Source organism: Mya arenaria, chromosome 3 (genome assembly GCF_026914265.1).
Source record: "Mya arenaria isolate MELC-2E11 chromosome 3, ASM2691426v1".
NCBI classification, from domain to species: Eukaryota; Metazoa; Mollusca; class Bivalvia; order Myida; family Myidae; genus Mya; species Mya arenaria.
The window spans coordinates 71459182-71702974 of NC_069124.1; the positions used below are offsets into that span (position 1 = coordinate 71459182).

Genomic DNA, 243793 nt, shown 5'->3' on the forward strand with positions numbered 1-243793 from the left:
ATAAACGCATATTACTTTTGTTTTTAATGTTAAAGTAGTTAAAGCATCTTGAAGGTCTAATATTTTTTTGGAAACACATTGTTTATCATTTGTTTGGTATGGTCAATTCAAAATATTTAAATTTTATTTAAAGGGAATCGCTACTTATTTGTAGAACTCACTTTTTTATAACGAAGGATACCGAGTTTAATTTGAAACAAATGAGCATAAAACACGGTAATTCTACCGTATGAGACTAAAGTAGACTACAGTAATTCTTTTAGCATTCACCAATCATTTTATATTTTTTGCGCCTTGTTATTAAATACAAGGTTACAATCTTGTTGTCAGTTATTAATATTTTCCATAAACGCATTATTTAGTAAGTAGTTAAAGGTTTTATAGTCAAAATTGATGTTTGTTATATTTCTGTATGTAATGATTTTGAATAAGAGTGTCAATTTAAGATTATTCCGTAAAACGGAACCTGTTGTACTTCTAACATTCCTCTCAATACATTGCATTGCAGTTTTAGACCGTTGTATTCTTGCGTATTGTTGAGTATACATCATGTTATTCTAAGTTAAAATATCATTAATGCACATTTTTGATAATAAATACCATTAAACTTGTTATAATACATATATATTTCCTTTTATTATCATACCTCTTCTAAACTGAAATGGTATAAAAAAAAATACACTATGCATCTCAAGCTTGAGTCAAAATTAACTTAACTTAGTATTACAGCACCTGGGATTTTCATGCCCCAAAGGGTGGCATATATAGTTATCGGATCGTTTATCCGTCCATCCGTCCGTCCCCACGATCAATATCTGATGAATGCTAAGGTCCAGCGTTCGTTTCAAACATTAACCTGTTAATAAGCGTGCAAGCCGATTCGCTGTCATAACTTAACATTTCCAAGTTAATATTGTAAAAAAGGGCAAAAGTGTGAATTGAAGTAACAAGAAGTAAGCAGAGGATGGTGCTTCTAGGGCAATGTACCTGGCCGCAAGTTATTGTACACTATTAAACAGTCTAATAAATGGCAGCGTGGTGCAAATGGGTGATTATGTCACTCGGGCCATTATCGATGTGCGAGGGATATTAATCATTGGCACCGCGCGGGCATATATATTTATCTCTAAAGTACTAACTATAAATATATCGGAAAGTGTTGCCAGAAATAAATAAAACTGTTAACTGGTACAAATGTTCCTAAAGCCCCAGTCAGACAAAGCTTATAACCAACTCTAGACCTCCGGCGTCCGGTGTTCGCTAGAAAGTGAATTAGAAGTGTTTTACAGGTTGTCATTGATCGGATCCTGATTTTCGACCAATTCAGTCGCCTGGATGTCTACGAATCTGCAAGTGAACCATTTTGAAAACCAAAGTGCTCGCAAACGGGTTTTCTTTCATATTTATTCGGTCGGCGTCTAGACGGCGACTGAGCAACGACGGGTCACCGTCCCGTTTTCAGCCATTAACTGAATGCCGATCACTTTGTGATGGATCGCCGACTGGTTTCCGTCTTATCGCTGACCATTTGACAACCGATCCCCGATCTTTTACCAAAACATGACACAGGAGCCAGCTATCATTTTATCGGAGAGTGCAGATCATCAATTCGAAGAAAGGTTAATGGAGAGGCAAGAAGCCCCCGTCTGAGAAAAAAATGTGCTCTGCCCGTGCTCTGGGCGACGGAGGAGGCCACTGCCGCCGTCATCACCCTCGCTGCCGCCACATCATCATTGGAACAGCCGCATACTCTGTATTTCTCAATTAATAGCTTTTTAGATAATGAGATTTGTTCGGGCTGACATAAACATGAATCACGAGGTTTACGACTACCGTACGATCATCGGTAATCAACCGCGTCTTTGAATGAAGGGTTAAGGTCGCCTATCGGTTGCGGACGGTCGTATTAGTTGTTGCTGATGGTCTTCTCAGGGTCGCACTAAAACTTTCCAGCCATTCGCCGACTAAAAGTACAAAGCGTTTCTGGGTTTTGATCGCATTGCGATCGTGTAGCCAGCTCCAGTCAAAGAAAAGAAACGACAGTCTTAAAAGTTGCAGAGGTATACAAGCTACGCTACACGTACCCTTTCCAGCAGCTTTTGACAGTATAAATCAGGGCTATTTTTAGGGATTTTCTGAAAATATTCAGGGCTAAAAGTAGAATTTTTAGGAGTCCATTCTAAATGTAAAATCTACTAATAAAGAAACTCGCTCATGTTTTTGGACAAAACAAATGATTTCCCTGCAATGCATCTGAAAACGCCTTTTCATCATTATTTTCTCCTAAAATACAGAAATGGAACAAAATGGTTTCCAAGCGTGTGCCTTTCATACGCCGTTTGATTTGCAATATGTCACCGTCTATAAAAGACCTGTCTGGGTTTTACATCATTTTGTTACGAATATTTACAGACATCAAATCAATGTTTTTTTCCACTCATCATAATGAGGTATAATAAATGTCTTATCAGTCGCCGTTGAGGCGATATCAGTCACAGAAGATTTGTTGACAAGTCGCCAATCTCACCGGTCTCAACCAGTTTCAAGCCTATTGTCATATCTGTGGTGAACAGTTGCAGATATGTGGCATGCTGACGTGCAATCTCTGACAAGTGTGCTGAATGATCGCCGATCAACCACAGATTCTTATGATGGGCAAAAGCAGTTGCACTAATCTCAAGTCAGACGCAAATGAAAGCATCGCGAAGAGGTCATATTGCCTTGTTGGAGTGACTGGGGCAAAATATCATAATGAGGAAATGTTTGAAAAAGTGGGTGTTATTTATAATTTTATTCCATATAAAAATGTTAACGCAACATATTATACATTAACCAAACTCAACAATATCTATACATCAAACAATCATTAAACCAAGCTTGCGGCAACAAAAGTCTGCACCACATAAAATATCACACAAATATTCGCAAAGACCTGTCTGTATTGCTATTTCATACGTACTAGTCAATGGTGAAAAAGCAAGAAATGATACAATGAACCTTTCTTGATAGGTTATGAATATCATCGATTTCAGACAATGATTTCAGACATTCTTTCAAATGTTTTATTTATATCAAGAAAGAGACTAATAGGATTTGCATCGATCCTTCAACCATGCCATTTATTCATTATATTTATAATCAAATAAATACAAAATAAAGAAAATAAAAACATGAACATGTTTTAGAAAATAATATGAAAGTATGCATCATGAGGCATTTTCTTAATTGCTCGAAATATGCTGAAATATGTGTTAACTATTGCATCCAATTTGTCCCTTGTGTGTGCCTTCAATATCCATTGTTCCGGCTTGGTCGTGTGCAGATAGGCTCATTGGCTAGCAGACATTTCTTTTAACAGTCCCTGTTGCATCACTTCATACCTGAGGAATTTCAAATAAACACAATTTATATTGATATATCACTTCTATTTAAAAAGGTGGCCATTTCCTCAAACTATAAAGACTTAACTTCTTAACAGAAACTATTTAGTAACCAAAGATTATATTAATTGTATCAAATCCGTTTTTAAATAGAAATGACAAGTTGTTGTAACAGTGAAACTTGCACAATAACAGCTTTGTGATTATAAAATCTGACCCAAAAAATCACACTCTGTACCTAATTCGATTAGGCACCACAAAGACAATCCTCTAATTTCTGTCTTCAATGGTGAAGCCAAATTGGTGTTTCCAAATGAAGCTGTATTATAAGTTGACAGAGTACAAAAAGAGCCTTAACCATTAATCTGATTAAGGAGTTTTCCTGCATTAAATTTTCTATTGGAAACTATTTTGAAAACCCCCGTTCACAGACTTTAATGAAGATCAATGAGATCTGGGAGTGAATTGTTTGTTGTTTGGTCCCAGATGATATTTAACTTCCTTCCATTATCAGACATCTGTGTCTTTGTTATAATCCCATTTACTTCAAAAGCACACATTCAATTCATTCCAAGTGCTCAAAAATCTCTAAATCATAAAATTATATATTCTTTAATTAAACCAAAATATATATGACGAGCAGAATAATTGTCTTATTGATAATTAAAGAAATAAAAACAACAGATTGAGTTAGGCCTCTTGAATGCTTGTTTTTAAACTACTGACAAGTAATATTTTTCTGCACTTGAGTAATTGAAATTATGAATTATAAATTTCAGTGCAAAGGAAAATTCAATTACAAAGATAGTAGTTGACATTACTGTTGTACCATGTTGTCCATGGCAACGTTCATTAACTAGGGTGGGTATAAGAGAAAAATTGCAATTTATCCACAAGCTAGTAATTGAATGGTAATGCTCTGAATACATGTTATTTCATGTAATGTTCTAAAACAAAGGAAACACAGGAACATGATACAAACAGCGTAGAACTGTTAACTATACTCCTTAACTTTGTTCTGCTTTATGCGACCACATCCCTTAAACAAAATCATTCAGAGGTTGACAAAACATTTAAATCCTGTTGTAAACTTTAAGACTTTATTTTTATTTCCATTGTTGTTGTTTAATTTAGCTGTACTGTTTGAGTACCTTAACCATGACACTGTTCAATGTTTTTCCATTAGATTCATGAAAAATTGTGATGAAGAATATTTGGTAATTTACTAATGTATTTTTACTATAAAAATATTTTGAAAATCGAAATAATATTTTTAAAAGTAGCCATATAAATCAATGTTGTTTTTTTCATTTCAAGAACCCTAAATACTGGTCAGTATAAAAATAACTATATTTCATAATCATTTGAAGATTGAAAAGCAACATTAGGAGTGTTAAACGAATGATAAAATACGTGTTTTAGATGCATTACCGTGAAACCTAATTTTTGGTCCAAAGACACGAGCAGTTCCCTTTAAGATTCCGTAAAACGGAACCTGTTGTACTTTTAACATTTCTCTCAAAATATTGCAATGCAGTTTATTCAGACCGTTGTATTCTTGCGTATTGTTGAGTATACATCAGGTTAATCTAAGTTAAAATATCATAAATGCACATTTTTGATAATAGATACCATTCAACTTGTTATTATTACTCATATATACTCCTTTTCATTATCATACCCCTTATAAACTGAAATGGTATGAATAAATCCACTATTGAAAAGCAACAAATGAATAGAATACAAATGAGCCATTAAAGGTAGACGTGATTCTACCACAATATTGATCAACTTTCATTCCTCTTGTTCCGAAACATCTTTCTCGTAAATAAACATAACACATCATTCATAAGTAATGGGTCTTTCAGTGCATATAGTGAGAGTTTTTTGTTAACAAAAAAATAAAAGTAGTAGGGTAAGTTTCATTATTCTACTATCCATCAAATAGAAAGTACCCGTTACGTCATATTTTATGGTGATCGCTAAGCTATGCCAGCAAATAAAAACTTCTCCTTTGACCTATAGTTGAACAGACTCCAATTTGATTACAGCATTAATGTTTTGTACTAAAATCTCACAAATAAAAACTCATTCATTTTTACATATGAGATATGTAGTTTGTGAGGCTTTTAAAGATGCATAGGAAACAACACATTATTAATGCTATAGGTTAGCGAGTGTGTTGCCTTTGCAATTATAAACTCTTTGATATTTAAGTTTTATGTTTTAATGACGAACTCATATAGCTATCTCACACTATAACAGCAATGCAATATGTTGAAGAATGCATAAACCTGCCCTCACCGATCATTTGACCTGTGACTAGGAATGGTTGAGGTAGCGCTGAATGCTATAGCTTGCCAGCCCAGTGAGGATGAAGCCAAACAAGCCAAGTCCTCCAAGTTTCACCCGATTCACAGGCTGAAACATTACAGGTTTAATGTCATACTCTACATACCGGCTGGTTAATCTAGAGGCAAAAACCCGAACCACTTCAAATTGACATAAGCTGTAAATGTATTACAGATATTAATCAACAAGATTTATTTATTTTCATGATGTCCTGCTCTTGAACAACAATAAAAAAGTAGTAGTATTTAGGAGAATAAATCCATAGACAGTTCATTTTGATCTTTTGACATGTTTTTGCAATTAATATATTACATTCTTAGAGAGAATTACGGTAATTACACTTCATAGGGTTATGCAACTAGCAAAATATTTTGGTTAAGAACATCAAGAAAAAGCTCAGTGACAAATAAACTTTTAGGAACACATAGTATACAGTTATATTGTGTGGACTTCGATATCATTTTTGCACAAAAAAACTATACCACAATTGCATCATTTTACTGTAACTTGGGGAAATTCATCTGATGCTAAAATTAAATTTAAGCTGATAACACTGCAATGCAGTAAAATATTTTCAAGGGAAGTTTCCATTGATCCAGGTTGTTTTGTACATAAAACAGATGGCAATGAGAATTGGAGCAGCCAAGTATGCAAAAAAGTTTTACTCTTTTTCGTTAGGCATGATGGAGGCATTATCTTTCTAATTCAGAAAGACTAAATGCAATGGAGTTTAGCATTCAGAAGCTGTGGAGCACCAATTCTAGTACTTTAACATACTACTAAATATACACAAAGGTGGCATGGAATTTTTAGCCCTCAAAATAAATGCAGATATATATGAAAACGAAATACTTTTAAGTAGAACATGTTTTACCTCTGCCTTTGAAGGTTTACCTTTCCCACTACTGGACATGTCCGAGGATTTGGTCCACAGAACATTTTGGAGTCAATTTCCCGCTGATCTTTTTTGTTGTTGTTATTCACGTTTGTCAGACGCGGCAACTCAGAGTGAAGCCACTAGGGTTAAAACACATTTAAAATCAGATATAAGAAACCAAAATGACAGACATAATGTAAACATTGAAACTGTGGAGTTGTATATCTGTATAAATAATTATTTTAATCATATATGCATAAAAAGAACTGCAAGCAAAGCATATTGAAAGTGAAATATGTCCATTGGACACGGATGTCCACATAATGCTGTCTTCGTAACACAAGCAAAGGCCATTATTCTGTCCATTCTCCACAAACTAAGTGCAATGAGACCATATTCTATCTGGTGCAGTACATCCAAGTGAAAAAGCAACCATTTTGGTCAAATTGCCACCACACTTCTGGTCAAATAGCCCCACACTTTTGGTTTAAAAGCCCCAACACTTTTGCTCTAATAGGCCCATACATGTGTTTAATTTTTCCCATACCTATGGTCTTATATCAACCATACTTTTGGTCTCCGATACTTTTGGTCAAACAGCTTTCACACTTTTGGTCAAATAGCTTCCTATACTTTTAGGTCAATAGCCACAACACTTATGAGCCAATAGCCCGTATACGTCAAGTTCAATAGTCCCAACCTTTGGGTCAAATAGCCCCCCCCCCTTACTTAAGGTAGAATAGCCCTAACAGTTTTCGCTGATTAGAACCCCATACTTATGGTCCAATAGCCACAACACAATAGCCCAACACTTGTGGTCTTATAGCCACCCATACTTATGGTCCAATAGTCACAACACTTTTGATCCAATAACTCCCACAATTTTGGTCAAAAGCCAACCCACATTTGGTCAAATAGCCCCATACATTTTGTCCAATAGCCCCCACATTTTCCCCCAAAAAAGTTATTTTGGTCAAATAGCTAAAACACTTTTGGTCAAATAGCCCAACTACATAAAACAATTTGACTGTGGAGCCTTTATTCAGCTATATTTCTGCTAAGCAAATAGGTTTAAAAATCTATAACACAGTATACTTTTGTGATTTTGCTGTTTAAATAAACGGTTGGAAGTAGCAGACATTACCTTATTAGGGGCATCCTGTTCCAATGCATTTTTATAATATTTATGCGAAGAGCTACAGAAACAAGCTCAGTAGCAAAGAGTTTAAACATATACCCGGTTTAATGGCACTGGGCAAACGCCAAAGACATAGAACATAAAATCACAACAAGAAACATGGAAGAACAGCACAAAACACCACAAACAGCACAGTGCATACATACTATATATATATATATATATATATATATATATACTAGGTATGTTTATCAAGGATTGTTAGGTACCGCCTTGGAACGGTCAGTAAAATGTAAATTTACTGGGGGTTTAAACCAGTTTATGTGCAGAAACTTCACTATTATTCCAACAATCCTAAATAAAGATAAAACGCAAAAGGTAAATCTTATCAAAGTGTGCATTAACTTGAGGAAACTTAACAATAAAACAAATAATAATAAACTTATAGGTAAACCCCAAGTACAGGAGGAATACAATTAGAGCACCTAATGTAAAAACTTTTCAAAGATACGATGCAGTTGTTTGAAACTATAAACATCACACACAGTCTGCCTTATAAAATAAAAGGTTTAAAACTGTGTGATCATAGAGTTTCATAATAAAATGCATCATTGTAATAAAACTGGGAATAGATAAAGAAAACATGATTAAAACTAAAAGCGATATAAGCCACCATGGCCTTGTCAGCATTCCCGAGCTTCTCCTGGGCCTGAAAACACATATCGTTTTAGCATTTTCAATATTATTTAGTGCACTACATTGAAATTTATAGGAAATGTCTAATTTTATAAATCCAGATATTATATAATACTGACTATTGTTATTTATTGGCAATATTGGACGTAGCCATCGCTAGGAAATGACAATCCAATATGTAACTTTATTTAATTTCATTCCATTCTAAATTCATCAAAGTTTAACAGAGTATGTTGCATTCAACTACTCCAATAACCCTTGCTAAGGGCAAAAGAAAAGTAGTGTCATGGAAAGAATGGTCTTGATAAATTTTGTCATAAAGGATATTTATTAACTGCATTAATGTTGCACAAATGTAAAAATTTCTTTAAACAAACCCAAAGGCATGGCAGCTTACCAGTGCCCCTGGCCAATGAAGGTGAGTGTCTTACCATAAACGACCATAGTCTGTAACAGGAAAAAGAGCGCCAATGCTCTTCTATTGTTGTTGTTTTCAATAAAGAGAAGGGCCCTCATCAGCAATCATTACAGTCAAGGTTGTAGACCTTGCAGTACATGTGCGCTCTGTATCTAGCAACAAGTGCATCAAGTTTCATTTCAATATCAAGAATAGCTTCTGAAGTTATAAATCCCTCTTTTCTTCTTTTTCCCCCTGTAAAATTACAAAGAAATTGAAAAGACATATGATGTTGATAATATCAGTTCATTCTTGGAACGCTTATAACTAATCCTAACCGTTATATGGAATTTAGTAAAAATAGCAAAGTTGAGTGAGTTTGATATTCATCGAAAACTTCCAGTTATTACCACAGACAAATTTAATACTATTTGTAAAGAAAATTGGCCACATAGTGTTCAAAGTGATAGGAGCATTCATTCTAAAGTAAACTTAGTAATAACTAAACCCAAATTCATTTCCACAATAAATTGATTCCATATATAAATAATCACTAGCAAAGGAACAAATTTCAGTTTAACAGGTCAACCATAAAATATTTAAATCCTTTACGATGATCAGTAAATGGCTTACAGGCGTTATCAGTAACAAAGAAGACTAACAATAATAGCTGATTGATCCAACAGCTGCTACATGGAAAAAAGCAATTGATTTAATAGGGAAATTGAACAAACACAATTCTACACAACCCTGATTCACTTAAGTCCTCTTTTTCTGTAGCTTTTTTTCTGACGATTTGTCAACATAAGGCAATCATCTGATTAAATATGCAGATAAAAGAGCATGATTTTGCTCAAAACTATTCATGGTATGACTTGATGATGAACACTATATGAACTTGAACTTGGCCCTACTGAACTAATCCATGGACTTTGTCAAATGTGCTGGTGTACTGGTAGCCTGAGATGACATGGACCTTCTCTCCCATGTTCATCAGGGTCACAACCAGGTCCAATACTGAAATGTGGTAATACTCGAATGACAACATTTAAAGAAGCCGTGGAAGTTTGCAACACCGGTTTGGTGAATCATTTCATACATCATCTCCCTAGGGCAGGAACTCAATAAGTGTAAATACAAATTTAAGTAGTTTTTGAGTTATTGGCAGGCTAATTCAAGGTTACCCTAACCCACCCAACCCCCTCAAGTTTCACTTCGGGTTAGTGAACGGTCAAGTACTTGGTTTCTCAAACTTTGGCTAGGTCTTATTTTATCACCAACAAAGATTGCGTTAGGGTAAGTCTATGCAGAGTATATAAAAACTTTGTTTCAATTGTCCATATCCTCTACCAGACTGTGGCTTATTATGTTTATTCAATTACAGATTTATAAGCCATTACAAGTAAGAGAACGCATTGTCTCATCCTCTTGACAAATTGGCCTACAATAATTATTGAATTATTTTTTTATAAGCCATATCCATTTGAAATAATGCACTGTACAAATTAAATCAAGAAGGCATGTTAAGAGAAATGCTTAAATAGTGACTGTAACTTTTCAGGCAAATGTTTCATGTACATCATGCTAATTATAATGGCGTTTTGGACTTTTACTTAAGATGAAAACCAAGACATGAAGACAGACTAAACAAAAACGTCTCCAGTACAAATAATTTGCTTGAAGAAAAATTACACGCTCATATAACCTGTTACTTTTCTGATATGGGTGCTATATATGTAAAGATAAAAATGAAAAATTTAATTTCCAGCATGGTACACCGTGTAATATTTTTTTTAATCATAATGAGGATGCTATAGTTAAGACATCATTATGTTTCATATAAATACTTTTTTATGTATGGTCAACATGACACAAGCTTGTCTATGTTGCTACCACAACACCGAGTGACAACCTTGTGATGCATGCCCATGCTGCTGTCACACCACCAAGTGGCCACATTACGATACATACCCATGCTGCTGCCACAGCACCAAGTGGCAACACTATGATAAATGTCCATGCTGCTGCCACAGCACCGAGTGGCAACACTATGATTAATGTCCATGCTGCTGTCACAGCACGAAGTGTCAACACTATGATACATGTCCATGCTGCTGTCACAGCAAGAAGTGTCAACACTATGATACATGTCCATGCTGCTGTCACAGCAAGAAGTGTCAACACTATGATACATGTCCATGCTGCTGTCACAGCAAGAAGTGTCAACACTATGATACATGTCCATGCTGCTGTCACAGCAAGAAGTGTCAACACTATGATACATGTCCATGCTGCTGTCACAGCAAGAAGTGTCAACACTATGATACATGTCCATGCTGCTGTCACAGCAAGAAGTGTCAACACTATGATAAATGTCCATGCTGCTGTCACAGCACGAAGTGTCAACACTATGATACATGTCCATGCTGCTGTCACAGCACGAAGTGTCAACACTATGATAAATGTCCATGCTGCTGTCACAGCACGAAGTGTCAACACTATGATACATGTCCATGCTGCTGTCACAGCAAGAAGTGTCAACACTATGATAAATGTCCATGCTGCTGTCACAGCACGAAGTGTCAACACTATGATAAATGTCCATGCTGCTGTCACAGCAAGAAGTGTCAACACTATGATACATGTCCATGCTGCTGTTACAGAACCAAGTGTCAACACTATGATAAATGTCCATGCCGCAGCCACAGCATGCTACAACACCAAAGTGAATGACTATTGCGCTGACCACTGCTCTTTCTGGACAACGTAATGTTTAATTTGTTATTATTTTATTTTATTGAGCGCCGGCAATAAGTTGACGAGTAAATAAGGCTCTAATAGCCAAAGCTTTCACTGAGCCTAGACTTCTTTCTGCTGTGAAGCAGACAGTTAAAATGATGGAGACAAAACGATTTTTCCAATAGAGACCTTATTTTGAGTAGAAAAAGTGTTATTTATGCTTATTAATTATTATAATTAAAAATATGTGGTAATAGAAAATATTTTCCTATCTACCTAATGTATTCTAAAATGATCACACAAAATTGTGGTAGTTAGCTTAATATATATTTGAAAAGCCTAAATAGAGTAAACAACTTTGTCAAACTTTTTAAGTAATTGAGATACAAAACAAACCGGACATTTATAAATGATACAGAAGATGATAAAAAATATAAGGAAGGCTTATTTGACAAAATCAAATAAAGCTCTTCCACAATGTTAACGCTGTTTCTTCTAAGAAGAGATGCATGTAGAATTAGTTTAAATAAACCTGAAATAAACAGACGCTTGTGTTACATCATTGGAAAATTACGTCAAAATATTTTGATTATGCATCCCTCGGATTAAAGCACTCAAAACGATATAGTTGTTAAAATCGGGTGGTTGGCAGACACGTTTAGATTTAAACATGTTTATCAAATAATATATTTTTTTATCTTAATAATTAAACTGTAGCGTGAATTTCAGATTAGAATGAGTGGTGGTGATATTTTCACATGTTCCGAGTTGTTCGTCACCAATATGATAGTTTTGTTTGTGATGGATGATTTCTACCTTTGAAGGGAATCAACAGTTGTGGTTTTGGCAAATGTATGTTAGGAAAAATCTCGACCCGGGTATGCATATTTGAAAAAATACAGTCGTTATCTTCACGTGAAGTTAATGAACACAATTCGATGCCTATTATACACGCCTGGTATCCGCTCGTTAAAAAAACCTTATAGCAGACCGAAAACGGACATGTTATGGTATACTTATGGATGTAGAACTATTCAGGGGACTATTTGTTCGATTTAAGTTCACAAGTGATGTACTAGACAAACTTTGTTGGAGGTTCGGATTGTGAAAACTAGTTGTATATGGTTCGGTATCACGTTACAGATGCACTGATGCTATTGTAACTGTTTTACCTAATAATGTGCGTATGCAAGTCAGGACAGGCGAAAATAGTGAATTAAGTAGTATTAATGTCTCATCCTGTAGCATTCTTTTGCAAATCATTGTCATGACTGATCTTATCATGATTACATTTAAAACAAGAAATATATGTTACTAAACTTAAACTAAGATTCGAATTCACCGTCTAGACATCATGATATGTATTACCATATAATGATAGTTCTAACGTTTAGATTTTGCGTTTTTCTTACATCAAGCATTATTTTCATGAAGTGAAAATTCCCAAATGGCTTCGAATTTCGTGTTTACAGTTTCGTAAAAGACAAATGCAACAATATGATAATCAACTATTACAAAACGCCTCACAGCACTTTAATAACCTATTGTAATGAACAAATATTGCAATATCACTTGTCCGTTTTGAAATATTGGAACGAAATCATGTCTTAACAGTTATTCTCTATTCTCAATATTATAAGCGAACAATATGCTTAAGTAATATCCAGTAGCTGTATTTGATAGGGACATATATAGGGACATCTCAGATTGCACAGCTTTATACTTAATACGATATCTGCAGGATACCAAAATAAACAGTTTTATGTTATTTATAAAATGTATATTATTAAACTTCTTTTATATTAGCTTTTTGTTTCGAACTGTTTCCTTTTTTATCGCTCTCCAGCCATAACTGTGCGATGAGGTAAGGAAACAGTTTGAGCAAAACATATGGATATTGCGAGTGCACGGTTCGTTCTACTGTTAATTTACCGATTGTTTCTTTAAGTACACAAATAGCCTGCCTCGAATTGACTAAGAAACGGAAGGCACAGCAATGATAAATATAAATCAAAATTTATATTGACATGAGAAAGGGTAATACATATAAAAGACAAGAAGAGAAAGCCATTGTATCTAGGCCCAACTATAATATACTGTTATTTACCAGGAGCATCATATTTGTATTGCATTGGTTTGGTCATCCACACATATTGTCTGCAAGCAAGGCAACTATAATTTACAATGCAAATAACGTTCTCATCGAAACTGTGAAACTAATTTACCCCATAATTCAGTGAAATTAGTATTACTCCCACATATTTGATAGCTTCTGAATAGCATGTAGACAATAAGAATCACTCGAACAGCATGAAATAGCCAACATCTCGGAAACACAATAAAATCTTCAATTCCGCGTCTAGACCAGTAGCAAGGTCCTGTTAGACTAACGTCAGGCGTCAAAATGGAAATGAGAAATCCGAATAACAGGACCTTGTTTTAAAAGAGGGATGTAAAAGGCTCTAAATTATTGTAATTATTGCAAATTAATTATGGATATAACCATCCACACGCATAGATAAAGTATGCCACATATGATACATGTGTCCTTATACAGAACAGAGAAGGCAGATACATTATTCATAAGAGCTTTTGAACATTTTTTATGAAACCAATGGGGGGGGGGGGGGGGGGGGGGGGTCAGTATTGTGGTTGTCGGACTTTTATTATATTTGACTTTCACTGATATAGGTATAAGTACTTTATTAATAGCATGCATTTTGACATTGGTTACTAATGTGTTAATTGAAATCAACTTAAGACAATGGATATTCGATTTGGGTGAAAATAAATGCATTACTCCATGAATAAATCGGCGCTATCTCATTCTTGTGAACAAATCAAAAACATCTAAAAACTAGTTCCATTGTGTTCATAGTCACCTGCTTGCTAAATTTTAATTTACATCATTATACTGATGTAACGAGACCTTTAAAAACATGATCGATAACACATTTAGAAGAGTCTATGTTTGAAAGTTACAGGAAAGACTGGTTAGCTAAAATAATTGATGTAAATGGCACTATTAGACCAGATGGTAATGAAATATTGTATATTGAAACATAAAAACTGTGTTGAGAAATATTGTATATTATCACGCCTTAACGCCATGGATCAGCCTTATGCAAATTTAGATGTGAAGTTCCATCTTTACGGATTAAGACTGGACGTTATAAAGGTTTGTCAATAGGAGAACGTTGTTGCCCTTTTTGGGCGAAATGCTATATGAAAGTATTGATTTATTCTCTTGTACTTGTATATGGGTATTAGAAAATGCCTTTATTTAGAAGATACGCTTCTAATCCAACTCTCATGAATCTTGCTGTAAATTACATATTATAATTATTTTTTAGAAATAGTAACTTAAAAAAGAATTATAGTTAAAATCGGCAAAAATGTCTTTGGTCTTGACCCTGCGCCATTAAACGGGGTTTATTTTTCAACTTTCGACTACCGTGCTTGTTTCTGTAGTTTTTCATATAAATGTTCATTATCCTGCAAATAAAACACTTCTTTTTCTGTAATAAAATAAATTGTTTTTTTCTTGCCAATGCGACGAATAAGTTTATACCAGTTAAACTGGTCCCATATTCAAAAAGATCTGCATATAACGCGATATCTATAGACAGAGAATGCGATTTGTTAAATGTTGGGTGAGCACACGGTTAAATGATCTGAGACAGAAAACAAAGAAAAAACAAGATAGTTTAGAACTACCTTAATGCATATCTTGTTTATCGTACTTCATGCATACATATTATATATTCTCAACCATTAAGCAACTAAATCATGTAATACTGTAAATATTTTAAATGACGAATGATAAAACAGTGCAAAACTTTGATAAAAATTGCATTCACCCGTAATCAGTAATATATTATAAGCTGGTGGCTTCACAGCAATAAAAGTTTTATGTTCTCTGTTGGTAAATCAGAAAGAGATGAGAGGAACTGTAATTGCCCACAAGAACCTTATGATCACCTGTGTAATTGAATGTCATTCAAATAATCATTTTATTAAGTATGCCACTTGTGATTTTTATAAAGAACACATGAATCGTTTTTAAAATATAAACAGGTAACAGTTGTCAGAAATGTTTTGATATCATAACGTTCCTAACAATGTTACAATACTAGAGATTGCGTTTTTGAAAAAGCGCTTGTCTCCCCTATTGTGTGGTCGTATCTGAGAAAAAATAAATGATGGACATGAACTTTGTTATTTTGGACTGGAGACGAACAAAAACAGTGAAGTTTGGTTTATTCACCCGTATTATATAGTGAATATCTACTGCGACCTTGACCTTTGATCTATTGATCTCAAAATCAATAAGAATCATCTATTAGTCATGACCAACTAGCATACCAAGTAATAAGTTCCTGGGTACAAGCGTTTGTTTAGTTATTGGCCAGAAACCATATTTAAGCTTAAGGTCACCACTAACATATCGTTTTTTACCTGAAGGTAACCTTGACCTTTTGATCTCTTAATCAATAGGGGTCATCTTCTAGTCATAACCAACTATTATACCAAGTATTAAGATCTTGGACCCAAAGGATCTTTAGTTATTGAGCAGAAACCGTTTTTCTCACCTCAAGGTCACGCCGACCTTGACCTTTGACCTAGTGACCTCAAAATAAATAGGGGTCATATACCAGTCATGACCAACTAGCAAACCAAGTATGAAGTTCCTTGGTGCAAGTGTTCTTTAGTTATTGAGCGGAAACGAAGTGTGACGTACGGACTGACGGACTGACGGACGGACGGACTGACGGACAGGGCAAAAACAATAGGTCTCCCCATTAATGGGTGAGACATAATTAAGACATAATATGCAGAGTGTGTATAATAATACCATCTTATGTTGGATGTAATACCACAGTAAACCACATTGGAATAATTATTGCTGTTGGTGTTTGATGCATGACAATAATGTGCAGTGTAAATAATCTTTTGCCATATACAGCAAAAAGATTGCATAATTAAAATAATCCACTCTCATTTAAAAGTACCGATTTGCATTACAAGCACAAACAATAAACCCAGCCTCTAGGCTATGAGATTATTATTATGATTATGAGCATAGCTTTACTGTCAAGAACTTGTCTAGCTGCTGTATTCAATCTCGCATGTTTTTAAACTCTTTGTACTTAGATAATAATAAATAGTCTACTACATCCTTCCGCTTTTTCCATTTAAAACGTACATGACTTTTAACTAAGTGCATTTTAGGTTAACCTTAAGCCAACAATAAATGTGTTTTGTCGTTGAATGAAACAAGCAACTGTTTCATAAATGCACTTTTCTGACATTTTTACCGTGAACATCATAGTTATGATATGTGTGATGTAAGTCGCTTTATCGATAGAAATAGTGCTTTGGATACATAAAGGAAATATTAAAAAAATAAGAGAAAATTACTTGAAGAAAAATAAGATACCAAAAATTAGCTCTAATTTATATTTTATCAGGTTGTTTTCAAAACCAAACAAAATTTGACATTTAATTCCACATTAAAACGTTAACATAACACATTTTGGTATACTTAACCCAAATTCAATAATTAATATCCTGTATCAAGAAAACATTAAAGATACGCTCAAATGACACCGGTACTGAAAATGAGTAAAGAACAAACTGAATGCTTTTGAAAAACTATTGGGCCCAATCTTACAAAATAACTCAAAAAACACTCCATATGGTCGACACTTTTTGAAAGCATGTAAAATTTAGCGATGTAATCTTATTTTGGAAGTTTGTGCAAGAAATAAGTTCTGGCCACAAAACGTCTGGTTCTTGCTGCATCGTTTAGTTTAGCCTTTAAACTGTTGTCAAAATAGTACAGCCTATATCAGAGCTAGTAGAGTGTAGATATTTCGCATTAGTGAACGTGTTTGCTATTTTGTCATGAATTTGTAAAAATGAAGACGGGCTCATATCTTACCAAAATAAAATTCATACTACATACTTTGTACATGATTCGCTTAATGTTGGCAACATATGAATGCCGTTGAAGGATTGGGCAACAAAAATATAACAAAACATTTCTCAAATTCATATTTTTTACCTTATTTCAACTAAGTTTTTCTTAATATGCTGACGAGAAAAAGAAACGCCTCATTCAAACTGTTTGTACTATATTTTATTAAGTATGATTTAAAATTAGAAAAGAACGGTGGCATTTACAATATTTATCATTTAAGAGAATTGATGATTGATTATACAGCATTTCATGGTCACATTATGCTTAAAATATTGAAAATTCAATGTATGGTCAGAGCAAATTCACTGACATGCTTAGAAGCGCGTGTGACCTCCTCTACTCGCAATTACAGCAGCAAGACGACGTGCCATCGAACCGCACAAGTTACGTAGCAAATACCGAGGCATTCTGGTCCACTCCTGATGGAGCGCTGCTGTAAGTTCCTGGACGTTGGCAGGCTGACGTTGACGTTGACGTAACCGTCGTCCAAGGTAATCCCAGGCGTGTTCAATCGGATTGCAGTCTGGTGAACACGCCGGCCAAGGCAAGACGGCAATGTTATTGGCGTGTAAATAGTTCATAGTGACACGTGCTACGTGGGGTCGCGCGTTGTCTTGCTGGAATACCAGGCCCTGACGTTGGCGAAGCATAGGGACAACTACAGGACGTAATATCTGGTCAATGTAACGCCTGGCTGTGAGGTTAACTTGGCAAACGACGAGTTGGGACTTAAATCTATGGTTGATAGCTGCCCAGACCATAACTCCGCCCCCACCGTAACGGTTGTGCTGCAGAACGCAATTGTTAGCGTAGCGTTCATGACGTCGCCTGTAGACACGAATACGTCCGTCGGCGTTCGACAAGTTGAAACGTGACTCGTCACTTAACACTACATTTTGCCAGCGCTGACCGCGATGGTTGCGGGCCCAATTAACACGTTGTTGACGATGACGTCGCGTAAGCACTAGACCACGGTACGGCCTGCGGCATCTAATCCCCCGTTCTCGTAGTCGATTTCTCACCGTATGTCGACTAACAGGGCGTCCATGGTTACCTACTATTACTCGTGACGTTGATTCAGCAGTCACAAATCTGTCACGTAGATTATCCTGCCGTTCTGACGTTACACGGGGTATGCCTGAACGTGGCCTATCGGCAAACGTTCCCGTGTCTCTGACACGTCGAATGAGACGTAATATTGTCGAACGAGAGACGTTAAAACGTCTAGCGACTTGTTCTTGCGTTCGCCCACATTCAAGCATTGCCAAAACCCTGGCTCTCTCTTCACTATTTAGCTTCGGCATTATCAGAAACTGGGTAATTGTCAAAAAAGACACGGATATATGGTTGTATGTCGACTAGCACATGTATCGGTGTAGAATTTACTTGATAAAGCCACGTGGTTAAAACGCACGGAGTGCACGAGGAAATCGTGAGCAGGTACGTGAATTTAACAATTGGCTGAATAAAATCGTGCGAGTTTCGGTTGGTTGGATTTGTTGGTCAGAATACATGTACATTTTGGACGTTTGCATATAAATGTAAACTTGGCAACAAAATAAACGCCACTTTTCGATGAGGCGTTTCTTTTTCTCGTCAGTATAGTTTGGGGAAAAAACGTGCTCTTAATTGCATTATTTGAAGTATTTATTTATTTGAGCATATGTTTCAAACACCACAGTGTCGTGTATTGCGGTGCAAAAATGAGCCTTGATTTACCAACCCCTGCTGTGATGCTTTAAAGGTACTTTAGATGCAAAAGAACCAAAAGAACCAAACACATTATAAATGTTCCAGGTAAGTGCGCTGCAACAGTCGCAATATTGATGTAGGGCAATGCTTAATTAGCAAACTCATACACAATTCTAGCACATATAGGTTTATCAGTTTCTGTTCTGAAACTAGCTAATTGTGTAAAAAAGCATGAATTTACATAACATATTCTTAGGTAATGACGAAAGCATTATCGGTTCAGTTTGGGTATTCGATTTATATTGCCCGTGAACAGAAGTGCTGTGAACAGAATTGTAATAAAAGTAAAATCACGCCTTTTGCGCTCACAGCCTAACAACACTTTCATTTATTATTGAAAAAAGGGCCTGACTCGACAATAATTACACACAGTGCTGTAGGTATTTCTGTACGTGTGCGTATTAACCCTGAAAAACATGTGTACCAATGAAGACTGTGTTTAAGCTATTGCAAAGGTTAAAGGTTTAACACATTGATGTCGACGACGACACTGACCTCAAGGCTATAATAATACCTCGTACTTTTATCTTCGAAAATTAGACGAGCTAAATATCATTGAACGATTAATTATGATTTGCTTTCGGATATAACACTTTCATTAATGAATGCCATAATTATATGCCACTGCCATGGCACGTCAGTAGTTCTGGCAGCAAGCGCAACATCTTTTGCACAACAAATCCAGGAGCAGATGAACTTTAAGTTACAACTGCTTCCCAATTTAGGGGAAGAATTACCACGATGCCAGTCTAAATTGTGAAGAATCACTAGACAGACACCAGCATATCTCCAAATTAGACTTAATGACCAATCTAGTGTTTGGCCAATATATTACCAGTGACCTGGTTAATTAATGGATGCAGGACTATATTGGGAACTAGCCGGTCTACATACGATCACAAATGTTGCTAGGCATATTTTGTCGGAGATAAAGATTTTAAGATTTTGAATCTATATGAGCTTCAATATCACATTACAGATGCGGTCATTTCACACTTTTGCCTTTTCATAATTCCCCACATGCACCGATAATTACCGGCCCGTTTCAATAAAGGATTTTAGCCGTAAGTTTAATAATCTTAAATCTGTACAAACGTCAAAAAAGGGCAACACGTTTGTTTTGTATTTGCTCGACGTTGTGGCCAGCTTTTTCACTGGCGAATGATAAAATTAACCAAATATGTAGCAAACCAATCATGGCAATAAGATAATTTCAATTTCAGACTAAATTCGGCTAAGTTTAAGCGGAAGTAGTGTATAAAGTAGTATGTTCATGTTATGCTCCATTATTCTGCAGTTTATTTTCACAACTGACTTCATCATATTTTCAAAATGCTGTGAAAACATTAATTTTGCGCATAGAACTAGCCTGAATTTCTCGAAAATTCTGAAACGTAGCAAGCCTCAGATGCTTATTTCGTTACGCCAATTTTTTACTAAATCTTGATTTTACTAAATCAAAATTTGTTCATAGTGATAGTCATATAATTAATTTCCTTTAAAAGTCTTTCAAATTGGGTACTAGCTCTCATTGTTTATCAGTCTTAAAGCTAATGCCCAAGAGCTAATGTAAGGTTCAAATTCGCCGTCTATACATCACCCTGCATATCACCATATAATAATAGCTTTATCTTTTAGACTGGGCTCTCAAGCAATGTGAAAAGTCGTAATGTCTTTGATTTTCGTGAAAGTATTAGATAATCTTACTAAGAACAAAACGCCTTTCCATACTTCGAAAGCTTTGATACATTTGTATTAATGATGATAACATATGTCAGACATATTAGATTAGTACGAAGAATGGTCCATATGAAAATGAGGAACAATAGCAGGTTTGAACAATACGCATGCTCTTTTTCAGTGATATACGCGCACATTATTTTGAATAATGAAAGTAATACTCAGTACTTGTATTTGATACTCAAAGACACCTTAGAATCCACCGCTCAATACTTAAAAAATACGATAACTGAAAGATGCCAATATAATTGCTGTGTGCTATTCTTAAAATGAACATCACAGATTGCCACCGTTTGTTTATATCAGTTTTTCTTTTCGAATTGTTCCCTTCTTTTATTAGTTTCCAGACATAAATGTCCGAGCATATTTCGAAACAGTGTAGCAAAAATTACAGAAATTCCTCATGAAATAACACACGGTTTCTTTTTTCTTCTTATGAGTTTTAAGTATATATGGACTAAATGGCCACTTTTAAGGGATAGGCCACGATTGCGAGGCCGGCCATCTTTTTGACTCTTACATATTTAATCTCCCTTGGCTGACTTGATGGCAGAGCAAAGCAGATTTCAGAAAAGAAAACAAAATTGTCATGACATCAACCCGAAAGGCAATACGGGCAAGACACTGTATCTGAAATCAAGTACATAGAGGATAACTGTTTGTTTCGGTGTAAGATCGCAATTTATTACAGAGTGAGAACCAAAACCTATATTCATGGGTGGAGTAGGCACGAAATGTGCACTTTTTGTGTTCACGAGGTGAAATATATTGTTACCTTAGACTTAAACGAAAAAGTTAAAAAAAATCAATGGGATATGCCTTAAAAGGGTATGACTAATTCGAAGCTTTTTAAGAGCGCGCCAAACGGAATGCGAACGAATCGTTATTGTTTAATTTGTGTCCCAGTTATGTGCGCGCTGAGGTTTGACGGGCTAAAAAATTCAAAACAGTGAAAAGAATCAGTTTGATATGATATCATCACTATTTAAACCGGTAAATATGTTAGGTGGCCAATTAAAAAAAGTTGTTCAGTTTTTTTATATTAGTGGGTTTGTTTAATTTCTAAAGTATTGTTAGTATTAACTTATGCTCAGTCACTTAAGTTAGTACGATGCTGAGGTAGAGTGTGGTCTTGTGATGTGGAGAGCCCGTAAAAAACCCATTTGGTCGGCTTCATGGGCTTGGTGACCACGAACTAGTTTATCTATGTTGTAAACGTTTTAAAAAGTATGATTTCTGTAGACATTTATATGACAGGTATTAAAACACTGCAAAATATCATCTAGAAAATGGATTTCACACGTAACGGCAATAAATTATTAGTTTTGATGCCTCCTTAGCAATGAAAGATGTTTATACTTTGTTGATAACTGCTATTTCTGAATGAGATGAGAGCAACACTAATTGCCTAAAAGAACTTAACGATCCCCTATGTAATTGGATGACATTCAAATACCCACATTATTAACGTTGCACTTGTTATTATTAGTTATCAAGAACATATGCTGGAAATAGTTTCATAATATAGTATAATCATAAATAAACTTGTGTCTTTTAACTCTTTAAACATTAACATGCTTATCGAAATGACAGTGTTTATCTGGTAGCTATTCCAACAAATTTATCAGTGAATATCCTTGAATTACTAATTTTTAGAAGATTTCAGATGTTGAACACAAATGTTTGTATAATTATAACGTAACTATTACTTCCTAACTTGGTAAACAACCGATGAAATGTATGTAGAAATAAAAATAACCGACATAAATGGTATAATGATTCACACACGTGGGTTTTAGCTTAAGAGTTTCGGAAGGGTGCTGTGCATTGTTTTTTGGTGTAGCACCCTTCTACCCTCATGGAAAGCAGCCTGGACATCCTTTTGCCTTCATATAAGTAAATGCTTAATTGGAATTACGTGTATCATAGTCATATTCAACCGTTTCCCTAAATTGACTAGCAGGATAACAAAAACAGTTAACACACCAAATGTCAATTTAGAGTATTCATGATCATATTGATACAAAAAGGATTTAACATGCACCTCATTAGAAAGAAATAATAGTAGGATTTGACATTATGCAAACAAAACCACATGTTACGTATGGCAGTTTATGTCATTTGACCATTGAATCAGAGTGAACGTTAATATGTTGTTCCGGCTTGGTGTCGTTCAGATTGGCCATCAGACAGTCCCTACTCCCTGGCTACTGCCACATCACTTTATACCTGACAATGTTAGAAAAACACACTTGATGTAGATCTATATCCCCATTTTTGAAATGGGGGACACCTGCTAGAAAAACTGTATCTTAAATTCTAAACAGAAGCTAAAACTAATTAAAAGATATTAAAGCAATGGCAAGAGATCGTAGGAAACCAGATTAACATTCACAAAAACAGTCATGCTCATGACCAAAACATACTCAATATATCATACTTCACAAAGACAATCCCCTAATTGCCGTTTTCTTACAAAATGGTGAATGGAAACAATTGTAAATTAAACGTTTACAAAATTTGATGAATATTTATAAGATTTACCTTCCTGTCATTATCAGACCTATTTTTCTTTGCAACACAACCTACTTACTTTTATTGTAAACGTTTAGTAATTCTATCAAACTCATAGCAATTATTCTTAAAGGTACTTAAACATGTTTCAGAAATAGTTTTCCCGGTAATACATCTAAAACACTTATTTAATCTTTTTTTTACTCTTTGATATCGAAATTACAGAACAAAATACAGTAAAGAAAAGTGTCCAGGTTTTAGCGGGATGCGAACCCTCGCCGGTAAAGTCAAAACAAAAATAGAAATCCGACGTGTTCACCAATGGGCCACCCGTATATATATAAAAAAGTGATGGATATTTTGAATTTTTAAAAATACATCGATAAAATCAAGTGATAATGTCAATTAACCAATCCCGCAACATAAAAAGTCATAGTTAAGTGACAATTAGCGTTATTTACGCTATTAAAATTGTGTTATTCAAAGATTAATTTTAAGCAAATATCAACATATGCTGATGGATTCCAGCTTTTCGTATCTTATATTTAACAATCCTAATAATTTGCCACACTTTATTCCGTCATACAAAAAATAAGTGCATTTAACAAAAACAAATGAGCGAATCCCTTTAAACTGTCTTCAAAATTTCTCCAAAACTAGAACTATATTATTCTTTAAAGCAGAATTAGCATAATTATCTACGCTAACCAGAAAAATTATTAAACTCAGAAATAAATATCAAGTTGAGTAAGGCCTCTTAAATGTTGTTATTACCCTACTTTCAAAAAGCGAAAACTGTTGACAAAAAGTATAACTTTGTTCTGTAATATGTGATGAAATAAACAAACAACATTCAAAGGTTGCAAAAGGTATGAATCATGTGGCAAGCATTAATGGGTTTTTATTTCCATTCTTTTTGTTTTTATTTAACATGGAACTTGCTTCTGAAATTCTTTCAAAAAAACATGTAACGTTCGAATCTGATGGGTCTGTTAGAGTACAGAGAAAACGAGAGATTTGTCAGCAAAAAGTAAAAGTTGTAAGATTTACCATCCATCTAGTATAGTTTGTACTTGTAATGTCGTATTTAATGGAGATAACTTGGCTTCAAATTGACATAACCTATAAATGTATTACAAAAATGTATCAACAAGTTTTGTTTTATGTTGTTGTTTTTCTAACATAAGATCTTGAGCAAAAAAGAATTTGCATTAATATGAGAAATACATCCATGGATAGTTAATTATGATATCTTTTTTTGACTGACATCATCGGCAAATATCTTTCAAATTAATGTATTACTTTCTTAATGATAAATCCCATTCATACAAATTATATTGATACAGAACATGCAGATACAGCTCAGTGGCAAATGAACTTTGAGGAACAGCGGCTACACACTAATAGTGGGTCAATATGCGAAGAAATGACCACAATGTCCATTTAAAATAGTCGTTAACGAATCACCAGACACCAGTATACCCCCAAATTAGGTTTAATGACTATGCTTTGCCTTGCCAGTACATTACAAGCGATCTGGGTTATAACAAATGGATGTGGAACTATTTTAGGGGACTATGTGGTCCATACTAATGACCACCAATACTGCGGTTCAATAGGGTAAACTCAACTACTCTTAGACTCAATATCACAGCACTCAGATGACATGTTGTTTCTGTTTGCATACAATTACTTTTATTTAGCAAAGGCAGTTTATTTCCCAAATGCGCAGGCCTTTAGGTCAGATGTGAAAGTGTATTCAAACGAGGGTTGTTCAAGAGGTTTGCAGACTTTTTTAATAACTTCTTAATTATTTGGCGTAAAAGATACTTTTAGTATTAGTTACATCAGCAAAACGGTTAAATTGCACTGATCCTTTGGAGGGAAGGCGATAGTTAAAGCCATGTTATGCTACGGCGGAGTACGCAATATGAAATTAGGATTTCACATCGTTTTATGAATCATACATGGATGATTATTTATCTTCGATATTTGACACCTAATACATTAGTATTTAAGCAGACGTGTATGTTCAAAGGATATGTGACCCTTTGTACCAGACTGCACAAATTGGTATGTGTATATGGTGGGAACCGAGCCCACCAACTCTCTCATCGTAGGCGGACACTACCTCGTCGCCAAAACCTTTTGTTCGAACCCGTTAAAGTAAGGACTATTGGGGTCACTATATTCATATAGAATCACCGGTTATCCTTGACCCCTTCTTGTTAAAACTCGAAATTCGTAGACTAAGGTCAATTTGCATTGACCTGCATGCATATTGCAACGTTCGTTAGTTACATTGGTTGCCAAATGCCAAAATATAGAACTACGTACGGCGCTGATGGCCTCACGTTTGTGACCACGGTACGATCAATCGCTGTTCCACTAGAGACACAATTTCTTGAGGCGTTTATCGGGAGCTATAGGAAGAACTTGGCCCGAATTACTGTTGATGTCCGAAGGCGGGAATGAGAATTACAGCGATACACTTGTACTGTATTTAATATTTTTCCCAAACTCTAAGGCTACGGATTGTTTATAGCTTGGTTTACGAGCCTTAGGGCACGATTCATCAAAGCTCAGAAAAACATTCGGAGGATGTTTAGATTATTCCGATTTTAACAAATGAGTAAACTTGAAAATTCATTAGATCTCACAGTATGAATTATATCATGTTATATTGAGTTATATCATGTAGAAACTGTGCGAAATCGAACTATGCAATAACCATGGCCGTATCATTATCTTATTACCTCCCTTTTCTTCAAGCTTTAAAATGAAATATTTTATGAAACTTACACTGAAATATGATTATTGTGTTTAAAAAATACTTAAACGAGTTCAAATATGAAAATATTTATGTATAAAGCAATATGGTATCCATTGCACTAAGAGTGCCCCCGCCATCCCCCCATCCCACCCACCCATGCATTAAGACAGCCATGTCATATACAGATTTCGGTGTGACGTTGTGCATGCTATATTCAGGGCGTCTTGGTTGGTAATCAAATAGTTTGGATTTTACATCCGTATCATGAACTGTGTAATTGTTGTTACAGTTTCAAATAAAATTAATCTACCGAAATCAACTTTTCGTTAGCTCGTTCCATCCGAAACTAGTTTGCTAGGCCTTGGACTTGAAACGTATACTAGTATGATATTTGTGGTTAAATTGAGATAAATAAATGCATAATTACTTTTGGGTTTTTATGCTAAAGTAGTTAAAACATCTTGAAGTTCTAATATGATTTTGGAAATATATCATTTTATTTTTGTATAATTAATTCAAAATATTTAAAATTCATTTAAAGGGACTCGCTCATTATTTGTAAAACTCACTTATTTATAACGAAATAAGTGCGGCAAATCATTAGGAGTATTAAAATGTGATACCGACAGCTGGAACCATTCAGTAAATGTTGATTTTTGCTCTAATATCGTCTTTGAATTCCACAATATTTAATAGCGTTACAAAAGGCTTTCAGCGATTTCGTTGTGGCGTGATTGGTTGAATGGCAGTATCACGTGATGATATCAATGTGTTGTTATAACGTCGAAATATCCGCCTCTGTTGTATAAGTCCTTGTGGTCTACTGGTTGACACGTCGGTTTTCTCAAAATGAAATCTTGACGTGGGTTCGCACCCTATTAAAACCAAAATACATGTTTATACTTTGTATTTTTTCTGCATTTCCGATATCGGTTCCAGTTTCTATATAGTGTAAAACAATGATAAAATAAGTATTTTAGATGCATTACAGTGAAACCTAATTTTTGGTCCAAAAACATCAGTGGGTCCCTTCAGTAATACGGACCCTGTTGTAGTCCTAGCATTCCTCTCAATACAGTGCAGTGCCGTTTATTCAGACCAATGTGTTTTGGCTTTAATGTTGAATCATGTGAATCTAATTTAAGATATCATAAATGCTCATGTTTGATAACAAATACAATTAAACTTGTTATAATTACTTTATAAAAATCTCATATATGCTCCTTTTAAATCATACCCCTTATAAACTGGAAGAGTATAAGAAAAAAAACCTTATGCATCTAAGGCTTGAGTGATATTAACTTAACTTTGTATTACAGTACCTGCGATTTTTATGCCCCAAAGGGTGGCATACAGTTATCGGATCGTTTTTCCGTCCATCGTCCGTCCCCACGGTTTCCGATCAATAGCTGAAGAACGCTTAGGCTCAGCGTTCGTTTCAAACATTAACCTGTTAATAAGCGTTAAAGCCGATTCGCTGTCATTACCCAACATTTCTAAGCTTATAAGGGCAAAAAGTGTGAATTGAGGAAACAAGAAGTAAGGAGAGGATGGTGTTTCGAGGGCATTGTACCTGGCCGCAAGCTTGACCGTGATATTGTACACTATTAAACAGACTAATAAATGGCAGCGTGGTGTAGTTAGGTGATAATGTCCCTCGGGCCATTATCGATGTGCCAGGGATATTAATCATTGGCACCGCGCGGGCATATATTAATCTCTAAAGTATTTAATATAAATCTAACGGTAACTGTTGCCAGAAATGTTTTGATAAGCATGAAAAAACTGTTAACTGATACAAATGTTCCGAAAGTCAGACATAGCTTACAACCAACTCTAGACCTCCGGCGACCAGTTTTCGCTAGAAAGTGTATTAGAAGTGTTTTACAGGTTGATCGGATCCTGGTTTTCGACCAATTCAGTCGCCTGGATGTCTACGAATCTGCAAGTGAAACATTTTGCAAACCAAAGTGCTCGCAAAAGGGTTTTCTTTCATATTCATTCGGTCGGCGTCTAGACGGCGACTGATCAACGACGGGTCACCGTCCCGTTTTTTACCCTGTCTGGGTATTACAGACGAATATTTACAGACATCACATCAATGCTTTTCCACTCATCATAATGAGGCATAATAATTGTCTTATCAGTCCCCGTTTAGGCGATACCAGTCACAGAAGATTTGCTGACAAGTCATTAATCTCACGGGTCTCAACCAGTTTCAAGCCCATTGTCATATCTGTGGTGAACAGTTGCAGATATGTGGCATGTTGACGTGCAATCTCTGGCAAGCTGAAAAAACTAGTGCTGAATGATCGCCGATCAACCACAGATTCTAAATATGGACAAAAGCAGTTGCACTAGTTTAAAGTCAGTCGCAAATGAAATCAATCGCGAAGAGGTCATATCGCCTTGTTGGTGTGACCAGGGCAAAACAACATACCGGTAATGGGAAAATGCAGGACAAAGTGGGTGTCTTTTATAATTTAATTCCATATAAAAATGTTAACACAACATATTATACATTAACCATATCAACAATATCTATACATCAAACAAGCATTAAACCAAGCTTGTGACACTTGGGTCTGCACCACAAGAAATATCACACGAATATTCACAAAGACCTGTCTGTATTGCTATTTCACACATACTAGTCAATGATGAAAAAGCTGGAAATGATGCAATAAACCACTCTAGATAGGTTATGAATATCATTGATTTCAGACAATGATTTTAGACATTCTTTCAAATGTTCATCTTTTTATCAAGAAAAGGACTAATAGGATTTGCACCGATCCTTCAACCATGTCACTTATTCATTATGTTCATAATATCAGTACAAAATACAGAAAATAAAAACATGAATATGTTTTCATAAAATAGTATGACTGTATGTCATTTAACACATCATTAGGCCTTTTCTTAACATATCAAAAATGGCTGAAATATGAGTGACCTTTTGCATCCCATTGGTCCCTTGTGTGTGCCGTCAATATCCAGTGTTCCAGCTTGGTCATGTGCAGTAAGACTCATTGTCTAGCAGATATTTCTTTTAACAGTCCCTGGTACCTGTTACATCACTTTTTACCTGAAGAGTGTCAAAGAAATACAATTTATATTGATATATCACTGCTATTTAAAAGGGTGGCCATTTCCTCAAACTATAAAGACTAAACTTCTTAACAGAAACTATTTAGTAACCAAAGATATAATTGTATCAAATCCGTTTTTAAATAGCAATGACAAGTTGTTGTAGACAAACAGTGAAACTTGCACAATAACAGCTATGTGATTATAAAACCTGACCCAAAGTTTTACACTCTGTTGCTAATTCGATCAGGCACCACAAAGACAATCCCCTAATTGCTGTCTTCAAGGGTGAAGCCAAATTGGGGTTTCCAAAAGAAGCTGTATTATAAGTTGGCTGAGTACAAAAAGAGCCTTAACCATTATTGATCTGAATGAGGAGTTTTCCTGCATAAAATTTTCTATTGGAAACTATTTTGAAACCCCACTTTCACAGACTTTAATGAAGATCAATGAGATCTGGGAGTAGGAGTGTTTGTTGCTGGTCCCAGATGAGATTAACTTCCTTCCATAATCAGACATATGTGTCTTTATTTTAAACCCACTTATTTCAAATGCAAACATTTTTGTAAACTCAATTCAATGCATTTCAAGTGTTCAAACAATCTCTAAGACATAAAATTAAATATTCTTTAACTAAAGCAGAATTAGCAAAATTTTATATGCTGAGCAGAATATTTGTCCTAATAATAATTAAAGAAATAAAAACAACAGATCGAGTTAGGCCTCTCAAATGCTTCTTTTTAAACTTCTGCCAATTAATAGTTTTGTGCACTTGAGTAATTGAAATTATAAATTATAAATGAGCATTTCAGCGCAAGGAAAACAATCAATTACAAGGATAATAGTTGCCGTAACTGTTGTACCATGTTGTCCAGGGCAACGTTCAATAACCTGGGTGAGTATAAGTGAAAAGTTTGCAATTCATCCACAAACTAGTAACTGAATGGTAACGCTCTGATTATGTGTTTCCATTCTGATATGAAAGTGAATGTTCAGAAAACAAAAGAAATGCTAAAATATGATACAGATAGCATTTATCTGTTGACTAATTTTTTTTCTATTATATGTAACCACATCCCATAAACAATAAACAAAATCATTCAGAGGTTGACAAAACATTTGAATCCTGTTGTAAAGTTTAATACTTTAAACATTTTACTTTTTTTTTTAAATTTTACTTTTATTTCCATTGTTGTTGTTTTTATTTAACTGTACTGTTTGTGTACCTAAATCAGGCCACTGTTTAATGTTTTTTTTCATTAGATTCATGAACAATTGTGATGAAGAATATTTGTTAATTCACTCATGTATTTCTACTTGAGAAAAAAACCATTTGAAAATTGAAATAATAGATGACATAAGTAGCCATGTAAACTAAGGCTTTTTCACATCAAGAGTACCTAAATACTGGCCATTTTTGAAAAATAACTATTTTGATTATCATTTTAAAATTGAAAAGCAACATAAGAATAAAATACAAACAAAAAATGCCGCAATGCAACGAAACCAGGTTTTTAATGATTGACAGAAGAACATCAGCCTGTGTCTGTTTTTCTATTTTTAGTAACAGTGACCTTGACCTTGACCCTAGGGACTCCAGACGCAATCCCATGAAAGGTCTCCATAAACCCTTCCTATAGATCAAGTTTAGTCAAGATATGTCATCCCTAACTTAAGTCATTCAGTTTCGACCGTTTTTCTAGTTTTAGTAACAGTGACCTTGACCTTGACCCTAGGGACCCTAAACGCAATCCCATGAAAGGTCTCTATAAACTCTTCCTATAGACCAAGTTTGGTCAAGATATGTCAACCCTAACTAAAGTAATTTAGTTTTAACCGTTTTTCTATTTTTAGTAGCAGTGACCTTGACCCTAGGGACCCCAAACGCAATCCCATGAAATGTCTCCATAAACTCTTCCTATACACCAAGTTTGGTCAAGATATGTCAACCCTAACTAAAGTAATTTAGTTTTAACCGTTTTTCTATTTTTAGTAGCAGTGACCTTGACCTTGACCCTAGGGACCCCAAACGCAATCCCATGAAATGTCTCCATAAACCCTTCCTATAGACCAAGTTTAGTCAAGATATGTCATCCCTAACTAAAGTTATACAGTTTCATAGGTGAGTTTGACGCCGCCCGGCCACCCGCCCGAACAATGACATTCGTCATTCTAATAACCAGGTTTCACTATATGAAAACCTGGCTAATGAGCCATTAAAGGTAGACATAATTTTACCACAATATTGATCAACACTTATTCCTCTTGTTTATATATTTTTTTCTCGTAAAGAAACATATTGTTTATAGGTAATGGTTCTTTTAGTGCATATAGTTAAAGAGTTTTTGTCAACAAAGAAGTAAAAGTAGTAGGGTAAGGTTCATTATTCTACTATCCATCAAATGGGAAGTACCTGTAAGTCATATTTCATGGTGATCGCTCAGCTATGCCAGCAAATAAAAATTAAACTCCTTATTTGTTCTATAATTGAACAGACTCCAATTTGATTACAGCATTAATGTTTTGTAAAATAATCTCAGAAATGAAAACTGAGTCATTTTTATACATTTTGGAAGATGACAGGAAACTAACCTAACATTAGAGATGTATTTTGTGAGGCTTTTAAAGATGCATAGGAAACTACACATTATTAATGCTATAGGTTAGCGTGTGTGTTGCCTTTGCAATTATAATATCTTTGATATGGAAGTTTCATGTTTTAATGACAGACTCTAATAGTTACACTGTAGAAACACTGCAATATGTTGAAGAATGCATAAACCTGCCCTCACCTATCATTTGACCTGTGACTAGGACTGGTTGAGGTAGCGCTGAATGCCAAAGCTTGCCAGCCCAGTAAGGATGAAGCCAATAAAGCCAAGTCCTCCAAGTTTCAACCAATTCACAGGCTGAAACATTACAGGTCACATGTCATTCCCTACATACCAGCTGGTTAAACTAGGGGCAAAAACTGAACCACTTCAAATTGACATAAGCTATAAATGTATTACAAAGATGTATCAACAATTTTTATTTTCAAGATGTTCAGCTCTTGAACAACAATAAAGAAGAATTATTATTTAGGAGAATAAATCCAGGGACAGTTAATTTTCATCTTTTGACATGTTTTTGCAATTAACATATTACATTCTTAGAAAAAAAATGCGGTAATTACACTTCATAAGGCCATGCAACTAGCAAAATATTTTGGTTCAGAACATCAAGAAAAAGCTCAGTGACATATGAACTTTAAGGAACAGATTCTATACAATTATACTGTGTAAAATTGGGGGCAAAATTGAAAGAAATGACCTTGATGTCTTTTTTGCATTAGAAATTAACTGTATCACAATTGCATCAATTAATTATTACGTTGGAAAATTCATATGATGATGAAACTAAATTTAAGCTGATAACACGACAATACAGTAAAATGTTTTCAAGGGAAATTTCCATTGATCCAGGTTGTTTTGTACATAAAACAGATGGCAATGAGAATTGGAGCAGCCAAGAAAAAGTTAAAGCCTTTTTCGTTAGGCATGATGGAGGCATTATCCTTCTAATTTAGAAAGCCTAAAGGCCATAGAGTTTACGTAGTCTTCAAAAGCTGTGGAACACCACTGCTAGTACTTCATGATGCCAGTAAGCTTGCATGGAATTTTAAACCCCTTTAACTAAATGCAGATACATATGAAAACGAAATACCTTTTAGTAGAAAATGTTTTACCTCTGCCTTTGAAGGTTTAGCTTTCCCACTATTGGACATGTCTGGGGGATTTGATCCCCAGAACATTTTGGAGTACATTTCCCGCTGATCTTTCTTCTTGTTGTGGTTCACCTTTGTAAGGCGGGACAACTCGGAGTGAAGCCACTAAGGGTTTAAAAACATTAAAATTGACAGAAATAATGTACACATTAAAATGATGGAATTGTATATCTTTAGAAATGATTATTTTTATAATATATGCTGCATAATGCACCATACATCTGCAAGCAATGTAAATTGCAAACAAAAATGTGTCCATAGGATATGAATGCTGTCTTACGCCGCATTTGTCACAAAAGCAAGGACCATTATTTTGTCCATTCTTCATAAATGTGCATCAAAATTATAAGTTCCACAAACCAAGTGCAATAAGACCATATTCCACCTGGTGCAGTACATCAAAGTCAAAAAGCTGCAATTCTGGTCAAATTGCCTACACACTTTTGATCGAACAGCCTAACACTCATTCAAATCTCCATAATGTTTGGTCCAATATCCCTAACCTTTTTGGTCCTAACACCTCCACACTTTTGGTCAAATAGCCCCCATACTTATGGTCCAGTAGCCCCAACACTTTTGGTCCAGTAGCCCCCAATACTTATGGTCCAGTAGCTCCTTATACTTATGGTCCAACAGCACAAACACTTTGGTCAAATAGCCCCCCATACCTATGGTCCTATCCTATAGCCCCAGCACTTATGGTCCAATAGCCCCAACACTTTTGGTCAAATAGCTCGCCCGTACTTATGGTCCAATAGCCCCAACACTTCAGGTCAGTAGCTCCTTATACTTATGGTCCAATAGCCCAAACACTTTCAGTCCAGTAGCCCCTTATACTTATGGTCCAAAAGCCCCAACACTTTCAGTCCAGTAGCTCCTTATACTTATGGTCCAATAGCCCCAACACTTCAGGTCAGTAGCTCCTTATACTTATGGTCCAATAGCCCAAACACTTTCAGTCCAGTAGCCCCTTATACTTATGGTCCAAAAGCCCCAACACTTTCAGTCCAGTAGCCCCTTATACTTATGGTCCAATAGCCCCAACACTTCAGGTCAGTAGCTCCTTATACTTATGGTCCAATAGCCCAAACACTTTCAGTCCAGTAGCCCCTTATACTTATGGTCCAAAAGCCCCAACACTTTCAGTCCAGTAGCCCCTTATACTTATGGTCCAATAGCCCCAACACTTCAGGTCAGTAGCTCCTTATACTTATGGTCCAATAGCCCAAACACTTTCAGTCCAGTAGCCCCTTATACTTATGGTCAAATAGCCCCAACACTTTCAGTCCAGTAGCCCCTTATACTTATGGTCCAAAAGCCCCAACACTTTTGGTCCAGTAGCCCCTTATACTTATGGTCAAATAGCCCCAACACTTTCAGTCCAGTAGCCCCTTATACTTATGGTCCAAAAGCCCCAACACTTTCAGTCCAGTAGCCCCTTATACTTATGGTCAAATAGCCCCAACACTTTCAGTCCAGTAGCCCCTTATACTTATGGTCCAAAAGCCCCAACACTTTTGGTCCAGTAGCCCCTTATACTTATGGTCAAATAGCCCCAACACTTTCAGTCCAGTAGCCCCTTATACTTATGGTCCAAAAGCCCCAACACTTTCAGTCCAGTAGCCCCTTATACTTATGGTCCAATAGCCCCAACACTTCAGGTCAGTAGCTCCTTATACTTATGGTCCAATAGCCCAAACACTTTCAGTCCAGTAGCCCCTTATACTTATGGTCCAAAAGCCCCAACACTTTCAGTCCAGTAGCCCCTTATACTTATGGTCCAATAGCCCCAACACTTCAGGTCAGTAGCTCCTTATACTTATGGTCCAATAGCCCAAACACTTTCAGTCCAGTAGCCCCTTATACTTATGGTCCAAAAGCCCCAACACTTTCAGTCCAGTAGCCCCTTATACTTATGGTCCAATAGCCCCAACACTTCAGGTCAGTAGCTCCTTATACTTATGGTCCAATAGCCCAAACACTTTCAGTCCAGTAGCCCCTTATACTTATGGTCAAAAAGCCCCAACACTTTCAGTCCAGTAGCCCCTTATACTTATGGTCCAATAGCCCCAACACTTCAGGTCAGTAGCTCCTTATACTTATGGTCCAATAGCCCAAACACTTTCAGTCCAGTAGCCCCTTATACTTATGGTCCAAAAGCCCCAACACTTTCAGTCCAGTAGCCCCTTATACTTATGGTCCAATAGCCCCAACACTTCAGGTCAGTAGCTCCTTATACTTATGGTCCAATAGCCCAAACACTTTCAGTCCAGTAGCCCCTTATACTTATGGTCCAAAAGCCCCAACACTTTCAGTCCAGTAGCCCCTTATACTTATGGTCCAATAGCCCCAACACTTCAGGTCAGTAGCTCCTTATACTTATGGTCCAATAGCCCAAACACTTTCAGCCCAGTAGCCCCTTATACTTATGGTCAAATAGCCCCAACACTTTCAGTCCAGTAGCCCCTTATACTTATGGTCCAAAAGCCCCAACACTTTTGGTCCAGTAGCCCCTTATACTTATGGTCAAATAGCCCCAACACTTTCAGTCCAGTAGCCCCTTATACTTATGGTCCAAAAGCCCCAACACTTTCAGTCCAGTAGCCCCTTATACTTATGGTCAAATAGCCCCAACACTTTCAGTCCAGTAGCCCCTTATACTTATGGTCCAAAAGCCCCAACACTTTTGGTCCAGTAGCCCCTTATACTTATGGTCAAATAGCCCCAACACTTTCAGTCCAGTAGCCCCTTATACTTATGGTCCAAAAGCCCCAACACTTTCAGTCCAGTAGCCCCTTATACTTATGGTCCAATAGCCCCAACACTTCAGGTCAGTAGCTCCTTATACTTATGGTCCAATAGCCCAAACACTTTCAGTCCAGTAGCCCCTTATACTTATGGTCCAAAAGCCCCAACACTTTCAGTCCAGTAGCCCCTTATACTTATGGTCCAATAGCCCCAACACTTCAGGTCAGTAGCTCCTTATACTTATGGTCCAATAGCCCAAACACTTTCAGTCCAGTAGCCCCTTATACTTATGGTCCAAAAGCCCCAACACTTTCAGTCCAGTAGCCCCTTATACTTATGGTCCAATAGCCCCAACACTTCAGGTCAGTAGCTCCTTATACTTATGGTCCAATAGCCCAAACACTTTCAGTCCAGTAGCCCCTTATACTTATGGTCAAATAGCCCCAACACTTTCAGTCCAGTAGCCCCTTATACTTATGGTCCAAAAGCCCCAACACTTTTGGTCCAGTAGCCCCTTATACTTATGGTCAAATAGCCCCAACACTTTCAGTCCAGTAGCCCCTTATACTTATGGTCCAAAAGCCCCAACACTTTCAGTCCAGTAGCCCCTTATACTTATGGTCAAATAGCCCCAACACTTTCAGTCCAGTAGCCCCTTATACTTATGGTCCAAAAGCCCCAACACTTTTGGTCCAGTAGCCCCTTATACTTATGGTCCAATAGCCCAAACACTTTCAGTCCAGTAGCCCCTTATACTTATGGTCAAATAGCCCCAACACTTTTGGTCCAGTAGCCCCTTATACTTATGGTCAAATAGCCCCAACACTTTCAGTCCAGTAGCCCCTTATACTTATGGTCCAAAAGCCCCAACACTTTTGGTCCAGTAGCCCCTTATACTTATGGTCAAATAGCCCCAACACTTTCAGTCCAGTAGCCCCTTATACTTATTGTCCAATAGCCCCAACACTCAGTCCAGTAGCCCCTTATACTTATGGTCAAATAGCCCCAACACTTTCAGTCCAGTAGCCCCTTGTACTTATGGTCCAATAGCCCCGACACTTTCAGACCACTTACCCCCCATACTGATGGTCGAACAACCCAAACAGTTTTGGTCTTATAACCACCACTCTTTTGGTGAAATAGCCCCAACACTTTTAGTCCAGAAGCCTCCAATACTGATGGTCGAACAGTTCAAAGAGTTTTGCTGTAATAGCCACCACACTTTTGGTGAAATAGCCCCGACACTTTCAGTCCAGAAGCCCCAATACTGATGGTCAAACAGCCCAAACAGTGTTGGTCTAATAGCCACCAAACTTTTGGTGAAATAGCCCCGACACTTTTAGTCCAGAAGCCCGCAATACTGATGGTCGAACAGCTCAAACAGTTTTGGTCTTATAACCACCACACTTTTTGTGAAATAGCCCCGACACTTTCAGTCCAGAAGCCCCCAATACTGATGGTCGAACAGTTCAAAGAGTTTTGGTCTAATAGCCGCCACACTTTTATTGAAATAGCCCCAACACTTTCAGACCACTTACCCCCCATACTGATGGTCGAACCGCCCAAACAGTTTTGGTCCAATAGCCACCACACTTTTGGTGAAATAGCCGCGACACTTTCAGTCCAAAAGCCCCCCATACTGATGGTCGAACAGCCCAAACAGTTTTGGTCTAATGGCCACCACCCTTTTTTTGAAATGGCCATGGCACATTTGGTCTAATAGCCACCACACTTTTGGTGAAATCGCCACAGCACATTTGGTCCAATAGCCCCAAAACTTTTGGTCCAATAGTCCCACACACATTATAGCTCCCACAATTTGGGACAAAACCCAACACACTTTCAAAAAACTCTTTTGTTCAGATAGTTCAATCATGTTTGATCCAATAGCCTAACAATTTGATTAGGGAGCCATTATACAGCTATATCTTTCCTAAAGATCAAGTTTGAAATCTTCAGTATTCTTTTAGCATTATGCTGCTTAAGCAAACTGTTGAAAACGTCCACAAAAACTCAACAAAAGCTCATTGCTTAACAGTAGCAGACATTACCTTATTAGTGGCATCCTGCTCCAGTGCCTTTTTGTAAGCCACAATGGCCTTGTCAGCATTCCCTAACTTCTCTTGGGCCTGAAAAAAGACATATGGTTGTGGCATTTTCAATATAATAAAGTGCACTGATAAACCCTACAAAGAAATTAATAGGAAATATCTAATTTTATCAATCCAGATATTATATTATACTGGCTATTGTTATTTATTGGCATATTGGACGTAGCCATCGCTAGGAAATGACATTCCAATTTGTAACTTTTCACTTTATTTCATTCAAAATTCATCAAAATTTAAACAGGGTATGTTGCATTCAACTAATCCAACTCTTGGGCAATAGAAAAGTAGTATCATGGAAAGCATGCAATTCTCTCATAAAGGATACTTATTAACTGCAGTATTGTTGAACAAATGTACATCCAAACAAGCCCTCAGACATGTCAGCTTATCAGTGCCTCAGATGAAACAAGGCGAGTGTCTTACTATGAACCACCATAGTGTGTAACAGGAACAAGAGGTCCATGGGAGAACAACAATGCTCTCCTGTTGTTCTTCTTCTCTTTCTTTTTAGTAAAATTGGCCTAAATCAGCAATCATTAGAGTCAAGGTGTGGGCCTTGCAGTACATGTGTGCACTGTCTCCAGCAACATGTGTACCAAGTTTCATTTCAATACCAAGAAAAGATTTAGAGTTATGGCCAGGGTTAATGGAGCAGCGGACAACAATACAATAAATAGTCTTTATACTTTGAACAAGAGCGGTCACAGATAGCTATATCCCCCCTCATGGGGGCATTTTTTGTAACGAAAGCCAATCAATGGTAAGGGTAGTTTCTCAGGAACATAAGAAATGCGTAAAATTAAGAAAGGGCAATAACTCAATTTTAAATGTAAAATAAGCAAAGGGCAATAACTCTTTCAAAAATGGTCGAATCCGTAAGCCCAACAATATGCGCTGCTTCACTTTATGATCATCAGTCTGTGAAAGTTTGGTAGAAATCGCATAAGAAATGTAAGAGGAGATGCAAAGAAATGAATGTGGGACAGATGGACGCACGGACGCACAGACGCACATATGTATATATGTACATACTCGATCACACTTATAAATATGTCTATGTATATGTATTATGTAATGCCATGTTCAATCTCTTCTTCAAAGGAGGAAATAAAGAATTATCTATCTATCTATCTATCTTTTCAAGGCGGGGGATAAAAATAGATGAGATATCATTTGTTGAGTGACGACATACCTGCCCCAATCGGATGTAGGCCTTGGTGTGAGATGCCAGGAGCTTGATGGACTCTTCAGCAGCCTTCCGGGCTGGTTCATAAGCTTCAAGCTGAATATAAAGTGCAACAGGACTGTTACTTGTGTTGTAATGCATCTTGTATAACTAGGTGTAAGTTTTTATATATTGAAATAAAACATCCATAGTGTGGGATATTTCTAGTTGACATCACGACTGATGTTACATTTGAATTGACCCATCATTTCTCAAACATTTACATTCCTTTCATACCTTGAAGAAGGCAGCTGAGTTATTGCACTGTACGATGGCCCGGAACTCAAGGGCTTTCTGCAGGTTGTCTGCCCCTTCTTTCCTCAAGTTCTCTGGCTCAAGCACCTTTAACGCACTGTAAGATAAAAATACAGTGATAATACCTTAAAAGCACAGCTCTGCAGTCAATTGATAAATGAAGTATATACATAAAACTTGAGACCTGTCTAAAAAAAGAAGAAATGAATTCATTTTGCTTTTGAAAGAAAACAGGAGCATGCTCACAAGTGGATGCCGAACCTCATCCATTTTTTTTGTCGTCAAAGGGGCATAAGTCTATGTAATAATTTCATCCACAGAATAGTCCATGCTGTACAATGTCCAAGAGACCAGTGTTATGAAAATCAGATTTTTTTTTTTTTTTAAAAGGGAACACCAAAAATTCCCTTCACAACTTGACAAGAAAAGGTACCTACAACGAATATGAGTTGATGGATCGTTCAAACTCCTTCCTTCTGAAGTAATAATTCCCCCTTTCCTTCTTTTTCTCCCTGTAAAATTACAAAGAAAGTTGAAATGTCATATGACGTTAATAATATCAGTTCATTCTGAAAAAGCTTATAACTGATCCTTACCCAATATGGAAAATTAGCAGAAATAGCAAAGTTGAGTGAGTTTGATATTCATCTATAGCTTACAGTTAAGCACAGACAAATTTTATAATATCTTGTAAACAAAATTGGCAACATAATGTTTAAAGTGATAGTATCATTCATTTTAAAGTAAAGCCTTGTTATAAATTGCCTTATCAGTACCAGCTTATTAACCAATAAACTCAAATGCATGCCCACAATAAATTCATTCTATACATAAGAAATAACTATGAAAGGAACATAACTCAGCTTATCAGGTCAACCATAAAATATTAGATCCTTTACGGTGATCAGCAAAAGGCTTACAGGCATTCTCAGTTAACATTGAAGACGCACAATAATAGCTGATTATTGGTTTGAAAATAGCAATCCGTTCTGATTGAATATACAGTTTAAGAAGAATGATTTTGCTCGAAACTATTTATGGTAAGTGTTGATTCTCAAAAATAGTGAAACTTGAACTTGATCCTGCTGAGATAATTTGCGTGTAATATGTAGGGCTGTAACGATTCATCGGTGCAACGTGAAATCGCGATTCGGTACCCGACAATAAACTGTATCGTATCGCATTGTACGGTAAAAAATCGTGTGTATCACGTATCATTCGTTATCTCGACTTAAGGTTTGTATGCTTAAAACACTTTCCAAACATCTTTGAACGATCCGGTCAATTTGTTAACTTTCATTTTTAACTGTCAAAACAGCGAAAGCCACTTCAGCCGCATTTTCGTAAACATCAGGTCGAGCTAGCAAAATACGTTTCAACTAGTTATAATACTTATCTACACCATGTTTATTTTTCAAACTAAAATGAAAAATGAAAATAAAATTATTAAAAAAATTGCAATTTAATTTTCTTTTTTAAATTTGATTTACAAAAGATATGAAAAAAAACGGGAATCTGAGAGCTATCTGTATGCGATAATGCAACTGAAGTGGCTTTCATTGTTTTGACAGTTTTCAGTTGTCTGCAAAGTCAAGAATGGCGGAAGGAAATTCTACTGGTAGTAAAGAAAAACCCTATAGAAATGTGCCAGCAAAATATAAGTCCAAAGCTTGGGAGAACTTTGGTTTTGCAAAGTCAGACAATAAACTAGTAATTTGTAAATTATGTCTGGCCGAATTAAAATATAATGGAAACACTACCACGCATCTTCGCCGATGCAAAATAATAAAAACATTAAAAGTATAGTTTCGGTAAGGATATACAATTTACAAAATAAGCAAACATTAAAGTCCTACATAATAAAATATATATATATATATAAGCGTATCGTGATATATCGTGAATCGCGTACACCGTATCTTGATACGTATCATATCGTGAGTTGAGTGACGATACACAGCCCTAGTAATATGTCAAATGAGCTTACGCCTCTGCATATTTTGACTTGAAGTCCATCTTTCCATAGTCTATCTCCTCGCTAGACAAGAGAGTGACTGTCAGCTTGAAGTTGGTCTTCGCTGGAACATCAGGTGGCCTAAAATGTTAAAATGAATGGTTATTTTTCCCCCATTTTTTCATTGAATATACTTGTTTATTTGAAGATGTTTTCCATTACAATTAAAGTATCAGTAAAAATAAATAACAATTTGGAAAAGTGATTATTACCTTTTACAGCAATTCAAAGTTCCCAATATTTTCTATTAAAAGTTGAAATAAATATCCTACACATACTGGTAACTTACAGACTAACCTTGCCATTCTTGTTTAGCCTAATTAAAATGTTTCATTTTTTTTAAAACTAAGCCAAATACATGTCCTACAAGTTACTTACATTCCAACCTCGCCATACATGTACTGGTAGCCTGAAATGACCTGGGCCTTCTCTCCTATGTTCATCAGAGCCACAGCAAGGTCCAATGCTGAAACATGGTGATAATCAGATAATAACAGTTACAAAGCCGTATAAGTATTCAACGCCAGTTTGGTGAAACATTTCATACATCATTTCCCTGCAACTCAATAAGTGTAAATACAATTAAAGCAGTGTTATTGGCAGGCTAGTGTAATATCTAATTAAACACAATGCCAAAAAGGTAATTCAAGGTTGCCCTTACCCATAACCCTCCCCATAGCCCCTCCAACGTTGCTGCGGGTTAGAGAACCGTCAAGTACTTGGTTGCTCAAACTTGGGCTACTAGTTATTTTATCACCAACAAAGATTGTCTCTGTAGAGTACATTATAACATTGTTCCATTTGTCCATATCCTCTACCAGACACTGGCTTATTATGTTTATTAAATTACAGATTAATAAGCCATTACAAGTAAGAAATCCTCAAGAAAAATTGGCCTACTTTGATAATTGAATTATGATTTAATAAGCCATATCCATTTGAGAAATTGCACTGCACAAATTAAATCATTTCAAATTAGTTAAACATTATTAGGCATGTTAAGAGAGATGCTAAGATAGTGACTGTAGCTTTTCAGACAAATGTTTCATGTTATTTATACATCATGCTAATTCTAATGGCGTTTTGGACTATAACTTGACATAAAAACAAAGACATGAAGACAAACTTAACAAAAACATCTCCAGTACAAATAATTTGCTTGAACAAACAAATACACACTCTTAAAACTTGTTTCTTTTCTGATATGGGAGCTATATATGTTTATAGACGAAAATAAAGAATCCACTCTCCGACATGATAGAATGTGGCACAATTTCTTTTGAAATCAAGATGAGGATGTTATAGTTTAGATATCATTACATTTCATATAAATAAATTTTGCATGTTTGGACAACATTAAACAAGCCTGTCTATGATGCTGCCAATACACCATGTGTCAACACTATAATACAAAGAGCTCAGCATAAAAGGGAGGTAAAGCATTTGCCAGGCTTTGATGTTATTGGAACAGTTCTATCCCATACCTACCTTGCGCAACATCCCCCTGTCCCAGGACAAACTCAAGCGTCTGTTCAGGCAGAGTGGTTCCTAGCTCTGGCATTTCCTGTAGCAGTATGATCTTCACCCGCTCCTGCATGTTGGGCCGGGGACCAGTACCTGCTGTCAACACCTGCAAATCAACCAGATACAAAGTGTCAAATTATATACCTATTATAAACTTCCCAGTAAACTATTTAGTATGCAGCTGTTAGAGTAAGAACTGAAGAACTCTTGCTTTGCAGTAACTTTGTGGCACTTGTATATAGGGTAATGCTCAATAACGGTGATTACTAAACACATAAAGTTTAGACTAATAAAGACCTTGGACAAGAATATGACATGGCATTCAATAAAACCTTTCCTAAAAAATACAGTACTCCAAAGAATAAATATCAAGCATATCTCATAAATCATTTATACAACGCATATAATGGATCTCACCTTTTTCAGGAGTGTTTTGTTGCCCAGGATGTCTGTGTATTCATCCTCTGGGTCCTGCGTACCTTCTGATGCCTCTGAGCTTGGGCCATCTCCTGTGCAAACAAAAGCAAATGAATAACTGTACTGAAAATAAGCCAAGGTAATAAACCTGCTTTAACCGGGTATATTATGACATTGTGATTTATACCAACCAACACATGTTTTAAAAGCCAAAACAATTAAACAACCCAAACCTGGTGCCTGTTTCCCCATTGGAGAGTCTGGTGCTGCAGTCCCCAGGGAGTCCCCATCATCTCCTGATGCTCCAACTGCTGGATCCATTTTGTCTTGGGTATCCTCGTGTTTTAATGGCTCAGTCGTGTCCATTTTCTGCAAAATGTTACAGTATGATGACATGATATAGCACTATCACTTACAAAACCAAATGTTTTGTGTTTCAAAAGTACCAATAGTTACAATGTACAGCTGACATACATGCTGTTGCAATTAAAGCGTGTCTGAGCGCCATCATAGCTTTTGAAGGAATGTAGGTACCAACAATCCCAATAGGCCTTGGGGAAATACTGATATATAAAGTCTCTGAAGCCTAGTAATGGAAATATTTACCATATTGGCAACAGGGGTCAAAACACAAGATTGATAAGTTTTTTTAATACCTTCAACTTTCAAATGACATAAAATTTTATACATTCCACCCAAACACCCTTCAGTCATTTTTTTTTCTTATGTCATAAAAAAACAGACGCACAATAATTTGCAAAATTGACGTCAAAGAATTTCTTGTCATATTTACATGGACAAGTCATGATTTATATTGCCTACATTTTAGAGTACATATATGTACACTATCAACCATGCGTTACTTGCAGATTTTGCAATGTGCTGCTATTTTTCAATACTGCAGACCATATCTGTTTAATCTTTTTTTCACAATACATCGTGATGTAGGCATATCGCACGCCACATTTATTGCTATAATTTGGTCTGCAACATGATATAATTATATGACAAGGGTCATGGTTCACAATGGTGTAAAATGTTGGCTGTTTATCATGAAATACAAACGGAATCCCCCGGAATTCCGACCCCGCCAGGGTATCCATATCCCCTGGAATTATTGTTTTACAAGGTTGACATTGGAAAGCATCAATTACATTACGAATGAGAAAATCCAGGAAGGAGCATGATGACTAAGTCCCAAAATTCTTGTAATAAGAGTGTGTTTCTGTATTTATTCTTATATAATAATTGAAGATATCACGCTAAATTTTGCTGCATAAAAATCACATGGTGTAATATCAAAATCCCCTGGAATTCAGACCAAAATCCCCTTGGAAGCCTCTCAGAAATATGGCATGTATGTGTTATATTCTTCAAGAAGTAAGTCAATGGTGATGGAAACACTTGCCCAGAATGAAAAATACCCAGTATCTCACAATCCATATGATATAATATTGGTCAATGGAAAAATTGTTATAATTTACCCATCAGTACGACCTAAAAGAATCAAAGGGTATTTATACACCCATAATGGCCAATGTGCACTCAAAATAACAATCATTTTCTTAGATGCAAATGAACATTTAGCTAGCTATAAGACACTATTATTTTTTTGTCTCTGATACTAAAATGTAAATGAGAGAATGAAAGTCTAACTCTCGAGACTCGACCGAGAGTGGTCTGTCATGTGGTCTCAGTCAAAGGTTGAAGGTGCCCCTCTGAAAGTCTGACAGCTTAACATATGTCTTGTCAAAAGGCACAAAACATGCTTACATAATACTAAATATGCACGTGCATGATGTAATGTTTTATGGTTTAGTTCTGACAGTTTAAAGTGAAAGTACATTCAATATCAACAAAATATTTGTATATGTTCAGCTTTTGATACGAATTATGGTGATAACATTGGAAATTGTAAAGATTGATATATTGTGTATATTTCTTCAAGGCAAAAGTAAGTTTCCACGTCAAATATAAATTATTGACTTTCATTTTTTTCTCACTTCTTACCCCGGCTTGGTTGTTTACTTAAAGTAGTCTAACGTATTTTGCGACATTAAAATTACGATAAAAAAGTTTTAAACCAAACCATCTAGAACATTTTATTAGAGAAATTAATTACATCAAATGATTTGACAGTTCTTGTATAAATGTATTCGCTTTAAAATTATATACGAAACATTTTTAGTGATGTCGTAAAATGTAAACAAAACAATAATATCTTATTTTTGGTAAGCACTGTACTGTCATCTTTATTACACTTTCTCATCTATATCTTGCTTTGTTTTGTGAAAAAAGGTTGGACATTCAAGTTGATGCAAACATGTACCTCTTGAAGGGATAGATGACCATATATTTTTGTTAAGACTTTAATTGTTGTACACCCTTTCTTTGTGTCCATGCCTTTTTTTGTACCTTTGATGACCATAAAGATAGTTCTTGAACATAGCTAAAGCTTAAACTGGTAAACAGAAAGTTGACAGTATAATTATGAGTAGATAGAAATGAAGTGCAAAATTACGTAAAACTAGTAGTTAGAATGACTAGTAAAACTAGTCAAAACAATTATAAACAATTATAGTGTAATGTGCGACGTCAAAGAAGGCTATTGACACAGAGCCCGGCTTTGCTAATTTGCATATTACCAACCAAGTAAACATGCATATTATGAACGTACTTCCGTATATAATGGAATGTTTTATGTAATATGATGACCGCACATCCACAGCCTACAGCGGACTGTTACACTATGAACGCACATCCGCCACCTACAGCGGACCATTACATTACTTTCCCCTCCGAGAAGACTCGTCCCGAGTCTTGGTCTGAGAAACTCGTGGGTAAGGCAACACTGATTCGGCAGTTGTCAACATCCCACCACTGCCATCATTTGTAACGTGCGACGTCAAAGAATGCCAACAGATCCATTCAGAGATAAGCATGCTCGACCCTGAAGGGGTCCACTGGTCTTTATATACACTAAATTCTTTATGGAGAGCCCGGGCTTTGCTAAATTGCATATTACCAACCAAGTAAACATACATACTATGAACATACTTCCGTCTATAACGGAATGTTATACGATGACCACACATCCGCTGCCTACAGCGGACCGTTACACTATGAAGGCACATCTGCCGCCTACAGCGGACCATTACATTAGCATTATTTGTATTCAACTGTAAACTGAATAGTATCACTCATATAAGTATAACACCTCATGAAGAATATTTTAAGCAGTACATGTGAGCAGTTGTTTACGGAAAATGTCCTATTAAATACATAGGGCGCCTGTCTTTTGAGAATCATGTTTGCTATATAAGAACCATTATTCCCCATTCAGCAAACTTTAAAATCTGCTAAATCGATCGGGTCAGTAATGTCATTGACAAACCTAGGTCTGTGGTCATGAAAAGAGTAAAAAATATAAAATATGTCAACACTTGTCACAATTACCCATCACCTAGACATAAGTTGGAGTCAAAACCCAAGAATGACCAATCAGCATCTGACGGCCTGGTGTTTAAATCAATGAAATGGTCTTCTGAACATGTGGCTTCAATATACCATGATATAGTAAAATCCACCAATCTGGGATGTATCATCTTTCAATCTTGGCCATATTGTCGATCTTCATTCTTGGCTAAAGTTATCTGGTAATATGTGCCGAATCATCTGCCAATATAGGATGTATCATATCATCCATATATCTTCTGTTGTAGCCTTTTTATGCATTGGTGTTAGGTGGAAGCTTTACAGAGGTTGTCTTTTAAATGTTCCATCTTTCTTCTCAACACAGTCAAGCTGTTTGGCTAAGGTACCTTTAAAATAATTATGATATTCAATTCATTTCAGGTCCTGAGTGTCCAAGATGACCCAATGGTCAGCAGTCGCTACCACATATGATCCTCTGAAAGCTGGCAGCATCGATGGTACAGATGACGAGCCACATGACCGTGCCATTGCACGGGCAATGGGCGCCAAGTACAAGCCCAATAAAAATGTAGTGGGAGACCCTGAATGCACTGTATTTGTTGGAAGGCTAAGTCCTAACACTGATGAAGAAATGCTGGGAAGACATTTCAAGTCTTATGGTAAAATAAAAAGGTTTCGTCTGGTAAGAGATATCGTGACAGGATTCTCAAGGTGCTATGGTTTCATTGAATTTTATGACCGAGAGGATGCCTACAATGCTCAAAGAGATGGAGATAAGACAATATTAGATGAGAAGGAAATATATGTTGATTTTGAGTGTGGAAGAACATTGAAAAGCTGGATTCCTCGTAGACTTGGTGGTGGAATTTGTGGCAAGAAAGAATCAGGACAGCTTAGATTTGGAGGAAAAAACAAACCCTTTAAGAGACCATTTAATATTAACAGCATCCAGAATCAAGAAGGAACAACATTTCGTGAGAGACTTCAGGCAGCTGAGGGTGGAGAACAAATAGACAGAGACAGATCCTATAGGTCAGACAGGGCAAGAGTCAGGGAGGACAGACATGGAGAGGGAAGGTACGAGTCAAGGTCAACATGCAGAGGTCGTAGATCAAGGTCACGAGATAGACACTATAGAAAGAAGGATCGTAGATCTCGCTCAAGAGAAAGAAGATGATCAAGAAGCTGGATCTGACATTATTGTTAACATGTGAACTGATTGTTGAACTAATACAGAACTATAGAACTGTCACCATTTTTTTATTTGCCTATAACTCATATCAATTGTACATTAAAGCAATCCTCATAATAGATCATACATGTGTTTCTGTTTTGTATATTGGTTATACAAAAAAATTTGTTTCAAATTAAATTTTGTTCCTTCTTGATTAAAAATAAATTGAAATTAATGTTACCTAAATGGTGTAGATCTACATGAAATATAAGTTTATTATTCAAATTTTCTTGAAGACCTTAAAGGAAATGTACACCAGATTGGCACCAACAAGTTTTTTTCTGTAACGAATCTTAGGACAATTATTTAATAAAATGTTTTACTCTTTGATATCATAATTGTTAAAAAAAATACCAAAATGTAAAAAAAAAATCGAGTCGGAGACCGGGTTCGAACCTGTGTCGCCAAAATTGCAGTCTAGTGTTGTATCCACTGTGCTACGAAGGCTTACTGTTGGAATATTTAAGCTATATACCTAACTTGCAGTCAACGAAATTAGACTTTTGGATTAACAAGCCTGAATTCTTATACTATTGCTTGGCATCAAATTTTTGAACACGCCCTACTGTATAAATTCAGACATTTCACCAGTGCAGGGCTTGCGGGCTTGTGTAAATTTCGACCACTGAACTTGGTAATATCACGTAAAAAACATTGACTAGCCAATCACGCATAAGGAATGAATTCATCTAGGTAGACATACCTAGTAATCTTTTTTAATGGAAAAACACAAAAAAACTGCAAAAAATAAATTAATTTTAAACTATGTGGTACTTCAGTTAGTAAGTTTCAATGCATTGTACACAATGATACCAAGTTTATGTTAGTTTTCGACAATTTTCTTTTTTTTTCGCTATTTCATCATACGGAGTACAGCCCCTTTAATGTCATATCCAAAATTAAAATAAGAGATACAACATAAACATACCATCTGATATGGGTTTCTCATTGTATTATCCTTTCTATGTTTCACTTGTTATATTATTTTACTATTTCATTCAATGAAATAGTTCTGTAGAAGTGGTCACGTTTCTCTGGTTAACAAATACTTTAGAGAAAACCCATTTCTTGCAGCTGCTGTCTGTGGCAAGGTGATAATAGTTGGCCAACAGTTACTGATATTGGCAGTGAACCACTTGACAATGGTGTCAACGTATGCTGCTTATGGTCATAACCTTCAATATATTAAATGTTGCTTTTACAAAGAGGAATGTTTTAAGTATTGCTTTTACAAAGGAGACTGTTTTATTTCATTTAATTCACATTAAGAGACCTTCTTTTTTAACACCTTGAATTAGTTTAGTATTAATAGTGCACTATTCACTCAGCATCATTAAGGACCAACATTCTGTTATTTAGTTGTACATTCTATCAAATCAAAACAATTTCTTCTTTCAAAGATTTTTTATTGTTTTTCACAAAAAAGAAACAAATATCGTCACCAATACCTGCATGTAAAACACAAGTAACAAAAAGATATATTCAACAGTTTGGTAAAATTTGCATACACAAAAACGCTGCACAACTTCAAGAACAAGATCAGCAGTGGCACTAACATTACCTAGGTGACTGTGCAGAGAAAACTCGCAAGAAGGCTTAAAAAAACTCTTCAGTCAGGAAATAATAGTGAATCAAATATTGTTATCTTGGAGAAAATATTATAATCTTCAGGGACACACCAAAAAGTTGTAAAATATGTATTTGCATAAAAAATACTGTAATACTATAAAGACTGAAGTGTTGTTACACCTCTACATAAATAATTGTGTGCATATTTAAGTAAAACTCAGGTAACATTACCATTAAAAACTAATCACAGTGTTTAAAAGCATGATAATATACAAGGTGACATTACTGCATTGCATATGAAGGCATGAAAGACTTAACAACAAACGGTACATACAAGGACCATCTTATCAAAGCCCACGGCAAAATATGGTATGATCAAGAAATTTAGTTGGATACTTTAATATTGCCAATAACTTAATAACAATTATATTTGAAAGTTAAAACTGTGTAGCATTTCCAGCAAAACTTTTAATTTTATCAAAATATGTCTCCATGAAGCCATGAATATGATACTATACACTTGTTGATTAGATGGTCCCATCGCCTACAAGCACTGGCCCCAATTTCTCAAAACTTCTCAAGTCCCTTACAACAGGATTAAGCTAAGCTCACTATTTTTGTTTTTCAATAATTTGCTTTATTTTTACTTCTTTAAGAATGTTCATATGTTACCGTGGGAACAATCTGTCTGATAATCACAATAAACTTTTTCATTTATCAAATTTCAATTTAAGTATTTTGGCTAATTCAAATAAGCTACTTTAAAGCCTGTTAAGCTTAAGAAGTTTTGAGAAATTGGGGCCAGGTTTAGATTCTTCTCTAAATACTTTAAAAAGATTTTAGTTTATTGTTAAAATGATCATTTACATTTGCTTTAAAACTTTTTTGGTAAAACATTAGGAATATATTGCATGCATGATAAAATACATCTGGGTGGGCACTGCTGACCCCAGTGGAATGTTGAATAAATAACTTGGACATAATAAACATTTAAACAAACAAGAAATACACCAGAATCTCAATGTACAATAATTTAATTATTATAATAACCTACCCTAAAATACATCAAACACCTACCTCCTTGAACTATATTTTTTTTTTTAAATACAGGCCAGTTTATGTTGGGTTTCATTTTCTATAGATATAATTTGAAGAGGAAAAAAAATCCAATAAAGACAACATATTCCCTCAATAAATGATTTTCAGCACAGAGTTATTATTGGTAATACAACTGTATTTTATACTTGTTACAAACTACGTGTTCAATATAATTGAATGTGAGTAACAGAACAAAACTATTTCACAATATACATAATATTTTAAACATTATGTATATACCAAAGAAAATAACCATAATCCAATTAACACAAGCTGGTTGTTATTCAACCGTTCAATTGTCCAATAAAGGGATTACCAGTATAATTTGACAATAAATAATAGCACATGGTAGTATAATCTACTGGATTACTTTGACCACCTCTGATAGCTAACCTCTGACAATGGACCAGGCATAGGCAGGATAGCCATTCACAGGATCCCATTCATGTCATATTAATGAAACAGTATAAATAAAGTTGATATTCATGCACAGTATAATGACCACATATCTTGTCAACATTCCTTTAGAGAGAAAGCTGCCTAAAACTACAGGCAGTGGGCTTTACCAATGTCATGAATAGAACACAATTTCATTTCACAGAAAGAAATGTTAACATAAAACTGTCCTCGTAACATTTATAAATGCCTGTTCAGCAGCATAGATGTAAACAGGCCAAATGCCGACAAAGTTTGCTATAAAACTATCTAAATGAGTGCACAAAATAACGAAATACTGGTATTCTACATCAGCATCTTGTTGCCATTAACAACATTTTCGACCGTCATTTTGCTAATGAGCACTTCTACTTGCCTGATGCATAAATGTTTTAATCAAATTAATATAGTTCTCCTTATCACATAAATAAATATCTGTACAATAGTACATGTGTATCACAGTTGGACCAGCAATGTATGGACGGAACTTCTTGTAAATAATAATTGTTCACGCGACATGCGAGGTCTCACAATGCACATCAGTGTTCATGTTAATGGCGAGGTCTCGTACTGACTCATGATGGACTGTCAAGGTTTCACACAGACTCGTACTCCTTCTGCCATGCCACATATTTATCCTTCATTGCCCTTCCAGAGGGCTTTGTGCGCTCTATGGCTTTCAAAACATCTGATGTTACTATTGTGTCCAGTCTTATATGTAACTCTTTTCCTGAAAGGACAAACAATATAAATTGTTCAGTTTATCTAACACTGCAACAGTAAATTTTTTAATGGATTTTATTTGCATGTGGACAAACCAGTTTATTTTGGAAACATAAAAGCTAATGAGTGTCAGGTTAAAGAATAGGGTTAATGACTGATCAAATGGAAAAACTGATGAAGCCTACCTTCACTATGGTTCTCGAGAGCGTCAAATATTTTGCGGACAGGTCGCATTGCAGCCTCCTTACTCACTAGCTGTATGTCGGACCCAGAGTAACCCTCTGTTTTCTGAAACAATCAAAATTCAATTAATAATCATAATTCAATTAATTAGATCTACCTTTATCTACCTGTGCTTACTTGTCAACATTATTCACAATCATTCATCTGTACATATAGAATAAATTCAACGGCCATCAGGCTTTAAATGATAAATGATTCTACAGTTCAAATAAAAGTGCTAGTTTTGTGTGTTTTCAAATTTAAAAAAGTGCAACTTACTATGAAGTAGCATTTCTGAATAGCCTTGTATATCTAAACACTAGAATATGAAAGTTACACTTACCAATGCTAACAGATCGTAGTCAAGGTCTGACATAAGTTCGAGGCCGCCCCCCTCACTGGGATTGACGATGCGGGGCAGGTGGTGCTTGAACATGGCCTTGCGAGCCTCGTATGTTGGCAGGTCAACAAGAATACGCTTCTCCAGCCGACGTAACATTGCATGGTCCAACTCCCTGGGAAAAAAATTAACTTATCATTATTACTTTTTACCAATATGTTTGCCAGTACCATCAAAATTCATTCTTGTACACCAACGGGATGAAGCTATGTGTACAATGTTACATTTATTTTTATCAAACGGTGTCTTTGATTAATGAGAATGTCAAAATTAAGATTCAGATGGGAAGAGAAATTCTATCGATATCAACTAAATTCATTGTCAGTATGTTTAAATTAGTACAAATGTACAAAATAATGTTTTTTTTATTCTAATTATTCAGTACAAACTGGGATATTATATTTGGAACATGACTTTTTCGTGTGCTTTGTAGGACTATCTTTGGAACTTGATAATGAATTTCTTGCCGAGAACAATTGTGAACATGGCAACATTAATTCAATACTATACAAACCAGGGAAGGTTGGAAGCAGCGAGAAGGAAGACAAGGTCATCTGTTTTGGCAAGGCCGTCCATCTGTACCAATAGTTCTGTCTTCATACGACGACTCCCCTCATGTTCCCTGATAAAAATACATGGGACAAATTACTCAGGCATTCAAGACAAAGTGGTTTCAGCAATGTTAATGTCTTGCATTTATAAGGTATTCAAATTTCAGATTGCGAACAAATTTATTTATTTAATTGGAAAATAATTCAAAACTAGAGATTGCTTTTTGAAAAAGCGCTTGTCTCCCCTATTGTGTGGTTGTAGCTGAGAAAAAATAAATGATGGACATGAAATTTGTAATTTTGGACTGGAGACGAAGTAACAGTGAAGTTTGGTTTATTCACCCGTATTAAATAGTGAACATCTACTGCGACCTTGACCTTTGATCTACTACGCTCAAAATAAATAGGTGTCATCTATTATACCATGTATGAAGTTCCTGTGTGTAAGCGTTCTTTATTTATTGAGCGGAAACGAAGGGTGACGTACAGACTGATGGACTGACTGACTGACTAACGGACTGATCACAAAATCAATAGGAGTCATCTACTAGTCATGACCAACTTGCATACCAAGTATGAAGTTTCTGAGTGCAAGCGTTCTTTAGTTACTCAGCAGTAACCGTTTCTTCACCTCAGGGTCATGGCGACCTTGACCTTTGACTTACTGATCTCAAAATCAATAGGATTCATCTACTAGTCATGACCAACTAGCATACCAAGTATGAAATTCCTGGGTGCATGCATTCTTTAGTTATTGAGCGGAAACCGTTTCTTCACCTCAAGGTCACGGTGACCTTGACCTTTGGCCTACTGATCTTAAAATCATAAGAGCTCATCTATTATTCATGACCAACTAGCATACAAAGTATGAAGTTCCTGGGTACAAGGGTTCTTTAGTTATTGAGCAGAAACCATTTTTAAGCTTACGGTCACCGCCAAAGTAACCTTGACCTTTGACCTTTTGATCTCAAAATCAATATGGGGTCATCTACTAGTCATGAACACCTAGCGTACCAAGTATGAAGTTCCTGGACCCAAAGGATCTTTAGTTATTTAGCAGAAACCGTTTCCTCACCTCAAGGTCACGGCGAGCTTGACCTTTGACCTAGTGATCTCAAAATCAAAAGGGGTCATCTACTAGTCATGACCAACTAGCATACCAAGTATGAAGTTCCTTGGTGCAAGTGTTCTTTAGTTATTGAGCGGAAACCCTTTCTTCACCTTGAGGTCACGGTGACCTTGACCTTTGACCTACTGATCTCAAAATCAATAGGGGTCATCTACTAGTCATGACCAACTAGCATACCAAGTATGAAGTTCCTTGGTGCAAGTGTTCTTTAATTATTGAGTGGAAACCCTTTTTTCACCTCAAGGTCACGATGACCTTGACGGACAGGGCAAAAACAACATGTCTCCCCATGATTGGGGGAGACATAATTATTCCCTTTATCAGTTTTAAAGCAAATAAAACATGGCCAATAAGCAGTATACACTTGTTAGAAGCCATAGATCATGAGTATGAAAATTTATTTTTTAAAAACAGATTTTTGTGCAAAAAAAAGACAAGTTAATGACATACCCTCCTCCCTGTGATCCGCGTTGACTCATGATGGCCTCCAGCTCGTCCAGGAAGATGGTGGACGGAGCATAGAAACGTGCCATCTCAAACAGAACCTACACAACAGAGAGATAAAATGGTAATTTATGTTTGTTTATATTCATGGCATTAATTTATACATGATAAATTTAAGCCTCTAACAAAGCCAGGAAGATTGCGGACAGGGAGTAGAAAGGTGCCATCACAAACACAACCTGCAAACATGGGGATCTAATGGTTCTGGATATTTCAATGCATCAAAGGCACCATATGTAGAAGATGTAAAACAATAGTGCCATGGACTCATCAACACTTGTCTGTTTATTCTTCTTTTCAGTCAAACAAGGGACATAACTCAACAATTAGTTAAAGCTGAATTAAGTCTCTAGTTACACATGTGGGCATTGTCTTTTGCAACATGTGTACCAAGTTTTATATGAATAACTTGAACTGATTTTGACTTATAGCCAGGGTTGAAAAAATTACAAGCTGATGACACAAGGCCATGACATTTGCGACGACTATATATGGATATATAATGTAAAACTTTGTTATGTATCAAAATTATAAAAAAAAAAAACAGTTAAACTGTCAACCTACCCTGACTAGTTTTTCTGAGTCACCTCTCCATTTACTGACAATACTAGATGCAGAAATGTTAAAAAACGTTGTACCACACTCTGTTGCTATTGCCTTAGCCAGTAAAGTTTTTCCAGTACCTGAAAAGATAACACGTAAATAAGATAAAAAGTTCTAACTACTCTTACTTCATGTTATTTTCCTTTTTCTACTTTAATAGTAGCTATAATAATTAAAGATCTTATTCAGACTGATAAATACAAAGGAACCAAATAAAATTAAACTAAATTGGAACAAGTGTCATGTAATAATAAAAATGTTTCATTAATTTATTTTATGGCATATCAAAATTATTTTGTGCAAGGATATGATATTTGTGCAACACTATAAAAAAATTTACCATGAATTATTTTTTTATTATTCAGTGTTTTGCATACCTGGTGGACCATATAACAACAAGCCCTTCCATGGACTTAGAATGCCTTTAAATAACTGGGGATACTGAAAATCAAAGCAAAAATGTAAGAATAGGAATGGGAAACATAGTTCAGGTACAAACAAACATAAAACATGTATTTTCCAAATCCTGAGCCAGATATAGTATACCGGTACCAACAGATCGTGTTGGCACATAACAAGTTGTCTTATTAGGTACCGAGGGAAAATTTGAATATGGTAGAGCTAGAATAGTGCTGACCATGTGGTCAACATCATCCCCCACTTAAAAGGGGTATAAACTTTAAATGAACAGATAAGGGTTATAAACTTTAAATGAACAGATACGGGGTATAAACTTTAAATGAACAGATACGGGTTATAAACTTTAAATGAACAGATACGGGGTATAAACTTTAAATGAACAGATACGGGGTATAAACTTTAAATGAACAGATACGGGGTATAAACTTTAAATGAACAGATACGGGGTATAAACTTTAAATGAACAGATACAAATGCATCCTATATATGTATGAGTGTATGCAATGTCCCAAATGAACCATATAAGACCTCACCCTAATAGGATACACCACTGCTTCTTTGACCGTACGCTTAGGCTCATCCAGACCTATAATGTCTGCCCATTTCACATTTGGATTTTGTGAAAATATATCCTGAAAATATATGGAAAAGACCATTATTTATATATAACTTTAAAACCACATAGCAACTGGCATGTCACATTCAGCCATATTTACTTTTTTTCACAAAATAAGAATCAATGAGTTATTTATGTATATATATATGTATAAAATGAATTTGATTCATTTAAAGCACTACTCTCAATTGTTGCAGAGTATTTGTTTAAATATGTACAATTACAGAAATCAACAAAAATATGCACTTCTTTTTAATTTTCTGTCTGATAACCAAAAGTGTCAACAAATATACATGTATATCTTTGTTGACAACTTACACTAAAATTATAAATAGTGTTTAAATGTCACATAAAATCCTGGGAAAGTATTTGTCTAGTGTGGTGCAGTGGATATGGTCAATGACCGCAGTCCAAAGTATCAAGGATAGAATCTTGCTGTGTGCACAACACATCTTTTTCAAATTCTCAGATTTTTTATCACTATATTTATAAAATTGAATTCACGTTATAACTTATCACCTAGCTAAGATGTTTTTCAAAACTTAGCTATTTCTATTTTCATATTATATTTGATGAAAACTGCTGCTAAAGGGCTTATTAAGAATTGGAAACCCATATACTCACCCTACTAATGTTCTGAGCAAGGTCCCTCCACTCAGCGTTATAACCAACATATCCACCTAGAGGCTTCATAATCTTCTCCTGCAAACAACATGTACAACGCTGTTAATTTCTAGTATACATGTAACATGTCCAACCATCTTAATTTCCAGTAATAAATTCTAGCAGGAGTGGGTCAACAAATCTTATATATTGCAAAAAATATTTACACTATTGTTTCACAGAGCAATTGTAAATAATTGCTAATACACTACATATATATCCTACCAGAGATATTGTATGCTTACATTTCCATCATTTCCTACCAGAGACTGTTGCAAACTTCAATTTTGGCCATCTCCCACCAGAGACTGCTGCAGGCTTACATTTCAGCCATTTTCTACCAGAGATTGTTGCATGCGTACATTTCAGCCATTTTTCTACCAGAGACTGTTGAAGGCTTACATTTCAGTCATTTCCTACCAGAGACTTTGCATGCTTACATTTTGGCCATTTCCTACCAGAGACTGTTGCATGCTTACATTTCAGCCATTTCCTACCAGACACTGTTACATGCTTACATTTTGGACATTTTCTACCAGAGACTGTTGAAGGCTTACATTTCAGCCATTTCCTACCAGACACTGTTACATGCTTACATTTTGGCCTTTTCCTACCAGAGACTGTTGAAGGCTTACATTTCAGCCATTTCCTACCAGAGACTGTTGCATGCTTACATGTCCAACCAGAGACTGTTCCAAACTTTCATTTCAACCATTTCCAACCACAGACTGTTACATGGGGCCATTTCCTATCAGACACACTGGAATGCTTACATTTCAGCCATTTCCTACCAGAGATTGTTGCACGCTTACATTTCAGCCATTTCCTACCAGAGACTGTTGCACGCTTACATTTCAGCCATTTCCTACCAGAGATTGTTGCACGCTTACATTTCAGCCATTTCTTACCAGAGACTGTTGCATGCTTACATTTCAGCCATTTCCTACCAGACACTGTTGCATGCTTACATTTCAGCCATTTCCTACCAGAGATTGTTGCACGCTTACATTTATGCCATTTCCTACCAGACACTGTTCCATGCTTACATTTCAGCCATTTCCTACCAGAGACTGTTGAAGGCTTACATTTCAGCCATTTCCTACCAGACACTGTTACATGTTTACATTTTGGACATTTTCTACCAGAGACTGTTGAAGGCTTACATTTCTGTCATTTCCAACATTTGTGAATTCACTTGAGCCTTCCTCCACATGCAGTTTTGTGGCATCATTCAACATGGCACGGATGTCTATAATCTGACCAGGCTGCAACAATTTGAGTAAACATAGGTTACAATTGGGTATGAATGAACAATCTTTGTGAAATAAAAGTCAGCTATAACAAATTTTTATATTGTAAGACTTTCCTGATGCCTCATTTCTTTGTGTTGTTACATGCTGCAGTTATAGGTATGCCTGAAGAGTGAGAATTCTTTTTAATACTGTCAGTACATATTTATAAAAGTATCTGAAAGTACATGATTAGAGATTGCTCTAACAGATTATACACAAATCTACTGCCAAATTGAAAACCCTTTATTATAAGATTAATAGAAGTGTTATGAGTAAATAAGCTGTCAATCACATGAGTGCAATTTAAAATCAGTATGACAAAGAAAGCATCCATTCCCAATCTCATATGACAATTTTTCTACTGTAAGTGCCAGATGGCGCTAGGTTAACTACCAGTGACTAAAAGCCAAGTAACAGATCAAGTGAAAATAAGACCAAACATGTTAAAAACTGTGGAAAAGAGAGGGATAAAGCAAAATTGAGGGAAACATATTCCTGACCATATTACACAGAATTAAGGTATACTTTTTCAACAAATATCTTCGCCAAATAACTTATTAATGACTTAAAGTGGATAGTAAACACAAATATTAAAACTTAGTGAGAAAGTCATGTGACAGCTTTACCCAAAGTGAGTGACAAAAATGAAAAGAATGTGTCAATGACTTTGTTAGATAAGGACCTTAATACCAACCATCGGCAAGACAGCTTTTGTAATTTCACTATTTCTCAAAACTGTGAAATAATTTATTTTCGTTGAGAAGTTTTGCATTGATAACTTTTTAATCCATTATGTTTAAAATAGCAAAATTGCAATTGCCAGGAGCATATATAAAAGTGATTTGTTGTACCATACCGGTTTTTCAGTATGCGGGAATAAATGAAAATATTTACAAGTCTATGCACAATAATATTCCATTTTGACAATTCATGTGTATATTTAAGCCAACAGTGCCTACTTAACAGCTACACCAGTCACTGCATGAAAATATAAATGCTTTCACAGTATAAAATTCATTTGCTTTCAGAAGTAGCTTCAATGCCCGATGGTTGACACAGGTTTACCTTGGACTCCACCAAAATGGGTGGGCCTTCCTCAGATTTAGGCTTTGTGATGGGAAATTCCCACCTGCCATTTGGCTTTTCAGTTTTGGCCGCTGACCAACATTGTCTGGCCTTAAATGTTTTTAACATCATCCGTTTAACATCTTGTTTAGTGAGAGAGGGTTCTAGGGTTTTCAATCTGGAGTTCGATTTGCACAGTTCAAATGCAGAGTGGAAGGCATCTTGGAATTCCTATAGAGTAAGACAGCAGTTTTCGGCCAACTGTTCATATTAGCTAGGTGCCATTTCAACCATATACCACTTCTATAAGAGTATTTCTAGACGTAAATACTGTTAAATGTGGTGTCACCTGATGATATTCATTCCATCACCTGAAATCCTGACCAATGAAAATGCCTTTTATATGGAACAAGTGAGTTTTACGCAACATTTGACCATCATAGCAGTTAAAAGAGAATAAATCCCCTACAAGGTAAATACCTTTTGAGAGACCTAGTTATACACCCCCACCCTGTTACCCTCAACTGTCTCACCTTGCCGCGGGGAAGCCTCTCTGCGGGGCTCTCTGTGGGCTTGTTCTCGGTGTGGTTACTATTCCCCTGGACAGTGAGACCCTGAAGGGCTAGGCTAGATGAATCACCATTTGCTACACCATTCATCTGCAAAAGGTGGGAAATGTTTAAAAAAATTAGTTAAAACTGATGCTATAATAATACTTCTCATTATTGATTAGGAAACAACACATTACCAATGAAAAAAAACAGTATTGCATTTTTTTCTGGCAAAGTTTATACACACAACTGTAACTTTTATGATGGCCAAAGATAAACTCTAACTTTGCTATGTAAATTCTAGTCCTATACAAGTATTTACAAACTGTACTATTTACAATGGTTGGAGTGGACTTTGAATGAGGGAGGGTTTCATTTGGCCGTCGGGTGGAGGACTGGACAGTTCGCTGGCGCCCATTCATCTGGTTTCCCGATTTCGGACGGTTTGACGTCTGGGGTGGACTTGGTGGGCGACCATTCTGAGGAATTCTGGGTAATGAAGGAGTCTGGTTCTTCTGACTAAAACAAGAAAACAGAATGTCACTTGCTGAAGAATACTCATATATCATGTTCATATAAATTCAATTACTACTATGTATTAACTTTCAATATATTTTTTATCTGAAAGACCTCAAAACCAAAACAATAAAACGTAATTATTATACAAGATATATTTAAAATGGGTTTGAATGTGATATAATAGGACCTGTATGAGTACACACAATACATTTTACAAATAGTAATTGCTATGTATTCTATCATAAAGCTTATACATGTACATTAGATGCAGTAAATTGTGTAAATATGAAGGATTGTCTGGAACACATTTTTATTCAAATCATCACCCCATACTTCAGCACCAGAAAAACATTTTCTCCATTATTTTAATAGAACCCAGTAGACACGACAGGCATGCTTCCAACACCTGAGACACACAAACTTCAACACCACAAAACACAGAAATATCTAAAAATTCTAAAAGGTTTGGTTTACTAAAAATCTTTGTAAGTATGAAGCAAAAATGTGATGTACTGTATGATATACTATTGTCTTGGCACAAGCATTGTACAGCTCTGAATGGACTTGTTTTTTGAATATTAATAGTAACAAAGTTAAAGTAAGTGTTTGTTTTTGGTCTTAAGCGATTAAGTTCAGAAGACCGAAAATAAATGCTAACTTTCTTAGTGTCCAGTTTGAAATGCCATGTGAATGCCTTTATATTATTATAAATGAAAATTTGGAGTTTGTTTTCATTTGTAAATGGAAATTTGATTGTTTTGTAATCTGCTAAATGGATTTTGGTTGACAGAAGAGCTCTTTTATATGATTAAATTTGAATCAGTCCAGTGATCCCTTTGGCAGAGGCATGAGCCTGAACACTAAATAACAAATAGTACCGTACACAGAACAGTCCACAAACATCACTCCTATCACACTGATAAATGTCCCAAATTCTATAAGTTCTCTTTCAACAAATCAAATCTAGCCTGGTTCATCATAATGGTTGCCAACAGAAGAGAAATGTATTGCTGGCTTTACAAAGATGTGACAGTTTTTGTTTATCCACCATTATAATTTAGTAACATTGGATGGGAGAATTCTCTGCTATTGGCATAACAGTTCACATTTGACCACAAACTGACTAAACTATACAAGCTGTAATACTAGGGTTTGTGTTTCTATAGTGACTTTACCTGGACATTCTACCACTATGTGAGGCACTGTCAAATAAAACAATGGACATTGATTGCAGGTGAATTTGAGCGTCTGATAAATATGTATGCATTAGTTAAACACTGCATGATTCTTATTGTCTGATCTTGTTCAGAACCTGGCACACCATAGATGAAATCAAATGAACATACGAATAGAACTTTTGCTGCTTTTTCTCACAAATCTTTTATATTAAGTAACTGTGTTTGACATGAATAGCAGATATATCACTTTGCAAATTGAGAGTGAGTGAGTGAGAGAATTCTTCTCATATATGTCACTCATGATTTGAATTTATGCTATGCTCCTCCTCCTGTTTGACTAGCAAACTTCTATATCTACTCTAATACATATTTATTTTTTTACATTTACTTTAAGATTACCAGTTTTCTACTGCCAATCAACATCATGAAATCTAATAATTATATTACAAAAATTAAGAACCCATTTAACACCTCTACATGTTTTGTGCAATGCACTTAATGGCAGAAAAACTATTTATTTTTTATCAAAGACAACTGACATAAAATTACCGAGTCAGTGTAATCAATATATAATAGAAAATGTTACAAATTGCTTGCTGTGGGATTCCCACAAGAAAGAGATGCATCAAATTTAAGTTGCATTTAATCATTTAACAGTATTGTTCCTTTTGATAAAAGTACATGCATGTTAGAGTTGTAAGAACAAAATATGCTATAACTCTTTCTAAAGTTAATGTTTCTAGGCTTCAACATTAATGAAGACCAAATGTTGTTGTTTTTTAAATGCTTTATTTAACTGCCTAAAAAATATAATGCTTGTTTAGCAACAGTTCTATATGTGGAGTTAAAGACTAGAGCTGCTTTTATCGCTATACACTTTAACAACTAAAAGACCTAAGCCATGAGACAAAATGTGCAGTTAATTGTGCTTGCACACGCATCAACTGTCCCGTAAAAACTGGCACACTAGAGAATCGAACCTGGGATAATGGGCGCTACTTGACCCAGACAGTCGCATGCTAGAACAATATAACCCCAATATCAACATTTCTGTTAGTCATCATAATTTCTATATTATGTTTGAAAGAAAAAGAAAATCCAAATAGTGCTCCAACAAAAGTATTTATCGATCTATCATTTCTTAAATGTTTTATTTCTTACATTTAGTTCTATCTCTCAAACAAATATAATTCAAGTACTGTGTTTGAATAAAAACTAAGTTATCTCCCTTAATGTTAAAAATGCCATTTAAGTTATGTATTGAACCAACCTGTTAGCTCTGGTCATCTTATTCCTTCTGTCTCCTGAAAATGAATCAATTGAAACCAAATCAATATCACATGTTATTTCAAATGTTTGTTTTTCTTTAAATCTGGAAGTGTAAATGACTAGAAACATATTCCTGAAATAGGACCTTATACAATAAATAGGGTAGGGGAAATGTTGGGTGGGGAGGAGTTGGGCGGACTATACATTAATTTCAAAGTCCCCATTACTAGTCTCTGTAAATAGAATATCAGCATCAAGCTTTGCGACTTTAAAAGTATCAATAAAGATTGGAGTTCAACATTGCCATAAGGGTCAGACCAAGGGTTGTTAACAACCTTCAAAATTGTACTAAATTTGTCTGAATCGATAGTTTTAAATACACGTTTTATAATGTTCAGTGCCAATGACATTTACAGAATAGTTATCTTGAAACCTGTTGCAAGCTGAACTTTAAAAAAAAAAAATATTTTAAAAAATACATAAGTTGTACACAATCAATCTTTTAAAATAACCTTGCCCATGTTTGCATCAAATTATATCGAATAATTAAGGACATGAAAGAAATGGTAATATCATAGAAATAGCACAACTTTTTACAGAACACAGAGGTATTAACAACTCAAACAAGGCGAACACTTGAAAGACTTTTAGCCAATTACAAAAAAAGCTGTTATGATAAAATCAATATTTGCAAAATTATAAAAATATATAGATTTAGTATTTGTCATATATTAGAACAGGTTTCATTATTGCTCTATTTATGAAGATTATGATTTTGATAAATTATATTTTCCTTATTTAAAGAATGTTTTAAATATAGTGTTTTATCCAACTATCTGAGTACTCTTAAAGGGACTGTACACCAGATTGGCACCAAAAAAAAATTTTTTTCTGTAACGAATCACGCATAAGGAATGAATTCTAATACTAAGGTAGACATACCTAGTTATCTTTTTTAATAGAAAAATACGAAATAACTGCAAAAAATAAATTAATTGTAAACTATGTGGTACTTCAGTTAGTAAGTTTCAATGCATTGAACACATCAATACCAAGTTTATGACAGTTTTCAAATATTTTTTTTTTTCGCTTTTTCATCAAACGGAGTACAGCCCCTTTAAAGGCACACATTGTGGTTGATGCAAACAAGTAAATAATTTCAATGCATTATTATGTTTTAATCATTTGACTTTAATGATCAAAACATAAACAAACAAAAAATAATTTGTGTACAGACAAAAAATATATAACCCTTTATAAATGTTTCCTTTTCAATAAATAGCTACGTGCCGACTGGCAACAAATTCCCCAATTAAAAAAGTTTCATAATGCTTAATCTTTTTTATTTGTACACAAATCACACAAAGCTTATGTTTTCTTTGGACCATTCAAGTCAAATGAGTAGAACACAATAATGCCTTAAGATTAAAATTAAATTATTTTTTTAACTACAATAATCTAAACAGTGTATTCAATATTTGTCTTCAAATATCAACCATTAAACAATAGTTAGAATAGGGAGGAAAAACCTATGTTACATGATAGATCACTTCACATGAAAATTGACAACTGAAGGTTAAAGTATAGGATTGATTAATCAAGAAATGAGAACAACAAACTTGTACATTATTATGTTAACAAGGGTGACAGTTTGCAATGAGCACTTCAACCAACAACCAGCATACCTGTGGGGTACCCTGTGAAAATACAAAATTGTGCAGGCTTTACTATCATCCCAAACTACAGAGGGCTACATTCTAAAAACTATGTGCACATTCATAGGGTAGCGAACATACTTTGAGGCTTTTTTCAATAAAATAATTGGTTGTAAGATTATTTACAGAACTGTAACTTTATAACAGCGAACATACTTTGATGCTTTTCTCAATAAAATAATTGGTTGTAAAATTATTTACAGAACTTTACTTTATAACAGCAAACATACTTTGATGCTTTTCTCAATAACATTATTGGTTGTAAAATTATTTACAGAACTGTAACTTTATAACAGCGAACATACTTTGAGGCTTTTCTCAATAAATAATTGGTTGTAAAATTATTTACAGAACTGTAACTTTATAACAGTGGTTGAAATTAGCACAAGCCTGCTAACCCTTCACTAGTAACATGCCGGTTCCGGGCTTGCTCAAATTCTGGGTTTTATACAGCAGAGCTTGTTCAAAAATGTAATGCCATGCAGTAGCATATGAATTCAGGCTTGTTCATCCAAAGGACTAATTTCGGTGACTGGTTATAAAAAATTTATATTCTCTTAAGTTATTAATCAGTTTATACAGTGAATGCTTGTGAAATATAGAAACCTAGTGTAATAAGCTCTCCGCCTAGACATATTTAAATGCTAATACTTTCTGCCCCATGCATGTTAAACAATACATTTATTTTCCTATTTTAAATTAAAGTGACAAATCGTAACAGCAAATCCCTGGTGAGATTACCTCTGTGTCTTGCTGTAATGAACAACATTGCTATCAAACGCCATCAATAACAGTTCAATAGAGATGTTCAAACTGGCATTGGCTCAAAACAAAGCACTTCAACGGTATAGAATTATGTTTATAAATTTTACATTACACCTACACAATATGTCTACGTAGATAAAAGGGTTGAAGTCAACCTTGATTGATTTTTACAGTTTTAAATCAATATCTTAATAAACAAATTTGTGCATTTAACTAATTTGTATAAACTGCTAATATGTGTGAACATCAGATATAAATCCATGTTGCGATACATAAACTTGCTCCTCAGTACAACTAAATTCAATTTCAATTTTTTTAAAGAGTTCACCTACCACTCTGTGTGAGTTTCTTGCAGATTTTGGGGTATTTGGCAAACTTGACATAATAGTAGGACTCATACTCCATGACGATGGTTTCAAGGTCAATGTTGTCACAAACCTCGAACTTGGACACATCGATGTTCGTCTCCCGGGCCAGAGCCTGGCCGGAATCAAGGTACCTGAAACAAGGCAGATTAAACCATTATTTCATTACTCATATTACTTGAAATAGCATTTGTGGTAACACAAAGGTCAATTTAGTCATTTTGAAAAGCTCTTAAGCTCTTTAACAACCTTGACACAGTGACTGACCAATCAGATAACCCATTTGACACTTATTGAGATTTTAGTTAATTAAACAAAAGAATGGTATCTGAAAGCGAAGACAGTAACTCTATACCGACCCTTCTTCATTGAGATAGTTGAGCACCAATATAAGGATGTTCTTCTTTCTGGTCTCGGTCTTCAGCTCATCCTGGAACAAACAAAATTATGAAAGTTTTATTCGTGCATGTTAGCGTAAAATAACAATTACCATATTTTTTAGTTAAACGGCATATACACCTTCATGAAAACTTATCTGAAGTCCCAGAATACAAAGTTCATAACAAAATTATATAGATATGCAATGCCACTTAAATATTACAAAATATTGAAATTTTGTGTGCACATTTATGTGTAGATGATTGTAAAATAAAATATATAGCAATGATTATATTAAACATTAAAATATTTGACATCAAGTATTTAAGGAGAGCCTTCAAGTTGGAGATGAAGAGCTACTTTCAGTGCCGAGTAAGTGTTTGCCTAAGTGATAATATTGATAGCCATATCAGGACAGACAAAACATGGACTCTTCATACAATGTCAATACTTCACCATACATATTCAGAGAAGATCTATGATAAGCAACGCCCATGTTAGTAATTTGCATCATAACGTCTACATGAAGGACAAAACACCTGGTTCTACTCACAAATTTCTACATGTACATTAAAATTCTATTGCATTAAAAGCTGAAATCTTGACTACGCTTTTATTGTCTATAAACTGACAAAGGAGTCTTGAGTTGTTGTTTCAGATTTATCACAGGATAAAAAGAAAAACAACAACATAATTGAAAGAAGAAACAGCCTCACTGAAACCAGAAAAGTCCAAATGTTCACAAATGGACTACATTTATAAACATAACAAAAACAAATTTGAAAAAGAAAGAACAAAACTACTTATTATTTTTTCACATGAAACATTTTAGTGAAAACCTTTCAATATCGGAAATTAATTGAGTATGGATGTTAATGGTTTGGAAATTGATGTGTAAATTGATGTGTACAACAATTATCTTAGTAGGGGTTAGTGTTCAGGCGCTTGCATCCACCAGTGGGACCAATGGGATCAACTGTAGGACTCACATTTTATCATTTCAAAAGCCTCTGACAAAAACAAGGGCCATTAATTGGTATAATTAATCTAGTTATTTAGAAGCTTGTTCGTGCATACTGGGTAGTATAGAAGCATTTTCACTGTACACTAAGAATGTCAGCATTTATTTTTTATTTATTTTTATTAATAGTTTATTCATACTTTTAATTTTGCAAGCTTAAATATTTTCTACATGAAGACTGCAAGAGTTTATTGAAGTTTTGCCACTTTGTGTTCATTTTTCATATACCAACTGTGACTAATCTTCATGGTTCATGTGACTAAAGAATGGAACTCAAACCCAAATTAGTAACAGGAGGACAATAACAATGACACAGAACTTACTTCCACCGCTGTTTTCTTGATATGTTTTGTTGGTGAGTGCATGGTTATGCTCATACAGTACATGCATGATAAATCACTCTGTCACTGTGCATAATGACATTATTGAGAAAATAAATCATAAGCAATGTGGTTATGAAAATGTGCATAATCAAATACATAATATAATGTGCATTAAAGTACAGGATTAATACAAACTCTTTAAATATGCATAATACAGGATTTATGTCTAGGAACATACTACTGTTGCAAATGAACTTAGCCTTTCAAGGTTTTGAAGCACTGAATAATTGTGTCATTTGCTCCACTCAAAGCCACCAAATGAATTTTGAATCAAGTACAACATCAACTGCTAGAAAATCAACTTCACACATTAAAGCAAAAAACAGCAGGCAAATAGGTATATTCTTTAAGGTACATCATGTTGAACAAACTACTGAAGTAACAGGCTTCTGTACAGATTGCATTGGTTTCACTTCAACCAGGTATTAAAAGCCTAGCTTTAAATTATGCTTGCAAAAAGATGCAGTGAAAAAACTCTATGAAGAGTCTCAAGCTGCTGCTAAGGCAAATGCCACTGCAATCTGACTGCAATGAGCTTGTTTAACTTATTTATTTGCCAACAGTAGTACTAAACCAGAGATAAATGTAAAGACTTAATTATCATCTCAAGTACTGTCACAAGAACAAAATATCTCCAAAAGTACACATAATAAATGCCAAAACTTGACCAACATAAATTTTACTTATAAATAAAATATACTAGTATGCACAATTTATTTTCATTGCTATACAGCCCATGAAATAAATCATGTATGGTAGATTAATAAACAATTAACTGATGACAGAGGCATGTGCAACATTAATTTTAATCTTTCAGTTACCTGAAAATCGTGAATAGTCCTTAATCTGTCTAACATAGTTCCGATTGTAAATCTTGTTGATAAATGAGATATATAATGCCAAAGTCAACATTTACTTCACTATTGTATGCAACACTTTGACTAGAAAACTGCGATCTTTATCAAGTAGATTGTGACTTTATTGAAATTCAATATTTATGTATCAGTTTTTTCTACAATTCTTATCCATGCTCTTGACACCTAATACTAGGGTATACAATCGTAATAGAAAATTCAGTGAGGTAGACTTCTACAAGCCGACACATCAAAAGTTGCCTGACATTGGTCACACTCTTAATTCTTTACTTAAGCCTTTCAACAATGGGAAATTTGAAACATTTTCATTAGTTCCACTCTTCAATGAGGGCTGCACTCAAATCATTGATTTTCAGAATGTAAAATTTGGCACTCTAAAATTGAATATAAAGTAAATATATTCTGCATTTCAATTGACTGTCTAGCCACTCAATTTGTTAAAAAAAATGCACATGCATAGAAAGAAAAAAAAAGATCTTATCATAGAACAAATTTGATCAACTGTTGAATTTGAATGACGAAAATAATTAATTATGCGGTAATTAGTACAAGCTATTGAGATTGGGTTGCAATTGCAAGTGTACGTTCAAAAATATTTCAGTTTGATTGCAAAGACAGATACATAATTAGCTTCAATGAATCCCTTTCAGCCTGTGTCCTGAGTTACAAGGAAACGAATACAGAGCCATTTTTAGGCTTAGTGAATAAACTCCTGGTGGGGCTCTAACCAATGACTAACTGGGTGAGAGGTGGGTAGTGGGGCTCTAACCCATGACCTACTGGATGATAGTGGACATTGGGGCTCCAGCCAATGACCTACTGGGCGAGAGGTGGACATTGGGGCTCTAACCCTTGACCTACTGGGTGAGAGGTGGACATTGGGGCTCTAACCCATGACCTACTGGGCGAGAGGTGGACATTGGGGCTCTAACCCATGACCTACTTGATGATAGTGGACATTGGGGCTCTAACTAATGACCTACTGGGTGAGAGGTGGACATTGGGGCTCTAACCCATGACATACTTGATGAAAGTGGACATTGTGGTTCTAACCCATGACCTACTGGGTGAGAGGTGGACATTGGGGCACTAACCCATGACCTACTGGGTGAGAGGTGGACATTGGGGCACTAACCCATGACCTACTGGTTGAGAGGTAGACATTGGGGCACTAACCCATGACCTACTGGGTGAGAGGTGGACATTGGGGCACTAACCCATGACCTACTGGGTGAGAGGTGGACATTGGGGCACTAACCCATGACCTACTGGGTGAGAGGTGGACATTGGGCCTCTAACCCATGACCTACTGGGTGAGAGGTGGACATTGGGGCTCTAACCCATGACCTACTGGGTGAGAGGTGGACATTGGGGCACTAACCCATGACCTACTGGGTGAGAGGTGGACATTGGGGCTCTAACCCATGACCTACTGGGTGAGAGGTGGACATTGGGGCTCTAACCCATGACCTACTGGGTGAGAGGTGGACATTGGGGCTCTAACCCATGACCTACTGGGTGAGAGGTGGACATTGGGGCTCTAACCCATGACCTACTGGGTGAGAGGTGGACATTGGGGTTCTAACCCATGACCTACTGGGTGAGAGGTGGACATTGGGGCTCTAACCCATGACCTACTGGGTGAGAGGTGGACATTGGGGCTCTAACCCATGACCTACAGGATGAGAGTTGGACAAAGTGGCTCTTACACACAACCTGCGGTGATGAGAGGTGGACATGTTTACCACTTTACCACCACATTCTCAGAAAATACAGTCAATTTCTTTTAAAATCTGTCCATTGATCATTTTGAACCATCAGATTTTTATTTTGTGACAATACCTCAACTTTACTTCAAAAATCTTTATATATATGTTGAATAATATGTATTTGAAGTATAAGAAAGCACCAAAATTTCAATAGATCCAGACAACAGTTTCATACCACATTGCTTATCCAACTTCTGCTAATTTCTACTTATTACATATATCCAAATCAAGCGTTCACTATTTACGGTTTTAATGCTATAAATAATGTTAACATCCAATTGTTTCAACAAATACAGTCAAATCAAGAATAGTGTAAAACATTTTGTTTGTCTGACAATTTTAATCGGAGTAATCTTCAACTTATGGCTTATTGTAATAGATTTTAATCTTTTAGTCAATTCAACAGAGCCTTTGTAACAGACACAGTGTGAAGTTGACAATCTTCTTTATGAGTCTATATTTAGTTCAATTTGATATTTTTTATTCAATGAATGTTATTAATATTTCAATTAAATTCTGCACATACTCAAGATAAGGTGGACTTAATTTTGAAATAAAGAAATAAATGTACTAAGTAAAATGATAAATCAGAACTCATGGTATGGTGTAAAATATTATTGATTATTAAAGATAACATTAAAAATATTAACATTGTAAGGGAAATAATTATAATAACTTTAGACCTCTGTATCAGTCAGAGTAAACCCAGCAGTTTAATAAAGAAATTGCACTGCTCTTCAACATTTATTAGTGGTAAACATTATATTTTTTCCAATATAAGGGCAGTATTTCCAATACATTTATGTCAGTTAATCAACAGTCCGCTTTTATTCTTTTGATTTTTTGAATTGTTAGATATAAAATGTACGTGAAGTTAGCGGCCTAGCGGCGTGAAGTTAGCGGCCTAGCGGCGTGAAGTTAGCAGCCTAGCGGCGTGAAGTTAGCGGCCTAGCAGCGTGAAGTTGGGGGCCTTGCTGCCTGGCGGCCTAATTTTTTTCTCTATTTCCAAGCAATTGTTGATGCGTTTTTTTAAAACAATGATAAGTTTTTTATTCATACAGTTACATAGCAATCTTAAATTGTTTTCTATTCAGAACATTTTTCTATACGTTTTAATTTAAAACAATTATAATTAACTGTTTTGTTCACATGTTATCACTCTGAAGCGTTTTTAACTTTTTTTCAAAAAAGTCGATCAAGCATTTCAGCGTCCTAGCGGCGTGAAATTAGCAGCTTAGCGGCCTAAAATTGAATCCTATTTCAAAGCATGTATACATGCATTTTCTCCTAAAACAATGACATATTAAGTGTTTTTATGCACACATTAACACATTGAAGCGATTATCAACATATTTTTTTTCAAAAACGTCGATAAAGCAGTCAGCTAATTCAAAGCATTAAACATGCCTGTTCTTCTAAAACAATGATATATTTACTGTTTTTATGCACAAATTAGTCTGGTAGTCTTAGAGTCCAGCACTACCAGAATGAATCCCATACTAATTTTTTTTGTAAAGTTTGTAAGTCGTAAGTCTTGCAGAGGATTTCACTAAAAAGCCAAATGTGAAGTTATAAACAATATAGATTTTTTTTAATATAGAAATACAATGAACATTCTTTTGTAATATTTTTTCATTTTTACTCATACCACTAAAATATTAAACTGAGGGATTCGGTTCAACTGTCGGCCTCTGCCCACCAGCACGTTCTTCCACATGAATACTTTTATTACGGTAAATAATGTACTAATTTGAGTTTCGTTTTAATATGCCATTGACCATAATGTTAAATTATAATGCCTGATGACCTCATATAATTTTGGCAAATTTTAAAATATTATTGCAGACTAATTAATATGTAAAGTAAATGACCAAAAAAGTATTACAGATAAAGTTATGGAAGTTTGTTATTTTAACCTTTATTTCAAGTGAAATAGCAAGTGAAATGACTGATTTCCTAATGATCTAATAAGGTCAAAACCACTTGTTTTCAATATTTTATCAGAGTAATATTTATATTTTCTTTCTCAACATATTAAACCTGTTTCATAAGATATCATAATAATGTGGCGTAACCAGGCAGCGATATAACATTAATGTACATAAGAATACCTCAAGAGAATTACTCAATTCAATACATTTCAAAGGAATTGTTTCCATTTTCCTCAAATGTTTCATCTAGAAAGATCATTATTTTGTCAACTGCTGAGGTTGTGCCCTTGTGCCATTGTTAAGTTAAATATTTAACAGCGCATCATAATTTAAATAATGGGCATGCCTGAAGTTTTTTTATGTTTGACTATATACCCTGAAAATGCTTGGATGTACCAGCTGATGTTGAATTATAATGTTTTATACCCTACACATTTCCGGTGTATGAGCAAATATCGATTTTCATTGGATTTTGAAATGAAAGAAGGCAATTGACATGTTCTAAACATTCTTTTAAAAAAAATAGCTGGCAAAGATGTTTTATTCATGTTTCTACACCACCAAACAAAAACATAATGACTGTGGTGTCAATAAAAACAGCTTTTTCATACCTCATATACTATGGGCAGTAACGGCCTATCAATTTAGCAGAGCAGCTGAAATGTCACCCTTTCATTCAGTCTGATTGAGTTCATGTATTATTTTTTAATTAATTGCAATATATGACAAGGTTTAAAAGGTACAAATTGATGCTATGATAATATATTATTCATTGGTAGTTAAAAAAAGCTTGTGACAATTTTTGGGATTTTCTACAGAAAACAAGGTGAGAAGGTATCCAACCATGCACTGTGAGCTTGGAACGCAAGTTTGACCCCAGTCACTTTCAATCATGATTTTCCGAAAATCTTTTAATAGTAACATAGTCTTTTTCGGGTGTAATATTTTTGATCAATGTTTAAACCATATCAAAGTAAAATGCCATAAATCATAGTTGATAAATTCAATCTTTGTCAACATGATCAAAAATAATGCTGGCAAATACGACTGCATTCTTCTGGTAACTTCATGCAACAACGGGAAGTGAATTAAATTGAAATGGCGGAGGAAGATAAAAGCCACAATTTACTGTAGCCATCATGATTGATTTTTTGTTCAAACTAATTTAATTTTGTCAGAGATTCTTATCCTTTTGTCCACTGATCAGCAATTGAGGGCTGAAAATCCAAACTCTGCTGAACAGTCAGTCGATAAATTCATTGTTGCCCTTGAAAGCAAAAATCAACTGGAAGGAAATGGAAAGTGGGTCCAACTTGTTAAGAGTTCTGTATCTTCAAGTTGAGCTATCTAGCTTAGCCCCCCCCCCCCCTCAAAAAAAAATAAAATGGTTTGGTTAGGGTTACATCCTTTTCAAAATCAGGAAGGGTAGGAAGGCTTTTTTATTTTTTATTTTCTTTATTAGGCTTTACAAGTATAAGAACGCTATTGTCATCATTGGAAAATGGTGTAAAAGTAATCTGCTGTATAAAGATTTAGTGGATTTAAACTACATATTACCACACACACTTCAAAATTATTGATTTTTATTTATCAACTAACTATAAAAACAGTAGGGACTGCGCCTATTTCATTGGTTGGATCGGGTAACCCGAACCAAATGTATTTTATTAGGCCTTTAATTTCAAATTGAAGTTAGATATTTTTCGTAAATGTAATTACCTGTTTTGTGTAACAGTATGCCTTAGTTAGTTTAACAATTATGCGGAGTACCAGGCCAGGCGCAGGAGACACTGATACCAATTCATCTACAGAACACTCCCCGCGGAACTACCACTTTCTGTTTTCCTCGGCGGATTTTGGTCATCGCGGACACGAAATCCAATAAATCGAAATCTGCTTTCCCCCGTGTTTTCAATCGTTCACCCTCCGAGGCTGATCAGTGGACCGTATAATTACAATCGCAGCGTTACTCGGCAGAGAAAACACCGCGAAACTTCGAGGAAACCAATAAGAATCACCTACTGTACATGCATCTGATTTTGTGTAATTTATTTGAATGCTGTTCTTTTATTTTGTTGTTTTAATATTTTTCAGACTTACTTGCACATAATATGAGTGGAAATCCTTTGACGGCGCAAAAATGCAATATTTCTTTCTTTACGAGAAAAAATCATTTTTATAACTGAAATAACTGCAAATGCAATTATTTATTTTCAATAGTAGCATGGAAGTAGCAAAGCATACAACTCGGAGTTCCGCTTTGAGACCAATAAAACAACACAAACCGGCAATACTGGCAATAAAACCCTCTGCGGAAAATGAACAACTCAGCGAAACTCGGTGGATTTTAGCAAAGAAATTGGTTACTTACTACGCGGATGTCCGCGATAAATTAAAAAACCCTCGGAGTGACCGAGGAAAGAGGAAAGTGGTAGTTCCGCGTGGAGTGTACTGTATTTACGGTTATTACTTTTTTATCTTTAATTCAGCAACTAACACAATACTATGCACCTCTCTTTATTAGTTGGAAATAATTGATTATGGTCAACTGATAAGTGGCAATTGCTAAAACGATCCAGGGAATAGATTGTACCCTGGTACTTTTAATAAAATGATTATCGTTGGGACGAGCAACACCAGGTACGAACAAAAATCAATCGAATTCACTCATTATTTCCTGTTTTTCTATTAAACACATCCTTGAACCATTTTAAAAATAATTCTCACCGCTTCTCTTGCTTGATTTGCTGTTCTTATTGATTGATAACTTAATTCTGTCATGTTGAAATGATTTTTCTAAGCTAAATCATTTTTGGTCGCGATGATATACAACAAAATGGCGGAATGTATCAACGGAAATCTCTAGAAAAAATACACCTTCAATTACAATGAATTGTCTTTTTTTATAATGCAAGGAATGACGAATTATTAAAAAACTATAAAGGTATGATTTGAATGTCAATTTATTTCAAATAATGCATATTACAGCAAAATTATTCTACTGTTTAGAGATTAGACATTCGTCCTTAACCTTTGTCAGCTGTACATGTCAAACAATAAATTAGCAGTTTTGGTAAGTAACTGATCGTTCTTATTTACATTCAAGTTTTAAAACCTTTAATTAAATCGAAAATATCCCTATTTAAAATAATGTTTAATCTTATGAATAATTTATTTCCGAATTTTAACTATAAATTGCAATTTACATAAAACATTAAATATCTTATTGTGACTCATTCTAAAAATTAAAATGTTTACATTTCTATCATCCAAAAAGTTTTTCCAAGATAACAGACGTTTAAACATCCATGCTTAAGTCGTGATTTGGTGACTGAATCAATTTTTCTATTTGTACTAGCTGAAATAATCCTAGTCCAAATAATTGTACGTTGACGGATTTTTTTTAGATTTTTGATATATGGCAAATCCTTAGGGATTGGAAGAATCCCGTATAACACGTCTATTATTTTAGAATAAAATAATCCCATCGGTGTCACCAAAACATGTAACAATCACTGTTCTTTTTTAATTAATTGGTGTTTACTGAATAAACTACAAAAGAATATATGAAATGTCTCTTTACGTTCAAGAAGATGCTTTATAGCATTAAATTAATGGGATAGATTTGAGAAGTCATTTCTGGAATAGGATGACCTGTGTAACGTCATTGTGTCCTACCATAATATCCTCTAAAAAAGTCTATATAATTATATATCAACAAAGTTACAAATACTATGTATTAATAAAGTTCAAGTTTTCTTCCAAATGAACCCTATTCATTATAACATTTTTAAGATCTATCAATCATTTGTTTAAACATCTGGAGCAAACAAAAGCATGGGTAAGTGATACTCTTTAGATTATACATTAATCTTCAAAAAGTTGTCAATAATTTTTATTGTATATTTTATGCTGATTAAAAACCGATATGTTCTAGCTGAGTTATGCTGTCTGAGTGTTGAATTAACTGTGGCTGTGGATTGATCAGCTAACATAAATGATCTGAGTACGGCTAATCTAATACTACCGTCTCTGTGGCCTAGTGGTTAAGACGTGCGCTTACGGAGCGGGAGGTTGAGGGTTCTATCCCTCGGCCGCGTCATACCAAAAGACGTTAAAAGTTGGTACAAGTAGCTCACTTGCCTGGCGCTCGGCATTTAAAGGGTAGTGCTTGGAAAAGTGGTGTACTCAGTACTGGTTCAACCCAGGAAAGTTGTATCCTGTGTATTGTTACTTTGCACTGAACACATTGAAGAACCAAGATGTCTCTTCGCAAAGAGCTAGGGTATCGCACCAGGGTCTCTTGCATCTCACTCTATTTCTTCAAGTCTTCCAATGTCTGGATTTGACTGCGAATTGCTGTCAATTCTATCTCATGTCACTTATGGCATTTAAACATAATTTAAGTCGTCATGGCGTCACGGGGGGGTCAAGCCATAATGCAGCCAATGGGCACGGGCAGACCATGATAAACTCAAATAAACAAACATCTTATACTATTATGTTCCTACTTTCAGCATGATGTCTGCTGACAATACCACCCACCAGAAAAGGACTACTGACAACAATGAAAATAGGGAAGGTTTCAAGAAAGCAAAATTTTCCTGGCAAATAAAAGGCAAAACCTCTAAAAGATGCAGGTTAAAAGATGAAGCTCAGTTTTCTGGGTATGCACCACTTGATAATGAGCTAGAACCTGAAAATGCTGATATAGAAAGTGGCAGCCAGTTTACTGTCTGTGATGATAGTATTCAGACAAATAATGACACTAGTGAAGTTGTTGAAACATTGGTAGAGATCAATGCAACATCACCTGATGAGAAAATAACAGCTACGGTTAATAATTTGATTAATGAAAATGACATGGTGGAAAGCACATCTGATGATAGATCTGCTTTACATTTAGATATAGATAGAGATGTCATATCTCCAGAAACGAACCAACCCCCAAATCCATGCCCCACTAGTCCCAGAATTTGGCAACAGATTATGAATAGTATTAACTGTCATGAAGACTACATCCGTGCCAGAAGGAGGCATATGGAAATGGGTCATGCAATTGTAGACAATTTAGTGAACAAAATTCTTGAAAATATGGGGCTCAGTCCAGATATAAGAGCAAATTTGGACAGTCCTTCTAGCATTGCTTCCCAGTTTCTGGAAATGAGAGGGATAAACACGGCAATAGAGAATAGGGGTCTGAGAAGACATGAAAGGCAAATATTTGAACATGCCGGTGAAAGTCAAACCCAAGGCAATATTGATGCTCATGGAGTGTTGTCTTGTAAAACTAATGCTGATGAACCACACAATTTAATGTTAGATAGAACCACAAATTGCTCTGTTCCTGGGGAACAAAGCACAACTATTATGCCTCCTAATATGTCTCAACATGAAACATCTGAAATTGTGACTAAAACAGATGATACTGAACATGACATGTCTGAAAGTGATGAATCTAGCTCAGGCAGTAGTACCATAATGTCAGACACTGAGTTTTTGAGAGAGAAAAACGTTAATTCAAAAAAACAGTCAAACAATAATCATGGTGGCGAAGAGGTTGATACAAACTGCATGTTTGACTTAGCTGTATCTACAGCTATACATTCACAGGGACTTTTTAAGAGCTGAATTAAAAAATGTAAAGCATACGCTTATGTGTTTAAATAATTCTCTCATACAAAGGAATATGTCTCAATTGTCATATTTATTTATTTTAAATTAAAAAACATTAATTGGGTTTCACTTAAAAATATTAGTAAAAAATGCTTGTTTGCTTTTCAATTTCAGGCTTCGCCACGAATTATCTATTTTAATTTGTGTGTGTTTAGAGTGCAAATCCTTTTGAGGCATATATATGATATATACAGTAAATCTCTGATATTTATATTTAATATTGTCCATAGTGAACTCCAACATATTCATACTAAGCAACATTGTGATGCAGGTTTTGTTCCCACATTTCTATGAATATATTGAAAAAAAGTTGTATTCTTGGTTTACTTTATCACATTCTCATCATGTTTTCATTCAAAAAATATAGAAGTTGGCATTTCATTAACATACAAAAATTGCAGTTGCATTTTTGCAATTATTTCTTACAAATTATAATGCTCAGATAAATACTACATGAGCTTTTTAAGAAATAATTACAAAAATGCTACTACAGTTTTGCAATTATTTGTAAAAATGCTCATGTAATATGGTATTTTTTCTTACAAATAAGCATATTTTCCAATAACTCAAAGCACTACATATATACATGTAATTGAGAGATCAATTTGAGCTTTGTCTTTCAGTGTTTCTAAATGATTTCAATAAAGCAGATGAATGAGCTACAGTATTATATATAGTTTTACAAATGTCAATCTGTTGGAAGGTAATGTTATGTTGGTCAGTTGGTACAATAAGTCTTTTCTGTATAATATCTACAGAATGACCTAGGACCATGAAACTTCAATGTAAGGTTGCCCCTGACTACTAGAGAACCCTTTTTTAGGTCAATAGGTCGTTCAAGGTCAAATTCAACAGTCTTATGAAGACTACAGGCACTGTCCAGAAAGCTAGTCTGCATAATAACCTGAGATCATTTTGATCTGGGAGCATGTAACTTTAGTAGAAAGTGACACTTGACCAGTATATGATATGCTCCTGTTTTAACTTTTTAAGGTGAGTAGGTCATGTTCATAGTCAACAGTCTGAGAAAAGCTTTGTCCACACAATAACTGGAGAATGGTTTGACCAAGGACCATCAAACTTCAGTAGTAGGTTCCCTTTACATGTAGATTATCTCTGTTGTTTTTATAGGTCAAAGGTCATGGTCAGCAGTTTTTAGCTCGACTATTCGAAGAATAGGTGGGCTATACTACTCACCCCAGCGTCGGCGTCTGGTTAAAGTTTTAGGGCAAGTTGGGATTTTCACTTATAAGTGCAATACCTTACATTCAATTGAGTTAATACTTCACACAGTTGTTCAGGGCCATCACATGATGAGGTTAGATAACTCCATATTATTCTTTACACAGATTAAGGCCCCTGATTGACTTTGGAACTTGGGTTAAAGTTTTAGGGCAAGTTGGAATATTTATTAATAACTTCTATATCCTTTGTTCAATTGACTTAATACTTCACACAGTTGTTCAGGACCATCACACAATGAGGTGACATAACTCCATATTATCCTAAATACAAGTTATGGCCCCTGATTGACTTAGGTTAAAGTTTTAGGGCAAGTTGGAATTTTCACTTAAAACTCCAATACCATTCATTCAATTGTCTTAATACTTTACACAGATGTTCAGAGCCACCACATAAGGAGGTAAGATAACTCCATATTATCTTTTATACAAATTATGGCCCCTGATTTACTATGGAACTTAGGTTAAAGTTTTAGGGCACGTTGGGATATTGTTTAATAACTTCTATACCCTTCATTCAATTGACTTAATACTTCACACAATTGTTCAGGACCATCACCCAATGAGGTTACATACCTCAATATCCTTAATACAAGTTATGGCCCCTGATTGACTTAGGTTAATGTTTTAGGCAAGTAAAAGTTAAGGGCAAGTTCTAACTTCTATACTGCTCATTAAATGCACTTAATAAAATTCAAAATTATTTAAGACCATCTTACAACAAGAAACATAACTCCGTTTTAAGCCTTAATAATTATTTTGATTTTGATTTTTTTTTTATTTCCTTTGAAAGGCATATTTGTATATTCTTAACCACATTTTCATAATGGGAAATCAAGTTATTTGAATGACTTGCGTCATTGTTTGGGCGGGCTGGTGGGAGGGCAGCATCAAAGTCACCTTATGTATCAAATAATTTTAGTTAGGTTTGACATAATTAGACCAAACTTGGTATTATTACATCGTTATTTTATTCTAAGTCAAAGCGGCGTAGTCAAGCGCGCTGTCTTACGACGGCTCTTGTTTGAAAATGTTGTGCACACATTTACTCCAGAACAGTTTAACATGGAACCATCAAACTTCAGTGGTAGGTTCTCCCTTTTACAGGTAGATCTCTGGGGGGTTTAGGTCAAAGGTCATGGTCAACAGTCTTAAGAAATAAGTTGCATAATAACTTGAGAACTTTGACAATGAAACTTTTTCTGTAGGGTGCCTCCGGATTCTGAGATCAGTACGTCGAAAGTGAAGATCACAGTCAACTGATTTACCTATGACCATGAAACTTCAGTGTTAGAATACTCTTGACCAGCTGATACCCCTCAGTATTTTGGAGGTCAAGGTCATGAACAATAGTATTAAAATATTTGCCCGCACAATAACTTGAGAAAAGCTTGACCTTGGACATGAAAGTTCAGTGGTGGGTTGTCTTTGAATATTAAGACATATATTTGCACTTAAAGGGCATATATTTTGACAAACGTCCATTGTTTAAGGTGAAGAATTATTGTTGTTTATGTAAGATGATCTGAGTGTATTTAATAAATATTTATTTAATCACATAGATGTGCTATTTGTGTCAGACTTGTGGGGATTACTTTGTTGGTGTTGTCTGTGTGTCAAACTTTTGTTTCCAATTTAGAAGTTTTGAACTGTAGTCTTCAAAATTGGTATGCACATTGTTCATGGTCAATACCGTAGATAAACCCTATCGGGGTTTTCTGGTCAATAGGTCAAAAGCCCATGTCATGGTGAATTGAATAAGTATGTCTCTCCCAATGAATGGGGGAGACAAATTGTTTTTGACCTGTCCATCAGTCAGTTAGTCCATTAGTCACATTTTGTTTCTGCTAAATAACTGCAGAACGCTAAGACCAAGTAAATGAATACTTTATATACAGGTTGGTCATGACCAGTAGATGACCCCTGTTGATTTTGAGATCAGGAGGTCAAAAGTCAAAGTTGCAGTGACTTAGGTGAAAGAAGGTTTCAACTGAAGATCATGACCAGTACATGGCCCCTATTTTTTAGTTCAGAAGGTCAAAGGTCAAGGTCACAGTGACCTTCGGGTGAAAAATGATACGCTGGCAGTAACCTAAAGCTGAAAAATGGTTTCTGCTCAATAACCAAATAATGCTTACACCCAGGAACTTCATACTTGATTTGCAAGCTGGTCATTACTAATGGATGACCCCTATTGATTTTGAGATTAGTAGGTCAAAGGTAAAGGTGACATTTTGGTGAAAAAAACAGTTTCTACCCTAAAACTCAAGAACATTTGCAGCCAGGATCTTCATACTTGGTATCCCAGTTGGTCATGACTAGTTGATGGGCCCCCATTAATTTTGGGATCAGTAGATCAAAAGGTCAAGGTGACCATAATGTAAAAAAATTGTTTCCCATTGAAATAATAAATAACCCTTGCACCAAAAAACTTAATACTTGGTATGCCAGTTTGTCATCACTAGTTGATGACCACTATTGATTTTGGGATCAGCAGGTCAAAGATCAAGATCGTGGTGACCTTGAGTTTAAACAAGAGCTGTCACAGTATGTGATTATTGCCCACGATGTGACCTTTGAACAATGTCAGTATATAAAAACGGAAGAAAATAACAATGAAATGTCCATTATGTCTAACCAATATGGTTGGTGCATTTGCAAGACCACAGACATGGCATTATGTCTGACCAACTTGGTCGACACATTTGCAACACCACATGGCATTATGTCTTACCAACATGGCTGGTGCATTTGCAACACTTCATGGCATTATGTCTTACCAATATGATTGTTGCATTTGTAAGACCACAGTCACGGCATTACGTCAAACCAACATTACTGGTGCATTTGCAATACGACATGGCATTATGTCTAACCAACATGGCCGGCGCATTTGCAAGCCCATATGGCATTATGTCTAAACAACATGGCTGGTGCATTAGCTGTACCACATGCCATTATGTTTTACCAATATGGCTGATGGCATTGCAAGACCACATGACATTATGTCTGACCAATAAAGACGATGCATTTGCAAGACAGATTGGCATTATGTTTAACCAACATGGCTGGTGCATTTGCAAGACCACATGACATTATGTCTGTGCCATAGGATTGAAACCCTTTTATGCTTGACAACAATACAGTGTGGGTCTTGCAAATGCTACATAGCCTTTACGTGTCAAATACATACGGCAAATTATTTCAAATTGCCTTGAAACGTAAACAATACCTCCAATATTTGCCAACCTACACTCTTATGTCATTATTCGCATCATTCCATAGTAAACAAACACTTAATGTGACCTTGACCTTAGAGGTAGGGACACAGATCTTGCACGCGACATGTCAACTTATTATATCATACACATGTGACAAGTTATTTTTAAAATTTGTCCATACAGGAGAAAGTTACAACCAGGACATTATCAACTATCTATGTCCTTCAAAAAGTATTCAAAAAGTAAGTGTGACATTGAACTTAGAGGTAGGAACACGGGTCTTGCATGGGACCCATCGTTTTGGTATGTCAAACACATGTAGCAAATTATTTTAAAATCTATTTATACATGAACAAGTTACAGCCCGGACATGACCCGTATACATGTGTACCTATGTCCTTATATGCAGCATTCCATAGTATTCAAACACTAAGTGTAACCTTAAACTTAAAGGTACGAACACAGGCCTTGTACGCGACATGTCGTCTTTATATGCCAAACACATTTTAAAATCTGTCCATACAAGAGCAAATTACAGCCTGGAAACGAGAAGTTGAGCTGGACTAACGGTAGGACTGACGGACAGTGTGATTTTTATATGCCCACACCCGCGCAATAACTAATTTAAGCCCGTGTCACACTGTACCAAGTTTTGGCTACGAGTTGTTGCGAGTTTCAACCCGCCTAAACTCTTCAGGTGTCATGTTGAAGACATGTCTCCTCATAAAGAAAGTACTCGACAAGCAGTGGCGAGAACTTTAAACGGTTTAAAATTGTCGTACGAGATTTCGCCTCGTTCACATATCGAAGACATTTGGTAGGGGTGTCGAACAAAATTGAACGCTTGTGGCGGACATGTCATCACTTGTCGCCGCTTCTCGTCGCGTCAAAAAGTCACTCTACAATCTACGAGTTCAGCAGCGACTCAGGAGGACATGATTACGATCTCTGCTCGAGTTGTTGTGAGTTTCTACTTACCCCTTCGATATGTCCTCGAGACTGTTGTGATTTCCGGCGAGTTCAATGTGATCATATCAATAAAATACTATATATTTATACCCAGTACGCCATTTGTCGTCCTTACTTGTACATTCACGTAGCTCACTCTTAATAACTCATATATCATGATATCATGGACATATTGGCAGTACTCGTAGAAATCTCTGTGGTTGTTGAAAGAGAGTCATAAACAGATCGTACCGATGTTAATTAAACTCGAGGTTAACAGAAGAATCTCGTACTACTCTTGTATTCACACGGAAGGGGACTCGAACAGGTGTCCAACTGATGTACCTAGTATTGGAATCCGCAGTCATATCGTGGCTTTTTTGGCAAGTTATAATTAATCAGCATTCACGGATCCAAGTCGTGACAGTGTGACAGGGTCTTAACACTTGCACTCAGGAATTTCATACTTCAAATGCCAATTATGTCAATTGGTCATTACTTATTGATGATCCTTGTTGGTTTAGGGATCAGTAGATCAAGGGCTAAGGTTGGGGTGACGTTGAGGTGAAAAACATGGTTTCCCCTGAATAACACTTGCACCAAGTAACTTCATACTTGATATGCCAGTTGGTCATGACTAGTAGATGACCCATATTGATTTTTGACTCATTAGGTCACATGTCAAGGTTGCGGTGACCTTGAGATAAAAAAAAAGGTTCCGCTGATTAACTGAAGAATGCTTGCATCTAGGTACTCCATACTTGGTATGCGAGTTGGTCATGACAAGTTGATGACCCCTTGGTTTTAGGATAAGTGGGTCGAGGTCAAGGTCGCACTGACCGTGATGTTAAAAAAACAGTTTGCGCTCAAAAACTAAAGAACGCCTGCATCCAGGAACTAAATGCTTGGTATTCTAGTTGGTCGTGACTAGTAGATGACCTCTATTGATTTTCAGGCCATTAGGTCAAAGTTAAAGGTGACTTTGAGGTAAAATAACGGTTTCCGCTGAATAACTAGGGAACGTTTGGGCCCAGGAACTGCATACATGGTTTGCTAGTTGGTCTTCATTAGTTGATTAACTCTATTGATTTTGAGGCCAGTAGGTCAAGGTGACAGTGACTTTCAGGTGAAAAAAGTTAGTCACACTTCTTTCCGCTCAATAACTAAAAAACGCCTGGACCCAGAAACTTCATACTTTGACGCAAGACCTTTATATTTGGCGTGCAGGTTGGTCATTACCAATTGATGACCCCAATGTGTTTTTTGTCTCCGGTCAAAAAGTACAAATTTTGTGTCACTTACGACCACACAATGGGGGATACGCGCACTTTTAAAAAACAACAACAACCTCTAGTTAGAGTTAGTTCCCGATCTTTACTTTAGATTGACTTGGTTAGAATCTGCAAGCGTGGTATGAACATTGGTCTTGTGAGAGTATGACATAGTGAGTATATGACCCCATTTCACTTTCGTGTATTCTCTGCAAAAGCAAATAGAACATTTAGTCACATCCTATATTTCAAACGGTTTACTAAGCTGAATGCCTTTTATGAGCACCAACATGGCTTCAGGGAAAAGCGCTCTTGCGAATCCCAGCTCCTTATGCTGGTTGACGATCTTATCAAATCCTTCAATTAAAAAAAAATCAAACTGATCTAGTTCTACTTGAAGTCAGCAAGGCTTTCAACAAAGTCAGGCACGAGAAACTTAAAATTGTCCTCAAAATACATGGCTATGGCATCATCTTATCTTATCTGAGGTGGGAGAAATACCTGTCTCATCTGGAGTCCCCGCGATATTTGTACTTGGGCCAGTCCAGTCTTAATGACCTACCTTAGAAAGTTCAATACAAAATCAAACTATTTGCTGACGCCGCTGCCATATATTTAACTCACTCAACATATACATGATCAGAAATTCTCGAGAATGATATTGATATACTTGAACATTGGAGCCATGAATGGTACATGGAATTTAACCCATCTAAATGTCAAGTCGTTCACATAACAAGGGCCAAAAACCCAAGTCCAGCACAGCTAGTATACTCTTAACCATTGCTTTCAATAATCCGTATCTTCAGCAAAACATCTGGGTGTTGACATGTCCTTAGATCTATCGCTGGACACACACACATAAATCGTATCTCTAAGAAGGCAAACAACACATTAATTGGGCTTTCTGAAAAAAAACATTAAGGTACACGCTGAACCACTAAATACTACAAAGTTCTTGTTCGGCCCCAGCTTGAATATTGCTTTATCGTTTATTTGGTGTCCTTTCACTGATACCCACATGTACCACCTACGTTGGGCTGTCAGATGGGCCAAATATGACTAAAAAACAAACATCCAGTGTCACAGACATGGTGCAGTGGCGTAGACTTGATCATAGAATAAGAGATAACACCTAGGCTCTCTCTTATGTACAAAGTATAGAGCACACAACCTTATAGCCATACCCATCTCTGGCTTCCTTATCCAACTGACAAGATCGTCTCGACATTAGCACGGCTCCTCTTATAGATAAGTATCTGCCACCACCGACTGCTACAAATTCTCCCTCTTCCCAAGAGTTGCCTTCCATATTTATGAATAACCTCCCACCCAACGATAATGGCTTGCCCTACCTTGCAGCAGTTCAATCATGCCTTTGGTCAGGTTGAACATGTCTCGCCTAAAAGAGTTATCAAAGTCTTTCAGCTTTAACATATAATCTTTAACTCCTATTTGAACTTTTATAAGTTCTGTTTCTTTCACAACCTTAACTAACATTTGTAATAATTGTGTTATGACAGGTTGACGGCGGCTTCGTCAACAGCGATGAGATCTTGATTGCTGACATTCAGCTAGACGGGCAGCGTCAATTCGTCTTCGCCACTCCATATTAGCTATCCCTTCTCCGTGAAGCATGACGCTGGTACATGGACGCTACCTTAAAGGTAAGAAAATGAAATGTTTAGTGTTTACAATAAAAAAATATTTATTATTATCATTATTATTATTATCCATCCATACATTCATAGAGAGGCACGGGAAGACTTTATATATTTTTAGCCGTTCATGAGGTCTTCTCCGGAAAAGAGATGAAGGAATGCGCCTTTTATTGGTCACAGGCGGTATGGCGGCACGTTCAGAGTGTGGGACTGGCCGAGACGTATCGACTTAGAGTCGGCGTGTACAACTACGTTAGAATGCTCCTGGCCCTGCAGTTCCTGCCAACGGCGACGACTGACACCCGTGCACTCACCGCCTATCATGATATGGAAAGACAGTGGATGATGAATTCCGTCATCGCAGTTGAGTATGTGTCCGTCATCATATACAGACCATTCGTACCAACAACGATGTTGAAGGTTTGAAAAAGAAACAATAATTTATTTAAATAATACATTGTATCAAATCAATCAGTTCTTATAATTAATGAATATAAAAGGAGAGTGAGAAGGGGGGAACATGAAGTTAGCACAATTTAATATCGAAATATATTTTCTTTATCATTTCCAGGGTGGCATAACCGTCTGAGCCAGAAGGCTGAAGAATTAAGTTGTCTGGGATTCTACATGCTCCTAGGATCTCGAGAGAGGGTACAACATTCGTTGTCTGCGACAAGACAGGATCGTAAGGACATTATCAGACCAGTAGATGGACGGTGACATCTGAATATCTGGGCAAGATCGGAGATGTTTTTCGTCTGTCACGGAACTGTTGTTATACCAATCTTCAATCCTTTTTCCTGAGTAATTGTTGTCTGCTGATATATTATTAACATAGGAATACATATTGTTTAAAAAAATAAACTTATGATGTGCCCTTATGCACTGTCAATAAAAATGCTGTTCAGATAACACTGTTTAATTATTTCTGTACCTAAATATGATGCAAAATGCTATTTCCGAAATGATAAGAACGATTTTATTTAAGACACTTATGCTATTTTTTATCAATAGTTCACTTATATAGATTTATGAAAACAACATATCTAGTAATACGAACTGGGCCTTTCTGGACCGGAGGCTTTCCGGACGAACCCAGTGCACCCGCCCCCTAATTTCGCCATTTAAGTTTACCTTTTATTTTAAAATAGGAGAAAAGGAGTAATGTACTACGCATAAACGCACAATTTCGGATCTGCCCCCCCCCCCCCGCCCATTTTATCTTATTTGATACAGCCTTAGACGATTTTTTACAAGGCCACTTGGGTCATGGTTATTGATTAACTTTCCAACAGTGAATTTAATGATCCGTTATCAAGGTCAAGTCCTTTAGTTTATGCATTTGATTCAGCGTATATGTTATATTCCAAGATATACAGTATGACCCTTAGAGTGCACCATAATTTATTGACGGAAATTATCGGAAACTGCCGATTCTTCTTTCCGAGTATATAACGCCATAATCTGAAGAGCGCACCTTGCGGACGCGTGGGAATAATGCATACAAATTACACAGGTATGTTTATGTAGGTCAGCGATTCAAAATGGTGTAAATTAATTTTTCGTGAAACAAGTGCCGGAGACTAAGATTTAATGAGTAAGTACACCTCTAGAAACCATAATATATGCATGCAGTGTGTATACATGGTTCAAAAGTCACGATAAAGATAATTGACACACCTGTAATTCAGGTATTCATTGGTAATCACTCAAAATCAACATGTCTTCCGCATTTGTCAGATTTGTAAATATCAGAACAGCTCACGTTCATGGTCGATGTACGTAATATTGAGAATGCGTTAATAACTTCGATAACGATAGTCTTATGGAAATGAAATAAAGTGTACAACAGCTATAATATTAATTATTTTAAAGATTTTGTTTCGAGAAAACAAGAAATGAATAATTAAAACAGTGACATTCCTGACCTCGTAATCATGATTCATTGTTATTTTCCCAAGGCTGACAGAGTACAAGAGACAGAATGGAACCAGAACCGCAGCCCAGGAAGATTATGGCAGTGCGATCTGCACGCCAGGTGCCCGTCAGAGTTCGTCTGTTGGACGATGATACATTTAATGACAGCGTTGATGTAAGCATTGTTCACCTTTTATAATTACATAATCCCCAGACAGAGTATATTAAACAACCATTTGGTCATTATATTAGTCCTCATGATACTAATATATTAAAAGATTTGCTTTTTTTCAAGGTTTTGCAACATTAAATAGATAATCTACCACTGAATGTCAGGGTTGGCTGAAGAATAAGAAATACTCATATTTTACAGGAAAACAGTTAATACTACTAGTAGAAGGGAACACCTTTTGGAGGTTTTTAAAAGATTAAATCCTGATGTGTTAAGATATACATATAAGGTCTCTTTTCTCAATAGTAAACATCAGCTCACAATTTCTTAACCAAATTACCAAAATCATGGCTGTCCAGGATCATCCCCCTGTATAATACATATCCTTGGTTACAGGTCATTGACCTTATAATACCTTATGACCCAGAGTGTTTGTATATTGACCAAATATGACTTTATTAAACTGAACTTTTTGCACAAACGTTTGAGCTGCTTGCAATCTTGGATCATTGCACCCTTACAGGAGTTGATGAAAGAAGAAATATTGTTCAATTTAATTGTCCCTTAAGGCCTTAACCCATTTGGACATACATACTATTTATTCATCCATTTTTAGTGACTCTAATATATAAATTAAACCATATTTCTCAGATAATTATGACATAAGTACAATGTATGATGATCATTCATAATAAAAAAATAACCCTGCTTTAAGGAAAAGGTTCAAATCTACTTGAATCACTACTTGAATCACTTTAACATCAATTGCAACTGTATTTCAACATTTATTATTATTGATTTTGGATGTTTAAAAAATCCTGTTTTGTCACGGTCAACATCAAATGATTAAGAAGTCAATATACATTTTAATTTATAGACTTAATTTCGTTTTGGCTATCACAGTAAACGAAATGGCATATGCTTACAAAAAAAGAATAAGGGTATGTTCAGAAAACTATTAAGGTGAGGAAGTGGTTTAATTCATCCCGAATATTGCTGTAAAAGAAAACAGAAATTATGTTAATTAACTTAGGTTAGGCTTGCCTAATTTTTGGTCGATTCAAACTAGTGTTCTGATCTATTACTGATTGTATTTTGTGACCAGACATTTGTTCGCAATCGTTGTTTTTGTCAGTATTTGGTCAAAATGACTTTGAAACACCATTTTGGACCAAACAATGAAATACATATTCCTGTTGAGTTAAGCTGTCTTCTACAGCATCGAAGACATAAGGTCAAGACTTGATTCAAATAATGGGGTCATTGTTAATCATTCCAATTTCCATCCACATAATAATCAGTAATTACGCAATATTATAGCTACCAGTATCAGGTACTGGTACACATATTATAACTTATTTGCAGCATAATTAATGATAACGTTGCATGGAATGATGAGCAATGACCACAAGCATGGAAACAAAACATTTATTGTCAAAAATAACATATTAAATCTACAAAATTTGAGCCACAGTGATTTTACTGGAAATTGTCATTTTGTTAAAATTAATTGAAACCAATGTTGAACCTTCGATATACAGTATAAAACTCCAAACATCTGTTACTTCCCTTTACAAAAAACACTAGAACTGCATAAGAAAATTGTGATTGATTATATTTCTCCTTTCAAAAAAGCTAATTACCAAAAAAACAACAGTATGCAATAAAGATAAAGGTGTGGTTACTCACATTTCTTTTTAATTTTTATACGCCCATCTTACGATGGCCGTATTATGGGAACACCCATGGCGGGCGGGCGGGCGGCTCCACAATGTTGTCCGCTCTCTAACTTGAACATTTCTCATCCAATTTCCACCAAACTTCATGAAAGTGTTTGTTGGTGAAATATCTAGGTCAAGTTCGATAACCAGCCAAATCGCTTTAGGCACTCCAGAGTTATGGCCCCCTGAATTTGTCAAAATTGGCCATTTTAGCTTTGTCCGCTCTCTAACTTGATCATTTCTCATCCAATTTCCACCAAACTTCATGAAAGTGTTTGTTGGTGAAATATCTCGGTCAAGTTCAATAACCAGCCAAATCGCTTAAGGCACTCCAGAGTTATGGCCCCCTGAATTTGTCAAAATTGTCCATTTTAGCTTTGTCCGCTCTCTAACTTGAACATTTCTCATCCAATTTCCACCAAACCTCATGAAAGTGTTTGTTGGTGAAATATCTAGGTCAAGTTCGATAACCAGCCTAATCGCTTTAGGCACTCCAGAGTTATGGCCCCCTGAATTTATCAAAATTGGCCATTTTAGCTTTGTCTACTCTCAAACTTGAACAGTTTTTATCCGAATTTCACCAAACTTGCTACTATAAATGTTTGTTGGTATATATTCTTGGCAAAGTTCTATAACCAGCCAGGCTCTTCAGGATTATGGCCCTTGAATTGGTCAAAATTTGCCATTTTTGCTTTGTCCACTGTCTAATTTGAACAGTTATCATCTGATCTTCACCAAACTTGCTGAAAATATTTGTTGGTAAAATAAATCGGTCAAGTATGATAATCAGCCAAATGCCCCGAAGCACTTCAGGATTACTGCCCTTGCCATTTAAGCTTTGTCTACTCTCTAACTTGAACAATTCTCATCTGACCTTCACCAAACTTGCTGAAAATGTTTGTAGCTATAAAATCTTTACCAAGAAGTTTGCCGGTATAAATGCTTTGCCAAGTACACACTGATTGTCTCTTGGGTACGATTAAGGATGAATTTAGAATCCAATAAATTATTGATGGGCGTATTTTGTGAGTGTCACTCTTGTTAAAAAAAGAGGTGTGGTAAATTCGCGGGGAACGAAACATAAATTTGGTGTGGCCTTATTTATGTTCCATTAAGATTCTGAGTTAGGATAAAAACTCAATTTATGAGCTCGTTATCATATAGATACTTCAGTCTACTTTCATTTCAATAATGTACTTTTTGTTATTGTATCATGTGTGACAAATACAAATTAAGGCCAAAAATAATGTACGCATATGTTCATACCAGTTTAAGGTTGCTGCATTTTAGAACCTATAATTGCATATTGCTTGGAAAAATAAAGAAGTCAACATATTTTAGAAAATATGCAAACCTCTAGTTATTTGTAAAATTACTATTATAATTTACAGGAATTAGTAGTTAAAATCATGGTACATTGTAATTTACAGAACGTTTGTCTTCATTGAAATTTAAGGTACCTTTGCAATTGTATTAATTTACATACACGTACATTGTAATTTCGGAAAGTTTAGCTAAATTTTTACCCTATGTTTGTTTTATCTTTTTTCTTGATGTTTGCATGTATGACAATTTCTGAAATTGGATGTTGAAATGTTCTTAAAATTACTTTTATTTGATAGGATATGATAAATTGATTATCTATTATGACTTAAGTGACATTGATCATTCTAAGATAAAAAGGTGTAATATTATATAACTTAAAGCTGCACTCTCACAGATTGAACGTTTTGACATATTTTTTTTATTTTTTGTCTAGGAACGAACCAATTTTTGCGAAAATACAAGGAAACCAGTTTTATTAGACTCCTGACAAAAAATTAGATCGCAGATTTTTATATTTAAGTTCAAAAATTGATGTTTTATGCACATTTTACGCAAACCTTTAGTGACGGTTTAAGCCAAATATTGTAAAACATTAATTTTCGAACGGAAACATGAAAATCTATGATCTGAGTTTTTGTCAGCAATCTTATATCATTGGTTTGCAGATATTTATGCCAAAATTTGCCCATTCCAAGACAAAAAATAAAAAAGTTGTAAAATGGTAAATCTGTGAGAGTGCAGCTTTAACTTTTTGTTTAATCATCAAATGTTCTGCCATAAAAGTACACTCCTAAAAATCAATATGAAAGTCTGTTGTGATCCGGAAAGTAAACATTCTCAGCCTTAAAATATTAGTTTTTATTTCTCTTGACTGTTTAATCCATTGTGTCAATATGGTCTAACCAGATGATAGAGAGTGAACTGTGCAGGTTTTGATTGTATATTTTTGTCAAATTCAAATAAACATGCCATTGCTGTTTTTTTTAAAACACCTTAAAGTTACAAATCATCTTAAGCCCCTGTCATATTGTCACGATTTTGGCTATATTTGTATTTGAGTTTGCATGACAGACTACCTAAGAGATGTCGCCATATTAATATTGAGTAGAACCATTTTTGTACACTCTAAAACTCATGGGCACATTGTTGGGAAAGGCCAATGGGAATTGTTTCAACTCAATTACAGTTGTAGTAAGCACTACCTACATATAGCAAGAACAGTTTTAACCAAATTTCAGCTACAACTTAATGCTATTTAAAGATATCTCCAGCTTTATACTACCCTAACTGTCACAAATCCGGCATTTGCATGCTATTATGGACATCATTGCAATACCATATTCAACACACCCCATCTGTTATTTTTTGAATTTGCATGCTATTTAACATATACCATTGCAAAGACATCTCTAATATTGCCAAAACTGTTATAGATCCTGTGGTTGTATTCTTTCACAGACATACATGTAAGCAGTTTATATGTCGGTGATGTTGTATAATATAATGCATTTATACATTTCTAAACAACTGTGATTTCTTCACAGAAAAGAGGAATAGGCTGGGTGCTGTTTGACAAAGTATGTGAACATCTCAACATTATCGAGAAGGATTATTTCGGACTCAACTACAAAACAGCAGACGGTGAACAGGTTCGTTAAAAAGATAATTATTCAAGGAAAACTCTATTTTGCCATCTAATGACAAGCCTGATGTCATTATCCTGAATTAGTGAAGTGCATTTTTGAGAAATACGTTTTTTTACAAATTCAGTTGTCAGAGTGTCGGTGTGCATACTGTTTTTTACATTTTCAATTGTTAGTGTTATTGCCTTTATCTGCAATTGAGTATACGCTGGGGAAACACTGTGCATCTGTATCATATTATATTCTTCCATTTCATGATGAATGCATATTTAAACCAAATGATGGTATGATAAAGGAGAAATTGTTAGTCCAAAAAGATTGAAACTTAGATATTAAATTCATTGATGTATTTTTCAATAATGCGCTAGTATCATTTGAAGTCGTTCATGATAAACTATACCCTTCTGCTTACTTGTGTATTGTTCTGCTATTTCCACCATATATAGAGGATAGAAGGAATGTTAGCATTGTTTACAAATGCCAGTGGTGGACAATCTGAACTTGGCCAGTATCAGCCCTTATCACCTCGGTAAACAATACCACAACTATCACACCGGCTCGAGTTTAAAACCGTCACCCACTGTCAGGGTTAATCAGGGATTGATTATAATACCACTGTCTTAATCATTATCAAGTTGTCATATTTCCATATTTATCTTTTATTTTGCAGAATTGGCTGAACAACGATAAAAAGATAGCCAAACAGATGAAAGGTAAACAGATCAAATCTTACTGATGAAGGTTGAAACTCAGATTAACCTCACAACATTGAGTTTAAACTTCATTGGATGCACCATTTTAAACTCATATTAAAAACTAACTTGTTGATATAACCTTGTTCTCTAATGCTTTCTGTTTCTTTACACCTGATATTTGTGTGGCGTGTGCTCTTTCCTAATGTAACCTACTGTTTGGCCTTCCTTCTGCAGGTCAGAACTGGAACTTTAGTTTCGAGGTGAAGTTTTACCCAGCAGACCCTGCTCAGCTTGCTGAGGATTTGACACGATACCAGCTCTGTCTCCAGATACGACGAGATATCGTCAATGAGAAGTGAGAAACTCAGGCTTAGATGTTGATCATCTCTCAAAAACATGTGCAAATAATCCTTAATTCTATTGGGTGTTTGAAATAAAACAATTCAAGAAATAATGATATTTTTTTTTGGTGAATTTCTACCTGATTCAATGATTGTTCATCTGACCTACAGTGACAATTGATAGACAAAACTATAATGATTTGGCATTCATGTTCTCATGTGAATTGTTTCAATTTTTTAACACTTATTTTTCAAGTACATTTAAGTTCTTCACAATTTGACAAGCACACAATATTTGTCCCTTTATTCTACAGACTTCCCTGCTCTTTTGTGACATACACACTGCTAGGGTCATACACAGCGCAGTCTGAGCTTGGCGACTATGACCCAGAGGAGTTTGGCAGTGGCTACAAGTACCTCAAGGACATACAGTTTGCCCCACACCAGGACAAGGAACTCCTCATCAAGATTGCAGAGTTACACAGACAACACAAGTAATGGTCATATAGTGTCACACTATTATCAACATGTGCAATTTACTAAGCCCTGTTAAAACTCTTTTAAAATGGAAAATACTGTCACAGTCTGTCAGTATGAGTATTATAAGCCATGTCTAATCAAAAATAATAGTCAATGATATATGTATCCATGTGTAAAATGTTTCCACCTTCCTTTAGGGGTCAGACACCAGAGGAATCTGAGCTGAAGTTCTTGGAGAATGCCAAGAAGTTGGCCCTGTATGGCGTGGAGCTTCATCCTGCTAAGGTGAGTCTCTAAGGTGGATCTGCAGATTCACTTCATTCACTTTTCGGTTGAATTTATGCATTATAGTGGAGATATAAAATTATTATTCTTATCCCATCATTTATATGTTTGTTGACTCTCCGAAAGAAGTGAGAAAACAAGGATATGTATATCTCAGATTAATAAGCTGAGAATTTCTCTCACTTTTTGATGGTCTGTATTGAAAATATTGTGTGTTTAGTGGCTATTGCCTACAAAGTACATATTTGAAAAAAAATATTATGGCTTAAAAAGCAAACATTTTTGACATTTGGGGCAAAGATATCGAGGATCATGTTTACATAATAAAACTGATAACCTTCAACTCTGATGTAGATGATTGCACATGGAAATAACCTTGAGTTCTTATCGAAATACAATCTGATAAAATTCAAATCTATTTTTGTAAGATAAGTATTCTTAACAGTTGAACCACAAGCAGGACATGTTGGTTAAGCTCATGCTGATACAACAAACACAGTTAGCATTATAGTTTTATAGTAGTAATTGTAATTGGTTTTGTCCACAAATACAAGAGAATCAGGTCTCTTAAATTTAAGTGACTATTAACACTGACAAATGCTCTAGCCAGGATTTGAAAATGGCAGGGTGAAGGTTTGGAAAGGATAAGCTACATGAGTTGCCCTATGGGGGTGGGGTGGAAGATTGGGCATCCCTCCTACAAGGGGGGCTTGGGGGTCTCCCCTTAGAAATTTTTATTTTCAAACCCAATTTAATGCATTTTTATTAACTTACAGGCTATTCAAAATGTTGTTGTTGTTGTTTTGATTTTTAAATTAAGAAGTGTGTCTAAATATCAAAATCAAAATGTGTCTCTTTTTGGGTAGTATAAGTGTCTGGAGTCTCCTTTTGTGCATTGTCACATTTTTCTCCTAAAAAGCATCTAAAAAGACAAAACAACAAAGACAGTTAAACATTCATAGTGGCATTTATGTATTGCTCAACGTCAAGGTACTAAGTCACAGGCCGGGTCGAACTCGTATGGATGAAGGGAAAACGTAACACAAGCTTTGAATGAAAATAGGGCATTTATTAATGCCATAAAAGTGTTTTTACGAAATATCGTAAAATAAAACATAAGTGTCAATAGCATGTGTATAATAACATTTCCCGAAATACATATCTGGGTGGAAAAACCGCCAAGAAAATAGGGCATTTATTAATGCCATAAAAGTGTTTTTACGAAATATCGTAAAATAATACATAAGTGTCAATAGCATGTGCCTGACAAAACTGGTGAAGGGAAACAAAAAACTAACAATACATATGGTAAGAAAATATGAAGAAAAACATGGGGTTAAACGATGTGTTCACAATTAAATGTGACATGAAGAACAGTTAGATAAGCTCATTTCTCGACCTTGTAAACTGACAGATATTCAAACAGAAGGTGGTGCGGATGGTGGTGGTGTATTATATGAAAACTAAAATAAAATGCCGAGGCTTTCGCCCACGCTAAAAATATATCAGTAATGGCTACAACGTATCGTGATTGGCTGTTCAGAGCCACATGAGATAAAACTCAAAGGTGATTGGCTGAGGCAATAATTTATGCAGGGTGCTGACATGGTTAAATACCATTTTAACCACTAAATTAATGGTTGAACAATTCCATAAATAATTTTATGTTTGCATAAAATTTCATTTATGTATTGCTCAACGTCAAGGTACTAAGTCACAGGCCGGGTCGAACTCGTATGGATGAAGGGAAAACGTAACACAAGCTTTGAATGAAAATAGGGCATTTATTAATGCCATAAAAGTGTTTTTACGAAATATCGTAAAATAAAACATAAGTGTCAATAGTATGTGTATAATAACATTTCCCGAAATACATATCTGGGTGGAAAAACCGCCACAAGGAGAATCCTCCGCCGCCACCCAGAGAGACCGGACTGAGATTACTACGAGTTCAACCCAGGTCATGAATGCAAACGGACAAGGAAAGGCAGAAAAAGTTGAAATGATTAATGGTAAAACACTGGAAAACGAACAGTCACAATGTGCTTACTGCATATTCAAATACATGATGTGGTCGAGAACATGAGAAAAATATAAAAACAAACAACAGAAATGCAATCCGACTGCGGCCTTAAACCGTCAGTAATTGTATAGTATTATCACAAAGGAACATTTATAAGTGAAAGCATAAAGATGCGGCACTGTACCATCAAAATAAATAAAAAGAATAGATACAGTGATTGCGGCCTAGAACAACAAGGTGAAAACAAAAGCATGAAAAATAAAAACTGCGAACTTTAACCGTCAGAGATTGTACAAAAAATTGGCAAGAATGACCATTTGGCTATAGGGGCTGTTTGAGATCAAAGGTAAAAGAAGGTTACATGGCACTTAATAAAAACTGCGGCCTTTAACCTTCAGACTATAAACACAAAAACATAAAACAAAAATGCAATACTTTAAGGCCAAATTGAACCGTCAGACTATAAACACAAAAACAAAAAGCATAACGGCAATACTTTAAAGTAAAATAATTACAGCAATTAAGTACACCACAGTTGTGGTAAAACATTTAGCACAGGTTTACCGCGGCCTTAAACTGTCGGTTAAACCAGTGTAATTCATAGAATTATATCAGTAAACATACATGTACATAAAAAAGTGCACCGCGGCCTTAAACCGTCGGTAAAACCAATGTATCTTTACAACTACATCCGTCAACGTACACATAAAAAAGAGCACCGCGGCCTTAAACCGTCGGGTTAACCAGTGTATCTTTAGAACAACAACAATGAACAACATATAAAAATGAGCACCGTGGCCTTAAACCATCGGTGAAATGGTTCTAATGTTTATACAGCAAATAACAGCATAAAAATAGAAATTGAAAAACCACCGCGGCCTTAAACCGTCGGTGAGACTGCGTTTATGCAAAGAGTAGTGTTAACCGTTGGTAATGGCATTCAATATGCTGGGATACTTAAGAGTGATGAGTAGATCTGTTATATAGAACCGTCAGAACTAGTGGTCAAGACGGATATGAAATAATGGGATGATCTGTTGCCGTTAACCGACAGATCAAAACCGTGTAAGTAGGAATGTAAGCATGAGGGGAGGGTTTCAACATGTGAGAGTTGACGTGTATTATAAGGAAGCAGATGAATGCCGCTGGCCAGGTTATTGGATATGGTAAATAGTGATGTTGTTGGTGCATGTATAGCTCAAAATGAAACAGGTGGTAACCAGTATACCAGAAAACGGCAAAAAAAGAAAAGAAAAAAGAAGAGCATTGAAAAGTGCGGTTTGAGGAAATAGGGTAACATGACCTGAACTAAGCACAATGTAGTGTGCACCTGAAAACATGGGGGGGGGGGGATTTATGTTTGACCAATAAAATTGGTTATACTGTGTCATGGTAATTTGACGGTGTCTCGTTTGCTTGAGAACTGGCAGTGGTAGGCTGCGTGGGACCCCCTGCAGAAACCACAGATGTGAGGGTACGGGCATTTGGCATTGCGACAAAGCGTTCTTTTGTTGAAATTCCAGCAGGTCTTGTCATGGAACCTATGGATACGGTGGCTGTGCGAGCTATGAAAAGATGTATGGATGGGAGATGAAAACGGAGTGGGTTGTTGGTGAAAAGATGTACACGCCCTGAGCCAAAACTCAGTATGCAATCTATCCCAGGGGAGGGGGGCGGACTCTCGTAACCTTCTGAAATGGATGTCGTAATGGTAAAAAGCAAGACCAGGACAGCTAGCTGCAATGTCCGGACGATTTCAGCGTACTTCATAAGCTGTGCAGCTTCATGGGGAAATTTGGTTGTATACACTGCTGTGAATTTTATAAAAGCTGATGTCCAGGACTCTATGGTTATGATTTTCTGGGTGCGGGTGGAGGGTCGAAGTGTAAAGTTCGAGTGTTGATCGAGTTGAAATGAGAATTGGGGATCGCAGGTAGACGAAGGGAAAGAGGGTAGTAGAGAAGAGAAGTCGATGAATTTATTTCTCCAAATATCTTTGCAGATTGACCTCTTGATTTGGTTGAGGATGGGTGTATTAATTGGCTCAGTGTATTGAATGCCATTAAATGTCAGCTTGCTTGTGTGATTGGGACTGGCGTGTTGAAAATCATTAGTTATGGAATCATCAGAATCATAAGCACTGTCGATCTGCAAATGACGCGGGAGAGGTTGACTCAATGTCAGGTGATGTTGAGAGTGTGAAACAACTGGAATGTTCTGTAGACCATGAAGAGGTTGACCACAGCGTGGAAGCGTAGCACCGGGAGAGGGTTGTAGACAAGGGACTTGAGGAGGGCAAATTGTTTGTTTGTCGCCAGCTGGAATAGAACCATGTAACCTGGTAGTGGTCTCAGGAAGTGCAGGTCCCGGTGGGAAGACTGGTGAGAGCGAAATATTGTGGCCAGCATTGCAGGTGGTAGTGGCATGGGTAACAGTCCATGTGTGTTGGGGCTGTGTAATCATGTGAACAGAAGGCTGTTTCCCTTGTTTGTATCTATGGCAAGAAGATTCCGAAGGTGCCTGTCTTTGATTGTCAGCAGGTGTCATCTGAAAGGAACAGGAAAGTTAAATATTGAGAAAGGGATACCACCAAAGAGGGTTCCCAAATTTAATTATAATAAAGTGTCGGGATTCATAAACTAATGATGAACCCAGACATTGGTAAAAGGTAAAGAAGTCTGAAATCATAACCAAGGGCGTAAATTGACTGTCATTAGTGTGAGTCATATTTGAATAGTTGAGATACACTTGAAGGGTGTAATGTATAATCTGAACCATGTACCCAAAGTACATTTTGTTTGATTTTTTGAATAGCAAGGTGTGTAAATAAAGCCAAGCTGTGAGCACTGGTAGTACCCATGGCGTGTTAATGAAACCAAAGAAAAATTCTGCTACAACTTAACTTAGCCGAGTCGTAATTAAGAATAAAGGTCATATCAAATGGTGTGTATAACTAAATCAACGATGGAACAGAGCTCGATTACTTAACCATGCCGTAAATCATGTAGTGCATATAGTGTAAACCTAATTATGGCAAAGGATGGATCCGGGCGTGTTAACTAATGCAATGTTGTAGTAAACATAGTAGACTTAGTACTCGTGAGGTAACGAAGACATGATAAATGCGAAGACAATATGCGGTTACAAAGGCAAACCGTTAATACAGCAGTACACATGGTGTAGAAATAAATCAAATTCAATGATAGAAACGGCAAAGCTAACCATTTAATAATGTAGTACACAAGGTGTACAAACTAAAATATGCCATTTTTGCATGCATGCTAAGTAATGGGACATGGCGTGTAAACTAGGCCAAGCCGTGAATAATACACATGGTGTGATAACTAAACCATGGTAAGCAATTGGACAAGGCGTGTAAACTAAGCCAAGCCGTAAATAATACACATGGTGTGATAACTAAACCATGGTAAGTAATGGGACATGGCGTGTAAACTAAGCCGAGCCGTAAATAATACACATAGTGTGATAACTAAACCATGGTAAGTAAAAATTAGGGACATGGCGTGTAAACTAAGCCAAGCCGTAAATAATACACATGGTGTGATAACTAAATCATGGTAAGCAATTGGACATGGCGTGTAAACTAAGCCAAGCTGTAAATAATACACATGCAACTAAACCATGGTAAGTAATGGGACAAGGCGTGTAAACTAAGCCGAGTCGTAAATAATACACATGGTGTGATAACTAAACCATGGTAAGTAAAAATTAGGGACATGGCGTGTAAACTAAGCCAAGCCGTAAATAATACACATGGTGTGATAACTAAACCATGGTAAGCAATTGGACAAGGCGTGTAAACTAAGCCAAGCCGTAAATAATACACATGGTGTGATAACTAAACCATGGTAGGGAATAAAACCTGGCGTGTAAACTAAGCCAAGCTGTAAATAATGCACATGGTGTGATAACTAAACCATGGTAAGTAAAAATTAGGGACATGGCGTTTAAACTAAGCCAAGCCGTAAATAATACACATGGTGTGATAACTAAACCATGGTAAGTAAAAATTAGGGACATGGCGTGTAAACTAAGCCAAGCCGTAAATAATACACATGGTGTGATAACTAAACCATGGTAAGCAATTGGACAAGGCGTGTAAACTAAGCCAAGCCGTAAATAATACACATGGTGTGATAACTAAACCATGGTAAGGAATAAAACATGGCGTGTAAACTAAGCCAAGCTGTAAATAATGCACATGGTGTGATAACTAAACCATGGTGAGTAATGGGACATGGCGTGTAAACTAAGCCAAGCTGTAAATAATACACATGGTGTGATAACTAAACCATGGTAAGTAATGGGACATGGCGTGTAAACTAAGCCAAGCTGTAAATAATACACATGGTGTGATAACTAAACCATGGGAAGTAAGGGGACATGGCGTGTAAACTAAGCCAAGCCGTAAATAATACACATGGTGTGATAACTAAACCATGGTAAGTAGTGGGACATGGAGTGTAACTTAGCCAAGCCGTAAAAAATACACATGGTGTGATAACTAAACCATGGTACGAAAAGAAAAATGTGGCGTGTAAACTAAGCCACACAAAAATTATGATAATATTAGAAGCACAGAACGTGCTAGAATATGGAAAAAACTACATATCTTTTCGAGTAAAATCGAATGGACCCAGGGCAGCGACCACAGCAGCATGGGGATGCTGGCGAAGCGAAGAGAGCATGTGACGGAAAGGTGGCAATCATCCAAAGCGAAATGGTAGAATGCATCAACTGAACGGGTCCTGAATCCTTTTTGTAGAATGACTGGAGACACGCGCATGTGATAGTCCAATGTTAAACAATAAGTCCAAATCGGAAATATGCTGAGCAAAGTATTCTTGGTTAACATGGGTTAATGACCAGCACGAGAATAATAAGGGCTGAAATCATACACCGTGTTCATATTATCCATTGTTTGAACTAAGCACCAGGAAAACTCCAAGCATAGCACGTAAGGAGGCCCCTATAAGTCCGGATTGGGTATCAAATGACAAATCACAATAATGACAGAAGAATTCTTGAAGACTTGTAGATGTATTTAAATTGTGACACTGGGCGCTGCCATCTTGAGTCACGTGATCCCGTAAACAGCCGATTTGGTTTGTTGCCTTTTCCGCACAAAACTTCGCTATAAAACAGGGTCGCCACCCTGACATGTTTAATCCAAACCGTTAAGTATAGCAAACAGCTATAAATGACATAAGTAAATAACCGTGAAAGGTACAAACGTTTCATGTATTATATGAAAACTAAAATAAAATGCCGAGGCTTTCGCCCACGCTAAAAATATATCAGTAATGGCTACAACGTATCGTGATTGGCTGTTCATAGCCACATGAGATAAAACTCAAAGGTGATTGGCTGAGGCAATAATTTATGCAGGGTGCTGACATGGTTAAATACCACTAAATTAATGGTTGAACAATTCCATAAATAATTTTATGTTTGCATAAAATTTCATAAATGCACCAAAACAAATATGCAGGGTACAATCAGGATATGGTACGAATGTTACATTCAGCCTACCTGTTACTTAATTGTGTTTGGTTAAATAATGTATAATATGCTGATATTTGAGAACCAAATGACATTTCAAGCCACTGCCATTTCGGAAAAAAAATCCATGATCAAGGATATTTTAATAGCCTTTATGACATCATTGTCATTTTGTACCAAAAATTTGCCATTGTTGTACAAAAATGTTAACCTTAGCCATAAGTGGAAAACATTAAACATATTGAAATGAAACTTGGTACACACATGTATAGCAATGCCCATAGCTCTGGCTTAAACAGTTGTTATACGCTCCTTGTTATCAATTTGACCTAAACATATTGACATCTTTTTCTCTGCAGGATGCTGAAGGCAAGGACATTCAGCTTGGTGTGTGTGCCCAGGGCCTGCTGGTGTACAAGGACAAGCAGCAAGTGAACCGTTTTGTATGGCCCAAGGTCCTCAAGATGTCGTACCGCAGAAACAAGTTCTTTATCAAGATCAGGCCTGGAGAGGTATGTCTGTGTTATGTAGTGTCAAGATCAGGCCTGGAGAGCTATGACTATGTAGTGTAGTGTCAAGATCAGGCCTGGAGTGGTATTTCTGTGTAATGTGGTGTCAAGTTAGGCCTGGAGTGGTATTTCTGTGTAATGTAGTGTCAAGATCAGACCTGGAGAGGTATGACTGTGTAATGTCGTGTCAAGATCAGGCCTGGAGAGGTATGACTGTGTAATGTAGTGTCAAGATCAGGCCTGGAGAGGTATGACTGTGTAATGTCGTGTCAAGATCAGGCCTGGAGAGGTATTTCTGTGTAATGTCGTGTCAAGATCGGGCCTGGAGAGGTATATCTGTGTAATGTGGTGTCAAGATCGGGCCTGGAGAGGTATGTCTGTGTAATGTCGTGTCAAGATCGGGCCTGGAGAGGTATGTCTGTGTAATGTCGTGTCAAGATTGGGCCTGTAGAGGTATGACTGTGTAATGTCGTGTCAAGATCGGGCCTGGAGAGGTATGTCTGTGTAATGTCGTGTCAAGATCGGGCCTGTAGAGGTATGTCTGTGTAATGTAGTGTCAAGATCGGGCCTGGAGAGGTATGTCTGTGTAATGTAGTGTCAAGATCGGGCCTGGAGAGGTATGTCTGTGTAATGTAGTGTCAAGATCAGGCCTGGAGAGGTATGACTGTGTAATGTAGTGTCAAGATCGGGCCTGGAGAGGTATGTCTGTGTAATGTCGTGTCAAGATCGGGCCTGGAGAGGTATGTCTGTGTAATGTAGTGTCAAGATCGGGCCTGGAGAGGTATGTCTGTGTAATGTAGTGTCAAGATCGGGCCTGGAGAGGTATGTCTGTGTAATGTAGTGTCAAGATCGGGCCTGGAGAGGTATGTCTGTGTAATGTAGTGTCAAGATCGGGCCTGGAGAGGTATGTCTGTGTAATGTAGTGTCAAGATCGGGCCTGGAGAGGTATGTCTGTGTAATGTAGTGTCAAGATCGGGCCTGGAGAGGTATGTCTGTGTAATGTAGTGTCAAGATCGGGCCTGGAGAGGTATGTCTGTGTAATGTAGTGTCAAGATCGGGCCTGGAGAGGTATGTCTGTGTAATGTAGTGTCAAGATCGGGCCTGGAGAGGTATGTCTGTGTAATGTAGTGTCAAGATCGGGCCTGGAGAGGTATGTCTGTGTAATGTAGTGTCAAGATCGGGCCTGGAGAGGTATGTCTGTGTAATGTAGTGTCAAGATCGGGCCTGGAGAGGTATGTCTGTGTAATGTAGTGTCAAGATCGGGCCTGGAGAGGTATGTCTGTGTAATGTAGTGTCAAGGTCAGGCCTGGAGAGGTATTTCTGTGTAATGTAGTGTCAAGATCAGGCCTGGAGAGGTATGTCTGTGTAATGTAGTGTCAAGATCAGGCCTGGAGAGGTATTTCTGTGTAATGTAGTGTCAAGATCAGGCCTGGAGAGGTATTTCTGTGTAATGTAGTGTCAAGATCAGGCCTGGAGAGGTATGTCTGTGTAATGTAGTGTCAAGATCAGGCCTGGAGAGGTAAGTTTGTGCAATGTAGTGTCAAGATCAGGCCTGGAGAGGTATGACTGTGTAATGTTGTGTCAAGTATTGGCCTGGAGAAGTACGTTTGTGCAATGTAGTGTCAAGATTAGGCATGGGGAGGTAAGTCTTTGTAATGTAGTGTCAAGATCTGACCTTAAGAGGTATGTCAGTGTAATGTAGTGTCAAGATCTGACCTTAAGAGGTATGTCAGTGTAATGTAGTGGATTAAGAACCAGTAATGATATTCTTATTTCCCATCCTTATTATCAAGAATTGAATATCCTAGTTTACTTATTTTGATTAGTATATAGGAATGGAATTGCAGGTTTGTTTATCTGAAATTAAAAATTGTTTTCAAATATAATTTGCATACAGGATATCGTCACTGTAAAGTTTCTCATATTTACCATGAATCATATGTTAGAATGGAGTTGGTATGAAATAAAACATTTCTTACAGAAAATCATCATATCAATAATTATTTTGGCAAATTTTATCATGGAATGATATTGATACAATTAATCAGTGGCTAATATAAATGTGTATTCATTTTGTTTTCAGTTTGAGGAGTTCGCAAGTCTTATAGGTTTTAAGCTTTTGAATATTAAATATTCTAAGCGGTTGTGGAAGATATGTGTGGAACATCATTCCTTCTTCAGGTAAAGAGCTCACATATTGAAACAGGAAAAATAGCATTTTTAATGCACAAAATGGACATTTTATTGTAAAATAGCAGAAAAATCAGGTTAATTTTTATTGACACACCTTGTGGCTATATTGTGGCTTTAGCAGGTGATTGTGTTTTAAAAAATATTGTTGATGGGCTTTATCAGAAATATTAAGTCAAAAGTGTTAAATATTTGTGTGAACAAAACTATTAAAATACCGTTTTGTTTGACAATCAATTCCTTTAAAGTTGCACTCTTAAATCTCTCTGTTGAATCTTCAGGTTCCGTGAACCTGAACCAACAAAGCATGTCAGCCTCTTGCCACGTTTCGGGTCTCGATTCCGCTACTCGGGTAGAACACAGTTCCAGTCCAGACAGTTTGTGTCCGAGGAGGGAAGAGATGCTCCATTTTTCGACCGAGTTCTGAGCAAGAGAGGCACCTTTGGTGGTCGCACAGACAATATGAGAAAACGACAACAAGGTAATGACAAAATATTTTATTGTTGGCTATAATGTGAAATTTCAAAACTATTTAGCTTAACGTAATAGGGTCAGGGCAGTTTGGCTTCCAATAGTTTCCATTGGATTATGAAGCATAACATATTAATTTAAAACAATATCATAAAAAATGTTATGGGATATCGTAATTCCTATCCACAAATTACAACCATTTATAGCTCGACTATTCAAAGAATAGGTGGGCTATACTACTCGCCCCAGCGTCGGCGTCCGCGTCGGCGTCCGGTTAAAGTTTTAGGGCAAGTTGAGATTTGCACTTATAAGTCCAATACCCTACATTCAATTGACTTGATACTTCACACAGTTGTTCAGGGCCATCACATGATGAGGTTAGATAACTCCATATTATTCTTTACACAGATTATGGCCCCTGATTGACTATGGAACTTGGGTTAAAGTTTTAGGGCAAGTTGGAATATTTATTAATAACTTCTATATCCTTTGTTCAAATGACTTAATACTTCACACAGTTGTTCAGGACCATCACACAATGAGGTTACATAACTCCATATTATCCTAAATACAAGTTATGGCCCCTGATTGACTTAGGTTAAAGTTTTAGGGCAGGTTAAAGTTTTAGGTCAAGTTGGGATTTTCACTTAAAACTCCAATACCATTCATTCAATTGACTTAATACTTCACACAGATGTTCAGAGCCATCACATAATGAGGTTAGAAAACTCCATATTATTTTATACAAATTATGGCCCCTGATTGATTATGGAACTTAGGTTAAAGTTTTAGGGCAGGTTGGGATATTGTTTAATAACTTCTATACCCTTCATTCAATTGACTTAATACTTCACACAATTGTTCAGGACCATCACCCAATGAGGTTACATAACTCCATATCCTTAATACAAGTTATGGCCCCTGATTGACTTAGGTTTAAGTTTTAGGCAAGTAAAAGTTAAGGGCATGTTGGGATTTAAAAAAAACAAACTTCTATGCCGCTAATTAAATGCACTTAATAAAATTAAAAATTATTTACGACCATCTTACAACAAAAAGCATAACTCTGTTTTAAGACTAAATACAAATTATGGCCCTTGAATTTTTTTTTTTAATTTCCTTTGAAAGGCATATTTGTATATTCTTAACCACATTTTCATAATGGGAAATCAAGTTATTTGAATGACTTGCGTCATTGTTTGAGCGGGCTGGTGGGAGGGCAGCATCCAAGTCACCTTATGTATCGAATAATTTTAGTTAGGTTTGACAGAAAGAGACCAAACTTGTATAATGTTAATCTATTTTTTTTATTTTTTTTTATTTTTACAGATGGTCAGCGTCAACGAGAGCAGATGAGAAAAACAGGACCTCCCCCTAAAAATCAGCAGCACCCATTAGATGCCCCTGCCCCTTCGCCTCGGCAGCAGAGACCTCCATCCCCTAAAGAGGACCACAGGGATACCTCACTACCAGAGCCCAAACATGCCCCACCTGTAGCGCCTAAGCCCAAACCAGCAGTCAAACCAAAACCATACCCCAGGGGCTCTCAAGATTCCCTGGATAAGCTTGATGAGGGTAACAGGTCTATGAATGACTCCTTTGATGATGTGCCAGACAGGAGGAGCAGAATGGAGAAGATGCATGCAGTGGCTACACCACTGGCGGCTATCATGCAGAAAGGTATAGACAGGAAACGTGAGGAAGATGAAAGAGAAAGGCGTAGTTTGGACCGCTACAGTGATGATGAGAACATCCGCAGTGTTACACCAGAGCCCGAGGTTGGTACATATAATCAGATAAACGATACTAACCAAGCTTTCAGAGACACTCAAAATGGTGCCTGTGGTGAATGGGCTAATTATAACCCCTATTCTCATGCTGATGATGCTAGCCAAGAGACCGTGATTTCTCCAAATACTCCTAACACTGATAAGTACATATTTTCCTACCCTTCCTCATCTTTCGGGTCTTTGCTCTCTAACAAGGACTATCACACAGAGGAAGGGACAGTAGATTGTAAAGATTCTAAACTGCATGCTAGTGAATATAACCTTACTAGAATTAACCCTAGTGGCTCTAGATCTGAACCATTATCACACAGTACCTCTGTAGGGGCTTTGCATTCAAATCCAAGTAAAGGCCATTATGATGAGATTCCAACAGATTTTACTTCATCCAATCCAAAAGATAGTTGTAAATTTTATGAGGAAATTGATGAGCTTAAGCAAACTCCTAGTGATATTGACATTAAAACCAAAAATAATGACAACTACTCTGAGCTAGATGCTCATAACGAAAGTCTTTACTCTGAGATTCCTGCTAGACAGGCTGAAACTCATGCCAAAATTGAAGGAAGGAGAAGTCAGAGAACAAAAACATTAATGATAGATAGTCATAGTAGCAAAAATACACCAAAAATTGATGACAATATAAAACTGAAACCCATTATTAAGAAGTCAAGTTCTGTGAGGGAATCAGACAAAAGCTTTTTTGGAACACTCTCAAGGAAATTGTTTGGCAGGCAATCCCTGCAAGCAAAGCAAAACACTGAAAACCAGTCAAAAGGACAAAAAACATCCGATCAAATTTGGAGAAAGAGGGATAGAGGAGATCCACTACCAAATATAGAAATAGACGAAAGAATTGAAAACCTACCATCAAGTCAACCAAATCTCAGTAGTCAGATTGTAGAATATGCAAAAGTAAACAAAAACAGAACAGGAAGAGTAAAGAAACATGAATCTGATTCTGCAAATGAAAAGGAAGTTCCTGGTGTTCCAGCCAAACAGTGGGAAGGTATTTATCCTGGTGATAGAAAAAGTGTTAATATGAATGTTGAAGTTGTCCCAAACTTAAGAGAAGAATTTAAGATGTATCTGCTGGACCCTGAAAAAGCAAATTCACCAAGACCATCAATTGAATCATCTGATACAATTGCTAGAACAAAAAAGGCATGTGGAAGCCAATTGGACAGCTCAAATGTTAGTGATCAGCAAGAGCATGATACACATGAGAAAACTGTTGCCAGAAGATTATTTGAAAACAAGTCAGTCAATCAAGGAACTGACATGCCTGACAGTTCTTTAGACATTCCTGACAGAATTCAAACACAAGAGAGTAAACAGCATATTCAGGATGAAAGTCAATCTCAGAATATAGAAGCCTTAGATACAAATATATCTGATGATTATGAAGACAGACATCTCATAAAATTTCTTACTAGCTCCTCAATGTCAAGTCTGTATAAATTAGATTATTCCCCAAGCTTGAAATCAAGTTTAAACTCAGAAAGAAATGCACCGGTGAGTACAGATGATCAGATGCAGCTGTTAGATGTTGAAGATGAAAAACTTGAAAGATTTTCAAACTTGTCGAGTGCATCAAGTGATCTAGATGTAAGATATGTGAGTTTCAGATCTGATGATGCATACAATGCTGATTTTGATCTGGAAAAGTTCAGTACAGTATCTACAGACTCTGAAGAATTTAATGTTGACAATGATGTAGTAGTACCAGCTGGTCCCTTGTTATGTGTTCCTCACAAAATAGGTAAAAAGCCAACCAAGACAACGAAGAAATCTGCCGAAAGTATTGAAAGTAACAAAGCTGAAACAACAGCAGCTATAGAACCAAGTAGTGTAAGAAGAAGTAGAGTTCAAGATAATACAGGGACTCCTGAGCTGGAGTATATTGATGAACCTAGTGTTGAAAATGAACACAAGATGCAACCAGAGACAGCTCATGTTCCAACATTTTTCATTGAAAAGTATGATTCAGAACCATATTCTTTAACTAGAAGTACTAAAAATAAGAATGTTGCAAAGTTACTTAAGGATGAAGATCAGAACAGTGAAAAGTCAGATGAAGATACTATGGATTTCTTTACAAAACCAGCAATTTTAAAAGAAATCAGGGAGGATGATAAAAAATGGCAAAGGGGATTGGATATAGAAAAGGATAATATTGGAGATGTTGATCCAGGAAAGTCTGATAAAAAACAAAAGTGTCTCAGTAGACAAAGAGATGTGATGCAAGAACATATTCCTGAACAAGAAACTGAGCATCATATTTATGAAAATTTAGAAACTATTAGAAAGGCCACAGAATCTTTAGGATCTAAACAAAATGAACAAAAATGTAGAAACAATAGTGAGTCACCAGCTACAAGCTACGATAATGTCAGTTCAAAACAACCACAACAAATTACCAATCCTTCTGCAGAACAAATCAATCAGATAGCTAGTTCTGAATTAGAAAGTACCATGAAGGTTGTGTCTTCTTTAACTCAATCTGAGATACCAGGAAATAAGGTGTACATTGACAGAACTGAAAAAGTAAAATTTGATCCTCATAAATTTTATAGTCAATCTCCTAGAGTAACATGTGACAAACAAGTTGATAAATCTTGTGAAACTGCGATTTCTGAACTTAGCGAGTCTGTTAAAGCACCGAATCAATATTGTTATTCATCAGATGAGCAAGTAGTTGGTAAATCAAAAACACACAAAACAAAAGAAATTTCTGGTGAGAAACATGAATCTGCGTTGCTAGCAAGGAAAACTCTTGGTACAAAAGACAGGCAGAAGGGAACAACAACAAGAGAATCTGATTTTAATACCAAGTCTAATCAACCTATGAAACAGATTGATACTAATTCAAAACGCAAAAAGCAGTCTCCCTCTAATAAACAATCTGAATCTGAAGAAGATAGAAACAATTCACATAATTCAAGTATTTCTAGCATAGATTCAGACTTATCTCAGAGTAAATCACATTTTCTGACAGAAAAGAAAGTCAGACCAGGTGTTGTTCACATGCTTAATCCTAAGTCAGGTTGGCTAGAGGGCGGAATAAAATCAGAACTCCAGGGACAGAAGGCTAAAGAAAAAAAGCAGATTGATTCTTTTCAACATGAAAAGAAATACACAATATCTGTTTTGGATTTTGATCCTAGCAAAGAATGTGTTCCTGTGGAAAAACAAAAAATAACAGATGGACCAGAGATAGTGGATGATAATTCAATTGATCTGGTTTCCAATGAAACTGATGAAAAAAACAAATTGTTGCCAAAAGCAGATTTGCTTTGTAAAAGAGTGTGGAAGTTTCCAATTGGAAAGCATCAATACAAATCAGGAAATAAATCTGAAGGAAAACAAGATGATGAGAATGACCTTGACAAAGAAATAAGGAAAGGACCATCACAAGATAATGCTAACAATAAACCTGATGATTCTGAGGAAAAAATATATGACCAGAACAAAAAACAAAATAAACATGAAAAACATACTGACAATGAAAATTCGACCAACTTAAAATGCCACAAACGCAACGATCCTGTAATATCTGAGGAAATGCTCGCTGAAACTATTGACCTTGAAGATGACTGCAGTTTTGAAGATGCAGAAGAACATGATACAAGTGATTCTCAACAAAGTTGTACAAAGTCTGCCTCATGTAACTCATCAGAAAAAGCTTGTGATGATGAAATGGTCAATATGAGTGATGCCACAAAATTGAAATTCAGACTTAATGAAATAGGTTTAGGTAATGTCCATATTGATGAAGAGGATCTTAAAGCCCAAAACCAAGAAATGAGAACAATAGAATATGACGAAAAAGAAAGTTCCACATCCAGTTCAAGTCCAACCAACACAGATTCAGATTCTGGAGATGAGATTGAGCTGGCTTGTTTTGACATGCCCACTTCAAGTTTCCCAACTGAGGACCATAATTCATCATTTGATTGCTATGACAACAACAGCCAAGGAGATCAGTTTGCCATTGACTGTAGTTTTGAAGGTGTCACAACATACAAAATGACATCTAGTCTTGACAAGGATGATAGTTCTGTTCTAAGTGAGTGCAATTTTTCAAACAATAAGTCGGAAAATGTTTCTGGAACAAAATTTAATAACAATGTTCCAGAAATAATTGATGAAACGCCATATATAACCCAAAAATCAAACTTGAAAGGCAGAACCAAAAGTGAGCCAAACTTGCTTGAGGGAAGGAGAGTACGATTTCAAGACAACTTGCCAGTGTACAAGTCAACACAAAATTTGCATTCTTCAAAGAGAGTGCCATTTGTTAATACAAAAGAAATTGAAAAGATGAAAAAGTTAGAAGACTTTATCACATGTTTGTTTGATCAAGAACCAAGAAAGGTAGGTACCAACAATTGTCTTGAAAGTGATGATCATTCTCTGTTTGATGTACACAATGACGATTGTGATACATCAAGTCATAGAGACAATATTGAAGCTATTGAAGAAAAGTTGAAAGTACTTTCAAACATTGAAAAAGAAGTAGATGTGTGGAAAGAAGAAGTCATTAATAACACTGTTGAACAGGACAGCTTTGGTGGTCATGGCAGTTTGGATGAATTACAACTTTCACTCAATAAAAGCCATGCTAAAATAGCTAAGCCTGTTTCACCTAGAGGTTGTACATGGCGCAAAGCATTTCAACAGACAATAAATGAGAGGAAACATGATTCTGAAGAAGACAACGAAAACTTCAATGATGGGAATTGGCCCCCAGAACTATTTACAATTTATGCAACAAATGGAAGAGGTGATACTGGTTCTTTGACTGACAATGAAGTATATGCATCAGTTTACAATTCAAACTGTGCTGCAGAAATTAAACAAGTGCCTTCTGAAACTTCATGTATTGATACTGAAAAGCAACAACAACATACAAACAGAAATAGTAAATGGCAATCCACTCATGAAATGAATAGTGTAGAGGTAGATCAAGCATATACAACAAAACAAGAATCAATTATTCCTCAAGGTGAAGAAAATGATATTCCAGCAAACAGTATAACGAAATATACATTCACTGTAAATGATGATTCTGATGAAGAATCACCCAAGATAAAGACAATCACGTATGAGTACATAACAGAATACAAACTGAACAATGTGAAAGTTCATTATCAGCAGAACAGAAAAACACAAACAGACATTCTTTCCTTAGACAGTGGAGGGGGAACAGATGATTATGCCTCAAAGATGTATAAATCAAATCAAACTAAAGATGCTAAACTGAATGCTTCACAAGATGTTACAGATGAACCTACATTAATTGAAGTTGAAGAAGTGTTTTCAAAAACAGTATGCTATCCATTAGGACCAATAGTTGGTTTGCCAGTCACAGAATATGATCATAATGGAGAAACAGAAGAACAGCTAGTAAAATCAATGAACCATATTGATGAAAAGGGTGATTCAGAATCGGATCATGAATACAAACAAACAGATTTTATTGAAAGACATAAGCCTCGGATTATCATGACAAACCTGGATGAAGATCATACTGCTGATCATGATAAAACAAAAATACCAGTAATGGAAATACATGATAAAGATGAGAACATGAAACCTGTTGAAGAAGAAGCAATAAAAAAGTCTGTGTTTTATGACCTTATGGCTGAAAGACCAAAGCGAAAACCTCTGCAGAGTTTGTTTGGACTGAGGAAAGTGTCAGAGGAGAAGGTTGTGGTTGGCAATGACCCTAAACCTTATGTTTGGCGGTCATTGGAAACCAGCATCCCATTTAACATGTTAGATGATGTCACAGATAACAGAAAAGAATTAAAGTTACAAGAAGAATAAGTGGCTCTAGATGTAGTAGCCAGTAAATAGAAAGACAATATGGCTAAAGTAAGCTCTGAACAGCAGAATCTCAAATTTGTGAATTCATGTAGTTGGTTAGTGAGCATTATGAGCCTAATAAGAGGACTATTTTCCTTAAACTTAGTGCCTCGTTAAAATGTTCTAGTCATGCATAGTGTATATATTCAATTGAAGGCGATCAGTTGACTGAGTGCTCAAAAAAGTCTTGTCTAAGTGTAATGTGTTACTTGTTGTTTTATTTGTGCTTGTAATGGTTGAATCTTGAAAATCCACCTTTTTATATGGGTTTTATTTTTTATACACTAAATGTTGATATTTTTGTGCAATGCTTAATTCTTGCTTGAACTTCAATCCCAGTGAATTCCAGAGGACAGTTGTATAAACTATAATATACTTTTCATAGTTCATGTAAATATATATTAACAGTCATAATTGCCAAACCTTTTTAAGCTTATTGTTTGTTGTTTATGTCGTTTTACTATTTGCTGTTTAATACCTTTTACAATGTTTATATATACCAGAATTATCGAGAATATTACCAGTGCAATATACATGGATGATAAAAATATAGAACTTGTGTGATATTGTTATGTGAAAGACATTTGATAATCACTCAAAGTTTCAGACATTTAATGTGAAGCATACTTTTTCGTTGTAAATTGTCCCATCATAAAACAAACTTTATTCTAAAATGTTTATTATACTGATCAAATCAGGAAGAAAATACATATGTATGTTGATAAAATAATAATTAGGGATACTGTGTGAACAATCAAGATTTGCCATTTATGAAGCAGTCTAATTAAGTTTACTTGTCTAACTATTTAATATACTTGTGTGTAAAGCTATATGACTTAACATGCAGTGTTCTCAATTAAAGAACCAGTTGCCGGCCAAAATGGACGGTTCAAATGGCAATTGGGCTGGTTCAAATCTGGAAAAATAAATCAATTTTACGTAGAATAAGTCGTAGCTGTTTGATTACTTACTATTTGAGAAGATTCAACTGAAACTTGTTGAGAACCCTGCACATGTATACAGTAACAAGGAACATGTTTATAATCTTATTCTGTTTTACTTAAAATCTAATGTTAATCAAATATTACTTAAGGGAAACTAATCTTGTTAAATCATATAGCAATAAATAACATACCATTATAACCATGTATTACATGTTCTCGGCACTAACAAGTTATCCTTTGTATTGCAAAAGTAAAAGACAAATGGTGATAGATTAAAAAGCATCATTATTAAAAAATATTTGTTAAAAGCAACATGAAAGTCAGAAAGTGTATATCTTTTCTTTATTATATGGTACACTCTTTTTCCATGGCAATGTCGGCATATTAAAATTGTACAAAGGACTGCTTGATGTTGTGCAGGTAACGTTTTGCTTGTTTCTGTTTAGTCCATCCAAAATGCATGAATGTTGTGTGAAGTGAAGTTCCTCGTTAAAATGAAACCATTTCTCAAAACTCTGTGAGGAAGTAACTCCAATATCTCAAATCTCATTTTTTTATTTTTTATAATCTTTTCACAGCACTTGACTTTTTTTAACAGAACACCAGTTATTTATTTTTCCCTTCTAAAACTTGGTTTGTTTTAATTAATAAGCTTTTGGGATGTTGGTGTTACTCCCAAAAACCAATTTGTAAACATTTTACATAATGTTATATTTTTGTGCTACTTATTGTTTGAATAAAAGTATTCGAGACTCGTTGTCAGTAGTCTTTTACTACCCGTCTTAAGAATGCACTAACATATGGCATACAATACTTAGCGAATGCACAAAATATAACCGCATCTTTGTTATTATAACAGTACAACAGACACTAACATAGCATGTTTCTAACCTCATCTCAAGTAGATGTATAACTTAAATGGGGCCACCATCAGTTACCCACGTGCAACCCATGATATTATTCTGGGTTTATCAAGTAACAGAATGGGGAAAGTCGTGGGTTATTCAACGATGGAACAGTTCAACCTTCATGCATTCTAGAAAACGATGTTGAATTGGAATATGTACAAACCTCTTAAGCATATATCAAGAGATAATACATTTCCATATTCAATTTTCATAATGGACTAAACATTGTTCCTTGTCTATAGATATAATCGCTGTTGCTAGATCTCTACTTAAGCTCTTTCTTCATGTTATCTATTCCATAAAGGCAAATTTTCTTTAGAATTATGTTAACAGTTTATTGCAATGAGATGTTTATAAAAGTAATTCCATTTTATATAAGTTTCCATAGAAACAGAGACAAATATGAAAGAGTAAGTGCATAACATTCAGTGTTGACGCTCATGTCTCCGCCAATGGGATGCTGGAGCAATTCTGTTAAGCAATGCATAAAATCCATTTATTCATACATTGTTTGCTTTTAAATGGTTTTTCCAAGATGTTCGTCTTAAGTAATGCTATTATGGAGACATTCACGCCAAACATGAAGAAAGATTTTGCTTTACAGATTAATAACATCAGCGGCCAGGCATGTCAATATAATGGTTTATTGATAAAAAATGAACAACTTATACTTAAAGGTGCACAATAAAGGTTGATGTAACATTTCGATGCATTATCATGTTTAACTAATTTGACTTCAATGATCAAATCAAAATAAAGGATATGACTTGTTTACAGATATAAAATATGAGCCTTTTTAAAAAATTAAATGTTTTTAATAAATAGCTACATGGCCCCAAAATTGCCCCCCGTTTAAAAAAAGTCAAATTTTGCTAATATTTATTATCTGTACCCAAATGATAAGCTTTTTTGTTTGTTTTGATCATCAGATTCAAAGAGTTAAACATGAGAATGCATTTAAACTAAAAAATACTATTTTGCATCAGCCTATATTGTGCGCCTAAAGGCTACTAAATTAAATAATACCAATCTTTATAAATTCAAAAGATATTCAACTCCATAAATATAAAGTTATTGACACAACAGACAACTTCCACTTAACAAACTTAATTCTGACAGTATATGATAATTATTGTTGATAAAATAAAACTTGATCATAAGTTCCCTTAGACTTTAAAAAAGTGCATTCCCATAATCGCGTACAAAGTGCCGCCCTGTGTTACTGTAGGAGCGTGATAGTCGACCTATGACCCCAGAGGTGATAGACCAGCACATTGCCCCTGACCCTCAAACTTCGAGACCCATGTCAGCCAAGGACAAAAAGGCCTTCGCTAAACAAGAGAAGGATAGAATCAAGGTAAGCCTTCATTCCAAAGAGAACATGTTTGTATCAATGTTGCCAGATTTGTTAAAACACTGAATGGGGTTTGTTTGGGATGTTTGTGGAATTTTCACAAAAGAACAAGTTTGGTAGAAAATCTTAATTTTTTTTAGAACAAATGGATGTTCAATGCAATCCACATTCATGATAGAAATATTATGTACTTCACCAAAGCAAACCACTATGTTTCTGGTGTTCATGTCAAACATATGCACATTTGACGGACTGGTCACTTCTTTCTGAATATTTAAAAAAAAAATGTTCAGAAAATGACGTTGGGATGTGAAACTTAATGTTTTTTAGCACCAAAAGCTTCTTTTTACCTGTGCCAAGTGCACATATGTGTGTCGTCATGGATACCTGAATTTTTTATGTTGTTTTTGAAAAATACTCCATGATGATCACTTTGTACCATCAATTTTCAAAATATTTTCAACATAATTGTTCTTTTTATGTTAAAAGTCTCTCTTGTATTGTTAGTTCCATCTTTATTATGCCCCCCTTCGAAGAAGAGGGGTATATTGCTTTGCACAGGCATGTCGGTATGTCAGTCGGTCGGTCGGTCAGTCGGTAGACCAAAGCTTGTCCGAGTGATAACTCAACAATTCCTGGACGTATGGTCATCAAACTTCACGTGAAGGTTGGGCCTGACCAGTAGATGACCCCTATTGATTTTGGGGGTCATCGGGTCAAGGTCACAGTGACCTTTAATGGTAAAATAATTTTAAAGCTTGTCCGAGTGATAACTCAACAATGCCTGCACCCATGGCCCTCAAACTTGACATGGAGGTTGGGCCTGACCAGTAGATGACCCCTATTGTTTTGGGGGGTCATTAGGCCAAAGGTCAAGGTCACAGTGACTTTGAATGGTAAAAGGTTGTTCGAGTGATAACTCAACAATGCCTGCACTCATGGCCCTCAAACTTGACTTGGAGGTTGGGCCTGACCAGTAGATGACCCCTATTATTTTTGGGGGTCATTGGGCCAAAGGTCAAGGTCACAGTGACCTTGAATGGTAAAAGGTTGTCCGATTGATAACTCAACAATGCCTGCACCCATGGCCCTCAAACTTGACTTGGAGAATTGGCCTGACCAGTAGATGACCCCTATTGTTTTTGGGGGTCATTAGGCCAAAGGTCAAGGTCACAGTGACTTTGAATGGTAAAAGGTTGTTCGAGTGATAACTCAACAATGCCTGCACTCATGGCCCTCAAACTTGACTTGGAGGTTGGGCCTGGCCAGAAGATGGTCCCTATTGTTTTGGGGGGTCATTGGCCCAAAGGTCAAGGTCACAGTGACCTTGAATGGTAAAAGGTTGTCCGATTGATAACTCAACAATGCCTGCACCCATGGCCCTCAAACTTGACTTGGAGAATTGGCCTGACCAGGAGATGACCCCTATGGTTTTTGGGGGTCATCTGGCCAAAGGTCAAGGTCACAGTGACCTGGAATGGTAAAAGGTTGTCCGAGTGATAACTCGACAATGCCTGCACCCATGGCCCTCAAACTTGACTTGGAGGTTGGGCCTGGCCAGAAGATGGTCCCTATTGATTTAAGGGGTCATTGGGCCAAAGGTCAAGGTCACAGTGACCTGGAATGGTAAAAGGTTATCCGAGTGATAACTTGACAATGGCTGCACCCATGGCCCTCAAACTTGATTTGGAGGTTGAGCCTGGCCAGAAGATTGTCCCTATTAATTTTATGGGTCATTGGGCCAAAGGTCAAGGTCACAGTGACCTTGAATGATAAAAGGTTGTCCAAGTGATAACTCAACAATGCCTGCACCCATGGCCCTCAAACTTGACATGGAGGTTGGGCCTGACCAGTAGATGACCCCTATTGATTTTAGGGGTCAAAGGTCAAGGTCACAGTGACCTTGAAAGCAAACTCGACAATTAAAGGACCTATGGTCATCAAACTTGACATATTTCATTCAATTTTCCATATAATCCTGACAACATGGCGCTCAGGGGGGGCATAATGTTTGACAAACATCTCTTGTTTTTTTTTGTCTGAGCCAGTTTTCTAAGGTTTAAAATTTTAATGCCGTTTTTGTATCATTGTTAAAAAGTGGTCAATTCAAAATTTTAAATCTTGCTAGGTGTTAAATTCGCAAAGGTTCATTGACTTTTACGAACAATTTGGAATGTTAAACCATTGCAAAAAACACAACAACAAAAACAGCAGTATAAATAAGTGTGGTCAATGAAAAAAATGGTCCTATCATGCACTTTCGAAGTTTTTCATTTTCAATCTTAAAAAAAACTTTGCGATATTAATTTGTTATATTGCTTTACAAAAGCCTACGCCACTTCCCAGAGTAAGTATTCATTACGGTACCTTAAATGTGATGACACCTCGCCCAACTGTCATTCTCCGTAAATTTCACAAGTGCATTCGTTTCTAACAGTTGCATTAAAATTTAACCACAGACAGTTAAACTCATATTTAAATTACTAAATATCTTGTTAAGTGTTACCTTGTTCATACACATGTACTTTTAATGTTACACAACTGATTTTTGGTATTCAATATGAAATAGATAAAGGCTAATAGGCATGTTTTGGATTCCATTTTTGTCAAGTCAGTTAAATGCACATAACAAAAAATAACAATTTATTGATCGAGTCCTGTCTTATAAAAAATATAAGAATTTTAGGTTTAGTTTCTTACTGAACCAGGCATACAAAATATGTAAAGGGATACAGATCATAATGGGGACATGCATATAATTATGCACTACATTATGATTAATTTTCACATATAAAAAGGGAAATATATCCACCAATTAAAATGACATATAGCTCTTTCTGTGTCTGTTGTGCCTCAATTTTTGTTCATAGCGAAAAATGTGACATGCTTGTGCCAATTGTTTATCCTGGCCCCAGTTTCCAGAAACTTCCCTAAGTGTCCATTATAATAGGATCAAGCTACGCTCACTTTATTTGTTCTGATATAATTTGTGTAATATTCGCATTCTTTGAAAATTTTATTAAGTAAAATTAAGATTAAGTAAGGAATTTGGCTTAATGAAGGAAGCTACTTAAGCTCGTTACCCTTAAACTATCAAGAAACTAGGGCCTGGCTTTTATTTGTTTGAATCATAATGTAAATATTTTGACATATAGTTTAAATTTCATAGCCAGTAAAAGCATATTTATGTAGACATTTCTGGAATTTCAGCATGAGAAGGAGGAGGCGAAGAGACGGAAGAAGGCCGAGGACCTTGAAAGGAAGAGGATGGAGAAGGAGCGCAAGGCCGCCCTGGCTGAGGATAAAAAGGCTGCCAAACACAAAACATCCTCCAAGGTTAGTGATGATACAGTGTTTGGCTGTAGTTTTATATGTTGCATGCCATAGATGGGACTGTGGCAGTCATTATAGGTAATCATGGTGGAAGACACCTGTAGGAGATAGTATTTAGGTCTGGTATGAAGAACACTGAACCTAACATCAAGGTAGCCATTACAGGTTATTGGGATGCAGCTTTAGCTATATAGCAGCGATCGCCTGTCAATAGTTAGTGCTGCAGGCAGAAGTGATGCTGTTGGAAAAAAATCAGGAAGGTTCAAAGCCCAAAATTTTTAGTGATGGAAATAAGCACAAGCCCAAAGAAAATTTAGATTGTGTTATTTGTTTTTATATTTCATCGTCAGATACCCCAGATATACCACTACACTATCATTATGAAGTGTAAGGGAAAATGTACCAAGTTTGCCAACGATGATATATTTGAGCTTGTGGGCTATAGTCTTATTATTATATGAACAGTATTCACACTTGTTCAGGAACATTTTAATTTTGATGACTGTTAATACTTATGTCAATGACGTTGAAATACTAAATAAGATGAAAATTTACATTAAACAGATTTAACAGCATATCTGAGAGCCTTGATAACATTCTCCTACACTTATCCAATCTAGGGTAGAGACTTTAGGGACCCTGAGCGTGAGGTACGTGACAGACTGGACAGCAGGGGCAGTAACGACATAGGGCGTGGCTGGAATGAGGCTCGTGAACATGAGGGGCATGCACCGGCCACCCCCGACAGGAAAATGAAACGACTCTCCAGCTTTGAGGATGTTAAGGTGGGTTGGGCAGGGGGAAAGTCTTCAAGCCCAGAGAAAAATGATTCTTAGATTTTCATCAAGATCTAAACAAAAGTGCAGTGGGTTTGTAGATTTTATTATTTTCATTTTAAGCTTCAAAAAAAGTGGAGGTACTATCATCAGAACCTTCATTGTGCCAAAATATTTGGCCATTTATCATTATCTTATTCAATTAAAACTTGGTACACATATTGCCAGAGACAATGCACACATGCATAATAAGGGGCATTAACGTAACTGGGGCTTTAACAGTCAATGCTTTGGAGTTATTTCCCTTGTTTGACTGAAAATTGTCAAAATAATAAAAGATTGAACAGACAAGGGATGGTGTTCAAGCTGTGGCGCTCTTGTCAAATAAATGTTGGGGCGGGCAATTGTGACACTGGTTTGGTTGGAGATGAGAATCTCAATGTCATTCTTTTCTGGCCTAATTACTTTATAATGTATATTGTGTATGTTTAAACCTGATGAGCATTGTAAGTATATTCTAAGTGTCAGTGTTGTGTGTAAAGGATGGGTCTTTCATGGTTGTTGTTGGCACTTTCTGTTCAGCATGACTTTTTAACAAATAAATGTTTATTATGGTAAAAAAGCATGGTTAGTTATAAAGTTAACTCTTAACGGTTAATTATGTGTCCAAATTACTCACTACATATCATGTGAATCTAAAAGCATTTTGATTTTTGTTGGAATTAAATTACATACCAGTAATTGATCATTTCCTTATTAAATAAGTGAATCAATGAGTAAATCAAGAACGAAATAGATGACAATTGTACAATAAATATGAACAAGACTTAACAAAACAGAACATATTATTATGTTGTCGCAAATGCATGTTCACTGATTTCTATTTATGTTAAGTGTTTTTCATTAAAGTCTCTCATTAACTTTTTGTTTTGGTTTTATAAAAGATATTTCTGAGTTTAAGTATATTTTACAGCTAAAATCATTCAAAGGCCAGGTAAAGCTTGCTTATTATTTGCTTTCAAATATTCAGAATTTTGGAATTTACAAAAGCTTTGCCAATTTATAATGATTTATCACTAAAATATCTTCACAGTTCTTGCACTAATGAATGTAACTTAAGATAATTATACCTGATGATGAATCCAAGATAACTCATTAACTGTGAAACCATACATTTGAAAAGAAGTAATTGTTAACAGCATTAAAGTATTCAATTAAATGTTTCATCATGCTGTAATGAATTAAACTTTCTATGCCTGCCTGGTTTCACAGTTGTATATGTTATTTACTACTACATGTACCTTGTGCATGAAAGCATGTGACAGACCATTTATATAATCCCCATACAGCGCGAGGCAGATCATGACAGAGATCAACCCCCAACCCCACCTGCACCACTCCACGCTGGCCATCGATCCCGACACTCGGAATCTGATGGGTCTGAGTTTGACTCTGCCGAAGAACAAAAGGTTCATGCGTGCACCAATAGGGCTAGCCAGTTCTCTTCCTAGTGTGCTTATACTAACATGTCTCTTTGTTAGATGTGCTCTATTTATTTTTACTTTTTTTCCGGACTGATGGAAGGTTTAGCAAGAAATGCTGTTCAGCAGAAAAGTAGCTGTATCTGTTAATTGTATAGTACTAATATCTATCTTATATTGGTTATTCATGATTAAGACTTTCCAATTCTTTTACAACATCGGGCCCAAATCTGTTCTGAAACAGATTAAATTATATGTGTAAAAGAAGATTTAAAATAGGGATTCCTAGTATTGACATGGGGATTAGGCATAACCTGGATAGAGTCTTACACATGTGTGAAATTAGCGGCATTAATTGATTGCTGTGTGATAGAATTTCTAATATTTTATTTCAGACTGCTGTGTTTCTTTGTCATATTAAAAAAAACTTTTAAGGCAATTTATTTCTAGTTTTTCATCACAATTTCTTTTAAAATTTTACTTTCAATGAATCTAAAACATGTTAGATATCATTGCCATGTCAGTTAATTTTCTAAAACTATTTATTATATTGTCTTTTATCTCACCTTTGACAAATATTCAATGTGATTAAATAATTGAAAAACATACCAACCTCTTTTTATAGACACATGCACACTTAATTTATGTTTGAACAATAAACCTTACAATAATTCAGGGTGCCGATCGTCATGGTGACGAGGATGCTGAAGAAGTCTCTTTTTAGTCATGTGACTAACCATCCCATTGGTCAGCTGACCTTCAGATCTGACCATGTGACCACAAGTTTGGGAGTTGACAGAAGATGCCTGTAGCCATTGTAACAATTCTCATTATGTTTTGAATACTGTTTTGCAAAGAAAGGAAATTGTTCAATCCAGATGTTTTCAGTTGTATTTTAAAGTATAGCATGTGAAAGCATGCCTTCTGTAAACATGTGCTTTCTCAGGACGCAAACATCATGGTTTGATTTTTTATTGTAAGGTCTGTGTGTGGATAGAGAGTTCAGGACTGGACAAGAATGCACTGGTGTGTGAAAGAACTGGTTTTATGAGTTGCTGACATTTTTATTTCATCTTAAAACTGCAAATTGTTTGCAAATATAGGACTTTATATAAATATGTACATTGCTATTACTCTACATATATGTGATACATTATTTAAATATTACTTAATCTTGATAGATTTTAGAATTTTTGTCTAGCATAACAATTGGTATTTAATTGCTTTTAAAGAACAATGTTACATTAAGACACCTCTTTGCCATGAAGAGACATCCTATTCAAGATTTCTCTTTCTTCATCAAATAGAATATGAAGTGTACAACAATACTTGAATAACGCACTTCGAAAATGTGTAGTATTTTTCTGTGAAATATATACAGATGGAACATTAACATAAACTGAAAATTCAAATAATAAATGATGAAATAATTTGCAGCATTCTATACCATTGAAAATGGAGCAGTTAAAATTCCCGTGTACATTTGTATATATATAATCACACGAGATCGCTTCACTTTATGTGCTGTGCTGTTCTACGTCAACAGAAATAAAACAATTGGTCCAAAAACTGTATACTGTTGCCATTCTGTGTTTTCATATATGACTGCATTGTATCATACAAATTGTTAAGTGCTCTATGTTGTATCATACAAATTGTTCAGTGCTCTGTGCCTTTGACAAGAATGTTAAATATATCGTAACACCCATACCTTTCTTCTTTAGCTGTATCATATGCATTGCTCACTATTTCTATTCCGCTTTTAAAAAGCATTAATATTGTACATGTGTATATTCTTATTGTCACATAATGCTGCACCTGTGTTGAGGCTTTGTTCGGACACAGCCGTAATAATGTTTTAATGGAGAATATGATTTTAGCTTCCATGTTTTATCAATTCAATATCAATGTATAGCATACACTGGTTAAGGTTTAGTTACATTTTATTCTTCTTTGCTAACCCTTTAATTTTAACAGTACATGTTAGTTTTACAAGTGCAGGTTTATTTGATGTATCATTTTTGGACGAATATTGTGTTCATTCATTTTAACCACTCATATCGAGTAAAGTGTTTAAAATTTAATATTAAAGAACCCATTTCTGGAACTTCATCATTTTAACCAGGATAGGAATTTGTATAGGGAATTTATTAAAGTTGACCTGATTTGGATTTTTTTTATTAACATTTTCATTAAATGTTGTAATATCTAATGATATGGAACCAAGTACAGTATGTGAAAAAATGATGAATAATTATGTTGTTTATCATGTAATACATATCAATATTTTATCTTCTGTTGTCCAATAACATTCCTTATATCACATATCCATTCCTGTACACAACCATTTTAATTTAACATTTATATACCTTGTTTTATACAGTGATTTATGTTTTTAAAGACTATTTTATGACATGAAATGTAATAAAGGTGATTTCATACATAGTTTAATTCCTCAATAAATTGTATTACAGTTTGTTGTTTTCTTGTTAGAAAGTCAGTGAATAAGTATCAATAGTTCATGGCAACAATTAATGATCTGATTTGATTTGAATTGATCAATTCCATATTGGTAATGATAGTGAAACAAATCAATTGAACTTTATGACAAATAACTCTCTAAGATATAATGTTACGTACAAGTGCCATCTTGTGATTTGGGACAAAACATTTGTCCGGCTTGGTAATCACCAACCGATCACTCGGTGCCCAGACTACGAATACAATATGAGATGCCTTGCTGAGAAGCGAGAACCAGACAATCATCACTTAGTTTGATCATCTTGTTTCTTTTTCAAAATTAACGAGCTTAGTGGAAATTTAAGTGAACATTTTTGTGTTCAAACTTCAGTAATATTGTATTGCTGTGACATTGCCACTGGATAAGTTTGAACTAGGTAGGTCAACATTTCTAATTTGAGTCTCGTGTTCACTTGAGAACAATGTTTTGGTTACATAGTTAAAGTTTGCTTCTTGTGAATATTTTGGAATAGTTTGAACTCTGTAAAATTTAAATGACTGTTCTCAGACAATGTACCAACTCTTGAAGCAAATGTTGAAGGCACACAATATCATATTGGCACTCTTGGTAAAGTTTGCTAAACTTCATTGAATGTTACATCTCAATTTTAAGATTTTGCTAAACTTTTCTCAGATCAACAAAGGACAGAACTCAAGTTTTAAAACCGCAGTTACAGACAATGCTATACATGCACTGGCAATATATGTACAAGTTACTTTGAATGACGTGAACAGATTTGAGTCATGGCCAAGTTTGTTTACATGATGAAGCCCATGATTTTAAGTAAGAAAATTATCACAGTCTTAATATGCTTGAATAATAAATGTTGTTCACCTCTCTCATAATCATTTTAAAAACTGGTATATTTTCACATGCACAGTGACTTTATTCTGCTTAGTAGTATTTAAGAGGCCAAAGAAGATAAAATAATAAAAAAATATCTTTTTTACCTGTCAACAATTTTATTCATCAACTTAAAATATAAAAGATATCACAGTTCATAATATCATATGACATTATGGGAAATTAATAATTATACTGTTCTTAAATAAAGACTTGTTCTGTCCTTATCATTTGAAAAATGTAGATGTTGCATAAAGCAAAAACAAACTATTGAGTGTGGTTTTATATTTGTAGACACATGGTTGATGACGGTAACATTTCATTCAAACTTGATCAAACCAGTCTGAAATGGGTAAAGCCAGTTCCAGATCTACATATTTGAAAACTGCAAGCTCTTAACTACTCTAACCTGTAGGTTAAATATTACTCATTAATCATTTACAGCATCAAGATTTAATGGGTATGGGGTGAGGTATCAAAAGTCACAAATTACTTTATTTCTAATAATACAAACAGCTAACCAGATTTCAAAATTTACGACGGTTTTGAGATTATGTACAGATAGAATCTTATTTGACAGATTTAATCATGTAAATATCAAACTGACTTGCCAAATCTGAAATTTACGACATCAGTGATTTGCGTGACATACTTATGATGTATGAGAAGTTTGTTCAGTGGTAGAACGTTGCAATCAACATAAAACGTCCCTGGATTTCTTTCCTGCTGCATTACTCACAAACTGCCCTCACTACGCCCTTGGAAACTAATAAAAATGTTAAGAACACTTGTGAAGAATAAAGGCAGTAGTGGTTGTAACTAGGGTTCCTGAGTCTTCATATCAAGTAAGTGTGAGCCATTCCTCCAGGGCAAATTTGGTCCCCGTGCTGACCCGACCCCGCTGGTCCTTGTCTTCCCTCGCTGTTTTCAGCAAGTCGGCAAACTCCAGCTGGCCTGCAACTTGCTGCTTGTTCTTGTCTATGATTAGGGCACTGGAAGAAATTTAAAGCAGCACTGTTATCATTCTTAGCAAGAATAGAATGTGTTGGATACAAATCAATAATAATATACTGGCAAAGTACATTACATCATCAGTGTCTGTCTATCTGTCCATTACTGTGCTCTCAAGTGGATTCAGTTAAATAAGATTGGTATATTTTCCCAGTACAACTATATACATAGGATCTGCCACAGATCAACATATAAAACTCAATTTTATTTAACCAGTCCAGGCAATATATTAGTGTCCGATTCCTTTCATAAATACAATTATTCACGTTTTGAAAAATATAAACTTTATTGATTTCAGGAGATTGGTTCAAGTACTAGTAGTACTTCAGTACTTAGGTGGATTTGTTTGACAGGACACTAGTAACATGATTTCCTCGTGTTTTTGTGGGTATATGGGGAAAACGATTTTGTTTTCGTCACTGGAGGTTTTGTATTTGGTGAAATAAGAAGTTATTTTGAAATGTCTGACAGCGAAGATATAAATTTGATCAGTTCTTTGGTTAAACAATTGCAGTGGTATTTCAACAAGAATTTTGACCAGCTGAAAAAGACTGTGGAATCTGAATGGGTGTCGGAGACGGCTGGAAAAGAGCCTTCTTCTTTTCGAAGTTTTCGGGGAGGTCTTGGCGGCGTTTCTCTGGCAGAAGGACGTTTTGTACAGGGTGGAACAGTCATCTATTTCAAATGCGGCACAGACGGGTACTTTGCTAGCGGATGTGCCGCAGACCCGCAAGGAACCACCAACTTCATGGGCATCGGGCGTGGCCGAGGAGTTACCAGACCGATGGCAGCAACCGCGTCTCCACGGATGCAGCTGTTCGTTCCAGCCAATGGCGGATAGTGATTATGATAAGTACTGGTTATTATCAAAAGAAAATTGTTTAAAATAGACTGAATTGCAGATTATTAAATTGTTTTTTCTGAATATTTTGAAAACTCGGTTGATATTTCACAACATTCTGGAAAGATAATTTAAAGGCTGATAATGAAATTTTGTCTTTATAGAAAATGTATACGTCTTATCTATCATTATCAAACCACAAAGTTTTATCATGAAAAACAATCAATCAACATTACGAAATAATGAGTTTGCATCTTTTGCAATTCATGATTTGATTCAGAAAAAGTGTGCTTATGAAGTACCTTTCATTCCACATAATGTCAATGCTTATGATATATTTTCAAGGTGAGACTAAAGGCGTTTTATTGAAAGGTTTATTGATACATAGAACACAAAATTCGTTGATCGATAAGTTAAGTATAATTGTTGATTATGATGATTATGGGACTTGTCAGGATTTTGTAATTATTTTAATACATTGTATAAGCCGCATTATGAAGACAGATTTGCTAAAGATGCACTCTTACTCCAAATTACCAAAATTAATACAATTGATTTGATATATCAAAAACGATGTTTAAATGTCGAAAACAATGTTTCTTACGAAGGATACCGAGTTTAATTTGAAAAGAAATGAGCATAACACATGATATTTCTACTCTATGAGATGATAGTAGACCACAGTAAATCTTTAAGCATTCACAAATCATTTAATATTTTTGCGTTTAAAGCTATTAAATACACGGTTACACACTTGTTCTCCATTATAATATTTTCCATAAATGCATTATTTAGTAAGTAGTTAAAGGTTTATCACTTAAAAATTATGTTTGTTATACAAGTGTATGTATTGATTTGAACAATACTGTCCCTAAATTAATGATTACACTCATAATTTGTCAAGAGAATTCATTGTTTTGGACTCCGTTCACAGAGGCAGTTGATGCTTTTTCTGTTTATTAGGGGAAAAGACAACAATCTGTCGGTACCTCCAGTTTATTAGATACCAAAAGTTTTGAATAATTTGGCATATTGTAAAGGTGAGAATGCTTCATTTAAGAAATATATTATGAAGTTTTGATTTTAAGAAAAGACCATATTTATGTTCCAGCTAGAAATATTCTACAATGTTTGGTACAGATGGATGTACAAGTGATGTTCTTATAGTAAGATTGGATTGTGATTTGTAATGGCAACTCATGGAATGCATTACTCTAGTCTACAAGATATTGTTACTAATTCATTATTGATAATATTATATAGAAGTTGTTTTACTTTTATTAAGTAAGATTTCTTTTTTGTATACCGGTTGTATATTCGGATCTGTTAGATGGCAAAAAACAGCTAGCATTTGTCAAACTGTCTCAAACAACCCAGAGGAGCAGTTCTCAGAAGTTAAAGATGTGATTTTGCTTTAGAGAGAAAATCTACTGTCTACTGTAACTATTCTTTAACTAACAAATTTAGAGCATGTTGTAAGAAATCAAATATATATAAAAAAAAAAAAAAAAAAAAGTTTACCAGCTTCACCTGTATCTATAGCCTTATGTTTAGTGATCGTTATTCAGGAAGATATAGTTAGTAAATCAAAACTGAAATCTATACTTTACGGTATTGGGCAAGTGTTTTTATGAAAATTATCTTTGTGGTGATACTTGGTTAAACTGTCTTTTGGGTAGCATAAGGAAAGTGGGAAAAAACGGTTAATAAAAAGGAGCTTATAAATAGTGAAATTTTTAAAAAGAAAGATGATTTTGAAAGACGCTTTAGTTTCTGAGAACAGTTCTTTGTGAAATTTATATTGAAAAGCCAATGACTGGCGTTAAAAGAGAAGGAAATAACGTTGTTATGGGTAAAACGCATACTGAATTTTGTCATGTATAATTGCTACATACATATTTGATAAAATCTGGCATAGACAGTGATCAATCAGAGTATGTTTTTAGAGCTGTGCGAATTTGTAGAAAAAAAACAAAAAACAAAAACTAATACGTATAAATTGAGAATTTTGGATAAACCAATTAGTTAGACAACTGTACATGATTTGTTTAAGACCAAATTAGTTAAAATAGGTTAAGATGCTAGTCATTTTGGTTTTCATTCGTTTCGTTCTGGTGGTGTCATAGCTTGTGCTGAAAAGAAATTATTTGAAAGACATTATTACAAAAACATGGAAGTTGGAATTGTGCTTCTTCCATGGACAATTATGTAAAAGAAACCTTAGTTACAGTGACACTGATTTTAGACTTATGAAACGTTTTATTTATGTTTAAAAGCATTTATTGACATTTACTAAGATACTCATTAAAGGTCTAATGAAGAGAGATATAAAGGGTTTTTTTGTGTGCTTTTTTAGGGGGATAAAGAGTAAAAAGTTAGTTTGATTATTTTGTATTCAATTAAGTTTGTGATATTTGGCTTGGATAGCCAGGGCTAGCTGCCCTTTTGTGATATTTGGCTTGGATAGCCTGGGCTAGCTGCCATTTTGAGATTTTTGGCTTGGATAGCCAGGGCTATCTGCCCTTTTGTGATATTTGGCTTGGATAGCCAGGGCTAGCTGCCCTTTTGTGATATTTGGCTTGGATAGCCAGGGCTAGCTGCCCTTTTGTGATATTTGGCTTCGATAGCCTGGGCTAGCTGCCCTTTTGAAATTTTTGGCTTGGATAGCCAGGGCTAGCTGCCCTTTTGTGATATTTGTCTTGGATAGCCAGGGTTAGCTGCCCTTTTGTGATATTTGGCTAAGAAAGCCAGGGCTATCTGCCCTTTTGTGATATTTGGCTTGGATAGCCTGGGCTAGCTGCCCTTTTGAGATTTTTGGCTTGGATAGCCAGGGCTATCTGCCCTTTTGTGATATTTGGCTTGGATAGCCAGGGCTAGCTGCCCTTTTGTGATATTTGGCTTCGATAGCCTGGGCTAGCTGCCCTTTTGAAATTTTTGGCTTGGATAGCCAGGGCTAGCTGCCCTTTTGTGATATTTGTCTTGGATAGCCAGGGTTAGCTGCCCTTTTGTGATATTTGGCTAAGAAAGCCAGGGTTATCTGCCCTTTTGTGATATTTGGCTTGGATAGCCAGGGCTAGCTGCCCTTTTGTGATATTTGGCTTGGATAGCCAGGGCTAGCTGCCCTTTTGTAATATTTGGCTTGGATAGCCAGGGCTAGCTGCCCTTTTGTGATATTTTGTTTGGATAACCAGGGTTATAGACCCTTTAGTGATATTTAGTTTAGATAGAGGCCGGGTTATAGGCCCTTTTGTGATATTTGGTTTGGATAGCCGGGGCTAGAGTTCTTTTTGGATATTTAGCTCAGATAGTTAGGCCTATATTCTCGTTTCTGGTATTTGGCTTGGATAGCCAAAATTTAAGTCCATTTGTGATATTTTGTTTGGATACCTAGGGCTAGCTGCCTGTTTGTGATAGTTTGTTTAGATAGCCAGGATCATAGGCCCATTAGTGGTATGTAGTTTAGATTACCAGGGATGGAGGCCCTTTTGTGATAGTTATTTTTGATAGCCGGGGCTAGAGTTCTTTTGTGAAAGTTGACTTTGATAGTCAGGGCTAGCTGCCCTTTTGTGATTTGTGACTTGTGACTGACTTAGATAGCCAGGGCTAGTTACCCTTTTATGATATTTGACTTGGATAGCCAGGGCTTGCTGTCCTTTTGTGATATTTGGCTTAGATCACCAGAGCTAGCTGCCCTTTTGTGAAAATTGGCTTGGATAACCAGGGCTAGCTGCCCTTTTGTGATATTTAGCTTGGATAGCCAGGGTAAGCTGCCCTTTTGTGATATTTAGCTTGGATAGCCAGGACTAGCTGCCCTTTTGTGATATATGGCTTGGATAGCCAAGGTTATGGGCCCTTTAGTGATATTTAACTTAGATAACCAAAATAGAGGCCCTTTTATGATAGTTTGCTTTGATTGTCGGGGTTAGAGTTCTTTTCCGAAATTTAGCTTTGATAGTTAGGGCTAGATGCTCTTTTGAGATAATTGACTTGGATAGCCAGGGTTATCTGCCCTTTTGTGATATTCGACTAAAATAGCCAGGGCTAGATGACCTTTTGTGATATTTGGCTTAGATAGCTAGGGATAGCTGCCCTTGTGTGATATTTTGTTTGGATAGCCAGGGTTATTGGCTCTTTATTGATATTTAACTAAGATAACTAGGGACAGAGGCCCTTTTGTGATAGTTGGCTTTGGTAGCCTGGGTTAGAGTTCTTTTCGGATATTTAGCTTAGATAGTTGGGGCTAGATAGCCTAGACTTGAAGTCCTTCTGTGATATTTGGTTTGGATAGCCAGGGGTTAAGGCCCTTTTATGATAGCTAGCTGATATAGCTAGAACTTGAGACACTTTTGTGATGTTTACCTTAGGGCAAAATGCACTTTGTGAGCTTAAGTTTAGATAACTTTGGATATAGGCCTTTTTGTGATATTAAGCTTGGATATTCAAGGATAAAGGCCCATTAGTGATATCTTGCTTCGTCTAGAGACCATTTTGTGATATGTTGCCAATATAACTAAAGCTAGAGGCCCATTCAAGAAATTAGATTAAATGAGATACCCTTTGTGATAGTAAGCTTTGATAACCAAGGATAGAGACCCTTTGTGATATTTAGGTTTGATAGTTAGGTATAGAGACCTATTAGTGATATTTCGGTTTGATAGTTATGTACAGAGATCTTCAAGAAAGTGATCTAGGTTAGATAGTTATGTAATGAGACACGTTTGTCATATTATGTAAGTTGAGAAGTGTCTTGAGGACTTCAATTTGGAAGGGACACTGTTAAAGGTAATATTTACTTTTTATTGTATTTGTTACATATATATATTTATCTGTTACATGAATAATAAGAATAGATATAGCAATAATTGATTGGATATTACCCTCTTTGTTTGTCTCGACATGTTCACCAAATACATTGCCAATTCCTAAACTGTTTGTGTTGTTGTATTTTGAGAATAGTGAATAAGTAGTTTACTCACGTATTGAGTGAGTAAATACAATTATTGACATAAATTTGATAATATTTCCCGCCCATCCAATCCCTATTTTCAGGTTGATTTTCCTGTTACATGTGCTCTATTAACATGCATATTTATTTTCATTTACAGAATTCCACTGTTTGATTGCCTAACATTAGTTAGTAACATATTTGTTACTTTTATGATTTAAGATTTACCGTATGTTTAAAGTTTCGTTCCAGTTGTTTCATGATGTTTTCTAAGATACCAGTCATTATTGATGTTGCTGACTCTAAGGACGGATGTGGCCACGATTGACCAAGGTTACGATCCATATTTGCTCAGACGCTATAACCAATCTTTCAGCATCCAAATACTGCCTTTTCCTGTGTACATGTTCACCAAATACATTGCCAATTCCTAAACTGTTTGTGTTGTTGTATTTTGAGATTAGTGAATAATTAGTTTACTCACGTATTGAGTGAGTAACATGCTTTTTTAAAAATAACAAAAAATGACCTTAACTGTTTTATCTGCACTGATGATAAGCTGAATATTATGCAATGCACATTTTCCCATATAACATACATTGAATAATTTCAAACAGAATATGTATCTGATCGTTTTAATTCAGTTTATAGGAGAGGTGAATACTGAGATTATATCCAGTAAGAATCACAACACAAACTTTTAACAAAATTTGCTTTCTTATACGGTAAATGGTGATGTCACACCCGGTTAATTTAATAATGTAGTAGTCGAAATTAGCACCAGTCCGCAATCCCTGCACTGGTAAAATGTCTTTCAGGCTTGCTCAAATTCTGAATTTTATATAGCAGGGCTTGTTAAAAAATTTGATGCCAAGAATTCCGGCTTGTTCATCCAAAAGTCTAATTTTGATGACTAATACTCCACCTAAGTACTGAAGTACTACTAGTACTGACATCATAATTTTGTTATACGCTCCTAACATCATTTCCGTTTTAAAATATAGAAATTGACGAACATTTAAAGAATGTTTTCATAAAATCAAAAGCAAATATTTAAGTTTTAAGTCTGATAATATAAATGAACAATAAACTACTTTATTCAAATAAACTTTGATCATAAAATCGAAATTAGAAATAAACGTATGACTTGCTGGAATTTATAAAATGTAAGTTATTTACAAACATGCAAAATGATGTTGTAATGTTCTACATAATTTATACAGAAAAATAAGTGAAATTTATGTTAAACAGAAAAAAGGTATAGCATGTGATCAATATATATATATATACATGTCGACTTGCTTACATAATGATATTCCTGAATGCAGATACTAATTTTCACAGGTAATTTCCAAGCTACAATAGGTACAACACAAGTTGGCAGAGACTGTTGTTTTATGGCATTACAGAGAAAAACAAACACTTAATTAGCAGAACTTCAATAATGAGGTAGATAATCACACCCTCGTTGAAATGAAACAAAAATGTTGTTGCTTCCCTTGGAATATTTTGTGTTTGTTCTTATTGTTATAATCATGTTAGCAGTATCACAAACAAATCTAGAGTTTTAATGTCTCATAAGGAAATTTTACTGTATGTGTAATAGCTTTATTTAAAAAGTACAAAGACAATAACCAATCTTGAAAAAAAAAAACTAATACACATTTGAAATTGGGAGTAATAATAATCTTTGGAAAGCAACTGTGAGATAACTGAATTTCTGAAGCACATGCAAACTAATGTTCTTTAAACTGAACATTACCTGAACAGTTCTGGTATATCTGAGGAATCCCCTTCATCCTTATTTCCTTCATCTTCCCTGGATGCCACAATAGCCTTGACCTTTGACCTGTCAAACCAGGCACATGCTCCTACTTCCTCTGGATCCATGTTGACCTTGACCTCCAGGGAAGTGGAGGTGAACTCTGGCTTGAGTCTAGCATGGAGGTACACCACAGCATGGTGACGCTTGGGCTGGCCCAAGGATAGCTTCGGTGGGAACACTGACTAAAATATGTGTTATATTCACCATGTCTTGTGTTATCTGTGTGAATTCAATTACTTTGACATTTGGGCCAAAATATTGCCATTTTACTTTAATGTCAATACATGTCCATATTTTTTTGCAGAATGGCACAATTCATTTAATTAATTCAATAAATAAGAACTTTGATAAAATAACAATTTCTTTGACAAACTAGAGTTATCACAGTAAGTGCCAAATGTCCCTAAAGTGCAATCCAGGTCAATGGATTATGTAATAACTAAATGCCTTCATTCAGGAAGAGCTATCATAAACTAAAAGCAGAGGCCAAACCCCATGCCAGATAACCTCAAGTGTGGGTGAGAGTCAAAGGGAAGGTAGAGTTGTTGAACAGAACACATTGCCTTTATGTACCAAACACATGTGCCAGTTTATTTAAAAATCCTCTTGTGCACAACAAAGCTACAGTCTGGATATGGGTACTCTATGCACATATATGCAGCATTCCATAATGATTAAACTGTCATGATTTTAAAGTGTGCCCTTGAACTTTTGGGATGGGTTTATTTGTCTTGCACATAACACATGGTCTTTATGTACCAAACACATGTGCCAAGTAATTTTGAATCCCTCCATGCATGACAAAGTTAAATCCCGGTCACATAAAACCAGAAGGACAGATGGGAACATACACAAGTGAAACAATCAACATAATAATAAAAAATAATGCATGAAATCACTCATGATGTTCACAATAGGAGTGGGCAGGAGAGCGCCTGATTTTGTTTTAAATACCACATCATAACAATCATAAACACCACCATCTTTCATGAACATGCTAAATACCAGTATAATTATACCTCCCATACTGCAAGAATGGAGACCGGACTGGTGCACATGTCTTCTGTAATGGTTAAACCAGTCTCCTCATGCAACTCACGTAATCCTGCACTGCTCAACTATGGAAAAACATACTGAGACCTTGTTTAAAGGTACCGGTATCAATGCCTAACAAACACCTAACTAGATACAACAAACACATTACATAAATATCACATCATTTATTGTAAATGTTCGCTTAACTGCCTTGGCACCAAGAATAGACGTTAGAGGGGGTGGTGTGTAACTTAGGAGCACCAGTTTTGGAGGACACCCCCGTACATTTTGTACATATTCTATTTCCTTTTTTCTATGTTTTTATTGACATAAAAAGTAAACTCAGAAGATTTGGACCCCCCCTTCAGTTCCCTGGATCCGCTAGTGAGCAAGAACATTGATCAAAACACTTAATAACATATAAAGTATAAGTTTAATTGGAACCAGCATCAACTTGAAGGCAATTAAGTTTTTATTAATTAATTAAAGATTTTCTAATATGTTTTTATAACAATGCACGTACTCAAAAACATTTTACTTTCATTAAGAATTCAAAGACATTTTTGTCTATCAAATGTAATCAACAATGTATTTTGACTCAGTTCTATTATAACTTACAGTTTCATCTGGTTCAATGTGTCCTCCTGAAATAGATGACATTTTCAATGTTAAAAAAAAAACAGTTAAGTACTGTAACATTCAATTTCTATTTTAACAATGACAGCGGTCCATTGTGCATGACAGAGATAATGAAGTGGTGTTTCAAGTAATTTTCATCTTTGCAGTTTATTTCAATTGATCAGTTCATCATTTTACATAGATTCTGATAAAAAAACTGAAGTCAAAGTAACACCATTTGACCGGGTGTTAAAAAAAGAATTTAATCTTAACATAAAGTCAAACAACCATTTTATCAGGCGGACCGAAATTCTTTAAAGCAATACAATCACGTTACAACGTATTATTCTTATAGCATCAAAGAAACAAAAAGCAACAGATTTATTTAAATATTCCTTATTATTACCGGCAGGTACCCAGATCCCGGGGAAAGTCCGGAGGTGTTCTGCCCGTCGTATCAGAAGGATGTGACCGTTCCCAGACTCCAGGATGACTGCTGCCCCGCAGTCCATTCCTCTGTTGTTTATCTCCTCTGGAAGACGTGCAATTTCCTCCTTTGTCAAAGCGTGGAAAGGGCAGAATGGTGGATGCTATCATGAAGTAAATTTACTGTATTGGTAAGTATTCATAATGTATGATCCATTTTCAAAACTCTAAATAAAAGAATCTAGCTGATAAATAAATTTCTGGTTGCTATGTTTTAAACTTGTAAGTAAATGTAAACTTTATTATGAACAGATTTCTTTAACTCTTTAATCTTGTTTAAATTAAGTAATTCTATCAAAAACATACTATTTGAACCCATTTCCTATTAATTACTTTGCTCTGTTTTTACCTCAGAGCACCAACCTGCTGTGTGATCAAACAAAGTAACACTCAGATTTTTGTTTCACTTGAAGAATTAAATCTAGCAACAAATGAACCATGTCCATGTAAGATTGTTTGTGTTCACATGTATGATTACAGTACTCGGGTTCACCTTAAGTTTTACGAGGTGTTTGTCAGTCTGTGGTGGAGAGATAAGAAGGCTGGCACCGTCCAGGTCCACAACACAGGAGCACACACCATCTGCACATCCCGGGGACAACTCATCGACCAGACACTAGTGATATAGTTTATATACATTGTTACATTTGCCTCCATGTATCACTGAGATCAGTCCATACGGTAATAATACATTTCCTTTCATCAAAATATGCTTTCTGAAAGTTTGAGGTTATAATCATTGCAACAAAATGCTTTGAAGTCACTTGTACATGTAAACAAATATCAGAGAATTTATAATAATAGTGGTTTTAAATTAAACATTTCAGTTAGCAGCATTATATGTTGATACCTGTGTGAAGTGAGCACTTTCAAATGCTCCATTTTTCAACAGTTTCACCAGAACCCGTTTGTTTGGTGGCTGAGCCATTGTTTCATATCGGAAACTCAAACTTGAACTTGTAGACAGAGGGTGACACTTGGAGTTGATGGTGGAAACCTTCAGAAAATGTTTGAGATTCGGAGTCAGTTCGAATATACTGAGAGCTCCTTGTTTGAAGAACTGCAATGTCAGCATTAAAATCTAAAAAGACAAGGACATTTAAATACATGTAAATCATATTGTGTAGATAAACAAGAAGGTTATCAGTTAGCTTCCAATTTGCATGGTTAATCATTTTTGAAAATGCTTTTATTTTAAGTTCTATGTGACTAAGGATGAAATAATATGTTTGAATATCTTCATTTATTAAATGCTTTCCAGCTGTTCTGCTTAACAGAGACGTATTTATTAAATAATTTCACTGTTCCAATTTTAGCCAGGTGCACAGAGCTGGGTCACAATTTCAACAATGCTATTTTTCAAAAAAAGATATATTCAATTTGGCACATTTTTTTAAAAAACTAAATTAGTTTACCGTTGTTTTATATCACTTTAAGGCATTTTTTTTTTAAAAGAAAAATGTAAGACTGTTAAAAAACTAAATTAGTTTACCGTTGTTTTATATCACTTTAAGGCATTTTTTTAAAAAGAAAAATGTAAAACTGTTAAAAAACTAAATTAGTTTACCGTTGTTTTATATCACTTTAAGGCATTTTTTTAAAAAGAAAAATGTAAGACTGTATATATCAATATAAAGTTCACTTTGTGAACAACAAAAGTACACATTATATGAGTTGCTATGCAGCAAGTGAAATATGGCTTTTGGTGCTCACTAGTAGAAAAATTAATTGTGATCTTTAATACACTGAAAAAAAAAACAATTATCCTCTTCATCAAAATTTATGATAATAAAAAGTAACATTTATAGATCTAACATAAATGTGAAACGGTAAAACCCTTCTGTTGGTGTTCTGCTCTTTACGGTCCACATATATTTATTCAATCATCATAAAAAAGAAAGAAACTTTATTAAACTAAATTTTATACAATGCATGAGGGCCTATAAAGATACCCTGTTAAATCATTAAAATTGTTTATGTCTACACTGTTTAAAATAAAGTACATTTTTACATTGAATGTTCCCATAAACTTAGAGAATGTTACCTGAATTACCTTACATTGATTTCTTTTATAAATAGTGATGATAGGTTAAGAAGTTTGAACTATCATGTCGTCTGCATGAAAAGTGAACATATTTAGTTTGGCTTTGGCATTTGAATTGTCGAGAACAAATATGCCGACTCCTTCTTAGATATCTTAATTGTGTGCAATTCTATGTCAGTAGCATATCAGTTATAACAACATAATTGCATAAAATTATATCAATAGCACAGTACCCTGTTATAGATATTGGTGGTGAAATGAATAATCAATTTAATAAATTCACTTATTTCACTTCGTACAAAATTATATATCAATATATAATATATCTTACAAGTGTCATAATAAATGCATGTCATGATTGTAATCATGGCTGGAGGCCTAATATACTTTAAATAAACGATTATTTTATTTAAAGAATTAAGTACACTTTCACTTTCACTTTGAGTTGCACCCCGCCCTAGTCAACAGCATCTTAATCCCAAGGTCACCAATCAGTCTACCTGTGATCTTTAACACAAGTGATCACCGCCCTTTCAGCATTTGTGTATTCAATTTTTCAATAGTGTTTAGATTCTACCTGTTTATGTCGTCATGCTCCGGTATGTAACAAAATGTTGGTTACACTCCTTCAACTCTGACTCACTTCATTTCACACGGACTGGTTACCTGATGTTTTAACTTTTTGCTCTGGATCAGCAAAACGCTTATTGCTTTAATTATACATGCAAGCGTCTTCTGCAACCGATAAATCATAGCAAATAAAACCAGTCTATTTTCACCTGTGAAATCATAGATCAAAGGGAAACTAACGTATATTTTTGCTGATTTAATTTTTTTTCGCTCCTCATGAAAATGGTAAATAATAGGTAAGGTGATATTTTTATTCCAAATTATTGTATAGGTGCACCTGGCGTTATATATTATGCGATAAATACATCAAAAACATGTATCATTCATGTCAGATACTGTACGTATGATTTTCAGATTTCCCCATTTCCATTCAAATAAAAACAAGCTCAGAATTCAGCCAGGAAGGTCTTCATTCTACAAAGTGTTAATAGTACGGTAATGGATTGCTTTGGCCTTTAAGTATATTCTGTCGTAAACATCATTTCTTAGTCAGTCTTAAAAAGGAAATGTGCTAACTGATTGCAGTTTGTCACTTTGTGCAGACCATTGTTGGAGAAGAGCACCCAGTGTGGGTTCGATTCCACTACTGCAAGAATAATAGCACAGCATTTTAACCAACTGACCTAACTGGGCAGCTGGATTTTACCTAGCCCACACTACACTCCTCCCCAATTAACTAGGCAGGCATTCCTGCATTTTACTGCTGCGACCAAATTAACCTGGGAGGAAAGTGGCTCAAATCCACCACTGCAGGGTCACTAGCATGGCACTCATACCAATTGAGCTCAGCAGGCAATTGTTTCTATACCTATACACTAGTGATGTTCCGATGATCGATTATAATCGAAAATCGATTGGTCGGGCCTGAAATCGGCGCCAATCGAAAGTATTTAGTTATAATCGATTATCGAAAAAAAAAAATTCAAATGTTATCTTTAACAAAATGGCTGATGAAAGCCACAATGAGCAAGAAAATGAACTATTTTTTATACAACAACACTTAATAACTTCAATCATAGACATAAGGTATATGCATATAACAATTAAGAGTTTAATACTGTACATGAATAAAACTACAACTCAGGTACTATCTAGTATTTTAAAAACCAATTGTACTATCGATAATCGATTACTTGAGTGGAACCGATCATCGATAGTAAAATTGCAACCGATTCCCAACACTACTATACACTATACTATTGTGCTAAAAAGTAATCTCATTAAAAAAAGTCAAATAAATAATGGCCATTTGGCGATATGATTATCTTGAAAACCTGTTGAAGAAATACATGTATACATCTTAAACATAAATATACTCACTCAGACATGAACAAGATTAATCTTATTTAAAGGAAAAAAATAATGCTTCATGCTGCCATTAGTCCGGCTTTAATCTTGTTCAACATGTTGTGCATGTATTACACGTCTATGATTTTAGACTAACACTTTAACCATGTAGTTTTTATGGGTCAGAAACGGCTGCCTTGTAAGGTCTGTCAGACTAAGAGTGCAATGTAAGTGTTCCAGTGTTTGTGGGTTTCAAGTCCTACTCTGGGTGCACACGGTTTATTTTAACCATGGCCATAACTTAATTTACCCTTTATGACCATATCTCAGTAACAGTTCAAGACATCCAAACATCTAACTCGTTTCCAGTGACAATACACATGTATATTTTGCAAGATTTTCAGCTTAAACTTTCAAGGAAGAGAAATAAATAGTCTGTCCTGAGTTGTCAGGGTTTTCTCAATATGAAAATACATAAACTAACAGTTTCATTAAATTTAGTGTTGTGTTGTGTATTTTTTTAAGCAAAGCAAGAACATTTTCTAGTCATGTACTTCTAGAGCTCATGGCATTGTGAGAATCTCACAATCATTTAAAGGCAATTATCTTAAAATTGTGACATGAGCACAGGTAGCTTTACACATTGCTTTTAGACATAATGTATATGACGTCTTGTTGATGCATATGTACATGTACTTAAGACTTGTATTGTTTTAAGATATACTATTGTTGACCATCTGAACAAAAATTGCCCAGTTAAAAAACAACTTTGTTACTCAAAAAAAGTTGAAGATACATGTATACATGTGAAATGTTGAAGGAAAGCTACCTTAAATCAAATTTGCTTATGATTGTGTAGTAAAATGCCTCTGGCTTAACGGTAATTTGTGGAGATGCACCCTTTGATGGAGCCTTGGTATCGACTTGGAATGATCGTGATGAATGAGTATGTTATGCTTTCATCAGGTGACTTGAAAATTCAAAGCTTATGAACTCGGTAAGGACTGTGAGTAGGGTTTGTTTTTGGTCCCAAGGAGAGATAAAATATCTTCTTATTATGGGCATTGCAGTCAGTCTCAATTGCAGTTAATGTAATAGGGGGTGTAACTGGGGTACATGACCGGTCACCCTGTCCTCATTCCAGTAGTCTTTGTGAAGGAATTCTTCTGAACTAAGGAAGAGGTAAACTCCCATCAGAAAAAAATGGTCATTTTGAGCGACTATTTCATTGGTAATGCTGAAACATTGTGTGCCTTAGTGACCTAGTCATGATTTATGTTACTACTTCAGTTTAAACTAATTTCTTTTTGCTCAATTGTGACGGAAGCTGACAGCTTATAGCATCGTGATAGAGTCCATTTTCTGGTAAAACACGAGTATACACTTTGAGATGCCATCAGAAAGTACTTGTATCCAAGGTGGGGATCAAACCCACAACCTCTTGGGTGAGAGGTGGACTCCTAAGCCACTAGATCACTTTTGCCCTGTTAGAGATCAATCCCACAGTTTTTCGGTGATAGGTGGACATCTATACCACATATAGACACCCGCACTATCACATGTAATGCACCAGTCAATTGTAACCACGGCCCCCCCCTCCCCCCCCTCCCCCCCCCCCCAGGTCTGGGGAATAGCGGGGACTTTGACTTTCGGTTCAGCCAACCCCGGGTAAAATCTCCGCCCTGCGGGCCACGAACAGATGGTAATATCCCCGCCAAATGCCCCTGCACCTAGGGACCCTTGGTCAGGCCCATTCCCCGCTATATTTTGCGCGAAGACAAACCACTACATTCACCCGGCACTGCAGGGCCATCTGAAAGGTAAAATAACAGCCCTTTTCCCCGGCCATCCCCGGTATACCCCCGGACCGGGGGGGCCCGTGGTTACAATTGACTGGTGCATAACTGCTTCAATGGTCTGTGTTTGTTGCTGGTGTATGAACCGATAACAATGTTCAATCTGAGTAGCCTTAAGGTCAAAGTTCTGAACAAGGTGTGTAATGTACCAGTAGTTATTTAAAGTTTATTTAGGTATTGAGTATCAGTAATTTAGTTTGCAAACCTACAAGGCCTAGGGACCTGTTTCATAAAAGATCTTAGTTTTCAAATAAAATTTTCTCCCACCTCAGATAAGTAGATCCCAAAATTTAACCATGCTAGAAATTCTTATCTTGCTCAAGAGCAATGATAAAACAAGTACCTGTATGGAACTCCTTTTTAATGGTCATCACATTGTAATTTCCTCCCTTGTTGAAGACTGTCATCTGTACCATCATAGAATCCTTGTCTTGTGACAATATTTAGAATGCTATTAAAATTAATTATTTCTCGCTTCAAATGTCTCCATAAGAAAGTTTGTTACGCACCTTTCAAGAAATAATGCTTCAATTTCCTCAGAACTATTTAATGATCGATGTGACTATTAACATAATCTGAATCATTGCGCGCATATCCATGACAACCATGAATTATCACATATCCATACACATTTATTTTCACTAGGCAAAAAAGAGTTCCAGCAAAAAATACATTTTTACTTAATTTTGTTTAACTGAGGTGGGAGAAAAGGCATCTACCATAGCTGCTCGTGTAAGATAGGTTCATCCCAAGCCTCGGGCAGGTTGTTTTGTGGAAACTCGGTAAACCTCGTTTCCACACCCTACGGTCGGGTCTAACACTCTCGGTCATGGAAGATCTTTATAATCTTAGGGTCATATTATTCATAAATGTATTTTCGTTATCTTGCTATCATATTTGTTATTTAATATTCACTAAAATCCTTGAATGAAACAAGGCCCAGACTTTTCATGGAAACAAGTCTATCTTCAATTTAAGTCAAACCCTTACTGTGGACCTAGACATTTGCATGTCAAGCTGCAAGAATGTTTTGAGTAAAGGTTGTAAAAGAATCAGAACTTTTATAAGCAAAGTTACAATAAGGAAGTACAGATTAGGTTAAAAAGTAAAAAGAAGTTTGATAGCTCCCTATGGTGAGACATTTTCAATCTGACAGACAGCCTGATTGAACTGCTCCAGGGTGCTCTATTATGGGTGGGAGGTTGTTCCAATGGAAGACAGCTCTTGGGAAGAAAGAGAATTTTGTAGTTACAAGTCACTGGTGGCAGATATTAATCTGTATGCCTCCTATATAGATTATACTCTCTTCAAACCAAACCAATTAATTTCAATAAAAGCAACTTGTTTTAACCTCCTTTTCCATTCTATTATTTAATCATTATAATGACTGTAACATGATCAAATTTGGATTTTGCAAGAATACATCTGTTTATAAGTATTTTGACATCAGTTTATCATTTCTGTATACCTTATTCCAGTCCAAGGAATTTACTACAGGCTTCCTTTTGTTCTATATTATTATTAAACTTTTAAAAGGATGGCACAAAATTTCACAAGTTTTGACATTAAAGTCACTTTGATCTTGAGTAACGTAACTGTACATAGGTCATTGGTAAAGCAAACTGCAATTTAAATTATTGAAGGTTATAATTTAAATCTTAACCACATTAACTCCAGGCCTATGGTGGACACCTTTAACTGCCTTTGTTGTTGGTCATATCTGGCCATACCAGGAGGGTATTGGATTGATTTTCTACATAAAGTTAATTGGAGAATTTACTAACATGGAGTTCATGGATAGGTCATATGACATGCTTCGGTGGTCTTGGTAGGGAGATCATCTTGTATAGCAGGTGGCAGCCAATGTGTGTTCATGCCATCTGACTTATTGAGTGTGTGGGGGTGCAGATATAATTCAGTTGTGTTTTGAAATATGCATTAGTTTTTGTCAAATACCATTCTGTCGTCCATGTAGGAATGATTCTGAAATACTGGGATTACGTTGTAAATTCTTTTCCATGAATTTTGCATAAATGCTGCATATTGCTATTGGACTTTGCCTCCAATATCATGGCAGCTTCCAAATTCATTGCAAATTCCAAATCATGTAGAATTAATCTGTCTTATTGCCACAAACTGTTTAATGGTTTTGAGGTGTTTTTACTGATGTTACTGAAGATTTTGTTATTTACTTTGTGCAAGTCTTTGAAATGTGCTTAAATGCACTACATATATGCTACTGAATTACGTCCTGCGTAATGATTTACCATTCTACACTCATAATTTATTATACATCAAAATACAGAATTAGAATTAAATAATCTCCCCTTCTTTTCAAGAGGATAAGCACTCAAAATGCTTATTCATACAGCCTGACCTAAATTTCTTGCCAAAATGTTTTTATTTGAATTCAAGTGCTAATTTAAAACTTGAAACCGTGTAGAATCAGCTGTAATAGATTCATCTCATTTAAATATTATAATAAGATGCCTTTATGCACTATTTATAAATTGTTAATTTTCCAAGTATGAGATATATATTGCAACATAATGTTAGAATGTATTAGAAACAATAGATAACTTTTAGATATTGCTTAAAATCGCTAAAATGCTTTTTGAAACAGACTTATTTAAAAACAAAGTTTATTTCCCAATTATGAGGTCAGGCGTACTGAGAAAAAAATAAGGTGTCCAATATTTGGCTCTGTCAAAGCTTAGTATCCAACTATCCATTGAAAGGTATATAATAGTTGACCTTTCAAAAATTGCTTGTTATGCAGGTTAGCGATTGAATATTATACAGTGTAATAAAATTACACCACCTACTGCAATCAATGCACTGATTATTATATTTAACGACTGGGTCAGTCTAATTGTAGCCTTATATTTGCTTCCTAGCTTGTTTGTATTGGCCTTGTTGTCTGGCATCAGTGGTTTGCTAATCCTTGTTTGCTGTCCCAGCTGGCAAACAGTGGTATCAATAAAACTCCCATCTTGTTGTGTTATAAATGTATAAAGGCAAAGTCATATAGATGTCAGTGTTATGCTGTAGATGTTCAATGATAACTGAACTTACACTACTGGAATACTGTGAAAAAAGGTAAAAAAAGATGAGCTTCAAAGTTTCTAAATTCTTTTGTTAGAAGTATTTCCATTAAAGGCATGCAATGAAACTACTAGCTGGACTTGATGGGCATGTTCATTTTGAAGTGTTCCTTTCCTGGTTTCTTTTAGTTTTTACAGTCCTGAATGGACTTGAAATTTTGTCATAACTTCTGTTATTGAAAAAAAAAATGAAAAAGGATTAAATAAGGAAGCTGTCACTGTAAGTTTTTCATTAGGCCAAAACGATCTTTGTTTCCACTACCTTCTCCAAATAATTGGGTGGGTAAGGTAGGCATTGTTATTTTATTTTTTCTAAAAAAAAATTATTGAGAATTAGGACTCTTTACCAAGCCATAATTACCTGAAATTGTATTCCATATTGAATTATAATACATGATTAAACTATTAAACCATTCAACTGCATGCTCTACCTGGACCAAGATAGTGTATAAGTTCAGCGAAGTGTAGACTGTGACTGAAGTGCACAGTGTGGCGAGGTATAAATTGTTGACCACTCCGCTTGTCACAGGCATAGAGAGGGCTGGCTGTACTGCGGTTCCAGTCCGCATTGTGCTCACTACCAAGTTGGGATGAATGGTCTTTCCTAGCTCCCTGCATGGCAGTTGTTTGTGTTTAAATACCTTGAGGACTTTTGTAATTTTTGTGTTGTTTTAGAGTGCATTTAATTTGACATTTTAAGGTGCTACAATTCTCTTAAAAATATTTAAGTTTTACAAATTTTGGACTTCTTGTTAATTAAGTTCTGTTGGATTAAAAGAAAGGTAACTAGTTGTATTTTTGTGAAATGGCTTTAGTAACTTAAACACCGGGGTACAACAGTTTGTTATAATTTATTTTTGAACATTATATTGAATACTAATGTTTTCCATTAGTCAATAGTATTGCATCAGGAAAGAGTTTCAAATTGGAAACTAGTTAGATTTTGCAGAAAAAGAGAGATACTTTATTTAGATTTTATTTCGACAGACTTTCTAAATTTATCTACTTGGGATTTAAAGCCATATCTTGCTTTGAAATTGTCATTAGCTTTTAAGAATATGGTGAAATATATGTTAAATAGATTTTATATATATCTAAAGCTTAACTAACAATACAAACATCAGAATGATTAGATCACCAATCAGACTTACAATTTTGTTTAAACAACTCTAAGCAAGCAATTATTTGGAAATAGATAATTCAGCCCTTAATATTAATTTTTGATATGAATGTCAATATTGTGAAATTCAAAAATAGCAAGTCAAAGGTGGATTCCAATATTTGTGTGAGAGTCCACTATCACAATTAATCATTGCATGTCTGTAAACATACTCTGGTGAAGTAATAAGATTACCTTTGCTTACGTTATAAATGCACTGTGCATTTTTTTTGCTAATATTAATTGGATTTTAATGTATAAAGATAATTAATTTTTGATATGAATGTCAATATTGTGCAATTTAAAAATAGCAAGCCAAAGGTGGATTCCAATTTTTGTGTGGGAGTCCACTATCACAATTAATCATTGCATGTCTGTAAACATACTCTGGTAAAGTAATAAGATTACCTTTGCTTAAGTAATAAATGCACTGTGGATTCTATTTGATAATATTAATTGGATTTTAAAGTGGAAATGTAAATGAGTTACAGTATTAAAATTTTTGAAGCAAATGCATATCTTTGGTTATATTCTGGTATAATTCAGATATGACAAGACGGCAATTTGCAGTAGCTCTATTACAGTTTACAAGACTTAAATTGATAAACAGTGGAAAATGAAATTCATGATATCCCAGAAATAAAGAAGAGACTTAGTGATATTGCTTATTCTGAACATGTGACTTCCCTGGGCAGTATTATTCCTAATTTCACAAGCATTTATGAACACATCTGTTTTTATGATTACAGATGCGAGATCTTCGGGAGTACTCCAAGATCGTTGAGTTGATGGAGGAATACAAGCCAAAACCAAAGCCGTCCGGCCAGCGGACCTCTGTGCGCTACAAGCCCATCAAGGACCGCGTCACCCTGCCCAAGTCTCCGTCTGTCAAGGAGTTCTCTGAGGCTGTCTCCACAGATATTCTGCGTCAGACCACATCAAAGGCGCTCACTGTGAACATGTCTTCACTGGAGTTTTACAGAAACGAGCTTACAAAGAAGGTGAAAATGCTTGATGTTAAGTTGTCCTTCTCATACCAAGAAGATTTTTCTACACAGACTGTGAGATTAGAAAAGCAGCTGGTTCGCCATGGCAACAGATGGGTTTGGGAGAATGAGGACAGAAGCAAAAATGTGATATCTTTTCCGTATCAACCTGGAGACAGGGTTAACCTAAACATTGGGGTGTTTGTCCATAAAACCAAGAAACATGGGCTGTTTGGTAAAGAGACAATCACCACTCAGGTTGGGACGGCTACAGAGGTGATCGTGTTGGCTAGAGACAATGGGGTCGGGATGGGGCTGCACTTCAATGAACCGTACACTCAGAACATGAAGTTGAACTTTGACATAAATGGAAGAGGACACAAACTGACATTGAAGTTCAAGCTGGATGTTGTGCATGAAGATAAGGGGCACCCAATGTTGTGGCTGCGACCCAAAACCTCAAATAAAAGGTTCCGCAGTCTCGACACAGCGTACAATCTTCTTTTAGATTTGCCGCCCAAGGACAAAGATGAAGATGGCCGTGTACGGCTGTTTGTCTACAATAACCAAAGGTTGGTTTCTTTAAGTCCATTAAGGTTTCTTTAATTTACAATTATTATTGAACAGTTGAATGTTCTATGCTCACGATAACAACAACTTTTCTATACTGTATGACTGTATGCATATCATCTAAAAAAGTACATATGATGCATCTTCATCAATCTAAATGACTTTGTTTCTGTTGTTACATCATATGTTTTGTTTCACTTCATTTTTTTTTAAAAAGCAATGTGGTTTTGAAAATGATGAAGTGAACATTGCAAAGCCTTAAGGTGTATGACAGTGCAAAGTCAATGCTGTATTTTTCACAATTACTGTAGACTCTGAAATTCTTTTATTTTTAAGAATTTAAGCAATACAAGTTTTTGGTTTGAGGTATAATTTATTTTAACTTAGTTAGCTTTTGTGTCACAGAGTATGTTTAAGTGGGTATTGATTGTCACCAGGTACAGTATTTATTGTTTGGGAAGTGAATCAGAATAAAACTTGATCGCCATTCTTTTGAAGTGTAGGTGTGTTGGTTGACAAAGGTTAAAGCCATACTTGTTGATCAATACAATCTGATACTAAGTCTGATACAGACCTTCTTACAGGGAAATAATAGCACAATAACATTCAGTGGCCATGAGACACAGCCTGGTGAGAATGTGGTCAGTGTGTCATGGTTATGTTACATTATCAAAGGTACAATTGCATATGTACTTTAATGCATACTAAAATGTATGACTAATATGTGATTGCAGTCATGTATAGTAAATTTGACACATGTACTTGCAAATTTCCATGTTGTGGTATAAATTGACAGGTATTAAAGTTACTGATTAAACACCGATATCACCTATGTGACACATTAAAGGTTTTACATTTGTGAAGTATTTCCATAATACCTACATTTGCAGCTATTTTAGTTGGATTTTTGATACAATGCTAATATATTAGTTTAATATGAGAACAAGGTGTAGGGCAAAAAGAAGTCATTATAACAGGTTTGCATTCTTCATGTGAAGTTTAATGGCTGATTTTTCTGAGGATGTGGCTCAGTCTGTATGAGATTGATTGTCAGATGAATAAAACTGCTGACAACTGCTTAAATGAATTTCTACTGCTTTGTGTTATATCTTTATGACATCAGCAGTAGGAAAATCTGCATCATGCAATATTGGGCCTTCAGACATAATTATTGCAAATGAAAATAACATAAATAAAATGCCAAAAGTAATTGATTTTTCTATGTACATATATTGATTAATTCCAAACTTCTTTCTTTTAAAGGATTGTCATTGGCGCATCATTTTTTAAAGATTTATGACCATAAGTTAACTCATGTTTCCATACCAACCACAGATTTCGTCCAAACTTAATTTCAATGGATGAAAAATACAAAAATGATTCATCATTTTTTCTTTATTAATGTTTCATAAATATTCCTTGTTTAGAAAGCAAATAAAATCATATAATAGTTGTAATATTGATACATTAATTTTGCACGTCATTTCAATAATGAACTTTCGTAATGACGTCATGTGTGTGACATCAAATTTAGATTTCAAAACATGCAAAATACATGGTCTCACTTATAAACACTTGTCTTACACAATATAAGTGATATCATCATGACTATAAATTTTGAGTATTACTTCCTGAAATGTCTTTTATTTCCGTCAAATACCCAGTAAAATGGTAGAAGCAAATTTATGTCTGAAGGCCCCAAATTGCGCCATGCTCATATTATGTTGCTATATATACAATTAATCCTAATCTGAAATGCCTTACAATTTTAACAAACTTGCAAAACAGGAATGTATTGTTAAATGTCTTTACCCTTCAAATATCCTTCAAATTATATAATATATTATTTACAAAACATTCTTCCAACAAATGTAATTTTATTGTGGTAATTAAATACTGATTACATTATTTTTTAACATCATTCATAGACCACATTATACACCGTACTTCTGCTTTTTATTGTACTTCAATGTCAGTTTTTAATGCTTTGTGGCAAAATTGTTTTTTTGATTTGACAGATCTCCCTGAATTTAATCAAGTCTTGTACATGAGTGTCTAACTTGTGAACACAAAGCTACATTTTAGAGAGAGGGGATGAGCGGATGTGACAGACAATACATATGTTTATTTGGGGGAGCCACATCCTCATATAAATGTGACTGACAAGCATGTCTCAATGACCTAGTTATATCATGAAGTTAATAGCTTCCTTTTTCACAAAGTTCATATGAGCTGCTTTCCCATGTTACATGCTGTCACTTCTGAAATACTTCTGGCTGTATCTTGTGTCATTGTAGTTTTAAATATAAAGTTTGGAGACAATAAGTCATGCTATAATGGTCCTTTACCTCTGTGTTTTTCAGATTGGTGAACTACCACAAGACTGCGGTGCTAGAGTGTCTGTCCGTGCGGCCCGTAAGCATACAGACGGACATTCCCACGGGCATAGAACTGCGGACCTCCTTGGGTGGCAAGCGTCTGGCTTTCTTAGTCCCTGTGGTTAAAATCATAGATACTGAGGTGAGAGGAGTTCCAGGGTTATTGTAATTAAGTCAAAGGGGTAGTAGAAAGACTTATAGAGAAGTAAAAGGTTAGGAAATGTCTGAAATTTCCATTTGCTCTTAGTTTGACTGAGACAGTCTTCATTCATGATCAATAGTTTGAAAAAAATTTGATGTGGGGGTGGAAAAATGAAATCTTATTGCAGGGTGTGCATACTAAATATTGTTTGAACAAGCTTAAAGTTTGAACATTAGGAAACCACATACATTTGATAATAATGGTATGATAGGTTTGCGTAGGAGTGTTTCACATAGCATAAGATAAAACCCTAACAAGATATGTCAATAACAACATAACGACGGCCTCACTTCAAAATGCCGCTGCATTTTTCTCTGTTTCGGAATTTTTACATCACTAAAAAAACATAATTATAAGCAAGCCGCATCTAATGAAAATGCAAGTAAATAGCCCAATGAGAAAATGGTGTTGCATCGTGTGATCAAAATGGCGTGCAATGATTGGACATCTCACAGAGAAGCAAAAAATGCCTTACCTTTAGAAATTATAACTATAAAAATTGTAATTTTGTTAAAAAAAGTGTGTGATCAAATAACCAAGATAAAATATTAAAAACATTGCTACTGAAAACATGGGATATTGTAGCTTTGACATTTGGAAGTGAGGTATCAATATGTGTTTTTTAACAAGATGTAGCAATAGGTTCAGTTGAAAGTTGTCCTCAAGGCAACCTAAATGCATAGGATATCATTTAGTTAAAAACCAACTAGACCCTGTCTACCAGGTTATGCCTAAATGGAAGATAACTTATTTGTAATTAGTACGTTTGTATAGAACAGGAGCAGTGGTGACATTATAAAAGCTCATGTTTCCCTATTAAAGTTGAGCTGAAAGTACTTCCAACTTCATAATTATATCAGCTACATGCAGGCGACAAGTATATTATGGCTATGTTTGTTATGTAAATGTTTTTCACAAAAAAATAAGCCAGAGGGCCATCAATCATTGGGGTAGGCAGTATTATGATATTTGATTCCCCAGCCATCGGTGTTTTTATGGCTGGCCTGAATGGCTGAAGGCACACAAGGAGTTCTCTACAAGTTGAAGGACAAACTTTGTATAGGATTTCAATCGTAAATATATTGCTTACTGGGGTTATTTTGGTAGTTTTTTATAAAGAAAAGGAAATTGCATTATAATTGTGTCCTGATATCGGTACAATCGCAATGTAAGGATGTTTGGACTAGATCCAGGTGTACTTCTATGGATCTTATTTTCATATAAACTAACAGGAGACATGGTTTAGTATTCTTGTGTCAACTTGTACACTTTATTACATTCTAGCTCACCAAAGTTGCTTAAACATAATTGATCCAGTGATCAATAGCATGTGTTCTAGCCACAGAAACATTCACCAGTCCATGTTTCCAGTCACCAATGATATGCTAGTGATGTAGGATTGACTGGACTGTACATAGACATAAGCTGATGATATTGCTTGGATTTGTTGTCTAACTGGACTAGATTGACTTTAGAACAAAGCAACCTAAATATTTGTAGAACACTTTACTAGACTATCAGTGGTATTAACATGTTGCCCATACTAGAATGTTTAGCTGTCTGAATATTTAATCATTGACACAAATGGTCATATTTCGATTCATTAAATTGGCCATTTAATGCATGAGATGTACCCTGAAGCATGGAGAAGATCAATATCAGTCTTTTGGTCAGCTGGAGGACAAGGTCACAGGGTGAATGTCCACTCTACCAACTGTCACAAGCACTATGCCAGTTCATTTCATGTCCATAAGTATATCAAAATATATGTACGGCCTGTAGTCTTATGAAAACAACATTTTACCTGAGTGAGCAGTTTTAAGTGACCGATGATAGATTTTTAGAGCTGGGAAAAACTGCAAATCTTTGCAATTCCAGAAATATGTATGTTGAGTAAACATTTTAATGATTAAATTTCATGTTAGCTTAAAATAAATCATTATCATATTACATGCAGATTGCAATTCGCCTATCTGCACCAGGAGATAAGGTATCAGATCAGAGTCTCATCAAAATCATTTAAATCTGGTACAATCTCGAGATAGAGCTTATACAGATAGTGTTTACTAATCAAGGAAACCACTCCTTGATGTGGGTCACATGATATTCCTGGAGTGTTAAATATCTATTTACCAATAAAACATGGGGTTATATATATGTCATTGTAATCGTATTGGCAATAAACATGAAAGGGCCACTGTGATAAGGGTATTTGATGTGTGTATGTATAAATTCTTCAATGATCTTTTAAAGGGCCAATCTGATTTGTTTTTAAGCTTTCACCTTGGCATTTGGAACCTTTACCAGGGTAACCTTGGAAACAATGCAAAGGTTCCTTTGTAATTTATATGATAATTGTCTCGCAAACAATCAGTAAATTTAATCAAGATTGAGACTGACTCATTCATTTTAATTAAAGATCTTTTCAACTTGTGATTTATCAAGAAGAAATAGTATCTGAAAAGGAGCTTGTCATTGCGTACTAATTTTAATAGGTATGAAAAAAATGCCTTTTCTATGATGATTGTTAATTCAATACCGTGGAAAATTCCTTTCCGGATTAAAATATCATGTCTTCAGTATCATACTTTTTTTAGTGCAAGAACTGTAATTGATTTGTTTGGTTTCAGATGTACCGTTACCGACTGGCGATCCTTGTGGTGACTGCTGAGGGGCCCCACTGCCTGTGTTCTGCCAAGTGGAAAACTTCAGGTAGTGATGTGAAAGAGATGAGTCTTCTGCTATGGCTGTTCACACTACTCAACCTAAAGCGATTTTGATCACAACAATTAATCTTGGAGATTTTTTTGCAATTTTTACATTTGTTTAATTTTTTGGGGCCTGCATACAACTTTAATCATATGAAAAAGTTGTCCATTAACATTGTCTATAAGTAAAAATGAATTCATATATTTCATCTCTTTTGTATAGTTTCTATTATTGTCCGAGTAGGGTCAGGGCCATTTCATGTTGACAGTTAAATCTATCAACACTAAGAAGTGCAAATAATCACCAATTTCTTTTCAAACTAATGACATATTTTGACAATGTAGAGCATTGTTATACCATGTTATTGTTGGCCTATTTACTTTACCTATTGTAAAGTAGGTGTTAAAAGTTCAGAACCAGGCCACAACAATATCCTGCCAATATATATTACCTAGCCATTAAGTAGCAGCTTAAAACTTGCTAATACTCTAATAGTCACAGCCTGCCATTCAGTTTGACCTGGACTTGGCCAGTATAGGGGTAGACAAGGTTGGACAATAGGCCGTCGGGCTTCACTTGATGGCCTTGAACTGGATCGTGGGCATGACTTTTTAACCCCGCTGTTTTGTTGCCCATCATTTATTACTGTAATCTACACCAAATCATAATTACATTAAAATGAAGCTCATTTGTGCCTAGCATTTGATGTTTTGTCGAGTAATTCATTGAGATATATAATGGCAGTTTTAAAAAAAAATAGTCTTAAGGTTAAGTGCTGGTATGTACATGTATATTGAGTTTAATGAAATGGTAGAATATAAACAGTGCATTGAGCATATATCATAGTTCAGGCAGTATATATTTTAAGTCTTCTTTTTAATTGTACATTTTCATGTCTTTCTCCTTATAAGAATTATATTGATTTGGAACAAATAAATGTCTTTCAGAATGTAACATACTGGTCTTTATAAGCCCTTTGGTGATGTTATTTCCCTGAACATAATACAAACACCTTGTATCCAAACAAGATCATGTATGTGGTACACGGACAACAGTTCATGTTTGTCTTTGTTCATGATTGTTTGAACTGCCATTCTCTCTTCTTGTACTGCTAATAGCTTAGTGGCATCTTGGAGTTATATGTTATTATAAATAATTATGATGACCAATCATTTATAAAAAAAGCAAACAATTCCTGTTTTCTGTTGAACAAAAAGCCCTAGGATTTGCTAACAGGTCACATTTCCAGATTGCTTTTAATGAGTTAATTTCATGATGATGACAGGGAGGATATTTTGTTGACATGCCTGTTGAAATATAGCAACTCATTAATGGAAGTTTAGAGTATCTTATTTGCTGTGAAGCATACAGGCCTTAACTCTCCTGCACTTAACAATAAACCACAGTACAGTGGCATAAATAGTTTGATTGAGATGTCAGATGTATCAGCCCTGTTATGTGTCAACTTCTTTACAATAGTTTAGTTTAAATATTTCTTATAAAGCAAAATTTATGGTTTCCTTAATATATAAATATTTCCTTATGTTGCTAGCCTTATTGCATCTTCGTCATCAGACCTATAACTAATGTCAATTCAGCTCATAAATCATGCTTTCTTCAAATTTATTACGCCCATGTCATTTTTTGAAAGATCTTTTTACACACCTTCTTTAGTATACATCCTCTCTAATAAAATATTATGCTGTCATGAGTCTGTACTTTCTTATTGTCTGTGGTATTTGCTATCTTCATTATGTCATGTCAAATTAACCAACTTTTAACTTTTTTCAGACAAATTTGACTACAAAATCTACATGTTCAAGACAGGCGATACTTTTGGACAAAGGATCCGCTGGTCATCCAAGGACTTCCTGGACATAAGCTACGCAATCCTGAACAGCACAGGACATCAGATAGTGATGAGACAGGACTCAGATGCTCTCATTGAGGACGTCTGTATCGGCCTCTCCCTCAAAATGCTCGTTCGCTGGAGCACTGAAACGTTGCCATGGAAACAGAGAGACCGTGTTCCAATGATGGAGTGTCAGAAATACCTGAGTGCAAAGTGCAGTAACTCTGGAAACAAAATTTCAGACTTTTCGGGTAAAGACATTATCTCACATATGAAAAGTCTACCCCAGTTTCTGGAGTCCCAAGAACTGATGATGTATACGGATGTTGAAGAGTTCCTAGCTGAAGATGAAACTGATGCTGGAACCTTGAACAATGGCAGTGACATTGAAATAGACTTAGTGCGTGCACCAAGCCAAATGAGTTGTGAAAGTATTCGTAAAACCAAGAGGCGCTCAAAGCGTCGAGGAGAACTGAATATAGAGGATCCGGATGACTTGGAGGACGATATTGATACAAACACTCAGAGTTCCCGATACCGATACGAGATCGGATCAGGGGATGATCTCACAACCTCTGGCTTTATAGACGACAGATCTGAGTACACTGGGGGTGGCTCATGGGTTGACTCGGTCTTATAGCATAACTAGGGTGGGCAACTGTGCTTTGTTTACTGACAGTAATGGAAATGCTTTCAAATATCATTCGGAAAGGTAACAAGTATGCCGTCCTTGGTAACATAAGTAGTCCTGCAGAACAGTTCAGATTCAAAACAAGTGGTCATGTACTGCCATCACAGCAGTATAGCTTAGTTTGTGAGAAAATCAGTATCTTTGTTCGTGATTTCATTGAGATTATTGAATCACAGAGATTGTATCCTAGTGATCACAACATGTAAAATATTAATGGTCATATAATTCCTAGTTGCATGTGTATAAAATACTGCTGTTCGGCATGTAAGGGCTTGTTTGTTTTTGCAATATTTCTGTTTCATTATAGACAGTGCAATGCCTGGTATGAAGATTCACATACGTGTTTCACTAACTAGTGGTTGTTGAAAAGTGTATAGTTGGTTTACTTGGTATAAATAATAAGTATGTTTTTTTCTGTACAGAAGCATACCATTTTAATGTATCTGTGTTCGTTATCTTAAGTCTACTTAGAGGTTATTTTCATACTTATAAGGATGACAGTATTTATTTCATGTATAAATTCTGGAGGGAATGATGCAATATTTCTTTAAATATTCTGAGATAGATTTGCTTCATTGGATTGTTAAATAAAGTTTCAAGAAATTAAGTAACAAAATCATACTTGGATGGTTGGTTAAAAAAGCTGCCTTTTCATAAAGCTCACAATATTGCAAAATAGCTAATTTGGCAATATATTGCTTTATCAATTAATCAAACATATGGCCATGTCCCTATCAGAGGGCAAATTTATTGCAATTTCAGCATAATACTGACAAGACACATTTCCTCGTATGAAGTGAGGCTTTGTTCAGGAATGGCAGTAGTTAGTGATTATTAATGCCTTAATATGTCATGTTACTCGTCATCAGCACACTTTTGTTGTCGGGGAAAAGTGTCAAGTATATTTTGAGAACAGATATTATTATTATAGATATTATTGTCCACTAAATTAGTTATATAGCTAAATCATAATTCTTGATGCATACCAATTGATATCTTAATTAATAAAAAGGTGATGCACTGTTAATTACATTTGCTGAGGCTAACAACTTTGAACAACATAGCTTGAGCAGTCTAGTGTGTAGGCTGTTTCCATAACAATCTTAATTGTTTTAGTATTTTCATCGTAAATTGAAATAATCTTGTAACATGGTTTCATTATTTTGTTGTAGCATGTTAAAGTGAATTTAATTTAAACCTTTATTGAAATAAACACAACATTGAGGAAGAATCTGTGTGTTGCCCTTTGTGACATTTATACAGGTTTAAGATTATTGATGTTAAGACTAAAGTAGAATCCATTATTGAAACTGCCCCCTGTAGCATATTTCCATAGACTCCCACAGTTTAGGTTCATTTTGAAACTGTGTAGGGCCAATTTGTGGTTTATTTTGGACTAAAAACAAAGTCTATTGAAGGATTTACAGTACAAGCATGTGGCTGTGTCAGAGATCATTTTGAGGTTTCTAAAATTAGGTGATATCAATCATTGAACTTTATAATAAATTGTATGTAACATGATAAAAACTCTCGAGTGTCATTTTAGATTTACGAAATTGGCAACTTCTTACTCTTCCTTTTACAAGACAGTTCAGTGGTTTAATATATCTCATTAGAAATTCTAATGGGCAGGAAATATTACATGTTTACTGTCTAACTGCGCTGTGATGGTTTCATGAGAGGCCTATTATATGGCAGCACCCAATGATTTATTCTTTTATACTTTTTTTGCAAAGCTTTTTTAACTTTTAAAGATATGCTGTTTTTTCTCATTGTGCATTCAGAGTATATTTTTATTTCATCTTTAAATAGAAGTTTTAGCATATCATATTTCCTTTTTTTGGCACTTATCTGTTATGTATAGGGTATATATTACAGTGCAGTAACTGTGGTGAAAACCTTATAACAATTTTATCGAGTACAATGACCTGCTGAAAAACATCCTATACTATTACTTGTCCCCCCCCCCCTCCACCCAATGTATACGTGCAAGGCACACAAGTTATGAAATATAGTGCACTGAATTTGTTCTGCATTAAGACACGGTCCTGTGCATTCTGTCAACATTTCATGCCTAAGACGTGATGGCTGAAAGCTAATGCACACATACAATAAGCATAAATAAGTTGTCAGTAATAGTTTTGTCCTTCTGCAAAAGTTTAGCCAACTATTGTAATTAATCATCATCCACGTGACAGTCTGATACGTGAAATCCAGCACGATGTATGCATTACAGTTGATGCAAACAAATAGTTGTGCTTAAAATGAGAACTACTCTGGTCGTGTTCATACATGTATGTAGTCTAGAACTTCCCTTTGTCTGAAATGTTGAACATATTTTTTTGGCGTGGGCATGTTTACAAAGAACCAAACAATCTTCTGAATTGCACATTTATACTGGGACCACAAAGCATACAACATGCAAATAATATCTGTGAATTGAAGCATATACCTACACTAGAGACTTTGTTATTTCCTTATAGGGAAAACAGACTCTTGCAAGACGAAGAATGTACTAAATTACTCATTGTTACTTTTGTTTAAACATATTTTGTAAGTCGAATGTCTTAACATTTAGATTTGTTATTACACTTAAATGTTGATGAATTATGATTATGTGGAACACATTTTGCAAAGGGGAACAACTCTGACCAATCATTTTGCAATAAATCACCACTGTTTATCTGCCATTTAAGCATTCATTTTTCCTTTTTTTCTGTGATAATCATGTGTGGTTGTTTTATGTTTTATATGTTTAATATGTATATAGTTTATTTAATATATAAAATGGATCTAATTTTTAATTTGTTTGGGACATAATTGTTTACATTTTAATATGATACCCTTCATAAATTTATGCTTAAATTAAAATATAGTACCCACATGAAAATCGCAATATAAGATTAAATGATCGCCAGAAATTCTGAATCATTTAAAGAAAGTTCTGCAATTGTGTTTTTTAAATTGTATATATCAATCTTAGAGTTTATCTAGAAATTGTGTACATAACACTATAATTGTATTATACTGTTTTATATTTTATACAAGTCATCTCCTGTGCATATATATAAGGCACTTGGAGATCAGCATGCCTTTGTCAAGCACTGATATGAGGGGGCGCATCATGTACTATCTTCACTCACTGAGTATTGCAATAAAATTGTGAAGTCCTTACAATTCATTTTGTTTCCTTTTGTTTATAAGTGTATTAAGTGTTGTCTATTTTGCTAAAGCACGTTTAATACAAGTTTGCAAACCTGTTGTTAATGAACACTAGTACGTCACACAGTACGTCATTCAAAACACTTAACCGGAAAAATACTTGCGTCGCAGTTATAAATGTACATGTTATAGTTGTATTTATTAAAAACTTTACATGTTATATTCATTGCTAGACATGCATGCATTTGACAGTTCATTCAAATGGCAACAAATCACTTTGCATAATCAGAATTTATATGCGTTATTCTCCTCTGGCGTGGGGGCAATTTTGTCCTTGAGGGACACATATAGAGAGTACACACACGCATACATGATCCTGTTAAAATAGCTAATCCAAGCATTGAGTTCACGTTTAAAATGTCGGCACGTCAACACGAAGATGAGGATACCGACGGCATGTCGAGAGTTGGAGACCATCTCCACGACGTACTTGACGGCCGACAGGTGAATGTAGCGTCGCCAGGGGACGCTTCCGAGCGCCTCATCCAGGGTCTTCACTTCCGGAAGGAGATGCGGGTCAAACGGCTTTAGGAAAAACATGTAGTGCACTAACGTCTCCGGCAATAACGTAATCACCCTAAAAAACGACAGGCGTAGTATGACAATAGTCGACTGACGTAACGTCTTTGTGACGTTGATGCTGGCGTGCGTAGTTAGTCTGTGTTTGGGAATAACACCGATGATGGAATGCTTGGCTTCGCGAATGATTAATACGTTTATAATGATCACAGAAATGGGGATAACAGTGTAAATGAAGATATCCACAACCCAGTTCCAAATGGGAAATTGCATGCCTTCGTCCGTCCGTATGTCCACACAGTAACCCCTGTTGTCTATTTTCGCTATGTATGCGTTAGGTAGAGACAGCACCGTAACTGAAACCACAATCCACACAATCTCCTTGGGTGCGCGCTGGTGCCTGGAGAACCAGCCGCTCCGGAAAGGATTGCGGAGGGATATTAGCTTCTCTATGGTCAACCCCAGTAAAAGCAGCTCACTGATATAAAGCGGTATCATGTACAGAATACTCCACACCAAACACAAATCAGGGTTGCTTAGATTCTCCACATTCCAAAACTGTTTAAGATAATAAAAGAAATACAGAAACTGGCACAGGAAGTCGCATATCGAGATGGTGACGAGATAATGAGCGGATGAACACACGTCGTACATATGTGAAGCGTTCCAAATTACAGCGGACGCGATGTTCCCGACGAATCCGACAGAAAACCACACGAGGTAAACGTAACGTCCGACCAGAAACACCGGCTGTATCGCCCTATGGAGAACGTAGTCCGTTGACAGGAACGTCACTGCCGTCATGTTGACGTCATCTGCATACGTGACGTTCTCCATCATAAATTGTAGATTTTTTTTTCTGGAAAAAAAATACGTTGAATGTCACCTGCGCATATATGTACGATGTTAATTATTTGAATGTAGTGAATATTAAAACGTATAACATGAACGAAACGATTGAATATGTGCATTATTTTTCTAAAACAATTATCCTTACCTCAGCGTTATTCCATTTCAGCAGTTTTCATTTTTAACTGAGCGTAGCTAACGAAATCATTGTTAGACTAACATATCAACAAAGCGTGTACCTGTGCCTAATACCGCACAGATTTTGAGTTATGCATTATTATTTACGTTGGCGCTCGGAGTTGGGTTGACTATACCTACATTTTCCTCGTCAGATATTAATTAGAGATACTGTCGGTATATCATCATCCTTTTCACAATGATTCGAGACGCGTACATTGTTCCTGGCACCGGTGCAGTAAGTGCGCGGAAATAACAGATTTTCTCCGAATTAAAGACGTATAAAACTGTACTCATGTTTGTTTTGATGTTTCAGTAATATAATCATCTTATTAAGGAATTTATTGTCAGACAAACAGTTGCTGCATGACGTACGTAAGAAGTCTGGCTCATATATATTAATATAGTTATCTGTGGCGTGTATGCTTACATTTTTACTTACATTTCATCGCAATTATGTTTGTATAATACAAACAGTTTACAAGCAAACAGATAAAAAGTTATACTAGTTCATGCTTATCAATATAAATCTTTTTTATTAATAAGCACAACGCCTCGTCGTAATTACTATCAGGAGCCGTAGAACAACAACAGCAGCAGCCGCAACAACAACAACAACAAAAGTAACAAAGTCATATATATATGTTTATTATCGTCAAATGTTAATACAAATCTCAGCGTACAGGCGATATTTATCAAAAGCATCACGAAACGATTTGATTATATTTTTTTATCGGCGAGAAGATTTGCAAAATATTGCCACCTGCATAAGATACAATCCAACTTGCATGTTTGAATGCAAACTCTTGATAAGAAAGCTGGCACTGTGGCCTCATCAGGAAATTGTTAGTGACCCTTTGCCAAGTTAAATTCTCTGTCGTGGCCTCATTAGAAAGTAGGGAGGGTCCTTTGCCAAACCATAGATCATGTGCCTACATGTATGTACGCTGCAAACATATAAACTATTCATACCGATCATTTTCGGTAGGGTTGGGAGGGTCGGGATCACAACATTCAGCTATGCAACAAATATGCTTCTAAGGGCGTTTTTGTTGATACCAAACTAGTTTCAGTTTTGGTTTCAATGGTTTCGGCGGTTTGTTAAACTGTTTCGATTTTTTTGCTTGAAGAAACAAATGCTTGGTTTTGTGTACAGCTTCAACAACATTATGCAGCTTTCTGCATGTAGCATTTCTTCAAACAATGTTACCGCAGTTGGTCGTTTGCCTGATTTGACTAAATGGTGTTTCATCACACATGTTGGATCACTGTCAGCTATGTTTCGTTTTTTTCAAAGTGAGCTAGTTTTCGGATGGAAAGAACGCACGAAAACGTCACCAGTCGAGGTTTCGATTTTCGTAAAAAAAGCCCAGAAAAAATTGTTTTCATTTTATTTGAAACTGTCACAACAAATCCACAGTTCGTGAAAACAATTTAAAACCAAAACTAGTTTATTACCAACACAAACGCCCTTAGACTGTCAATGCGGTTTTGACGCAATGCACGTTTCATTGAATCAGCTAGCCATACATTCTTGCCACAGTGAGAAAACTTCGTCATGACATTTTCATTACATAACAATGAAAAAGTTGGCATGCGTAAATTGTACTTAAAACATCATTATGAGGGCAATGTTCAGACAAGCGCACTAGATGATTTAAATTCATTAAAATTACGTAATCAAATAATTATGTAAAATACCTTATGTGTTTGACTGTACGCGCCATATCGTTGCGGAAGTGATATAAGTATATATATTGTCGTACCGATCTCAAACAAACGAGGCTCGCCTCTCTTCACAATGAAGGCAAATCTATAAAGTACATCAATACTTCAGGTCCTGTTTTTCGTTATTGGTTTTGTTAAAAGTTTGGACAATTATGCTGTCATAACATATGCACACACAAAATTGAAATATATTCAAATTGTAGGTGAGCAAATTATGCAAAAAAATTGGGATGCTAAATATTTGTATTCGGCGGCAAGACACTTCAGAGGTCTTGAAAATGGACATGCCTCTTTACGTTATTGCTCTCGCGTATTAAGATTATGTAAGTACTTTCAGTGAGAGTTTAACATTCAAAATGCATATGCAGTAAAACTAAATGCCTGTGAGCTAACACGCAAAGCCGGTAGCAACGCTCGTACTTGCTATCCAGCTCACCGCTACGCTTGCCACACAGTTCACCTCTACGCCTTCCACCCAGTTCACCGCTACGCCCCCAACCCAGTTAACCGCTACGCCCTACATCCAGTTAACTGCTACGCCCCCAATCCAGTTCACCGCTACACCCCACATCCAGCTCACCGCTACGCTCGCCACACAGTTCACCGCTACGCATTCCAACCAGTTCACTGCTACGCTTGCCACATAATTCACCGCTACGCCTTCCACCCAGTTCACCGCTACGCCCCCAACCCAGTTAACCGCTACGCCCCACATCCAGTTAACCGCTACGCCCCACATCCAGTTAACCGCTACACATCCCACCCAGTTCACCGCTACGCCTCCAACCCAGTTAAACGCTACGCATCCAACCCAGTTAACCGCTACGCCTCCCATCCAGTTCACCGCTACGCCTCAAACCCAGTCAACCGCTACGCCTCCCATCCAGTTTACCGCTTCGTCTCAAACCCAGTTCACCGCTACGCCATCCAACCAGTTCAACGCTACACTTCCCATCCAGTTCACCGCTATGCCTCCCATCCAGTTCACCGCTACGCCCCCAACCCAGTTAACCGCTACGCCTCAAACCCAGTTCACCGCTACACATCCCACCCAGTTCACCGCTACGTCTCCAACCCAGTTAACCGCTACGCCTCCAACCCAGTTAACCGCTACGCCTCCCATCAAGTTCAGCGCTACACCTCCCATCCAGTTCACCGCTGCGCCTCCCACCTAGTTTATCGCTACACCTCCCATCCTGTTCACCGCTACGCCTCCCACCCAGTTCACCGCTACGCCTCCCATCCAGTTCACTGCTACGCCTCCCACCCAGTTCACCGCTACACCTCCCATCCAGTACAACGCCACGCCTCAAACCCAGTCCACCGCTACATATCCCACCCAGATCACTGCTACACTTGCCATCCAGTTCACCGCTACGCCTCCCATCTAGTTCACCGTTACGCCTCAAATCCAGTTCACAGCTACATATCCCACCCAGTTCACCGGTACATATCCCACCCAGTTCACTGCTACACATCCCATCCAGTTCACAACTACGCCTCAAACCCAGTTCACCGCTACATATCCCACCCAGTTCACTGCTACACTTACCATCCAGTTCAAAGCTACGCCTCAAACCCAGTTCACCGCTACATATCCCACCCAGTTCACTGCTACACCTCCCATCCAGTTCACCACTACGCCTAAAACCCAGTTCACCGCTACATATCCCACCCAGTTCACTGCTACACTTGCCATCCAGTTCAAAGCTACGCTTCAAACCCAGTTCACCGCTACATATCCCACCCAGTTCACTGCTACACTTGCCATCAAGTTCAAAGCTACGTCTCAAACCCAGTTCACCGCTACGCCTCCCATCTAGTTCACCGCTACGCCTCCCACCCAGTTCACCGCTACGCCTCCCACCGGTTAATCGCTACGCCTCAAACCCAGTTCACCGCTACGCCTTCCACACAGTTCACCGCTACGCCTCACACCCCGTTCACCGCTACGCCTCAAACCCAGTTCACCGCTACACTTGCCACCCAGTTCAGCACTACACCTGCCAACCTGTTCACCGCTACGTTCTCAAACCCAGTTCACCGCTACGCCTCAAACCCAGTTCACCGCTACACCTCCCATCCAGTTCACCGCTACATATCCCACCCAGTTCACTGCTACACTTGCCATCCAGTACAACGCAACGCCTCAAACCCAGTTCACCGCTACATATCCCTACCAGTTCAATGCTACACTTGCCATCCAGTTCAACGCTACACCACAAACCCAGTTCAACGCTACATATCCCACCAAGTTCATTGCTACACATGCCATCCAGCTCAACGCTACGCCTCAAACCCAGTTCACCGCTACGCCTCCCATCTAGTTTACCGTTACGCCTCAAATCCAGTTCACCGCTACATACCCCACCCAGCTCAGCACTACACCTGCCAACCTGTTCACCGCTACGTTCTCAAACCCAGTTCACCGCTACGCCTCAAACTCAGTTCACCGCTACACCTCCCATCCTGTTCACCGCTACATATCCCATCCAGTTCACCGCTACACTTGCCACCCAGCTCAGCGCTACACCTGCCAACCTGTTCACCGCTACGCCTCCCACCCAGCTCACCGCTACACTTCCAACCCAGTTCTCCGCTACGCCTCCCACCCAGCTCACCGCTACACTTGCAACCCGGTTCACAGCTACGAATGCCAACCTGTTCACTGCTACGCCTGCCAACCTGTTCACTGTTACGTCTGCCAACCTGTCACCGCTACGCTAGGCATCCATTTCAAGGCTATTGTTTCTTCTAGCTCATCGTGACGCGTGTCGCCCTGTTCACCGGTTCATGTGCCACCCAGTTCACCGCTACACTTGCCACCATGATCACTGCTACACTTCCACCCTGAGCATCGCTACACTTGCCAGCCTGTGCACCACTACACTTGCCAGCCTGTGCACCGCTACACTTGACAACCTGTTCACCGCTACACTATGGCATCAAATTCAAGGCTATTATTTCTCCTAGATCATCGCCATGCTTGTCATCCAGTTTACGGCTTCGTGTGCCATCAAGATCACCGCAACTCATCTAGTTCACCGATACACTTGCCACCATGGTCACCACTACACTTGCCACCCTCTTTATCGTTACACTTGCCACCTAGTTTATCACTACACTTCCACCCTGTTTATTGCTACACTTGCCACCCATTTTATTTTGCTACACTTGCCACCCTGTTTATTGCTACACTTGCCACCCTGTTCACCGCTACACTTGTCACCCAGCTCACCGCTACACATGTCACCCTGTTCACCGCTACACTTATCACCCAGCTCACCGCTACACTTGCCATAATGTTCATCACTACAATTGCCACCCTTTTTATCGCTACACTTTCCACCCTGTTTATCGCTACACTTGCTACCCATTTCACGGTTACACTTGTATGCTGGTTCATCGCTACAATTGCCACACAATTTAAGGCTAAACTTGTCTTCAAGTTCATCGCTACGCTTGTGATTCAGTTCATCGCTTTACTTGTCACCAAGTTCATCGCTACGCCTGTCATCCAGTTCATCGCTTTACTTATAACCCAGTTCACCGCTTCACTTGCCACCAGGATCACCCTTACGCTTGCAAACCATTTCAATGCTACGCTTGTCATACAGCAAATCGTTTCGTCTGTCATCCAGTTTACCGTTTGTAATCCAGTTGAGTTCAACGCTACATCTAAAGTCAAGTTCACTACTACGCTTGCAATCAAGTTCACCGCTAAACGTGTCTTCTAGTACACCGCTACGTTTACCATCCTGTTCACCGCTACGTTTACCATCCTGTTCACCGCTACGTTATCCACACTGTTCGCCGCTACGTTTACCACCTTGTTTACCATCCTGTTCACCGCTATGTTTACCATCCTGTTCACCGCTACGTTTGCAAATATGTTCACCGCTACGTTAACCACCCTGATCACCGCTACGATTACAAACCTGTTCATCGCTACGTTTACCACCATGTTCACCTCTGCGTTTACCACTCTGTTCGTCGCTACGTTTACCACCCTGTTCACCGGTACGTTTACCATCCTATTCACCGCTACGTTTACCATCCTGTTCACCGCTACGTTTACCACCCTGTTCACCGCTACGTTTACCATCCTGTTCACCGCTACGTTTACCACCCTGATCACCGCTACGTTTACCATCCTGTTTGCCGCTACGTTTACCATCCTGTTCACCGCTACGTTTACCATCCTGTTCGCCGCTACGTTTACCATCCTGTTCACCGCTACGTTTACCACCCTGATCACCGCTACGTTTACCATCCTGTTTGCCGCTACGTTTACCATCCTGTTCACGGCTACGTTTACCATCCTGTTCGCCGCTACGTTTACCATCCTGTCCACCGCTACGTTTACCACCCTGATCACAGCTACGTTTACCATCCTGTTTGCCGCTACGTTTACCATTCTGTTCACCGCTACGTTTACCACCCTGATCACCGCTACGTTTACCATCCTGTTTGCCGCTACGTTTACCATCCTGTTCACCGCTACGTTTACCATCCTGTTCGCCGCTACGTTTACCATCCTGTTCACCGCTACGTTTACCACCCTGATCACCGCTACGTTTACCATCCTGTTCGCCGCTACGTTTACCACCCTGTTCGCCGCTACGTTTACCACCCTGATCACCGCTACGTTTACCACCCTGTTCGCCGCTACGTTTACCATCCTGTTCACCGCTACGTTTACCACCCTGTTCGCCGTTACGTTTACCACCCTGTTCGCCGTTAAATTTACCACCCTGTTCGCCGCTACGTTTACCACCCTGTTCGCCGTTACGTTTACCACCCAGTTCGCCGCTACGTTTACCACCCAGTTTATCGCTACGTTTTTCGTCCAGCTGCCGCTACGTTTACCACCCAGTTAGCCACTACGTTTACCACCCTGTTCGCCGCTACGTTTACCACCTTGTTCGCCGCTACGTTAACCACCCCATTCGCCGCTACGCTAACCACCCTTTTCGCCACTACGTTTACCACCCTGTTCGCCGCTACGCTTAACGCCCTGTTCGCCGCTACGTTTACCACCCTGTTCGCCCCTACGTTAACTATCTTTGTTGCCGATACGCTAACCAGGCTTTTCGCCGCTACGCTTACCACCCTGTTCGCCGCTACGCTTACCACCCTGATCACCGCTACACTTTTTACCCTGTATACCACTAGGCTTTCCACCCTATTAACCGCCACACCCTTCATCGCTACGTTTACACCCTAGTTCATCGTTACGTTTACAAACCCAGTTCACCGCTACACTTTCCATCTATTTCAAAGCTACTCTTGCTACCAAGTTCACCGCTAAACTTGCCACCTAGTTCGCCGCTACACTTGCCACCTAGTTCACCGCTGCGCTTGTCCCCTAGTTCACCGCTACACCTGCCACCTAGTTCACCGCTACACTTGTCCCCCCAGTTCACCGCTACACTTGCCACCTAGTTCACCGCTACACTTGCCACCTTGTTCACCGCTACACTTGCTACATAGTTCACCACTACACTTGCCAACTAGTTCACAGCTACACTTTCCACCTAGTTCACCGCTACACTTGTCCTCAAGTTCACCGCTACACTTGCCACCTAGTTCACCGCTACACTTGTCCACCCAATTCACCGCTACACTTGCCACCTAGTTCACCGCTACACTTGCCACCTTGTTCACCGCTACACTTGCCACCTAGTTCACCACTACACTTGCCAACTAGTTCACCGCTACACTTGCCACCTAGTTCACCGCTAGACTTGTCCCCCAGTTCATCGCTACACTTGCCACCTAGTTCACCGCTACACTTGTCCACCCAATTCACCGCTTCACTTGCCACCTAGTTCACCGCTACACTTGTCCACCCAATTCACCGCTACATTTGCCACCTAGTTCACCGCTACACTTACCACCTTGTTCACCGCTACACTTACCACCTAGTTCACCGCTACAGTTGCCAACTAGTTCACAGCTATACTTGCCACCTAGTTCACCGCTACACTTGTCCCCCAGTTCACCGCTACACTTGCCACCTAGTTCACCGCTACACTTGTCCACCCAATTCACCGCTACACTTGCCACCTAGTTCACCGCTACACTTGTCCTCCAGTTCACCGCTACACTTGCCACCTAGTTCACCGCTACACTTGACACCTAGTTGAAAGCTACTCATGCCACCTAGCTCATCGCTACACTTGCCAACTAGTTCGCCGCTACACTTGCCACCCAGTTCACCGCTACACTTGTCAACCCAATTCACCGCTACACTTGCCACCTAGTTCACCGCTACACTTGCCACCTTGTTCACCGCTACACTTGACACCTAGTTGAAAGCTACTCATGCCACCTAGCTCATCGCTACACTTGCCAACTAGTTCGCCGCTACACTTGCCACCCAGTTCACCGCTACACTTGTCAACCCAATTCACCGCTACACTTGCCACCTAGTTCACCGCTACACTTGCCACCTTGTTCACCGCTACACTTGCCACCTAGTTCACCGCTACACTTGCCACCTTGTTCACCGCTACACTTGCCACCTATTTTACTGCTACACTTTCCGCCCTGTTTATCACTACACCTAGTTTACCACTACGTGTGTCGCCAAGTTCACTGGGTCGCGCCATCCTCCTCACCACAAAGTTTTTCACCCAGTAAACCTCTACGACGTTCCCATCGCTACACTTGCCACTTAGTTCACCGCTACACTTGCCACCTAGTTCACCGCTACACTTGCCACCTAGTTCACCGCTACGTCTGTCATCCTACACTTGCAACATAGTTCAAAGCTACGCTTGCCATCCATTTAAAGATTACACTTGTCTTCTACTTGTTTTCCGGCGACATTGATGCCAATATTCAACTTTCTATGTATTTTTATTCAAAAGCCGGAATGGCTCAGTATGTAGAGCCGTATGTAAGGTCGTGTGTATATAATGTAACATCGTATATGTAATGTAACATCGTATATATGTAATGTAACATCATGTGTATGTTATGTTAGATCGTATGTATGTAATGTAACATCGTATATGTAATGTAACATCGTATGTATGTAATGTAACATCCTATGTATGTAATGTAAGATCGTGTGTATGTAATGTTAGATCGTATGTATGTAATGTAACATCGTGTGTATGTAATGTAACATCGGGTATATGTAATGTAACATCGTATGTATGTAATGTAACATCATGTGTATGTAATGTTAGATCGCATGTATGTAATAGAAAATCATGTGTATGTAATGTAACATCGCGTGTATGTAATGTTAGATCGTATGTATGTAATGTAACATCATATGTATGTAATGTAAGATCGTGCGTATGTAATGTTAGATCGTATGTATGTAATGTAACATCGTGTGTATGTAATGTAACATCGGGTATATGTAATGTAACATCGTATGTATGTAATGTAACATCATGTGTATGTAATGTTAGATCGCATGTATGTAATAGAAAATCATGTGTATGTAATGTAACATCGGGTGTATGCTATGTAAGATCGGGTATATGTAATATAACATCAGGTGTATGTAATGTAAAATCGGATATATGTAATGTATCATCGGGTGTATGTAATCTAACGTCGTGTTTATGTAATGTAACATCGGGTGTATGTAATATAAGATCGTGTGAATGTAATGTAACATCGGGTGTATGTTATGTAAGATCGGGTATATGTAATGTAACATTGGGTGTATGTAATGTAAAATCGGGTAAATGTAATGTAACATCGGGTGTATGTAATCTAACGTCGTGTTTATGTAATGTAACATCGGGTGTATGTAATGTAAGATCGTGTGAATGTAATGTAACATCGTATGTATGTAATGTTACATCGTGTGTATGTTATGTAAAATCGGGTGTATGTAATGTAAGATCGTGTGTTTGTAATGTAAGATCGTGTGTATGTAATGTATGATCGGGTGTATGTTACGTTACATCATATGTTTGTAATGTAACATCGGGTGTATGTAAAGTTTCATCGTATGTATGTAATGTAACATCGGATGTATGTGATGTTACATCGTATGTACGTAATGTAACATCGGGTGTATGTGATGTAACATCGTATGAACATAATGTAACATCGGGTGTATGTAATGTAAAATCGTATGTACGTAATATAACACTGTGTGTATGTCATGTTACAACGGGAGTATGTAATGTTACACCGTATGTATGTAATGTGACCTCGGGTGTATGTTATGTAACATCGTATGTATGAAATATAACATCGGGTGTATGTAATGTAACATCGGGTGTATGTAATGTTACACCGTATGTATGTAATGTTACCTCGGATGTATGTATTGTTACATCGTTTCTATGTAATGTAACACCGTACGTATATAATGTAACATCGGGTGTATGTGATGTTACATCATATGTATGTAATGTAACATCGGGTGTATGTGATGTTACATCGTATGTACGTTATGTTACACCGTGTGTATGTAATGTAACATCAGGTGTATGTAATGTTACACCATATGTATGTAATGTATCCTCGGGTGTATGTAATGTAACATTTTATGTATGTAATGTAACCTCGGGTGTATGTAATGTAACATCGTATGTATGTAATGTAAGATCGTGTGTATGTAATGTATGATCGGGTGTATGTTACGTTACATCATAAGTTTGTAATGTAACATCGGGTGTATGTAAAGTTTCATCGTATGTATGTAATGTAATATCGGGTGTATGTGATGTTTCATCGTTTGTACGTAATGTAACATCGGGTGTATGTGATGTTACATCGTATGAACGTAATGTAACATCGGGTGTATGTAATGTAAAATCGTATGTACGTAATATAACACCGTGTGTATGTCATGTTACATCGGGAGTATGTAATGTTACACCGTATGTATGTAATGTAACCTCGGGTGTATGTAATGTAACATCGTATGTATGAAATATAACATCGGGTGTATGTAATGTAACATCGGGTGTATGTAATGTTACACCGTATGTATGTAATGTAACCTCGGGTGTATGTAATGTAACCTCGGGTGTATGTAATGTAACATCGGGTGTATGTAATGTTACACCGTATGTATGTAATGTTACCTCGGATGTATGTATTGTAACATCGTTTCTATGTAATGTAACACCGTACGTATATAATGTAACATCGGGTGTATGTGATGTAACATCCTATGTACGTAATATAACAGCGGGTGTATGTGATGTTACATCGTATGTACGTTATGTTACACCGTGTGTATGTCATGTAACATCGGGTGTATGTAATGTTACACCGTATGTATGTAATGTATCCTCGGGTGTATGTAATGTAACCTCGGGTGTATGTAATGTAACATCGTATGTATGCAATGTAAGATCGTGTGTATGTAATGTAACATCGTTTGTATGTAATGTAAGATCGGGTGTATGTAATGTTACACCGTATGTATGTAATGTTACCTCGGGTGTATGTTATGTAACATCGTATGTTTGTAATGTAAGATCGTGTGTATGAAATGTAAAATCGTATGTATGTATTGTAACATCATGTGTATGTAATGTAAGTTCATGTGTATGTAATGTAACATCATGTGCATGTAATGTAACATCGTATGAATGCAATGTAACATCGTGTATGTGTAATGTAAGATCATGTGTATGTAATGTAACAGCATGTGTATATAATGTAAGATCATGTGTATGTAATGTAACATCGTATGTATGTAATGTAACATCTTATGTATGTAATGTAACATCGTATGTATGTAATGTAAGATCATGTGTATATAATGTTACATCATGTGGATGTAATGTTGCATCGTATGTATGTAGTGTAACATCGTGTATGTGTAATGTAACATCGTATGTATGTATTGTCACATCATGTGCATGTAATGAAACATCGTATGTATGTAATGTAGCATCGTGTATGTGTAATGTAACATCGTATGTATGTATTGTAACATCTTGTGTATATAATGTAAGATCATGTGTATGTAATGTAACATTGTATATCTGTAATGTAACATCGTATGTATGTAATGTAAGATCATGTTTATGTAATGTAACATCGGGTGTATGTAATGTAACATCATGTGTATGTAATGTAACATAGGGTGTATGGAATGTTAGATCTTGCACTTACGTCAGATTGCAGAAGATTTTATCAATATGAAATCGTGATGAATAATTATTTACAAATGTAAAGATAAGGATAGCTACATCAGCATTCCTGAATATCATATTCTTAAACAAGTATTGAGTATGAAAACATTCGTCTGACTGCGAGGTATCGGTGTCTAAAATTTGGATCACTTCAAAAGTGGATAAGGTGACTTAAAATTAATTAGGAAATTATTTATGGACATTGCTGAACCTTCGAGACTTGCCAACTTCAGGAAAAACTCGCTTCTTGACATTTTAATCATGAAACACAGCCCAGCGGTAATTCGTGTCTGGTCAAATACAAACTATTATTACGTGAGCCATGACAATGTACAGTGTTGTGTTTAATGTGGTATGAGGAACTTCCTCATTCAGTCATTGTATTAAAGATACACTCTTACTTCCAAAAAAGATTTACCTCAATTAATTCAATTGTTTTAATATACCAAAAATGATGAACAAATGTCAAAAACATTAGTTCTTATGAAGGATACGGAGTTTAATTTGAAAGAAATGTGCATAAAACACATAAGTTCTACCTTATGAGACTGTAGTAGACTACAGTAAATCTTTTAGCATTCAACAATCATTTAATATTTTTTTGCGTTTTCAGCTATTAAATACACGGTTACAATCGTTTTATCGGAAACCAAAATTTCCATAAATCTATTATTTAGTTAGTAGTATATGAGTCAAAATTATGCTTGTAATACATGTGTATGCATTGATATTGAATAAGAGTGTCGCTTTAATAATGAGAATTTATTTCGAGGAAAGCATTCTTTGGGAAATGTTTAAACCTGAAAACTTCAAACCTCAGATGTCGGTGTACCTTAGACTCAAATATGGAAAAAAAGTATTAACATGGTTATTGGTTGTTTTTTTTAGGATAAAAAAATACAAAAACATACCATCCTTAACATGCAAACATGTTTGTACACCGAAATCAGTAGGGACGAATAAATATAGATTTGGGAAAGAAAAAATGTATTGCAAATATTTGTATGTACATAATTAATACTTTGAAAAAAAAAAACGCTTAAAGTATGATATACAGAAACTCATAAGTGGACCAGAAATTGTTTATCAGAGAAAATATATACACTAAACAAAATTCCTAACCGGCCACTTAGTAAAGTAACCTTCCTGAAAAGTGCATTAAGTATAATCAATATACAGTTCAGTATTCGATATCTGCCCTCTCGTGGCAATATTCTTTGAAAATTTCAGCTAAATCGAAGCATAAACGGCAGAGGAAACACAGTTCAAATGCCTTTACTCCTAAATCCAAAGGTAAAAAGGAAAATAAATAACAATGCAAATTCCATAGGGAATCAAAATTTTCATTGTTTTTGTATTTTTAGCTATCTTTTGACTCAGGCTTTGTTTCACATAGATGGTAATGTTAAAGTTGAACATTCATTTGAACTAATTAAGCCGTTGATGACTGAGTTTCAGTCTCACATATGATGTAATATCATTTTAAAGTGACTAAAGGTGGTATTTTTAATTTTCCTCCTTTACACGCTATGTTAGATTTTGTGACTTTTATGATTGAGAGTGTTGTCATTTGAGACACTGTATCTTTTTGACAAAGCGAGATATGTATACCAAGTTTTCACAGCATGTGTACGAGGTAATGGTCTTTTCATGAAACTAATTTGTAATTAGGCTTACATCACAGGGAAAGGAATATTAGAAGATTACTTAGGTGGCCGGTTAGGAATTTTGTTTAGTGTACATTCTACACCTACAACTTTTGTAATTAGAAAACCCTCATCCGAGCCTGCACGAATCTTTTATTGTAAGGTTGTTGTTTGGGTCGCAAATTCATTAATGTTGGTTTTCGCCTTGAAAATGAGCCAAGTGGCGTGGTGATAATGCCAAAAGATAGTTTTCTCTCACCCCATCTTGCGCATTTTCGCATTTTCGCCCTGCCACTTTTACAATTAAATATTTTCTCCTCTTGACTCAAATTTGCCTTCCGGTTGGCATGTGCATATCTAAACTGGTTCACACATATATAATTACATGTACAAGTGTTTAACATTTCATTTCTGTGCGGTTATGGTTCCTCGCTAAAAGTACATGCATTCACAGGTTTGAAGAGAGCGGTTATCGAACTGCGTTGATACTGCTCATGTCTACCGGAAGGCGAGAATGAGCACATGAAGGTAGGACGTGTTTTCGTCTTATCGTGACGAAAATGCGAGAATGTGAAAATGGGCCAACTGGGTAAAAAAAATGCGCGATTATTATATTTTCGCCCTCACGCGTGGCGCAATTTTTTCTCATTTCCGTCCCTCGACTGTGCGCATTGTTAGTGAAATAATGAGTATTCTACCAGCATGACAGGGCTTGAAATAGGCCGAAGTCCAGCTACTCCCTTGCGGCCGTTCCAATTGAAATCTTAGTCGCAAGTTGTATTTTTCTTACTAGTGTCACATTTTCTAATAATGTTTGTGTGAATAAAACTATAGCCACTGGTTTCATCTGTTACATTCAAAACAATTATAAGAGTTTTGAAGCCGGGTATCAACATGACTTAGCTCGATTTAATTAGTTAAGTAAATATAAAAAAATACTCTTTTTAATACTTTTTATTTTTTATTCAAATATATAATAAAAATATATTGTGCAGAAGAACATCAATATGCACATATATATATAAGTCCAAGATGACTGAAATTGGCCTATTTGTTAACATTGGCATTTTTGTTTTTGTTCTTATTTTTTCGCGGCGTTGGGGTAACGTTTTTTTGGCCCCCACCGACGGAAAAGTTTGTCGTCTGCTCATTGGCTTCAGTGGTCGAGCCCAACCTGCTTCCCCCAGACGCGCTTATGCCGCTGTTGCTGAAGTTCATGAAGTTATATATTGAGCCTGTCACAATACTATACTTAGTTATTATAAAAATACACCCAATAGCCTTTAACGATTATATTATTTTTTTCATTCACATATTTACTTACTTATAAAAATTGACTTAATCGGTCGAAACATCAGTCCAGTTTCTGTAAAACTAAATTTATTTTTGCATGAGTTCCAGAATGCACAGAAAGGCAATTTAATTAATTTTGTGGATAAAAATGTGAAAAATAAAGAACACGATCTGATAAACACGCAAGATGAGATAGCTCGCACCTCACTTGTATCATTCACACTTCGGTTCTATTAAATACATTTGAAGTTGTTTATAAATACGTTGAGGTGCTGAGTTATACCACCTGACCAACACTTGTACATGTGTTGAACGTCGAAAAAAGAATATATCATAATCAAAGTGTAGGCATGCCAACGGTGCGAGATACAGGCCGAGACTTACCAGAATTCAATTTCGTATTTCCCGTTCTCGCCATAGCTGTAGTCCCCTCTCTTTCCGTCGTCCCATCGAACCTGCACATGGATAATACATGTACTCTGCATCTCGAACATGTTTCTACTCAAAAATACTTACTTGTAAATAATAATAATAATAATAATAATAATAATAATAATAATAATAATAATAATAATAATAATCATAATAATAATAATAATAATAATACTAAGAAGAAGAAGAAGAAGAATAAGAAGAAGAAGAAGAAGAAGAAGAAGAAGAAGAAGAAGAAGAAGAAGAAGAAGAAGAAGAAGAAGAAAAAGAAGAAGAAGAAGAAGAAGAAGAAGAAAAACAACAACAACAACAACAACAACAACAACAACAACAACAACAACAACAACAACAACAACAACAACAAGAAGAAGAAGAAGAAGAAGAAGAAGAAGAAGAAGAAGAAGAAGAAGAAGAAGAAGAAGAAGAAGAAGAAGAAGAAGAAGAAGAAGAAGAAGAACAAGAACACGAACACGAACACGAAGAACACGAAGAAGAAGAAGAAGAAGAAGAAGAAGAAGAAGAAGAAGAAGAAGAAGAAGAAGAAGAAGAAGAAGAAAAAGAAGAAGAAGAAGAAGAAGAAGAAGAAGAAGAAGAAGAAGAAGAAGAAGAAGAAGAAGAAGAAGAAGATTAAGAAGAAGAAGAAGAACAACAACAACAAGAAAAACAAGAACAAGAAGAAGAACAAGAACAAGAACAAGAATACGAACAAGAACAAGAAGAAGAAGAAGAAGAAGAAGAGGAAGAAGAAAAAGAAGAAAAAGAAATTGGCATAAGTGTGTGTACAATTTCATTTACCAGCGCCTTAGGTGGATCCATTTTGACGACAACGCCGCGGTCCCACACATTCTTGCCCGTTAATCTCCCGTCTTTGCCTAAAATAACAGTGTTAAATTTGTAAGGAAAATATCAATGTGCAACACATGTATCTAGTCAGGAAACGGACAAAATGTGTGATCTACGGTAATGCATACTGTCCCGGAAATGTTGGAGAGAAATAACCTACCAGGTTTGACGAGGCAGCCGACCGCGACCTTCTTCCCAGGCGGAGGAACGCGAGGCTCGTCCACGATAAGAAGGTCGTATTTTCCATTACCGTAGCTATATACATTCGTGTCTTCATCCGCGTCCCACTCAACCCATACTTGCATGTCTGTACGAAAACACGTTTAAGAAGATTCTGGCCTTGTGAATTTACTAGTTTCAACTCATTTTATAAACACCATTTGGCCAAGAAAGCAAGTATCATGCCAAATCGTAACCTCTATTTAATATTTCTATTATACTGAACTCTTACTGCATACTTATCGACGAATCATGCTTATAAAACTTATGTCGAGGACGACTTTACCATTATGACATTTTCCTATTACGGTTCCTGGTCCATAGCTGTCCTGTGGCGAATATCCCCAGTCAGGCCCGCGGCGCACGCGCGTCCCCACCGCCGGAAGTAACTTGCTGTCTGTGTCCGTATACATGTCCGGTGGTCCCGACCGGCCCCCAAAGCGGATGACCTTCATGAGACGATTCTGCGCGTCTTCTTTTATCTCTTTCAAATCTTCCTATGAGTAGAAGAAGTGTACATTTTCATGACGCCAAAGTATGCTTGCACGTTGGATATTCCTCCTTAAACTGACACGGGAGTAGAACATGTCAGTGTGTATGAATAAGCAAAAGCAGATGCAATAAATGTTTTCCAAAATCGTTCGTTTACTGAGATGAAACAGCATTGCGTTTTATGCTATGTTCTCGCTTGGAGTTTGTACCTTGTCTTCCTCGGAGAGGGATGGGTCTTGTGGCAGCATCTCCGATATCAGCCCTGGGCCGCCAAGACCTAGAGGATCCATGTGCGTTGTATGCTGACATGACAGAAGATATTATGCACAATTATTTTATATTTAAAGGTGGTAAATCAAGCACGGAAGCGAATAAATGCCAATTGGAAAGAACTCGAAATTAAGTAAAGTATAGTTCTTATCTTGGTTGAAATCTTGCGTCGACTTAATTACTCAAAAAATTACTTACCAATTTATGCTGCGTTTATATGACCATATTTGAACCCATGTACCAATTTACCACTTGGACAAATATGTGCATAGTAATGCAAATACCCGCCATATCTGGAGATTGGGTATTTTTTCCTCGTGGGTAGTTTATGCCATATAAACGCAACAACTAATTTGTCCATGGCGGTGGGGATATCAAAGTTTTGCAGGGCTTAGCAGCACATTTTCGACAACTTAAAATGTTATACTAAATGAATTGTTATGACATCTATAAAAGCCTATTTATAATATGACAGACTTGTCCAATTCTTGGGCAACTGTAACTTAAATAAACTGAAATGTTTTATACAGTGTTTGTGTCTGATTCAACTGTTTCATATCCACGTTTGGCTTTATGTTCTGTTTTGTTTCCCCGACGACAACATATTGAGTGCTAAACATTCAAAAAGCAATAAATCTAAAACAAGCACATTTCATTGTAATCAATTTTAAGTACACAATTAAGTCTTCTTACAGTTAAACCAACATTAACACGTAGTTTTAAAGTTTTCTGACACATTCTTAAATGGAAACATTTTATATTAGTTTCCCCAAATAATTCAGCTTACAACAAAAGCCTTTAGCATATTCGTGGATGGGGGTCTCACCCCGGCCCGGGATCCTTAACCCCTTAAAGATGTCCATAACGAGTTAAAGCATAATCAATCTATATATAACATATCATTATGATTTTTCTGCTGTTAGCATTCACACAGAGGTGGGGACGTCACGCGAGACGTCGAGAGTAGGTAACGTTCTTGACATTTCAGGCAAGTAAATTTGATGACAATATGGAAGGAGTAAAATGCATAAAATACACCAAAATACACCGGTTATTTCTAACGTTTGCAAAACATATCATGGACGTTGCATCCCATCCCTACGAAATCAAATGTAAATGAAAAGCCTTTATATTCGGTTTCGTAAGGGAGGGTACACATTTTAAGTTGCGCACCTCTACGCCCCTCTAACGCCAGGTCCTGGTAGTATTTAATACAGATAGGCAATCATTTGTCAGCATTAATTGATTTAACATTTTGTTTAATGTATTTTTTAACAACAAAATATTGCCATTTTCTCATCTGCCATTTCAACGCGTCCAAAACAAACCTCGCTCGATACGTATCGTGATATAAAGTTTATTTGACAATATTTGTTACCCGGTGTTATATAATAAACGCAGCATTTGAAGAAAGTCAACATTTCGAAATGTCGACACACCTGCATCAGTTGTTTTTCAATTTGTACTAAAACGCTCCGTAAACAAGGTTCGAAGCCATGAATAAAATGAATGTTTTTGACATTCGGTAGTTACATCGTCACGTCTATTACATCCACTAACGGAATATTTGATTAATGATTTCGCTATATTTAAAGAATACTATCTAGTATCAACCTTTAAAAATACTATATCTTATTAAACTTTATCACTCACACATAGGAGTAGATGTCGCGCGAGACGTCGAGCGTACGTGACATCCTTGACCCTTCCCTCAGCCACAGTGCTCATCAGCTCGATGAACTCCTAGAAGAAGAGAAAGCAATCAGTACACGAGGACGTACAAACGCCGGGCAGTTCGAGTTTATTTTACTTATAGTTGTAAACTAAACATCATATACCATTAGTTTCTTCTTGCTGCAGGCTCCAGATTCACTACCACTAAAATACTACAGGAATAACTTTAGAACAAACTCGACTTACTTTGCAACTATCAGTTATCATCCTAGCCGGATACAATATCTTATATGTTTTACTCTGTAAGAATCGGATGTTCTCATGTATGGAAGGACAGAGGGGTCAAAATTATAATCCGAGTGTTGATAACTTTATCACCTTGTTTGTTTATTTCATTTTATTTAATGCATTTTCCAAATTCCAAATCGCCTGATTTTCCCTCTGCCCTTCCATACTCATGAATATATTGATACAAATTCTTTGTCAATAATTTAAAATAGTTTTAGAAAAAGAAATGTACTTGACCAGGAGTTATTACTATAATTTGTTTTTTATTAAAATACCAAGCACAGCAAAACTAGGTTTATAGCACGTATTAGGAAATAAATTAAAAACATATGATAACAGAAAACAGAAAAATAAATAACCAAAATCATTATATATACAATATTTAAGTTAGCTACTCAATGAAGTAAATACTTGAGAATGGCCGAGAATCTTTGGCCTGGCATCAGAGGTACTTTTATTTGGAGAAACACGACACCTTTGAAACACAATTTTGAACACGATTTTAATCAGAAGTATTTTCATTGGCAATACAGTTAAAATGAAAATTCGTTCAATTAGTCTATGGCAGTTGATTATTTTGTTTAATATTGCCCTTCACCGCCATACCCTGTCACAGTCTCCCACGGGAATACAGAATATCTCAATATTCTTCTGGCTGAACTCCTCCATCAACTTCAGAATGCCTGTCTTCGTCTGAAAAAAACCACAACACGTATACATATTGAAGGCTTAGCTTCAACAAACATATGACGCAGACTTTCTTCTAAGGGCTGTATAAAATAACAATTAACCATGCACTTTCTTCCTTTACCCCATAACAACTAACTTGGACTAACATGCACCAGCGTCGACCTTGAAATACACATGCTAACAGTGGAATATCATCTTCCGTATGAAGTTCTGACTTATTTAAGAGAGCATGCACTAAACATCAACCCTACCGCGTCCATGTCGTTGTAGGGTATATCCGGACCGCCGATAAGCGACGTCTCCGTCGGCCAGCCGTCTGTCACCAGAATCATCTTCGTGTTCACCATAAAACCGTTTATCATCATCAGTTGTTCTACAAATGAAAACACAACCATTACTCTTCCTCAATACCAAAGTGTTTTTAACACGTTAAACTAAGATCTCTCATGAGTTGAATTTTGAAATACTATGGAAGGTATTTATACTATCTGATAGATAAGTACAGGTCTTCTGACGTGAAGTGTTCTGAAACGTTTCTAAATATATATATATGCATATGTAATTGTACGTTGAACGTTTACGTTCAAAGCGCTAGGCATATAATTCTTTACTAGGTCATCAGTTGTTATTCTTACGTCTAGTTGACCATGCCGCCGCCAAAGCATACAAGAGTCCACCAAACAGAGGGCTGGGTCCACCGAGTTTCAGATCATCTGAGGACGAGAAATGGTTGCTAATGAGTTCAATGGTGAAGTGGGATAGTAGCTCAATTCATATACAAAACAACAGGGGCATGGCGAAACATCTCCCGGCAACTTGGGCCGCCGCCCGACAAATTCAACAAATAGTAACTCGTCTCCTTCCTAAGGCGATACTGCGCAAAAAACTCTTCAGCAGCCATGTTAGTTGCACAGCTTCTAAAATAGAGACTCAGCCTTCGAGACTCAAGCTCAGACTTAGGACTCACAACATTTAACGATACCATTTTTAGAGCCCTGAGTCCTAAGTCCACATTAATGACTATAAAATATATCTACAGCAGAATATTTCTACATATAGCTATAGCTGTATTTTACAGCTGTTGTATTTCAAAGTTTAGCTATAGCTGTAAAATACAAGGCCAATATTTGAGACTTAGACTCAGAAATGCTTCTTTTTGTAATTATAAAATAAATGTGGATCTTTCTCTGATTATATTTCAACAACAGTAAATCATGGCATATTTAGTATATGCCGCATTTATCAACAATAATCCTCTTACTTACATGAAAATAAAACAAATGGGGTTTAGAGTTGGTGAAAACGGACCCGGCTGTAACTATAACTTTGGCACCAAAAACAACTACAGTTGTATATTTACAACATACAGTATATAAATATACAGTGTTATCATATAGCCGCACTTTCAACTATACAATACAGCTGAAGCTATATTTGTCTTACATATTTTGAAAGTCCACTTATGAGCCACTTGGTACCCCATACCTGTTGACAATATTGGTGGTATAGTCCTCTCTCCAGTTACAACTCTAACTTAACTGATAACAGAGTACAACTGCAAGAAGTATGCTTTATTCATCGTCGTTAACTGTAGAAAGAAATCGCACGTACCAAGGATATTTCTGACTTTGTTGTAGTCGCTGGTGTAGAGCGTCTGGATCTTGGTCTCGTGACCGAAGGTTACCAAGGCAACGTTCTGCATCTCCAGTCCACGTGACGCGTACTCCCGTCTGCACTCCTCCAGACCTGAGAAAAGAACGCTGACAATTGCATAGAGCTCGTCACCTGACCTTACTGTATGGGCCGTGCAGTGTAAGGTTTTAATTTTTCGATTGTTGTGTGACTGTTTATATGTTTTTTCTTTTAATATTGTCAATGTTTAAATGTTGTTTTAAAGAAGGTGTGAGCATAAAAAAACCCACCTGCCAAGTAGTTGCAGACGAATGTCCGCGCCTGCGCCCAAGCGTTTCCGGTGGCCATGCTCTCGGATATGTCGAGGCAGATGACGGCCTTCACACCCTCCAGATCTTTCATCTTAAACCGCGCTGAATAGTGAAAAATCAGAACGTTAACTGAAATATTTATTAAAATAGCATATTTTTGCACTGTGCAAAGGAAGTGTAGGTGTTTTCGATTGTCAGTGTATATAATGTAAAGGAATACTGTAGTTTACAATAATTTGACGACAAACGTCTTCATTATAATCAGAATGCTCGATCGGTAGTCAGACCACTACCGTTACACTTTTAATAAAATTTACAAACAAGAAAATCAATGGGAGTTATCTACTGGTGATGATCAACCTCCCAAAAAGGTTTAAGAACAGTAGGTCCAATCAAACTCTTGTAATCTATCGGACAATGTTTGGTCAATCGACGACCGACTGACCGACGGACAGAAGGACCGACATATGCAAAGCAATATACCCCCGCTTTTTCGAAGAGAAGCATACATATGCACCTGCTCAATAGGATGGAGACCTACGTACGGACGGACTACATGATGTCTAAGGCAAAACAAGATCTATGAAAAAGAATATTTTCTTGTAAACCCCCTTTTTAGAAAAAACTTAGCCGTCTTATTTGAAAAATGTGAAGAATGGGGATCCTTGCTATGTTTTCTTTGAAAACGTGTGCAAAATATGATCTGGGTAAACTATTTAGTCCTACAAGGAATCACTATAGATAACCTTCATCCAATGCTGTCTGTGTAACGGACCTCCAGCCCTGCTCTCCCAAAAGCATGGAATCCTTCCGCGTCTGACGGACCACCTCCACTGAAAACACACATGTCGGCCATAAAGATACGTCTAAAGACCTGCACAAGTTTACCTTCAATAATGTTCTTGCCTGCCAACCACATGGTCTGGTGGACCGCTTAAACTGAAAATACATATGTCCGCCATAAAGATACGTCCATTGACATGCACTAACCTTATTCAGCTCATTGCCTGCCACGTGGTTCGAGCTCAATAAGTGGAGAATATGAGCCCAAGATTCCAATTCCGGACTTAGTCTTTGAAGGGCATGGTGGCTCACATTGGAATAATCGAGGTATTATCTCTCAATAGACTATCATCTACAATCATGCGTTACACCATAAACATACGCACGTTACTAGAACATACAGAAAACAGATGAACAAGCCATAAACATTATCAGTATCTGCCAGCTATGGCGCTGCATAACTCATACGGTTACAAGTAACAAGTCGGCGCTGAATATATAATACAAAAGACAGTTAACTTTATGCACGTTATCAGTATTATTGAGTGTATTCCTGAAATTCCTGAGATAAATTGTAACGGTCAACCTTGCAATCCTTCGGCTCCCTCATCCTTCTTCGTATCCTCAGTGGTCTCCTTTGCAGGCGGGACTGGTTTCAAGGGGAAATTTGGGTTACTGATCAGTTTGTCACCAGAACTGTCAAAACAATACACATCAGATAAGAGCGAATATAGTACTAGAATAATTATAATTACAGCTTTTGATATTAAAGTCCATACCACACGAGGGCCATTAAAATATGTAGACACTGTACATACACCATTCATAGACGCAATGATTATATTTGAACATATCAAAGAAATATTTTTTTTTAAATGAGCTCTATTTCATTTAGGTACCTTGTTTTATTTTAAGTAGTAACATGTTAAAACATGTGAGGTAGAACAAGACGGCGCAACCAAAATGACGACAGATGACGTTGTGTTCATACATGCAAAAATTCAGCGTTAAAATAAATGAAGATATTTCATTTTTAAAAAAACCTTATTGAAACAGAGTAAAATATGTCTTAATATTATAACCATTGAACAGTTACGTACAACATGTAATTCATTTCTTAAGAAAATGAGTTTGCAAGAAAGGCATAGCAAGCTGAGATAACGTCATATTTATTAATTTGCACTTGGGCAATCGTTTTGCAGCATAAAAATAGAGGAAACTTTATATGATAGCTTCAAATTTTAACATTAAACGAGTATACAATTTGTGTGTAAAATCATAGCACATTCCAGAAACTGCTGAATTTTTGGCAAATGCAAAACAAAATGTAATTTATCAATATTTCGGCGTTATTCAATTCTACCACTCACTTCGGTAATAGAAGCTTGATTCTCATAAAGTGTGTTCAATATTCTTACATTTTACCAATAATACAAAAGTGCATTGGTAACATTATCTAGATGTAGACTTTTATTCCTGAAACATTTATAAAAAAAAAGCTAAACGAATTTTGTCTTGCAGTTTATTTAGACGATAGTTTATATACACATCAAATATTAGGAATATACATCTTAACCTTGAAATGTTTAAAAGCAAGACTAAGCATTTTAAACTCGACTATTCGATGATTGTGGAAAGCTATACTACTCACCCTGGCGTCGGGGTCGGCCAAAGCGTCAGCGTCATAAATTGGTTCAGGTTTTGCATATAAGCATTTTTAAGTCGTTTTCTCAGAACAGTTTTCATGTATTGCATTAACACTTTACATATGTGTTCCCAACTATCCAACCTGCTTAATTATTCAACTAAGATAACACCTTTTGAACATAATGCATATTATGACCCTTTATTTTTTAACTAGAAAATCCGGTTAAGGTTTTGCATGTCAGCACACATAAATTAATATCTCAGCAACTATGTGATGAATTGCATTACAACTTTGTATAAAGTTGTTCAACCTTATCAATTAATAAAGTAAGATACCTCTATCTTTCATATAATATTTCGCCCCTTTAATTTCTGGTTAGGGTTTTGCAGGTAAGCACATATACTGTAAGTCAATTACTCACCAGTTACTTGATGTATTGTATTGGAATTTTATACAATAAAGTAGAATACTTTTATCTTGCATACAATGCAAAGTATTGCCCTTTATTATTCGAGTTAGAAATTATGGTTAAAGTTTTGCATGTAAGCACACATAAGTCAATATCACAGCAACAATTAAAAGGTTCTCAACCATCCAACGTAATTAATTAATCAAGTTAGATAACTTTATTTTCTCTGTGGCATCTCTTGTTTCAATGGCCCTCGTATTAACATAATCCCTGACAAATCTTTTCTGTGTCCACCTACCTCAGCTTAGCAGGCTGTGTGTGTTTTAAAACAGGGTTTATAGCTGACTTCGTTCCTTTCCTCGAAGTAGTTCCCGAAGTGTTATCGTCTGAGGTCATTGATGTTCCAGGGTCAGTGTTTCTTTTTGTGTTCACTTTATCTGGCTTATCATTTAGTGTTGCTTTAGGGCCTTCCTCGTTGAGTTCAACCTCCATGTGTAACGGCTCCGATTTTTCGGCACTGTTTGTATAATAGGTGTTTGCAACATTCTTTTTGGATACAGTGTCCGTTTTATTGTCTGTCTGTCCTGACTTCTTCTGCAGTTTGGAATCATCCGTCTGTACAGCTAGCAGTGTTTGCTGCATCTCCTCCATCCGGGCTCTCATCTCGTTGATCTGATTTTGAAGGTCATTCTGGGTGTCCACGAGACTGGTATGGTGACTTTGGAGTTCGTCTACTCGTGTTGAAACAGTTCTGATTTCTTGTGAATTAAAATATTTGACTTGAAATCAAATGATGGTAATTATTTCTTCTTGTTCCTTGGAACAGCATAGTCATAACTATTTTGTCTTTATCCAATTAAAAGTAAATTAGTAAAATATATTACTTTAAATTTACGTAGTAAATAAACAATGTCATTACCAGTCTGTGTTTCTTGTATTTTTTCTTTGCTGAAAAAAGAGAGAAATAGTTTGATAGCATGATTTCAATGAAGACAATACATCCAATGGCCATATACTTTATATGTATATTTAGAAGAATATGGTATGAAAATGGATATTGTTTCGACCTTAAGCTGAACGTACCAATTACATCCATGTCCGGAGTCTCGGAGCTGGTTGAGTCTCTTCAGCACAAACTCGCTGGTCGTCTGTATCTGTTTGAGGTCCGAACTTATCGCTTCAACCTATTTCGTATTAGAATGATGAAATCCAGTTTGACAATTATGTATACTAGTATAGACGTCGCACAAGCCATCCCGGCACAACGACGTGACGTAACAGCTAACCCGGCACATTGACGAAACGCTAACCCTGGACACCGAAGAAGAGTTAAAGGTAACCCGGCACATCACGTCAATGCTTACCCGGCACATCATGTTAATGCTAGCTCGTAAAAATCCGTTAAAGCTAACACGGTACATTCAGTTACAGCTAACACGGCAAATTATGTTAAAGCTAACCCGACACATTCCGTTTAAGCTAGCCGGGCACATCGACGAAATATTACAGCTAACCCGGTTTAGCGACGAACGTTAAATGCTAACCGGGCACATTAAGTTTAAGCTTACCCAGCACATCGACGAAACGTAGAAGCTAACCCGGCTCATCCCGTTAAAGCTAACCCGGCTTAGCAACGAAACGGAAAAGCTAACCCGGCACATCGACGAAACGTTAAAACTAACCAGGCTCATCGACGCAACGTTACAGCTAACCTGGCTTAGCGACGATGCGTAAAAATTAAACGGGTGTATTACGTTTTAGCTAACCCGGTACATCGACAACACGTAAAAGCTAACCTAGCACGTCCCGTTAAAGCAAACCCGGCTCAGCGATGAATCGTTTAGGCTAATCTGGCACATAACGTTTAAGCTAACACAGCACATCTACGCACCATTAAAGGTAACCGAGCAAATAACGTACTGCTAACCTGGCACATCGACGAAACGTTAAAGCTAACCAGGCACATCGACGAAGCGTTAAAGCTAACCTGGCACGTTAAAGCTAACCTGGCAAATCGACGAAACGTTAAAGCTTACCTTGCACATCGAAGGAACGTTAAAGCTAACCGGGCACATCGAAGAAACGTTAAAGCTAACCCAGCACATCGACGAAAAATTTAAAGCTTACCCGACACATCCCGTTTAAGTTAACCCGGCACATCGACGAACCGTTAAAGTTAACCTGGCACATCGACGAAAGGTTAAAGCTTACCTGGCACATGGACGAAACATTAAAGCTAACCGGGCTCATCGAAGAAGCGTTAAAGCTCACCCAGCACAATGATGAAAAATTAAAGCTAACCCGGCACACCCCGTTTAAGTTGATCCGGCACATTGACGAACTGTTAAAGCTAACACGGCACATCGACTAGACGTTAAAGCTAACCGAGCAAATCACGTTTATGCTAACCCGGCACATCGACGAAACGTTTATGCTAACCCGGCACATCGACGAAACGTTTCTGCTAACCCGGCACATCGACGAAACGTTTCTGCTAACCCGGCACATCGGTTAAGCGCTAAAAGCGATGTTCCAAACCATACCAAATGTTGTACAACAGAATTGAAATAAGATTTCGGTAATACTGTTCCGTAAACAGTAACATTAACGGTTTGAGCACATATTTGATGCAACAAAAGTTTGTTTTATTCTGCGTTATAACCTAGTCGGTTTAATACTCACACGACAATGTAACCATAGCGGTTTTGGTACTTTTGTGTTTTCAAAGTAAATAAAACCATTAAATTCTTGTACATTGAATATTGTGTACAGTGAAAAAAGTATAAGATTTCGTCAGGGCAATGAGGTTTTTTTTTTTGGACATGTTTACCGTATATAGAATCTATATAATGAAAAAAAGTAAAACTTTTAGAATTGTATTAAAATGTCATATTATTACTTTTGAAATAAATTCAAAGGACTGAAGGGCCATCATTTAGTTTCCAAGCTACGTGAGGATCACCTATACTATGACTTTCTTCCAAAAGCTATTTTACACTTCACAATCTAAGACCATTCCGCTTTTACGAGTGTATTGTGATTATAGCTGTTCTTCTGCACTAAATCATTATAATGAATTGGACCTGCATGGATACATGTGATAGCTTGATTTATTTATCGACACTTTAACAAAAGTCTGTAAATAGTTTCATTGTCAATGGAGTGTTAAGGAAAACATACAAACGATGTCATTGTCTTTATTACGACTAATGTCCCATTTTTAAATGGTTCGATGCTTCTTTAACATGGCCATTGTGAGTATGAACAACTGCTATCCTACCTTTTCCTCATTTAATTTACTTCCTTTTCCACCAAATCCTTTGTTTGAGTATTATGTACGTTTACATCTTTTAGATCAATGTTCAATTTTTACCGTCAATAGTGAAAAGTACTAAATGAAAAACACGGAAATGAAAAATAATTGAATATTGGCACACAATCAAAATATGATTGATGCGGAAAATTTAATGTATTCCGATTAATTAGTTAATTTTTGATACTTATTAAGATATAGAATAAACAAAACCGAGATATCATAAATGCATTGTAGGTGCATTTACATTTTGCCGTGTCAGCTTACGCGTCGTAAAATTCTCATTCAAAAGTTCTCAACATTTATCTATCAACTATCTTCGTCCGTCGGTTCACCCGTCTGTCCATGGTACGACTGATTTATGTCACTACAGAACGAATTCAAATGCTAGTTTGAAATTAATCATAATCTGCCGAGAAACCAAAGATGAAGCATGTTACAAACACCATAATATGATATTTAAATTTAGAATATCAGCAAAACGAATAATGCGTGTGACTTTCAGCATAATTTGAATTATGAATGTCCCCAGTTTTTGCTGTATGTTTAGTTTCTTTTTAGCAACATGGTGGCAAATAAAAACAATGCGCTCTGAATATTTTATTTTTTTTAGTAGAAATGTAGGTGTTTTCTTACTAGCAATGTAGACTTGATTTGACTATTACTGATTATATATAATTATAAAATAACGCAATTACATAACACTGAGATACAGGCTACGAACATGTGTTTTGTATTTCATTAAACACATTAAATAAAGTTAAATTTTTAAAGAACTGCAGTTAAAGATCCTTCAAAATTGCTAACCTGTATCTCCATTATTTCCAGTTGAAATCGAAAATGGTATTCGCTGTAAACAAACAATTGTTTATTTCTGCACATTGTCTAACGTGGTATGAAAAACTTCCTCAACCAGTCATTGTATTTATAAAGCGAAACAATTTCGAGGAAAACAAACCAAGAGCATTGTTTAATACTAAACAAGCAATATACAGTAACTTGAATTACAGTTTGCCCAATCAAATCACTGTATACTGTATGTCGTTTAAAATTTGAAATGTATCGCTCGCTTGTGAAATATTCCATTCAATTCAAACTATTACGAAAACTAATACTCATTTTAGATGTCGCTTTATATCAAACGCCCATACGGAAAGTGTTTTTTCTTAATTTTAGAAATAATATGATTTTGTACTGTTTTATTTAAAAAAGGACACTTCCGGAATGTACAATGTACCAGTAATTGATGAGTCCCTTAAATATATACTCTCTTTATAAGCATCAGCAAACACTTTATATATTCAATATATAAATTTTTCTTAATTTTAGAAATAATATGATTTTGTACTGTTTTATTTAAAAAAGGACACTTCCGGAATGTACAATGTACCAGTAATTGATGAGTCCCTTAAATATATACTCTCTTTATAAGCATCAGCAAACACTTTATATATTCAATATATCTAAATGTAAAAACAAATAATTTAAACTATACTTTAGGAACAAAGTACCATTTACTACCACGCTCACCGAAATCAGTATATTGCATACTTTATGTACATATCAAATAATCAAAAATATACCTCCTAAAATATAAACATTAACCCTATATTTGTTCGGAAAAGCATACAATTATACCCCTACACCTTTTATAAATAGAATCCAGTGGGTACGCCTCTGAGCATGCATCTTTTTATTTTAAGCTACTGGTTGATTGCTGCCCTTTCGTTTTATAGTATTTTCGACGCGAAATGCAACAATGCAAATATGCGCCAAGTGGCTGAGAAAAATGTCAACTAGTGAAACACGCACGCATGCGCGAGTGCGGGTGTGTGTGTTTGTTTTGCTAATCGCGTTCTGTTAAAAAATGTGTGGTAGAATATCAATTCATACAAGTAACCATTAAAGTGAAAAAGACAATATTGGTGATCTACAACAATGCACCATAAACCGCACATGTTGGAAGGAAACAACCTACCAAATTTGACGAGACAGCCAACCACGGCCTTCTCGATCTCGCGTCTGGTTGTGCAGATTTTGGTGTTTTTTTTTGGTTGTTTGGTCGTTTTGGGTGTTCACGAGACTTGACCTTAGAGTTCGTCTACCCGTTTTGACACATTTCCGATTTTTGATGATTAAAAAACCTTACTTAGGGAACTCGAATGGTGGTTAGTATATCTTGTTATTCTTTTAAACAATAAGAAAATAACAATTTTGTTTTAATACTGATAAAGGAAAAGGTTATATATAACTGCTATTATACACTTAAATATTTAAAAAAAAATATTTACAGTTAAAGAAATCAATAACATAACGAGTATGTGTTTCTTGAAGTATTTCTTTGTTGAAAAAAATAAGAAATAATTGACAGCATGATTTCAAGTGGGACCATTCTTAAGATACATACCATACATCCGATGGCAATATACTAAATGTGTATATTAAGAAAATGGGATAACAATGAATGTTTTTGCGACTTTAAGCTGTTTGTATCAGTTACAACCATAGCAGGAATCTCGAGCTGGTTGTGCTGTTCGTCTATATCTGCTTCAGGTCCGAATGAATCGCTTCAACCAAGTGTGAAACAAAAACATTTATGAAAACCAGGTTGCTTAATTACAGTTAATGATTGTTGTGGCGCGAGTTAACCCGGCACATCTACGTAATGTAAAAGCTAACCCAGCACATCAACGTAACGTTACAGCTAACCCAGCACATTGACGAAACGTTAATGCTTACCCGACTCATCGACGTAACGTTAATGCTTACCCGGCACATCGACGAAACGTTGATGCTTACCCTGCACATAGACAAAACCTTAACTCTTATCTGGCACATCTACGTAACGTTAAAGCTTACCCGATAGATCGACGTAACGTTAATTCTGAACCGACATGTCGACGAAACGTTCATGCTTACCCGGCACATTGAAGAAACGTTAATGCTTACCCGGCACATCGACGAAACGTTGATGCTTACCCTGCACATCGACAAAACCTTAATGCTTAGCTGGCACATTTACGTAACGTTAAAGCTTAACCGGTAGATCGACGTAACGTTAATTCTTAACCGACACGTCGACGAAACGTTAATGCTTACACGACTCATCGACGTAACGTTAATGCTTACCCGACACATCGACGTAACGTTAATGCTTACCCGGCACATCGACGAAACGTTGATGCTTACCCTGCACATCGACAAAACTCTTATCTGGCACATCCACGTAACGTTAAAGCATACCCGGTAGATCGATGTAACGTTAATTCTTAACCGACACGTCGACGAAACGTTAATGCTTACCCGGCACATTGAAGAAAAGTTAATGCTTACCCGGCACATCGACGAAACGTTGATGCTTACCCTGCACATAGACAAAACTCTTATCTGGCACATCTACGTAACGTTAAAGCTTACCCGTTAGATCGACATAACGTTAAATCTTAACCGACACGTCGACGAGACGTTAATGCTTACCCGGCACATTGACGAAACGTTAATGCTTACCCGGCACATCGACGAAACGTTGATGCTTACCCTGCACATCGACAAAACCTTAATGCTTAGCTGGCACATCTACGTAACGTCAAAGCTTAACCGGTAGATCGACGTAACGTTAATTCTTAAACGACACGTCGACGAAACGTTAATGCTTACCCAGCACATAGACGGAACGTTAATGCTTACCTGGCACATCGACAAAACGTTAATGCTTACCCGGCACATCGACGTAACGTTAAAGCTTACCCGGAAGATCGACGTAACGTTAAGTATGCTAACCCGGCACATCGACGAAACGTTAGTACTTACCGGCACATCGACGTAACGTTAAAGCTTACCCGGCACATCGACGTAACGTTAATGCTTACCTGGCACATCAACGAAACGTTAATGCTTACCCCGTACATTGACTAAACGTTAAAGCTTACCCGGCACATCGACGAAACGTTAATGCTTACCCAGCACATCGACGAAACGTTAATGCTTACCCGGCACATCGACGTAACGTTAAAGCTTACCGGGAAGATCGACGTAACGTTAATTATGCTTACTCGGCACATCAACGAACCGTTAGTGCTTACCCGGTACATCGAGGTAACGTTAAAGGTTACCCGACAGATCGACGTAATGTTAATACTTACCCGGCACATCGACGAAATGTTAATGCTTACCCGGCACATCTACGAAACGTTAAAGCTAACCCAGCACATCGACGAAACGTTAAACACGATGTACACCGAATGCTGAACAGCATTAATACAATGAGACTTCGACAAATACTATTCAGCAAATATTTACATCTAAATAAACGTTAATCATAGGCTTGTAAATCTTATATAGTGTGTACCATACGGTTAACACTTGATGCTAATCAAGTTTGTTTTATACTTAATGGCCAAAATTCTATTTTGTCCAATGAGAGCAATATCCATACATTTATTTCAGCAAGTCTGCAGTCAGCTGGTTATTGATTTAAATAATGTGAAGCGGTAGATATATAAACAGATATAAACAGTGGCTGCGACGCATCGAACCATTTTATTAAGTACATCCTACAACCTTTAGCCATTACTTAATAAATACGAAGTATATTTTTCCAGACTTCTTTTCTAAAGCTATTTTACATGACCGTATCCAAACTGAATGTTTAGAGACCGTTACGCTTTAACGAGTTTGTACGGAGGTTTCGTGTACATGTATTGAGATGATAGCTGTTTTTGCACTAAATTATTTAAATGAATAAGAATACTTTTACCGTCAATACTGAAAAGTACTAAATTAAAAACACGGAAATGAAAAAATAATGAAATATTGGCACACAATCAAAATATGATTGATGCGGAAAATTTAATGTATTCCGATTAATTAATTGGTTAATTTTCGATTCTTATTAAGATATATGGTAAACAAAAACCAGATATTATAAATACGTTGTATGTGCATTTTACATTTTACCGGGTCAGCTTGTGCGTCGTAAAATTTACATTCAAAAGTTTTCCACATTTATCTATCAACTATCTTCGTCCGTCCGTTCGCCCGTCTGTCCATGGTACCAATGATTTATGTCACTACAGAACAAATTCAAATGCTAACCATTATCTGCCGTGAAACCAATGATGATGCATGTTAAAACACCATAATATGATATTTAAATTTAGAATTTCAGCAAAACGAAAGTTGCGTGTGACTTTCAGCATACGAAGTATTTTGGTTTATGAATGTCCCCAGTGTTTGCTGTATGTTTGGTTTCTTTCTAAAAACATAGAAGGCAAATAAAAATGTGCTCTCGTTCATTTCTGCGTTATTATGATTATGTGAATAATGTATTGTTATGAACATAGAAACGAAACCATTTTCTTTATAACGACTGAGGTCTTATTCTAAATGATTACAGGTTGCTTTAGTAAGGCCATTGTGAGGATAACAAACTTGTAACTGGATTGTATACTCAAACTCAGCTGAGAAAAATTTCCATCAGTTTATCGTAACTGTTGTCATCCAGTTCATCGTTATAATTGCCACTCATTTCACCACTACACTTGCCACACATCTCAATGCGACACTTGTATTTTATTTCACTGCTACGATTGCTTCTATGCCACTGCTTCACTTTTCGTCCAGTTCACCGCTGCACTTGTCACCTAGTTTACCGTTTGTCATCCAGTTCACTGCTACGTGTGTCATCCAGTTCACCGCTACGTTTGTCATCCAGTTTATCGCTACGTTTGTCACCCAGTTTACCGCTACGTTTGTCATCCAGTTTATCGCTACGTTTGTCACCCAGTTTACCGCTACGTTTGTCGTCCAGTTTACCGCTACGTTTGTCACCCAGTTCACCGCTACGTTTGTCATCCAGTTTATCGCTACGTTTGACATCCAGTTCACAGCTACGTTTGTCACCCTGTTTACCGTTACGTTTGTCACCCAGTTTACCGCTACGTTTGTCACCCTGTTTTACGCTACGTTTGCCACCCAGTTTAACGTTACATTTGTCACCAAGTTCACAGCTACGTGTGTCGTCCAATTCCCCGCTACGTTTGTCCCCCCATTTATTGCTACATTTGTCATCCAGTTTATCGCTACGTTTGTCATCCAGTTTATCGCTACGTTTGTCACCCAGTTTAACGCTACATTTGTCACCCAGTTTACCGCTACGTGTGTCGTCCAGTTCACCGCTACATTTGTCATCCACTTTATCGCTACGTGTGTCACCCAGTTTATCGCTACGTTTGTCATCCGGTTTATCGCTACGTTTGTCACCCAGTTTATCGCTACTTTTGTCATCCAGTTTATCGCTACGTTTGTCATCCAGTTTATCGCTACGTTTGTCACCCAGTTTAACGCTACGTTTGTACCCAGTTTACCGCTACGGCACCATCTTCAACTTTCTATGTTACTTTATTCAGAAGCCAGAATTGCTCAGTATGTAGAGCCTTGTGTAAGATCATGCACTTCAGTCAGATTGCAGAAGATTTTATCAATATGAAATCGTGATGAATAATTATTAGAAACGTAAATATAAGTATAACTACGACAGCATTCCTTTAATATGATATTCTTATACAAGTATTGAGTTTAAAAACAATCGTCTGACGGCGAGGTATTGATGTCTAAACGTTGGATCACTTAAAAAGCCGATAAGGTTCCATGAAATTACTTAGGGAATTATTTATGGAAATTGTTGAACCTACAAGACTTGCCAACATTAGGAAAAAATCACTTCTTGACATTTTAATCATGAAACAAAGCCCAGCGGTTATTCGTGTCTGGTCGAATACAAACTATTATTTCGTGAACCATGACAATGTACAGTGTTGTGTTTAATGTGGTATGAGGAACTTCCTCATTAAGTCATTGTATTAATAACGCGAATTAATTTCAAGGAAAGCATACTACGGGAAATCATGCTTGAATTATTTCAGATGTCTGATATATCTGCCGTCCACTAGAATCGGGATATTTCTTCGCGATGTTCTGGAACCATTCCGTGTCCTTCCTTAACACTTCTGGAAACCTTCTCGGCACTTCGGGCCAAATCGGGATCGAAAAACTCCTGCATCTAAGTTTTTTAGGGTTTAATTCGGGACGGCTTTGGAATCTTCTGAAAACCGTCGGGAACCATTCGCGACGTTCGGGAACCCATTGCCATTAAATCGGCATCTTCGGAAAACTTCTGCGAGGCTTTGTAATATTTAAGCCATCCCGAGCGGTCCCTGAAGGAAGCTGAATTGAAACCGAAAGCTCACCGAAGACGACGAGTGGAAGAGTTTTGTTTCGCATATACACGCGGAAGCTATGCAGATCATGTAACGCTATGCCGATCATCATGCCGAATCGTTGCTGAAGACGCCGATTGTCAGCAGAAGAGATGCCGAGCAGGAGCCGTATTTCCCGAACTATATAAGAGCGACAGCAAAAGCGATGCTGTCAGTTTGCCGATAGTTTTCGAATTGACAGCATGTGTGAATTGAACACTTAAAAAAATATAGTCATGGTGCGAGACAAGGGCAAGCTACCTAAAAAAGATTTGGCGTGAAATATACTAGACAGCCAGCCCCTTAACAGAGCAAAATGAGAATAGATCTAGCACAAATTGTATCGAAAATAATGTTGCGTTATACGGTCACGTCAACTCGCTAGGAACCGATATTAAATCTGATAAAATTATTACCGATACCGATAACAACGTAAGCACCATAATAAGCCAAAAATGCTGTCAACTAAATTGCACGAGTGTGTTGGGCGGTAGTCATAATTCGCAGTGTATTAATACAAATATGGAAACAAATGGAAACACATATACTCCAGCAGCCTCTTCTCAAGGTGACACTGTGTTCATGTTTGATAAGAAGGGTGTTCGGTGTGCACACTTAAACGTATGTCATTTGCTTCCGAAACTTGAGGAAATTAAATACCACCTTTGTCAATCGTATTCGCCAAATATATTAGGTTTATGTGAAACTTTTTTACACGCAGATATCAATGACAATATGCTGCAAGTTAAGAATTACACGTTTGAAAGGAAAGACCGAGAACATAAAAAGGGAGGGGGTATTCTTGTTTACGTGAACAATAATATACAGTACCGTAGACGTCTAGATCTCGAGGTAAATGACATTGAATCGATTTGGCTTGAAATTAATGGTCTATATTGCAAATCGTTCTTAATCAATTTCATTTATCGACCTCCGAACTCCCAACAAAAATGGATTGACTTATATGATAAGCAGTTAGAAATAGCTGATAGTTCTAATTTTGGGTTTCATTTAATTGGAGATTTTAATATCAATTATTCGCCGGAAAGTGGCAAATATAACAACACTAAATGGGCAGATCTTACCACGAAGTATGGCTTGGAACAATTAATCAAATCACCAACAAGAATTTCAAAAAATAACTCTACTATAATAGATCATTTATATACGAATATGAGTAATCATGTAACTGAATGGTGTGTGTCTCACTTATCACTAAGTGACCACTTTCCCGTTTGTTTCACACATTCTATTACAGACAAATTACCAAAATTGGCCCCTAATAGCCATACAGTTATACAATATAGATCTTTTAAGAAATTTGAAAAAGAAGCTTTTCAGGCAGAATTGATGTTTTCAGGACTGGATGAAATAGACTCATTGTCAAATTCCAATGATGCACTGAAAAGATTTTATGAAATTCTAAATGGCATTTTATCTAAACATGCCCCAGTCAAAGATAAACGTGTGAAACGCGAGAATCAGCCTGATTGGTTTACTGAGGAAATTATATCTATAATAAATCACAGGGATAAATGCCGAAAAACTGGCAACATAGACCAGTATAAAATACTTAGAAATAAAGTAACTTCTATGATAAAGAAAAGTAAAAAGAATTTTTTCAACAATGCAATAAAAGACAATAAAAATCCGACATATTTATGGAAAAATCTAAAAGATATTTCACATTTGAATCAATCAACTGTGACAGCATTACCTCATAAAATGACATTTAATGAATTTCCGGTTGAAGATCCGTCAAATATTGTAAACGAATTAAACAGTCATTTTGTAAGCATTTCAAACATTATAAATAAAACAAAGTTTTTGAATACAAATTTTAGAAACTTAAAACATATTCTAGATACAAAACTAGGTACAAATAGGTTTGAGATTAAACATATTACCCCTTATGAAGTCCATACTATTATTGATAAATTAAATGTTGGAAAGGCCACAGGCATAGATGGAGTAGGCCCCAAAATTTTGAAGCAATGTGGTGATACTATTACACCTTGTATAGCATCAATTATCAACAGTAGTATAGCGCATGGAGTTTTCCCTGATAAACTGAAAGAAGCACGAGTAATACCAATTTTCAAGTCGGGCAACAAAGAGGACCCCAATAATTACCGCCCCATTTCAATACTCCCAACTATATCAAAAATCTTTGAAAGGCATATAGCGACACAGGTACAGTTGTACTTTGAGAAAACCGATGTCATACACAAAACACAATCTGGATTTAGAAAACACCATTCATGTAACACTGCTCTAATAAGACTTATAGATACTTGGCTTAAAGATGTTGACAGTGGTAAACTAGTTGGTGCGATATTTTTGGATTTGAGAAAAGCTTTCGATTTAGTTGATCATGAAATTCTTCTTTATAAATTGAAACTGTATCATTTTTCTGAAATAGCATTGAATTTGTTTAAATCATATCTTGAAAATAGAAACCAAATTGTAAAGATTGGCAAAATTAAATCGCAAAAACTCACTGTTACATCTGGGGTACCCCAGGGTTCCATACTGGGACCCTTGCTTTTTATTTTATACATAAATGATATTGCAGTTATGCATCCAGCATTAAATATAGATCTATATGCAGATGACTCAACACTTTATGAATCTGGATATCAGTTGACGGATATTCAAAATAAATTACAACATCATTTAAATTATGTTAATAAGTGGTGTCAACTAAATAATATGTCATTGCATCCTTCCAAGACTAAATGCATGTTAATAGGGTCTGCAAATAAATTAAAAAACACTGGGAATCTTGAACTTTGTATTAATGATGTTCAAATAGTTAATGTTGTTGTGCAAAAGTTATTAGGGTTGTATATAGATAATACACTAAATTGGCATGTGCAAATCGATTATGTTTGTAAAAATCTGAATAAGAAAATTGCACTTCTAAAAAATATAATATATTTCCTCACACCTGATACAAAACGAATGTTTTACAATGCATATATTCTGCCAAATTTTGATTACGGCTGCTTGGTCTGGGGCAAGGGAACCAATTCATATGTGAATAAAATAAATAACTTACAAAAACGAATTGCAAAAATCATACTTGGTAAATCTAAACGAGATTCATCAACAAATCTATTTAAAGAACTAAAATGGCTAAACTTCTCGGATAGATGTAAATACCACGCAGCAGTATTAGTTTACAAGACGTTGAATAGCATGGCTCCATCATATATGTCAGAATTAGTAACAGTTTCAGACAATAATGTATATATGCTAAGATCAATGGCACACAAAGATATTGTTTTACAAACTAGACCTCGTACTAATTATATGAAAGCATCGTTTACATATTACAGCAGAATTGTTTGGAATAATATACCTTTGGAAATACGAGAATCAAAAAACTTTAATACGTATAAAATAAAGGTCAAACAGTACCTCATAGGAAACTTGTGATTATACAAATTGTGATGTTTTATTCATAATTATATTTAACTGAGAGTATCTGTCTAATATTGATTCAACATCATCATCATGTCATCATATGCATCATTATCGTCAGCATCAACAGCATACTTATAATCATCATCATCATCGTCATCGTTGTTAGCATCGTCTTCATGTTTGTCTTATGATTATTTGCCATATTTTCATTCTGTTTCAGAGGGCCATATCGAAAATAAGATTCTGTAGTTTTGTACATGATCTTAATATGTCACCTTCTTAAAATAAAGATATTATTATTATTATTATTATTATTAACTCTCAAGTTCGGATGAAGGCATAAACCCCTATCTGCCGGCCCAAGCTGAGAAGAAAAAAAAAACTATGAAAAGGTATCGAAGGGAAGCCCCCAGCACATTCCACTCTTCTTCGGCTGTTAAAGGCAGCAATGACAAGAGCAAGCCGAATCAGAACTTAAAAGAGACTGAAGTGCAAGGTGAATGCCTCTAACATCCATGGTGTCCCACTAGCAACTGATAACAAAAAAGTAGTTCGGCATGGTTTATATACACCGACTCCCAACTCCGCAACATTTCAGCATTCTATCGCCAACGATTAGGCAACTCTTCATCATGTTCTGCAATGTTACCGCAACCTTTCCGCACGATCGGGAAACATTTGGGGGCCAATTCCGGAACTGTCGGCATTCTTCCGCGTCGCATTCTGCTACTTCGGATAGGTTTCGGCGTTTAAACCGCAACCTTTCGTATGCCACTCCGTAGCACTCCGAAAACATGCCGAACGGGTCCGATGGCAAAGCTTCGCCCATTTATTGATTAATGACACCGAAAGGTTCCCAAACTAGCAAAATTTATCGGCAACCCTTCTGCAAATCATCGGGGCTGTAATGGACGGCAGCTATTACAGATTTGTAATAACATGGTTGTGTACTGTTATATTTTAAAATGGACACATAATGTGGGCCTAACTTCCGGTCTGTTCAACGTACCTGTATTTGATGACTACCTAACATATTCATTATATATAAGTAAAAACAAAATCATTTTAAAGTATATTTTTGGATTAAAAATCCCAACTTACCACCCATAAAATATGTCAAACATTTTAACACCGAAATAGGGAAGGAAAATCTCTTTTATTCCAAGCTGTTCTAGTTTTGGTCGCAAATTCCTTTGTGTATACTAGTTTTTTCCACGAAAATGAGCCAAGTCCCGTGGTGAAAATGAGAAATATTAATGCGGCCATCTGGCGTATTTTCGCATCGTCGCATTTTCACCATGCCATGTAACGCCGCATAAACGTGTTTTTTTCGTTTATGCGGTGATTTTCAACGCATAAAAGGATTTTTTTATGTGGCAAAAAGGCACACTTTCGCCGCAGAAAAAGCAATTAAAACACATACTAGTACAATAGTGGTTGATAAAGTTTCATCAAGATCGGTCTTAGTTTTTTGTGTCCACTTAACTAAGCTTTGAACTAGACTTTTAGAGACGTAAATTCTGACAAAGATTCAGTAAGATCGGTTTATATGTGAACCAAACCAATTGATCTTTCTGCGGAAACGTTTGAAATGACGTTTAACCCGACTAAAGGCTGGAATAAATGTTACGACAAAGCACAACACCGTCATATGGGACAATCAGAAAACTGAATCGTCGTAAGACGTAACATACATTCTCGCCTTATTGTCAGACTGACGAGCATGTTCCCTTGACACTTGGATGCGCACTTTCAACATATTCGTGAAGTAAGCGGCCTAGCGGCCTAGCGGCGTGAAGTTAGCGGCCTAGCGGCTTTAAGTTAGCGGCCTAGCGGCCTGGCGGCCTATCGGCGTGAAGTTGGCGGCCTAGCGGCCTAAAATTGAATCCTATTTCAAAGCATGTATACATGCATTTTCTCCTAAAACAATGACATTTTAACTGTTTTTATGCACAAATTAACACATTGAAGCTATTATCATCATTTTTTTTAAAAAACGTCGATAAAGCAGTCAGCTATTTCAAAGCATTAAACATGCCTGTTCTTCTAAAACAATGATATATTTACTGTTTTTATGCCCAAATTATCACTCTTAAGCAACTATCTTCTTTTTTTTTCCAAAATAGTCGATCAAGCAGTTCAGCGGCCTAGCGACCCAGCGGCGTGAAGTTAGTGGCCTGGCGGCCTAGCGGCCTAAGATTGGTTTCTATTATAAACCATTTATACATGCCTTTTCTTCTTAAAAAAAATGACAAATTTATGATTTCTATTCACAAATCACCATCCTTTAGCGAATGTCTGCATATCGCCCAAAACTTGACCAAGCTGCCTAAAAAATCCATTATAGCGAATATTAGCATTTTCATTTTTTTGTATTTAGCAAATTCGTTAAACCATAGATTAACCATTGTTTTGGAAGATAACGCATGTATACATATTTTGAAATAGGAAATCATTTTAAGCCGCTGGGCCGCCAGTCCGCTAACTTCACGCCGCTAGGCCGCTGAGGTGCTTGATCGACTTTTTTGAAGAAAAAAATGTTTATAATTGCTTAAGAGTGATAATTTGGGCATAAAAATAGAATGTATATATATATATAAAAAATAGAAGGAGTGGCATGTTCACATGCTTTGAAAAGCAGACTGCTTGATGTTGATGTTGATAATCGCCTCAGAGTGATAGTGTGTGCTTAAAAAATCAGTCAATATTTCTTTGTTTTTTAAGAAAATGCATGTATACATGCTTTGAAATAGGATAGCATTTTAGACCGCCAGGCCACTAGGCCGCTAACTTCACGCCACTAGGCCGCTAGGACGCTAGGCCGCTAACTTCACGTACATACTTTCAACGTCATTTCAAACTGATAATAGGGTCATCATGGACTTCTTTCTTTCATTGATTGTGTTTTTATGCACTAGTCATTTGAACACTCCAAGGGTTTATTTTCAACTTCCATTTTGGCTCAACTTGCCTGCCAACTTTTCCCATATTGTCTAAAAAGACAGTAATATGAAAGGCCCTAATCTTAATCATCACCATAATCAACAACATCATCCCAACCACCATCATCATCACCACAATCACAACCACTACCACCACCATCATCCCCACAACCATCATCATCATCATCATCATCATCATCATCATCATCATCATCATCATCATCATATCATCATCATCATCATCATCATCATCATCATCATCATCATCAACAACGTCATCACCATCGTTTTTGTTGAAATATTTTTTAGCTTTATAATAAATGGTTAAGTTAATCCTCTTTATGTGGCAAAAAGGCACAGTTGCGTCACATATAAGCAATTTCTGCTTTATGCGTTGAGCGTCGCCGCATAAACGTTTATGCATTGAAAATCACCGCATAAACGAAAAAAACACGTTTATGCGGCGATGCTGTTATGCGGCGTTACAATGCCACTTGGCGCATTTTCATATTTATTCCACTTGGCTCAATTTCTCCTTCCGTTTGGCATGCGCAATTGTACTGGTTTACAAAATTTCCACAAATACTGTCAAGCATACATGGACAAGCATTTCATTTATGTGCGTTAAAGGTACATACATTCAAAGTTTGAAGAGAGCGGTTTGAGATGCGTTGATACTGCCCATGTCTACCGGAAGGCGAGAATGCAAACTCTAAGGTCGGACGTGTGTTCGTCTTATCGTGACGAAACTGCGACTTTGTGAAAAAGGGCTGACTGGGTGATGAATATGCGCCATTATTATATTTTCGCCCTGACGCGTGGCGCGTTATCTCATTTCCGCCCCTCGACTTTGCGCCTTGTTAATAGAAAAATGAGTATTCTACCAGCATGACAGGGCTTCAAATAGACCGAAGTCCAGCTACGCTCTTGCGGCCGTTTCAATAGAGATCTGAGTCGTTTGTTGTATTCTTCTTAGTGTCATATATTGCAATAATATTTGTGTGAATATAACTTTAGCCACTGCCTTCATCTGTTACATTCAAAGCAATTGTAAGTTTTTAAGCCGGCTATCTCGCCGGATATATGACTTATCTCGACCTCAGATTTAAATTAGTAAAGTAAAAATGAATAATTATTTCTTTTTCTTTATTTATTCGAATATTTAATAAAAAATGTTTTGTGCAGAAAACATTAATATGCACATTTCTTAAAGACTTTGATTATCGATTAGATGAAATTTAGGAACTGGGGTTAGTTATACATATAAGAAAAGGCGTTTTTCATATCACAATATATTTTTCATGATAATTGATTAACTTAAAATATGAAAAAAATGTAATTGCTTTCTTATCGCTGGCGCGCTTGCACAAACTGCGCTAACACTTTAGCACTACAAACTGTTTGCTATCTTCGGGGAGAAGGCAAGTGGATGCATATTTAAAATAGTCAAAGACGACTGAAATTGGCCTATTTGTTTACATTGGCATTTTTATTTTTGTTCTTATTTTTCCGCGGCGTTGGAATAACGTTTTTTTGTCCCCCACCGACGGAAAAGTTTGTCTTCTGCTCATTGGCTTCAGTGGTCGAGCCAAACCTGCTTCCCCCAGACGCGCTTCTGCCGCTGTTGCTGAAGTTCATGAAGTTAATTATTGAGCCTGTCACAACACTATACCTAGTTATTATAAAAATACACCCATAGCCTTTAACGATTATGTTTATTTATTTATAACATATTGATTTACCTATATAAATTGACTTAATCGGTCGACACATCAGTGCAGATTCTGTTAAACTAAATTTACTTTTGTATGAGTTCCAGAATGTATAGAAAGGCAATTAAATTTACGGATAAATGAGTGAAAAATACTTATCTAAATAACACACAAAATGAGATAGCTCGCACCCCGGTTTTATCATTTACACTTAAGTTCTAAAAAATATATTTGAAGTTGTTTATAGATACGTTAAGGTGCTGCGTTTTACCAGCTGACCAACAATTGTACATGTATTGAACGTCGAAAAAAGAATATATTAAAATCAAAGTGCCGTAGGCATGCATACTGTGCAAGATACGGTCCGAGACTTACCAGAATTCAATTTCATATTTCCCGTCCTCGCCATAGCTGTAGTCTCCTCTCTTACCGTCGTCCCATCGAACCTGCACGTGTGTCATACATGTATACTGCATCTCGAACATGTTTCTACTCAAAATAAATAACTCAATTGCAAATATAAATAAATAAATAGATAATAATAAGAAGAAAGAAGGGTAACATTCCCATACGTTTATCTACAGTCTCATTTACCAGTGCCTTAGGTGGATTCATTTTGACGACAACGCCGCGGTCCCACACATTCTTGCCCGTTGATCTCCCGTCTTTGCCTAAAATAACAGCATTAGATATGTAAGGAAAATATCAATATACAAAACCTCTATCAAGTCAAGAAACGTAACAATGAATGATCTACGGTAATGTAAAGTAACCCAGACATGATGGAGGGAAATAACCTACCAGGTTTGACGAGGCAGCCGACCACGACCTTCTTCCCAGGCGGGGGAACGCGAGGCTCGTCCACAATAAGTAGGTCGTAGTCTCCGTTACCGTAGCAGTATACATTCGCGTATTCATCCGCGTCCCACTCAACATGTACTTGCACGTCTGTACGAAAACACGTTAAGGAAGATTCTGGCCTTGTGAATTTACTAGTTTCAACTCATTTTATAAAACCATTTGGCCAGGAAAGCATGTAACAACATGTCAAATCCTAACTTTCTATTTAATATTTTATACTGAAATAAATAACTGTTACTCTTACTGCATACTTATCGGCGAATCATTCTTATTAAACTTATGCCGAGGACGTATTTTCAACTTTACCATTATCGCAGTGTCCTATTACGGTTCCTGGTCCATAGCTGTCCTGTGGCGGATATCCCCAGTCTGGCCCTCGGCGCACACGCGTCCCAACAGCCGGAAGTAACTTGCTGCCCGTGTCCGTATACATGTCCGTTGGACCCGACGGGCACCCAAAGCGGATGACCTTCATGAGACGGTTCTGCGCGTCTTCTTTTATCTCTTTCAAATCTTCCTATGAGTAGAATAAGTGTTTATTTTCATGACGCCAAATTATGCTTGAACGTTGGATATTCCTCCTTAAACTGACACGGGAATAGAACATGCCAGTGTGTATAAATAAGCAAAAGCAGATGCAATAAATGTTTTCCAAAATCATTCGTTTTACTGAGATGAGAAACGGCGTTGCATGTAATTATAAGTTCTCCCTTGAAATTTGTACCTTGTCTTCCTCGGAGAGGGTTAGGTCTTGTGGCAGCATCTCCGATATCAGCTTTGCGCCGCCCAGACCTAGAGGTTCCACGTGCGTTGTATGCTGACATGACAGAAGATATTATGCACAATTCATTTATATTTCAGGGTGATAAATCAAGCACGGAAGCGAATAAGTGGCAATTGGAAAAGAAACTCGAAATAAAGTAGAAGAAGAGTTCTTTCTTATCTCGGTTGAAATCTTCGACTTAATTACTCAAACAAAGTTCTTACCAATTTATGCTACGTTTATTTGACGATATTTTAATCCATGTGCCAATTTTCCACTCGGACAAATATGTGCATAGTAATGCAAATACCCGTCGTGTCTGGAAATTGGTTTATTTTCCTCGTGTGTAATTGATTGTCATACAAACGCAACAACGAATTTGTCCATGGGGTGGGGGTATTTAAGTTTTGGAGGGCCGTTTGCATTACATTTTCAACAACTTAAAATGTTATACGAAACGAATTTCTATGAAGTCTATAAAAACTGTATGTAATGTCACAGCTTTTGTCCAATTCTTCGGCAACTGTGTACCTAAAATGAACTGAAAAGTGTCATCAAATGTTTGTTTCTGATTTAAATATTTCATATCTACGTTTGGCTGTATGTTCTTTTTTGTAACCCTGACAAAAATCATATAGAGTGCTAAACATTCAAAAAGCAATAAATCTAAAGCAATCACACTCCGTTGTGCTGAAGGTATGAATTTGTAATACACAATTAAGTCTTATAACAGTTAAACCATCATGAATTCGTAGTTTTAAAGATTTCTGACTTATTTTTAAGCGGAAACACTTTATATTACGTAGTTTCCCAAAAAGCTACAACTTAGCTTAGAACAGAAGCCAATAGCATACACGTGGGTTGGGGAGTCTCCCCGACGCGCGATCCCAATCCCCTTTAATGTGTCCATAACGAGTAAAAGCATAATCAACCTATATTTAACATATCATTTTGATATTTCAGCTGTGAGCATTCATACAGAGGTGGAGACGTCACGCGAGACGTCGAGAGTACGTGGCGTTCTTGACTTTTCCCTCAGGCAAGTTAATATTAATGACAATATGGAAGGAGTAAAATGCATAGATTACACCAAAATACACTATTTAAGTCTTTAACTTTTGTTAAACATATCTTGGAGGTAGCACCCCATCCCTTCGGCATCTAATGTAAATGAAAATCCGATATTTTTGGTTTCGAAGGGGAGAGTGCGCCGTCAAAGTTGCGCACCCAAGTTTAGCCCCTTTTACACCAGGTCCTGGTAGTATTTAATACAGATAGTCAACATTTGTCAGTACTAATTGATTAAACATTTTAACTTTTTTGTTTAATGTCTTTTGCAACAAAATATTGCCATTTTCTCATCTGCAATTTCAACGCGTCCAAAACAAACCCCGATCGACAAGTATCGTTATATAAAGTTTTGACGATATTTGTCATCCGGGGTCATATTATAAAGGCAGCATATGAAGAAAGTCAACATTTCGAAATGTCTACACACCTGCATCAATTGTGTTTCAGTTGGCACTAAAGCGCTCCGTAAAAAGGTTTCGGAGCGATGAATAAACTGATATTGGAATGTTTGACATCCGAGCGTTGCATCGTCACGTCTTCTTTGTTCACTATCGGAATATTGTTTCCAATGATTACGCTATAATCAAATAAATTACCTTTAAAAATACTATATCATACTAAACTTTATCAGTTAGTTTAGCAGTGAGCACTCACACATAGGTGGAGATGTCGCGCGAGACGTCGAGCGTACGTGACATCCTTGACTCTTCCCTCAGCCACAGTGCTCATCATCTCGATGAACTCCTAGAAGAAGAGAAACCAATCAGTATTCGAGTGTGTACAAGTTAAACGCCGACCAGAGCCAGTTTATTTTATTTATAACTTAACATCATACATGTATACCATTAGTGTCTTCTTGCTGCAGGCTCCAGTTTCACTAACATAATTCAGGAATTAACTAAACTTACTTTGCCACTACCAGTTATCATCCTAGCCTGATAATATCGCATATGTTTTACTCTGTAAGAATCGGATGTCTTCATGTATGGAGCGGCAGATGGGTCATGATTCTAAGCGGAGTGTTGATAACTTTATCACCTTGTTTGATTATCTCATTTTATTTAATGCATTTTCAAAAATTCAAATTCGCCTGATGAGAATTTAAAAAACCTTGTGTTTGTAATTTCGTTGTGATTAATGCATTTTAATTGCGTCTATTTGTCATTCATACATGCACACAGTTGCACTGCTTTGATAGTTCCATTTTATCTGAAGACTTCTTGATACAGTTGTTGCAATTTTGTAAGATCTACTTTTATTTGTTTTCAGTATTCATAAAGCTACAATATAACAGAAATGTCCAACAAGAGTATTAAAAAAATCAATATTAGTTATTTCTAGAAAACATTTTTAAAAATAAAATACCTAGTACAAAAACTATTTTAGCACATATTAAAAAATAAATAAAAAAGTATGATAACAGATAATCAAATAATTAAAATCAATATATAAACATTGTTTAAATAAGGTTCTCAATGAAGTAAATACTGGAGAATGGTCGAGGAGCTTTGGCCTTGCCGCAGAGGTACTTTTATTAGGGGAAACATGACATCTTTGAAACACAATTTTGAACACGATTTCTATTCAGTAATCTTTTGCATTAGCAAGACAGTTAAAATGAACATACGTTCAATTTGTCTATGGCAGTTGGTCATTTTGTTTTATATTGCATTTACACCTCCATACCCTGTCACAGTCTCCAACGGGAATACAGAATATCTCAATATTCTTCTGGCTGAACTCCTCCATCAACTTCAGAATATCTGTCTTCGTCTGCAAAAAAATGATACATGTACACATTAGCTTCAAAAACATATGGCGCAGACTTTCTTCTAACGACTGTATAAAAAAAAACATTTAGCCATACACTTTCTTCCTTTACCCCATAACAACTAACTTGGAATAACATGCACCAACGCCGACCTTGAAATACACATGCAAACCGCGATATATCATCTTCCGTATGCAGTTCTGACTTATTTAGGAGAGTATGCACTAAACATCAAGCCTACCGCGCCCATGTCGTTGTAGGGTATATCCGGACCGCCGATGAGCGACATCTCCGTCGGCCGGCCGTCCGTTACCAGAACAATCTTCGTGTTCACCATAAAACTATTTATCAACATCTGTTGTTCTACAAATGAAAACATCACCATTACTCTGCCTCAATACCAAAGTGTTTTTAACATGTTCAACGAAGATCACTCATGAGTTGAGGTTTGAAATAACATGGAAGGTTTTTATACTATCAGATAGATAAGTACAGATCTTCTGATTTGAAGTGTTTTGAAACGTTTCTAAATATATTATATATACATATATATAATTATACGTTGAACGTTTACGTTCAAAGCGCTAAACATAGAATCCTTTACTAGGTCATCAGTTGTTATTCTTACGTCGTGGTGACCATGCCGCCGCCAAAGCATACAAGAGTCCACCAAACAGAGGGCTGGGTCCGCCAAGTTTCAGATTATCTGAAGACGAGAAATGGTTGCTAATGCGTTCAATGGTGAACTGGGAAAGTAGCTCAATTCATACACCAAACAAGAAAGGTATGGCGAAACATCTCCCGGCATCTTTGGCCGCCGCCCGATAAATTCAACAAATAGTAAATCGTCTCCTTCCTAGGCGATACTGCGCAAAAAGACCTTCAGCTGCATGTTTGAAAGTTGCACAGCTTCTAAAATAGAGACTCAAGCTCAGACTTAGGACTCACGACATTTAACGATGCCATTTAGAGCCCTGAGTCCTAAGTCCACATTAATGGCTATAAAGTATATCTACAGCTAAATATTTCTACATATAGCTATAGCTGAATTTACAGCTGTTGTTGTATATCAAAGTATAGCTACAGCTATTAAAGACAGGGCCCATATTTGAGATTTAGACTTAGAAATGCAGTAAAACATGACGTATGTAGTGAATACAGCATTTATCAACAATAACCCTCTTACTTACATGAAAATAAAAAATGGGGTTTAGAGTCTCAGCGTCGGTGAAAACGGGCCCGGCTGTAGCTATAACACCAAGGCACCCAAACCAACTACAGCTGAATATTTACAACATACAGTATAAACATATACAAATGAAGCTGTACTTTCAACTATAAAATACAGCTGTAGCTATACATTAAAGCTGAGCTATGTTTTGTGTCTTACAGATGTTAAAAGTACACTTATGAGCCACTTGGTACCCCATACCTGTTGACAATATTGGTAGTATAGTCCTCTCTCCAGTTACAACGCAAACACATTTACTGATAACAGAGAAGAACGAATACTGTAAGAAGTTAAATATGCACTTTTCATCGTCGTTTACTATAAAAAGAAATCGCACATACCAATGATATTTCTGACTATGTTGTAGTCGCTAGTGTATAGTGTTTGGATCTTGGTCTCGTGACCGAAGGTTACCAGGGCAACGTTCTGCACCTCCAGCCCTGTTGACGCGTACTCCCGTCTGCACTCCTCCAGACCTGAGAAAAGAACGCTGACAATGCAAAGTGCTCGTCACCTGGCCTAACAGCGTGGACCATGCAGTGTAAGACTTTAAAGATGCACTCTTACTCCCAAACAAGATTTACCACAATTAATATTATTGTTTTAATATTCCCAAAAAAGATGAATTAATGTCGAAAACAATGGTTCTTATAAAGGACACTGAGTTAAATTTGAAAAAAAATGAGCATAGAACACGGTATTTCTACCTTATGAGACTATAGTAGACCAAAGTAAATCTTTTAGCGTTCACCAATCATTTAATATTTTTGCGCGTTCTTCTATTAAATACACGGTTACAATCTTGTTATCAATAGTTTATATTTCCCATAAATGTATTGTTCAACATTCAAAATTGATGTTTGTTATATATTTGTATGTATTGAGTTTGAATTAGAGTGTCCCTTTAATGTTTCGATAATTGTGTGACTGTTCATAAATTTATATTGTAAATGTGTCAATGTTGTTTTAAATGAGTCGAAAGCATAGAAAACCGCACCTGCCAAGTAGTTGCAGACGAATGTCCGCGCCTGCGCCCATGCGTTTCCGGTGGCCATGCTCTCGGATATGTCGAGGCAGATGACGGTTTTCACACCCTCCAGATCTTTCATCTTCGACCGCGCTGATTAGTTAAAAATCAAACCGTAAACCATGGTGACATGTCTGGGTTTTTTTTTTTAATAATAACGCGGAATATTTATTAAAATAACATATTTTTGCACTGTGCAAAGGAAGTGTAGGTGCTTTCGATTGTCAATGTATATAATTGAAATGAATACTGTAGTTTACAATACATTGACGACAAACGACTTCATTATAATCAGAAGGCTCGATCGGTGGGCAGATCAAGTCAAGAATGGGACTCTCATATTCCATAAACTCTTTTCATGTTTCAGTATAAGTCAGTGCAAATCAACTACCGGTCATGTCCAACCGTTAGGACCAATCACACTCTAATTATCAATTGGACAATCATTTTATGTTTTAGATCACCACTACCGTTACACTTAACTTACAAACACCAAAATAAATGGGAGTCATCTACTGGTGATGATCAACCTCCCTAAAAGGTTTAAGAACCGTAGGTCCAATCGAACTCTTGTAATCTATCGGACAATGCTTGGTCAACCGACGACCGACTGACCGACTATCAGAAGGACCGACATATGCAAAGCAATATACTCCCACTTTTTCAAAAAGAAGCATAAATATGCACCTGCCCCTCAATAGGATGGAGACCTACGTACGGGCGGACTATATGATGTCTTAGGCAAAACAAGATAAAAAAATCGGATTTTCTTGTAAACCCCCTTTTTAGAAAAAATTAGCCGTCTTATTTGAAAAATGCGAAGATCCTTGCTATGTTTTCTTTGAAAACGTGTGCAAAATATGATCTGGGTAAACTATTTTGTCCTACAAGGAATAACTATATACAACCTTCGTCCAATGCTGTCTGTGTAACGGACCTCCAGCCCTGCTCTCCCAAAAGCATGGAATCCTTCCGTGTCTGGCGGACCACCTCAACTGAAAACACAAATGTCAGCCATGAGAATACGTCTAAAGACCTGCACAAGTTTACCTTCAATAATGTTCTTGCCTTCCAACCACATGGTCTGGTGGACCGCTTAAACGGAAAACACATATGTCCGCCATAACGATACATCCATGGACATGCACTTACCTCATTCAGCTCCTTGCCTGCCACGTGGTTCGAGCTCAATGAGTGTAGAATATGAGCCCATGATCCAAACTTCGTATTTGAAGGGCATGGTGGCTCACCTCGGAATCTCTCAATAGACTTTCATCTACAACCATGCGTTACACCATAAACAAACGCACGTTATTAGGACATACAGAAAACAGATGAACAATCCATAAACATTCTCAGTATCTGCCAGCTATGTCGTTGCATAACTGATACTGTTACAAGTAACACGTCGGCGTTGAATATATAATACGAAAAACAGTTAACTTTATGTACGTTATCAGTATTATTGAGTGTATTCCTGAAATTCATAAGATAAATTGTAACGGTCAACCTTGCAATCCTTCCGCTCCCTCGTCCTTCTTCGTGTCCTCAATGGTCTCCTTTGCAGGCGGGACTGGTTTCAAGGGGAAATTTGGGTTACTGATCAGTTTGTCACCAGAACTGTCAAAGCAATACACATCAGATAAGATCGAATAACGTACTAGAATAATTATAATTACGGCTTTTGATATAAAAGTCCATACCACACGAGGGCCATTAAAAATATGTAGACACTGTACAACAAGACGGCGCAACCCAAATGACGACAGATGACGTTGTGTCCATATATGCAAAAGATCAGCGTTTAAATTAATGAATATTTTTCCTTTTTTAAAATAAGCTTTTGAATACAGAGTAATAGATGTCTTAATTTTATAACCATTGGACAGTTACGTACATCATGTATTTCATTTCTTTAGAAAATGCGTTTGCAAAAAAAGCACAGCACGCTGAGATAAAGTCTTATTTCTCAATTTGCATTTAGGCTATCATTTTGCTGATAAAAATAGAAGAAACTTTCTAGGATAGCTTCATATTTTAACATTAAACGAGTATACAAGTTTTGTGTAAATAAACTTATAGCACTTTGAACAGAAAACTTTCCGGAAATTGCTGATTTTTTGGCAAACACAAAACAAAATGTAATTCATCCATATTTCGACGTCATTCATTTCTACCACTCACTTCGGTAATAAAAGCTTGATTCTGATAAAGTGTGTTTATTATTCTTACATTTTACCAATAATACAAAAGTGCATTGGTAGTATTATCTCGATGTATACTTAAATTACTGAAACATTAAAAAAGCAAAACGAATTTTGTCTTGTATGGTATTTAGAAGATAGTTTATATACACATCAATTAATAGGAAGATACGTCTTAACCTTGAAATGTTAAAAAGCAAGACTAAGCATTTTAAACTCGACTATTCGATGATTATGGAAAGCTATGCAACGCCGCATAGCAGCATCGCCGCATTAACGTGTTTTTTCGTTTATGCGGTGATTTTCAACGCATCGCTTATATGGAGCACAACTGTGCCTTTTTTCAACATAAAGAGGATTAACTAAACCATTTATTATAAAGCTAAAAGATAGAGTTATAATGTTTCAACAAAAATGATGGTGATGACGTTGATGATGATGATGATGATAATAATGATGATGATGATGATGATGATGATGATGATGATGATGATGATGATGATGATGATAATGATAATGATGGTGATGATGATGATAATGATGGTGTTGGTGATGGTGATGGTGATGATGATGATGATGATGTCCGCCCGTCCATCCCGAAATCTTGTGACATGTGAGTCTCCAGAGTCACTTACATTTATTCATTGGTGTATGATGATGGTGGTGGTTGTGATTGTGGAGATGATGATGGTGGTGGTTGTGATTGTGGAGATGATGGTGGTGTTTGTGATTGTGGAGATGATGGTGGTGGTTGTGATTGTGGAGGTGATGGTGGTGGTTGTGATTGTGGAGGTGTTGATGGTGGTGGTTGTGATTGTGGAGATGATGGTGGTGTTGTGATTGTGGAGATGAGAGTGGTGGTTGTGATTGTGGAGATGATGATGGTGGTGGTTGTGATTGTGGAGATGATGATGGTGGTGTTATGATTGTGGAGATGATGGTGGTGGTTGTGATTGTGGAGATGATGATGATGGTGGTGGTTGTGATTGTGGAGGTGATGATGGTGGTGGTTGTGATTGTGAAGGTGATGGTGGTGTTGTGATTGTGGAGATACTGATGGTGGTGGTTGTAATTGTGGAGATGATGGTGGTGGTTGTGATTGTGAAGATGATGCTGGTGGTTGTGATTGTGGAGATGATGGTGATAGTTGTGATTATGTTGTTGATTATGATGATGATTAAGATTAAGGCGTAGCACATTACTGTCATTTTGAAAAATATGGGAATGATATTTCAAAGTTGAGCCAAAGTTGAAAGTTGAAAATAAATTATTACTCCCCTTGGAGTGTTCACACCTACATTTTCTTGGTTACAAATGACTAGTGCATAAAAACACAATAAATAAATAAAAACAGACGCCCATGATGACCCTACATCAGTCATCTGAGTCCTTCTTGCCCAAAACTAATGTTGCGTTGAAATTTTTGGAAACAAAATCATTTTCAAAAGTTTTCCTTTCGTTGCCCTGGTAACCAGAGGTATACGCTGATGACCTACACGTGAATAAATTTCACAATCGCACTATTACCAGTGGTTCTTGACATTGAAATAATTCTTAGCTCATCTGAGCGCAAAGAGCACATGTGGATCTGTGAGGATTGTTGGATTTCTGTTGTTTGTCCGTCGTTAACAATTGACTTTTCTAGAAGCGTTCGAAATGACATTGAAAGTGCGCATTGTCAAGGGTACATGCCCGTTAGTCTGACAAAAAGGCGAGAATATAAGTTTCAAGTTTTATTTATAATAAACAAGAATGTCGTAGACCCATGAGTCATAAAGTGCACAATAGTGACAAATACAAATAATATGTACTTGTGCGGTAACATATGAACTAATACATTTTATGACAATGGCTATAATACTAGACTGTTACAAAATGTCTATTTGACATAATGTGAAAAGATTTGTAAACAAATACACTTAAATTCTTCAATGTTCCTTCATTTTTAGTGTTAATTAACTCTATAAATTTGTGCATACTAGGATGTCGTAAATAGTAGGATGGCAATAAAGAGTTTCGAATATCATTATACAATGGACATTCAATAACAAAATGGTATTCATCTTCTAAAATATTACATTCGATACATTTTCTCTCATGTACGGGTATGATACAGGTCTAGCCCATCTTCCAATATTTATTACATCTACATATGGCTGAGGCTTAAAACAAGTTATATGTCTAACAAAATTAGCCCTGGTAGAATCCTGTAATCTTCCATTCCAGCCCTGAATAAATTGATCTTTTAAGCGTTGTCGTACATTTGCGAGAAAAATGTTATCACTGCCAACATCTTGGAAAAGCCAAACTTCATAAAAGCCAAGAGGACGCAATCAATCCTTTAACAAAGAGCACCAAGATTTTCGATGTGGATAGGATTCCAAGTCCCTTTTTAACATGGTGTAAACGTGTGTCACATATTTATTTTCTTTGGATTCTAAAATCTTTAACCAGAACCTAACAATGTTATAATACCTTCTCAGATGAAAGTCAGTTCGCTCCAGTTTAAAATGGGAGTAATAAGTTTATCAAAAAGTTCCATTCGATGACTCACTGATAGATCTGTAAATTTGTGTAAATACTTATTCATTGCAAAAATGCCATTAAATGCTTGGCTCGCTATACATTTTTGTGCTTCAAAAATGACCCCGTAGTGGTAAAAACAATACCTTAATATGTAAACTTACTTACGATATCAATAATTTCAGTTTTTTAATAAAACACAGTATTTTCTTGGTAAGCAACCTCCTTTCCTAAAAATCATTACTTTATTTTTCCTCACATTAACAACAAGTTTCCAACGATTACAATAAGATTCCAGTGTATTTAAACTTAAACTTAATATATGTTACGTCATACGACGATTCAATTTTCTGATTGTCCCAAATGACGGTGTTGTGCGTTGTCGTAACATATATTCTCGCCATTAGATTGGCCAAACGTCATTTCAATCGTTTTCACAGAAAGATCAATTGGTTTGGTTCTCATTTAAACCGATCTTACTAAATCTAAGTCAGATTTAACGTCTCAAAAAGTTTAGTTCAAGGCTTGGTTAAGTGGACACAAAAAACTAAGTCCGATCTTGATGAAACTTTATCAACCACTATTGTACTAGTATGTGTTTTAATTGTTGTTTTATCCGGCGAAAGTGTACCTTTTTGCCACATAAGAAAGTCCTGTTTATGCGTTGAAAATCACCGCATAAACGTGGTCGATTTCGTTTATGCGGCGATGCCGTTATGCGGCGTTACAAAGCAATGCTACTCACCATAGCGTCGGGGTCGGCCTAAGCATCTGCGTCATAAATTGGTTCAGGTATTGCATATACGGAATTTAAGTTATTTTCTCAGAAAGTTTTCATGTATTGCATTGAAACTTTAAATATGTGTTTCCAACTATCCAACCTACCAAATAACCCAATTTAGATAACACTCTTTTGAATATTATTCAAATTATTGCCATTTATTATTCGACTAGGAGATCTAGTTAAGACTTTGCATGGACGCACACATAGGTTTTTCAGCATTTACTTGATGGACTGTATTGATACATCCGCACTCAAACATCATACGGACTTACATAACCAAGTAAAATAACTCTGTTATGCATATAATGGAAATTATGGCCGTTTATTATTTGATTTAAAAATCCGGTTAATGTTTTGCATGTTAGCAGACATAGATTATTATCTCAGCAACTATGTGATGAATTGCATTAAGACTTCGTACAATGTTTTTCTACCTAATCAATTAATAAAGTTAGATACCTCTATTTGCATATAATATCAATGTGGCCACTTTAATATTCTGGTTAGGGTTTTGCCTGTAATCACATCTAAATCAATAACTCACCAATTACTTGACGTATTGCATTGGAACTTTATAAAATAAAGTATGGTACTTTTATTTTGCATACAATGCAAGGTATTGCCCTTTATTATTCGAGTTAGAAATTATTGTATAAGATTTGCATGTAAGCACACATAAGTCAATTTCTCAGCAACTATACAAAGGTTCTTAACCATTCATCGTATTTAATTAATAAAGTAAGATAGCTCTTTTTCTCTGTGATATCTCTTGTTTCAATGGCCCTCGTATTTTCATTAATCCTAACAAATCTTTTCTGTGTCCACCTACCTCAGCTTAGCAGGCTGTATGTGTTTAAAAACAGGGTTTTTAGCTGACTTCGGTTCTTTATTTGTAGTAGTACCCGAACTTTTATCGTCTGATGCCAGTGCTGTTACAGGGTCAGTGTTAGTTTTAGTGCTCACTTCATCTGGCTTAACATTTAGTTCTGCTTTAGGGCCTTCCTCGTTTTGTTCAACCTCCATGTGTAACGGCTCCGATTTTTCGGCACTGTTTGTATAATAGGTGTTTGCAACATTCTTTCTGGATACAGTGGCCGTTTCATTGTCTGGCTGTCCAGACTTCATCTGCAGTTTGGAATCGTCCGTCTGTACGGTGAGCAGTGTTTGCTGCATCTCCTCCATCCGGGCTCTCATCTCGTTGATCTGATTTTGAAGGTCATTCTGGGTGTCCACGAGACTAGTATGGTGACTCTGGAGTTCATCTACTCGTGTTGATACGGTTGTGATTTCTGGTGAATCAAAATATCTGACTTGAAATCAAATGATGGTAATTATTTCTTCATGTTCCTTGGAACAGTATAGTCATTATTATTTTGTCTTTATCCAATTAAAAGTACATTAGTAAAATATATTACTTTAAATTTATTTAAACGTAGCAAAATAAACAATGTCATTACCAGTCTGTGTTTCTTGTATTTTTTCTTTGCTGAAAAAGAGAGAAATAGTTTGATAGCATGATTTCAATGAAGATAATATATCCAATGGCCATATACTTTATATGTATATTTAGAAAAAATTGGTATGAAAATGGATATTATTTTGACCTTAAGCTGAACGTACCAATTACATCCATGCCCGGAGTCTCGGAGCTGGTTGAGTCTCTTCAGCACAAACTTGCTGGTCGTCTGTATCTGTTTGAGGTCCGAACTTATCGCTTCAACCTATTTCGAATTATAATGATGAAATCCAGTTTGACAATTATATATACTAGTATAGACGTCGCAGAAGCCATCCCGGCACAATGACGTTACGTAACAGCTAACCATGCACTTAGACGAAACGCTAACCCTGAACACCGAAGAAGAGTTAAAGGTAACCCGGCGCATCACGTCAATGCTTGCCCGGCACATCATGTTAATGCAAGCTCGTAACATTCCGTTTAAGCTAACACGGTACATTCAGTTACAGCTTACACGGCAAATTATGTTAAAGTTAACCCGACACATTCCGTTTAAGCTAGCCGGGTACAACGACGAAATATTACAGCTAACCCGGCTTAGCGACGAAACGTTAAATGCTAACCGGGCACATTCATTTTAAGCTTACCCGGCACATCGACGAAACGTAAATGCTAACCAGGCACATCCCGTTAAAGCTAACCCGGCCTAGGGACGAAACGGTCAAGCTAACCCGGCACATCGACGAAACGTTAAAACTTACCTGGCTCATCGACGCAACGTTACAGCTAACCCGGCTTAGCGACGATGCGTTAAAGTTAACCGGGTGTATTACGTTTTAGCTAACCCGGAACATCGCCAACAAGTAAGAGCTAACCTAGCACGTCCCGTTGAAGCTAACCCGGCTTAGAGATGAAGCGTTAAGGCTTATCTGGCACATAACGTTAAAGCTAACACGGCACATCCACGCAACATTATAGGTAACCGAGCAAATAACGTACTGCTACCCTGGCACATCGACGAAACGTTAAAGTTAACCTGGCACATCGACAAAACGTTAAAGATAACCTGGCACGTAAAAGCTAACCTGGCACATCGACGAAACGTTAAAGCTAACCGGGCACACCGAAGAAACGTTAAAGCTAACCTGGCACATCGACGAAACGTTAGCGCTAACGGGGCACATCGAAGAAACGTTAAAGCTAACCGGGCACATCGAAGAAACGTTAAAGCTAACCCGGCACATGAGCGTAACGTTAAAGCTAACCCGGCACATCGACGAAAAATTAAAGCTTACCCGGCACATCCCGTTTAAGTTAACCCGGCACATCGACGAACCGTTAAGGCTAACCCGGCACATCGACGAACCGTTAAAGTTAACCTGGCACATCGATGAAACGTTAAAGCTTACCTGGCACATCTTCGAAACGTTAAAGCTAACAGGGCTCATCGAAGAAACGTTAAATCTAACCCAGCACAATGACGAAAAATTTAAGCTAACCGAGCAAATCAAGTTAAATCTTACCCGGCACATCGACGAAACGTTTAAGCTAACCCGGCACAAGAGTGTATTGTTAAAGCTAACAAGATTAAGGCTAACCGGGCACATCGACGAATGTTTAAGGCTAACCCGGCACATCGACGAAAGATTAAAGTTAATATGGCACATAGACGAAACTAAAAACCTAACACGGCACATCGACGAAAAGTTAAAGCTATATCGACACATGATAACATGTTATTTAAATATGCTCTTTTAATGCAATATCGCATTATTTTGCTAATGGTTAAAAAAACATTTCGAGGTAAATAACTGGTATTTTAGCACTTTTTCACATTTCGACCTTGAGATGGCCTTGACCTTTGGTGGCCTTGATGGTCAGTATGTTAGAAAGCTTAGCATATGTACATAACTTAATTCAAACATTTAGGTCAATACATGTTTGTGTTAAATAGTTATAATAAATATTGTAAGACTAGTCATGGGCTAAGAAAACGGCGGCCATCTTGGCTGTTGTCATGGTTACCGTGGTAACCTGGAGGATGCCAGCTGTCCACCCTCGCTAAAAACGAACTTCAGACATCCCCCGACTCAAATATCTCAAGAAACGCTCTGGATAAAAAAAAATGGACACAAATACCTCTAGGGACTGTACTACATCAACGAAACGTTTAAGCTAACCCGGCACATGGGCGTAACGTTAAAGCTAACCCGGCACATCGACGAAACGTTTAAGCTAACCCGGCACATGGGCGTAACGTTAAAGCTAACCCGGCACATCGACGAAACGTCAAAGTTAACCCGGCACATCGACGAAACGTTTATGCTTACCCGGCACATCGACGAAACGTTTAAGTTAACCCGGCACATCGACGAAACGTTTAAGCTAACCTGGCACATCGACGTAACGTTTAAGCTAACCCGGCACATCGACGAAACATTAATGCTAACTGGCACATCTACAAAACATTTATGCTAACCCGGCACATGGGTTTAGCGCTAAAAACGCTGTTCCAAACCATACCAAATGCTGAACAACAGTAATGAAATAAGACTTCGGTAAATACTGTTCCGTAAACAGTTACATTTAAATAACATTTTAAATGAAATGCATTGTAGAGTATATTCTTAACGGTTTGAGCACATATTTGATGCAACAGGAGTTTGCTTTGTACTGCGTTATAACCTAGTCGTTTTAATACTCACACGACAATGTCACCATAGCGGTTTTTGTACGTTTGTGTTTTCAAAGTAAATAGAATCACTATTTTTTGTACATTTAAATATTGTGTGGAGTTAACAAAGTATAAGATTTCGTCAGGGCAATGAGGTTAGGGGATATCTGAACATGTTTACCTTATATAGAATATATATAATGAAAACAAGTAAAACTCTTAGAATTGTATTTTAATGTCATATTATTACTTTTAAACAAATTCAAGAGACTGAAGGGCCATCATTTAGTTTCCAAGCTACGTGAGGATCTCCTGTGCAAATGACTTTCTTCCAAAAGCTATTTTACACTTTACAATCCAAGACCATTCCGCTTTTACGAGTCTCTACGGATTTTTGTGTTCATGTATTGTGATTATAGTTGTTCTTCTGCACTAAATCATTATAATGAATTGGACCTGCATGGATACATGTGATAGCCTGATTTATTTATCGACATTTAAACAAAAGTTTGTAAATAGTTTCATTGTCAATGGAGTGTTAAGTAAAACATACAAACGATGCCATTGTCTTTATTACGACTAATGTCCCATTTTTAAATGGTTCGATGCTTCTTTAACATGGCCATTGTGAGTATGAACAACTGCTATCCGACCTTTTCCTCATATAATTTACTTCCTTTCCATTAGTTCCTTTGTTTGAGTATTATGTACGTTTACATGTATTAGATTTTAGTTCAATCTTTTACCGTCAATAGTGAAAAGTATTAAATAAAAACACGGAAATGAAAAATAATAAAATATTGGCACACAATCAAAAATTTAATGTATTCCGATTAATTAGTTATTTTTCGATTCTTATTTAGATATATGGTAAACAAAAACGAGATATTATAAATGCGTTTTATGTGCATTTTACATTTTGCCGGGTCAGCTTGCGCGTCGTAAAGTTCTCATTCAAAAGTTTTCCACATTTATCTATCAACTAGCTTCGTCCGTCCGTTCGCCCGTCTGTCCATGGTACCACTGATTTATGTCACTACAGAACGAATTCAAATGCTAGTTTGAAATTAATCATAATCTGCCGAGAAACCAAAGATGAAGCATGTTACAAACACCATAATATGACATTTAAATTTAGAATATCAGCGAAACGAATGTTGCGTGTGACTTTCAGCATAATTTGGTTTATGAAAGTCCCCAGTTTTTGCTGTATGTTTAGTTTCAGTTTTAAAAAACAATGCGCTCTCGTTCAATTTCTGCGTTTTTATAATTATGTGATTTTTTTTATTTTAGTAGAAATGTAGGTGCTTTCTTACCAGCAATGTAGACTTGATTTGACTATTACTGAATATAATATAAAATAATACAAGTACATAACACTGAGATACAGACTTCGATCATGTGTTTTGTATTTCATTTCAAATATTAAATAAAGTTAAATTGTCAAAGAACTGAAGTTAAAGATACTTCAAACTAGCTTACCTGTTTCTCCATTGTTTCCGGTTTAAATCGAAAATGGTATTCGCTGTAACCCAAGATGAAGAACGACGTGTTGACACGCACACTTATATTTATATAAAACAATATAAATATTTTAACATTTTGAGAAGAGTTCCTTATGCCGAGTTAAACTTAACTTTTTACAATGGCGGTGGTGAAACAAGGATAAGGAGTATCACACTACAGGCAAGCTTTTTGCCAAATTTATAAATGTTAGACTGAATCACTTGCCTTGCAGCGCGTAACAAAAACAAACAATTGTTTATTTCTGCACATTGTATAACGTGGTATGACGAGCTTCCTCATTCAGTCATTGTATTTATAAAGCGAAACAATTTCGAGGAAAGCAAACCACGGGCATTGTTTAATACTAAACAAGAACTATACAGTAACTTGAATTACAGTCTGCCCAATCAAATCGCTGTATGCTGTATGTCGTTTAAAATTTGAAATGTATCACTCGCTTGTGAAATATTCCATACAATTCAAAATATGAACGAAAACTAATACTCATTTTAGATGTCGCTGTATATCAAACGCCCATACGGAAAGCTTTTTTTTAATTTAGAAATAACATTATTTTATACTGTTTTATTTAAAAACGGACACCTCACGTGGGCCTAACTTCCGATATATACAATGTATGCAATTGATGAGTACCTTGCATATTCACTCTCTTTACAAGCAAAAGCAAATACGATATGTATTCAATATATATTTTAATGTAAAACAAATAATAATAAAAACTATACTTTATTAACAAAATACAATTTACTACCACGCCCACTGAAATCAGTATGTACTTTTTATGTACATATTAGATAATCAAAATATACTTCCTAATATATAAATATTAAACCTATATTTGTTCAGAAAAGCATACAATTGATACTTTTTCACCTTTTGTTATTAGAATCCAGTGGCGTAACACTCCGAATATGCATCTTTTATTAGCTACCTGTTCATTTCTGCCCTTTCGTTTTATAGTATTTTCGCCGCGAAATGCAACAATGCAAAGAAGCGCTGGGAAAAATGTCAACTAGTGAAACACGCACGCATGCGCGCGCGCGTGTGTGTGTGTGTTTGTTTTGTCGATCGCGTTCTGTTAAAAATGTTTTGGTAGAATATCAATTCATACATGAAACAAAAAAAGTGAAAAAGACAATATTGGTGATCTACAACAATGCACCGTAAACAGCACATGTTGGAAGGAAAGAACCTACCAGGTTTGACGAGGCAGCCAATCACGGCCTTCTCGAGCTCTCGTCAGGTTGATCTGATTTGGGTGGTTTTTTTGTGGTTTGATCGTTTTGGGTGTTCACGAAACTTGTATTGTGACCTTAGAGTTCGTCTACACTGTTTGACCCATTTCCGATTTTTGATGATTAAAATACCTTACTTGAAATCAAATGGTGGTTTGTATTTCTTGTTATTCTTTTAAACAGTATGAAAGTAACTATTTTGTCTTAATACTGATGAAGGAAAAATATTATATATAACTTTTATTATACACTTAAATATGTAAAAAAATATTCACAGTTAAAGTAATCAAAAACATAACGAGTATGTGTTTCTTGAAGTATTTCTTTGTTGAAAAAAATAAGAAATAATTGACAGCATGATTTCAAGTGGGACCATTCTTAAGATACAAACCATACATCCGATGGCAATATACTAAATGTGTATATTAAGAAAATGGGATAACAATGAATGTTTTGCGACTATAAGCTGTTCGTATCAGTTACAACCATAGCAGGAATCTCGAGCTGGTTGTGCTGTTCGTCTATATCTGCTCCAGGTCCGAATGAATCGCTTCAACCAAGTTTGAAAAACATTTATGAAAACCAGGTTGACTAATTACAGTTAATGATTGTTGTGGTGCGAGCTAACCCGGCACATCTACGTAATGTAAAAGCTAACCCAGCTCATCAACGTAACTTTACAGCTAACCCAGCACATTGACGAAACGTTAATGCTTACCCGGCACATCGACGAAACGTTGATGCTTACGCGGCACATCGACGAAACGTTGCTGCTTACCCGGCACATCGACGAAACGTTGATGCTTACCCGGCACATCGACGAAACGTTGATGCTTACCCGGCACATCGACGAAACGTTGATGCTTACCCGGCACATCGACGAAACGTTAATGCTTATCCGGCTGACCTAAGTAACGTTAATTCTTAACCGACACGTCGACGAAACGTTAATGCTTACCCTGCACATCGACAAAACCTTAATGCTTATCTGGCACATCTACGTTACGTTAAAGCTTACCCGGTAGATCGACGTTATGTTAATTCTTAAACGACACGTTGACGAAACGTTAATGCTTATCCCGCACATTGACGAATCGTTAATGCTTACCCGGCACATCGACGTAACGTAAATGCTTACCCGGCACATCGACGAAACGTTAATGCTTACCCGGCACATCGACGAAACGTTAATGCTTACCCGACACATCGACGAAACGTTAATGCTTACCCGGCACATCGACGAAACGTTAATGCTTACTCGGCACATCGACGAAACGTTAATGCTTACCCGGCACATCGACGAAACGTTAATGCTTATCCCGCACATTGACGAATCGTTAATGCTTACCCGGCACATTGTTAATGCTTACCCGGCACATCGACGAAACGTTGATGCTTACCCGGCACATCTACGAAACGTTAATGCTTATCCGGTTGACCTTAGTAACGTTAATTCTTAACCGACACGTCGACAAAACGTTAATGCTTACCCGGCTCATTGACGAAACGTTAATGCTTACCCGGAACATCGACGAAACGTTGATGCTTACCCTGCACATCGACAAAACCTTAATGCTTATCTGGCACATCTACGTTACGTTAAAGCTTACCCTGTAGATCGACGTTATGTTAATTCTTAAACGACACGTTGACGAAACGTTAATGCTTATCCCGCACATTGACGAATCGTTAATGCTTACCCGGCACATCGACGTAACGTAAATGCTTACCCGGCACATCGACGAAACGTTAATGCTTACCCGGCACATCGACGAAACGTTAATGCTTACCCGACACATCGACGAAACGTTAATGCTTACGCGGCACATCGACGAAACGTTAATGCTTACCCGGTACATCGACGAAACGTTAATGCTTACCCGGCACATCGACGAAACGTTAATGCTTACCCGGCACATCGACGAAACGTTAATACTTATCCCGCACATTGACGAATCGTTAATGCTTACCCGACACATCGACGTAAGGTTAATGCTTATCCGGCACATCGACGAAGCGTTAATGCTTATCCCGCACATTGACGAATCGTTAATGCTTGCCCGGCACATCGACGTAACGTTAATGCTTACCCGGCACATCAACGAAACGTTAATGCTTACCCGGCACATCGACGTAACGTTAATGCTTACCCGGCACATCAACGAACGTTAATGCTTACCCGGCACATCGACGTAACGTTAATGCTTACCCGGCACACAACGAAACGTAAATGCTTACCCGGCACATCGACGAAACGTTAATGCTTACCCGGCACATCTATGAAACGTTAATGCTTACCCGGAACATCGACGAAACGTTAATGCTTACCCGGCACATCGTTAATGCTTACCCGGCACATCTACGAAACGTTGATGCTTACCCGGCACATCGACGAAACGTTAATGCTTACCCGGCACATCGTTAATGCTTACCCGGTACATCGACGAAACGTTAATGTTTCCCCGGCACATCAACGAAACGTTAATGCTTACCCGGCACATCGACGAAACGTTAATGCTTACCTGGCACATCTACGAAACGTTAATGCTTACCCGGCACATTGACGAAACGTTAAAGCTAACCCAGCAAATCGACGAAACGTTAAATACGATGTACACCGAATGTGAACAGCATTAATACAATAAGACTTTGATAAATTCTATTCAGCAAGTATTTACATCTAAATAAGCTTTAAGCATATGATTGTAAATCATATATAGTGTGTACTTTACCGTCAATACTTGATGCTAATCTAGTTTGTTTTATACTAAATGGCCAGATTTTCTTTTGTCCAATGAGAAGGCAATTTTCATACATTTATTTCAGCAAGTCAGCAGTCAGCTGTTATTGATTTAAATAATGTGAAACGGCAGATATAAACAGTGGGTGCACCGCATCGAACCATTTTATTAAGTACAACCTACAACCTTTAGCCATTACTTAATAAATACGAAGTATATTTTTTCCAGACTTCTTTTCTAAATATATTTTACATGACCTTATTCAAATTGAATGTTTAGAGACAATTACTCTTTAACGAGTTTGTACGGAGGTTTCGTGTACATGTATTGAGATGATAGCTGTTTTTTGCAGTAAATCATTTAAATGAACAAGACTTGCATGTTACTTTTACCGTTAATAGTGAAAAGTACTAAATATAAAAAAACGGAAATAAAAAATGATTAAATATTGGCACACAATACAAATATGATTGATGCGGAAATGTTTATGTATTCCGATAAATTAGTTATTTTTCGATTCTTATTAAGATATATGGTAAACAAAAACGAGATATTATAAATGCGTTGTATGTGCATTTTATATTTTGCCGGGTCAGCTTGCGCGTCGTTAAATTCACATTCAAAAGTTTTCCACATTTATCTATCAACTAGCTTTGTCCGTCCGTTCGCCCGTCTGTCCATGGTACCACTGATTTATGTCACTACAGAACGAATTCAAAATGCTAGTTTGAAATTATTCATGATCTGCCGAGAAACCAAAGATAAAGCATGTTACAGACATCATAATATGATATTTAGATTTAGAATATCAGCAAAACGAAAGTTGCGTGTGACTTTCAGCATAATTTGAATTATGAATGTTCCCAGTGTTTGCTGTATGTTTAGTTTCTTTCTAGAAACATAGTGGCAAATAAAAACAATGCGCTCTCGTTTAATTTCTGCGTTATTATGATTATGTGAATATTTTTTATAAGAAATGTAGGTCCTTTCTTACCAGCAATGGAGACTTCATTTGACCATAAATGATCACATATAATAATAAAATAACGCAAGTACATAACACTGAGATTCAGGCTACGAACATGTGTTTTGTATTTCATTAAAAACATTAAATAAAGTTAATTTTCCAATGAACTGCAGTTAAAGATCCTTCTAAATAGCTTACCTGTATTTCCATTATTTCCATTTGAAATCGAAAATGGTATTCGCTGTAACCCAAGATGAAGAATGACGTGCTGACACGCCCCCTTAACATTATCTTATCCAAATTGAATGATTAAAGACCATTACGCTATAACGAGTTTGTACGAAGGTTTTGTGTACATAAAAGTGATGATAACTGTTCTTTTCTGAGAACTTAACTCATTATAGTGAACAAGACTTGCACGAACGTAATATATTATATGATAGCTTAATTTAATAATCGACACTTTAATAAAAGTGTGTACACTAGTATCATTGCCAATGTATTGTTATGAACATAGAAACGAAAACATTTTCTTTATAACGACTGAGGTCCTATTCTAAATGATTTCAGGTTGCTTTAGTATGGCCATCGTGAAGGTAAAAAAACTGGTAACTGGATTTTATACTCAAACTCAGTTGAGAAAACTTTCCATCAAGATCATCGCCACGCATGTCAACCAGTTTATCGTTACGGCTGTCATTCAGTTCATCGCTATACTAGACTCATTTCACCACTACAATTGCCACACATCTCAATGCGACACTTGTCCTTTATTTCACTGCTACGATCGCTTCCATGCCCACTGCTTCACTTTTCGTCTAGTTCACCGCTGCACTTGTCACCAAGTTTACCGTTTGTTATCCAGTTCATCGCTACATGTGTCATACAGTTCACCGCTACGTTTGTCACCCAGTTCACGGCTACGTTTGTCACCCAGCTCACCGCTACGTGTGTCGTCCAGTTCACCGCTACGTTTGTCATCCAGTTTATCGCTACGTTTATCACCCAGTTTATCGCTACGTTTGTCATCAAGTTTATCACTACGTTTGACATCCAGTTTATCGCTACGTTTGTCACCCAGTTTAACGCTACGTTTGTCACATAGTTTATCGCTACGTTTGTCACCCAGTTCACCGCTACGGCGCCATCTTCAACTTTCTATGTTACTTTATTCAAAAGCCAGAATTGCTCAGTATGTAGAGCCGTGTGTAAGATCGTGCACTTCAGTCAGATTGCAGAAGATTTTATCACTATAAAATCGTGATGAATAATAATTTAGAAACGTAAAGATAAGGATAACTACGGCAGCATTCATTGAATATGATACTCTTATACAAGTATTGAGTATAAAAACAATCGTTTGACGGCGAGGTATCGATGTCTTAAAGTTGGATCACTTCAAAAGCCGATAAGGTTCCTTGAAATTAATTAGGGAATTATTAATGGAAATTGTTGAACCTACAAGACTTGCCAACTTCAGGAAAAACTCACTTCTTGACATTTTAATCATGAAACAAAGCCCAGCGGTTATTCGTGTCTGATCGAATACAAACTATTATTACGTGAACCATGACAATGTACAGTGTTGTGTTTAATGTGGTATGAGGAACTTCCTCATTCAGTCATTGTATTAATAACGCGAATTAATTTCGAGGAAAGCATACTACGGGAAATCATACTTGAATTATTTCAGATGTCTGTTATACCTGCCGTCCACTAGGGACCCGAAGGGTTCCCGAAAGCGGAATCTTGCATCGAGATGTTTTGGCATTTCTTCGCGATGTTCTGGAACCTTTCCGTGTCATTCCTTAACACTTTTGAAAACCTTCTCGGCACTTCGGGCCAAATCGGGATCGAAATTTTCGGCATCCAAATTTTAAAAGTTTTTTTAAGGTTTAATTCGGGACGGCTTCGGGATCTTCTGCAAGCCAACGGGAACCATTCGCGGCGTTCGCCCATTGATTAATGTCACCGAAAGGTTCCCGAAACTAGCAAAATTTATCGGCAACCCTTCTGCAAAGCATCGGGGCTGTAATGGACGGCAGATATTACAGATTTGTCATAACATGGTTGTGTACTGTTGTATTTTAAAATGGACACATAATGTGGGCCTAACTTACGGTCTGTTCAACGTACCTGTAATTGATGACTACCTAACATATTCATTAAAAAACAAAATCATTTTAAAGTATATTTTAAGATTAAAAACCCAAATACCATTCATAAAATATGTCAAACATTTGAACACCGAAATAGGGAAGGGAAAAATCGTTTATTCTAAGCTGTTCTAGTTTGGGTCGCAAATTCCTTTGTGGATACTAGTTTTTTCCACGAAAATACGAAAATGAGCCAAATCCCGTGGTGAAAATGAAAAATATTAATGCGGCCATCTGGCGTATTTTCGCATCGTCGCATTTTCACCCTGCCTCTTGGCGCATTTTCATATCTACTTCAATTGGCTCAATTTCTCCTTCCGGTTGGCATGCGCAATTGAACTGGTTTACAAAATTTCCACAAATACTGTCAAGCATACATGGCCAAGTGTTAAACATTTCATTTATGTGCGTTACAGGTACATATATTGAACAGTTTGAAGAGAGCGGTTTGAGTTGCGCTAATACTGCACATGTCTACCGGAAGGCGAAATGCAAACTCGAAGGTCGGACCTGTGTTCGTCTTATCGTGACGAAAAATCGACTTTGTGAAAATGGGCTGACTGGGTGATGACTATGCCCCATTATTATATGTTCGCCCTGACGCGTGGCGCATTATCTCATTCCCGTCCCTCGACTTGGCTTCAAATAGACCGAAATCCAGCTACGCTCTTGCGGCCGTTTCAATAGAGATCTGAGTCGTTAGTTGTATTGTTTTTAGTGTCATATATTGCAATAATATTTGTGTGAATAGAACTTTAGCCACTGCCTTCATCTGTTACATTCAAAGCATTTGTAAGAGTTTTTAAGCCAGGTTTCTATATGACTAAGGTCCTTTGTTTAAGCCCAACCTCAGATTTAAATTAGTAAAGTAAAAATGAATAATTACTTCTTTTTTCTCTTTTTATTCGAATACATAATAAAAAATATTTTGTGCAGAAAACATAGATATGCACATTTCTTAAAGACTTTAATTATCGATTAGATGGAATTTAGGAACTGGTGTTAGTTATACATTTAACAAAATGCGTTTTTCATATCACAATAGATTTTTCATGATCATTGGTTAACTTAAAATATGAAAAATGTAATTGCTTTATTATCGCTGGCGTGCTTGCACGAATTGCGCTAACACTATAGCACTACAAACTGTTTGCTATCTTCGGGGAGAAGGCAAGTGGATGCATAATTAAAATAGTCAAAGACGACTGAAATTGGCCTATTTGTTTACATTGGCATTTTTATTTTTGTTCTTATTTTTCCGTGGCGTTGGGATAACATTTTTTTGGCCCCCACCGACGGAAATATTTGTCTTCTGCTCAGTGGCTTCAGTGGTCGAGCCCAACCTGCTTCCCCCAGACGCGCTTCTGCCGCTGTTGCTGAAGTTCATGAAGTTTAGTATTGAGCCTGTCACAACACTATTATTCTAAGAATATACCCATAGCCTTTACCGATTATATTTATTTATTCATAACATATTTATTTACCTATATAAATCGATTTAATCGGTCGAAATATCAGTGCAGTTTCTGTAAAACTAAATTTACTTTTGTATGAGTTCCAGAATGTATAGAATTTACGGATAAACGAATGAAAGATAATGATCTAAATAACACAAAAATGAGATGGCTTGCACCTCGGTTTTATCATTTACACTTAAGTTCTAAAAATTATATTAGAAGTTGTTTATAGATACGTTGAGGTGCTGAGTTATACCAGCTGACCAACAATTGTACATGTATTGAACGGTGAAAAAAAATATATCCAAATCAAAGTGCCGTAGGCATGCCAACGGTGCGAGATACGGTCCGAGACTTACCAGAATTCAATTTCGTATTTCCCGTCCTCGCCGTAGCTGTAGTCCCCTCTCTTACCGTCGTCCCATCGAACCTGCACGTGGATTATACATGTATTCTGCATCTCGAACATGTTTCTACTCAAAATCAATTACTCAATTGTAAAAATATATAAATAAATAATAAAAGGAAAAATGAGGGGTAACATTCACATTAGTTTATCTACAGTCTCATTTACCAGTGCCTTAGGTGGATTCATTTTGACGACAACGCCGCGGTCCCACACATTCTTGCCCGTTGATCTCCCGTCTTTACCTGGAATTACAGCGTTAAATTTGTAAGGAAAATAGCAATATACAAAACATGTATCAAGTTAGAGAGAAAAGGACAAAATGAGTGATCTACAGTAATGCATAGTTACCTGGGAATGTTGGAGGGTAAGAACCTACCAGGTATGACGAGGCAGCCGACAGCGACCTTCTTCCCAGGCGGAGGAACGCGAGGCTCGTCCACAATAAGTAGGTCGTAGTCTCCGTTACCGTAGCAATATATATTCGCGTATTCATCCGCGTCCCACTCAACATATACTTGGACATCTGTACGAGAACACAATTAAGAATATTTTGACCTTGTGAATATACTAGTTTCAACTCATTAAAACCATTTGGCCAAGAAAGCAAATCACATGTCAAATCTTAACTTTCTATGTAATATATTACACTGATATAAATAACTGTAACTCCTACTGCATACTATTCGATGCTTATAAAACTCATGCCGAGTACGTATTTTCAGCTTTACCATTATCGCATTGCCCTATTACGGTTCCTGGTCCAAAGCTGTCCTGTGGCGGATATCCCCAGTCTGGCCCACGGCGCACGCGCGTCCCCACCGCTGGAAGTAACTTGCTGTCCGTGTCCGTATACATGTCATATGGTCCCGATCGGCGCCCAAAGCTGATGACCTTCATGAAACGGCGTTCCGCGTCTTCTTTTATATCTTTCAAATCTTCCTATTAGTAGAAGCAGTGATTATTTTCATGACGCCAAAGACGGCTTGCACGTTGGATATTTTTTCCAAAACTGGCATGGAGATAGTGTGTATAAATAAGCAATAGCAGATGCAATAAATGTTTTCCAAAATCATTCGTTTTACAGTGATGAGAAACGGCGTTGCATGTAATTATAAGACCTCCGTTGAAATCTGTACCTTGTCTTCCTCGGAGAGGGATGGGTCGTGTGGCATCATCTCCGATATCAGCCCTGGGCCGCCCAAACCTAGAGGATCCATGTGCGTTGTATGCTGACATGACAGAAGATATTATGCACAATTCATTTATATTTATGGGTGGTAAATCAAGCACGTCAGCGTATAAGTGAAATTTTGAAAAGGGACTCGAGATAAAGTAGAAATAACGAGTTCCTTTCTATGTTCAAATTTCGACTAAATTACTGTAACGTTTTAGTTACCAATTTATGCTGCGTTTATATGACGATATTTGACCCCATATGCCAATTTACCACTCGGGCAAATATATGTCTGGTAATGCAAAAACTCGCCAAGTCTGGAGATTGGGTTATTTTTTCCTCGTGGGTAATGTGTGTCATATAAAGGCAACAACAACTAATTTGTCAATGGGGGTGGGGGAATTAATTTTTTGAGGGCTTTGCAGGACATTTTTGATAACTTAAAATGTTTTACGAAACGAATTGTTATGAGATCTATAAAACTGTCTATAATATCAAAGTGTTTGTCAAATTCTTTGGCAACTGTAATTAAAATAAACTGAAATGTTTTATCCAATGTTTATATCTCATTTAACTGTTTCATAGCCACGTTTGGCTTAAGGTTGTTTTTTGTTACCCTAACGACAACATATGGAGTGCTAAACATTCAAAAAGCAATAGGTTAAGCAATCACATTCCACTGTGCGGATTGTATGAATTTTCAAGACACAATTGAGTCTTATAAGAGTTAAATGCACGTGAACACGTAGTTTCAATGTTTTCTGACACAATTTTAAGTGGAGAAATTTTATATTAGTTTCCCCAAAGGCTACAAATTCTCTAACAACAGAAGCCATTAGGATGTATGTGGATTGGGGAGTCTCCCCGACGCGCGTTTTCCTATGTATATATATTCATCTAAAAGTTGAATTAAATACTGTACTCGCCTTCTTAATATGCCGAAAACTAGATACCCTTAATTATGTTATGATATGCTTTTATATTATGATAGCATTGGCTTTTGTAATTGGGTGACTTCTGTAAGAGAAAATTTATATAGTAACGGCTTTGGCTACATTTGGGAAAGCCAACATGTCATTAATGTTACGTTGTTTTTATTCCAGTATACTAATAGGTTAAAAGATCAGTATTTGCAAATATGGAGAGCCAAATGTATAGCGATAAAAAGTTATCATTATATTCTCAATATAAAACAAATTTAACACTTGAAACATATGTTTATGTTCTAGATGTAGCTAAATTTCGTAAATGTTTTGCATCATTCAGATGTTTTGTACTTAATCTTTCTATAGAAACCGGTAGACATTTTGGGAAACAGAGAGAAGAATGCACTTGCCCATACTGCGAATGTTATATTGAAGATGAATTCCATTTTTTGTTGATATGTCCTTTATATAATGTTTTAAGAAATGTTTATATTGCAAAATACTATCGAGAAAACCCTACTATTGATAAATTATATGATTTAATGTCTAGTACAAATGCTTTGAATATACGTAATTTAATTAGCAATGTTAATTATTATGCATTTGAAGAAAGAAAATATTTTATGGACATTTGAGTTTGATATCATAACATGTCATTATCACTATCTATCATGAGTTTTTGATATATGTATGCTATTGTGTTTGTGAACAATAAACTTTGAAGGCGATCCCAACCCCCTTTATAGTGTACATAACGAGTAAAAGCATTATCAACCTATATAACATATCATTTTGATATATCAGCTGTGAGCATTCATACAGAGGTGGGGACGTCACACGAGACTTCGAGAGTACGTGACGTTCTTGACATTCCCCTCAGGCAAGCCAATTTTAATGAAAATATCGAAAGAGTAAAATTCATAGAATACACCAAAAAACACCATTTAAGTTTAACGTTTGCAAAACATATTTTGGAGGTAGCACCACATCCCCTTGACATCCGAATGTTGATGTAAAAGCCTATATTTTTGGTTTCGTACATGAGGGTGCGCACTCTAAGTTGCGCACCGAGGTAACGCAACCCTAACGCCAGTTCCTGGTAGTATTAAACACAGATATGCAATCATTTGTCAGTAGTAATAGATTAATCATTTCGATAAATGTCTTTTTTCAACAAACGATATTGCCTTTTTCTCATCTGCCATTTCAACGCGTCCAAAACAAACCCCTCTCTACAAATATGGTTATATAAAGTTTATTTGAAATTATAAACGCAGCATATGAAGAAAGTCGACATTTCGAGATCATAAGTAGAAATGTCGACACACCTGCACCAATTGTGCGCTCCGTAAACAAGGTCCGGAGCCATGAATCAACTGATATTGGAATGTTTGGCACCCGAGCGTTGCATCGTCACATCTATTTAATCTACTGTCGGTATATTCTTTCGAATGATTTTGCTATATTAAACAAAAACTATCTAGTGAAAGCATCATCGACCTTTAAAAAAACTATATCATATCAATCTGAATCAATTAAATATTTTTGCAATGAACACTCACACATAGGTGTAGATGTCGCGCGAGACGTCGAGCGTACGCGACATCCTTGACCCTTCCCTCAGCCACAGTGCTCATCAGCTCGATGAACTCCTAGAAGAAAAGAAAGAAATCAGTATACGAGTACGTACATGCCGTTCATAGTTGCTTGTTTAACGACTAAAAATCACATACCATAAGTTTCTTTAACTAATTCTTTTTCTAGGCTCCAGCTTCACAAACATACTTCATGAAATACTTAAAAAAACTCATCTTACTTTGCCTATATCAGTTATCACCCTAGCCTGATACAATATTTAATATGTTTTTACTTTGTAAGAATCGGATGTTTTCATGTAGGCATTGATACAAATTCTTTTTAATGATTTAAAATTGTTTTAGAGAAAGCAGTTATCGCTAAAACATATTTTTATTAAAAGACCTAGCACAAAAAGCTAGGCTAAATACATATCAACAAATACTATATAAGAATATTCAATAACCAGAATCAATATATAAATATATATATATATATATATATATATATATATATATATATATATATATATATATATATATATATATATATATATATATATATATATATATATATTTAAATAAGCTTCTCAATGAATGGTAGATAATCTTTGGCCTGGCCTCAGAGGTATTTTTATTTGAGGAAACACGAAAGGTTTGAAATACGAATTTTTAATCAGTAATCTATTCATGTGCAGAACAGTTAATGTGATCTGTTCACATAGGCTGTGGCAGCAATGTTGTGGCAGCAGGCCATTTTCTTAAATATTGCATCTTCACCGCCATACCCTGTCGCAGTCCCCCACCGGAATACAGAATAATTCAATATTCTTTTGGCTGAACTCCTCCATCACCTTCAAAATGTCTGTCTTAGTCTGAAAAAAATCACGAGAATATATACGGCTTTGCTTCAGCAAACATATGGCGAGAAATATCTACCTACAGTTGTATAAAATAACATTTACAACCATACAGTTTCTTACTTTGCCCCATAGCAACTAACTTGGACTACACGATCACCAATGCCGACTTTAACATGCACGCGCTAACAGCGAAATATCATCCCCCGTATGAGGCTTTGAGTTATTTAAGAGGGAATGTACTAAACATATACTCTTCATAACTCCCTACCGCATCACTGTCGTTGTTCTGGGTATCCGGGCCGCCGATGAGCGACAGCTCCGTCGGCCGGCCATCCGTCACCAGAATAATCTTCGTGTGCACCATGATACCGTTAATCAACATCTGTTGTTCTACAAATGAAAACACCACCTTTAGTCTCACTTAATAACATAGTGTGTTCCATACTATGATGTCACGATGACGAAAATACGAAAAACTGTTCCTGAACATGTTGAACGAAGACCACACAAGAGATGTTTGCAATAATATGGAAGTTATACGGTACCGGAGAGGTACAATTCTACTAAAGTGAAGTGTTTTAAAACGTTTCAAAGATTATTATATAAAATTGTACGTTGAATGTTTAAATTTAAAGCGTTCGACATAAACAATTTACTGGGTCATTAGTTGTTATTCTTACGTCTAGGTGACCATGCTGCTGCCATGGCATACACAAGTCCACCAAACAGAGGGCTGGGTCCGCCAAGTTTCAGGTTATCTGAGGACGAGAAGAAGTTGCTTATGAGTCCAATAATGGGTTGGGACCGTAGCTTAATAAATAAATAGACACAGCAACAGGACTATGGCCAAACATCTCACCGCATTTCGGGCACCTGACAAATCCAAAAAATAGTAAATCGTCTCCTTACTTAGACGATACCGCACGCAAATCTAGAAAATGACTGCCCTATGTTCAGCTGTCATGTTTTGAACGATATAAATATTAGAGACTCAGCCTTGGAGACACAGGCTCAGACTAAGGACTCAGAAAAATTAACGATACCATTTTAACAGCCCTGAGTCTTAAGCCCACATTAATGGATATAAAATGTATTTGAGACTTACACTCAGAAATGCATATTTTTGTAATTTAAAAAATAAATGTCTATCTTGTTCTGATAGACAAATAATATTCCAACAAGAGTAAAACATGGCATTTGTCGAGTAGTGTGTCTTTTTCAACAACACACATCTTCTGATCATTTCTTACATGAAAATAAAAACAATGGGGTTTAGAGTTTTAAGTCTTTAACTCAATCTCAAGATGATTTTGAATGCCTAGCTGTATCCATCCCTCTGGCACTAAAATAAAACTACAGCTGTATATTTACAACTGACTGTATATAAATATACAGATGAAGCTGTACTTTTAATAACAGCTGCAACTATAAATTACAGCTGTAGCAATATATTTAAATTTGTAGCTATGTTTTGTGTCTTGCAGATGTTAAAATTACACTAATGAGCCACTTGATACCACATACCTGTTGACAACATTGGTGGTATAGTCCTCTCTCCAGTTACAACGCAAACACATTTACTGATAACAGAGAAGAACGAATACTGTAAGAAGTTAAATATGCACTGTTCATTGTCGTCAACTATAAAAAGAAATCGCACATACCAATGATAGTTCTGACTTTGTTGTAGTCGCTAGTGTATAGTGTCTGGATCTTGGTCTCGTGACCGAAGGTTACAAAGGCAACGTTTTGCACCTCCAGTCCACGTGACGCGTACTCCCGTCTACACTCCTCCAGACCTGAGAAAAGAACGATGGCAATGCATAAAGCTCGTCACCTGGTCGAACTGCGTGGACCATGCAGTGTAAGGTTTTAATGTTTCGATTATTGTGTGAATGTTTATGAAATTTATTTATTAATATTGTAATTGTTTTTGGTGTTGTTTTAAAAGAAGTGTTAACATGGAAAACCGTTTGCACCTGCCAGGTAGTTACAGACGAATGTTCGCGCCTGCGCCCATGCGTTTCCGGTGGCCATGCTCTCAGATATGTCAAGGCAGATGACGGCGTTCACACCCTCCAGATCTTTCATATTCGACCGCGCTGAATAGTAGAAAAAGAAAAGCACTTTTAATAATAACATAGCAAATATTTATTAAAATAGCATATTTTTGCATTGCGCAAAGGAAGGGTGGGTGCTTTTGATTGTCACTGTATAATATGAAATGAATAATGTACTTTACAAATCATTGATGACAAACGACTTCATTATAAGCAGAAGGCTCGATCGGTAAGCAGACCACCTTTTTTCTTCAGATGTGAAGAATGGGATCTCATATTCAACGAAACATTTTTCCTGTAGAATTCAGTGTGATCGATGCAGGTTTTTGATGTTCTCATTTCATATGTTTCATACTGGTTAATTTCATTCAAAATCCGATAATTTGTTAAGGATAATGTCCCACCTATATATTTTGTTTAGATATTTTTGATTACAAAGTCCCATGGCTCTGAAAACAACTTAAGCCAACAACACGCAAAGGCAAAACGCAAAACTGCGTTTGTTTCCAGATGTGAATCTGAAAAAGCAGCATTGAGACAGACAGACGGATGAACGGACTGACATCAAAGGCAAAACAACGACAACAAGAGATGTCAGTAAAGTGACATATGCCTCCGATTGGACCTTGTCGGTCGGACAGCTATTAATAAAGCTCACTAGATGTTTGTAAAACCATCTATGCTCCCCCGTGAAACAGCCGATTAGCCATTTAGCATAAAATGCCTAAGAAGTATTTTACGGGCATGACCAACCTCTCGCCAAATTTGAGGACCACAGGTCTAAGCGTTCTGTTTATTTTGAACGGACAATGTGTGTTTGTGTCCAATGCCACTTTGGCATGAACTCTGACTTGCCACAAAATCAAAAGAGGTCATCTGCTTCTCATGACTTAACTCTCTTCCAAGTATAAGGACAGTATGTCCTAGTATACTTAGACAAGCTCTTGTTCAAGGTCACCAAGATCGCAACCTACTGACCTCACAATCAATAAGGGTCATCTGCTGGTCATGTCCAACCTTCCTGACAAGGTTTAGGACCAGTCGTACTCTTATTTTCAATCGGATAAGCATTTTGTGATTATGATCACCACTACCGTTACATACTGACTTCCAAATCAATACGTGTCACCTACTGACCATCACCTATACCGTTCTAAGTTTAAGGACCTTAGGTTCAAGCGAACATAAGCAATCAAACGAACAAGGTTTGGTCTACCGAATTACCGACGGACATGCGGACCGACATGTGGAGAACAATATACCCCCTCTTATTCAAAGAGGGGCATAATTATATATCTGCCACTCAATAGATTGGAGATTTATGTATAGACCGACAGAATGGCGTTGAAGTCAATTCAATTATATTGATATGGCTGCCGCTTAAGATGATGACACAACGGATGATGAAAATGAAAAACGTTGCAACACTTAATGGCATGGACAAAGTCTGTAAAAATGTGATTTAATTGTTTACTACATTTTTGGAAAAAAAACATATCTATCTTAATTGAAAGATGTGAAGAGTAGGCTTCTTTACATGTTTTCTTTGAAAATGTGAGCAAAATATGATCTGGGTAGAAAAAAGTCATACGACGATCCCACTATAAACTACCTTCATCCAATGTTGTCTGTGCCACGGACCTCCAGCCCGACTCTCCCAAAAGCATGAAATCTTTCCGCGTCTGGTGGACCACCTCCACTGAAAACACATATGTCAGTTATAAAGATACGTTCATGGACATGCACTTCCCTTATTCAGCTTCTTGCCTGCAACGCGACTCGTCTGGGGGACCACTTACACTGAAAACACACGTGTAAGCTTCATAGAATTTACGCCGCGTGTATTTTGATATTGCCATTACCTCCCGTTTTGTGCGATGTAAACCGGGACTAGAGAAAGTATGGAAATCTTAAATGGTAAACCAAATTAATTTTAACATTATTTGGTCATATTTGAAAGATATTGTAATACGTAGCAACTATAATAATACTATAGGGTTACAAGTAACACGTGTACGCTGAATATATAATATGGAAACAGTGTACATGTTCAGTATTATTGAGGGTATTCTTGAAATTCTTAAGATAAATTATTACGGCCAACCTTGCAATCCTTCCGATCCCTCGTCCTTCTTGGTGTCCTCGGTGGTCTCCTTTGCAGGCGGGACTGGTTTCGAGGGGAAATTTGGGGAACTGATCAGTTTGTCACCAGAACTGTCAAAAAGATACACATCCAGGACTTAAACTAGTACTAGAATTATTATAATTTCGGCTTTTGATATAAAATTCCATGTTATACGAGGTTTATTAAAAATATGTCTACACTGTACTTCATAGAGGAAATGATTATATTTGAACATATCAAAGAAATCTTTCCTTTTAATGGGCCAAATTTCATTTACATAAGTTTGTTACATTCTAAAACATGTGAGGTAGAACAAGACGGCGCAACCAAAATGACGACAGATGACGTTGTTTTCATATATGTAGATATAGATGGGGGTTTTTTAAATAGCGTTTTGGATACAGAGTAATAAATGTATTAATAACGTTACCATTGAAAAGTTTCGTACATCATAAAATTCTTTTCTTAAGGAAACGTGTTTGCAAAAAAGGCACAGCACGCTAACATAACGTCATATTTTTCAATTTTGCGACGTAAAAATTGAAGAAACTTTCTATTATAGCTTCAAATTTTAACATTGATCGAATATACAAGTTGCATGTTAATTTAAAGCACTTTGAAATGAAAATTTTCCTGAGATTTAAGATTTTTAGGCAAATTCAAAACGAAATGTTAAAGATTCATCCATATTTAGACGTCATTCATCTCTACCACTCACCACGTCATAAAAGCTTGATTCTCATAAAGTGTGTTTATCATTTTTATATTTAACCAATAATTCATTAGTGCATTGGTAACATTATCTCTGTGTAAATTGTTTTCACATAAACTTTTATATACAACCCTTTTATTCAAAACGCCGAAAACTAAATGAATTTTGTCCACATTTCTTGCAGTTTATTTAGAAGATAACCTTAGTTTATATACACATCAATTATGAGGAGGAGACGTCAAAACCTTGAAAAGTTAAAAAACAAGACTTAGCATTTTAAGCTCGATTTTTCGCAGAGTATGGAGAGCTTTACTACTCACCCTAGCGTCGGCGTCGGCGTCAGTGTTATACATTGGTTCAGGTTTTGCATATAAACACCTTTTAGTCATTTTTTCATGAAAAGTTTTCACGTATTGTATTAAAACATCAAATATGTATTCCCAACTATCCAACCTACTTAATTACTCAATTTAGATAAAAAAATTAACATAATGCAAATTATGGTCCTTTATTATTTGACTAGGAAATCTGGTTAAGGTTTTGCATGAACGATACATAGGTTTTTCAGCAAATACTTAATGCATTGTATTGAGAATTCAGCCCCTTCAATATTCTGGTTAGAGTTTTGCATGTAAGCACATATAAATTAACAATCCACCAATAACTTGATGCATTGCATTGGAACTTTATACAATAAGTAAACTTTATCTTGCATATAATGTAAAGTATTGCCCTTTATTACACGATTTAGAAATTATGATTAAACACACATAGGTCAATTTCTCAGCAACTATACAATGTTCTCAACCATCCAGCGTATTTAATTAATCAAGTTAGATAACTTTATTTCTCTGTGACATCTCTTGTTTCAATGGCCCTCGTATTTACATTATCCCTGGCAAAAAATTTCTGCGTCCACCTACCTCAGCTTAGCAGACTGTGTGTGGTTGTGTTTTGAAACAGGTTTTATAGCTGACTTCGTTTCATTCCTCGAAGTAGTCCCAGAAGTGTTATCTGAGGTCATTGTTGTTCCAGGGTCAGTGTTAGTTTTAGTGTTCACATAATCTGACTTATCATTTAGTTCTGCTTTAGGGCCTTCCTCGTTGTGTTTAAACTCCATGTGAAACGGCTCCGATTTTTCGGCACTGTTTGTATAATAGGCGTTTGCAACATGCTTTTCGGATACAGTGTCCGTTTCATTGTCTGTCTGTCCTGACTTCTTCTGCAGTTTGGAATCGTCCGTCTGTACGGTGAGCAGTGTTTGCTGCATCTCCTCCATCCGGGCAGTCATCTCATTGATCTGTTTTTGAAGGTCATTCTGGGTGTTCACGAGACTGGTATGGTGACTATGGAGTTCGTCTACTCGTGTTGATACGGTTTTGATTTCTGTTCAATTTAAATATCTTACTTGAAATTCAATGACGGTAATTATTTCTTCTTATCCCATTAAACAGTATTATCATAACTATTTTGTTTTTATTGTTATAGTTTATTATAGTTTTATTCAATTTAAAGTCAATAAGTAAAATATAACTAAATATTACTTTAAATTTATAAAAACACAGTAAAAATGAACAATATCATTACCAGTCTGTGTTTTTTGTATTTTTTCTTTGCTGAAAAAAGAGAGAAATAGTATATATAGTATTACTTCAATCAGGATAATACGTACAATGGTAATATACTTTATATGTCTATTTAAAAAGAAATGGTATGAAAATTGCTAGTTTTTCTACCTTAAGCTGAACATACCAGTTACATCCATGTCCGGAGTCTCGGAGCTGGTTGAGTCTGTTCAGCACGAACTTGCTGGTCGTCTGTATCTGTTTCAGGTCCGAACTTATCGCTTCAACCTTTTTCAAAATTAATAAGAATGATGAAATCCAGTCAGACAATTATTAAATCTAGTATAGACGTCGCACAAGCCAATCCAGTACAACGACGTAACGTAACAGCTAACCCGGCACAACGACGTAACGTAACAGCTAACCCGGCACAACGACGTAAAGTAACAGCTAATCCGGCACAACGACGTAACGTAACAGCTAACCCGGCACATCGAAAAAAGTTAAATATAACCCGACGCATCACGATAATGCTAACCCGGCACATCATGTTAATGCTAACGGGGCACATTTTGTTTAAGCTAACGCGGCAGGTTTCGTTTAAGCTTACTCGGCACATTACGTTAAACCTTATTCGACACATTCCATTTAAGCTAACTCGGCGCATCAAGCAAATGCAAACCCGGCATTTTTCGGTAAAACTAACCCGGAACATTACGTTTATGCTAACCAGGCACATAACGTTAAAGCTAACCCGACACATCACGGTTATGCTATCAGGCACATTTCGTTAAAGCTAACCCGACACATCACGTTTATGCTTTCAGGCACCTTTCGTTTAAGCTAACCCGGCACATCACGTTTATGCTATCAGGCACATTTCGTTAAAGCTAACCCGACACATCACGTTTATGCTATCAGACACATTTCGTTAAAGCTAACCCGTTACATCACGTTTATGCTTTCAGGCACATTTCGTTAAAGCTAACCGGGCACATCGCTGAAACGTTAAAGCTTACCCGGCACATCGCACACACACAGTTAATACATTACAACAGATTGGTTAACTATTCGGTCATTTGTCTATGTATTAGTTTGAAAATTCAGGGACGCCTGATAAAGAAAAATGATTTTATATCATTAAATCATTATTGACATACTTCAAGGTTTTCGTGGCATTTCTTCTCAACACACATATATTCAAATTAATCCTAAGTCTTTAACGTATTTGTTTAATCTGAATTTTCAGAATCGCGTAATAGTATTACTCGAATTCGTGACATTGTAGACAAGGCTGAGGCATAAGATGATGTTGATACGCGGTTAAATCGCTATTCTGATTCTCCTGTCATCGTTTTCATGAGATACGTAAGTCCTTGTCATGAGTAACCAGGCGCGTAGCCAAGCACACTTCCATACTACCAGGAGAACTTCGATTTTGAAAAAAAGATTTTTTTTAATTGCCTGATGTTATACTTGTAGAAGCCTAAGTGAGTTTCAGGCCAATTATGAAAAAAATAAAATCGTCATAACATCGCATTCGTAGACAGTGTAGAACTATAATCCGTTAAACCCGCAAATGTATGCGTATTCAATAAGACAAGTTAGAGTACTATTCTGACGTAAATTTAAGCTGTAAACTAAATAAATAGTACTGGTTGTTTCCCTTCTCTACCACACCGTCAGGCAAACCGAAAGTTTTAAAGCGGGGTTTACACATTGAAAATGGCGACTTCAACAACATCTGGGCCGCCTTATCCTTGGGCCGTATCCACGTACATTTTTCATAGACTCAAACTCCGACTCAGTCACAATCTCAGACTCAGGCTATGCTGATACTATTTTGAATTTCGTATTCACTAACGATTTTATACTTAGACTCAGCTGACAATTCTTTCCATCCAGATCACCGCTACGCATGTCAACCAGTTCACTGCTGCAACGCTTGCCACTTATTTCAAGGCTACACTTGACTTCTATTTCACCGCTACGCTTGCTACCAAGCACACTGTTTTACTTTGCATCCAGTTAACCGCTACGTTTGTCATCCAGTTAATCGCTAGGTTTGTCATCAGTTTCACCGCTACGTGTGTCATCCAGTTTACCGCTACGTTTGTCATCCAGTTTATCGCTACGTTTGTCATCAGTTTCACCGCTACGTTTGTCATCCAGTTTATCGCTACGTTTGTCACCAGTTCACCGATACGTTTGTCATCCAGTTTATCGCTACGTTTTTCATCCAGTTTATCGCTATGTTTGTCATCAGTTTCACCGCTACGTTTGTCATTTAGTTCACCGCTAGGCTTGCTACCAAGCTCACTGCTTTACCTTTCACCCAGTTCACTGCTACGTTTGTCACCCAGTTCACCGCTACGCTTGCTACCAAGCTCACTGCTTTACCTTTCACCCAGTTTACTGCTACGTTTGTCACCCAGTTCACCGCTACGCTTGCTACCAAGCTCACTGCTTTACCTTTCACCCAGTTCACCGCTGCGTT

The 243793-nt window shown here is 36.5% G+C and overlaps 14 protein-coding genes across 33 annotated transcripts; 5 read left to right on the forward strand and 9 right to left on the reverse strand.

Moving 5' to 3' along the window:
- Positions 1-28811: 28811 nt before the first annotated feature.
- On the reverse strand, positions 28812-45519 carry LOC128228511 (peptidyl-prolyl cis-trans isomerase FKBP8-like). Its single transcript, XM_052939854.1, has 13 exons — positions 45502-45519; positions 43725-43860; positions 43492-43583; positions 43039-43180; positions 41929-42016; positions 41524-41631; positions 39974-40048; positions 39519-39633; positions 39249-39338; positions 37997-38074; positions 33159-33302; positions 32224-32340; positions 28812-29429 (listed from the first exon to the last, which is right to left on the reverse strand). Exons 2-12 carry the CDS (start codon positions 43855-43857, stop codon positions 32242-32244), a joined length of 1164 nt encoding a protein of 387 aa, XP_052795814.1. The 5' UTR covers positions 43858-43860; positions 45502-45519; the 3' UTR covers positions 28812-29429; positions 32224-32241.
- A 174-nt stretch (positions 45520-45693) lies between these two features.
- On the forward strand, positions 45694-48242 carry LOC128228512 (U11/U12 small nuclear ribonucleoprotein 35 kDa protein-like). 4 transcript variants are annotated; one of them, XM_052939856.1, is made up of 2 exons: positions 45694-45722; positions 47347-48242. In XM_052939856.1, exon 2 carries the CDS (start codon positions 47363-47365, stop codon positions 48101-48103), a length of 741 nt encoding a protein of 246 aa, XP_052795816.1. In that variant the 5' UTR covers positions 45694-45722; positions 47347-47362; the 3' UTR covers positions 48104-48242. The 4 variants fall into 4 exon arrangements, with proteins under 4 accessions (XP_052795816.1, XP_052795815.1, XP_052795819.1 ...); XM_052939855.1 differs by lacking the exon at positions 45694-45722 and adding an exon at positions 45742-45789; XM_052939859.1 differs by lacking the exon at positions 45694-45722 and adding an exon at positions 46305-46327.
- A 1313-nt stretch (positions 48243-49555) lies between these two features.
- On the reverse strand, positions 49556-75011 carry LOC128228325 (katanin p60 ATPase-containing subunit A-like 2). 11 transcript variants are annotated; one of them, XM_052939575.1, is made up of 20 exons: positions 70414-70536; positions 67535-67618; positions 66172-66242; positions 65780-65946; positions 64653-64664; positions 62969-63002; positions 62679-62717; positions 61696-61722; positions 60340-60520; positions 59984-60109; positions 58257-58358; positions 57055-57132; positions 56348-56446; positions 55772-55835; positions 55356-55474; positions 54738-54832; positions 53122-53229; positions 52551-52722; positions 52171-52273; positions 49556-51992 (listed from the first exon to the last, which is right to left on the reverse strand). In XM_052939575.1, exons 2-20 carry the CDS (start codon positions 67595-67597, stop codon positions 51859-51861), a joined length of 1794 nt encoding a protein of 597 aa, XP_052795535.1. In that variant the 5' UTR covers positions 67598-67618; positions 70414-70536; the 3' UTR covers positions 49556-51858. The 11 variants fall into 11 exon arrangements, with proteins under 11 accessions (XP_052795535.1, XP_052795536.1, XP_052795537.1 ...); XM_052939576.1 differs by lacking the exons at positions 67535-67618; positions 70414-70536 and adding an exon at positions 74897-75011; XM_052939577.1 differs by lacking the exon at positions 64653-64664.
- Positions 75012-75164: 153 nt separating this feature from the next.
- Positions 75165-78505, forward strand: LOC128228109 (uncharacterized). Its single transcript, XM_052939216.1, has 2 exons — positions 75165-75242; positions 76687-78505. Exon 2 carries the CDS (start codon positions 76688-76690, stop codon positions 77798-77800), a length of 1113 nt encoding a protein of 370 aa, XP_052795176.1. The 5' UTR covers positions 75165-75242; position 76687; the 3' UTR covers positions 77801-78505.
- A 9174-nt stretch (positions 78506-87679) lies between these two features.
- LOC128226653 (protein 4.1-like) lies at positions 87680-124413 on the forward strand. 4 transcript variants are annotated; one of them, XM_052936618.1, is made up of 17 exons: positions 87680-87784; positions 88149-88279; positions 92868-92972; positions 93637-93679; positions 93896-94016; positions 94317-94496; positions 94680-94767; positions 102673-102825; positions 104906-105003; positions 105294-105493; positions 106813-107261; positions 116222-116350; positions 119558-119683; positions 120301-120465; positions 121430-121450; positions 121806-121925; positions 122614-124413. In XM_052936618.1, the coding sequence occupies exons 2-17, from the start codon at positions 88172-88174 to the stop codon at positions 122659-122661; spliced, it is 2154 nt and encodes a 717-aa protein (XP_052792578.1). In that variant the 5' UTR covers positions 87680-87784; positions 88149-88171; the 3' UTR covers positions 122662-124413. The 4 variants fall into 4 exon arrangements, with proteins under 4 accessions (XP_052792578.1, XP_052792580.1, XP_052792579.1 ...); XM_052936620.1 differs by lacking the exon at positions 121806-121925; XM_052936619.1 differs by lacking the exon at positions 121430-121450.
- Positions 96250-102103, reverse strand: LOC128226654 (uncharacterized). 2 transcript variants are annotated; one of them, XM_052936623.1, is made up of 2 exons: positions 102046-102103; positions 96250-99337 (listed from the first exon to the last, which is right to left on the reverse strand). In XM_052936623.1, exon 2 carries the CDS (start codon positions 99335-99337, stop codon positions 98168-98170), a length of 1170 nt encoding a protein of 389 aa, XP_052792583.1. In that variant the 5' UTR covers positions 102046-102103; the 3' UTR covers positions 96250-98167. The 2 variants fall into 2 exon arrangements, with proteins under 2 accessions (XP_052792583.1, XP_052792584.1); XM_052936624.1 differs by lacking the exon at positions 102046-102103 and adding an exon at positions 101710-101779.
- Positions 124414-125822: 1409 nt separating the features above from the next.
- On the reverse strand, positions 125823-150066 carry LOC128226942 (nucleoside diphosphate-linked moiety X motif 17-like). The gene is made up of 8 exons (XM_052937063.1): positions 150047-150066; positions 136913-137143; positions 136556-136678; positions 135983-136166; positions 135577-135602; positions 134943-135041; positions 133861-134105; positions 125823-126293 (listed from the first exon to the last, which is right to left on the reverse strand). Exons 2-8 carry the CDS (start codon positions 137135-137137, stop codon positions 126143-126145), a joined length of 1053 nt encoding a protein of 350 aa, XP_052793023.1. The 5' UTR covers positions 137138-137143; positions 150047-150066; the 3' UTR covers positions 125823-126142.
- Positions 138850-158707, forward strand: LOC128226940 (uncharacterized). 2 transcript variants are annotated; one of them, XM_052937060.1, is made up of 5 exons: positions 138850-138972; positions 146892-147700; positions 150062-150218; positions 152909-152990; positions 154779-158707. In XM_052937060.1, the coding sequence occupies exons 2-5, from the start codon at positions 146892-146894 to the stop codon at positions 155477-155479; spliced, it is 1749 nt and encodes a 582-aa protein (XP_052793020.1). In that variant the 5' UTR covers positions 138850-138972; the 3' UTR covers positions 155480-158707. The 2 variants fall into 2 exon arrangements, with proteins under 2 accessions (XP_052793020.1, XP_052793019.1); XM_052937059.1 differs by lacking the exon at positions 138850-138972 and adding an exon at positions 145510-145765.
- A 147-nt stretch (positions 158708-158854) lies between these two features.
- LOC128226941 (uncharacterized) lies at positions 158855-160645 on the reverse strand. Its single transcript, XM_052937061.1, has 2 exons — positions 160269-160645; positions 158855-160130 (listed from the first exon to the last, which is right to left on the reverse strand). The coding sequence occupies exon 2, from the start codon at positions 160109-160111 to the stop codon at positions 158978-158980; it is 1134 nt and encodes a 377-aa protein (XP_052793021.1). The 5' UTR covers positions 160112-160130; positions 160269-160645; the 3' UTR covers positions 158855-158977.
- LOC128226249 (proline-rich protein 36-like) lies at positions 160497-164752 on the forward strand. The gene is made up of 3 exons (XM_052936133.1): positions 160497-160530; positions 162394-163471; positions 163585-164752. The coding sequence occupies exons 1-3, from the start codon at positions 160497-160499 to the stop codon at positions 164750-164752; spliced, it is 2280 nt and encodes a 759-aa protein (XP_052792093.1).
- A 10019-nt stretch (positions 164753-174771) lies between these two features.
- Positions 174772-189023, reverse strand: LOC128228619 (uncharacterized). 2 transcript variants are annotated; one of them, XM_052940030.1, is made up of 18 exons: positions 188906-189023; positions 185869-185969; positions 185705-185733; positions 185084-185543; positions 183315-183424; positions 182692-182778; positions 181925-182047; positions 181614-181748; positions 180638-180715; positions 180254-180375; positions 179919-180005; positions 179004-179093; positions 177290-177382; positions 176875-177085; positions 176530-176676; positions 176322-176398; positions 175479-175549; positions 174772-175008 (listed from the first exon to the last, which is right to left on the reverse strand). In XM_052940030.1, the coding sequence occupies exons 1-18, from the start codon at positions 188978-188980 to the stop codon at positions 174849-174851; spliced, it is 2256 nt and encodes a 751-aa protein (XP_052795990.1). In that variant the 5' UTR covers positions 188981-189023; the 3' UTR covers positions 174772-174848. The 2 variants fall into 2 exon arrangements, with proteins under 2 accessions (XP_052795990.1, XP_052795991.1); XM_052940031.1 differs by lacking the exons at positions 183315-183424; positions 185084-185543.
- Positions 189024-193745: 4722 nt separating this feature from the next.
- LOC128226250 (cylicin-2-like) lies at positions 193746-200542 on the reverse strand. The gene is made up of 2 exons (XM_052936134.1): positions 200478-200542; positions 193746-194442 (listed from the first exon to the last, which is right to left on the reverse strand). Exons 1-2 carry the CDS (start codon positions 200540-200542, stop codon positions 193746-193748), a joined length of 762 nt encoding a protein of 253 aa, XP_052792094.1.
- A 2327-nt stretch (positions 200543-202869) lies between these two features.
- Positions 202870-221527, reverse strand: LOC128227019 (uncharacterized). The gene is made up of 18 exons (XM_052937180.1): positions 221288-221527; positions 217293-217393; positions 217130-217158; positions 216502-216961; positions 211672-211781; positions 211070-211156; positions 210132-210254; positions 209476-209610; positions 208532-208609; positions 208145-208266; positions 207819-207905; positions 206787-206876; positions 205023-205115; positions 204605-204815; positions 204239-204385; positions 204032-204108; positions 203813-203883; positions 202870-203352 (listed from the first exon to the last, which is right to left on the reverse strand). The coding sequence occupies exons 1-18, from the start codon at positions 221297-221299 to the stop codon at positions 203193-203195; spliced, it is 2193 nt and encodes a 730-aa protein (XP_052793140.1). The 5' UTR covers positions 221300-221527; the 3' UTR covers positions 202870-203192.
- A 7806-nt stretch (positions 221528-229333) lies between these two features.
- LOC128227020 (uncharacterized) lies at positions 229334-241580 on the reverse strand. Its single transcript, XM_052937181.1, has 17 exons — positions 241484-241580; positions 241319-241347; positions 240655-241117; positions 238999-239108; positions 238507-238593; positions 236814-236936; positions 236499-236633; positions 235515-235592; positions 235103-235224; positions 234760-234846; positions 233960-234049; positions 231434-231526; positions 231026-231236; positions 230674-230820; positions 230463-230539; positions 230248-230318; positions 229334-229807 (listed from the first exon to the last, which is right to left on the reverse strand). Exons 3-17 carry the CDS (start codon positions 241020-241022, stop codon positions 229648-229650), a joined length of 1959 nt encoding a protein of 652 aa, XP_052793141.1. The 5' UTR covers positions 241023-241117; positions 241319-241347; positions 241484-241580; the 3' UTR covers positions 229334-229647.
- Between the last annotated feature and the right edge of the window lie 2213 nt (positions 241581-243793).

Coding starts and splice junctions, on each gene's coding strand:
- LOC128228511 (XM_052939854.1), bottom strand. CDS start 43,857: ATGGACACGACTGAGCCATTAAAACACGAGGATACCCAAGACAAAATG. Junction 40,049..41,523: donor AAGTCAAAATATGCAGAGGC/GTAAGCTCATTT, acceptor GTAATTTTACAG/GGAGAAAAAGAAGGAAAGGG. Junction 32,341..33,158: donor CTAAACCTTCAAAGGCAGAG/GTAAAACATTTT, acceptor GTAATGTTTCAG/CCTGTGAATTGGTTGAAACT.
- LOC128228512 (XM_052939856.1), top strand. CDS start 47,363: ATGACCCAATGGTCAGCAGTCGCTACCACATATGATCCTCTGAAAGCT.
- LOC128228325 (XM_052939575.1), bottom strand. CDS start 67,597: ATGTACTGTATGAGCATAACCATGCACTCACCAACAAAACATATCAAG. Junction 55,475..55,771: donor GTTGTTATATGGTCCACCAG/GTATGCAAAACA, acceptor TTATCTTTTCAG/GTACTGGAAAAACTTTACTG. Junction 52,274..52,550: donor ACTACGATCTGTTAGCATTG/GTAAGTGTAACT, acceptor TGATTGTTTCAG/AAAACAGAGGGTTACTCTGG.
- LOC128228109 (XM_052939216.1), top strand. CDS start 76,688: ATGATGTCTGCTGACAATACCACCCACCAGAAAAGGACTACTGACAAC.
- LOC128226653 (XM_052936618.1), top strand. CDS start 88,172: ATGGAACCAGAACCGCAGCCCAGGAAGATTATGGCAGTGCGATCTGCA. Junction 94,017..94,316: donor CGAGATATCGTCAATGAGAA/GTGAGAAACTCA, acceptor TTTATTCTACAG/ACTTCCCTGCTCTTTTGTGA. Junction 107,262..116,221: donor GTGTTACACCAGAGCCCGAG/GTTGGTACATAT, acceptor GTGTTACTGTAG/GAGCGTGATAGTCGACCTAT.
- LOC128226654 (XM_052936623.1), bottom strand. CDS start 99,337: ATGACACCTGCTGACAATCAAAGACAGGCACCTTCGGAATCTTCTTGC.
- LOC128226942 (XM_052937063.1), bottom strand. CDS start 137,137: ATGCTGACATTGCAGTTCTTCAAACAAGGAGCTCTCAGTATATTCGAA. Junction 135,603..135,982: donor CGGGATCTGGGTACCTGCCG/GTAATAATAAGG, acceptor CATCTATTTCAG/GAGGACACATTGAACCAGAT. Junction 134,106..134,942: donor CCATTCTTGCAGTATGGGAG/GTATAATTATAC, acceptor CACATATTTTAG/TCAGTGTTCCCACCGAAGCT.
- LOC128226940 (XM_052937060.1), top strand. CDS start 146,892: ATGCGAGATCTTCGGGAGTACTCCAAGATCGTTGAGTTGATGGAGGAA. Junction 147,701..150,061: donor TTTGTCTACAATAACCAAAG/GTTGGTTTCTTT, acceptor TGTGTTTTTCAG/ATTGGTGAACTACCACAAGA. Junction 152,991..154,778: donor TGCCAAGTGGAAAACTTCAG/GTAGTGATGTGA, acceptor AACTTTTTTCAG/ACAAATTTGACTACAAAATC.
- LOC128226941 (XM_052937061.1), bottom strand. CDS start 160,111: ATGATGGAGAACGTCACGTATGCAGATGACGTCAACATGACGGCAGTG.
- LOC128226249 (XM_052936133.1), top strand. CDS start 160,497: ATGATTCGAGACGCGTACATTGTTCCTGGCACCG. Junction 160,531..162,393: donor GTACATTGTTCCTGGCACCG/GTGCAGTAAGTG, acceptor ATGCATATGCAG/TAAAACTAAATGCCTGTGAG. Junction 163,472..163,584: donor ATATCCCACCCAGTTCACCG/GTACATATCCCA, acceptor CTTACCATCCAG/TTCAAAGCTACGCCTCAAAC.
- LOC128228619 (XM_052940030.1), bottom strand. CDS start 188,980: ATGTGCAGAAATAAACAATTGTTTGTTTACAGCGAATACCATTTTCGA. Junction 183,425..185,083: donor ACACAGCCTGCTAAGCTGAG/GTAGGTGGACAC, acceptor TTGTTTTGACAG/TTCTGGTGACAAACTGATCA. Junction 176,677..176,874: donor AATAGGAAAATGTCATAATG/GTAAAGTCGTCC, acceptor GTTTTCGTACAG/ACATGCAAGTATGGGTTGAG.
- LOC128226250 (XM_052936134.1), bottom strand. CDS start 200,542: ATGTTGAAAGTGCGCATCCAAGTGTCAAGGGAACATGCTCGTCAGTCT. Junction 194,443..200,477: donor TCTGACAATAAGGCGAGAAT/GTATGTTACGTC, acceptor GTACAAACGTAG/CGTTAAACTGGGTGACAAAC.
- LOC128227019 (XM_052937180.1), bottom strand. Junction 210,255..211,069: donor ACAGACAGCATTGGACGAAG/GTTGTATATAGT, acceptor TTAACTAATCAG/CGCGGTCGAAGATGAAAGAT. Junction 204,816..205,022: donor CCCTCTCCGAGGAAGACAAG/GTACAAATTTCA, acceptor TTCTACTCATAG/GAAGATTTGAAAGAGATAAA.
- LOC128227020 (XM_052937181.1), bottom strand. CDS start 241,022: ATGACTGCCCGGATGGAGGAGATGCAGCAAACACTGCTCACCGTACAG. Junction 235,593..236,498: donor CAAAGTCAGAACTATCATTG/GTATGTGCGATT, acceptor TCTCGTCCTCAG/ATAACCTGAAACTTGGCGGA. Junction 230,540..230,673: donor CGGCTGCCTCGTCATACCTG/GTAGGTTCTTAC, acceptor CTGTAATTCCAG/GTAAAGACGGGAGATCAACG.